This window comes from Pelophylax lessonae (assembly GCF_965119305.1).
Source record: "Pelophylax lessonae genome assembly, chromosome: 3".
In the NCBI taxonomy this organism is placed as follows: Eukaryota; Metazoa; Chordata; class Amphibia; order Anura; family Ranidae; genus Pelophylax; species Pelophylax lessonae.
In genome coordinates this window covers 278,276,562-278,480,315 of record NC_138770.1, presented here as the reverse complement: position 1 = coordinate 278,480,315, position 203,754 = coordinate 278,276,562, and the positions used below count along the sequence as shown (strand labels likewise).

Sequence of the window (203,754 nt, the reverse complement as noted above, 5' to 3'; positions counted from 1 at the left end):
TACAAATTGAAAGTGTTTAGGTTTGACCTCATATTATATGGTTTTGGTAAGTCTGCAGACAAAAGTCTTCAGATAATCTGCACGTGTGTACGGGGCATTAGGCAGCCCACGCATTCTGCATCCACACATCCTACAGTGAGCATCTTTAATTCTCTTTGTAATTATACTCTAGTAAGCTTGCCTTAAAAACACCAAAAGGTCTCTCTTTAGTATACTAAAATACAGATAAAGAACTGGTGGTCAACTTACTTATATATATTATAGAGGACCTAAGTACAGCCGATGACATCCCCAAAGGGCTGTACATAATATTCAGTAAATGTAAAGCCCCGTACACACGTACCGATGGTCGGCATACAAATGTTCCTCTTTTCTCCCCGGGATGTCGGTGTCTGCTGAAAAGTGCAAAGACAGCACAAGGACAGCACAAGAATTTTGTCCGCCGACTGCAGAAGTGATGTCATGTAATGGTTAACTTTCCCTGTGTTTTCTATTTTCTGAGCATGCCCAGTCTTGCAAATCTGCGGTCTGTCGGCCGAATTCTGTACTGACAGGCGAACAATCGTCCGTTCTGGTGTCGGCATACAAAAATTTTCATGTTTGCAAGAAAGACTTTTGTCCGCGGATTGTGCGCAGACATCTGTCGGAGGCACCATACTAACACGCGTACAATCGGCAGATCCTTCGTCCACCGACGTTTGTATGCCGACGATCGGTACGTGTGTACGGGCCTTTATGCTAAGCTGTCAGAGACTGCACAAATAGAACAGGAGATGGTCAAAGACTATAGGCATGCAACAAAAAGATTATCAGAAGCTGCAGACATGCTATAGAAGTTGTCGGAAAGTTTGGATATACTTCGGGATACTGCAGACACATTTCATGGGACTACTGGAGGTTAGTGGTGTTACAGCCTTTTTAAAAATGCTTTCACATGTGTGTTTCCAACATCATCCTTAAAAGAGAAGTATGGGGGTTGTGCCCAAGATGGCGACGGGAGCAGATGTGTGAGAGCTGAACTCCATTGCCTACTCCTGCTTTTATCCGTGATTCTGGAGCAAACCTTGGTGCAGACACTCTTTTTTTATTCTGGGGGTCTTATCGGATGATAACGGGTGGAGAGCAGCAGACGGGAACATGCAGAACACCACCAGACACCGTGAGTGATTCCCAAGATACTGCACACATGGCCAGCATGGCAACTCAAACTGACTCTGCTGAGCAGGTTGAGACGGACCCTGATCAGTTCCAGGCCCTCATGGAGGCCATTACGGGGTGTCAAGACTACCCTCACCACTAAAATAGATGCCCTTCAGATGGACATTGGCCTGATCAGGAGGGACATGGAGAAATTCAGCGGCCGCCTGACAGAGGCCGAGTGACACCTGGAGGACATAGTCCGAGTGACACCTGGAGGACATAGTCCGTGACCATACAGCAGAGCTGCATACCCTCCGCACTTAAGTCCCTGGAGTTTAAAGTGGAGGATGCTGAAAACTGCAATCGTAGAAATAACCTGAGGATTACTGGGATTCCTGAGGGAGCCGAGGGCCAAGATCCAGCGGCCTTTGCTGAGCGCCTTGTCTGCGTGCTGCCGCCACGGGATCATTTTTTCCCATTCTTCACGGTGGAGAGAGCGCATTGAATGCCATCTACCAGAGGCCCAGTCGGCTCAATACCCCACACTTTCATCTTGCGACTTCAGAGTCAGAGACCTGCGTGAGACACGGAAACAAGAGGAAATGCTCTATGAGGCAGCTAAAGTGATGATTATTCGGTGGAGACACAGAGACTCAGACGATCCTTTGATCAAGTTAAGCTGGCACTACGCCTATGCCTCAAATACAGCATGCTCTTTCCCACCTTGCTTCGGGTGCAGCATGGCAATACAGTACAGTTTTTCACTTCTCCGGATGAGGCATCCAATTGGGTTGAGACGCTGCCCAGATCATAGGTCCCCCATCTGGGCTCCAATATCCAATATCCCTTCGCCCTACAACAACAGATAGTCCTATAGCTCTAGATATATGTGCCTTGAATATATTGTAAGACAGTCTCGGTTTCTTTTGGCCGTCTCGGATCTCCTCTGGGATTTCAACACCCAAGGCTTCAAGGCGTTTACTAGGGGGCAGTACATGTCTCATATCAATGGGGCCAGACATGACTCCCAGGCTACCCTGATTATTGTGGAAACACAGGCCTAAGAACTTGAGGGTCGATATGATACCTCTCCAGAGAGGACAGTCTACCAGAATATGCTTCTAGTCTATAGAGAGGTCTCTTTATTTAGAGATGAAGCCTCCCGTAAGATCCTCCTACACCAGTCCCAGAGGGTGTTTGATCAGAGAGACAAGATGGGTAAACTGTTGGCATGACTCTCTAAGGATAAAAACTCTGCTCATATTGAGGGTATACAGGGAGATGAGGGGCAAATACTGAAGGATCCTAACCAGAATAATGCTAGTTTTGCATCATATTACCAGCAGCTGTACACCTTCTAGAGCCCAATATTCCATGGAACAGCTGAATCAATATCTGGACAAGATAGACTTCCTGGTACTTAGCGATAATGCCCATCAGCGGTTAGACGCTCCCATATCACCGGTTAAGATTAAACGAGCCATGATAGCCGGTAAGACCCCAGGCGTGGATGGCCTCCCGGCTAAGGTTTAAAAAAAAAAAACTCATGCTTATCTTCTCTTCCGCATTGGTACGAGACACTCAAGGTGGCGCTCACCAATAACCGGCTCCCCCTCTCTATGTCTGAGGCAGTCATAATGGTAGTGCCCAAACCAGGAAAAAACCCCAGTTCCTTGCTCTTCCTACCGCCCGATCTCTTTACTAAATGTCAATGCTAAAAAATTCTAACTAAAGTCCTGTCATTCTTACTATAGTACATGGAGATCAGTCAGGATTTATGCCAGATAAAGGAACAGACATCAACCTCAGACGACTTTATACTGTTATTACTAAGTCTAATTTGGGTTCTGGCTCAGGAGTGGTGGCCTCTCTGGACACTGAGAAGGCTTTTGACTCCATGGAGTGGGGGTATCTCTGGCTTGTACTGCAAAAATTTGCGTTAGGGCCTACATTTTCTGACTGGGTCAAACTCCTCTACGCACACCCTGTAGCCAGAGTCGGCACTAACGGATTACTTTCCCCCACCATTTAGAGCAGGGGTCTTCAAACTATGGCCCTCCAGTTGTTCAGGAACTACAATTCCCATCATGCCTAGTCATGTCTGGGAATGTGAGAGCTTTACAATGCCTCATGGGCTGTGTAGTTCTGCAACAGCTGGAGGGCCGTAGTTTGAGGATCCCTGATTTAGAGGGACAAGGCAGGGCTTCCCACTTTCAACGGGTTTGTTCGCACTGGCTGTTCAACCAATGGCGATCGGTCTACGTGGGGTGGGAGAGGTAGTAGGTATAACAGTGGGTTCAATCATTGAAAAGGTATACCTGTATGTGGACAACACTCTGTTCCTACAAGATACTAGTCCATCCTTGGGTACAGCTTTCATTCTTATCGGCACATTCGGGGAATTCTCAGGTATACATATTAACTGTGACAAATCAGTTCTGTTTTCACTAGCATAAGGGGCCCCTGAACCCACCAGTTAATTTGCCACTATCAGCAGTTAGTTTAAACATTTGGGAATTCAGATGTCCTGTGATCTTACCACCTTTTTAGCCACTAACCTCCAACCAGTGGTGACCCAACTTGCCCCATAGATGTGGGATATGGAAGTCACTTCCTCTGACCCCGGTTGGTAAAGCGAATCGAATAAAGATGCCCTTTCTGCCCAAATTTCTTATGTGTTTAGAAACACCCCAGTTTTGATCCCTAAGGTCTTCTTTGATAAAATAGACCAACTCCCTACTCACTTCATATGGGCTGGAAGGGTCCCCCGACTGCCAAGGTCCACCCTGCAGCTCCCTATGTCTCAAGGTGGATTATGCCTTCCTAATTTAAATACTATTACTGGGCAGCAGTTCTGGGGACTATAAGGTGGTGGTTTGGTCAACTGGGTGGGATCCCGATGCTTAATTCTGAAGCGGAGCAGTTAGGCTCCTATGCCGAGCTGAATAATGTGCTTTATTTTGTGGCCCCAAATCCAACCCTGGCATAACAACTCCAATGCCTATCACTATTAGAGTTTGACAGTAGATGTCCATGTATATGGGGATCCCAATAGCTACTCACCTTTCACTCGGCTATGGGGTAATCCCTCTCTCACACTTGATGTCTTTTCCCGGATCCTTTAATATGGGCTAGATTTGGTATCATCACCCTTAAACATATTTTTAAAGATGGTTCTCTTTTGACTTTCGACCAGGTGAAGCTGGAATTGAACTGTTCTTTAGATATCTGCGCTATGCTGTGCAATTTCCAAACCCGGTCACACTTGAATTACACTCAGTTGAGTGCTTCTTGACCTCTAAAAATGCAGATAGAATCCTCTCCTCTCTATCTCCAGATCTCAAGAGAGGCCACTAGGATGACTCAATTAATGTCAGACGTGCAAAAGGACATTCCAGGCCTAATTGCTGAGGAATGGGAGGATATACAACCATTTATCCCTATGATGATTTCAGCAAGGGATAGGTTCATCCAATAAAAATTTTTGCATTGTGCATATTATACCCCACAAAGACTATCCACTATATACCCTGGGGTCGATCACTCCTACTCTAGGTGTGGAACAGAAGTGGGCACATTTATACATATTGTCTGGTCCTGCCCTGTTCACTGGCAGGGAGGAGCTGGGTGTATTCATGCAACAACGGGTCTCTCTTGGAGCCTGCCTTTTATTACTTGGGGTGAGTTTCCACTTGGAGGTTTCCTTCCATTAACGGTGCTTTATTTTCTACACAACATTTTATTAATGGAAACGTATCCTACTTAAATGGAAGACATCTGTGGCCCCCATGGTTAGGCAGTGGATAGAGTTGGTGAACCAGGTGCTGCCGCTCTACAAACTTACATATATGGGTTAGAACTGCCCAAAAAAAGTTTAACACAATTTGGGGTGCACGGGTTAAAGGGAGAGGACTGTCTCTGTGATTACCAGGTTTGGCCTCCCCCCCCCCTCTCCTCCCCTTTCTCTCCTTGGATTTGGTACCTATTCTTCAGTCTTCCCTACTAGTTAAGCTTTCAACAAATAAAATAAAGCTCCTGAACGGAGTAACATGCATTCTGAATATAGAGTAATGTCCCAAGACATCTAGTTTTTCATGACGAGTGTTCCTTTAGGCTATATAGGATACTAGAATACATGAGTTGTTGTCATAGACTCTGGCAACTGCTAGAGTAATAATATACTAATCTGTACTTCTTTTGTACCATTTTACGTTTTGAAATTGTTATTTTGCTTGTGTTTTAAGCAAAATAAAACTGCATTTGTTATGAAACTTGTGACCCAGAATCAACTGACAGCGGGCTACAGCCCACTGTCGGCTGATCTCAAAGAGCCACTCCAGACTCTGGAGCAATAATGTCAGGATCCTGCCAAATGCCTTGCAGGCAGCTGGTTCAGCCTATCAATGCGCCACTGAGAGCCTGAGCCAGTTGCTCCCGTGTCTCCAGTGAGCGGAGCGGACAGAGAACTGAGCGATCAAGTAGTCACCTGATTACATAGAACCAGCAAGGGACAGCTGCAGCATCAGTTTGATTCTACAGCAGGTAAGTATGTAGGTTTATTTTTTACCATTTCCATACTTCACTTTTAAAATATAAGAAGATCATAGGGAAAAATATATAAAAAAAAATAATAATTAACAATATCCCTACAAAAAAAGGAAATAGTGTAAAAACTACTAGAAGACATTCAAGAATACTTTTATAACCGGGCTATGCACCAAAACACAGACTACTGTGAACCCAATAGGTGCCATAGGGCCGCATGTGGCCCCTGAACCGTCAAGTTGGACACCAGGGAGATAAAAGTTTGACCTGAATGTTTGCAGCGTCAAGTCAACACTTATTTCTAACAGTACTACTAAGAAAATTCAAAGCAGCAGTATGGAAATGTTTTCCCAAACGAATAAATGTCATTTGGGAAATTGCAGTCATTCCAAAATCAAAGTGCAAAAGCAAACAGAATTTTAAAGTACTTTCAAAATGCATTCTTCAATTGATGGAATGTACTGAGACTTTTTGTACTAATAGCCGTTCAATAATGTACTAATGTATGGCCTGCTTAACTGAATGAAAATGGCCTGTGTATCCAGATTTAAAAAAAAAAAAAAAAAAAAAAAAAAATCAAGGAAACATCACTAAATTACAGTATTTAAAAATTAAAAAAAATTCTATTGTAGTTGGTGCTTGGAATAAATTTCCAGCAGAGGTAATGAGACATTCAACAGTAAATGGCTTCAAACATGCTTCGGTCAAACCTAGATCTATACACAGACAATAAAGTTAACGAAAAAAAAAAAAAAAAAATTAAATAAAAATGAGCTGACTCAGTAGACTACTTGGTCGTTTTCTGAATCACTGTGTTTTATATTTCTACTGTAAGGAAAAATCCTTACAAATGGTTCAGATTTCAAATGACTAATAATTTGTCCACTACTGGCTGGCACAGCAGATTTAGCCCAAGAGCTCATCCTTTGATGCTAAAAGACATCTCCAAGGTGGTGGAAATGTAAGTTTGGGGTTCCTTTGCTCCTTTAGGGCCTGGACAGCTCACAATTACCAAATCAACTATACTTTTTGCAGCAGATAAAGGTTTCCTGATAATAATGGGAGACTATGAGAGAGATTAAGGCCCCTTTCACACATACAGTCTGTTCAGTTCATCAGTTCAGTCACGTCAAATGTATCAGTTTTTCACCGCTTTTTCATCCGTTGGCGTCCGCTTTTTCATCCGTTGGCGTCCGCTTTTTCATCCGTTGGCGTCCGCTTTTTCATCCGTTGGCGTCCGCTTTTTCATCCGTTGGCGTCCGCTTTTATGACAGATGAAAAATAGGGCATTCATCCGTTCAAAAAAACGGACATTGACGGAAGTGGATGAAAATGGATGTTAACTGATGATCATCAGTTGTCATCCGTTTTTACATAGAGATGCATCAATGTCCGTTTTTCATCCACCAACGGATGGATGAAAAACGGACAAACGGACAGCATGTGTGAAAGGGGCCTTACTAAAACTGGAGCACTTGTAATTTGGTGCAGCTGTGCATGGTAGCCAATCAGCTTCTAACTTCAGCTTGTTTAATTAGGCTTTCATAATAAAACCTTGGAAGCTGGTTGGTTTATATGCAGAGCTGCACCAGATTTTGCACACTCCACTTTTAGTAAACCCCCCCCCCCCCCCCCCATCTGTTCAAAAGTTGAAGCGGAAATGGATGACATTTCAAAGCACATTAGCATATCCACCAGGACTGGCTCAAAAAGAAGCAATGGAAGGTTTTGGGCTGACCTAGTCATGCAAGAAAACCCACAAACCTTTTGCAATTTTGTGGTATTTTGCATATATAGGAGTTGTCATAAATCTCAAAAATTGATGTTGAGACTAGCAGGCAGTTGCAACTACAATTATTTATGCTAAAAGGGGGCAATACCATCTTCTGAGGTCAAGGACGTATTTACTTTTCCCACAATATTCCATTACACTTATTAATGCCTTTGTTGATTAAATAATAAAAAAACATTTGAGTTTTTATTACAGTATCAATATCATCTTAATATATTAACAAAATATACACACTTGTTTCTGGCTGCAACAAAGAGTTTTGTGTTCCCCTGAAGGTTGTTGCCCAAAGGCGAACGTCTTACTAATTCTCATGAAGTTTTACAATCTTCTTTTCCATTTTAGTTACATCACCTAATTTTCTTTCTATTAAATAATGTTCACAGGATCCAGTTTTCCAAGTAAATAAGTCATTTTATTGGGTACAAACTTGAAGGTTGTGAATATTTCTGAAACCAACTGACATATATATAATAATCTATTGTGATAAATGATTTACAGGAGTCCTAAGTGAGTGGATTCATTACAGATCAGGGGTGGATTTAGGATCATAATCAATGAGGTTTTTATCCAGTGTTTCATAATGATACCATGGACCATCTCCCTTCTGTCTCATTGAGGCACGGGCAACATCTTCATACAACCTAAAGCAAAAGAGACCAAAAAGTTATATCAAATCATACAAAATAAAAACAAGGTGCTTGGGACACTTTTTAAGAAATTCTAGCATTTTCATGTATTATGCCAGGTACAAAAAATATTACATTGGAATATTGAATATTTACCAATGACAGCCAATAGGTGGCAAGCTTTATACAAGAGCAACAACTTTCCCAACTTATTCTACAGCTGTTATGTGAAACAGATCTGAAGAGCAGGGAGATCAAATTGCAAAGACTGCAGTGTGAGTCACAGAGGAAGATTGTGCCCGTGCCCCCTCCCTCTCTTCTAGTATCAAGGTTAGCGCATGTCTTGGTTTAAAAGGGGTGCTTACAAGTATACAGATATTGTTGGATTTCTGGATAGAAAGTCCAGTACATTTTAAAAACTACTGTGAAAGTGTGAAGTGCAGTAACCTAGAACATATGTCACTGAAGTAAAACCAGACAAAGATGCAATCTTACTGGTTCATCTGGGTATAACACTTTCTTCCTTTAGCTATTTTAATGAATAAGCCAACATAGTGCAAATCTAGGTTTCTTTTTGTGCATGGAGTTTATACTGCGATTGAGGTACTATGGAAAGGCCATGTTAAAGTAAGTTCATCTCTTTCACAAAAAATAAAAAATGTAAAAAAGGTAAACCAATATCCTATACCCACCCCCGTCCCTGCTGAACTTACCTCCTTGGGCGATTTGTGGTCACTGCCCACATAGCCGGGGCAGTGGCTTGGGGATTTAAAAGCCCAGCTCTTCTTCCCCTTCTTTCCTAAGGGACTTCCAGGATGAATCACAGCAATTCCAATTGGTCACATGCTTGCATGTACCCACTTTGACCATTCAGAATTGCTCTGAACCATCCTGGAAGCCCTAAGAAGTAAAGGGGGAGAGGGGGGGGGGGGGAAGCAGGGCATTAAAATCTCTGGACCCATGCACTTGCTGCATGGGACAGATAATTACCCACAGTATGGCTCCATTCACAGATATGCAAATCAGATGGGTTTCGAACTGCATCCGACTCGCATAACATGCAAACCAACAGCCTTCTCATACATGTGCGGGGGGAGCCACGGTGTGGTTCTAAAAAGAGTCCTGTGCATTTCAGTCCAGTTCAGGTGCAATTTCTGGTAAAAAAATTTGCACCTGAACCAGTGAACAGAATCGCATCGGACTTCCGTGCTGAAACCGCAGCCGCATATATGTGGACCCAGCCTAAGATGTAAGTGCAGTGGGGACTGGGGATGGGGTGTAAATTTACGTTTTTAAATTTATTTGAACTTACACCTTAAAAGAAACAACTGGGTGCTCTAAAGCCCTTCTTATGTTTTGGCTGTGGGCCTATTAATTTAGCTATACGTTTTTCATTGCCTGTGGGAACCGTTTGGGGATGACCTCTTCCTGTTCCAACATGACTGCGCACCAGTGCACAAAGCAAGGTCCACACAGACATGGATAAGCGAGTTTGTGGTGGAGGAACTTGACTGGCCTGCTAAGAGTCCTGACCTCAACCCAACAACACCTTTGGGATCAATTAAGAGTGCAGACTGCGAGCCAGGCCTTCTCGACCAACATCAGTGCCTGACCTCACAAATGCACTTCTGGAAGAATGGTCAAACATTCCCATAGACACACTTCTAATCTTGTGGGCAGCCTTCCCAGAGGAGTTGAAGCCGTTATAGCTGCAAAGGGTGGGCCAACTCAATATTGAACACTACGGACTAAGACCGGGATGCCATTAAAGTTCATGTGCGTGTAAAGGCTGGTGTCCCAATGCTTTTGACAACATAGTGTATATATTCTAACCTTGCCACTAATTTCAGCTAGGCTGCCCTGCAGAGGTCAATAGGAGCGTGATGTGGGAGAGAAAGATGGGATAGGGTCCTGGCAACTGTACCATTGGCCTTAGTATCTGGTGCCCAAAAGCGCACACACAATGTCCGGCCTGTCAATGCACGTAATGAATTCACGTGCACCCGGCCCGCTGCCGCTAAATGTCCGGCCCGTTAGTGCATGTAATGAATTCACATGCACCCGGACAGTGGATATTTTAAGAGCAGAGTGGAGATTTTAAGAGCAGAGCGGAGCAGGAAGCTGAATGAGAACAAAGTTTCTTGTATTTTGTTGATTATTATCATACAGCGGGATAGAGATCAGGGCACTGCTATAAAGTGAAAACCATCTTAATGTGCAGAAAGACAGTTTTTACTTTATAATGGCAGCATCAGTGGCCGGGAGTCACAAGGAAAAGGTCCGGAGACATGCTGAGCACCCTCAGAATCTTGATCAGTGAGAGCCTCCTCCACACCACTGCACCATTTTAATCTGGTCTAGATACAGCTTACATCACCATCATTCTTTTACATCTTTCTCAGTATGAACTCTGTGAACTTTTAAACTGATCATATCCAAGAACAGAGATATTTGCCAGTTCCAGTCTTATCTTCAAGCCTTTAGCAGATACTCCTGGGTTCTTCTTTATCTCATTAAGATTCTGTGTTGTGCCTTGGGAGTTCTCGCCTGGGCGCCCCCTTCTAGGAAAAGTAACCCCAGTACCATCTCAATTTATAGACAATTTGTCGAGTGATGAATGCCTAAACACTTTGGCATTCCTTTGTATCCCTTTCCAGCCTTTTGCAGATAAGCTACTCTTGATCATATGTCTTCAGAGAGCTCTTTTTGGGAGCCATGGTTCACATCAGCTGATGCTTCTAATGAACAGCCATCTTAAAAAAGTTTGAAGGTCTTATTAATCAAAGCAGCTCTAAACCATACCTCCAAACTCATTTCATTAACTGGACTCCAAGTGTGCAAAATAGCGACTCCAAATATCTTTCATTGACAAAATTAATCTATGGGTTCACTTACGTTTTCCTCCAGCACAGTGAATGTTCAATGGTTGTGTTCAATAAGGACACAAGAAATTAGAATTGTTTATGTGTTATCAGCTGAAGCACGTTATGTTTTTCTATTGTCATGACTTCGATGAGGATCAATTCACTTTTTTGGCAAATTACTGCAGAAAAACCAGAGTTAGACTTACCGGTAACTCTGTTTCTAGGAGTCGTCCAGGACAGCACAGGAGATATAGGCTCCACCTCCGGAGACAGGAAACACAAAGGATCAGGTAAATAAAGGGGCGGACACCCACCATCTTCCCCAGTCTTTATCCGAGAACTCCCCGGACATGGCATCTGTAACAAGACAAAAAAACACTCGCCCATGGTTAAAAACAGCATTATAGGGAGGGAATCCCTGCTGTCCTGGACGACTCCTAGAAACAGAGTTACCGGTAAGTCTAACTCTGGTTTTTCTCCAGTCGTCTGTCCAGGACAGCACAGGAGAGATCAACGAGAACTTACCAGATTAGGGTGGGACTACCGCCTGGAGGACCTTCCTTCCAAACGCTTGATCTTGCGCAGAGAGAAGGTCCAGTCTGTAGTGCTTGATGAATGTCGAGAAGCTAGACCAGGTGGCTGCTTTGCAAATTTGCTCTGGTGTCGCCCCAGCCCGCTCCGCCCAAGAAGCAGATAATGCCCTCGTGGAGTGGGCTAACAGAGAAAAAGGGCATTCCTTATCTAAACTTCTATAAGCTTCTACTATCGCCTGTTTAATCCACCTGGCTATAGTATTCTTTGAAGCCTGCTGCCCCTTATTTTTCCCTGAATGCACTACAAATAAAGCATTGGATTTTCTAAAGCTCTTAGACCATTCTAGATAGCTTAACACACAAGCCCTGACATCTAAAAGATGAAACTCTGCTTCCTTTGGATTGGAAGGGGAGGAACAGAAGGATGGTAACACCATTTATTGGGCCCTGTGGAACCTGGAAGCCACTTTAGGTAGGAATCCTGGATCTGTACGTACGACCAACCTGTCTTCAAAAACTTGAAGAAAAGGTTCCCTAACTGAAAGCGCCTGAAGCTCACTAATGCGCCTGGCTGTAGAAATTGCTACCAGAAAGGCTGTCTTAAGGGTGATATATTTTAACGACAGGTCTGCGTCCTGCGAAAGTTTTATCCAACCCTGTAGTACTATTGACAAGTCCCATTTAGGAAGAACCTTAAATGGAACTGGTCTAATTCTGGATAGTCCCTTGAAGAACCTCACCACCAAAGGTTCTAAAGCCAGGGATCTTTCCAGAAACACTGACAATGCCGCTACTTGCACTTTTAAAGTGCTAACGGCCAGTCCCTTGTCTGCACCTTCCTGCAGAAATTCAAGAATGGCTGGAATACCGACCTCCCTGTTATCGGTTTTTAGCCAAGAACAAAAAAATTTCCAATACTTAAAATAAATTGCCTGGGTGACCTTCTTTCTACTAGAAAGAATTGTGCAGATCACCTTATCTGAAAGTCCTTTTGACTTCAAAAGACTTTCTTCAGATACCAGGCTGCCAACTTCATTCTCTGAATCTTTGGCAGTTGTATCGGCTCCTGAGATAGCAGGTCTTCCCTCTCTGGTAACATGAGGGGGGGACCCACTGCTAGACGCCTCAGGGATGAAAACCAAGGCCTGTTTGGCCAAAACGGGGCTATCAGGATTAAGGTGGTATCCTCCTTGATGAACTTCCTTAACACGAGAGGAATCAATTTGAGCGGGGGAAAAGCATAACTCAGCTGAGACGTCCATTCCTGAGCTAAGGCATCCAGCCCTATGGCTCCTCCGCCTTTCTCTTGGGAAAAGTACCTTGGTACTTGGTTGTTCGTCCTGCTGGCGAACAGATCTATGTCTGGAACGCCCCATCTCTGGGTCACCAACTGGAAGACTTCCCTGTTTAGGGACCACTCTGCTTCCGATACCTGATGGCGACTTAGAAAGTCGGCCATCTCGTTGTCCACACCCCTTAGGTGGACTGCGGAAATAGAGCTCAGGTTTACTTCTGCCCAGGAAAAAAGGTTCGCCGTCAGCTGCATCAGGGACGGGCACCGAGTCCCTCCCTGTTTGTTGACGTAAGCGACCGCCACCACGTTGTCCGATAGGACCTGTACATGGTGTCCGTTCAGGTCCTTGGAGAACACTCTTAGGGCTTCCCAGATTGCCCGTAGTTCTCTCCAATTGGCCGATTCCCGAGATTCCCTTCTGGACCATGCTCCCTGTGCCATCCTCGTTCCCCAATGGGCTCCCCAGCCCCAGGTACTGGCGTCCGTAGTTATTCGGACGGACACTGGGAAGGACCACTGAAGGCCCCCCCAGAGGTTTTCTTCTTTTCTCCACCACCAGAGCGATTGCTTGGCTTTTGGAGATAAACGGATGGTCTTGTCCAGGGATTGTTGTCTCCCGTCCCAAACTCTCAGGATGTTGGCTTGGAGACACCGAAAGTGGGCCCTTGCCCAAGGAACAGCTGGGATTGTTGCTGCGAGGAACCCTAGGCCTGACATAGCTGTCCTGATGGACAGTGCCATGTTGGATTGCAGGGCGGCTGCTGTCGCCTTTACCTTTTCCCCCTTTTCTAGAGTGAGAAAAACTTTCTGCTCTATTGAATTTATCCTGTACCCCAGATAGCACAATTCTTGCGTTGGGATCAGATTGGATTTCTCCTTGTTGATTAACCAACCCAGGTCCTCCAAGAACCGGGTGGCCACCCGCAAGTCCTCCTGTAACTGGGGAAAGGAATGGGCAAAAAATAAAAGGTCGTCCAGATACGGAATGACCGAGATTCCCCTTAGTCTTAAGGGAGCCAGTGCTTCTGCCAGGACTTTGGTGAAAATCCTGGGAGAAGAACTTAGTCCGAATGGCAGGGCTCTGAACTGCAGATGGCGAACAGCACTCCCCCATCTTATCGCTATTCTTAAAAGTTTTTGAGACTTCTTGTGAATAGGGATATGAAGATAGGCATCCCTTAGATCTAGGGAGGCCATAAAGCAATTTGGGGGGAGCATGGCTTTTACCGTAAAGATGGTTTCCATCCGGAACTTCTTGTAGGTCACCCATCTGTTCAGAGGTTTCAGGTTCAGGATTAGCCGAAAACTCCCTGACGGCTTTTTCACCACAAAGACGTGCGAATAGAAACCCATGTTTGTTTCTTCTTGGGGCACTGGGACAAGGACTCTCTGGTCCACAAGGTCGCCAATCTGCGACAACAGTGCCGACGCCTTTAGGGGATCTTTGGGAGGGGAGGTCAGAACTGTTCTCGCGGGTGGAACACCCTGGAACTGAATCTGATAACCTTCCTTGATAATCCTCAATATGAACCTGTTTTGGGTCACGCTTTCCCACTGTGGGAGGAATTGACCCAACCTTCCCCCCACCGGGACCCGGTCATTGGGGTTTAGAGGTTTTTTTAGGAGAGGAAAAGAGAATGCCCTTCTTTTGTTGTCCTCTCCCCCACTGTTTTTTAGTGGCTGGCATTTTGGAAGTTTGCCCTTGTGGTCTTTGGGGACGAAAAAAACGTCGCTCTGGAGCTTTCTTGGGCTTTGACGGAAAAGCTTTCTTCCTGTCAGCTGTTCGGTCCAGGACCTTCTCTAGGTCTGGGCCGAATAAGAGGTCCCCTTCAAAGGGGATACCACAAAGCTTCGTCTTGGACGCTAAGTCCCCTGACCATGACTTCAACCACAAGGCCCTACGTGAAGAGTTCACCAGGGCTGCAGTTCTGGCGGACAACTTGACCGATTCTGCCGAAGCATCTGCCATATACCCGGCCGCTTTTAACAGCATAGGAAGGGAATCCAGAATTTCTTTACGGGAAGTCCCTCCTTCCAGATGAGCTTTAAGTTGGTCCAGCCAAACCTCCAGATTTCTGGCCACCACTGTTGTGGCCATAGCTGGTTTTAGGTTAGCCATAACTGCCTCCCATGACCTTTTAAGGAGAATCTCTATTCTCTTATCCATAGGCTCTTTAAGGACACCCATATCCTCAAAGGCCAGGTCTGTAGATTTGGCGCATTGTGAGAAGGCCGCATCCAGCTTGGGAACCTTGTTCCAAATACAAGAGGGGTCCTCCTTAAAGGGAAACCTCCTCTTTAAGCTCTTTGGGAAAAACAGCTTCTTTTCAGGCTCCACCCACTCCTTTTTAATGGAGTCCGACAAAGTTTCATGTACCGGAAATACCCTAGACTGAGCTTCTTTCAGGGTTTGGTACATTTTGTCATGTAGGGACAGAGAGACCTGCTCTTCCTTAATTTCTAAGGTCTCATAAATCACTCCTAGTAAAGCATCCACTTCCTCCAGTGATAACTTATACCTAGGCGATTTAGTCCCTAACTCAAGGACCTCCCTGGAAGAAGCTGCCTCACTAAGCTCTTCAAGGGAATCTGAGTCCTCTGCCTCTGTTTCTACACCCTCCTCTGGGGCTGAAACTAGGGGGGCTTCTGCTGGCTGTTTGGGGGTCTCTATGCTAGACAGCATAGATTTAATCGCTTTCATCTCCTTTTGGACTCCTGCGATTAAATCCTTGCATGCCCCTGTTGACTCCTTATAGACCAATTTGTCTATACAGGGTTTACAAAGGGGTTTACTCCAGCCCTCCTTAAACTTAGCAGCACAGGACGGGCATCTTTTCTTCCCCGAAGGTTTCTCTGTGTCTTTGGGCTGAGCCTGAAGACGAGAAGAGGGAAAAAACAAGGAGATGGTGAGACCCTAACAGAAAAAAACAAGGAGGGGGGATAAACTACAATAGCCACCCCCTCCCCCTGCCAGAGAAGCTAAGCCAGAGTTCCTAGGCTCATTAGCCCGGACTCAGCTTTGAGGGGGGGGGGGAGAGTAAAACCAACAGGGGAATCACAGCATTCTGAGGGCCCCTGTACTCACCCCCCCCCTCTCCCAGCCTAGTAGGTAGCCTACCCCTGTGACACCTACCTGGGCTGGGATGGCGCCACCACCGCTGGGTCCTGCAGTCTCCATGAGAGAGGCCTCTTCCTCCTGTAACATCCCGCCGCTGCGTTCTTGCACAGGGAAGCCTCGCCGACCTGTAGCGGTTTCAGCAGTTTAAATAAACCGCCATGGTTCCGGCGTCATCACCACTGTGAGAGCCGGAACCGGAAGTGATGCGCCGGAAGCCCCGCCCTCCTCCTATGCGCTCCAAAGGCCGGAACTCAAGGCCTGCGCATGCGTCCCCCTGCCCGAATGCGGAAGTCCTCGGTACGGCGACCGGACTCCCCCTCGTAGCAGGTACTGGACATAGCCCTCCCCGGGCTCCAGGAGGAGATGCGCCGGACACGGCCTCGTCGACCACCGGGGGCCCCCCATCGCTGACCTCCTTCCAGGACAGGTACAGCAGAGCTCCACACCTGCCTCCTCCTCCGGGGAGGAAACACAAAAGACTGGGGAAGATGGTGGGTGTCCGCCCCTTTATTCACCTGATCCTTTGTGTTTCCTGTCTCCGGAGGTGGAGCCTATATCTCCTGTGCTGTCCTGGACAGACGACTGGAGAAAAGCAGTTAATGCCAAGGGGTTCACTTAGTTTTTCTTGCCACTGTGTGTAGCTCATTTATTTTACTAAGACAAGAATATTAATTTTTTTTGAATGTGGAAAACAAAGCAGTCACAGGTACATTGAGCCCCGGTTCACACTTGTGCGAGTGCGGGGTTCGCATGTAATGTCGGAGCGCACTGCTCTGACATTACATGCGATCAGCTGTGCGGTGCGAGTTTAGCCATACAGTTTGTATGGCTAAATGTGCACCGCAGCCGCACCAAACACGCACAGGGACCCTTTTTGGAAGCCGCATCAGGATCGGATCGCACAGCGGTTCACACTTGTGCGATCCGATCCTGTGCGAACTGCAAGATCGCACTGCGATATGCGATCAAACTGGGGGTGTCGTTAAGATTACATTGACACCCCCAGCGTATCGCATATGGCAGTGTGAACTGCCGGGGGTGCGTGTGTGATCCGGGAACAGGCTGCGGATTCGCAGCCTTCCCGCATCGCATAAGTGTGAACCGGGGCTAAAAATATATTTGTAGAAGAGTTTTCAAATAACTTGTACAGGATTAGTTATTTGTTTACCTGAGCTGACGTTTCTCGTTTTCATTGTAGAGTATTGTCATTCCTCTCTCATAAGACTCATCAATAGGATGAAACAAATTGCGGGATAGCCAACGAGTGATTGGGTGCTGAAATGATTAAAATTAAAAATTCATAAACTATGAAGAAACTTAAAGTAAAACGGTCGCCTTGTAAAACAACCAATTCAAGCTAAAATAGAAATCTTTGTATAGACATAAAAACATTATAAATACCCTTTTCCCTTTTTTTTTTTTAAAGAGTGATCACATTCTCTCTGTTCTCCGCTGCTTAAGAGCTGGGGAGGAGAAACAGCAGCACTGAGCTTCCCAGTGAATGGCTGTGCAGCAGGGGTGTGTCAGGACAAGTCCGATCAATGGAGGAGAGCACAGTTCCCAGCATAGCTAGAGAACTGACCATGGCGTACACTCTTGCCTAGTGTGGTTAGTTTTTAATAGAAAAGCAGAGGGACTGGCAGGATCACCAGGTATTTCACACAAAGGAAACAATACAAAAAGAACAGGATACTTTTTCATACAAGTACATGGTGCAGCAGATGCATACCAGGAATATGAAATGTTGGGGTAAGGGTCCTTTCTTATGGTCCGCTGTGCGGTGCAGACCGTTCTCTGCTCAGTGGGGATCGATCCACTGATCCCCGCTGAGCAGGCAGATGACAGCTCCGTCTCCGTTCTGTGTGCGGAGAGGGATGTGCCAGAGCCCTGCTGCTCTCTATGGGGAATCGGATGAGAGCGGACCGCCTGTCTGTTCTCATCCGATCTCCTGGACGGATGGAAAATGGGGTTTCCATCCATCCGGATTTCACGGACAGGATCGGATGCGGATGGTAGCGGACATGTCACCGCTGACATTCGCTGCCCCATAGGGATGCATGGACGATCCAATCAGATCCGCCTGAAAAAACTGACAGGCGGATCTGATCAGATCGTTCGTGTGAAAGGACCCTAACGCACGCTTTAGGGCCCAGCTCCAGGAAAAAAATTAAAGGTCCTCCCTTGCAGTGGGGCTGTGTCCACACTGCAAGGGTTAATGGCTTATTTAGTCTAGGCGATGGTAAAAGCACTTTTACACTTCTGATCCTGCACTGTCCTTGCAAACAGCGCTCCCCCATGCTCCGGCAGTGCACTTTTTCCTCAGTCTTCATGTCCAATGCAGGGTTTGGGTCCCTACATCAGTCTCGAGGATGCCAAAGGGCATCCAACCGCTGCAGTGCAAGAGGCTGCGGGGACTGGTTTAGTAGCAAGGAGGTGTCTGTGGGAGCAGGTGAGTGAAATGGCTTTACCCAGTCCCCTGGACAGAACCCTTGCAATGCGCTGCAAGGAAGGACCTTTACTTTTTCCGGAAAACTCTGAATAAGAGGAAACTAATGAGAATTACCATAGATTATATTTTAATTGCTAACATTTCTTTTTTTCTGATTGGATTGAAGTCCCCTTTACATAAGTACTATTTAGGCACCCCTTTGGTGGTCTTTTCTCTGTGGTGCACCAGTCTCGTGCACCTTGATTGTGAGTGTATTTCCTTTGTTTTTTTAATAAATATACTGCATATAATTAAATGGAAAGTGCTAGAATGGTTTCTATATTTTTTTCTCCTGACCTTTTCTGTGAAAGATCTGGAGATGTGCATTCTTCATTTGGTCTAAAGATTTTTTTTATTCAATCCAATTCACTGGGAATTTTCCCTTACAGAGACAAACGCATATGACCTATTGGTTATAGATCAAGGTATAAGGCGAGCGGTTAATAGTGGTGGCATTTGGTACAGTGTGTGAAGCACAGAAGAATTCTTTAGAATATTAAGATTTTTTTGGAATTATAAACAAGGATACTTTGCACAGGATATTTTTACACATTTTTTAAATTTATGGTGTGTGAACGTATTTTTTTTTTTTTACACATGTAGAATTTTATGTGCACTTTATACATGATTATATACTGTTTGGTGAGTAGCACACTAGTGCGGCAGCACAGTTTCTCAACAATTTATGATTTTGTATGTATTAAAGTATGATCACTTAATAGTGGCGTGCACTCGGAATAACTAATAGTGTACAAAAAAAAAAAAAAAAAAAAAGACCACAACCACACACAAGATTTTTGTTGACACCTTGTTTGAAGTGAACACAGCTTCTCCTCATTTTCAAGGCTAATGGGCCATACACACTATACAATTTTCTTTAGATTTTTTCCTTCAGACTTACTAAAACCATATAATATGGAGGTCAAACCTAAACACTTTCAATTTGTATGCAATCAGGCAGGCCCTTGCACTACATAGAAAAGGTAAATCTAAAGGAAATCTGACAACAAAAGTTCTATAGGGTGTATCCAGCTTTATGCCCCGTACACGTTCCGATAATCGTACGACAAAACTCGCTTTCGACCTGATCACACGATAATCTGATCTTTAGTACACAGCTTTCGACAGCCGATCACGACAGTTCATCCAACAAAATCCGAAGGGACAAACAGGAAAACTTCCGTCGTACGACAGCCTTGCGAACGACAATCGTTTCATCAGTACACTATGCGTCCGCTAAAAATCGATCGACAAAGACCGCGCATGCTCAGAAACACTAAAATAGCACGGAAAAAGCCTGGCTGCCATTGTTTTTGTTTTGCACCATCTGATACGTAGCTAAGCAACCAGGAAGCTTTTCCAGAATCGTACGACAAAAATTATGCGGTTTGTACGCATTGTTGAATTCGATGTTAGTATCATGCAACAAAATGCGAACGATAAGTCGTCTGATTATCTGAACGTGTGTACGGGGCATTAGGCTGGCAATTACACATTTTTTTATTTTGTTCAGTCACATAAATGAGGTGGTTGAAAGAAAATCCTCCACCGGGACATTGTATTCTCACAGTGGCACCCAATACAGTGGCTCCAGCCACTGATCATCCGAGAATTTCCTTGATATGTCCCTTCAACAGCTGGTGAGGCCACAAAGTGATCAACATTTTCCCAATTGAGCAGGAATTTGGATCAGTGTATGGTCAGCTTAAGCAAACATTCAACTTGCAAAGAGAATATCAAAAAAGCTGCAAACTGCTCCAGGTCCTTGCACATACCGGCAGCAGCTTTAAACCTGCAAAAGTGCAAATATTGCCGATTGCGGTCCTAACCTCTATGTGCCTGCACTTTATACCTGCAGTAGTTTTCTAGTTTTTTGCTCTCCACTAAATGCTATACTACTCCCTACTCCAACTTACCTGATAGTACTCCCAATGTTCAGGAACATAGCCTTCTGGAATTTCTGCCAGTTCAGCTGGACCTGGTAAAATAAAAATAGAGACTCAAAAGAAAAGTACAGGACGGGTGAAGATCCCTTACTTCTGCACGTCATAGTACTAGACATTGAACATTCCAACATCTACTAATCACTGCCATTTCAAATATTGCATATTATTGGAGTTCAGCTCTTTAAGTGTAATGGATAAACAGGATCTCAGAAGAAAACTCTGGGCGAGCCTCTCCTTACTGCACCAACACACAGTTGGGTTGATTTACTAAAACTGGATAGCGCACGATCTGGTGCAGCTCTGCATTGTAGCCAGCTTCTAACTTTTAAGCTTTGACAAAAAAAAAAAAAAAACTGGAAACTGATTTCCATGCAGAGCTCCACCAGATTTTGCACCCTCCAGTTTTAGTAAAGCAACCCCACTTCTTGTAATGCTTGTTATTCTCCAGCAATGACATAGCTATCCTCTGTAGTAGGAGGATGGAGCAATAAAACCTCAAACTTTGGTATCTATAAATGGACAAGTTCAGGTTTTGATCAAATTTAAAGACTCACACCCTAACCTACTTAAAGCTAAACCCGCCACCTCCACCCGGGTGCTATTTACCTTTCTCTGAGGGCAACAGACTCTCACTGTGTTCACATCCACTTTCAGAAACCTCAGTGCTGCCCACATATGGAAAGTGACTTCCCATAGACATGGATGAACCGTAGCTGGGCCATTGCAAGAGAGTTCGATTCAAGTCTATTAGAAATTATTGCACAGACAGCAAAGAAAAAAAATTTGCAATGGATTTGCTTATAGATTTTTTTGACTGGGTGACTAAAATAATAGACGGTGGAGGTGCAGTAGACATTGCATATCTAGATTTTAGTAAGGCTTTTGACACTGTCCCACATAGAAGACTTATCAATAAACTGCAGTCATTGAGCATGGACTCCCATATTGTTGAGTGGATTAGGCAGTGGCTGAGTGACAGACAACAGAGGGTTGTAGTCAATGGAGAACATTCAGAACAAGGTCATGTTACCAGTGGGGTACCTCAGGGATCTGTACTGGGACCAATTTTGTTTAATATCTTCATAAGTGATATTGCAAAAGGCCTCGATGGTAAGGTTTGTCTTTTTGCTGATGACACAAAGATATGCAACAGGGTTGATGTTCCTGGAGGGAAACGCCAAATGGAAAAGGATTTAGGAAAACTAGAAGAATGGTCAGAACTCTGGCAACTGAAATTTAATGTGGATAAGTGCAAGATAATGCACCTGGGGCGTAAAAACCCAAGGGCAGAATATAGAATATTTGACACAGTCCTGACCTCAGTATCTGAGGAAAGGGATTTAGGAGTAATTATTTCAGAAGACTTAAAGGTGGGAAGACAATGTAATAGAGCACGAAATGCCAGCAGAATGCTTGGATGTATAGGGAGAGGTATAAGCAGTAGAAAGAGAGAAGTGCTTATGCCGCTGTACAGAACACTGGTGAGACCTCACTTGGAGTATTGTGCGCAGTACTGGAGGCCATATCTCCAGAAGGATATAGATACTCTAGAGAGAGTTCAGAGAAGAGCTACTAAACTAGTACATGGATTGCAGGAAAAAACTTACCAGGAAAGGTTAAAGGACCTTAACATGTATAGCTTGGAAGAAAGAAGAGACAGAGGGGATATGATAGAAACTTTTAAATACATAAAAGGGAATCAACTCGGTAAAGGAGGAGAGCATATTTAAAAGAAGAAAAACTACCACAAGAGGACACAGTTTTAAATTAGAGGGGCAAAGGTTTAAAAGTAATATGAGGAAGTATTACTTTACTGAGAGAGTAGTGGATGCATGGAATAACCTTCCTGCAGAAGTGGTAGCTGCAAATACAGTGAAGGAGTTTAAGCATGCATGGGATAGGCATAAGGCTATCCTTCATATAAGATAGGGCCAGGGACTATTCATAGGATTCAGATATATTGGGCAGACTAGATGGGCCAAATGGTTCTTATCTGCCGACACATTCTATGTTTCTAAAATATAATCATTCTGGGAGGCTGCTGCTGTAGGAGAGAGTCCAGTAGGCATCTAGGTGGGAGGGGGTAGGATTAGCTTTGAGTACGGTAGGAGGGGGGGCAGCTGGTTAGCTGGATCCTTTTTAGTTATACCTGAACTTGTCCGTTAAAAGGAACAAAGCCCCAGCTTTAAACCGGGCATGATGAAGAAAAAAAAAATGTATATGTATATGTGTGTGTATATATATATATATATATATATATATATATATATATATAGTGCCTTGAAAAAGTATTCACCCCCTTGGCATTTTTCGTGTTTTGTCGCCTCACAACTTGGAATTAACAAGGATTGTTTGAGGATTTGCATCATTTAATTTACAGAACATGCCCACAACTTTGAAGATTTTTTTTTTTTGTTTTTTTAATTGTGAATCAAACAACAAATAGGACAAAATAACAGAAAAAGTCAATGTGCATAATTATTCACCCCCCTAAAGTCAATACTTTGTAGAGCCACCTTTAGTGGCAATCACAGCTCCAAGTTGCTTTGGATAAGTCTATGAGCTTGCCACATCTTACCACTGGGTTTTTTGCCCATTCCTCCTTGCAAAACTGCTCCAGCTCCTTCAAGTTGGATGGTTTGCGCTTGTGAACAGCAATCTTTAAGGGCTCTTTCACACGGCCGCTCCGTGTGAAAGCTCCGCTGCGGGACTTTTTTTTTTTTTTCACGGAGCGGACGACATTTGTGTCATCCGCTCCGTATGTCCGCATATCATTCCATTCGTTTGCGGATGATATGCGGACATAATGTAAGTCTATGGGCATTGCGGATGTCAGCGGATGACACCGCTGACATCCGATTTTGCTTCCTTTCCGTTTTTTGAACGGAGGAAAAATAGGGTTCTGTTCCGTTCCAAAAAACGGAACAGAACTGAAAGGAAGAAAATCGGATGTCAGCGGATGGTATTCCGATGACATCCGCAATACCATAGACTTACATTATGTCCGCAAATCATCCGCAAAAAAATAGGATGATTTGCGGACACACGAAGCAGCCGTGTGAAAGAGCCCTAGGTCTAACCACAGATTTTCTCTTGGATTGAAGTCTGGTCTTTGAATAGGCCATTCCAACACATTTACATGTTTCCCCTTAAACCACTTAAGTGTTGCTATGGGCTTCATAACAAAAGAAGTGAATACATATGCACATGCCAAATTTATGTTTTCTATTTCCAAAAAATAGTTTTATGTATATATTTTTCTCATTTCACTTCACCAACTTAGACTATTGTGCTCTGATCCATCACAACCAATTCAGATTAACAAAACATTGAACTTAAGACTGGAATATAAAAAGTCAAGGGCACTGTGTGTGAGATAGAGATATATATATATATATATATATATATATATATATATATATATATATATATATATATATATATATATATATGTATGTATATATATGGTCTTCGTGTAATGCAATTATTTTGCTTCCAAAATTCCATGTTCATACATAATTGAAAACAAGCAACTGTACAGTTTCAAGCATTACAATGCAATTTCATCAAGCTATGTGTGCATCTTTCTCAGTCTCAAGTATTTTTATACACATCCAGGATATATGTAGTGCAGCTCTAGAATATATTAAATTCTATATTATACAGTATAGCCCAGAACAACAAGTGCATAAGACCCTTTAAAAAAAAAAAATATATATATATATATATATATATATATATATATATATATATATATATATAAGTAATACATTATTTGAATATTGTAACACACAAGTTAAAAAAAAAAAAAGAAAAAAAAATCATTAAAAGAAAAAAACCATTAAAAAAAATTGTTACTTACCAACAAAAAAATTGATTAGTGATATACCGATACCTGCAGGTATCACACCAAGCAGTATGTAGAATTTCTATAAAACAAAATGAAGATTTTTATTGTAAGTACAGGACTGAGTATTGGAATTACAAAAGATGGTGACAAAAGCAGCAGGACAGAGATTCCCTGGCTCTCTGGAGCCCAGGTGTCGTAGGGAAATTGAAAGTCGATTATAATCTCAAATCCAGGGTCTTGGCCAACAGGTTACATATCACTGCTGTAGATAAAAAAAAAAGTCTCCTAATAGTTTCACAACTAAGAGTTCAAATAAATGGGCCTTAGCGCAATGAATGTTAACACACCAGGACTCAAATATGTGAAAGTGGACTTAAGGTATAACTGTAAAACTGTCTGCCAATTGGGAAGATTGCCTCTTTCTAATTGTGCTGATCACCAGTAACACCTGGAATTGAACTGAGGGTAAACCCAAAATGAGTTGTCACCAGAACAGGAAGAGGGGGAAATCTTCCAATGGGGACATTTGTCATCTTCTCAATACCTGTTGAACCTACCGGACAGAAAAGGAAGGAAGGAAGGAAAGAAAGAAAACTCAATAACGAGACCCCCCTCTACTCTGCAGCCTCCAAAAAACACTCTAGAGCTAGATCCAGGAATTGTCTCTTTCACAGTGCTTCAATGCGCAATACCTCTTTGGGGTACAGCCCTACTCAGATTGGGACTGGGACATTTTCAATAACTGCAAAAACACACAGGCGGGCGCAAATATCTTGTGCATTACCATAGGCAAGTTTTTTACATCACCCGAGACAAATGGATACTCACAAGTGGATAAAACTGTATGCATAAAACGAATGTACTTCAGTCGAATGTGATGTGCTCGGCATAGGACCAAACCTTATTGGACGGCTTAAGATTTTCAGGGGTCAAACCCCCTTCCTCAGAGCTAATCAAACCTAATGCTCAGTGGCCATTTAAGTTGTCAGGTACAAAGGGTCCACCAAAAATAAATAAAAAAATAAAGGGGGGGCTAGGGAGTAACCGGTTATAAAGGTGGGGTTAATGTGTAACCCAGCAACCACAAGATACCATAAGTACTATATCCATATAGAACCAAAAATGAAAAAAACTTAGAAAATGATAATAAATGGATTACACCCTCTTAAAAAATTAAACTAGTATGGCCAAAAACTATAAAATAAAGTGCACATGGATGACTCCAGTAGCACATCGATGTGTTTTTTTTTTTAGATGGATGTCCATTTGTATGTATACACACATACATATCTCTCATGTAATGTAATATACCCTTCCTCTAAGCCATCAAATAAAAAAAAAAAAAAAAAAAAAGCGACTTTAGTTTACCAGTTTTTGAAAATAAAATCAAGGGACCTGCTACTGACCACACCCTATTCATTGCCACGCTCACAAAATCACACCCATTTTTAACACACCCACAAACAATTGGTGACAGCCTTTTGGAACATAAAAGCAAGCATTCAAGGGCATTCAAGACAAAACTATTTTCAAATAGGGGGCATTAATATTTAAATGCATTGTTGGGAGGCAACATTAAGAAGAAAAAATGCATTTATTCCTCTGCTGTGTGGTACAAGTAATGACTATTATATGGGCGGAAGCTCCCTTTTTTAATACATGCATGTGATCATGCTGACATTATGTCATTTATGTAACCTCCTTTTTTCATGTCCTGCTGGTCTTTATTAGAGGTTTTGTTTTACGAACAAAAAAAAAAATTCCAATAAAAATTTGAAAAAAATAAATAAAAAATGCGGCAAGCAAACACCTGCAGGCTGTAGGTAACACTTTAGAATGTATGACTTGTATAGAGAGAATAAAATAAACCCCAGTGTAGTTGGCACCAATAATAACACTCAGCACAGCTCTAGGCAGACCGAGAAAGTCCTCCCTGGCTGGATCATATGAAATGTCAGAGTCAAGGAGCAGCCTGGGTCTTCCCTCTGCTCTGCATTTACATTGTCGCTTGAGTTAAGGGCCGAGGGGTGGCACCACGGCCACTTGCTTTTACTTTACTCAAATTTGCACAAGCTTCACTCACAGTGCAGCATCTCATGCAAATATGACACTTCATACTGTATATATGTAAACCAATATATGTGTCTCAATAAAAGAATGCAAGCTCTTCCTGCCTCTGCCATACCAGTTATAACAAAGTACATACAATTTATTCCCCAACCCACAAACATTCCTGGTTGGCCTAACAGTACTGATCCTGTCCCTGACACAAGTTTTAGCATCCTTGCTTCTATGCCACTCACCTTGAGTTTTGCCCTCAGTTCTACTTTAAATGTGGTGGCTGCATTAGTTTACTTTTTTTAGTTTCCCCTTTTATCTTTACCTGGTGATCTGGCCTGTAACACTTCACGTCTTAGGGTCTCTCCACTCCACTGGAAGAGCAACAGAGCCACCCTAACAACATTGTCAATCAGGGTAGTATTATATGCACTAGTAGATTTAGATAGACGTAAATAACAAATTAAATTCACCGGTGGGACGGGAGAGTCTGGGAAGGTGGCAGTAACTCCCTCCCGCCTCCTGTGACAGCAATCTAGCTGCCTTTTAGCTGCTAGGATTGCTTTCACACAAAAGTGGTATAACCACTGAAAGTCAAGGGTGCCAATTGGTTAAGCATAATTTAGAGTGAGATAAATGCACTAAAACTATAATTTTCCAAAACCCTAAAAACTTGTAACAAAGAGATTAAGCTGATGGTTCTGATGTTATAAAGAAGGATATACAGATACCAGGGGATAATTGTACTATTCCAATAGGAAATAGCCAAAACTAGAACGCCAATGTCTCACAACTAAACTGAAAGAAGACTTACCAAGTATCTTTTGAATTTCTGGTCATGGTAAAGTGAAGGACCAATGGCAAAGATCCTTTTTCCACCACTGGAAAAACGCACAGGCACTAAAGGAAAAACAAAAGAGAGGAGTCTATAAAGGCTCTCATTTATCCGGGTCATGGTATATCTAGTAGAAGTTAGTCACATCTAACTGGACTTGTTCTGTAATGTTTGTAGCTTCTCCAAGCCACCTCTTCAATTCTAATGATTGTCAGGAAGATACCCCTGCCTGCACCTATATCCACACATGAAGTACAGACACCAAATCCATGAAGTTTTGTGCTGAGAATGCGCTCCCAGCACACTCAATGAACAGTCACAGACAGTTTTTGGTCAAGACTTCTGATTGGGAGCCAATGGGACAGGCTCCTGATTATGTGACCAGTGTGACAGCCAATCACAATGGTCACATGATACAGAAGCTGTGCAGTCTCCTGGACATTAAAATGGTTGTAAACCTTTCCATATACCCAGTGACTGGCCTTAGGTTATACACAGAGATTAAACAAATCCTCCTACATAAGTTGTACATGTTTATCGGCAGTGTTCTCTTCTCTATGCTTTCTTCATATTTCATATCTGGATGTTTACAACCACTTTAAGGGCCCCCGGGAGGTGGCATTATAGGTTTACTACTTCTCAGTGCTTTGTCAACAATTCACACCTTCAGCCATATAAGGTGAAGGATTAACACCTTCCAAATCAATATGGCACTGAATATGTTTTAATTTCTTCTATTAATCAAGCAAGCCTTCACTTTACACCTGTTAAGTGCACTTTTTTTTTTTTTTTTTTTTTTTTAATTTTCCCGTGTCCTTAGCTAAGAGATTTCACCATCCTCCTCCACAAATACGTACTTGCCAAAATCTGACGCCCATGGTCTCCGGAGAGTGTTTACATCCCACATCACAAGTCCCCTGTCTCCTGCCCATCCCTGCGGCTGCACCAGAGGGCGTGGGTGTCAGATCTTGGTAAGGACTCTTCTGGGGAGGTAGGAAGGATCGATTAGCTGAGACCACACAGATGAACAGAATGACAGGGTACTTAGGCTGGTCATACATGGGCCCAATTTCGAAAATCTTATCTAACAATTTTTGTTCGAATTTCGCACCATTAGTGGGCCGCAGCAATGGCCGATTTCCATGCGGTCATCGAATTTGAGTGATCGGGCATGTTGGAAGTTTTTGAAAAACGTACGATTTTCTAGTCAACGATGGGAGAATCGTGTGAGAAATATAATCAAAAAATAAATGTGTAGGATTGCAAGAAAAGAAAATTCCCAGAAAGAAAAGAAGATTCCCAAGCCATGAAAATTCTTTTCTGTAGCAATAGAAGGTGAAATTGAAGGCTTGGTCGGTCAAATTTCAAAATCAATGGTGGCACCATCGAATCACAAAACCTCTGATTTGCGAAAGAATGTTCTTTGGAAATGCGACACATGTATGGCCAGCCTTATTGTTTAACTTCCACTGAATCAGATGTGTCTAATAGAATAGGTGACATCATCCAATGCAGAGACAGGAGGGGGGAATCACAAGGTCACCAGCCTTAGAAGGAAGACGTGTGAATGTGATCCTGGTCAGATATCCCCCTTGCATACAAGTCTGGGAGGACAGATGCAGCTTGCCAGGATGTCACATGTATGTGTCTACAGATCACATGTCAATGTATGGTCCTAGGGTTACATTCAGATGGATGTAAAAACTGATGTTTACTGGAACAAATCTTCCCACATCAAGAGCCAGTTTACATCTGAATGACACAGGAATGCATCTGAATGGGCTGCAAATCACACTAGAACGTGGAGAAATGAATGCACCAAATCCTGTGGTGGTATTGCTGTACCATGCGATTTGGTGGTCACAAACGCACTGCATGTGTGATCTACATTTTGGATGCCATTAACAATACACTGGCACCTGCAGCAGATTGCGAAGGCAGTGCGTTTTCAGGTCAGCGCAGGAAAGACGCACTGAATGCACTTTGACGCACTGCATGCTGGCATGAACCCGCTCTATATAACACCTGCTTATAGGGTCAGTTCACACCCTAGAAGCCCAGGCCCGATTCTTTTCTGCATGCACATTTTTTTACGTGTTTTTGATGCTTTCCAGTGCATCTTCCCTCTTTTCTTCATCGTTAGGGCCAGTTCACACCATAGAAACGCAGTCCACATGCTTTAATGCATGTACATTTTTGATGCAGTCCAATGCATTTCCCCCCTGTTTTCCTAACCTTAAACAAGGACATGTGTTTTTGATGCCTTTTACAGCATTCCAGTGCAGAAAAAAATGCAGCATGTCCTACTTTTTTTCTGTAACTGGAACGCACTGGAACTGACCACACTGGTGTGAACTATGCCATTGAGAGCCATACAACCTACTATCCATGCTGCATGTGGTGTGAACTGGCCCTTAATGAGGACAGTGTGTGTTCCAGTGCGTTTTTGATGCATTTTTATGCATTAAAGTACAGTTCAAGTACAGAAAAAATGCAGCATGTCCTACTTTTTTTTCTGGTACTGCAAGCTCTGGTGTGAACTATGCCATTAAAAACCATATGACCTCCTATCTATGCATTTTAGATGCAGAAAAAAAAGCGCATCTTTAATAATGATTGGACCCTAGGCAAACATTTTCTTGAATCCACTTAACTATTTGTGGCCAGTGCCAGGCTCAAGGCAAAGCTGCCTTGGGCCCCACAACAATGGCTGGGTCCGGGGCAGCTGCCCCTTTTGTCCTGTATTAAAGACGGCCCTGACTGGACTGAATGTGGTGTGAACTAGCCCTCAGATCCATTTTGTAAGTGAGTAAAGTTGTCCTGTTGTTTTTTCTCTTAATATCACAATGCATAGACCAGGGCTAGACAAACCCCAGACGCCAGGTTGCATTGGCAACTAGAGCTAGCGGCCTGGGTTACACTGCAGCAGGTATCTTGTCGCCAGACCTCCCAAGTCTCCTGCGAGGTGCGGGAGTCTCCCTGACACCCGCAGGTGCCGCGCCCACATGTGGGAGACTCCTGCACCTTGCACAAGACTTGGGATGTCTGGCGACAAGAAACCTTCCCCATGTGGGAGACTCCCGCACCTCGCACGAGAATTGGGATGTCTGGTGACAGAACGGGGTCTGTCAGCTGTGACAGAACGGAGCAGATGCTTCCTGTATAGTTCCGGCTCCGTCCTGTCACAGGTGGAGTGATATTAACCACTTGCCGACTGCCGCAAGTACATATATTGCGGCGGTCAGCCCCCCCTGGGCAAAGTGACGTATCAGTACGTCACTCGCCCGCGAGCCAATAGGGGGCAAGCACGGGCCGCCGGAGGCACGCTCCCACCCCCGCTCATTCACTGCCATCCCCGCGCGAGTGACCGGCGGCTCCGATGTCCGCCGGTCACTCGCGATCTCCCGCTGGAGAGAGAGAAAGGCAGGCTGATGTAAACAAAGCCGCCTGTCATTCCCCTGGTGTAACTGCAGAGATCATACTATCCTGCTATGTAGGATCCTTTGTTTTTGTGGTTACATCAAAAGCCACGCCCCTAGGGACACACTTAACCCCTGGATCTCTAATAAAGTTAACCCCTTCCCTGCCAGTGTCATTTTTACAGGAACAGTGCATATTTATAGCACTGATTACTGTAGTAATGTCACTGGTACTCCCAAAAGTGTCAAAAATGTCAGTCAAGGGTCCGATCTGTCCGCCGCAAAGTCGCAGTCCCGCAAAAACAATCGCAGATCACTGCCATTACTAGTTAAAAAAAAACAATAAAAATTACATAAATCTTTCCCGTAGTTAGTAAATGAAGTAACTTTTGCGCAAACCAATCAAAATACGCTTATTGTGATTTTTTTTCACCAAAAATATGTAGCAGAAAACAAATTGGCTTAAAATGTTAAAAAATTTTGATTTTTTAATTTTTTTTGGGGGGGGGGGGGATTTCATATAAAAATGTGAAAAATATTGTTATTTTTTAAAAATTGTCGCTCTTTTTTTGTTTATAGCGCAAAAAGTAAAAATCGCACAGTTGATCAAATACCACCAAAAGAAAGCTCTGTTTGTGAGGGAAAAAGGGACGTCAATTTTATTTGGGTACAGCGTCGCACGACCGTGCAATTGTCCGTTAAAGTCACGCAGTGCTGAATCGCAAAATAGGCCCTGGTCTTTGAGCAGCCAAATCCTCCGGGGCTTAAGTGGTTAAATGCACTCCGCCTGTGAGAGGAGAGATACAGAAAGCTCTGCATGCTTCCTCCAGCGCCGCCCCTCACACTCTCTGCCAGCAATACCCGCTAGCAGTAAGTCATTTGTGCTAGGGGTGCAACTAGCCCCCAGCACATAATTGTAAATATATCAGCATGGTCAGGGTTTCTGACTCCTATGGCCATGACAACTTTAAATCACTGAAGAGGTCATAGTGGTTGGAGTGTTCCTTTAACATCTCTCAGAAGAAGTAAACAAAGTACACACGGGTCGAATTAGGGATGCACCGATCCAATATCGGCGCCGATATGGCCATTTAAGATGGATCGGGGGATCGGTAACATTGACCGATCCACTGGCCGATCCGGTTTTTGCTTGGTAACGGCTCATCCATCCCTTACTAGGTGCAGTAGTAGTATGGGATGGGGGCCGCTACTTCCTGTATAGGTCCGGCTCACAGGCAGAGTGATATCAGATGCACTCCGCCTGTGAATGGAGGAGCCGTACACATGAAACAGCAGCTTTGCTCTGTACTGCAGCCGCTTGCTTTGTGTATAGCTCCAGAACGGTTCGGTATCAGCGTTTTCACAACGCCAGATATCGGTATCGGGTCCAAAAAAGTTGGATTGGTGCATCCCTAGGTCGAATGCTGGGCAGCATTAATTGGTTCATTAAAAACTGCCCGTCATTGGGCTCGTATGTATGGCAACAAAGAAAGGGGCACACCGACCTAGTGCATTACCACTAAAACATTTATTAAAATAGTAAAACATATATATTATACTCACAAAGCAGGTGTGAATATTACACACATAATCAACATGGAATCTCCAAGGTAGCCAAGGCACTGCGCAATGCTGGATGGCATGCAGTGTACCTCATGGAACTGCTAGGCTGACATGTTTCGAGGGCAAACCCCCTTCCTCAGAGCCAAGAAATGGCAGCAGCATTGGAGATTCCATGTTGATGTGTGTAATATTCACACCTGCTTTGTGAGTATAATATATACGTTTTACTATTTTAATAAATGTTTTTGGTGGTAATGCACTAGGTCGGTGCGCCCCTTTCTTTGTTGTGGTATCGGATACCCTTGATCCTGAGGGGGCAGCAAGACCACAAGTCGTACCCATCCAAGTCCGTTGGAAGTATTTCTCTTCCCCCCATTATATTTCACTCGAGCGCAGGAGGATTGTTCTACACTTTGGAGATTCGTGTGTATCTGACAGAAGCCGGCTATTTGGCAAGCGTGAAAAAAAAAAAGCTTTTTTTAGCTGGCTCTTAGATTTCACGCAAACTTGTCAAGCCCTGCCCTAGGCATGTCCTCAGATGCGGGGTTTTTGGTCACACACCGGTTTGAAGATCCCCTGTAAAAACAATGCAGCTACATTCAGATGTGTAAATAAAAGAGGTTGTAAATGTGTTATTTCCCATCCATGTGAATGACCCTAGCAGTGTCTGCCATTCATGTGCCCATCATCATTGCCCTAGGAGTGCCCCTGCAGGGACTGTCATAGGGTACAATGATCTCTAGGTAAATGGACCTTTCTGCTCCTGCCAGTGTACTTCTCATCAGGTCACCCCTCCATGGTGCCCGCATACAATGTCACCTGTCCCCAGGCAGAGGTCACAAGGACACCAGGCCCAGCCAGGCCACCCTCTTACCCGCTGCAGCCGGCGCTCCTCTCCCCAGCAGCCCGTCAGTCCGGAGCGCCCAGCGCTGAGCACATTGCAGCCGGCTGATCATCGCCCCCGCCGACCGGAGGACACTCATCCCCGCCATGATCACCTAGGACAGGCGCGGGGGATTGTGGGGCCTGGGGTGAGCCTGTCTATGACGCTGCCGGCGACACGTCTAGTACTGGCAAGTCTGCCCTTACTGGCTAATTCATAGAGCAATGAAAGTATGGAGAAAAAAAAAAAGCTGCTTTACAGGACCTTCTCCCACCTCTATTATTATCACCGTGTTTCCATTAGCACAGCCGATTATATACGGCATGACAGCGGAGGAGATTAGCGCTCTAGTGACAGCTTTGCCCCGCTGCATTGTGGGAGCGGTGCCCGGGGAAGATGGCGGCGTCCACAGTCAGGGTGCTACTGGAGGGCTGCGGGCGGCTGTGCTCGGGAGGACTCACCGGGAGGACCCTGGGCGGCCTATCCGGGTAAGAAGAGATGTGTACTGCATTGCTGAGGGCCCTCATACCCGGGGATTGGGGTGCACATGGCATAGGAAATCCCTGACCTCACACCATTCCTGTCCTTCTATGTCAGGTGGGCTGTACAAGCCTAACTTCAAGAAATGCAATGGCAGGACTGCAATTTGATCAGGGACCCAGCAATACCAAGGACCATCCAGCATTGCACAAGTGTCAGCTGCAAGCTGATTGGTTCCTGTAGGCAAAAGTGTCAGCTGCAAGCTGATTGGTTCCTGTAGGCAAAAGTGTCAGCTGCAAGCTGATTGGTTCCTGTAGGCAAAAGTGACAGCTGCAAGTTGATTGGTTCCTGTAGGCAAAAGTGACAGCTGCAAGTTGATTGGTTCCTGTAGGCAAAAGTGACAGCTGCAAGCTGATTGGTTCCTGTAGGCAAAAGTGACAGCTGCAAGCTGATTGGTTCCTGTAGGCAAAAGTGACAGCTGCAAGCTGATTGGTTCCTGTAGGCAAAAGTGACAGCTGCAAGTTGATTGGTTCCTGTAGGCAAAAGTGACAGCTGCAAGTTGATTGGTTCCTGTAGGCAAAAGTGACAGCTGCAAGCTGAAAGATTGCTGTAGACAGAAGATACAGCTGCAAGTTGATTGCTTGCAGCTATCAATCAGTTTACAGCTGTCATTTCTGCCTGCAGCAACCAATCAGCTTCCAGCTGTATCTTCTGTCTACAGCAATCTTTCAGCTTGCAGCTGTCACTTCTCTATAGAAACCCATCAGCCTGTACTAATACAGCTGCCTGCTGGATCCAACCAGTTTGCCGCTGTCATTTCTGCCTACAGCAAACAATCGGCTTGCAGCTGTCACATTGGTTGCTGCTGCCAGAATTGAAAGCTGCAAGCTGATTGGTTTCTGCTGGCAAAATTGAAAGCTGCAAGCTGATTGGTTTCTGCTAGCAGAAAAGACAGCTGCAAGCTGATTGATTGGTTTCTGATAGCAGAAGTGACAGCTACAAGCTGACTGGTTACTGCTAGCAGAAGTGACAGCTGCAAGCTGATTGGTTACTGCTAGCAGAAGTGACAGCTGCAAGCTGATTGGTTGCTGCAGGCAAATGTGACAGCTGCACGCTGATTGGTTCCTACAGGCAGAAACTGACAGCTGATTGGTTCTTGCAAGCATAAGTGACTTACAATGATGTAGGAAGGGATGATGGTGGCTCAGGACCCAGCATGTGGCAAAAGAGGGGCACATGGCAGCAGGACAATGCTGGATACTCTTTGTGGGTGAGTATGTTTGTTTTTTTTGGAAGGTAACCCTGCAGAAAAGGTAGGATGGGAATGAAAAAAAATTTGGGGGGGGGGGGGATTGTTGTATGGTCGTATTTCCTCTTTAAAATAATTCCAGGTGTACTGAAGAGTTGAACCTTAGATTGTTAGCGATAGTGGCATCTGGATGTACTGCCATTTTGGCATGTTTAATAAATTAGATTCCCAACAGTAGAGTCCTGTAACAAGCTTTCTGTAGTAAACTAGTTCAAAGCCTAAGTTTAGTTAGGAAAAAATCAGCACAAGGGGCATTACTTACCATTATTCCGATGTGTCCCTTGTTCTACTTGCTCCTGCATTACCTGAAGATTTCCTCCTCCAATTCCCCTTCTACCAAACTCTTCTGGTGTGGCTAGACTCTAACCTGTTGTACTCCAGATACATCTTCAAATCCTTCAAAAGCACTGGCGTCTTTTACTGAACACAAATAAAACAATGTTTTAGACACCCCAGTAGATTCACCTTCTCTATTTGTCCTGTTTACTGTTATCATTGAAAGTGAAAGAAAATCACAAAATTTGGGCTGTCACCAGAACAGTAATAGAGAGGAAATCTTCCAATGGGGACTAGTTGTGGTGACACTCAACAAGATTCCCTGACATTTGCAGGGATTTCCTCTTACTTCCTGTTGTGGCTATAGGATAGGAAGTGAATGGAAATATCCCCAGCTGGCAAAAAAAAAAAATTGACAGGGGTTAAAGCCTCTCCTCACTTTCTCTAAAATAAAAAATGAAAGTTTTGCCTTCATTTCTGCTTTAAAATCTGTCTTAGAGCTTTCTTAAAGTGCGACTTTACACATAACAACTTGATAAAAAAAAAAAAAAATGTTTTTTAGCAGGGAACATACATTCCAAATTAATGATTATGCTACCAACATTAGTGTGTGCTGTAAGTTGCCTCCAGCATTATTCCTGTTTCTTCTCGCTGGGGGCTGCCATTTTGCTGAAGCCCAGAGCCCCAGAGCAGCAGTAAATCTTTAGGCTGTCAGCAGATTAGCTTCTACATTTTTGGCACAGGGACAAAAAATAGAGAGCAACTGAGCATGTGCAGAGCAGGGTGAGACAGTGTATTATTGGATTTTAGACAATATAGGCAAGTATTTTTAGTGTTTTACATAGCCATACCTGCAAAAGGGACCAGCCTGAAGTGATCTAGCAGGACTTAAAATGATTGTAAGGGCAGAAGGTTTTTTATGTTAATGCATTTTATGCATTAAAGTGTAAGTCCACCCTAAAACTAAAACCCCTGCATCTACAGACATCCATGATCTAACACTAACCTATCTAGCCTTGTAAAGAAGAAATCAGTACACATACCTTTTTTGGAGCTGATCTGATCCGGTCTCAAGCAGTGGAAGCTCTGCAGAGGACAACGACGACAATGGCTGTGAAATTAATGGGGAGTGACGTCACCCATAGAGTTACTATGGGGCTTCTGTTGTTGGTTGTGTCCTCTGCGCTTGCCTCCACAGTGCAACAGCGAGTGACAGCTCCATGTGGGATCGGGTCGGATCGGCTTCAAAAAAGGTATGTGTAATGATTTCTTCTTTACAGGGCTAGATAAGTTAGTGTTAGATTGTGTATGTCTGTAGATGCAGAGGCTTTAGTGTTAGGGTCCTCAACCCTGGCCTACAGGGCCCACTAACAGCCCAGATTTGCAAGATAACTGAAATACATCCCAGGTGATACCATTTGCTGCTCAGTGATTGCAGTATTCTAGTCTGCATCTCCCCAAGGTAATACTTAAAATCTGGCCTGTTAGTGGGCCCTGTAGGCCAGGGTTGAGGACCACTGCTTTAGTGTATGGGTGGACTTTCACATTATGATAAAAAACCTGCTGTGTGCAGTATCCCCTCTCAGCCTCCCTAATACTTACTTGAGGTCCATCTAGATCCAACAATGTTGTAGGAGTGTCTCGGCTGCCCCGGACTTCCTTTCTCATTGGCTGAGACAGCAGTGCGGCGCCATTGGCCCCTGCTGCTGTCAATCAAAGTCAGTCAGCCAATGAGGAAAGCAAGGGGGTAGAGCATGTCTAAATGAATACAGGGGGCTGTGGTTCGGTTCAGGTGCACCCATAGGAAGCTGCTTGCTGTGGGGGCACTCAACAGGGGGGAGGGGCAAGAAGCATCGACAATGGACCCGAGAAGAGGAGAATCCGGGCTGCTTTGTGCAAAACCACTGCACAATGCAGGTAAGTATGACGTGTTTGTTATTTTTAACTAAAAAAAAAAAGCAAGACTTTAGTATCACTTTCATTTTCTGACTACAATTCCACCTTTCCACAAGAGCTGTCTATGAACCCACAGGGACGACTGAAGCTCTAAGTGAAGCTTAGGGGTACAGCACTACTTCTTCCTCTTTAGTACAATGCAATATTCAAGTTCTGTCATTCATTGTTTTTCAGTGTAATGCTTAGTGTTCTGAGTAAAAGAACTCCAGAAATCCGCAATCTACAGCAGTGCACATCATTTCATTCATCAGCAGCACGAAGAGGCCTAGAGGAGTTCTTTGACGACCCAAATAATTGGGGAGAGAAGACAATAAAGTCAGGTCAGTAACTGGAATGCTTTATTTTTCTAGCCAGGTGAGTTTTTTTAATCACATGCTTCCATATATAAAACCGGGGATTTTACAGCCAATTACGGTAATTGCTTTTATATGCTTGCACACTGTTACTCTAATAAGGCTATATTAAAGTGCTACTGCATTGCAAACCTTTGGAAATTAGATCTATCTTTTGCATCAACACATCAACAGTTTACCCTTAATTGAACTCTAGGCAGATATAAAAGACACAGATTAAAGTGATTGTAATAAAACATATTTAAAAAAAAAAAAAACATGTTAGGCCTACCTGCTCTGTGTAATGGTTTTGCACAGAGCAGCCCTGATCCTTCTCTTCTGGGGTCTCTCATCACCGCTCCTGGCTCCTCCCTCCCACTGAGTTTCCACATAGCAAGCCATGTGCTATGGGGGCACTTGTGCATGCTCACTTCTGAGCCAGCTCTGTGTGTCCATAAGACACACAGAGCATGACTTGGCCCCGCTCCTTGCTCCCTCCTCACTGGCTGTGATTAAAAGCAGCAGGAGCCTCAGACTGTGTCTGAGCCATTGAGGAGGGAGAGAGCCAAGGATGCCACTGCTCTCTTGCACATTGCTGGTTTGAGATGGGGCTCAGGTGAGTATAAGAGGTTGCCGGAGGTGAAGCTCCATGCAGAAGGTTTTTTACCTTAATGCAAAGAATGCACTAAAGTAGTTGTAAACCCTTACATATACCCAGTGAAGTGACTGGCCTCAGGTGATACACAGAGATTAAATAAATCCTCCTACGTAAGTTGTACCTGTTTATCTGTAGCCTTTTCTTCTCTACATTCATTCAAAGGGAGCAGAGAGCTAAAGTTACACTCTGCAGAGCTCAGTGAGGAGAGCTCTGACAGCTGATTGGAGGGAAGGGACACACCATCTCCACACAGGAACAGAGCTGAGACAGCCAATCGACTAGAGATCTCTCCCCTGTCAACATTTTTTTTATGGTGTCAGGAAAACTCGTCAGAAGTGATTGATGCTAATAGCAGAGGAACAAAGCAGCAGATAAAAGTGACACCTAGTGCTCTGGGTGAGACAAGCACAAACTATAGAGGGATATGCTTTGATCATATTTCATGTCTGAGGTTGACCACTTTAAGGTAAAAACCTTCTGCCTTTAGAGCCTTTATTTTGCCTTTCCAGCCCCCCCCCCCCTTTATTAATTATTTAAATAAAATCTTTCCATTTTCAGTTTATAAACCTTTTTAAGACCTAGTGCCATATTGACTGGGTCTTCTTGCTTCTGTATGCAATGCAGGCAGGTCATGGCTGGTGGAAGATTCAGAAGGTTTTCTGAAGATATTACAGCACCCTGGCTCAATGCTCCTCTCTAGAGCTCTCAGGTCTGATGTAAGCAGTGAGCTGGATCTCGGAAGGGGTTATGCAAATAACAAAATGTCTTGATGGATGGAGTCTGGAGGAGTGGGTGTTGCTAGAGTGCCCTAGGTCACACCCAAATGTGAGGCTGAGCCTCATTGATTAAAAGAACCCAAATCCAATGAATGAAAGGGTCGACCATGGACAGTAAAGCTGGCTACACATTTATACAATTTTCTTACACAACTTTCCTTTAGATTTACCCAAACCATATACAGTGCCTTGAAAAACTATTCAATTCATTTCAAATTTTCCACATTTTGGAATGTTACAACCAAAAACGTGAATGTATTTTATTGGCATTTTATGTGATAGACCAACACGAAGTGGAAGGAAAATGATAAATGGTTTTCAACATTTTTCAACATTTTTTCCAAATAAATATGTGAAAAGTGTGGCGTGCATTTGTATTCAGCCTCTGAGTCAATACTTTGTAGAACCACCTTTTGCTGCAATTACAGCTGTAAGTCTTTATGGGTATGTCTATACCAGCTTTGCACATCTAAAGAGTGAAATTTGTGCCCATTCTTCTTTGCAAAATAGCTCATGCTCTGTCAGATTGGATGGAGAGCATCTGTGAACAGCAATATTCAAGTCTTGCCACAAACTTTCAATTGGATTTAGGTCTGGACTTTGACTAAGCCATTCTAACACATAAATATGCTTTGATCTAAACCATTCCATTGTAGCTCCCGCTGTATGTTTAGGGTCATTGTCCTGCTAGTAGGTGAACCTCTGCCCCAATCTCAAGTCTTTTGCAGATTCTAACAGGTTTTCTTCTAAGATTGCCCTGTATTTGGCTCCATCCATCTTTCCATTAACTCTGACCAGCTTCCCTGTCCCTGCTAAAGAAAAGCATCCCCACAACATGATGCTGCCACCACCAGGTTTAATGGTGGGGATGGTATGTTCTGGGTGATGTGCAGTGTTAGTTTTCTGCCACACATAGTGTTTTGCTTTGAAGCCAAAAAGTTCAGTTTTGGTCACATCTGACCAGAGCATCTTCTTCCACATGTTTGCTGTGTCCCCCACATGACTTCTCACAAACTGCAAATGGGACTTCTTATGACTTTCTTTCAGCAATTGCTTTCTTCTTGCCACTCTTCCATGAAGGCCAGATTTGTGGAGTGCAGGACTAATAGTTGTCCTGTGGACAAATTCTCCCACCTGAGCTGTGGATCTCTGCAGCTCCTCCATGGGCTTCTTGACTGTTTCTCTGATTAATGCTGTCCTTGCCCGACCTGTCAGTTTAGGTGGATGGCCATGTCTTGGTAGGTTTGCAGTTGTGCCATACTCTTTCATGTTCAGATTATGGATTAAACAGTACATCGTTAAATGTTCAAAGATTGGGATTTTTTTTTATAACCTAACCCTGCTTTAAATTTCTCCACAACTTTGTCCCTGACCTGCCTGCTGTGTTCCTTTGCCTTCATGATGCGGTTTGTTCACTAAGATTCTCTAACAAACCTCTGAGGGCTTCACAGAACAGCTGTATTTATACTGATATTAAATTACACACAGGTGGAATCTATTTATTTATTAATTAGGTGACTTCTCAAGACAGTTGGTTCCACTAGATCTTAGTTAGGGGTATCAGAGTAAAGGGGGGATGAATACAAATGCACGCTACACTTTTTAGATATTTATTTTTAAAAAAAAAAAATGAAAACCATTTATCATTTTGCTTCCACTTCACAATTATGTGCCACTTTGTGTTGGTCTATCACATAAAATCCCAATAAAATACATTTATGTTATTGGTTGGAACATGACAAAATGTGAAAAATTTCAAGAGGTGTGAATACTTTTTCAAGGCACTGTATAATGAGGTTATACCTAAACATTTTCAAATTGTATGCAATCAGGCAGGCCCTTCTACTACATAGTTGAAGGTAAACCTAAAGGAAATTGAACAATAAAAATTGTATAATGTTTACCCAGCTTAAGGCTGTGAGAAGTGTGCAGTGAAATCAGAGTAATCCATTTTGGTACAGGAGAGGAGCCTGTACAACTGCAAGGCTGAGGGTAAGGTAGGAGTTCAGCTTTAAGTGTGTGTATGGTGTGTGTACACTGCTCAAAAAATGAAAGGAACACTTTGAAAACACATCAGATCTCAATGGGGAAAAGTATCATGCTGGATATCTATACTGATATGGACTGGGTAATGTGTTAGAAAGGAAAGGATGCCACATTGTTTGATGGAAATGAAAATCATCAACCTACAGAGGGCTGAATTTAAAGACACCCCGAAAATCAAAGTGGAAAAAATGATGCAGCAGACTTGTCCATTTTGCTGAAATTTCATTGCAGCAACTCAAAATGGTATCGGGGGATGCTCCTAATGAGACAACAGATAGTGTCCTGGGGTATTTCCTCCCAGATCTGGACCAGGGCATCACTGAGCTCCTGAGCAAAATGAGGTGCAACCTGGTAGCGTGGGATGGACCGAAACATAATGTCCCAGAGGTGTTCTATTGGATTTAGGTCAGGCGAGCATGGGAGCCATTCATTGGGATCAATTCCTTCATCCTCCAGGAACTGGCTGCATACTCTCGCCACATGAGGCCGGGCATTGTCATGCACCAGGAGTAAACCAGGACCCACTGCACCAGTGTAGAGTCTAGCAATGGGTCCAAGGTTTTCATTCTGATACCTAGTGGCAGTCAGGGTGCCATTGTCTAGACTGTAGAGGTCTGTGGTCCCTCCATGGATATGCCTCCCCAGACCATCACTGACCCACCACCAAACCAGTCATGCTGAATGATGTTACAGGGAGCATAACGTTCTCCATGGCTTTTCCAGACCCTTTCACGTCTGTCACATGTGTACAGGGTGAACCGGCTCTCATCTGTGAAAAGCACACTGCGACAGTGGCCGACCTGCCAATTTTGGTGTTCAGTAGCAAATGCCAGTCAAGCTCCATGTTGCCGGGCAGTGAGCACAGGTTCCGCTAGGGCCCTCAGGCCACCCTCATGAAGTCTGTTTCTGATTGTTTGGTCAGAGACATTCACACCAGTGGCCTGCTGGAGGTCATTTTGTAGGGCTCTGGCAGTGCTCATCCTTGTTCTCCTTGAGCAAAGGAGCAGATACTGATGAGGTCGTCTCATTGTTGCCCATCTAGTGCACCTGTTGTTCTTTTCATTAACACCAAAGCAGCTGAAGCTGATTAACAAACCCCTTTGCTACTTAACTGGCCAGATCAATATCACAAGAGTTTAATTGACTTGTTGCTATACCCTGATTAAAAAGTGTTCCTTTAAATTTTTTGAGCAGTGTATATAATATATATACAATATATATATATTTTTTTTTTTTCTTAAAGTTATTGTGAAGTCTTGGGTTTTTTTTTTTTTTAAATAACAAACATGTTATACTTACCTGCTCTGTGCATTTGGTTTTGCAGAGTGGCCCAAATCCTCTCTCCGGGTCCCTCTTCAGCTCTCCTGCCCCCTCCCTTCTGTTGAGTGCCCCACAGCAAGCAGCTTGCTCTGGGGGCACCCGAGCCGAGTCACAGCTGCCTGTGTCCAATCGGACACGGACCCACAACCCAGCCCCGCCCCTCTCTCTCCTGATTGGCTGAATGATTGGCTCCCGCTGCTGTCAATCAAATAGTGCCGATGTCTCAGCCAATGAGGAGAGGAGTCCCAGGCAGCTTAGACACTACTACAATATCGCTAGATAAGGAGGGGCCAAAGTAGGTATTCAGGGGGCTGCTGCACACAGAAGGTTTTTGTTATCTTAACGTATAGAATGCATTAAGATAAAAAAAAAAAAACCTTCTGCCTTTACAATTTAATGTAAGTACTTGAATTTGACAGAAGTGGATTGACACATACATATTCTTTGGCAGGTAAAACAGACAATTCTGAAGTTGAGTTGTAATGAAAAGAATAACAAGTAACTTTTTCAGCTAAAGTGCAGTTCTAGATTTGTTAAGGTAAAAGTAATAACTTCTAGGCAAACAATATAAATGTAGGGCTTGTTTACACTCGCGTTGCCCTTGGAAAAGTGATCTGTGGTGGATTGCTTTCCAGAGAGTGTGTGACAGGCGGCTGGGATGTCACATGTCACCTCTTCACTCCCTGTTTTAACCCTGTAAAGCTCTCACCACTGTGCTGCATCAACATGCTTTGCATGCGGGTGCAGGACAGTTGCTTCGCAGACCTACTCAGTTGAATGGGTTGAATTTGGTGGTGGTACAGCCTGACGACTGCCATTTTTGTTGTAACGTGTACAACCCCTTCTGACTGTCATGTAATATTTAGCGGGATGGGGGGGGGGGGGGGTTGGTGGTGCTAAAACTTCTGCTCAACCACCTGGCCGATTAACTCCGTTAGATCTAATTTGATTTGTTTCAATTCTAAATCGATTGGAAGGGAAGTTACGGCTTTTGTGTTTGCGGATTCTATCATTTTGATTAAATCACACATAAATCAGATGACAATATAGAAGCGTGCCTAAAAGTGGGGAAAATGTAAAAATGTTATTTTGTCACCAGAAACCAATGAAGGGAAAAGCTTTAGCTATAAGATGTAAAAACCAGATTTTGCTCAACCAACCCTCAAGTAATTATCAGAAAAATAAAATTGTTCAACTCCCGGATCTATATGGAAAAAGTTTGACTACAAAAACATTTGCTATAAATATACAACCAATGGTACCACATCTCACAAACACACTCCTACTGTTAGAACCCAAACATCCACCATACTCACAATCTAGCCAATGACCATAGGTTGCAACAATGGAATACATAGCTTACAGAATTAAAGTGACCTAGTGATCCTACCGGATCCAATGGATATAGGATGCTCCAGCTCTAAAATGTAATTATCACAAGTGAGGAATATAGGATAGTGCAAAATCCAAACTTTGATGTTAATAGGTGGAATTAACTCTGTGGTGGATATCAATATGGATGTGATTCACAAACATTTGCAGTGGTCTAGAAGGGGCCCTTGTCAAAGCTTAGTATAGTGTAAACCAACTGGCTATGCTAAGATAACAAGATTCACGCTTGTGTAGTACTACCAGGGATTGTCCATCAATGCTTCGACCACTCCCCTCGCAATGTAGATAAGAGCAACACAGTCCTCCCAAACTGCACTTGTAGGGGCTCAACTGGATGTCCCTGGTAAGGTAGCAAGACAGTCCATATAGGTTCAACAATAGAAGCTTGAGTCTTCTAGACTTCTAGAGTCCTGTTCTCCAAGGCGGTCTCTATATTGGATCTGTTTGGTGAGCAGTCCATAATCATAGCATCCTAATCCAGGTTTGGTCATATAGGTGATGAGGTGAGATGATGGTGTAAACCATAGCCTGACCAGTTTTGCCGCACCTCTGCCAGCTGCTTCAGATGCTGTTCAGGATTGGAGATCTTCCAATGGGCACACTTAATTCAGTAACAGAGGGGATTTCCTCACATTTCCTGTTGTACCTACAGGGCAGAAAATAAAGGCTTATCACCCCAGCAGGACACAAATGGCAAAAAAAAAAACTGACAAGATTCCCAAAAGGTCTTGTCTTTTAGATGTAATTATAAAGTAAAGGAAGCAACATAGCAGTTAATAATGTATCACAATTCTCCAGGTCTGCCTATGCAATATTGTAGTTATGAGTGTACCACTAAGGAACATGGAGAATTGCAAGGAATTGCAGACATCAAATCAATTAACCAGAGCAGAAAAAAATTCAATATGTTGCCTGAGATCGTTTTAGCAAATCTAAAGTGGTGATGTTCAGTTCAGAGTATCAAAATATGGGGAAAGATAAAATATGTAGCGCTAAAACATCCATAAAAAGTCAATTTTCGCCAGTGATATTGCACAACACCCAACTGCAGTAAAGTGAAGAGGATCCACCACCAAGGAGAGCGTTTAAACACGCTTACCAGACAATTGAATGTATTGGGCCTTGAACTATCATACAGTCCGCAACACACTTGGTGACGAATTGGACCAGACCTCTTCGCAAAGATGAATCCCAAAGCTGATACCTTGACAGTATGCCTTATAGGAACCACTCAAAGGAAGGAAATAAAACCCTTCATAGTGCAGTATATTTCCATAGATTTTATTAGAAGTGAAACAAAATATATAGCACTCACATTTAAGAAGGGTCTAGTATGCAAATCGCACGCCGACCTGCGTGGTTCCAAATTAGATAACAAGGTAGCAGCCAATGTCCTCTATTACATGGCGTCCAACGAGGGCGGCCCGACGCGGCGTTTCGTCACATATGACTGACGTCTTCAGGGGCGTGGCCCCGCTACTGAAGGGCGCCTTTTTATGATAATAGAGGCAATCAGATTGGCTGAATGTAAACCGGAAGCGGAAATCGCCATCATGCGTTCCGCAACCCGGAAAGGAAAATGGAGCACTGTATACAAAACACCCGGAAGGGAGTCACAATTCAATGTGCTCCAACCCCCCGGAAGGAAGTAAGTCATCAAAAGTCAAAAAGGTCGAAACTAATGATGACAAGTAACTTCTATATGACATTAGACATAGTCCGATCCAATCTGACTCAAAAAATGACAAAAAGGATTAATTGTCACAATATAGTAAAAAATCGCAATATAGGACAATGGCGCCATCTTGTGTCCAAATTTGGAACCTACAAGTACTATACATAAAATAAATAAAACAAACCACTAAAAACATAGCAAATACATTAATAAACTTCAATACACCTATAAAATGCAGATATAAATCAGCTATAAATAACCCAATATGAAAATGGGGTGGAGTGAATGGAGACAATTAGGAATTCACTATAAAAGCGTTAATGTCCCACTCAATGTTCAATCCATGTGGCGTGTAGGATTTTAATCTATGAATCCAAGCTGTCTCCAGTTTAGACACCCCACGAGTGAGATTGCTCCCCCTCCAATTAGAAGTGAACTTGTCAGTCCCCAAGAATAGGGTGCCTGTAGGATCCCTGTTGTGACACACTATGCTTGGGGAAGCCATTTAAAATATTTGTGATATGCTCATTAAGGCGTACCCTCAACATCCTCGTGGTGCATCCCACGTACTCCATCCCGCACGGGCACCTGATAAGGTATATCACATATCTTGAGGTGCAAGAGATGAATGGTTTTATTTTGTGTGTGAGTTTAGTCACACCAGTCACAAACATTTCACTTTTCCTCCGACCCGCAATGTTATATTTACAGACCCTACAAGACCTACATGGGAAAAATCCAGACATATCCTGAAAGAAGGAAAAACGTTTGGGGGGGTTCCGAATATTCGGCGCCACCTGCAATCTCAATGGGGGCACGCCTCTAAAAATCACAGGCGGCATGTCGGGCAGAACAGGGCCCAAAACATTATCAAGTTTAAGTACGTGCCAATGTCTACGCAACATATTTTTCAGAGTTCATTTTGATGAAAATGAAATTTCATCAACAAAACGTGTTCTGCATTTGATATTTTTCTGATTGGATATTATGCTTTGAACCAAGTCTAGATCCAAAGCTTACAGATAATATAATTCAGTGCATGTGTATCATGACTTAATAATCAAGCAACTTTAATGGAATTTAGGGGATGCGTGGACTATTAACCAGCTGAGAGGCAAAAGCAGTGAAGATTTACACAAGCTTTGGTAAGTGATCAGCAGTAAGAGATAATCTTTAGGGGCATACGTAGTCTTCAGACCTAATACAGTTATGTCCTTTTCAGGTATGTGTTATTGAAAGAGAAGAACATGTTGCTGACTTTAGAACAGGAGTCCAAACGACAGAGCTTAACCATGCCCGGTACTGATCGGCTCTACAAGGTATGAATAAGGCATAATCTGTGTCTAACACAGCGACAACTGTGGCTTTATTACCACAGAATACCCTGTTATAAAGTGCTTTTAATGTCAGGATTTAGCTTAAAGTGATTTGTAAACAGTCACCTTGTAAAACAACCCATTCAGCTTTAGATAGAAATGAAAGGCAAAACATTTTTGTATAGATATAAAAAACAGTATAAATGCCTTTCTTTCCTTTTTTTTTTTTTTTTTTTTTTTAAAGTGATCATATTCCCTCTGATCTTAGCTGCATAGGAGCTGGGGGAGGAGAAGCAGCAGCACACTGAACTTCCCAGTGAATTACTGTGCAGTGGGGGCGTGTCAAGACATGTCTGATCATTGGAGGAGCAAACCTAGAGAACTGACCATGGTGTGCTCTCCTGCTTAGTTTGGTCAATTTTTAATAGGAATGCAAGGGGACTTGCAGGAACAACATGGATTTCACATAAAGGAAGCAATAAAAAGAGAACAGGATACTTTCTCATACAAATATATGGTACAGCAGGCACATATCAGGAATATAAAGTGTTGGGGCAACAACCGCTTTAATTATTGTTAAAGAACAAGCACCAAGATCAGGGTTAAAATCTAGTGAGAGAAGTTTAATAAAACATTTGCAACATTTTTCTGGTGGTATAATCCCTTTAAAACATTTTTTTTTGGGGGGGGGGGTTCTCCTAATTCATAAAAGCTTTTTTTTTTCCAGTTAAAAGATAAAAAAAGATTGTAAACATATACTCAAAAAACGTTCTCCCGTTTATTACAAAATATACATCGTGATCTAAAGTCATGGTCCACTGTTCTCTTCTCCCGGTTTGGTAGAGCCGTAATCATGAAAATGAATATCCTTCCCAGAGTACTATACCTACTACAAACCATTCTGATAAAACTTCCACCTACATTCGTTGCATCATATCCGAGAGCTTGCACAACCTTCTTATGGGGCACTTCCCGACCCAGATTGAGCTATAATGGACTAACGATCCCTAAACTGAAAAGTGGCATAGGTCTGCCAGACATTTTGCATTACCATCAAGCCTGCCAATTAGCAAAGATCATTGACTGGAATATCCATTCCCATATTAAAGCTTGGGTACAATTGGAACATGATATGACACCATACCCTTTGCACCAACTCCCCTGGATCACTTCCAAACATATCCCACCAATATGCAAAACCCATTCCCTAATTTACACCAAACTAACAACCTGCAAGGAAGCCTTCCATAAATATAAAATCTCATCCGTCCCAGAACCCTTGACCCCACTCTGCCAAAACCCAGACTTTCCACCAGGCATGTCCGCCTCTTTTCTCTTAGAGGTATGGCCTCATCCCAAAATCCGCGCTGAACAATTTTTTTGATAGAGGCCGCCTTCTTACCTTACCATTACTTCCAGGATGACAAAACAGTCGTTCCCCTTCTGGTCCTTCATCCAAATCTGACACTTCCTAGATAAACTCCAACTCAGACCCAACTGGTCCCGACAACTCACTCCATTTGAATCAGTCTGCCTAAAAAAGGAACCCCAAAGACATCTAATCTCTGACACATATGCAGTGCTCTTTGCCGATCATAAACCAAAGTCCAATTTGGGCAGCCATAGATGGGTACAGGAACTATCTTTGGATCTCTAGGAACTCAAGTGGGAAAACATTTACACATCGATCCACAAGGGGTCAGCAAACATTTATATACAGAACGGTTTCAAAATCTTCTCCAAGTAGTACAAGACACCGCCTAAACTGCATAGGATCTCCTTGCACTTTCCCCCCAACGTTGGCGTTGTAACGAAGAGTTGGGATCGCTTTTACACATCTAGTAGTCATGTCCCCGAATACAACCATTCTGGAAAGAAGTCCACAGGCTCACAAACAAAATCGCCACTCTCGCACTGGATTACTCCCAGTGCAATTTTTGCTACACAACTCCACAATCCCAAAATCAAAATACTTTCACTCCTTGGCTGCATTCACAAGATGCATAGCTAAGTTATGCATTCCTACCAGATGGCGGTCCGACCATGACGGATTGGTTTAAACTTATTAAAAAACTGCAGAAATGGAGGAGCTTGTTTATCAAGCAAAAGACACCCCCTCCAAATTCAGAAACACGCAGTCATGTTGGCTACATTTTATTACAACAGTTGAAAATGCTACCTACCAAACAGTTACCCATGCCTTTCTCGGGCGGGAGAGGAGACGAGACATATTGCCTCCCTCTTTTACCCTTCCCCCTAATGCTCTCTAAAGGCATCCCCATTCTCCCTCCACTCCTTCACTATTCTTTCCTACTACCTATACCCTCACGCTTACCTTCCCATTCCGCAACCAATAACCCATAGAGGAGCTACAAAATTCTATTCTTAAAATCCTAGACCCCTTATTTACCAATAAGTCTATTACACTACGCTCCTTGTAGTCAGTTAATTTTACCTCCTTTTCCCTTCTGTTAACAACAGATGAAATTATGCCTTATCCAATTGTTACCTTCTGTATGACACTAGTACCAGTGTGTGTGTCATATTTGTATTGTACGACTAATGTAACAAGATATTCCGCGCTGACCACTGTTATTGTAGCGGCTGTGTCTGCAACTATGTTTTTTTCCTGTTATACTTTTTCTTTTAAAACCCAGCAGAAATGTATTGAACAACAGAAAAAAAAAAGATTGTAGAATTGTCAGTCTCCAAGTTTTTTTTTCTTCACAGGATTCCTTTAAAGTGGTATTAAACCCAAAAGCAAACATTTATTATATTGCAGCTAACCAATTCTTGGATATGGTGGCTGCATTCGTTTCCTTTTTTTTAGGTTTCCTTTCCTTCTTTATTTTTAGCTGATGATCCTGCCAGTACATCTGTTGTTTTTCAAAAGAACAAGCTGTCCAGGATATATAGCAGTTACAGGGATGAGACAAACCATTTACCACACATAGGGGTACTTATGGCGCTTTTCCACTGCATGGAACTAAACGGTTCGGCTCGCTTTTGTGCTTTTCCACTGCATGGTACCGCATGGTACGGTGTAGGAGCGGTTCGGTACAGTGATCAGTTTTATTTACTTATGGAAAATCTTTATCCCAAAAGGAACAAAACTTACTGTATCTGCTTATAAAGTATGAACTGTAGTTTGGCATCAATTACTTTATTGTATCTAAAACCGCTAATCAGCTAGTACTTTCCATCCCCAAGACAGACAATGCTGCTGTTTAAGGGTGCCCCTGTGCTCCTTCATCCAGGGGGTCACTAATACACGAGTGTTACTGGCCAGATCACCAGGTGAAAACAGAGGGGGAAAAAAACTAAAAATACGGAAGCAGTCCCTACATCTAATGATTGGTAAGCTGCAATTTATTGCATTTTTTGTTTGGAGTTTAATATTGCTTTAAGAAGAGTTTTATATACCACAATTCTGTGAGCATGCAGTGCTGGAAGATGACAAATAAAAGCCTAATACTGACAATGCAAATATATAAAAACCTCTCTTTAGCTCCAAATAGTGCCACATTATTTTATACCAACTCCCCACGGTGCTCTGTTGTAGCTTTGATTGAGAATGAGACGTTCCTGGATGAACTGTTTCTGTGTATAGTCTGCCCATGATAACACCCATCTAGTAAGTAGAAAGCACAAAACCGTGCCCACAAATGATGAGCTTAAGGAATCCACACGCCCCAAATAGGGAGCAGAATCAAATGGTTGATGGCAGGGAAAACCAATAGATTTGCATGGATACAGGGTAAGAAGCTTTGTAATGCAGAGAGTCGTTCAGGTAGGGAATGAAGAGATTGCCAAGGAGGTACTTCATTTTACATATACTTTAATGTGCAGATGAAAGCTGAAATCCAATTTAGGCTAATATGTTTGAACATAGCACAGGTATTGCTACTTGTTTTCTGAAAAAAAAAAAGGTAAGGCTGATGTTCAGCTTTAAAATTGATTAATTTCATGGACAGCCATTCGCAAGAATTCGATTCTTGCTGGAAGTTCTTAATGCTGCATGTGCACAATGTGTGTGTGAACCGCAGCTGTTGTCAGTGGCAGCTGTCAAAGTTTTACTCTATACAAATCAACGGCCGTTACCACCGCTGTTAATATGTAACCACTCATCTTAGGGGTTATGTGTGAATAGAGCCTCAGACTGACCCTGGACGCAGGGCCATCTTACCGAATGGGCACGCTGGGCAGTTGCCCAGGTGCCCCACTTGCTCGGGGGGCCCCACCTGCCCAGCCCCAGCCAAGCATTAGTCCCAATTCCCGTGTGCAACCCGCCACCGAACCTAGCAGGTAGCAAGCGCCTGTCAGCCCTGCACTGCTGGTAGGCTACTTGGGGTGTGGAAGGGGAGCCAATAACTCCAGGAATGCCTGTCCGCCTCCATTTAACAGGCACACACAGGACAGTCGAGTCTGACTCCCGTCCGTGTTTGTGATCACTGGACCCAGCCGCCGAACTTGGAAGCTGTCATTAGCCTGGCACTGCTGTACCAATAAATATCGCCTTATCGATAATTTGTATTTTTATTCTCGTGGGTGATTGTGTAGGCGGGGCCCCAGTGCGCTGCATTGCCCGGGGCCCTTTAATGCTCTTAAGATGGCACTGCCTGGACGCAAACAGTGGGGGTTATTTACTAAAGAAATTTGTTGTTTTTGTGCTCTTTACATATAGAGTTATGGTTAAAAGGTGGTACCTACATCCTTAGTTACAATTACAAATGCAGAAAAAAGGGAAGAGGCGCTAGAGTATTTTCTTGGTACCAATAGACACATATCAGATCGTATAAAATCAATATAATTTTATTACAAAAATAACAAAGATATTTGCACAAAATAAGAATGTACAATTAAAAAGTTACACCCATTACAGTGGTTAAACTGAGCTCAGTCTATTGTGTCCAATCAGTAGAAGATGGTAGTATATACGGATGGGAGCACAGCTGGTCAGTACTTTACATGTTTTGTGGTTGCCCGCTTCTTCAGGAGTTTCAAGGGTGAGAGAACATTTTTCTATAATAAGAAATGTATAGTCATCAGTATAGGAGCAAGTAAACCTATGCAAAAAGATATACAGTTGAAAGTAAGCTGCAAAAAAAGACACTTGGGCACTTACCCATGGGTGTGTGAGCAAAATGTTATATGGGCCCCTTTGTTTTTGGTCCATGTACCATCTAGCTTACATCCCCAAGGGTAAGTGCCCAAGTGTCTTTTTTGCAGCTTACTTTCAATTGTATATCTTTTTGCCTATGTTTTCTTGCTCTCCTACTGATGACTATACATTTTATTATAGAAAAATGTCCTTTCTCTCACCCTTGAAACTCCTGAAGAAGCGAGCAACCACGAAACATGTAGAGTACTGATCAGCTGTGCTCCCATCTGTATATACTAGCATCTTATACTGATTGGACACAATAGACTGAGCACAGATGAGCCACTGTAATAGGTTATTTACTTAAAGTGGACTGTGCAAAATCTGGGGCAGCTCTGCAAAGAAACCAATTAGCTTCCAGGTTTTATTGCTAAAGTTTAATCAAGCTGAAATAAGAAACTGATTGGCTACCATGCACAGATGGACCAGATTCTGAGTGCTCCAGTTTTAGTAAATCTCTGCCAGTGTGTGTCCAGGAATGTAATTTCTGCAAAGTTTCTGGCCACAGCTAATCAGCCAGTTTGCATGCGGCGACAAAATGCAGCTGCATCTGAATGAAGCAAACTATCCATCCTTCATTGCCCATGTTAATGTAGCCTTCTATTTTTCTGCCACCTGTTATCTAAAAATGGAAGTGTGTACAAGTAGGAATACCTGCTGTGCAAACTGATGGAAGGCACTTAGGTTAGTGTACAGGGGAGTGGGACTTTATCAAAGTAGGTTTGTTTTAAGGGCCATACACACTATAAGATTTTCTGAAGACTTTTTCCTTCAGATTTACCTTTTCTATGTAGTGCAAGGGCCTGCCAGATTGCATACAAATTGAAAGTGTTTAGGTTTGACCTCATATTATCTGGTTTTGGTAAGTCTAAAGGAAAAAGTCTTCAGAAAATCTTATAGCGTGTATGGCCCATTAGTGTAGTTCACTCAGCAAGCGAGCAAAGATAAAGAGTCTGCAGGATTAAAATTATAAAAAATAATAATACATTATAAATATTTTTAGATTAAAATATAATTTATATATTTTATAAGTAAATTATAATAACAAACTATACATTTAAAAAAAAAATGGAAGACTCGGTGGACCACTTGGTCTTTTTTATAATAACGTGTAACACAATGAATTGAGACTCAAGCAAAATAAAACATGAAACAATAGTTCTTATTCCTATGTGCAATCTTGAATAGTAAAACCACCCATGTACAGTGCCTTGAAAATGAATTCATACCCCTTGAAATTTTCCACATTTTGTTTTATCATGCTACAACCAAAAACCTAAATATATTTTATTGGGATTTTATGTGATAGACCAACACAAAGTGGCACATAATTGTAAAGTGGAAGGAAAATGATAAATGGTTTTCAACATTTTTTACAAATAAATATTTGAAAAGTGTGGCGTGCATTTGTATTCAGCCCCTCTGAGTCAATACTTTGTATAACCAACTTTCGCTGCAATTACAGCTGCAAGTATTTTTAGTCTTTTTGGGGATGTCTCTACCAGCTTTGCACATCTAGAGAGTGACATTTTTGCCCATTCTTTGCAAAATAGCTCAAGCTCTGTCAGATTGGATGGAGAGTGTCTGTGAACAGCAATTTTCAAGTCTTGCCACAGCGTGCTAATTGGATTTTGGTCTGGACTTTGACTGGGCCATTCTAACACATAAATATGCTTTGATCTAAACCATTCCATTGTAGCTCTGGCTGTATGTTTCGGGTCCTTGTTCTGCTGGAAGGCGAACCTCTGCCCCAATCTCAAGTCTTTTGCAGACTCTAACAGGTTTTCTTCTAAGATTGCCCTGCATTTGGCTCAATCCATTTTCCCATTTACTCTGACCGGCTTCCCTGTCCCTGCTGAAGAAAAGCATCCCCACAACATGATGCTGCCACCAGCATTTTTCACGATGGGGATGGTGTGTTAAGGGTGATGTGCAGTGTTCCTTTTCCGCCACCCATAGCGTTTTTGTTTTTAGGCCAAAAACTAACATTTTTGGGCTTATCTGACCAGAGCACCTTCTTCCACATGTTTGCTGTGTCCTCCATATTTCTTCTCGCAAGCTGCAAACGGGACTTCTTATGGCTTTCTTCTTTCCAAACTTCCATAAAGGCCAGATATGTGGAGTGCAGAACTAATAGGTGTCCTGTCGACAGATTCTCCCACCTGAACTGTGAATCTCTGCAGCTCCTTCAGAGTTACCATGGACCTCTTGGCTGCTTCTCTGATTAATGCTGTCCTTGCCCGGACTGTCAATTTAGGTGGACAGCCATGTCTTGGTAGGTTTGCAGTTGTGCCATACTCTTTCTATTTTCGGATGATGGATTGAACAGTGCTCTGTAAGATGTTTAAAGCTTGGGATATTTTTTTATAACCTAGCCCTGCTTTAAACTTTGCCACAACTTTATTCCTGATGTGTCTGGTGTGTTCCTTGGCCTTCATGATGCGGTTTGTTCACTAAGGTTCTCAAACAAACCTCTGAGGGCTTCATAGAACAGCTGTATTAATACTTACATTAAATTACACACAGGTGGACTCTATTTACTAATTAAGTGACTCTTGAAGGCAATTGGTTCCACTAGATTTTAGGTAGAGGTATCAGAGTAAATGGGGCTGAATACAAATGCACGCCACACTTTTCAGATATTTATTTGTAAAAAAAATTTGAAAACCATTTATCATTTTCACTTTGTGTTGGTCTGTCACATAAAATCCCAATAAAATGCATTTACGTTTTGGGTTGTAACATGATAAAATGTGGAAAATTGTCAAGGCGTATGAATGCTTTTCCAAGGCACTGTAGGATTGTGGTTTTACTAATATTTTTGAGTCTGTGGGATTACGGGCTTTGAAGACTGCTGTCACCTCCTGTATTTTGTGTAGCCGCACAGCAGTTATGGGCAGATTACAATGGCATGTACGTTTTTTTAATAGTTAAAACAACCCCTCTGTGCTTCAACTGTTTAGCGGTGTGGCATGGAGTTTCACTTTATTTAAACGTTTTCCATGCTTCGACTGAAAGCCACATACTGTAGTAATTACATCACAGATCATTGTACTTGTTTCTAGATTGAGTTAGCAATTTGTGAATATAAAGTTTAAAATACTAAAGTAAGAGCAATATTTCTTTTGCTGACATTTTTTTCCTATCCAACTTTCTTCTGAAGGTAACAAAGTCCATGGAAAATCTTGACAAGGTAGTTACAGAAAGAGAGACTTCCCTTCGTCTCCTGCAGACTGGCCAGGAAAAGGGGCGTCCAGGAGAATGGAGGAAGGACTGCTTTGGGGAAACAACATGGTATATTTTCCTTTGTATTTCAGTATGGAGTCCTTTTTAATATGTCCAAACATTTTTGTAAGGTGCATATTTGTGTTAAAATGATTGTAAACCCCCACCTTGTAAAACAACCCCTTCAGTTTAAATAGAGATGAAAGGCAAAACATTTGTGTATAGATATAAAAAAAAACATTATAAATACCTTTTTTTTTTTTTTTTCTTTTAAAGTTCTTAGCTGCTTAACCACTTGCCGACCGCCGCACAACTGGGCTACGTCGCTCGTCCAGGAGCCTGTAGGGGGTGAGTGCGAGCGCACTCCCGCCCCCGCTCGTGTGACCGGCGGCTCCGATGTCCGCCGGCCACTCGCGATCTTCCGCAGGAGAGGGAGAAGGACGGACAGCTGATGTAAACACAGCCGTCTGTCATTCTCACTGATGTAAGTACAGAGACTATACGATCCTGCTATGTAGAATCGTATGTCTCTGTGGTTACATCACAAGCCACGCCCCCCCCACAGTTAGAATCATGCCCCTAAGGATACATTTAACCCACTGATCACTAATAAAGTTAACCCCTTCCCTGCCAGTGTCATTTTTACAGTAACGGTTCATATTTATAGCACTGACTACTGTAGAAATGTCACTGGTACCCCCAAAAATGTCAGTCAGGGGTCCAATCTGTCCGCCACAGTCCCACAGTCCCAAAAAACGCAGATCGCCGCCATTACCAGTTAAAAAAAAAAAAACAATAAAACTGACATAAATCTTTCCCGTAGTTAGTAAACGCAATAACTTTTGCGCAAACCAATCACATTATTACCACATTATTAGAGTCCCCTTTAATAGTGTGGTCAGAGTCCCCCTTTAATAGTGTGGTCAGAGTCCCCCTTTAATAGTGTGGTCAGAGTCCCCCTTTAATGTGCCCCGATAAGAGCTGTGTTTGTGTTCTCTATCGGACAATATTCCCGCCATTTCTCACATAAGAATACACTGCACTGTAATCCGATCCATCCCGATAGATGTGCAGAGAGCGAGGCAGAATCTGACAATAGATTCTCTCCCCTCCTCCGCTCTCTATCTACCATTGGATAATGCATCCGACAAACTGCTCGTGTCAGTGTCGTCACCGCCAGAACAGCTGATCGGGCCAGTCAGCTGGAGTGACGTCACTTACTGAGCATGCGCAGTAAGTTGGATGCATTTTTCGACGGGAGGCATTATCCGACAGGACACTGGGCGAAACTGTTGAAGCTGCGGGTGTGCGCGGGCATGCGGCGGGGGCACGCTCGCGTGGACATACTGCTAAGCGGCAGCGGCCGTTACAAGTGGCGGCAGGCGAGCGATGGCATGCGAGAGCCGCTCGGTCAGCTCTGCGCGTGTCCCCGATGTTGCTAGGGCAACAGGGACGCTATGCACAGAGCTGGCTACGTCATGCGGCTCTCGCGTTGTTAGAAAAAAAGAACGAGATAAGCAAGAGCCGCTCAGTCAGCTCTACGCATGTCCCCAACGTTGCTAGGGCAACAGGGACGCAGAGCTGACAGAGGCTCTCGCTTGACTGGAACAAGTCTGTTTTTACAAATGTTTGACCACATATGTTCTAGCGCCCGTTAATTTAACGGGCTTATTGTCTAGTATAATATAATAACTGACCTGATATTCAGGAATATTTGACTTTTAATAGCTTATTCTCTCTATAATAATATAATGGATTGCTTATGGTGTATTAACTGTGCTTTGTATAAAAAATCAATGTAAAAAAAAAAAAGCTGTTGGAATTATTTGACACTGACATGCTGTTCTTGCAGTGATATATGTCTGTTTGCTGCCCTGTCTCTGTAACTGAAAACATAGTCCATGACTTGACAAGTTGAGGTGAGCAAACAGCCATTGGCAGGAAGAATTATTCATGTTTCTTCACCTAATGATAGGCTCTCGGAGACATGAGGACACCAATAAGTATGATTTTTTATTTTTCCACAAAAAATTCAACATTTTGCTAAGTTAAAATGTAGCATAGAGTTTAGAGGATCTTTTTAGTACAGAAAAAGAAAGCTCGCCCCTATTCTTTTCTCTTCTCTGATTATAATGTTTTCTTTGCTAATCCAAGTTTGTTCAAGTGAAAGCACCCAGATACTCATTAAAGATCTTTGTGGTTTGTTCTGCATTTCTTTTTTAGGCACAGATTTAAGGAGTGGCCAATTCCTTGGTTCATGAATAAACGTCACATGAAATCGAATTTTTATGCACTGCCATATGTGGACCATTATGACAGGTAACATAAATGGGGCTGTTAAATATTTCCATAATGTGTCATGGGAGATATGATATCATTCTTTATTCGTTATGAAAAGGAAATGGCTGTAACAAGTGGGTCTCCCCTTTCCCTGGACTCTGCATCATTTTTGTGACTTTTTTAGTAGGGTCAGTAAGCAAATATATGGTAATGTTTGCAAACCTCTTAACTTCTGTAGGTAATAAAACACATTCACCACCCACTGCTGGGGAACAAAGCTTTGGAATTGGACACCAGTTGCTGTCCTCTGGAAGTTTTGTCTATAACAGGGGTTTCCAAACCTTATAAACAAAGGTCCAGTTTAATATCCTTCAGACTTTAGAGGGGCTGGACTGTGGCCAGTAGGAGTAGAAAATGTTCTGGTGTCAGTAACCATTCCCCATCATTGGTGTCCATAAGAAGAATAGTGCCCATCGTTGATGTCCATGAGAGGTTTCCCATCATTGGCTTCAGTGGGAGGAATTATACCCCATTGTTAATGTCAGTGGGAGGATTAGTGCCCCAATTGCTGGATAAAGGCAAGCAAAGGGCTGCATCTTGCCCCCGGGCCACAGTTTATAGACCACTGGTCTATAGTAACCATTGGGTCTCACTACTGTGGCATGTGGAGCAGCATCTGTTTAGTAACATTTCAGCTTCTAAAGGGGCAAAATGTAGGTGTATTGAGGCTGTAAAAGGTATTCTTTTTGATGGTTACTGTCACTTCTGTCACTGCATTTACCGAATTAGGCCCCTTTCACACTTGTGCAACTTGTCATGCAACTTTGGACATCAGAGTTGCACGTCTTTCCCCAATATTTTCCAATGATACCCATTCATAAATGTGTAACTTAAAGTTGCAGCAACTTCAGAGTAGATCATGCACTACTTTGGTCCAACTTTCATGCAACTTGAGGGCCATAGACTTCAATGTTAACCCTCAGAAGTTGCAGGAAAGTCATACTTGAATGTTATACAATGCAACTTGTGTGCAACAGTTGTCCATTAAAACTGGTCAAAGCCAAAGTCGAATGCAAGTTGCACCCATCCAAAGTTGCACTCCAAAGTCGGTGCAACATTGGAGTTGTACAAGTGTGAAAGGGGCCTTAGGTCGCATTTGGATTTCACATTTTGTCAATGGGAAGTCCAGGTCTGGATAAATAATGTTGTAATTTTGGGCAGCACGGTGGCTAAGTACCTAGCACTTCTTCCTAGCAGCGCCAGGGTTGTTGGTTCGAATCTCAACAGGCACTAACTGCCTGGAGTTTGCATGTTCTCCCTGTGCCTGTGTGGGTATTCTCCGGGTACTCCGGTTTCCTTCCACACTTCAAAGAAATGCTGGTAGTTAAATTGGCCCTAGTATGTATATGTATAAATAGGGACCTTCGATTGAGGCAGGGACTGATGTGAATGTACAATTTATATAGATGTAAAGCTCTGCGTAAATTGACAGCGCTATACTTGTAATAAATAAAATATTCATTTTAGGTTTGATATAATAAAATAGATGAATATGTGTGTGTGTATCTATTATTGTTTGTAGTATAAAGTGTTTTTCGGCTTTGTGTTTCTTGCAGGTTGAAATTAGAAAAGCAGATGCGAGCTGAAGCAAGAAAAAGAAATGCAGCCAAAAAGAAGCAACTCGATCTGGAAAAGCGATTTCCACATAAAGCAAAAAAGTCATGAAGTCAATTGTTGTAATATTTGTTAAAATAAAATGTTCCATGTTTGTACCTATGGAAAGTGTTCATTATGCTATGAATGGCAGCAAATTGAAACTTGCAGTGGTGTTCATTCTTCTGAAGTTAACCTGTTTGGTTGTAAGATGTTTTCATGGAAGGTCACCTTACACAGCAGTAAACATTTCTTACAATGTTGTGGTGGTTTATCAAATAGATTGCACACCCAGGCTCTTCATGAATGTACAATCTTACTCGATGAAATTATGTAAGATGTGTATGGTTACAGCACACATTTCAGTCTGCAGATCTAATGATATGCTTTCCAATTCTTCAAATCTCGCTCACAATTTTCAACCCCTTTTTTTTAAAGCTGATCTTCAGGAATGTGACAAAAACAACCCTTTTAGTGGCTACCCCCACTCCAAGGATTAAATCCTTGTTTAGTCTAGAGGCTTGGCTCCAATGCAAGGGTTGCTTCTGTCACATTCCTGGAATTCAGCTTTAGGGATGCCAGCGCATGTGATTTCTATACAACTCCACTTTTTTGGGTGCACATGAAACGGCAAGCCAGAATACTCGGCCTGATTTTTGGGTGTCCAGGATGACTGACTTGGAAATACTTGCTAAGATCCAGATAATTAATTCCATAGCTGTGGATGTTTAAACCATAGTTGCATAGTTTGTGAGGTTGAAAAAAGACATCAGTCCATCCAGTTCAACCTATGATGTGCTTGCGTTTGCTGTTAACCGTACATTGTATACCCCTGTATGTTGTGGTCTTTAAGGTGCCCATCTAATAGTTTTTTGAAACTATCGATGCTCCCTGCTGATACGACTGCTTGTGGAAGAGAATTCCACATCCTTACTGCTCTGACAGTGAAGAACCCCTTACGTATTTTAAGGTTAAACCGTTTTTCCTCTAGTTTTAGTGAGTGGCCACGTGACTTATTGTATTCCCTTTCTCTAAAAAGTTTGTTCCTTATGCTAGGGTCCTCACCAGTATGGTATTTGTACATTGATATCATATCCCCTCTCAATCGTCTCTTCTCCAGAGAGAATAAGTTCAGTGCTTGTAGTCTTTCCTCATAGCTGATGTCCTCCATTCCCCTAATTATTTTTGTTGCCCTTCTCTGGACTTTCTCCAGTTCCAGCACATCCTTCCTGAGGACCGGTGCCCAGAACTGCAGAGAGTTCAGAGAATGGCAACAAAAATAATAACCATCATGCAATATAATGAGTAAATACACATATAGCTGCAGTCATTTCATTAAGATTTCATTTCAACAAGATTTCTAGTTTCAGTATTTTGTTTTATTGATTTTGAAAAGCAAACATGCTACATAGGTTCTAAAGGGATAAAACAACTGAAATATGCTAAAAAAAATATGCTAAAAAAAATACTATTAAAATGAAAGTTGTTCTTTAAAATTATTGTACTTTCATTTTAATGATGGCTGTTATAAAGATGTTCTCCAATTCAGTGATTTAAAGTAAAACTTGAGGTACTTTTTTGGATGTGTACACAATTTGAACTATATTAAATAAAGTGATGAAGAGTTAGATCCTCTGTCCCAAAAACATGACTTCCCAAAGTGAGGGGAAATCCTAGTTTTGAAAGCTGTTACTAGAATAAGTGACCTATAGAATAGTATCAACGCTTAAGAGCTGTAACCTTACCAAGGTAGCTCTTGGAGAACCTTTAAAAAAGAAAAAACAATTGTGTAAACTATTAAGAACATTTTATCTCTACACATTGTTTCCCTCCTTCTTCATAGTCTTGTTTTGAAATCCAGATCTGCCTAAAGCTTCCCTAAAAAAAAAAAAACATGAACACGTTAGTCACAGAAGAGAATGTATTCCTCGTAAGTCCAGTGGTAAAGGTGTGTGCATGGCCACAGCAGTACCTTTATGGACATCAATTCAAGAAGAGACCAGCACTCCAGGATTTCTCATTTTCTTAGCAAAGCATTGTGTAAATCGGTATTTTAGGGACATGCATACCACTTTTATGGATGTGTCATTGTTATAGGAGGCATTGTGTAAATCGGTAGTACAGGGACATGCATACCACTTTTATGGATGTGTCATTGTTATAGGAGGCCTAAAATGGCAATTTATACTGTACTTTAAATGAGGAATTATATAGTGCTGGCCTTTTCTTAATTGTTTGTTACATGACACAGAAGACTTCATATATACAGTATGACTACTTGAGTTATGCTGCCACCTTTAAGTGAATAGACATTGGCCAATTAAGCAGGAATCCCCACCCAGGCAAACCCCTCCCTGCTCAGCTGAGCCTGATTTTTTTTTTTTTTAGCAAGTATCCCTAAGCGATCAATGTGCCTACAGATGTCTCTATGAAGATCTTCTTTCAGGGGCTTTAGTCTCATATTTTCTGGCCTATTCCTAACCCTGATAGAGCAGTGGAGGGCTTTATCCTGATTGAGTCGCTATGGCCAGTAGGCTAAGAGGAAGTGTACCCTGACCCTGTGGATTACCTATAATGGTGCCAGTAAGCACTGGATGCGCCTGCCATGATGGGTGATGATTGGACTGGTGAGTGCCTCTGGAATAAGTAGAGAGGGTGGCAACATTCCCTTACAGCATGTGTCAAACACAAGGCTCGCAGGCCGAATGCGGCCCTTCAGGCCATTTCATGTGGCCCTTGCACCTCTTCTGCAGCTGTGGGACCCCCCTTGTCTCTGCCCCCACCTTGTCTCAATAGTCGGAAGCAGAGAGGACAGCACTCCTTTGCCAGATTCTGCGCTTCTCTGTGCAGCTGCATCACCACCTTGCCTCTGACTCTCCTGGTCTCTGCATTCAGCAGACTCTGGAAGCTGACTCTGGTCCTCCTCCAGACCCTGCACTTTCCTCTTCCCAGGTCCACATGCATCTTCTTCCTGGCAGCAGCACAAGGTAGGGGGTGCATTGTGATGTAAGGAAGGGTGGGTGACTCTTGACTTCTGATGGTGGGGGGGCTCTTGACATCTTATGTAAGGGGATGGTGTGCTCTGGATATTTAATCTTACAGATATAACTGGCCCTTTGAGGGCAACCATAATGCTGATGTGACCCATGATGAAATTGAGTTTGACATCCCTGCCCTACAGTGTCCCCTTGTGCTTTGTGTTGCTAGGCTGTTTTTTACAAGACAGATTAATACACTGCAGTAGTGGTGCTCAAGAGGAGCAGACTGGTGCCTTACGGGTAAATAATGACATTGCATATTGCCTGTACATGCACGGGTGCCTTTTTGCCGGTTTCTGGCACACAGCCATATGTGTTTCCAGGCTACTGCAGCCTAAACAGCACGCAGTTCAGCTACTCTGCCTCAGAGCAGCTAATTTAGCACAGGGCACAGAAAGTATCAGAAAACCTTGTTCAGAGGGGGTGACTGCCACTTAGGTGTTGTGGCTTTTCGGCTGGGTGGCCGATCCCACTGGAGCCCAAAATGAATAGGCTCAAATTGCACCGCACTGAATTGCATGTGAATTGCACAGGAATGCGGTGTGGTTCCTGTGCAATTCACGTGGTTCATAGTGTGAAGCGTGCCATAACCAGTCATGCTCAGCGGGTTCCAGACCTTTAGACAAAACTATAATAAATGTTTCAGCAAGAGGACATATAAAACCTTATATTTACTCACCAAAGCACCTATTGTAGAACCACCAATCCATGAGCTAAGCCTCCTTCTCTCCGGTACTAAGCTATGTGAAAATACCTTTAACCTTGTGTTCTGGGAAAAAATGCACAATACATAGTTAGGTTGAAAAAAGACACAAGTCCATCTAGCTCACCCAATATAAAAAAAAAAAAAAAAAACGCAACCATACAATCCTATACAAACAGTTGATCCAGAGGAGGGCAAAAAACCCCAGCAAAGCATGATCCAATTTTCTACAGCAGGAGAAAAAATTCCTTCCTGATCCCCCGAGAGATATTCCCTGGATCAACTTTACCTATAAATGTTAGTACCCACTTATATTATGTACACCTAGAAAATAATCCAAGCCTTTTTTTTTTTTCAAGCAATCTACTGAGCTGGTCAGATTCACCTCTGGATGGAGTCTTATCCACATTTTCATACCTCTTACTGTGAAGAAACCTTTCCGTAATAAGGTGCTATAACCATGCATGTAATTTATTATGATAATGAGATTAAATATATGTGGATTAAAGTTAAACAGTATTGGTACACATGGGTTAATCAGGGCTACAGATCCCATGTATTGGTTGACTGACAAAATTCTTCGAGTAATAGTGGCCAGTGCCTACAAGTACAATCTTTCTTGTGCAGCCAGTCTCTTAGGCTCTACCATCCATCCTCCCCATGTATCATGGATGCTTCTGCTTGAAGATATGATCCCTTCTCTTGAGGCACCAGTTTATTTTTTTGTCTTCCCGGAAATTCCAGGAGGACCTTTTCCGGGATTGGTACCCATTTAAAGAAAGCAGCCTTCTGCAGGCCCTTCTTAGGCAATCGCCTGAAATGTTAGTTGTGGATGTGAGGTGAGTTGTGCAATACAGTTTTCCTAGTTCTGTTCATGAAGGTTGTTTAAAACATGTGAACCACCACCTCCATTCTGAGCAGCCTGCCAAGCTCAGGTGGTGCTTGTTGGAGTGCCAGTCTGATGCTATTCCGGTTATTAAGAAGACATTGTTTAAGACATTGCAACATCTTGATGAATAATGGTGAAGAACATTCTACAGTAGACTCACTGTCAGCAGCTCTCCTATAGTCTGTTGGTTAATCCACTGGAAAAATTACAGACCCTGATATTAACCACTTGCCGACCGCCGCAAGTACATATACTGTACTGCGGCGGTCAGCCCCTCCTGGGCAAAGTGACGATATACGTTACTCGCCCGCGAGCCAATAGGGGGCGAGCGTGCGCCGTGGGAGGCGCGCTCCCGCCCCCCGCTCGTTCACTGTCATCCCCACGCGAGTGACCGGTGGCTCGGATGTCCACCGGAAACCCGCGATCGTCCGCTGCAGAGGGAGAAAGGCAGGCGGCTGATGTAAACAAAGCCGCCTGTCATTCTCCCTGGTGTAACTGCAGAGATCAGACGATCCTGCTATGTAGGATCGTATGTCTCTGTGGTTACATGAAAAGCCACACCCCTTTACAGTTAGAAGCACGCCCCTAGGGACACATTTAACCCCTGCATCTCCAATAAAATTAACCCCTTCCCTGCCAGTGTCATTCTTACAATAACAGTGCATATGTATAGCACTGATTACTGTAGTAATGTCACTGGTACCCCTAAAAGTGTCAAAAATGTCAGTCAAGGGTCCGATCTGTCCGCCGCAATGTCGCAGTCCCGTAAAAAAAAAAAAATCGCAGATCGCCGCCATTACTCGTTTAAAAAAAAAACAATAAAAATGACAAAAATCTTTCCCTTAGTTAGTAAACGCAATAACTTTTGCGCAAACCAATCAAAATACGCTTATTGCAATTTTTTTTTACCAAACATACAGGTCCCTCTCAAAAAATTAGCATATTGTGATAAAGTTCATTATTTTCTGTAATGTACTGATAAACATTAGACTTTCATATATTTTAGATTCATTACACACAACTGAAGTAGTGCAAGACTTTTATTGTTTTAATATTGATGATTTTGGCATACAGCTCATGAAAAACCAAAATTCCTATCTCAAAAAATTAGCATATCATGAAATGGTTCTCTAAACGAGCTATTAACCTGATCATCTGAATCAACTAATTAACTCTAAACACCTGCAAAAGATTCCTGAGGCTTTTAAAAACTCCCAGCCTGGTTCATTACTCAAAACCGCAATCATGGGTAAGACTGACTGCTGTCCAGAAGGACATCATTGACACCCTCAAGCAAGAGGGTAAGACACAGAAAGAAATTTCTGAACGAATAGGCTGTTCCCAGAGTGCTGTATCAAGGCACCTCAGTGGGAAGTCTGTGGGAAGGAAAAGGTTTAGCAGAAAACGCTGCACAACGAGAAGAGGTGACCGGACCCTGAGGAAGATTGTGGAGAAGGACCGATTCCAGACCTTGGGGGACCTGCGGAAGCAGTGGACTGAGTCTGGAGTAGAAACATCTAGAGCCACCATGTACAGGCGTGTGCAGGAAATGGGCTACAGGTGCCGCATTCCCCAGGTCAAGCCACTTTTGAGCCAGAAACAGCGGCAGAAGCGCCTGACCTGGGCTACAGAGAAGCAGCACTGGACTGTTGCTCAGTGGTCCAAAGTACTTTTTTCGGATGAAAGCAAATTTTGCATGTCATTCGGAAATCAAGGTGCCAGAGTCTGGAGGAAGACTGGGGAGAGGGAAGTGCCAAAATGCCTGAAGTCCAGTGTCAAGTACCCACAGTCAGTGATGGTCAGCTGCTGGTGTTGGTCCACTGTGTTGTATCAAGGGCAGGGTCAATGCAGCTAGCTATCAGGAGATTTTGAAGCACTTCATGCTTCCATCTGCTGAAAAGCTTTATGGAGATGAAGATTTCATTTCTCAGCACGACCTGACACCTGCTAACAGTGCCAAAACCACTGGTAAATGGTTTACTGACCATGGTATTACTGTGCTCAATTGGTCTGCCAACTCTCCTGACCTGAACCCCATAGAGAATCTGTGGGATGTTGTGAAGAGAAAGTTGAGAGACGCAAGACCCAACACTCTGGATGAGCTCAAGGCCGCTATCGAAGCATCCTGGACCTCCATAACACCTCCGCAGTGCCACAGGCTGATTGCCTCCATGCCACGCCGCATTGAAGCAGTCATTTCTGCAAAAGGATTCCCGACCAAGTATTGAGTGCATAACTGAACATCATTATTTGAAGGTTGACTTTTTTTGTATTAAAAACACTTTTTTTTAATTGGTCGGATGAAATATGCTAATTTTTTGAGATAGGAATTTTGGTTTTTCATGAGCTGTATGCCAAAATCATCAATATTAAAACAATAAAAGGCTTGCACTACTTCAGTTGTGTGTAATGAATCTAAAATATATGAAAGTCTAATGTTTATCAGTACATTACAGAAAATAATGAACTTTATCACAATATGCTAATTTTTTGAGAGGGTCCTGTATGTAGCAGAAAACAAATTGGCCTAAAATGTTAAAAAATTTAGATTTTTACATTTTTTGGGGGGAATTTCGTATAAAATAAATGTGAAAAATATTGTTATTTTTTCAAAATTGTCGCTCTTTTTTTGTTTATAGCGCAAACAGTAAAAATCGCACAGGTGATCAAATACCACCAAAAGAAAGCTCTGTTTGTGGGGAAAAAAAAGGACGTCAATTTAATTTGGGTACAGCATCGCACGACCGCGCAATTGTCCGTTAAAGTCACGCAGTGCCGAATCACAAAATAGCCCCTGGTCTTTGAGCAGCCAAATCCTCCGGGGCTTAAGTGGTTAATCCCTGTGGCCGTCACTCCACTATCATGAACATGGAGACCTGTGGCAGATAGGGGACCTGAACAGAGCAAGAAGACAGCTGAGGACAACCTGTTGTAATTTCTTTGCTCTTAATAAAAAAGTGTGCTGTTTCTTTAAATATCAAACGAGATTCTAAATTAACACCAATGGTTTAAAAGGTTTTCCAATCCATGCATGTGAATCATAAAGGTGATTAATCGGTGAACAAAATTCCATATCATATACTTATCATAAAACATGTGAATCAATGCCCATAATTAATAATAATATTAATTAGCTAGTCTCCAATTCAAGAGGATGTCTATTAAGGAGTAGTGATGGACGAACATCTGCCGGGACAGTTCACGAACAGTTTGTGCAAACTCGCACAAATGTTTGCGAACCGCAGTTTCACGGCGGGCCCCATTCATTTTAATGGCAGGCGAACATGAAAAATCTGCAAGTCATATTTGCAGCCACAAAATACTTACTAGCTGTGCACACATAGTCCCACAGCATGGACACGGACATACCAGAAGTATTGCTATTGGAAAAGTTGCCATAAATTTTTTATTTTTTTTTCAGCAAAAAAAAAATATATTTTTTCCTAAATCAGCCAGAACTGACAGCAGCCGGTAAATACATGTCAAATATATATAGGGTCCATTCACACGTCTGTAAAATGGGTCTGCATCCATTCCACAATTTAGCGGAACGTTTACAGACCCATTGATTTTCAATTTCAGTCTGAATAATTAGGCATTCACAGGATAAAGAAGTAAGTGTCGGCCAGCACAGGCACCAAAAATTAGCCCACAGGCGTTCACCTGACAGCAAAGAACTTTGTATTCTGTGGCTGGAAGTACATTAGGCATTCACAGGATACAGAAGTAAAGGTTGGCCAGTACAGGCCCCAAAAATTAGCCCACAGGCATTCACCTGACAGCAAAGAACGTTGTATTCTGTGGCTAGAAGTACATTAGGCATTCACAGGATACAGAAGTAAGTGTCGGCCAGTACAGGCCCCAAAAATTAGCCAACAGGCATTCACCTGACAGCAAAAAACGTTGTTTTCTGTGGCTTGAGGTTGCTGTGTGGAGCAGGGACAGAGTTTTAGTAAAACAAATCGCTAGCTAATAGGTCCACAAAAGTCTTTTGTCAGTGTAGTGAGAGGTTGCTGTGTGGAGCAGGGACAGACTGTATAGTGAAACAAATCGCTAGCTAATAGGTCCACAAAAGTCTTTTGTCAGTGTTGGGAGAGGTTGCTGTGTGGAGCAGGGACAGACTGTAGCAATTAGGCATTCAACGGACATAAAAGGCCTTTTATGCCGCTGTATTTACTTAAGACAGGGACCATGAATTGTTATGGGTGGTGGCGGATATTTGTGGCCTGTCATAAGGAATTTGAGTCAAACATGGTCTACTGGTCGCATGTGTTGAATTCCTACAAGATCCATGCCTCATTCATTTTTAGAAATGTGAGGTAGTCAACACTGTCGTGAGCTAGGCGAGTGAGCTTATTGGTCACGATCCCCCCCTGCTGCGCTGAACGTCCTTTCGGACAGGACACTGGACGAGGGGCAAGCCAACAGTTCCATTTCAAATTGTGCAAGCTCTAGCCAGAGGTCAAGCCTGCCCACTCAGTAGTCCAGGGGTTTATCACTTCTCAGAGCGTCCACATCGGCCGTTAACCCGATGTAGTCGGACACCTGTCGGTCTATGCGTTCCCTGATGCTGGAGCCTTTGCAGTCAACGCATAAGTTGCGCTAAGCCTAACACTCACCTAGGGATGATCCGCTGGACGGATGGAAAATAGAGTTTCCATCCGTCCAGATTTGATGGATCTGATGTCAGCGCCAGCGGACATGTCTCCGCTGACATCCGATGCCCCATAGACATGCATGGGGGGACCGTTCAGATCCACCAAAAAAACGGACAGGCGGACCTGAACAGTCCTCCTGTGTGAAAGGGGCCTAAGAATGCACCTGGACTCGCATCACCGAGCCCAGTGGGAGCACGCCGTCAGAACCACAAACCACACTCCAGGCTCTCACCGTCCAGCCTCTTCTCCTTCTCCTCTCTCCTCACAATTGTCCTCCACTCCACCTTCCATCATGCCATCCTCACGTTTTTCTAGAAAAAGGCAGGCTTCTGTGGCCCAAATGTTCGAGCGTAAATAAATGATGACGCCAAATAGCCTGTTTGGGCCTGCACCGGCCCCGCCGTCACTTCCGGTGTGCTTGCGTCATCCCTCCACAGCTTCTGGGCATGCCCAGAAGCTGTTTAGAAGGGAATGACGCGCGCGCCCCAGAGCTTACGTCGGGGCCGGTGCAGGCGCAATGATTCCTAGGAGCGATGACGTTCAGCTCCCAGGAATCATTGCAAAGCCAGGAAGTGACGACAGGCTGTGGCCGCCGAGGGGAGGAAGAAGGAAGTAAGGTAAGTATATTTTCTTCTATACGAAGTAAAAAAAAAAAAAAAATGCGATTATCCATTTGTTTTTCAGGTGACCCGGAGCAAGAAGATGGAGGTAAGTATAAATTTAGGGTGGAACTCCACTTTAACGCAGCTAAAGAGGCAACATTTCTGCAGTACCCAAATAAACTATTATGAAAGTATATTGTTATATAACACCTCACTTCAATCTGTCGTTTTGGGGGACCACTGGTATATCACACAAGTTATAATACTTTTTTTCCCAGTAACGTTTGTCACTGTGTGTAGCAGAGGGAACGCAGCGAAAGAGGCAAAATTTCTGCAGTACCCAAATACACTATTATGTAAGTATATTGTTATATAACTCCCCGCTTCAAATCCACTATAATATGCTTTCTATATTAGAAAGCATATTATAAGTGTATTACACCTCTATATACTGCACACCAAACAATAGTACACCTATACCAGTCCTTAAAAGGACTTGTGTGGACCTATTAGCTAGCGATTTGTGTCACTAACAGTCTGTCCCTGCTCCACACAGCAACCTCTCACCAGTCACAATGCTGCACAATACAAATCCACTATAATATGCTTTCTATATTAGAAAGTATATTATAAGTGTATTAAACCCCTATATATTGAGCACCAAACAATAGTACACCTATACCAGTCCTTAAAAGGCCTTTTGTGGACCTATTACCTAGTGATTTGTGTCACTGACAGTCTGTCCCTGCTCCACACAGCAACCTCTCCCCACACTGACAAAAGCACCTATACCAGTCCCTAAAAGGACTTTTGTGGACCTATTTGCTAGCGATTTGTGTCACTGACAATCTGTCCCTGCTCCACACAGCAAACCTCTCCCTACACTGACAAAAGGCAGAATGTAAAATGGCAGCCAGATCAGGTCTATTTATAAGGTAGGGGGTATGTCCATGTGCAGAAATGTCTCAATTGGCTGTCCTGTACCACCTGATGGATGGGTCATGGGTCAAAGTTCTTCACAATGTAAACTAATATGGCGGTCTCGAACATCGCCATATGTTCGCATGTTCGGCGAATCGCGAACAAGCAAAGTTTGCCACAAACCGACTGCCAGGGGAACCGCAAGGCCATCTCTATTAAGGAGAAACACACTTGGGAGAGTTAAAGCTGTGATTCATCACTCACAGCAGCGTTGGATGGTCCCGTGGCAGAGCTTTTGGTTGTATATACCGTTTGTAAATTTTGTTTATATGTATATATAAGTGCAATTACCATTTATTAAGAGAGGCTTTTTACAGTACTGCACCATGAGACTTTTCTTTTTAATGCTTTTTTTTATTATTTCTTTTTATTTATGTTTTATTTCCTTTTTTTAACACATATCTATGCTGGAGAGTGTTGATTTGAGTAGAGGCTAGGATGTGCATTCCTTTTGTGGGAACACCGCTGCTGTATCCTACTGACGGGGTCACGAGCTATTGGAAGTCTGATGGTGAGAGTGTCTGCCTTTGTTTGGAAATAAAGTGCATGTGATCTCTGTAATTCAAAATCATTCCTGTCTGGTAAGAGGTCTCAATGTTTCAGAAGCACCTTTAGCACTGGAGCATTTTTACATTTAATTTGAGTGCAGAGCACTTGAAAGTCACCTTGGATGTTACAATATAGACTATATCAACATTTATTATGACATTTTTTATTTTTAGATACAATTATGATATTCTTTTGATTTATTAAAGTGATTGTAAAGTCTCATATTTTTTTTTTTTTTTTAAATAACAAATATGTTATACTTACCTCCTCTGTGTGCAGTTGGTTTTGCACAGGGCAGCCTGGATCCTCCTCTTCTCGCATCCCTCGTTGCTGCTCCTGGCCCCTCCCTCCTCTTGAGTGCCCCCACAGCAGGCAGCTTGCTATGGGGGCACCTGAGCTGATCTACAGCTCCGTGTGTCTATTCAGACAAGGAGCTGCTGTTCAGCCCTGCCCCCTCTCTCTCCTGATTAGCTAACTGACTTTGACAGCAGCGGGAGCCAATGACGCCATGGCTGTGTCCCAGCCAATCAGGAGGGACAGTCCCGGGTGGCCGAGGGACTCATGGACATCGCTGGAAAGAGATGGACCTCAGGTTAGTATTAGGGGGTGCTGGGGAGGGGGCTTCTACACCCAGAAGGTCTTTTATTGAAATGCAAAGAATGCATTAAGATAATAAAAAAAAAAAACCTTCTGACTTCACAGCTCCTTTAAAGTGTTACTAAACCTAGAACCTGCATTCACTATATCTGGTCTCCCACAGTACACAGAACATGAAAATGCAATTTTTTTAAGTAAATATAAACTGCTAAAAACCTTTTCATCGGCAGTGTATATAGCAGTCTTGTGATTTCTATCAGTTCCTGGTGAAGCTTGTAGGAGGAGTTTTCATACTGCACCGAGCTGTCCTATGAGGCTGCAGCGCTCCTTTCCCTCTGTCTGGACATGTCTAGACATTGTTGATTGGCCCTGTGCTGATCACATGCACTCTCCCAAAAAAAAAAAAAACCTCTCTCGCAAAACACACCAAACTGAGCATGACTCCAAAGGCTCTGTCTTATCTGAACATGTTCTGGAGTCAGTGGAAGAAAATGACAAACAAAATGAAGCAGCCTTTGTACACAATGTTTACTGTTGTGGGTTAATAACACTTTAATATTTATTGGAAATTATAGATTTGCACCTTTATCAATTATGGGTATTGATTCACTTATTTTATTTTAAGTACATAGTATGGACTTTTTTCACTGATTTTTCACCTTTTTGAGTCATGTGCGTGGATTGGAAACATTTTTAAATCATTGATATTTATTTATAAGCTTGTTTAGTTTTTAAAAAGACAGTGCACTTTTTTATTAAGATTAGTGTTTAAATGTAGTATTTGGGATTTCTATGTTGCAGCAGTCTGGTATTTTTATTAACCAACCATGAGGTTTTATTATAGAAAATAATTTCTTTGCTCTTGAATGCTCATGGAGTGCTTGCTGCTAGAGGATCACTTTGTGCAAAAGGTAAAACAAATGTCAAATTCAAAATGTACCGTACTTACCAGGAATTGCATGTACAAACACAAAAACTGCCTACACTATTTAGTTGTTTCTTTAGAGTATATGGCTTTGCAAAGAATATTATTAATGAAAAACATACCTTTGGTGTATTCTGGTAAATTAATTTTGTCAGTCTTTCTGTGAAACCCGGCAGTAGTGAATTTCCTCCAGCTACAACCACGCTCGAAGACAATTTCTACAAAATACAATGCATTGTTACTTAACTCTTCCTAGTATTATGTAGACTTGGACTGTCAAACTGGTTATCTTTGGGGCACTTGCATCCCTCTAATTCCTTCTTTGTGCCCTAAGCCTGTTTAAAGCATATTTCAACTTAATACTAAGAATGTTATATATTGCAGCCTACCAGTCTTAGATACATTATTTTCCTTTTTTAAGACTTTTACCCTTATTCTTACCCTTCCCTCAACTCATTTCTACTCATACTCTACTCACATGCACTATATTACCAAAAGTATTGGGACGTCTACCTTTAAACGCACATGAACTTTAATGGCATCCAGTCTTAGTCTGTAGGGTTCAATATTGAGTTATAGCTATAACAGCTTTAATTCTTTTTGGAAGGCTGTCCACAAGGTTTAGGAGTGTGTCTATGGGAATGTTCTTCCAGAAGCGCATTTGTGAGGTCAGGCACTGATATTGACTAAAAGGGCCATCTCGCAGTCTTTGCTCTAATTCAGCCCAAAGGTGTTGAGGTCAGGACTCTGTGCAGGCCAGTCAAGTTCCTCCACCCCAAACTCGCTCATCCATGTCTTTATGAACCTTGCTTTGTGCACTGGTGCGCAGTCATGTTGGAACAGGAAGGGGCCATCACCAAACTGTTCCCACAAAGTTGGGAGCATGAAATTGTCCAAAATGTCTTGGTATGCTGATGGCTTAAGAGATCCCTTCACTGGAAATAAGGGGCCAAGCCCAACCCCTGAAAAACAACCCCACACCAAAATCCCCCCTCCACCAAATGATTTGGACCAGTGCACAAAGCAAGGTCCATAAAGACATGGATGAGTGAGTTTTGGGTAGAGAAACTTGATTGGCCTCAACCCAATAGAACATGTTTGGGATGAATTAGAGTGGAGACTGCATCAGGCCTTGTCAACATTAGTGCCTGACCTCACAAATGCGCTTCTGGAAGAATGGTCAAACATTCCCATAGACACACTCCTAAACCTTGTGGACAGCTTTCCCAGAAGAGCTAAAGCTGTTATAACTGCAAAGGGTGGGCCAACTCAATATTGAACCCTACGGACTAAGACTGGGATGCCATTAAAGTTCATGTGCATGTAAAGGTAGGCATCTCAAAACATTTGGTGAAATAGTGTATCTATCATTTATCTATCCAGAGTTAGTTAGGCACTTAGTAAAATTGGGTTCCAAAAATGGTTCTCGCACATAGGCCCTGTGATGACTATGTTTGCCATTGGTTTTAAGCAATGATTTGGCTCCTTTTCTCAAGGCCCTTTTTTAGATCGTGAATTGTGCTGCAGTTATTTTTTATAGGTCTCATTTGTGTTCTTATTCCATGCTTACCGGCTGGAGGGCAGCGTCGCACATTTGTATACTTTTTGATACAACATCATTGATCCCAAGCATAGGATTGTCAGGTGAATCCTGAAAAGCAAGGAAACCATAATCAGATATTTATCATTAATATATTGCAAATAATTACACATTGAAAAAAGAAAAAGGAAAAAAATCTTGTTAAATTGGCAAACTACTACAATCTATAGCAAAGATTTTGTGTAGGCTGACCCTTTAGTACAGGCTTTTAATTTTTTTTATGCCCTGCCTTTGCTTCTATACTAGAATTTTTACCCAGGAAAGCGCCACTTCCAAATAAAGGGCAGCGTCAAAGCATGATATTTACTTTTTGTATTTCCTTTTTGAAACCATTACCTAGGCTAAAAGCTTGTTATGGCCTTGTAAGTTGACAGCTCAGAGGCTGGAGTGTGCAAGCCTCTGGTAGCTAAGCTTTGCATAAAAAGCAGACAGCATACTGCAATTGTAAAGAACAGTTTCTGATTTTATGTGGCAATATTGTTTATGGTTGTGACAAAAAGAAATGGAGCTTTTGCTATAATTCATGATATTTAAATATACAGCTGATTCTAATTAATAATGAAAAACTATACTGAACCTCTTCCTAGTGTCCCAAAAGTGCTATGACTGTTCAACCTTTTTAAATGATTCATTCATTTATGTTTTTGTTTTTCGCACATATGCTAAAATGCACATTTTTTACATGAAAACACACTTAAAACACCAAAACATTTTATATTTTCTAAAAGCAGAGGATTTATCAAATAAAATGATGGTAGTTGCATTTTTTACTAAAGTCACACAATATTATCCTTTCTTATATACTTCTTTCTTATCCAACCGCACCTTTAGCGTTTCTTACAATTCTACTTCCTCCTCTCCTCTTCCCTTCTCTGTTGGAGTCCCCCAAGGCTCTGTTCTTGGACCCCTCCTATTTTCAATCTACACCTCCTCTCTAGGTCAGTTGATAGCCTCCCACGGCTTCCAATACCACCTCTACGCTGACGATACCCAAATCTACCTATCCACTCCTCAGCTCTCTCCCTCAGTCTCCTCACGCATCACTAATTTACTATCAGATATATCAGTCTGGATGTCTCACCACTTCCTCAAACTAAATCCATCCAAAACCGAACTTATAATTTTTCCTCCACCGCGTGCCCCTTCCCCTGATTTCTCCGTCAATATCAATGGCATTACCATCAGCCCATCCCCACATGCCAAGGTCTTAGGTGTTGTCCTGGACTCTGAACTCTCCTTCAAACCCCACATCCAATCGCTGTCCAAATCTTGCCGCCTCAGCCTCCGCAACATCTCCAAAATACGCCCCTTTCTAACCAAAGACGCAACAAAACTCCTAGTTCACTCCCTGGTCATCTCGCGCCTCGACTACTGCAATTCCCTTCTCATTGGCTTACCTCTACACAGGCTATCCCCCCTTCAATCCATCATGAATGCTGCCGCCAGACTCGTCCACCTCACCAATCGCTCAGTGTCCGCCGCTCCTCTCTGTCAAGCCCTCCACTGGCTTCCGCTCACCCAACGAATTAAATTCAAAATACTTACAACATCTTACAAAGCAATCCACAGCCTAGCCCCCAGCTACATCACCAGCCTCGTCTCAAAATACCAACCTAATCGCTCTCTTCGTTCTTCTCAAAACCTCCTGCTCTCTAGCTCACTCATCACCTCCTCCCATGCTCGCCTCCAGGACTTTTCCAGAGCCTCTCCAATCCTATGGAACTCCTTACCCTTATCTGTCCGATTATCCCCCACTCTATTAGCTTTTAGGCGATCTCTGAAAACCCTCCTCTTCAGAGAAGCCTATCCTACCAACTCTTAACAAATGTACCTCCTTTTCTCCATCAACCCATCCCCCACAGTTATTGCCTTTTGTTTCACTTGACCCTCCCTTCTAGATTGTAAGCTCTAACGAGCAGGGCCCTCTAGCTCCTCCTGTTTTGAACTGTATTGTAACTGTATTGTCTTCCTTCACATTGTAAAGCGCTGCGCAAACTGTTGGCGCTATATAAATCCTGTATAATAATAATAATAATAATATTAGCTCAGCTCTTAAAACTACAGTATTTTTTTAAGTAAAAACTCCAAACTTTCTGTAAAATAGAAAGGATGAAACTAAATCAAATAAATAGATTGCAGATTTGTGAAGATGTAAAATTGCTTGTGGCTGCAAAACGGTGGCAAACGCTACCCCAAATCTTCCATAGGTGTCACTTGAAAAACCTTTACAGCTCATCAGTTTGGAGTTAACAATAAATAATGGCCTTAGAATGATTCATTTTATTCCAGAGTGTGTTTCAATATCTAATATGTTCTATGCAATCTTCATGTAGGTACCAGTGTTCACCATATGCTCGCATATTTTTTTGTGTGTGCATGCACCTGAGGGCAGGGGACACTTTATTATTTTTAAATATATTTTCGTTTTTTAAACAAATGTTTCTTTTTTTTTTCATGTAACTTTAATGCTTTCATAATAGACTCACAATAAGTGTCACCACTTCCTTTAGTGTCTGAATCACTTCTATTGCAGAGCCTGATGCCACAAACAAATCACCAGGCCCGGATGTCATACATCCGAGAGTACTCAAGGAACTTAGTATGGTTATATCTAGACCACTGTTCCTGATCTTTGCTGACAGTATTAGGACAGGAGATGTACCAGGGGAGTGGAGGAAAGCAAACTTGATTCCGATATTCAAAAAGGGGCAGAGGCATATACCGGGAAATTATAGGCCTGTCAGTTTGACATCAATAGTATGTAAACTTCTGGAGGGGATGATAAGGGACTATATCGTAGAGTTTGCTAAAGACAACAACATCATCAGCAGTAACCAGCACGGGTTTACAAATGGGCGTTCTTGTCAAACCAATCTCCTAACATTCTACGAGGAGGTGAGCTGTGAGCTAGATAGGGGCAGACCAGTAGATGTGGTGTACTTATATTTCGCTAAGGCGTTTGATACAGTTCCCCATAAGCGCTTAATTTATAAAATCAGGTCTGCAGGTATCGACAGCAGGGTTTGCTCTTGGATATGGAACTGGCTAAAAGGGCGTGTCCAAAGGGTGGTAAAAAACAGCGCATACTAAGACTGGTCTGAGGTGGTAAGCGGGGTGCCCCAAGGCTCAGTCCTGGGACCAACCTTGTTCAATTTATTCATAAACAGCATTGAGGACGCGATCAGTAGTTCGATATCAGTTTTTGCAGATGACACAAAATTGCGCAGGGCAATAACTGCACAGCATGAAGCAGATATCCTACAGAATGACCTGGACAAAATAACGAAATGGGCAACGACTTTTCAAATGAGGTTTAACATGGAGAAGTGTAAGGTTTTGCACTTGGGGACTGGAAACATAAAAGCACAATGCACATTAGGAGGGGAACCCTTGGGGGAAGCAAAAATGGAGAAAGATCTGGGAGTCTTGGTAGATGATAGACTAGGCAATAGCATGCAATGTCAAGCGGCAGCTGCCAAACCCGGCAGAATATTAGCATGCATAAAGAAAGGTATGTATTCCAGAGATAAGTCTATAATCCTACCACTTTATAAAACTCTGGTCTGACCGCATCTGGAGTATTCTGTCCAGTTCTGGTCGCCATTCCTCAGGAGGGATGTGTTGGAGCTGGAGAGAGTCCAGAGAAGGGCAACTAAACTAATTAGGGGACTGGAGGACCTTAATTATGAAGAGCGTCTGCAATCGCTTGATTTATTCTCCCTGGAGAAGAGACGCCTGAGGGGGGACATGATAGCAATTTTTAAATATCTCAATGGGGATCTCAGCTTAGAAAAAAAGCTGTTCAGTCGAAGGGATTGCATGAGGACTCGAGGGCATACAATGTGATTAGAGAAGCGTTTTAACCTCAGGCAACGTGGGGGGTTCTTTACTGTTAGGGCTACAAGATTGTGGAATTCTCTACCACAAGAGGTGGTTTCTGTGGGTAGTATGGTGGCTTTCAAAAGACTCTTAGACGTACATCTCAAGGATCAGAACATTCAGGGCTATGTGAGATGATTACAGCCACACACACCTACACAGGTTGAACTGGATGGACTATTGTCTTTATTCAACTTCACCTACTATGTAACTATGTAACAGTTCTACATATAAACAAACTGTGGCTGCACTAAACACATCACAGCATTATCAGGATGTAAACATATATGAGTTTGTTTATATCCTGATACTACCTCTGCCATTATGGCAGCAGTAAACGGGTTAAAGGGCTAATTTTAATGTTGGCAAAGTCAGTTTTATTGACCAGAGAATATTTTCTTAAATGCTCTTCCTCAAACCATTAGATTAGAATCCTTTTATGCAGTAGGGATGAAGTTTGGGTTCATCGCCACCATGAGTTTAAGGTTCACGATGCCGGGAATTTGTCAGACCAAATTTTTTTGTACCTATAATGTACCGGCTGGTCTTTGAACTTAGGTCAGCTAGCTTAGAAGGTGCAATAAGGGGGCTTTTGGATAAGTCAGCCCCTCATTATGAAAGGGTGAGATCACAGCAACCATGTTGGCAATATGCTTTAGCTGTGATAGGGGAAGTATGGGGGATGTATGATTCTAACTATGCTTTCCTATAAGGCCCTAAAAAGAGACACCTAATAACACTGTATTATTATACTATGTACTTACAGTCAAACTAACAATGAATATTTCATGCAAAACTTCACTTTCTCAATCTACTTTGATTATTTTTAATCCTTATGCTGCTAACATTAGTAAATACACTGCCGGCCCAAAAAAAAGTTGCCAAAAAAAAAAAAAAAGGTCACACATTCTAATATTTCATTTGCTTTGATTACGGCATGCATTTGTTGTGGCATTGTTTGGATAAGCTTCTGCAATGTCACAAGAATTATTTCCCTCCAGTGTTGCATTCGTTTTTCACCAAGATCTTGTATTGATGATGTGAGAGTCGGACCACTGCACAAAACCTTCTCCAGCACATCCCAAAGATTCTCAATGGGGTTAAGTTCTGGACTCTGTGGTGGCCAATCCATGTGTGAAAATTATGTCTCATGCTCCCTGAACCACTCTCACAATTTGAGCCCGATGAATCCTGGCATTGTCATCTTGAAATATGCCGTGCCATCAGGGAAGAAAAAAATCCATTGATGGAATAACCTGGTCATTCGGTATATTCAGGTAGACAGCTGACCTCATTCTTTGGGCACATAAAATACAAAGTAGTTACTGCATGCTTAGTTTAGCTAGTTGCTTAGTTAATTCCATGCCGTGACTTTCTTTTTTTAGTCGGGCAGTGTAGATAGGAAAGTATAAAGTATCATATTTGCTTGTTTTAAACTTTTTTTTTATTATTTCCTCAGTTATTTCTTGGTTTCCATGCAGAGACAAATGATGTCATAGAACCCAGTAGTCTTCAGGAGGGGAGGGGGGGCTTTCTCAGCTAGGCACGCCCTCTCCTGCTTGCCCACCTGAGCTAAGGGCAGTTGGATTCCAGGAAGAAAATGTTACATGAATCATCTTATTCAAGATGGCCATGGCCAGAAATGCTAAGTGATGTTTTTCAAAGTGATTGATAGGTGTGTTTTCATTGAATATTAAAAAATACTTAAATAGCATTTTTGCTTTGTGGGGCACAGACGAAGTGTAGTTACACTTTAATCTAGTTCTAAAAATGTACCAACTCCTCTTGAGGAAAGAAAAAAAACAGCTAATGTTGTGTTACAAACTAAAAAAAAATAGAAACAATTTGATAATGCATTAGTAGGGGAATTCAATATCTTAAAACCCTTACCTTAGCAAGTGAAGGATTAAATAACACTTCAGGAATTCTTAAACGATCCACTCCAAATTTACAGTTATATCCATTAGGAAACTCATAAGAGACTGGGGGTATCTTGGCAGCCACACTAGATACAGCAAGAGAACATGTCATATTAAGTAAATTATCGGCAGTACAGTAATCTTCATGAATATACACAGCATAGACACAAATACATAATATAGACACAGTATAGAGGTTAAGAAATTGGAAATAAGCTTACAAACACACAGTATTATATAGGGCTATAGAATACCAGTGCCAGTGCAAAATAGGGATACAAAAATTAAGCTTACTTCTCATGGTATGCGGTGTTTGAAACCTGAAGAACCTTTGACTTGAAATCATGTACCACTTGCTATAAAAATAAAAAAGTAGATATATTGAATCCAAAAAAAAAAGATTTTTAACTATAAATTTTGCATTGCAATCTCATTTTGCTCACATTGCACATATTATTATGCCAAGAATCAGTGACTTGAGACAGGTTCTCTTTTCTATTCCATTTGGCTTCTGCTTCTTCCTGTACTGCTTCCTACAAGTTATAAAAAAAAAAAAACATAATGAGACCATGGCGCACACCATCAAATAACACAGTAATTATGATGTATAAGAAAAATGAATGTGTTACGCACAGCAACCAATCACATCCAGTTTTTTAGTGAATGTTAGAAAAGCACAATGTAGTCCAATGTAACTGGTGATTATAGGCAACACAAAAATGTCCCTAAAGTATATGTAAACCCTAAAACTAATTTTCTGTACATTTACCATCATGCTTCGCTATATACAGTGATCTTAACCACTTTCCGACCGCTGCACGAACATTTACGGCGGCAGTCAGCCCCTCCTGGGCAAAGTTACGTAGGGGTACGTCACTCGCCCGCGAGCCAATAGGTGGGCGAGCGTGCGCCGCCGGGGGCGCGCTCCCGCCCCCGCTCGTTCACTGTGTTCCCCGCGCGGGTGACCGGCGGCTCGGATGTCCGCCGGGCACCCGCGACCGTCCACTGCAGAGGGAGAAAGGCAAGCGGCTGATGTAAACAAAGCCGCCTGTCATTCTCCCTTGTGTAACTGCAGAGATCATACAATCCTGCTATGTAGGATCGTACTGTATGTCTCTGTGGTTACATGAAAAGCCACACCCCTTTACAGTTAGAAGCACGCCCCTAGGGACACATTTAACCCCTGCCTCTCCAATAAATTTAACCCCTTCCCTGCCAGTGTCATTTTTACAGTAACAGTACAAATGTATAGCACTGATTACTGGAGTAATGTCACTGGTACCCCCAAAAGTGTCAAAAATGTCAGTCAAGGGTCCGATCTGTCCGCTGCAATGTCGCAGTCCCGCAAAAAAAATCGCAGATCGCCCCCATTACTCGTTAAAAAAAAAAATAAGAATGACAAAAATCTTTCCCTTAGTTAGTAAACGCAATAACTTTTGCGCAAACCAATCAAAATACGCTTATTGCGATTTTTTTTACCAAACATATGTAGCAGAAAACAAATTGGCCTAAAATTTTAAAAAATTCTGATTTTTACATTTTTTGGGGGGAATTTCATATAAAAAAATGTGAAAAATATTGTTATTTTTTCAAAATTGTCGCTATCTTTTTGTTTATAGCGCAAAAAGTAAAAATCGCACAGGTGATTAAATACCACCAAAAGAAAGCGCTGTTTGTGGGGAAAAAAAGGACATCAATTTAATTTGGGTACAGCATCGCACAACTGCGCAATTGTCCATTAAAATCACGCAGTGACGAAACGCAAAATAGGGCCTGGTCAGGAAGAGGGTAAAATCTTCCAGGACTTAAGTGGTTAATGTCCCTAAAGTATATGTTAACCCTAAAACAAATTTTCTGTACATTTGCCATCATGCCTCACTATATACAGTCTTAATCAAAACTTTTAGATGCAAACTTTCTTTTCTGGACCACACCAGCAACAGCACTTTATATTGCAGGCTGACAATTCTACACCACTGTCTCACTATTAGCCACTGCATTTATAACCTGCTGTTAATTGACCATTAGCCCAAGATTCAGGTCTTTCAGATAGGCTAGCACAGCAAACTGACAACGCTGATGCTAACTGGCATTCAGTGGCTTAGCGTTGTCAGCCTGCAACAGGAAACTCTGTTAAGCCCCGTACATACGTACCGATTGTCGGCCGTAAATATTTGGCCGATGACCGTTTGGCCGATTGTAGGCTTGTTAGTATGATGCTTCCGACAGCCGACAGCGCATTTTCGGCCGAACAGAATCGGGTGTGCAGGCATTAAAATTTTTGTTGGCCGTCACCAGAACGGCCGATTGTTCGCCAGTCAGTACAGATTTCGGCCGACAGACAGCAGATTAGCAAGACTGGGTATGCTCAGAAAAGAAAAAAGACAAGGAAAGTTAACCATCACGTGACATCACTTCTGCAGTCGGCTGTTGTTGGCCGACAAAATTCGTGTGCAGTCTTTTGCAGTTTTCAGCAGACACGACAGCCCTGGACAAAAGACGGCCGATCGTTCGGCCGACGATTAGTAAGTGTGTACGGGGCTTTACTTTCAGTATCTCCAGGTAAAAACTTTTTGCTTACAAAAACTGTATACAGTGAGGGATAATGCCATATTGAATAATAAATTTAAGGTCTATAAAAATGTTAAACCTTTCTACTACATAATGGCCTTTTATCTTTTGTCAGTTTATCTTACCTTTGAATCAATCATATATGGAGGAATCAGATCTACATTCATCTCTTGAAATAACTCTCTGCACTGTGTAGTAAGGAAGTCTCCAGCCAAAGGAGATTTTACAATACCTGCCAAAAACAATAACAAAAAGTAAAGCATTATAAAACTAGTAATGTTTTTATTAAAGGAAACCTGTTCTGAGGAAAATAAGAGGGCCATTGCTGGCCTCCTTCTGAAAATGCAAGTTACCTGGTTGTTATCCTGACCCTCTGGCTTCAATTCATTCTGGGTCACCAAGGCCAGTGAGTATGTACACCAGATAAATTAAAAGTCCTTATCTGTGTATATATTTCAGATCACTGATCTAAAGTACTGATGCATGCAGTGCCGTATTTATAGGGGGGCAAAAGGGAGAAATGTCCCCAGGCCCCCTGCCAGAGGAGGCCGCAGACTTCCATTATATAAAAAAAAATTATAATTATAAAATTTGTTTTATTATTTAAAAAAAACAGTAAAGTGTGTGGGTGTCAGGATATTGAACAGTTAAGCCTGATTTCAGAGGCCAAGAAATGGATGAGGGCTTCTGGCAGATGTTTTACATTTTAACTTCTCATTGTTTGTTTTGACATGACTGTGTCGCAGAATTTATTGCCTTGTTATTGAGAAACAAGTAGGTGGGACATGGAGAAAATTTTGAAAATGTTGGAAAGTGTCAGGCGACAGCCCTGACCCCATCGTGTGGGAGTGAAGTTAATGACCAGCATCAATTTATCACAGTGAGAAACATGAGAGAAGCTCACTCCCTGCTTGACTCCAAATGGGTCAAGGGGCGAATACGACACTCGTGGTCCCGATTAGGGTAAGACTTTGCTAGCAAGTTTTTCCAGATTGGTTACATTTGGGACAAGGTTGGCCCTTGATTGTAATCAGCCAGAATGACATAACAGAGTGTTGGACAAAATCGGTATAGAGTAGAAGGGCTCCCGAACTTGAAGTGCCCCAGGCCCCCAAGGTCTAATCCAGCACTGGATACATGGCAGTCTGGCAACTACAATTTTCAGAGCAGGTGGTTGGCAGTTTCGTCATTCATGTTTGTCTTTTTAAAATAATTTTTTAAAATGGGATTAACATTAACACTACTCTGAAATCAAGATATTTCAATGTGTTGCAAAAAACACTTTGAGACTGAAGACAAGAACACAAACTGTTCATTGTAACAAATAAAGATTAATATACAAAAAATAATAGAAAGTGAGCGCTATGTGAACTATAGCAGCTGGCACAAAAAAGAGTGAACATACAACTCCCTAAATTGAAAATGATTAACAATGGTATGCAGTGCTCTATCCAGAAAGTTCTTTGAACTATATAAAAAAAGCTTCCTGCCGGGAGCCCAAAAAGTATTTGAAGCAAGTACTTTACTCCCATTGCTTCAATTACCTTTTGGGCTCCTGGTGGTGAGCTTATATATATAGTTCAAAGAACTTTCAGAATCCTTCTTTCCAATTGGCAAGAAAGTCTGAGAGAATCCCTCACTCCATAGGAGCAGTTAAAGTAGGGTGACCAGACCTCCCCGGTTTCCGGGGACAGTCCCCTGGACTGAGGACACTGTCCCCGGACTAAATCTGTCCCAGGTTCTGTCCCCGGATTCAGGAGCGGTGCCCATACCTATTGCTGACAGCCTAGCAGGACCTGCAGCAGTGTGACCATCCATCCAGTACAGGCAGGGATTGGTGGGAAAGCTGGGGAAATACGGCTGCATTGACAGTGAGAGTGAGTGGAGCAGGGCAGTCAAATCGAAGATATGATGTCAGGGATGGGCGGGGCCAATATACGCAGCCCCTCCTCCCTTCCATCCACAGCCAGTCAGCCGGCAGTATAACCCTCCTCCCCCTGCCCCTCTCCAGCCCGCCATATTTGACTGTAAACAGGTGCTGGAGCAGGGCTGAATGGGAGCGCCTGGAGGGAGATACAAGAAGGTATGATCACAACTACAGCAATACAAATCCTTCAGCACACACAACTCTAGCTGAATGGAAACAGAATTTCCGGGAGCACTGTCACATGTAATGCTGGTTGGCTGCAGTGTCTTCCAGATATCTATGTGTTTAGGCAGTGTGCAGGTTACCGATCAGCCCCTCTTGTCTGGCTCCTTCCTTTTTTTTTTTATCTGCCTAACCTGACTTGCACATTGCCTGAATACACTGATAAGATCTCTTGAAGACACTTTAGCAACATTCTATGAGACCAGGGACACATGGCTGTTAACCATTTCAGCTTCTATTTAGCTATTTAGCCAGAGATCTGTGTGTGCTGCGCAGTCCCTGACCATCTCCTGTATCGTATCTGCAGTCTCTGACCATCTCCTGTATCATATCTGCAGTCTCTAACCATCTCCTATATCATGTCTGCAGTCTCTGACCATCTCTTGTTTTATGTCTGCAATGTCTGCAGTCTCTGACCATTTCCTGTATCTTGTCTGCAATCTCTGACCATCTCCTGTAATGTGTCTGCAATCTCTGACCATCTCCTGTAATGTGTCTGCAATCTCTGACCATCTCCTGCAATGTGTCTGCAGTCTCTGACCATCTTCTGCAATGTGTCTGCAGTCTCTGACCATCTCCTGTATCATGACTGCAATCTCTGACCATCTCTTGTACCATGTCTGCATCTCCTGTATTATGTCTGCAATCCCTTACCATCTCCTGTATCATGTCTGCAATCTCTGACCATCTCCTGTATCATGTCTGCAATCTCTGACCATCTCCTGTATCATGTCTGCAATCTCTGACTATCTCCTGTAATGTGTCTGCAATCCATGACCATCTCCTGTAATGTGTCTGCAGACTCTGGCCATCTCGTGTAATGTGTCTGCAGTCTCTGACCATTTCCTGTAATGTGTCTGCAGACTCTGACCATCTCCTGTAATGTGTCTGCAGTCTCTGACCATCGCTTGTATCATGTCTGCAATCTCTGATTATCTCTTGTATCATGTCTGCAGTCTCTCTCCATCTCCTGTATCAAGTCTGCAATCTCTGACCATCTCCTGCATCGTGTCTGCAATCTCTGACCATCTCCTGTATCGTGTCTGCAATCTCTGACCATCTCTTGTACCATGTCTGCATCTCATATATCATGCCTGCATCTCTTGCAGAAGGGGGGGGGGGGGTGGAGGGTGCATGAGCACCTGCCCCTTGATGCCCAAAGTGCCATTTTGTCAAGGCAGACATCCCGGAGTGCCACCTCCCTGAAATTAGTTTTTGCAGGTTGGAATGTATGTCAAGGCAAAATTTCCTCCCTTTTTTTTGTAATTAAAAGCCCTTTTGTGAATGAATGCCCAAGTGCACAATCTAATTATGACATGGCATTAAATAAGACTATACTCTTCTGTATGAAACATGGGCCAAGTTGATTTTGTCCCACACTGAATTTTACTATAACAGCTGTTCATCATTATTCTGTATAACAGAGAAGAAAAAGTCTTCAGGTTGGCACAACTTAGGACACAAAATAATTTTTAACTTTTAAACTTAAAATAGTCTTTTCTGTTTTTTCAGCATTTTGTCAGCATTTTTCTGCCCTATCAATAAAGAATCATCCGTATCTTTTCTGTTTTTTCAGCATTTTTTCAGCATTTTTCTGCCCTATCAATACAGAATCTTACGTATCGATACGTGTATCAAGAATAAATACGTCACAATACATCATGTGCCCCTTTTATACTTTGAGCACCAGCCCCCCCCAAATGTCTCTGCACAGCCCTGACAGGCTGTATATTCACTTGTTTGTGCATACATGTACTACATTTACCACTGGATGATCCTTTCATCACATAGTGGATACCCAAGTCAAACTATGGATTATTCAGGGACATTAATATCATATTTTGGATTTTTAACACATAGTTTATTTTCTCTACTGTTTATGGTTAAATAGAGAATAATGCCCTAGAGGAGCAAAGCTCAATCCTGAAGGTTTAAAAAAAGGACAATAAGGTCCAATATCAAGACTTGGTTGAGTGTGGACAATTAAGTGTGTGATTTTCCAGGGTTGAACAGTGAGGGGATCAAAGCACACAAAGTGTAAGTTCATTAAAAGTGAATTTACATTTATATTCATTTTTAATCTGAACTAGCATGAGTACCTAAACTGGTCTATATACAGTATTAGCCTCCTGTATAGCCAATTCACACCAGTTTATTTTTTTTTTGCAGTGCATGCAGTAACAAGTATCATAAACATGTTACTTCAAGGGCACAGATGTAAAAGGACCCAAAACTCCCTGTACAGAAGCATTCAGATTGGGAGAGGGAGGGGCAGTACTAGGAGCCAATCAAAGCTTTATTGCTACCAGTCACATGGTTATTAGGGGGGAGCACAAGGGGATGACTTATTTAGTGTGCTACTTCTCATTCACTGTTCAGTCACAGGTAGGAAGTACATTGAGGGGTTAGAGCATTCAGATACATTTGTTTCAATTGTGTGTTAGCTGTTGAATTCATCTTTAGAATTCAACATTTTTTATTGTTTCCAATGTTGACCACACACACATAACATTAGAGAGGAAGTAAAGTCTGTTGTTGTTTTTTTTTTATTTACCTGGAAAGTAAATACATAATGTGCTAGTATGCATCGCATTATGTGACACTAAGGCACCATTCACACTGCCGCGACTTGTCAGGCGACTTGTCAGCCTGACAAGTCCCGGTCCCTCGCGGTCCAATCACTGGTACAGGACCCGTTCTAATAGGAGCGACACAAGTCGCTCCGACTTAGAAAAAGGGTCCTGTACTACTTCGGGGTGACCTGGAGACGACTTGCATTGACTTCCATTATGTGAAGTGCGTGCAAGTCGCGCCAAAGTCGCGGTGCACGGGACTTCACAGGTCGCCCCCGAAGTCGCGCAGGAGTCATATCGCTTCAGTGTGAATGCGGTCTTACCGCCAAACAAAGCCCTCGTTGTCCCCGCTGGAGGCCTTATTCATCTTCACCCTTCTTCCTTCCAGGTCCGTGGACTCCAGCTGTGCTACTGGCCAGAGCCATGTGACATCACTCCCGTGCATGCATGCGGGAGCCGCCAATAACGGCACAGGGCTCTAAAGAAACGGCACGGACGGCCGTTCCTTCAGAGCGCATGCGCAGGTGACGTCATTGGCGCAGTATACAGTAAATATCTCCTAAACGGTGCAAGTTTAGGAGATATTTACAGTACCTATAGGTAAGCCTTATTATAGGCTTACCTATAGTTACAAACATTAGAGGGGGGTTACAATCACTTTAATTCAATTAGAATTGTTCTTTCAATTCTTTTGATGCTGTCACACAAACACCTTGTCTTCTCCTTCAACTTAAAATATAACCAAAGGCAAATCTTTTTTTTAAAAAAATGGATTAGAATGCTTGTAAGTTTATATTGCTGTCTGTGTCCCCGTTCTATGTGTCCTGTTTACCATTATTATTGAAAGTGAAATCCCAGATTTTGGGTTGTCCCCAGGAAAGTAATAGAAGGGAAATCTTCCAGTGGGGGTACTAGTTCTGGTGACCTGGGGGGTCCCCAAAGGAATTCTCTTAATTTAAGGGATTTTTTCTAATTTCCTGTTTTGCCTATGAGGCAGGAAGTGAAGGGAAATCTCCACAATGACACACAGATGGTGAAAAAATCTGACGGGTTATAATCCTCCCTTGTTCTATCCAAAATGAAAAATTGTTTTGCCGTTAGTTCTACTTTAATGGTTTTCTTTAACAAAAACAACTAAACAGTACAATAATTAAGTCTCCTACACAGACAAAAAAAGAAATTGAAATAAATCAACACAATGTTTACAAATCAAAAACGATTGTATGAGGACAGATTAGATCTGTTAGATCATTAACAATTACCAATATTAATCAAGTCTTTTTACAGAATGTTAAAACACACAAATGCCATTTTAATTAAAAGTATTGGTCATAAGAAAAAAAGGATCTTGAAAAAAATTAGTAATAATAATAAATAGCTAATGCTTACCTTTATGAATTATATTTCCATCATGCACTGGAATGGCGGTTGTATATTTAGATCCACTATCCAAAATCAATCCAGTATTCCTTCCACTAGCGAATCTAATTTTAGAAGTAAAGGAATTCTTGTACTGTGACAGTGATATCCATTCTTTGCATTTCAACTACTTAAAATGTAATTTATAGAATAAAAACCATAGGTGTCTTTATTACCTAAATGTATCCATTCATATTTAAACCCAAGGAAAATGAATGAGAAAGTCTCTGAACACATAATTTATAAGGTGCTGGAAGGTGGCAGGGGCATTGCACAGACGAAAGGGCATGACCAGATATTCGAAGTGGCCAAATCTGGTACGAAAGGCTGTCTTCCACTCATCTCCTTCATACGGACCAAGTTATAGGCCCCTCGCAAGTCCAACTTGGTAAAAATGGTCACGGTCCTTAATCTCTGGAATAATTCAGGCATGAGGGGAAGGGGATAGTGTTTTTTTACTGTGATTTTATTTAATTCCCGGTAATCCACACATGGTCGCAGAGACTGGTCTTTCTTAGTAACAAAGAATTTTCCCACCCCTGCAGGAGAAGTAAATGGGCGGTTGAATCCCTTCTTTAGATTTTCATCAACATATTACTTTAAGGCCTCTTGCTCATGTTCAGAGAGTGGAAATATTCGCCCGAAGGGTATCTCGGCCCCACAAAATAGTTCAATCGGAGGAGGGAGAGTGTCAGCCCCCTTTTTGCTGAAAACATCGACAAACCCATGATAGGCCTGTTGTATTTCAGGATCAGGGTCCGTGCATAACATAGTTAATGAGGCATCAGGGAATTCAGAAAAGCAGTGTTTTTGACAGTAGCGTGATTGGAAACTGACCTCTCCGCAACTCCAATCAATCTGAGGATTATGGGCTTGAAGCCAAGGTAGGCCCAAGATGATGGTAAATAATGGAGAAGAGATGGCATCCAGGCTCAATAACTCCTTATGTTTAGTAGGAGTAAACACGGGTAATGGAGGCGTTTCCTGAGTAACTCGTCCTGATCTGATACATGAGCCATCTGCCAGGTAGACAGAAAGTCCTTGAGTCTTGGGTCGCAGAAGAATTCGCTGCTGAGTGGCAAAGTTTAAGTCAATGAAACAACTGCATGCTCCAGAGTCAATAATGGCGTTAACTGAGATAGTTCCTTCCGGAAGCTGGAATGAGAGTAGGAGAGCTAGGGGAGTTGCATTAGCAGATAAAGTTGACAGGTTAGCAGGGAAGACAGGTGGACACTTACGCGTCTTAATAGAACAGGTCCGCACATAGTGGCCAGCTTCTCCGCAGTAAAGACATAGGTTGCCTAGTCTGCAGCATTGTCGCTCTTCAGGCGACAGTGCAGGACATATTAACCTGAGTTGCATGGGTTCAGGGACATCTGATGCAGGGTTAATAGAACTTGAACTGGCTGGAGCTGAAGTGGTAAACGTAGGATGAGCAGGAACTGGAGCTCTAGGCATCATCCATGTAGGACGAAACTGCTGGGAAGATCTTTCTGACCGACGCTTGCGGAGCTGACGGTCAATCTGTATAGCCAGGGTGATAAGGCTCTCCAAGGTATTAGGTACTCCGACCCGGGCTAACCCATCTTCCAACAATCCAAGGCGGAACTGGTGTCGCAGAGCTGCGTCATTCCATTATGTATCCGTGCTCCAGCATTTGAAGTCCGTGACATAGTCCTCAGCCGCTCTGCGGCCTTTCTGGAGCGCATGGAGAGCAGCCTCTGCCATGACAGTTCGTTGGGGGTCATCGTACAGCTGGGCCATTGCGTCAAAGAAAGATGACATAGCATGAATCTGAGCACTATTTTCCTTGAGCAGCCGGTGGGCCCAGGTTTGGGATTCCCCTTGAAATAAGGAAATAATGAATCCTACTTTGGTGGATTCCAGAAAGAAAGTCCAGGGTTGCAAGGCGAAGTATAAGTGTCATGCATTGCGAAATGCCCTGAATTTGCTTTGATCCCCCGAGAACCTTTCAGGTGTAGGAGCCCTGGGTTCAGGTGGATGCGAGAGCGCAGTGAGGTAAGAGTGCCTGCGCTGGTCTTCTGTTGGCAGTTGAGAAGAGTAGCTGATAAGTCACTGAACACGACTGGATTGCTGAGCAGCAGGAAGAAGCAGGTACAGAGGTGCAGAGGTAATTGGATCCTTGTGACAACCAGGCAAATATCTCCAGAAAAATATTTAACTAGGCACCACTGTTGGATGTTCAGACAGCTAGGGCCACTAATAATGCCATTTACAATGCAATCATAGAAGAGACTGGATGCTCAAATGACACAAGCTTGGTACTATTAGGGTTTCATCAGGTACTGTTGGTGCTATATAAATCCTGTATAATAATAATAATAATACAAACGTAAACCATGTACCAGACCTAAAATAAAGATTATAGTTTATTTGGGTGTCATTTTCTCTGGACGTGAAGCCTGTGGTGATCAGCAATGGTAGCCAAAAAAAAATTCTTAGCAAAGGTTTACTTTCATTTTAAAAACTAAAGAACAAGAATACATTTGTGTAAATAGTTGTGTAGCGGGTTAAATATGCCTAAAGATACTGTTGATATGTGAGAAGGAACTAGGCTCCCTCTAGTGGTAGCTGCATGGAATTTCCCGGGCTGTGACTTCCTTTTGGCAAGATGAAGAGACTACATCTCCCATGGTGCATTGCAAGATCCAGGGTGCACGGCTGCACCGCACAGCTTTATGGGGGAAGTTATTTAAAGGAAGGGAGGGGCCAGGCTCGGCCTCTTTCTGCGCTGGACTCCGAGGAACCAAGAAGCTAGAGCTGAGGACTGATGCTGGATATTAGGCCAAAGCCTCTAAGCCTGGAGTGACGACGTTGAACCGTCCTAAGTCAAGCACGAGACACATTCCCGGAGCTCATACCGCTGTTCGCAGAGACCGGAGTCATCCGCCAGAAAGACCTTGCGTGGCTGACATAGAGCCAAAAGACTGAGACCGCAGTGGAGCGCGCGAAGGAGGAACTCCTGTTGGTGAGAGGGCACCTGCCCAACAACTGACTTTATCTGCCAAAGAAGTAGCTTTATCTACAGATAGCGGTAGTGTAACAGGAGGTGATAAACCCCGGGGTAGAACGGTATACCATCTCAGGATATTCGTAGACAAACAACAGAATCTGTAAAGTAGCCTACCTCTCTCACAGAAGTTATTGCTCAGCCACACAGACACTCTGCAGTGGCAACCAACAGCTTGCTGTTTTTCTCTCTCTTGATCTTCATTCCTAATTTGGATTACAAATGAGCTCTATTCAATAACCTTGCTAGCGAAGATCCAAGAAGAAAGAAGAGAACTCTGGGGGAGGGACTCAGATAGGCCTACCTGTCTGGTACTGTGTCTAGCTTTACTGAGGGAAGAGTGTGGGGTATTCTTTTATCTTTGTAAGCTGATTTAAGTAATCTTTTAATGAACCATATTTCATTTTATCTCATTTGTTCATTCTGATACATAATAAATTAAGCTTGATTAATCACAACCCTGTGTGTTGTTCCATTGTGTCACCCAGAAGGACTACCATTCAAGGAAGGTAATAAGTCACTGTTGCATATTGAAGTGTTGCATTCCAATCTGTGTAGCCAGTTGATAGTCCAGTCTTATTCTGGGTCAGTTGTGCTTGTGGAGGGTTCGAGCAAAATTCAGTGGGTTGTTAGGCAGGGTGTAGACCCAATAACATAATCAGCAACTCCTACGGGGGTGGTGCTACACGTGGGCGCTCGTCCGGGATTTCTACAGTCCTGCAACACAACCCTCTCAGCCACAGAATTCCCCCCAATGCAGAGCTGGATCCTACCACTGCAGCTGAGTGGTGCAAGGAAGAGAATGTCACAGTGGAAAATGGCCTGGTGGTTGAAATTAAGGGAGAGGCCTGGACTGAGGAAAAGCTCCGCCCAGTTTTAAGGGCACTATCCACAGACAGGAAATTCTGGGTGATTGACATAAAGACCGACACCACCGTTCCACACACGTATGCATTGTGTGAGTGGAGGAAAGGGGTCCCTGATTACTTTAAGGGAGCCAGTGTAAAAACTACCGACCAAACAGAACTTTTCTTAATACACCCAGGAGTTCCTAATGCAGGTCCCTCATCTACCACTCCTGGGGGATCAAGCATAGGAAAAGGTGTTCAAGAAGAGCCTCCAGAGACGTCACCTTTGTCTACCTTTAGCTCGGAGCTGTGTGCTGTTCTCTGGGAGATTGTAGCAAAATGTAGTAAGGACTCCCCGAATTATCTGATGACTGGATATAGGAAGCTTAGGACATTCTCGGGGAAACAGCCTGTGCCTTCAACAGAAGATGGGTTTGAGGAGTGGTTAGATACCGCCACTCAGGCTTTAGAAGAATGGGAGGTACCAGAACAGCACAAGAAACAGAGAATCACAGAGAGTTTAAGGGGACCTGCATTAGAGGCTGTACATAATCTCAAGCTAAGTAAAAAGAACTGTACCGCACAGGATTATCTAGACATTCTACAAGATGTGTTTGGTCGGACGGAGAACGCGGCTGAACTTCTCTACCAGTTGGACCACTGCTATCAAGAAGAGGAAGAAAAGCTGTCCGAATTCATTAAACGCCTGGACAGGATTATCCACCAGATCCTGTTAAAGAAAGGGATAGACCCTCGGAAAGTCGACGAGACTCGTGCACGGCAGGTCCTGAAAGGGGCTCAACCGTTAGATCCCATTGCCATACTGTTACGAACTCGCCAAGATGGTGGCATTCTAGAATACCCTGACCTGATTCGAATGGTCAGAGAGGAAGAGGTCATGTTAGACAACAAATAGAAAAGTCGGCAGTTCGACTCAACTGCCCGAGTTAGAGTGATAAGGGTAGAAGAAGGTGACTCGCAAGTTGAACTCCTAAAGACCCAAGTGTCTCAGTTGATAGAAATGGTGTCCATTCTGACTGGTCAAGTATCCACTCTACCGAAGGGGAGTATATCGGAGAAGCCAGATGAACCTGCTAGCCTTAGCGCAGACCCAGAACCAAGACCTACAAGATTGTTAACTTGTTTCAACTGCGGGGGAGTTGGGCATGTTAGAGGGGTATATCCCAGCCCAGGAAAGGTTGTTATGAAACCTCCCAAGCCAGCGGGAAACTTCAGAGGGCCCCGGTGAAGGAGTCAACCGGGTGTCCGCCAGTCGTAAGGGACTCCAGGAGGCTCACTGGTTCAGGGAAACCGAGTCAGGGGGTCAGGTCTAGATACAACACCCCTAATTCTAGACTCCGGGTTACTGAGGAAAGGAAGATCAATGCACACCGGGTTCAGCAGGGGCCCACACCAAGGAAGAAAAAAAAAAAGAGGGCCTGGGTACAGAGAACTGATTCAGGCCATAAGGCCACTTCAAGAGAATTCCCGTCTGACTTGGTTGGACCCTCCCCTGTGGTCTCAGTTCAGATAGAAGGAATTTACACAAGAGCCCTCCTTGATACAGGGGCCCAAGTGACTCTTCTGTATAGAGATTTCTATGATAAACACCTCACCCATCTACCTCTGCAGAAGTTGGAAGATCTGGAGATATGGGGTATCGGGACTTAAAAGTTTTCCATATGACGGGTATCTGCCAATCAAGTTGACCTTTGACCCATCAGTGGCTGGTGAAGCGGAAACCTTCGACACCCTAGCGGTGGTCTGTCCTCGTCCACCAGGGGCCAACAAAAGCTCTCTTATCGTAGGAACAAACACTGACCTGGTAAGGCGCCTTCTGACACAACTGGTCCAGGGGCAAGATGCCCCAGCACCCAGGATCCACCCCATGCTACGGCAGGCCTATCGACGATTAGTGTTGGAGCAAGAGACCCCTGCAGAAGGAGTTGGACGACTCTGGAAGTTGGACAGAGCGGAAAAGGTCTTGCAGCCAGGAGAGGTGGCCTGTCTTAAGGCTTCTGTTAAACTCACATGGCAACAGCCGGGCCCTTTCATCATCTTTGAATCAGGTCCTGAGGAAAGGAAGAGAGGGATAGAAGTTATCCCTGAAGTGATCCCTTTGAAGGTGTTACAGAAAATCCATGGAAGGGTTTTAGTGAGTGTCAGAAACACCTCTACTACACCGGTGAAGGTACCGGCCAGAGTGCTGCTGGGCCAAATTAACCCGGCTACCCCAGTTGCCCCCATTGATCTCAAAGAGGAGGAAATGGGCGAAGCTGTCATAGAGGAACTCTGCTCTGGGAACGCTGCCCTCCCACCGGAATGGGTGAAGAGGGCCAAGGCACAACTTGCTCGATGGAGGGAAATATTCTCTAAGGACGAGTTTGACGTGGGATGTGCCAGGAGTGCCACTCATAAGATCCGCCTGAGTGAGGACAAGCCTTCCAGGGAAAGAGTCCGGCGAGTCCCCTTAGGTGACTTAGAAGATCTACGTAAACAGCTGGCAGAGCTCAAGAAGACTGGGATTATCAGAGAATCCAGGAGCCCGTATGCTTCTCCGATAGTGGTAGTCCGGAAGAAAAACGGATCTCTGAGGCTTTGTATCGACTACCGAACGCTGAACAGAAGAACCATCCCAGACCAGTATACCACTCCTCGAATCGAAGATGCCCTACAGAGTCTGTCAGGGGCGAAGTGGTTCAGTGTGATGGACTTAAAGAGTGGGTATTATCAGATCCCCATGCACCCTGAAGACCGGGAGAAGACAGCCTTCATAACCCCCGTGGGGTTCTTTGAGTTCAATCGCATGCCTCAGGGGTTGTCCGGGGCCCCTGCTACCTTCCAAAGGCTGATGGAAAGGACCGTTGGAGATATGAATTTGATAGAGGTACTGGTATACTTGGATGATGTTATCGTGTTTGGCAGAACTTTGGAAGAACACGAGGAGAGGTTGGAAAAGGTCCTGAAGAGGCTACATGAAGAAGGTCTGAAACTTTCTCCTGAGAAGTGCCAATTCTATCAGTCCTCGGTCCATTACCTGGGCCATATCGTGTCCGCAGAAGGGGTAGCCACCGACCCGGCTAAGCTGGATGCTGTCGCCTCCTGGCCGAGACCCACAAATGTGACCGAACTCCGGTCGTTCTTGGGCTTTTGCTCCTATTACAGGAGGTTTGTGGAGGGGTTCCCCCAGATTGCTCGACCCCTAAATGAGTTCCTAAAGAACGAAGAAGATGATGTCCCTGAGTTGGTAAAGCCGGCGAAGTCCACCATGGGACCCTGGAAAGCTAAGGAATCCATCCAGGACCAGTGGACCCCGGAATGTGAGGGGGCTTTTGTTCAGCTGAAAAGGACTCTGACCACTGCCCCTGTGTTGGCTTATGCGGACCCCATGAAACCATATGAACTGCATGTCGATGCCAGCCGAGATGGGCTGGGGGGGTACTCTACCAGGAGCATGAGGGTCATCTGCGACCTGTCGCCTACGTGAGTAGAAGTCTACTACCTGCTGAAAGGAATTACCCTACCCACAAACTTGAATTCTTGGCCTTGAAATGGGCAGTGGTTGACAAACTGAAAGACTACCTGTACGGAGCTGAATTCATTGTCAAGACGGATAATAATCCCCTCACCTATCTGTTGACTACGGCCAAGCTGGATGCAACAGGGCACCGATGGTTGGCTGCCCTCTCTAGCTTCAATTTTAGCTTGAAGTATCGGCCGGGAATCGGAAACAGGGATGCAGATGCCCTATCCAGAAGGTTGCATGATCCACAGGAACCTGAGGAAGAATGGACTCATTTGGCTCCAGAAGGGGTGCGTGCCCTATATCAGGGAACTGAATTTCGATCCAGAGGAGGGTCAAGAGCAGAAGAGATTGGGGTTTTCGGCTGTCGGAGTACCCAAATACTATTGCAGGGTGACCCAGGTTGAAGGGGAAGATTTGCCTCGGCTGTCCAAAAGGGACTTGCGGAAGGAGCAGTTGGAAGACCCTTTGGGAAAACTTCTTTTGGAAGCCTTGGAGATCCAGAGCCCTGAGTTGCTTCTAACTGACTCCCCTCAGGGGGCCCGTCTGTTACATAGAGAGTGGACCCGGTTACAGATCAGAGAAGGAGTGGCCTACCGGAGAGGTCCATCTGAAGATCTGGAGGAGAAGTGGCAACTGTTCTTACCAGCTAAATACAGAGAGAGAGTTCTGGCCGCTCTCCATGATAAACATGGCCATCTGGGGCCCGAAAGAACCTTTCAGCTTGTCAGGGACAGGTTCTACTGGCCTTGTATGAGGGCCGAAGTTGAAGGATACTGTCATTCTTGTGTCCGGTGTATACAGAGGAAGACTCTGCCACGTCAAGCAGCCCCAATGGGCCATCTACAAAGCCAGGGACCCATGGAGCTGGTGTGCATTGATTTCCTTTGCTTAGAGCCTGATCTGAGTGGCCAAGGGAATGTCCTTGTGGAAACAGACCATTTTACCAGATACGCTCAAGCATTCCCAACAAGTGATCAGAAGGCTTCAACGGTAGCCAAAGTTCTTGTAAAGAAGTTCTTTGTACACTATGGGTTACCACAACGCCTCCATTCTGATCAGGGAAGGGACTTCGAAAGCAGACTGATCAAGAGACTGTTAGATGTGTTAGGCATTCAAAAGACTAGAACCACTCCCTACCATCCACAAGGGGATGCCCAGCCTGAACGATTTAACAGGACTCTTTTGGATATGTTGGGGACTTTGAGCTCAGAGAAGAAACAGCATTGGGGCAAGCATGTAGCTGCCATTGTGCATGCCTACAACAGTACTGTCAGTGATGCTACTGGATATTCCCCTTATCGTCTAATGTTTGGAAGGGAGGCTCGGTTGCCAGTGGATTTGGCCTTTGGCATTTCGCCTGATCATACCTCTTCAGCCTCGCACAGAGGATATGTGGACCGACTGCGGAAGAGTCTGAAATCAGCCTATGACATGGCCCAGGCCACATCTGATCAACGTGGGCTGAGGAATAAGAGAAATTTAGACTTGAAAGTTCGGATCCATGACTTGCAACCAGGAGACAGAGTTTTGTTGAGGAACTTGGGTGTCCCGGGAAAACACAAGTTGGCAGACCGCTGGAAGTCTCAACCTTATGTTATCTGCAAGCAACTGCCAAACCTTCCTGTGTACCAAATTCGGCCTGAAGGAGGTGTGGGTCCATTGAAGACTTGGCATAGGAACCATTTACTGCCTCTCTCTGAAGCAGTTCGTATGCCCCCTGTGGAAGATTTGTCAGAGGCTCCTTCAAATTCTCGCTGGTCCAGACCAGTCACCAGATCTCAGACGACGCTCCCAGATGTGAGGGGGGAAATTCTCCATCTGAAGATCTGGAAGATGAAGAAGAGGTACCCGACTGGTTGTGGTCACCTCAGTTACCAGAACTCACACCTGCCTCCCTGTCTTCATCTGACTTGGCTGACAGAGGAATCCTTCGGCCAGAAGCCCCCGAATTCATACCCTTTCACATGCTTCCAGAAGAAGTAGCTGAGGAGCAAGACCCTGAGGAGGAGGTTGCACCTTTCTCTGAAGAAGAACTGACTGCTCTTGAACCATCAGATTCCTCTGTAATGGAACATGAGGAGGTGGACATTGAAGATTCCTCAGAAGTGCCTGGTCCTAGTACCTCTGAGAGCATGCCTCCACAGGAACAGAGGGAAAGGAGAGTCATTCACCCACCTAAGAGACTGACCTATGATCAATTGGGTGAATGTTCGGAAGAAGCTGTCTTTACCTCCAAAAGATCTCCTGACCAGCCTAGCTCTTCCACCGTAGATTTGGTGGGGGACAACCCTAGCTCACCCCAGGCACATCTGTACAAGCCGCTCAAGTGTTGGGGGTCTGTGACCAGACTTGTCTCCCCTCCCCCGACAATTGGTGGGAGGTTCCTTTGTCGAACCTGTGTTGTAATATGCAGTTGTTGAGTTTGGCTTCTGCTCATGAGAAGACAGATAATCCCTGTTAGGCATATGTTACTGTTTTTGTTGTATAATGCCAACCTCTGCACTAGGGTACATACTGTTGACCTCTTTGGGGACCAAAGTTTCTCAAGTGGGGGGAGCGTGTAGTGGGGTTAAATATGCCTAAAGATACTGTTGATATGTGAGAAGGAACTAGGCTCCCTCTAGTGGTAGCTGCATGGAATTTCCCGGGCTGTGACTTCCTTTTGGCAAGATGAAGAGACTACATCTCCCATGGTGCATTGCAAGATCCAGGGTGCACGGCTGCACCGCACAGCTTAATGGGGGAAGTTATTTAAAGGAAGGGAGGGGCCAGGCTCGGCCTCTTTCTGCGCTGGACTCCGAGGAACCAAGAAGCTAGAGCTGAGGACTGATGCTGGATATTAGGCCAAAGCCTCTAAGCCTGGAGTGACGACGTTGAACCGTCCTATGTCAAGCACGAGACACATTCCCGGAGCTCATACCGCTGTTCGCAGAGACCGGAGTCATCCGCCAGAAAGACCTTGCGCGGCTGACATAGAGCCAAAAGACTGAGACCGCAGTGGAGCGCGCGAAGGAGGAACTCCTGTTGGTGAGAGGGCACCTGCCCAACAACTGACTTTATCTGCCAAAGAAGTAGCTTTATCTACAGATAGCGGTAGCGTAACAGGAGGTGATAAACCCCGGGGTAGAACGGTATACCATCTCAGGATATTCGTAGACAAACAACAGAATCTGTAAAGTAGGCGCCAGAGGCCTACTCTCTCACAGAAGTTATTGCTCAGCCACACAGACACTCTGCAGTGGCAACCAACAGCTTGCTGTTTTTCTCTCTCTTGATCTTCATTCCTAATTTGGATTATAAATGAGCTCTATTCAATAACCTTGCTAGCGAAGATCCAAGAAGAAAGAAGAGAACTCTGGGGGAGGGACTCAGATAGGCCTACCTGTCTGGTACTGTGTCTAGCTTTACTGAGGGAAGAGTGTGGGGTATTCTTTTATCTTTCTAAGCTGATTTAAGTAATCTTTTAATGAACCATATTTAATTGTATGTCATTTGTTCATTCTGATACATAGTAAATTAAGCTTGATTAATCACAACCCTGTGTGTTGTTCCATTGTGTCACCCAGAAGGACTACCATTCAAGGAAGGTAATAAGTCACTGTTGCATATTGAAGTGTTGCATTCCAATCTGTGTAGCCAGTTGATAGTCCAGTCTTATTCTGGGTCAGTTGTGCTTGTGGAGGGTTCGAGCAAAATTCTGTGGGTTGTTAGGCAGGGTGTAGACCCAATAACATAATCAGCAACTCCTACGGTTGTGGTGCTACAGTTGTATTTTAGGATATTTGTCCTTTTACCAAATATAAACTTTTTATGCTCACTGACAGCTAAAGTGCCAAGGCAAATCTTTTTTAAAAAGTGGGGTAATCTTGGTAGGTACATGGTAAAGTCCTTTTAAAAAGCTTTCCACATTGTCATCATTAAATACACACAATCAGTTGATCTTTTTTTTTTTTATTGGAAAGTTATGTTTACACTGGTGTCCTTGGCCTCATGTATCAATGTGTACAAAATAGGAACTAATAATTACAATAATTTATGTGCAGAATAAACAGTTTTAGGGTCTAACATTACCAATGTGGCTTCATGTCAAAGTCCTGTATAAACAGAAAAATGGAAGGGTTGCAGCAGTTTTAAAATATTGAAAATGATTCAAAAGCAGAGAAAATGTGAACAATGTTTATAAATGGATTGTACATTTAAGGAGAAGTATAGCCAAAGCTATGGTAGCCATACTTTACCTGTGGGTCACAGGAGTGCACTTAGTTCTGCACTCCTGTGACCCAGATTCAGCCCACAGTGAGCTAAAGTGAGCTGTTGGCTGTTGTCACAGAGCCAGTCCAGGCTCTGTAGGGATCCTGATGGGATCCGCCAAGATGCATGTCCGGCAGCTGGTTCAGCCTCTCAGTACACCACTGAGAGCCTGAGCCAGCCACTCCTGAACCCCTGCTCAGCCCAGCACTCTAGAAATTAATGGAGGGGCAGAGCAGAGAGCCGGTGAACAACAGTCACCGCTCTCTGGTCACTATAGTCTGAGAACTGAGCAATCAGCAGTCTTTGATCGTTTGGTTCTTGGTCTTAGAGGCAGAGGAGGACAGATGCAGCAATGGATCAATGCTGCATTCACCTAGGTGAGTATGATTGTTAGCTTTTTTCTTTTGAAAACCCAAACTTCTCTTTTAACAGTGAACAAGCAGAGTAAAATGCAAAAGAATTAAAGAAGCCAAATGTGAGATAAAGACATACCAAAAATACATATATATATATAGCCTACCCGACAGATCAGTCTGTTCACCTACTGGTAGCCATTAAAAAACTGAATATGGCAAGCATTAAGAAGGATACGCTGAGAGAATTGCACTTTTAGAGAGGTAAAATGCTGGAACATGGTAGTGCTCAAACATCAACTCGGTCAACTTCTCACGTTTCTCTTTGGTATTCCACTAAAATAATAAATAATAAATTCAGACATTCTCTGCAGGGTGTCTCATTGTACTTAACACTCCCCTCCAGAAATCTGGAAACTTCCATTAGCATTTATATTTATTTTACAAAGTTGTCACTCTGGGAGGGGAACTCTATTTAGCCTGTGTATAGCATACTGTATATCATAAAACTTTCCCAATAACATAAAATGTCTCTGGTGAAAATGAACAGCAGGTTCATAAATTAGGAACCAGGTTTTAACAAGTATAGTTGCCTAAATTTAGGCACAAATCACAAAGCAAACACAGGATCTTTATTTTTAAAAATGACAGCTATTTTCAGCTGGGTCCATTGAGATTTGAAAATTACATTTACTTGACCAAAATAAAGATCAATATCCTTGTGTTACTTGAGCCTAATATGTTCTATTTTGTCTTAACTGGCCTTTCTCTTCTTAACAACTAAATCAAAATTTCCTTTTTGGAATAATCCCAGTAAGAGCCACTAAATTCTCTTATATCCAAATGACAATGGTGTGTTGCGTTTGATATAAATATATACATGTTTCTATGATTTTTTTTTCAGACTTGCTTAAGAAGAATATGTTTGACTTAGAAGTTTAGCTTAGAAACAGACATCAACTTTGTTTGAGAGGATACTTCTCAAACTAATGCCGTTGGATACAATGGGAACAATGAACTATTGTTGTATTTCAGTTGACAGTTAGATGTTTTTAGTATCTCTGTATCTGGGCAGATAATAGCTTGGCTTTTTTGATGCATATGACCTATGACATGTATGATACCATAGTGCCATCTTGAGGTCCAATTAGAGAATGTTTCTCCTAATGAAACTCAGTATTGTGAAAAGGGCCACATCCATGTGGGGATGGAAAACTTTCCAAATAAAAGGAAAATTACATAAGCTGACAAGGGGACTCCATAATGACTTAACACCAAGGAAGGTCTGTACCAGCCAGAAGAAGCTATGCCATGAAGATGGCCCTTATTGACTATGGAGATCATGAACACACTGGGGTTCATTTACTAAAGGTAAATGGTCTGTGCACTGCAAGTTCACCTGCAAGTACACCAGCAAGTGCACTACAAGTGCAGTTGCTCTAGATCTGACAGAAACATGCAAGGAAAATAAAAAAACAGCATTTTTGCTTGCACATGATTGTATGATAGAAATTAGCAGAGCTTCCCCTCAGATCTAGTGCAACTGCACTTCCAATTGCACTTGCAGTGCACAGTATATTTGCCTTTAGTAAATCAACCTTACTGTAACCTCGGTTAAATAACTTTTAAGCATATTTCTACTGTTTACAGACCATAGTTTCTACTTATTTTCTAAGCATTTTGCTTGTTATAGGTATATCTGTCAGTGTAGTATTATATTCCTATAATTGTAATAGTTTTGTATGTACAGAATTCTTCATTTAGTAAAAGCACATTAATACATTTCAGAGGCCTAAGCTTCTTTGCTTATAATGCAAAGGCCCTTCAGGCTCATTCACACCATGTGCAGGGACCTTTGTTTTTCTGCACTAGAACAGACATTTAATTTCTATGTGCCCCGTTCACACCACAATGGTGGTGTGATGTGTACAGGAAGTGTATTTGCTTTGGAAGAGGAGAGGGAAAGGTTTAGTATGTGGAAAAAGCAGTGAGCAGCTGTGGTTTGTATGAACCTTCTCCACCTCATGAGTCTCCGCCCCCACCCTGCTGCTGAATGGTAAATCAGCACTGATGTAAAAGTGGGCTCTAATTGGGACGCTGATGTAAGGGGGGTTCTGATGGGGACTCTAATGTAAGGGGGGTCTCTGATGAGGATTCTGATGTTAGGGGGGCTCTGGTGGGAACGCTGATGTATGGGGGGACTCTGATGGAAGATCTTGATGTAAGGGGGGCTCTTGAAGTAAGGGGGCACTGATAGGGACTCTGATGTAAGGGTGGGCCCTGATGGGGACTCTAATTTAGGGAGGGTCTCTGATGGGGACTCCTGACATAAGGGGGGCTCTTTTTATCATATTTAAGAGGACCTAACTCTTCATTGGAATCAGATGTATTGATAAGTATGTCTTTGGGCTGTTGCTAATGTTCTTTAACCTAGTATCCAAGGATGAGTTCTCCTGTAATAGTCATCATTTAGTGTGGCATATAAATAGCACCGATAATAATAAAAATAATGATTTTTACTTACAGATGGTTCAGTTATTAGCACTGGATGTAAACGAGGCTTTGCATTGAGAGCTTTGAAAGTATAGTCTAAAATAGCCTGAAAGCCATCCCAATCTTCAACTGCAAGGAACAGATGCAATGTTGTTAAAACATAAACTCTCTACAACATATCTTTGTTTCTTGATGTTGATGTTATTGATGACATTACATCATTTTCTTTTATTCACAGACTGATATTTTCAAAACCATAAAACTAGAAGACAGGTTAAAGTCTGCTACTTAGTCAGTCATAAAACATTCAGGAAGCCACGATAAAGCTGTCATAAATTGTGCAAGTATAGAAATCACATGAACAAGGTAAACATTGCCGACTACTATATATGGTTAGGACTGTAACCTGTACCTGAAGGTGATCTCATTTAATCTAGATAAGGAAGTCAATTTGTCCCAGCGTACCTTTTTTGGAGAAAACTAAAGCACATTACCAGCCATCATAACTTTTAAGTATAACGCCTCCAAACTGAAGATTTGTTTCCTGTCTAATTATTGACAGCATATCAATTATGTCATACTAATTCAGCAGTGATTTCTGCTCTGCATTTACCTTTTTTGGAAGTCTCCTGATTATATTGCACATATAAAGTAGAGTGCAAGTATAGTTCAGGTATAGAGCAGGTCAGTGCTCCTCTATGCTCAGCACGGAAAAGTGACATTTTGGCTTCAATGGTGCTGGAACCTGGCAAAGTAGGGCTCTGCTTTTGGGAGTTAATTTAGGGTTAGTTTAGAATCAAGAATTAGAGATGAAAACATAGGAACTTAGATTGTAGGTTAAATTTAAAGTGACCCCAAACTCAAAATGTTTTTACATCAATCATTCTGAAATATTAAGTATACCATGGCTCTTTCTTTATCAATGTTTTTAGGCTTCTTTTTGTCATAGGCATGCTACCTACCTGTCACTGATGTCTCTCCCCCCCACTAGTGTAGAGCGAGCAGTGTTGTGGACACATGCTGTGCACTGTGTGTATTATAATTCCCATAGAGCCGATTGTGTCTGCATGTAGATGTGTAGTCCATCTTGGGGGGGAAAGCAGGAAAGGATGACCACATTCACATATACAAGGGGGGCATGGAGAACGAACATAGCCACTCCAGAACAGAAAGTCTCAGAATAAAAAAAGCTTGTATTTGAGAGATGAAATGAAGGAATAGAGAAATAGAAGGTACATTCTACTTATATTTAAACATATTGCATTTTTTTATTTGTTAACCACTTCCATACCGCGTCATTGTAAAATGACGGCGGCAGGAAGCTTTTGTCGATCCGGGCCGACGTAATATGACGGCGGCCCGGTCTCGCCGCTACTGCGTGCACCCGGGGGCGTGCAGCACGGCGATCAGGGATGAGGCTCGTCCCTCGGACATAGCTCATCCCCGATCAAGGTAAACAGCCAATGAAAATTGGCTGTTTACCACGTGATCGGCTGTGTCAATCACAGCCGATCACATGAGTGGCTCCAGCATGAGCCGCTCGTTCTCTCTGCAATAAGCGCCCCCGGGGGCGCGCAGCACGGCAATCGGGGACAAGGCTCATCCCTCGGACAGAGCCCATCCCCGATCTAGGTAAAGAGCCAATGAAATTGGCTTTTTACCATGTGACCGGCTGTCAATCACAGCCGGTCATAGAATGTCAACAGAGAACACGGTAACTAGCTGTAACCGTGTTCTCCTTCTCACACACTGATCCTGTGTGAGGAGGAGATTGTGGTAATAGCTAGTTACCAAATACAGTGCACCCCAAAACACACTGATTGCCCCCCCCCCCAATAAAGAGGACTTGTCAAAGTACCTGTCACTAGCCTATCAAAGTACCTGTCACCAGCCCATCAGAGTACCCGAGTACCTGTCACCAGCCCATCAGGTACTCTGATAACAGGTACTCGGGTACTCTGATGGGCTGGTGACAGGTACTCGGGTACTCTGATGGGCTGGTGACAGGTATTTGGGTACTCTTATGACAGGTACTCGGGTACTCTGATGACAGGTACTCTGATGACAGGTACTTGGGTACTTTGAGCACCTGTCATCGAAGTACCCGAGTACCTGTCATCGGAGTACCCGAGTACCTGTCATCGGATTACCCAAGTACCTGTCACCAGCCCATCAGGTACTCTGATGACAGGTACTCGGGTACTCTGATGGGCTGGTGACAGGTACTCGGGTACTTCGATGACAGGTACTCGGGTACTCTGATGACAGGTACTCGGGTACTTTGAGTACCTGTCATCGGAGTACCCGAGTACCTGTCATCGGATTACCCAAGTACCTGTCATTATAGTACCCGAGTACCTGTCATCAGAGTGCCCGAGTACCTGTCATCAGAGTGCCCGAGTACCTGTCATCAGAGTGCCCGAGTACCTGTCATCAGAGTGCCCGAGTACCTGTCTCCAGCCCAGAGTGCCCGAGTACCTATCTGCACCCCATCAGATTACCCGAGTACCTGTCTCTAGCCCATCAGAATACCCAAGTACCTCTCTGAAGCTCATCAGAGTACCTGAGTACCTTTCTGAAGCCGATCAGTGTACCTGAGTACCTGTTTGCAGCCCATCAGAGTACCTGAGTACCTATCTGCAGCCCATGCCTCCTAGATTATGTGTTGGGGTGTTTGGTTTCCAAAATGGGGTCATATTGTGGGGGTTTCCATTGTCCTGGGGTTCCAGGGCCTTCAAAAGTGTGATAGGTTGTAATAAAATTATATGTGTAATTTATGCTCCTAGAACACCTGACGGTGCTCCTTGCATGTTGGGCCTCTGTATGTGGCTATGCTGTGACAAAGTCCCACATATGTGGTATTGCCATACTCAGGAGGAGTAGCAGAATGTATTTTGGGGTGTAATTGCAAGTATGCATATACTGTGTATGAGAAATAACTTGTTATTATGACAATTTTGTGTTAAAAAAAAAAAAAAAAAGTATTTCTTAATTTTCCCAAGAATTGTGGGAAAAAATTACAACTTCAAAAAACTCACCATGCCTCTTACTAAATACCCTGGAATGTCTACTTTGCAAAAAGGGATCATTTGGGGGGTATTTGTACTGTTCTGACATTTCAGGGCCGTCGGTACATCAGGTGTGATCAATTTTCAATGATTGGCACCATAGCTTGTAGACTCTATAACTTTCAGAAAGACTAAATAATAACCACTAATTTGGGTTATTTTTACCAACGATATGTAGAAGTATAAATGTTGGCCCAAATTTATGAAAAAAAATGACTTATTTGCAAAATTTTATAATAGAAACGAAAACAAAATGTGTTTTTTTCAAAATTTTCGCTCTTTTTTCACTTATTTTGCAAAAAATAAAAAAACCCAGTGGTGATTAAATACCACCAAAAGAAAGCTCTATTTGTGTGAAAAAAAATTATAAAAAATTTGATTGGGTACAGCGTTGTTTGACTGAGTAATTATCATTCAAAGTGTGAGAGCGCCGAAAGCTGAAAATTGGTCTGGGCAGGAAGGGGTTGTAACTGCATCTGTCTGGAAGTGGATAATAAATGTGAGTTCAGTGTCACTTTAAGGGTTGGGGACATTTCAAATCTTAGAATAGGGAATAAAATGAACCCTTGTTTTGCCCTTGGAGAGCAAAGTAAAACATCCACTGTAATCTCTCCCACCCATCTCCTCACCTTCCATTGCTCCCCACCAATCAATTCAGCTTCCAGGAGTGAACAACTTGGGTTGCTCAAGTGAAAACTTAAATAGGGGTAAAGATTCTTCCTAAGTGACAGTGCTGGTGCTTGCCCTACCTGGAAGTACTGGGTATTTCTGTCCCAGCAGCTGAACAGAGCTGTGGAAGTGAAGAAAAAGGGAGTATATGCTGATTGGGAGATGGAAATAAAGGAAATCTGTTGCTTTGGCCTGCATGGGAAAAGCACGGGTTTGCATTATGGTTACAATGAGGTTATGGGTTAGGTGTTATGGTCAAATTGAGGGTAGGTATAGGGTTAGAGGACCAAGATATTTTATAGAAGCAATGTATTTTTCAATTGCTTTCAGCACCCAGCTCTCCAAACCAAGAACTACCGTGAAGCTCCAGAGGCCAAAACCCAGTGCAACTTCTACAAGTTTAATCTAATCACTACTAGTGTACACATCACATTGTGCACAGAATAAAATACTTTCCATGGCATTTGTACCTTCTTTAGTTTAAACCTCTTAGCAGCCCAAGAGCTCAGTTAGTTCCTCCAATATATTTTTATCTGTCCACACCTAAACCCAGTGGTTTTGATTTGCACAATTCGACTCAGACTAGATGCCAGCACATTGATGCTTTGCCTGAACATATTTACCATTCACGCTCAGTTTCTAAGGGCTATAGCCATCCCAGGTCTCCTTAAACCAGGCCTATTCTGACAGAAATTTGTAAGATGCCATTGCACACCTCTTTCCAGATGAATGCTACTTGCTTGTCTCTGGCTTATCTGCTCTTTTTTTTTAAACTCTTTTTCTTGACAAATGTGTGTTAGAGTAAGATATCCAAGATAATGCTTAACATGAGCACCACATCACATAAAGTACCGTTTTACAGACATGAATTACATTGTTGAAAAAGCATTCATATACGTGGACTGCCTTACAGTAAGGCAGCTTACAACTGTTCCCACGGATACATAAGATCAGCAGTAGGAGAACCCAGGTTTGGTAAGTACTGTTCCATACCCATGAGGCAGAGAACCACATAATTTGAGATTTATTAGTTACTGTAAATAGTAAGGGTAGATTGATTATCTGCTCTCTTAACCACTAACTTGGAACATAAGCAGAAAATGAAGTCAGGACTTCTGATCAACACACTTTACCTGGGTCAAGAAGCACTGAATCAGAAACTCAGAAAGACAGCCAAGCAACTAACATTTTTAAAAGACGTCAGCAATAGAGGCCTAAATATTTTTTTACTTTAAGTTCTAATTGACAGAGTATCAGTAATAACACTAATACTACTTAAAATTTTAATAGCAGTATTACTCCACCAGCTACGAATATTACTACTACTTCTACCAATAATAGCATTAAATGACTCTAACAATAACGAAAATATTGTAAATTAAGAAAAAGTCTTACTAAGTCCATCTTTAAATGGTGATACAGCCTCCAGGTTTTCTACTGGTAACTCATCTGACTTAGTATTGATGTAATACGTTGGGGTGCTGCCATCCCCTTTGCCAAGCACTGTGCCAATTGTTGTAGGAAAATCTAGCTGCAAAAGACATATGGCTTATTTAGTAATGGAATCTAAAGAGCAAAAATGAGGTTCAAAGTATAGTAACCCTAGGCAACTTTTAATACAATATGATTTTACATGTACAGTAGTACTTTGTCCCAAATTCAACAATGGCTGGAAAGGAGAGGGATCTATACTAACTGCAACCAGTCTCGGCCCTTACACTTTCCCAAGACAAGAGGAATGCAGAGTACTTTGTTCCATGGGGGGCAGAATAGTACAAAAAAAAAAATGTAAAAAATGTTCCAGTACATTTGCAAGCCCCCTGTCCCTAAAACGTACTTTTTTTTCTCTTCCCCACCATCGACTCCAGGTCCCACCATGCATCTTCCCCCAAACTAGAGTTTTGCTGAGGATAAGGCGAGTGAAACGTTTCTGCAGCTGTTTTATAATTTGCCGGGAGGAGGAGGGGGCTAGGGGGTTGGCTTGCTTGACGCTGCATGTATTTATGCATGCACACAGCTTGGCACAGGTCCCATATGGGTGCTGTGTGTATCTTTGCATGCACACAGCTTGGTTCAGGTCTCATATGGGGGCACACATGCATATTTGTCTCTGATATTAAATTTAGTCTCTCAGAATACTAATTTATAATCTAAGTGCTCTCAGCCTAGTTAGTTACACAAATTCACAATATAAACCCACATGCAGCTCTTCAGGTTCTAGACAAACTCCAAGCACCTGCTAATTCTCTGGTTCAAGGAATCTACAGTATGTATGTACAGATTCTTATTGAATCAAATACAAATCTGCGCCAGAATAAAACTCAAAAAGCTGCTAAAAACCGTGCTCATGATACAAAAACACAACAAATATAAAGCAAAAAGTAGTACAGTGCTGTGAAAAAATGATCCAATAATCATATGTAAAAGTACCAAAATCCAGTGAAGATGATTGTCCCACAGCCATTGTGGTAGGTAGGAGATCCTGATGTAAACCCAGTGACATCTCTTACACACAAATCCTGCTTACCAGATCTCGTGTGACCCACTGTTAGAGTGGTCAGCAAATGCCTGTGTGTATACCGGCTCAACAGCCAAAGTGGTAAGAGAAGTTCAACGTCAGATAAAACCTGGAAGTATTTCCATGATCAGATCCAGCAAAATCGTAACATTAAAAATAGAAGATTGCCAACATAGCGTGATACCGTATAAACTAGAAATTTATTAAAACAATTGTGGGTGAACTCAAGTTTTCAGCATAAATACAGGCTTTGATTAGCATATCAAATGCTAAAATCCCCCATGTCCAGAAGTTAAAATAGCTGACGCACGACCTTCTATTTTTAATGTTACGTTTTGGCTGGATCTAATCATGACGCATGGAAGTACTTCCTGGTTTTATTTGACGTTGACCTTCTCTTACCACAGTGGCTGATGAGCCGGTATACACACAGGCGTTTGCTGACCACTCTAACAGGGGGTCACACGAGATCTGGTATGCAGGATTTGAGTTTGAGAGGTTTCACTGAGTTTACATCAGGATCTCCAACCTATCACAACAGTTGTGGGACTATCATCTTCACTGGATTGTGGGACTTTTATATATGATTATTGGAAAAAAAATTCACAGCACGGCACTACTTTTTGCTTTATGTACAGATCATTATTTCTTACCTCCCCTTGACTCTGTTAATAATATGCTTGTTCCAAGTGGGTTACTGAAGTTTTACAAATGACTTGTATTCTCAGAGGTCAGCAATGACATTGGTAACCTATATAATATGGAGGGGTACGGTAGCCTCCCATCACCTGTCACCTACCTATGATGCACACTGAGACTGTAGACATCAGTGATGTCTACCATGATGGCAGCTGGCTTTGCATAATCCATGTAAAATGTTTGGTTAATCACACCCTATAGGCGAGGCCCTTTATGTTATACTTGGGAGACACTGGGGAACTGACTTTATTGGGGATCAAACGTCCCTCCTGTACCACTACAGGAGAGTCTGGGAGGTGGTGTCTACCAAACTAGGCATACCAACGACACATACTTGGACTCCGCTGTGGCATAATTCCTCTCTCCCTAAATTCCTTAGTATCCCGGATTGTCACGTTTGGAGTACTGGGGCAATATTATATCTATCTCATGTTGTGGCGGATACCTCATTGAAACCCTTTGATGGTTTGAAGGAGGAATTCCACTTACCAAATCCATGTTTTTTCGCTACCTACAGCTCCGTCATGCCTTTCAAGTACCGTTCCCATCCATTGACCTTCCCCTTGAATCTCTTGACGTGCTGGCCATGGTTCGAGGGGGGGAACCCAGAGGGTTAACTTCCACATTTTACAAAGAGTTGACAGTACGAACTGCGACAACACTAGCTTATGCCCTTAAGTCCCGCTGGGACCAGGATGTAGACGGTATGGACGACGAGGATTGGGAGGAGGCATTCGATTCCTGTCGCTTGGTGTCCCCAAAACTTTCGGATCCCCTTACACAGCTATGTATCCTACACTGGTCTTACTTGACCCCCATTTGGTTGGCACGCTACAAACCTGATCAGTCCTCCTAGTGCCCCATGTGTGCTGAGTGTACAGGTACCTTCTATCACTTGATTTGGAAATGTGTTAAAATTCAGGGATATTGGCAACAGATTATCAAATTCCTTCATGATCATATGGGGTCCCCCCTGACCCTGCTCCCTAAGTCTTGCTTGTTGGGTATCCTTTCGGAGCTGGAAGTAGATAAGCCACTACAGACTCTCTTGCATGAAACCCTGTTTACAGCCCGACTACTCATAGCTAGGAAGTGGATGCGTTCGCAACCACCCTCATTGATCGATTGGATTTCTGAAATAAATCTCACCCTTCCTTATAAAAAAAATGATGTATACCCGAAGGGCTGCCCTCAAAAATTCTACAAAATCTGGGACAAATGGTTGCATGCTGTAGAAACTTGTGCACCTCAGGTTGACTAGCTTATGAGGGACCTCTCATCTTCAGTTACTGTATGCTGTGATGCTGGGGATTCTCCTGTAGTAGGTCTTTATATGCTCCTGTGCTTCTTCACATATTTTATTTTATTATATTTTATTTTACCTCTCCCGTGTCTTGCACTGCTTCTCCCCCCCTCTCTCTATTGTCTACAGTTCACCCCTTTATTGTGTAGTTTACTTCTATGGGTAATGCCGGATCCACACTGGTTGGTGCCTTCTTTTTGGGCTTTATTTTTTTCTTTCCCCCGACCATGTCAGGGTATTATTTTTCTATTTTTAAATGGTCCATCTGATATCTCACCATGTGCCCTCCACATTGCTGTTGGACTGCTTTACTATAATTTCTGCTGCTAATATTACTTGAGAGACTTTGTTTTTTATTGCATAGCAATTGTTGAATGGAGAGCTGAATCTGTGTTTCCTGTTCTATGCACCTTTTATTTGGATGCTTGATGCCCTATTGTCGTAATTTTTACAAAGTTTCGACGTGCTGTTGTGTTTTTTGTCATGCATTAACATGCAATGTGCTCAGGAAGCCCATTCATTTAAATGGTCTGTTTGAAGCACCACAACAGACCAATAATTGTGCATGCCGCATTTTCTATAGCACATACACCAAAACACATGCCTGTGCACTCCGGTGAATGTGACTGCATTGCACCAACACACTTAAGCATTAATACAATGGGATGGTGTGAATTAACTCTTAGTAAAGGAAAATGCAAGGGGAACATTTGTAAAAGGAGCACCAGTACAGTGACAACTATCTAAAAAGTCAATTCCTCTAAGTTCTTGTTGTGTCTCCTTCAGAGTTCCCCATTGCATGATCAGGGTCCCCATCAGGGTCCCTTCCCTAAATCTCGGGGTCTCCTTCAGAGTCCCCCATTACATCAGAGCCCCCATAAGCATCCCCCTTACATTAGAGTCCCCTATAATGGGGAGGGTGAGATTGAAGTGGAGACCATAGGCAGCTTCTGCTGGCCTTAATTCTCAATCTTTGCACATGAAGGACTCGCTAATCACTCTAGCTGCTAGTCAGATAAAATCTTGTAGTGTTGGATGTGGCCCACAAGCCATAGTTTGGAGATGCCTGCTCTAAAACGACTTTTTTTAATGGTTTATTCCAAGATGTTAAAATACATTTTCTAGCATGCCCTGTCAGAAAATCCTGTATTTAAGGCCAAGAATGGCACAGCATGCTGGAACCTAAAGTTCCACAACAAGAAATCTGTTCTAGAGATGCTGCAGAACTTCCTTTATTAAACTAACTTTCCTTAAAGCAAACAATTAGAAACTCATGTCTGTCCAAAGGTTGAACCATAGTTTCACTTTAGTTACACTGCATACACCTTAGAGCTCTTGCCTTCACCTTAGGAGCACAGTGACTGACGTCTGTGCAATGTCAACATGAACATAATCAAAGGTAAATGATGTAATGCTTCACAAACACTACACTAAAATAATACGTCATCATTCTAGAGCTAGAGATATCATCCTGGAAATGTAAAGCTAAACTCCAACTTTCATTTCACTAGAACTGAATGGAATGTGTTGTCTGTTGTCTGCAGATCCCCTGATATTCTGGGTTTAGTTGTGGCTTCGTACCATGTGATATCCTGTATAGCCTGCTATAGACTGTGTCTCTTCCACAGCCACTTCCTGCTGCATCTCTAGCCTAAAACACATGCCTCTGTAGTCTCTGAGACTGTGCAAATGATGTAACTTCCTTCACAGCTTTAATGGTAGGTGGGATTGAATACATCCTAATTAGCATTCAATCCCATCCACTCACACCTACAAGAAGAGTCCAAACCTCCTAAGTCCTGCCTTACAGAGCACAGCATTATTCAAGAAGGAAACCCCTTCATACACACATACACAGTCTGTTCTGCTGCTGGGCAGGATGGAATGGATCACAATTAGAATTCAATCTTGTCCAGTTAAATATGTCAACCAGTACTAATAGGGAGAGTCCCACCCCTCAGATCCCACCCTCCCAGGGCCCTGCTCTCTGAAGTGATTCATTTACATATCAAGAAAACATCTTCATAAAAACCTCCCATAGCCTCCTCTGTAGTCTTGCAGTAAGCCATTATTCTTTGGAATGCTGGAAGACAGGAATGACACAGGAGGGGGTATGCCACATTTAAACCTGCTTTGCAGTTTGAAGAGTGATCTGCATTCAGATCACTCTTCAGAGAGCATTTTACAAGCAATTAGAAGGAGTTATATCACCTCATTACCTATTTTAACTCCCTAAATGTGGCAGTACTGCACGGCAAATATGCACATTGTGCGCAATTGCAATGTGGCTCCATTCACTAGAATTGTGTGTGTGTGGCAGGCAGTAGTGCCCACCAAGCACAACAGGAGGTAGAGTTCCCACCACAGCCATAAATACACTTGCGGCAAGGATAATAACCAATTAAATTATGAAAAAATGTGGTTCTCGCAGGAGGGTCTATAATGTTAGGGGCAATCTTAACCTGCAATGAAAGGGCTACCCTATAGATCACTCTAGCTTTCTCAGGAAGAATGGGGCAGTGTGCGATAATTTTTAAGGACATTTCAATGTTTATTTAGGATGCCCTTAATCTGTTTATGTTGGATGGAAAATTATGTAAAGAAAGATTATTCGTTCAATAGCTGCAAAAATCATTAAAAAATGACATAAAATACTCCAAGATTATTTCCTACCTTAGGAAGGTCATCTCCGGCATAGCCGGCACGAATTGAAAACGAGCCAATATCAAAGACCAAGCATTCAATTACATCTACATTAAAATAAGAATCATCAAAAAGACAATATTAAAATTTATATAAGATTTGGAGTTTTCACTCAACTGGGTTACCTTATGTAGATGAAGCAGTAAAACAATATCAAATTTGTTTACACAATTATAATTGTTGAAAATCCTGCAACAAGCAGTACACATTAGTAAGATAACACAATATCAATGCAAAGCAGTAAATCCAGAGGCATAGTGGTTAAGTGGTTAGCACTTCTGCCATGCAGGGTCCTTTCGTTTGTTTACAGTATTAGGTTTTTTACAATTTTAAAAAAGGATTAAAAATGTTTGAATGACATTGGGAGTACCCAGCAACAAAGCAAGAATCATTAGTAGACATCAAAAAGAAAACAGCACACAAAAAGAAAGATGAGAGAGGGGTTAATTCCATATATTAATTGCTGTTTCGCCACATCAATGTAGGTAGCAAATTTAAAGGACAAATAATTGCTCTGTTTGGCAATAGAAGGATATTGAGCATTGGAAATTACAGTGGAAATGATATGGATAGCAATAGAATTTGTATTGTGGAGCTGCATAACAGTTAGCTAAGGTGGGGGGAACAAGTGTGGGCCAGGCAGTTCTAGTCACAAAAAGATAGAGAGGAGAAGGGATATTTAAAGGGAATGGTGGAGAATAATAGAAAGAAAGTTAGGGTGAAAAGGAGACGTGGCTATAATCTAGCCATGGTGACCATATTTTGAGAAATAGTAGGCAACTTACATGTGTAAAATAAACAGCAGGCCTTTCAAAATCATTGCCGCCGGTTAGTAAACCAACAAGATGGCCACTGATGACGAAACGCGCAGGGAGGAGCCAACGACGCGTGACGTGTACACCAGCGGAGGACGCAGCGGCAATCTTGTTGGTTATCTAACGGGTGGCAATGATTTTGAAATGCCTGCTGTTTATTTTACACATGTAAGTTGCCTACTATTTTTTTAATAAATATTTGCTGAACATACTGCACTATGAGGAGTGTCTCTCTATGCATGGCCTGAGGACATAATCATCTGGCACCTAGAGAGTGACCGCAGGGCGACTGTGGATAATTTTCACGTCCATACCATTTGCCTATGGGATTTCCTGCCCTATATTGATCCTTGTGATGAGGGTCAATTTGGTCTGGAAAGAGGCTTCACTATTTGGTGCTGGTGGTGGTCCCTATATCGTTTAAAGGAGATATGAATGCCTGGACACTCTCTCTTTGAATTTATCTTTCCCTGTGGATATGGACATTGGTCGTTTTTTACGTATCTAGCGCTACACCTATTTTCCATTGTTCTACTGATCTATTATTCAAGAACTTGTGTTGGCTGCTTGTTTGCGTATCTGTATGATTTTATTGAGGTTGGCAACGTATATTACCACATCTATGTTTCTTCCTACTGCTTATGTCCCCCTGTGTGCCCCCCTACCCCCCACAGCGCTGCTGGCTTCCCTCTTCTTCTTCCCGCTGGCAGCTGCAAGCACACAATAGGATCCTTTAAGATTGAGTGTGGGGGAAGGGTTTGGTAAATATGTCATATTTACCAGCCCCTTCCTTTCTTGAATGAACACAATGAGTGACCAATACCGACCACCCCCTATGTTCATAACTGAATCATTGGGTCTGTGGGGCTCCGTGTCAGGTTGTCTGTATAGGGCTCCGTGGTTTCTAGCAGAAGCCCTTATTACATTGGTCCAAGCTGGACCAATATAAATTTGCAATAAAGATCCTACCTTTAGTTGAGCTTTAAGGAGGTACATATCATGGAGCCCCTATTGGCTAGAGTACATGATACTCTCTCTCAAAAAAAAACAAAACAACATTATAGGAACCCTAGAACCCCATCCCCATCCTTCCCCTTTACCCTCAGCCTCTTTGGCTCGTTTCTCTGCAACAGCAGAAACTTTTGCAGTGCTTTAACAATCTAACTGAGATTCAATGCACTGGCTTACTTTCCTTTCACCTTGGAACATAATTGAGCATGTGAGGGACATATGTACATAATTGTATAATTCTTGAATGAACTCCCTGAAGCTGCAATCTATGTTCAACCACCAACCAAAAATAACCACCATGCATCCTGCTATAACAGCTTCAACTCTTCTGGGAAGGCTGTCCCCAAGGTTTAGGAGTGTGTCTATGGGTATGTTTGACCATTCTTCCAGAAGCGCATTAGTGAGGTCAGGCACTGATGTTGGACAAGAAGGCCTGGCTCGCAGTCTGCGCTCTAATGCCTCGTACACATGATCAGATAATCGGACGACTTATCGTTCGCATTTTGTTGCATGATACTAGTATCGAATTCAACAATGCGTACTAAACGTATGATTTTTTTCGTACTATTCTGGAAAAGCTTCCTGGTTGCGTAGCTACGTATCGGATAGTGCAAAACAAAAACAATGGCAGCCAGGCTTTTTCCAGGTTATTTTTGTGTTTCTGATTATGCGTGGTATTTGTCTATTGATTTATAGCAAATGCATACTGTACTGATTAAACTATTGTCGTTCCCTAGGCTATCGTACGACAAACGTTTTCATGTTTCTCATTTCAGATTTTGTCATGACCGGCTGTCAAAAGCTGTGTACTACCCCTCAGATTATCATGCAATCAATTCGAAAGCTATTTTTTTTGTAGGATTATCTGATCGTGTGTACGAGGCATAAGACCATATGTACACTGCTGCTGATAAACGAATGTTTAGGGGCAGTTGGACGTTTTTTTTAGCAGCCCTTGAACTCTCCTCCATGTTCTCTTATCTGTCCATGTACACTGAGACGTTTATAGTCCTTTAGAGGCAGTTGAGTTTAGTGGCATTGTTTTAAAGCAAAAAAAATGCATTCAGGAGGGAAGTTTGTTGGTATTTGTAATGCCAAAATGCTTGTAACAGCGTGCAAACGCGTCTAAATGCTGTCACGAGCATTACAAGCATGTTACAAGTCTAAACCAAGGTCCATAAAGACATAAATGAGCAAGTTTGGGGTGGAGGAACTTGACTGGCCTGCACAGAGACCTGACCAGGGGTGGACTGACAACTCATGGGGCCCCTGGGCAAGAGGAGATCATGGGGCCCACTGTGTCCCTGCCTCTCTTTGTCCACGGCTAACTTAGCCGGGAAGTTTTGCAATGCGATCTGAAATGCAAAACATTCAGTGGAGCCCAAAAGAGACACGCAGGCATATCTCAATAAAAAGAACCGGTCACCTAAAATTCATCATAAAGTGGACTTTTTCAAAAAATTTTGAGGCCTCCCACCCCCCACACATACGAACGCACGAACAAACAAACTTAAACATATGCGTCGGGTGGAGGGGCTACGCGTGAAAACGCTGATAGACGTAACATGTTACATATCACAGCGCACAGCGGAGAGAGAGCAATAATTCTAACACCAGACCAATGGCTGGCCCAGACTCTAAGTGGTTCGCTTTCCCCAGCCTGGACCAGTTCTGTGATGTCAGCCGACAGCGGGCCATAACCTGCTGTTGGCTGAAAACGGGTCACAGGAGTGCAGAACGAACTGCACTCCTCTGATCCACAGGAGACCTACAGTCAAAGAAGCTTTAGCTGTACTTCTCCTTTAAGGTCCTATGTACTAGGTTCATGCTCATGCTATTGCAGACATTGCATGGGATTTGCACCGCATTCCTGTGCACATCACATGCAATGTCTGTGCGGTGCGACGTCAGCCATACAATTTGTATGACTGAAATTACATTGCATTTGCACCAAAATGGCGCAGAACCCTTTTTTTCTTGCACCCGATTGCATTGCATGAGTGTTCACAGCCCATGCAATGCGATTCTAGCAATTGCACTGTGTTTTGCAATCTGTTTTGGGGTGTTGTTGAGTTAACATTGACATTGCCGCAAATCGCATGTGCACTGTGCAATTGCAATGTGATGCAGGAAACACAGGATTCGCTGCATTTCCCGCATTGTGCAAGGGTGAACCTACCCTAAGAAGAGTTATGGAAATAAGGTGGAGTTCAAAGTTAATCATGTTAATTACCTGCAGGGATTTGCATTTAGGTTTAGGCTCCGTTCACACTGGTGCAATGCAGGGACCAAAGCAGGGCCTGTGCGGGTTCCCACATCGCATATGAATTGCAGGCAGTTCACACTGCTCTCTGCGAGCCACTGTGGGTGTCAATATAAAGTTAATGACACCCCCAAATCGCTTTGCAGAAAGCAATGCGAACTGTGGAATTTGGTCACATGGGTCTGAACACCCATGTGATCCGATTCAGGTGCAGACAAAAATAGGGTCCTGCACCATTTTGGCATGAATGTGATGCGATGTCAGCCATACAAACATTATGGCTGAATTCACATCGCACAGACATCGCATGTAATGTGCACAGGAATGCTGCGCAAATTACATGTGATGTCTGCAATCACATTAGTGAAAACCCAGCCTAAAACAGGCAATGAGGATACACAATCACCGCCTTACTGCCTGTCAAATACCGCTGAAAAGAGACCTGAGCATAGATCACTTTTCAGTGGAGTGGAACTGCCTGCTGCAAGTGTGAAAATGCCTTCGGGTTCACACTGGTGTGCTGGAGTTTGTCGCAGTGCTGACGTATACACAGTTTTCCTACATTTTATCCCCATTTTTAGCTGCAGTACCATAGACTTCTATTAGGCTGCCTAATTTTACTGTGTTTTCTGAAAGCGCTCCAAAGATGCAGCATACTGGACATTTGGTTTGCTTTCAAAAAACACTGTAAAATTACGAAACCTAATAGAAGGATATGGGACTGCCACTAAAATAGGGGTAAATGCAGTAAAACTGTGTATATGCCAGCACTGCCACTGAACCACAGTGCATCAGTGTGAACTCACCTAATGGAACATGATCAGGCAAACTGCTAACATAGGCTGGTTAAAGGGAAACCAGCTAGAGTTATTGAAAGCTTCTGCTAGAGTACAACAGAGGAAGAAGGGGGAGTGAGAGAGATTTGGAAGAGAGAGGGAAGGAAGGTGGAGAGTCCGGTCACAGTGACAGTGATACCTCACGCGGATGGTCCCAAGAAGTTCACTGGCTCTGCCGGTGTTTTGTCGGATAGTGCCTCTCGTCGGATAGTGCATCCGACGGACTGCACATGCGCGGTAAATTACGTCACTCCAGCTGACTGCTGGACGTCATTAGCTGGGGTTGACGAATGCGCAGTCGGTCGGATGCACTCTTCGACGGAAGGCTGCGGGAAGAATCGTTGCGATGTGCGCATGCGCGCCCATAGAGAGCGGAGGAGGGGATTCTGCCTACTACTACTATGCTGTACTGTACATTTGCATTCGGATTATGTACATTCCACTGTAACCCGTACTGTATTTGGATTATGTACTGCACATAATGTACATACTGGCACACTTGTCCGCAAGACCCTCGGCTACCAATGGTCCAAATTTGGGGTCTCTAGCACCGATGGTCGCGGAACCATGCCAGGATGACCATAGGTACCAACCCAATGCAAGTCAATGGGAACTAGGGCCACGGTTCTGGCCAGATTGCTTAGCGCCTAAAAAACACATCTACACCAAACTTTCAGGGCTACTTCAGGGGGCAACAATGTACCCTGTACCAAATTTGGGGTCTCTGGAACTAAATGCTCCAGAATGCGTGCTGTGGGTACCTGCGGAGCTGCTGCTCTGCGCCCATGCGTCCAAAGGCCACCAAACTCACAGGTTCCGTGGCCAACCGATGAGGCTAGCTCCTCACCGAGCCTGGGCTGGATTGGACCTCCGCAAGGTTGCCAAAATCACATAACCACGACTAATTTCAGTATATCTCCGGATCGCTGACCGGTAGACAGCTCAGACAGGGTTTGCTAGGTAGCCCCACCGATTGGCGGAATTCGATTTTTGGGGACACCGCCAGTACTTGCCCCCCAGCGTTCCGCGACTAACGGCTCTAAAAATACACCGACACCGAGAGGTGGTTGGGCATAGTCTCACGATGTCCCGTGCCAAGTTTGGGGTCTCCAGCACCTATGGTCGTCCGGTGACAGTTCCCCAAAGAGACCGGGACCTAACTGCGAGCTCTCCCCGGAAAAATTTGGGTTTAACATTGAAGTCTATGGCGGGGGGAGGCCCAGTTCTCGGGGTCACTGCTCTGCGCCCTTTCATCCCCGAGACTGCAAAGGGTCTCCAAAGCCGTAGGGAAGGGTCTTGACTACCTACGATAATTTTTTGGGGTCTCCAGGACCTTTGGTTCGCCCGTGACAGCTCCACAAAGGGACCGGGAAAAACCCAGAAACTACCCGGAGACACTCGGGATTTAACATTGAAGTCTATAGGGAAACTTGGTCCACTTTGGCACATTGTTGCTCCGAGCCCAAAGGTCCCCGAGACCCCAATTTTTTTCCAGATGTACCTGAGGGTCTTGGCTACCTACCATATTTTTTTTCATAGCAGACATAACCTATGGCTCGCCCGTGACAGCACCCCAAAAGGACCGTACCCTAACCGCGAGCTCACCGCAAGGTGACCGAGTTTAACATTGAAGACTATGGCGGGGGAGGCCCGGTTCTCGGGGTAAATACTCTGAGCCCTTGCATCCCCGAGACCCCAAATTTTTATCAGCCGTAGGGAAGGGTCTTGGCTACCCACGATACAATTCTGGGGTCTCCAGCACCTATGGTTCGCCCGGGACAGCTCCACAAAATGACTGTCAGATAGTGCATCTGACAAACTGCGCATGTCAGTGTCGTCACCGCCAGCACAGTTGATCTGAGCAGTCAGCTGCAGTGACGTCAGTCCGTCGGATGCACTATCCGACGGGAGGCATTATCTGACACGACACCGGCAGCTTCTGTAGCTGTCAGCTACTTGTTTAAACTTCCCACCCCAACATTCCTTCAAATGCAGAACACGGGCTGCATGGAATGTGGACAGACACAGGGGGAGGGAGGAGGCAGACCCGAATCAGACTCTCCCATTTGTGTGGCGGGGGGGGAGCTGTGCTTGCTGGGCTCTGTTATAATGTAACAGAGACACAAAGCAGTATGACAACTACAGGCGACATCCCTATATTTATGGATGGCTGGCAACACAGACGGGGCCCAGGCCCTCGGCAGTGCCCTAAGTGCCCAATGTGTCAACCGCTCCTGGTCCTGACCTCATCCCGATGGAACACCTTTGGGATGAATTACAGCGCAGACTGCGAGCCAGTTCTTCTTGTCCACATCAGTGGCAATTAAGTGTAAATGAACACTAAAGCATGGACTGTCACAGTCACTTATATATGAATTGATTATTTATGTATATATTAATTTTGAATATTGATATTGATTTTGTTAAATTTCACTTATTGGAGAAATGATTTATTTATTTATTTATTTATTTGAGCGTGGTCCCCTATCAAACCAATTCGTCCACATCAGTACCTGACCTCACAAATGCGCGTCTGGAAGAATGGTCAAACATTCTCATAGGCACACTCCTAAACCTTGTGGACAGTCTTCCCAGAAAACTTGAAGCGGTTATAGCTGCAAAGGGTGAGCCAACTCAATATTGAACCCTATGGACTAAGACTGGGTTGCCATTTAAGTTCATGTGTGTGTGTAAAGGCAGGCGTCCCAATACTTTTGACAATAAAGTGTATATTTCTAAATAGGACTAATTTACCCCATTTATTCTGCAAACTTTATCACTAGCAAAGTTGTAGAGTAGAAATAAATCTCAGCAGTAATTTCTGCATGTTGGCAATATTCAGTATATATTCTTATGAACGTGTTGGTTATTACAGTTTTATGTTGAATATTTCCTGTAACTAGATACTAAAATGTCTGATAATGTAAAATGCTTCATATTGTTTTTAAGAGCATTGGACGGCATCTCACTCCCTTTTTGTGACAAATAACACAAAGGTTTCTAAAATAAATTGTTTCTAAAAATATTTTCTAAAATCACATACAAAGAATTGGCCTCTTACCTGCAGTCCCACTCATATCTGCGTTAACTTTAAATTCAATCAGCAAGTCAATGCAGAACAGCAAAGGTTTCTGTTGAGCTCAGTTGCCGGCAGTGACTGTTATATCTCAGGGCACACGGTGACACGCCCCATACAGGCGTTGGCAGGAAGGTATATATGGACTGTGGGACTATGGTAGTAATCCTGTTCTTTACTGCAATAATAAAGCCAAACCACAGATAGGACAGATAGGAACAATTCATGAAAAGAGTTCAGCACAAATAAATATACTTGTGAGGGCGTGGATGTGTGTGTGTGTTTTACTAATGCGATGGCCCTTTGCACAGTCAGATCTCAGCTATAAGTCCTTAAAAGGAAAGGTATAGAGCAATTTCAGTAAGCAGATCTCTCTGTTATTAGTACAGTATTTACTATAAAGTTAATTGGCTGAGATTCACTTTTTTTACATGCTGATCTTTTTATTTATTTTTTATGGTTATTAAAAGTAGAGATCTAAAAATTAGGCAATAGAGGGAACTCTGTATTCCACTATCGTCATTCTTATGCTTAAAGGGTAATTCAACTTTTGTGGCAAAAGAAAACAGCAAATAAAAAAAAAAAAAAAATATATATATATATATATATATATATATAAAAATATATATATTTATATATATATATATCTATATATCTATCTATCTATATATATATATATATATATATATATATATATATATATATATATATATATATATAGATAGATAGATAGATAGATAGATAGATAGATAGATAGATAGATAGATAGATAGATAGATAGCGTATACAATTGTGACTCAAGTCATATTGTTATTAAATGTTATTAAAAATGACCTTTCCTTTTCAATCTGCAGCTACTGTAATTTTCTGTAACATGCAATGCAATATGGCTACCTGGAGGTGTCCTGTACACCTAGTGTCCCCCCAGAAACATCATTTCCTGCTTGTGTGATTGGCTCACTGATTTTACCAGAAATCTACACTAAGATACAAATCACATTTCAGGCATCCCCCTGCAAAAAAAAAAAATGACATTTTTGGTGAGATACTCCCAATAGGAAATCATATCTATAGGGATGCAGACCCTGCCAATTTCCTCATGAGAGCCCTGCAGGTGCACAGCTGGTTGATTCTTAAGAAACCACTCCCATTAGATTCACTTTCCGCATGGACACAGACCAACACACAGGGATTTATTTAGAATAACAAAAGGTAGGAATCTGTAACACAGTTTGTTAAAATCCTTGTAATGCACATAGATCACCCAGAGGGGAATGTTTTTTTTTTCAACTGTATAAAGCAGTAATTAACCGAAAAGCAAATATTTATTAAATTGCAGCTTAGCAATGTTTTAAATGTAGTGGTTGCATTTCTTTTCTTTAGGTTTTCTTTCTCCTATTTTATCTGGTGATCCAGACAGGGAATCTGTTGTTTTTAAAAAGAACAAACTCTTTTTTAAATGTATCAGTTTATACAGGGATGACCATTTGCCACTGTCAGGGATGCTTAAAATCACCAGCTTTTTATCTCAAAAGAAAAAAAAAGCTGTTTGCTGTCACTACTTGGCGTTGCTATTACAGGCTTTTTTATGGGCATTTTTTCAGGCGTTTTTATGGGCGTTTTTTCAGGCGTTATACAGGCGTTTTTACAGGCGTTCTTATGGGCGTTTTTTCAGGCGTTTTTATGGGTGTTTTTTCAGGCGTTTTACAGGCATTTTTACAGGCGTTTTTTGTGCAGGCGTTTTTAGATTGAATAGAGACCAATGGAAAACGCCTGTAATCTGCCCAAAAAGAAGCTCATGTACTTTTTTGAGCGTTGGGCGTTTTGCTCACGGCGTCAAAATGCTCAGATGTGAACAGGGGCCATTGAAATGAATAGGATTTGTCTTGTTAGGCGTTTTGAGAGCTGATCCTAGAGCAGAAAAACTCCCCAAAACGCCCCAAAACACCTACATGTGAACGGAGCCTAATGCCCCATACACACGTGCAGATTATCTGCAGACTTTTGTCTGCAGACTTACCAAAACCATATAATATGAGGTCAAACCTAAACACTTTCAATTTGTATGCAATCCGGCAGGCCCTTGCACTACATAGAAAAGGTAAGTCTGCAGACAAAAGTCTGCAGATAATCTGCACGTGTGTACGGGGCATTAGGCTGCATTCACATGACAGCGTATGGATCGCGGGCAGAATCGCCGCGATTCCGCCCGCGATCCGGAAATCATTGCAAATCGCGGGACGCATGTGCGTTGCCCGTGATTTGCAATAGCACCCCAAACGCTGAGCGATGTTGCCGCGATTTCCGCCTGCCGAATCGCGGTAACATCGCGCAAAAAAAATCACGGGACGCATTGCGCCCAAAAAAGTACAAGAGCTTCTTTGGAGCGTAATTCTTTCTTCTTTCGGGAGGCGGAAATCGCGGCAACATCTCTCAGCGTTTGGGGTGCTATTGCAAATCACGGGCAACGCACAGGCTTCCCGCGATTTGCAATGATTTCCGGATCGCGGGCGGAATCGCGGTGATTCTGCCCGCGATCCATATGCTGACATGTGAATGCAGCCTAAAGTGTGAGCAGAATCTGGTTCAGCTGTGCATGGCAGCCTTGTAGCCTAAAGGCCCGTACACACGTACCGATCGTCGGCATACAAACGTCGGCGGACGAAAGATCTGCCGATTGTACGCGTTAGTATGGTGCCTCCGACAGATGTCTGCGCACAATCCGCGGACAAAAGTCTTTCGTGCAAACATGAAAATTTTTGTCTGCGGACACCAGAACGGACGATTGTTCGCCTGTCAGTACAGAATTCGGCCGACAGACCGCAGATTTGCAAGACTGGGCATGCTCAGAAAATTAAAAACACAGGGAAAGTTAACCATTACATGACATCACTTCTGCAGTCAGCTGAAGTCTGCAGAGAAAATTCTTGTGCTGTCCTTGTGCTGTCTTTGCACTTTTCAACAGACACCGACATCCCGGGGAGAAAAGACGAACATTTGTATGCCGACGATCGGTACGTGTGTACGGGGCTTTAGCTTGTTCAGTAAAGCTTTGACAATAAAACCTGGACTTTGATGGGTTTCTTTGCAGAGCTGCACCAGGTATTTGTGTTACTAAATAACCCCCTAAGGGTTCTATAGAAAGTGCAAATAGTAGCAGGGATAGGAGACAACTCTAATGGGTACCATTTAAAATCATAGAGAGAAGGCAGTGTGAGGAAGTTTCACCATCACTATAGGAATAGCATAGAGTGCTTGTATAGCTTGAAGGAAAGGGCCTCTGATGGTTATATATTGGATTGGTAAAAAGAAATGGCCAACTAAGGCCATCAAAGACCTTCTCCGCATCCAACCTAAGATGCCTCTGAGTGACACCTAATTAAAGAATCAGTAATGTCAATGATCCATCTAGTGCTGTCCCCACTTTCTCCCTATGAACGATGGATGGTAAAAGAGTTTCCAGGCTGTTCGCAAGGAATCTTATAAAGATTATTAAATCTGAATATAATAGTGCTATAGAGCAATAATTAGCCACTTCTTTCAGTTTAGGGAGAGCACTTTGAGTTACGTTCTGTGTTAGAGATGATGAGGTAAGTATCTTAGTGTCAGGATTCTAAACAGATATGCCTGAAGGATCCTAATAATGTGGGCGAGGATTCAGAAGTTTTATCTCGAAGTTGGATCGCTAAAGAAATCTGCTTTATTTCTGCTGTTATAGTAAAAATGCTGGCATAAATACATCAGAGCTTTCTCCACTTTCCCTAGGTCAATATCCCATAGCTGAGCTCGAAGAGAGACTACATCTTATTAAGTCGGTAATGTAAGATGAACTCAAAGTTTACTCTCTAAACATAAAGCAGTTGTAAAAAGAGTGTACATCGTTCTAGATTATTTTTTTACGCATGGATGCTTCTTAACCACTTTACCACCGGAGGATTTTGCTGTCTTCCGTCCAGGCCACTTTTTGCGATTCGGCGCTGTGCGACTTCAACTGACAATTGCGCGGTCGTGCGACGACGTACCAAAACGAAATTTACGTCCCTTTTTTTCCCACAAACAGAGCTTTCTTTTGGAGGTATTTGATCACCTGTGCAATTTTTACTTTTTGCGCTATAAACAAAAAAAGAGCGTTTATTTTGAAAAAATAACAATATTTTTAACATTTTTTATATGAAATTCCCCCCAAAAAAGATGTAAAAACCAATTTTTTTAAAAATTTTTGGCCAATTTGTTTTCTGCTACCTATGTTTGGTAAAAAAAATCGCAATAAGCGTATTTTGATTGGTTTGCGCAAAAGTTATTGCGTTTACTAACAAAGGGAAAGATTTCTGTCATTTTTGGTGTTTTTTTTTTAACGCGTAATGGCGGCGATCTGCGATTTTTTTTGCGGGACTGCGACATTGCGGCGGACAGATCGGACCCTTGACTGACATTTTTGACACTTTTGGGGGTACCAGTGACATTACTGCAATAATCAGTGCTATATATATGCACTGTTACTGTAAAAATGACACTGGCAGGGAAGGGGTTAATTTTATTGGAGAGGGAGGGGTTAATGTATGCCTGGTGCTTACTGACGTGTGGGGGGGAGGTGACTGAGTGAGTCATGGACAGATCGGATGTCCAGCTATGCTGAACAGTCCGATCTGTCACTCCCTGTCACTATGAAGACCTCCACACTAGATCCCCGGCGATCGGAGCAGAGCAGCGGCGATCGCCGCTGCTCCTCCCCTGGCCCGACTCCCGCTGTGAATGAAAACAGCGGGAGTGAGCCTCCGGCGGCGCGCAAGCGCCGCCCAGAAGGGGGAGTGTCTGACGACGTAGTACTACGTCGTCAGACGATAACGAGCCACTCTGCCGCAGTAATATTTCTGTGGGCGGAGGTAAAGTGGTTAAATATAGTTTCCCATAAAAACCCTTTTGTGGTAATATGAAGTATGAAATACATATTTTGTTGCAAATAGGTGTCCAAGCCTTGTAGTAGGCATTCTTTATAAGGACAGACTTGAGTAAAAAAAGTCATTTAGATGCCAGTGCCTGATAGTTGTAGTGAGAGGTTTGAGAAACATAGTGACCAGTGTGTGACCAAGTAATTAGTAAAATATCAATATGTTTAGTCAGGGCTTTTTATCTCAGAAAAGAGGTACAGGAACTCAACTATGAACCCCCAAAAAAAAACCCTCCCCCCCAAACCCTTCCAAACTGCATCAAATAGTGGGTGTGGTCAAATTTCACTAACAGTGGGAGGGTTTTAAAGGGGCATTGAATACAAGGAGTGTATTACATACAGAGTGCAGTGTTTGGGGGTGGTTGCACACAGAGTAAAGATTTTGGGAGTGCGCTACGTATATATAGTGCAGAGTTCAGGGGTGCACTCCATATAGAGTGCAGAATTTAGGGGTGCACTACACACACAATACAGAGTTCAGCCTTCTCCACAGCTGCCTACCTCTGCATTTCCATCCACATCTCATTTTCACCCCTCTTGAGCTCTGACCTCTGCATGCAACTCCCTCTCCACTGCCCCATCTTCTCCCCACCTCTTTAAAAGCTCCACTATCTTCCACTTGTCTTACTTTTGTTGCTGTATTAAGCTGAAGAGCTGATGCACCAAGTCGGCTTTAATACCTGTCCACACACTGTATTTGGCTCCACCTCTCTCACAATCCGAGAGATCATCCAGTGAGGGTGTAGGCATCTCCCCTGTCCCCATCCTGCATTCAGTTGGAGCCACTCAGAATATCAGATCTAGGGGAGCCGTTGGGAGACAAGCTGTCACTTGTAAATACTGAAGCCGGACTTCTGTGTTTACAAGTGATAGTGGTGAGCAGGGAGCAGATGGCCTGAGCTAGAGGTGGTAGAACTGAATTCCACCAAGTTCCAGCTGAAAAAATCCCTGTGTTTAGTAAGTCCCAGAACTGGTATGTTTGCAAAAAAAACAATTAATTCTAGTGTGCATGAGGGGAATTTTAGATAAAAAAAAGTGTACTGTATATGCCGGTGTATAAGATGACTTTTTAACCTTAAAAATATCCCCCAAAAATTGGGGGGTCGTCTTATACGCAGAGTATAAAATGTGAACCTTAAGAGAACTCCAGGTTTAGGACTACTTTACATAGTTCATTTGGGCCAAGCTGGGCCAAAATGAACATTCTCTAATCTGTCAGCCCGCTGGATGTGCGGTAATACTGTATGTACTGTAGCTTCAGCTACATCCAGTATACCGAGCTGGGCCGATCATGGCGAGTTATGTATTCTATTAATGAGTCAGAGAGGCTGGCTGATGATGTTACAACCTCTGACTCAGTCAATCCGAGCTTGCTTTGTATTTATTAATAAAATATATTGCTTGCTGTCATTGGCTCAGCGCGGTATACTGTAGGTAGCCAAAGCCACGGTACATACAGTATTACCGCACATCCAGCGGGTTGACAGATTAGTGGGTGTAAACAAAATGGATGTTTTTAAATGGTGTTGCCTCGGTAGGGGGGTAGTCTTATATGGCAAGTATAGCACAAAAACCTATATTTAATTGGAAAATTAGGGGGTCGTCTTATAAGCCCAGTCACCTTATACGCCTGCATATACGGTATTAAAGATCTGTCGGATGTGCCACATGCCAAATATGGTATTGGCTGCATTCATGGATTAGTCTACGAAAATGAAGGATTTTCAAGCTATGGGTAGATTAACGGAGGAGTCCATTGGCAGGTTAAAGGCTAAGTTCACCATTTGGAACATGTTACATGTATATAGGGTGGAACATTGTTCAGCTCCGTTCCACCAGTTCCCTCGATCCCCTTTTCAGTGTGACAGCAGGCGGGAACTCTTCTCCTGGCACCCCCTGTCACTTTTTAAAAGAGTGCGACCGTGCAGGGCTCCACCCACACATCCGTGTCATAAATTCACAGTTCTCCTTACTTCTGGTGTTGTCAGCAGGACAGGAACTCAGGGGAACATTTCCAAACAGGGACACAGACAGCAATGAAAACATCAGAGGCTATAACTATTTACAATTCTAAGCAATACTCAAAATGCTTTAGTTAGAGCTGGGCTTTACAATGAGCAGTTGGCAATGGTATTGTCAAGTAATGTCCTTTGTCATTACTGGTTAAGAGTAGGAGGCTCTAAATCATCTACTTCAACACACCCCCCCCCTTGGGACCACCCAGGTGCCGCTTCTAGCCTGAAGGTTATGGAATTCTATAAGCCCGAAACATAGGGGAATCTCGCTACTATATAACATTTTACAGGCGAAATCCATGTTTACTAAATCCCCCCCCACATGCTTAAGTGGGAAAGGGAACTTGATCTGTCATTTACGGAGGTACAATAGTTGAAGGCCATTAGGCATAACTATAAATATACTAAATGCTCCAACCACTGGGAAACAGCCCAGAAGCTACACTAGAGATGGTATTTTACTCCGTATCTGATAGCTATGTTTCCGAGTCAAAGTGAGACGGGCTCTGATAAATGTTGGCGGGGTTGTAGCAACGTGGGAACACTGCTTCATATGCTATGGTCGTGTCTCCACTTACGCAGTTTTTGGGCTGCAACCTTTAAACTAATTTCCGGCGTCACAGGATGTATTCTTAGGCCAAATCTGGCCTTGGCTATTTTGAGTATAGGATCCGACTCTATCCATGCCTCTACTAGACTGATATGTATGCACATTCTTTATGCAGCTAGGGCAATAATAATGAGAAAATAGAAAACGAATGACGTCCCAGAAGTGAGGAAATTAACCAATCTGGTCAATGAGATGTTCATTTATGAGCATATTATGGCTGCTAAAGATGGGAGAATAGCTAAAACATCCCTGGACTGGCTCCCCTGGTGCACATACTTTAACAATGCTTCACCACTACTGTAATTCACAGGCTATTACGGTCCCATGGGTACACTCTTTCGAATTCCTATGATGCTTTTACACATTGTATGTTTTATCTCTTTGTATGTTCTCAATCTAAGTGAATATTCTCTGTTCGTTGTGACTGTTATACTGGAAAGTTGATTTGATTCTATATTTCAGTTGTTGTTATCTGGGCTATGTTTATTTTTGTCTAAAAATTAAATAAAAATCTATCTGAAAAAAAAAAAAAAAAGGGTAGGAGGCTCTAAACCAGTCACAACACAGGACATTATTGGTTTAAAAATGTTGTAAAGTCTAAACATTTTTTACCTTATTGCATACCATTTTTGCTATGTACATGCACCTTATAGCATGTACATAGCAAAAATGACACCCCAATATACATTCTGCTACTCCCCCTGAGTATGGCAATACCACATCTGTGAGACTTTTACACAGCCTGGCCACAAACAGAGGCCCAACATTCAGAGAGCACGTCATTTGCTGAGTACCCATTGCACAGCAGGGCACTGATAAGCACTGCGGTGGCACTGATGTGACACGGATGAGTACTGATGTGGCATGGATGTGGCCCAGATGAGCACTGATGTGGCACAGATGAGGCACAGATGAGCATGGATGTTGCACGGATGTGGCACGGATGAGCACTGACATGGCATGTATGTGGCACGGATGAGCACTCATGGGGCATGGATGTGGCACGGATGAGCACTCATGTGGCATGGATAAGGCATGGATGAGCACTGACATGGCATGGATGTGGCACGGATGATCACTGACGTGACATGGATATGGCACGGATGATCACTGACGTGGCATGGATGAGCACTGACGTGAACATGGATGTGGCATGGATTTGCATGGATGAGCACTGATGTTGCATTGATGTGGCATGGATGAGCACTGACATGGCATGGATGTGGCATGGGTGAGCACTGATGTGACATGGATGTGGCACGGATGATCACTGACGCAGCATGGATGTGGCACGGATGAGCACTGATGCGGCACAGATGTGGCACGGATGAGCACTGATGTGGCATGGATTAGCCACAAATGAGCACTGAGGTGGCATAAGTGGGCACAGATGAGGCATGGGTTGGTACAGATGAGGCATGGATGGGCACGAATGAGGCATGATTGAAGCAGGGATAGCAATGATTGAGGCACAGATTGGCATGATTGAGGCATGGATGGGCATGACTGAGGTATGATTGAGGCATGGATGGGCATTTTTGAGGCATGACTGAGGTATGATTGAGGCATGGATGGACATGATTGAGGCATGGATGAGCATGATTGAGGCATGACTGAGGTATGATTGAGGCATGGAGGAGGCAGGGGATGAGCGGTGCTGCAGCCTCCCTCTTCTCCTCGCACGCTTTACCGAGCGTGCAAGGAGAGGAGAGAACTGAACCTGGACATGCTCCGGTTTGTTGACAACTGATTGCTCCGTCATTGGACGGAGCAATCACTTGGTAAAGGGCTCCCTTTCATTTTATTACACTGACTTTGGCATTTTGGGCTCTAATGAGGCTTGTTTGTTTTCCCTCCTTGAACCCTGGGGTCAATTGGCTGGGACCCCAGATCTTTCCCCCCTTATTCTCATTTGGCAGGCGTTCAGGGGCTTTGTATTTAGTGAGGAGCCTGGCCTAATGTTGGTCAGGTTATTTGGCATCAGAATGTCTTGTTTTTTGACCGCCCTTGTGTGCCTGGGACTCCCCGCTCTTAGTTCTTGCACTGTCCCTTTCCAGCATGGCGGCAGCGAGGGTCGGCTGCTTCTTTGTGGGTCCTGCTATCTGTGCCTGCACAATTCAGAGCCATTTGGCCAGGGTGACTCTGCACACCGGTGTTCTTCTACCCGAGGAGCATATAAGGACCTAGCTACGATAGTGGAGGAGGTAATGTTTGGAGTACAGACTATTATTTTTTCCCTGTTTAACTTGTAGTCATTGTATCACCCTCTTCCACCTTTATATTTTGCCTGGGTTACCCTGACACCTAGTTGGACCTGTGGGCATAGTAAGTACTTTTAGACATTTTAATCTGTCAACCACCATTCATGCTTGTAGCTCCTTAAGAGGTCTACACTACTCCTCATTGTTGGTATTTATTTATTACTTATCGACAGGTTTTTTGATAGGTCCTCTAATCTACGATGTCCTGTAAAGGTTTTCCCTTGAGTTATCACAAACACTAAATATTGGTTATCATAAATATACCCTACAGTGCCCACTGAAACAGGAGGGTGACTTTAACCAGGAATCTGCTGAATCCTGCTGCTGCTTTTTGACACCTGTGGGCAACTACCTGCCCCCACTGAGCCCGTACACTTTAATGACAGCCAGTGATTATCTGCAGTGATAGCTGTTGGAATCACTATGTGTTCCATGCCCATGTGAATGGAACAATTAAGCAGGATTTTTACAAACTGCCCAATGTGGCTTTCTGTATCTATAATCACAAGTCAAACCAGAATAACCCTAGCCCTGCCATTTCTTCCTCTTGCATCTCCCTTTGTCACAGATGCCACTAGTCCTTGGCATCCAGGGCAAGCACTGACACTGCTGGCAGCACAGCTGAGCTAATCCTCCTCGCACATCAGATAGCTGATGAGCAGAATAATCTCCCATAATTATAGTGGAGTCTAAAGCCTCGTACACACGCGCCGAAATTCGGCCGGGAATTTTTGTCCGACGACCGATCTGCCGATTTTCGGCTTGTTAGTATGGTGCTCTCGAAAGCCGACTCCGACTTTTCGGCCAAAAAAATTCTGGTGTGCAGGCTATAAAATTTTTGTCCACCGTCAAAACACGTCCAATTTTCGTGCAGTCAGTACAGATTTCGACAGGGAAAAATCTAATGAGCAAGACTGGGCATGCTCAGAGAAGAAAGAACACAAAGAAAGCAAACCAACACATGACATCACTTCTGAAGTAGAATTCTGTCAGAGGACAAAATTTGTGTGCAGTCTAGAAAGCACATTCCAACCAACAGACACCACTCTGGACAAAAGACGAACGACCGGTCGGCGGAAATTCATTGCGTGTGTACTAGGCTTAAGCTGTCAACAATAGTGCAGCTGCATCAGGCAGCTTTGTGCTGGGGCTCAGGAGAAGTGTGCACAGCAGGCCCTATCTGGGAGGACCTGGAGAGCTCTGAGTGGCAGTGCAGGGAGGAGGAACTCACAGCACTAAGCATTGTGTCAATAGCAGCCTGAGGGGACATGGCTGAAATCTATAGGGGCACAGTCCACCTCAGCACCTCCCTAGATCTGGCCCTGGCTGTCTCAAAACAATAAGAATGGTCTGTTCCCCGGGAAATAGCCATGACATTAATAAAAAAAAAAAAAAAGGACACAGAGTTAAAGTCCTATTCTGGTCTCATGTTGTTGAGAGATTTCCGACTTTACGTTGTTTTGTAGTGTACTGTTTAGTATGCTGACATATACTGTACAGTGATAAGAAACAAATCATGTTGCAGTGAACTTATTTTTTAGGAGCGGAAAAGGGTTGAAACCATTCAGGACAGTTTTTGCAGTATCCTCCTTATTTAGATGGTATGGATGCCCTTCGGGCCTGCATAACATTGATGTCTCTATACCATCGTCTGCTGGAGGTGCATGAACTCCCCAAGGACTATGATACATACAGTTGATATAAAAAGTCTACACACCCCTGGTAAAATGCTAGGTTGTTGTGGTGTAAAAAAACAATCAGACAAAGATAAATAATTTCAGAACTTTTTCCACCCTTAATGTGACCTATAAACTGTACAACCCAGTTAAACAACAAACTGAAATCTTTTAGGTGGAAGGAAGTAAAAATAAAAAAAAATAAAATAATGTGGTTGCATAAGCGTGCACTCCCTTAAACTAATACTATGTTAAAGCACCTTTTGATGTTATTACAGCACTCAGTCTTTTTGGGTATGAGTCTATTAGCATCTTGACTTGGCAATATTTGCCCAAACTCTAAATCTGTCAAATTGTGAGGGCATCTCCTGTGCACAGCCCTCTTCAGATCACCCCACAGATTTTAACTCAGATTCAGGTCTGGGCTCTGGCTGAGCCATTCGAAAACTTTAATCTTCTTCTGGTGAAGTCATTCCTTTGTTGATTTGGATGTATGTTTTGGGTCGTTGTCATGCTAAAAGATGACGTTCCTCTTCATGTTCTGCTTTCTAGCAGAAGCCTGAAGGTTTTGTGCCAATATTGACTGGTATTTGGAACTGTTCATAATTCCCTCTACTTTGACTAAGGCCCCTGCTCCGCCTGAAGAAAAACAGTTCCCAAAGCATGGTGCTGCCACCACCATGCTTCACTGTGGGTATGGTGTTCTTTTGGTGAAGTGCAGTGTTGTTTTTGCACCAATCATATCTTCTGGAATTCTGGCCAAAAAGTTCAACCTTGGTTTCATCAGACCATAGACTATTTTCCCACATACTTTTTGGAGACTTCAGATGTGTTTTTGAAAAATTTAGCCGGGCTTGGATGTTTTTCTTCATAAGAAAATGCTTCCGTCTTGCCAGACATATGAAGAATACGGGAGATTGTTGTCACATGTACCACACAGCCAATACTTGCCAGAAATTCCTGCAGCTCCTTTATTGTTGCTGTAGGCCTCTTGGCAGCCTCCTGACGAGTTTTCTTCTCGTCTTATCAATTTTGGAGGGACATCCAATTCTTGGTAATGTCACTGTTGTGCCATATTTTCTCCACTTAATGATGATGATTGTCTTCACTGTGTTCCATGGTATTTCTAATGCCTTGAAAATTCTTATGTACCCTTCTCCTGACTAATACCTTTTAACAATGAGATTCCTCTGATGTTTTGGAAGCTCTCTCCAGTCCAAGGCTTTTGCTGTAGGATGCGACTAAGAAAATGTCAGGAAAGACCTACTAGGATAGCTAAACTTTATTTGGGGTTAATCAGAGGCACTTTAAATGATGGCAGGTGTGTACTGACTCCTATTTAACATGAGTCTGAATGTGATTGCTTAAATCTGAACACTGCTACATCCCCAGTTATAAGAGGGTGTGCATACTTATGCAACCACATTATTTTAGTTTTTTTTATTTCCCCCAAAAACATTTCAGTTTTTTTTTTTTTTTTTTTTTTTTCAATTGAGTTGTACAGTTTATAGGTCACATTAAGGGTGGTAAAAGTTCTGAAATGATTTATCTTTGTCTCATTTTTTCACATCACAGAAACCTGACGTTTTATCAGGGGTGTGTAGACTTTTTATATCCACTGTATATGGAGGACTTGCCCATTAATTACCCAATTCTGGGACAAAATCCTTCAACTGTATCATAAACTGGTCTGAGATCGGATTCCTAATGATCCTCTAATTTAGCGGTTTAAGCAGAATATCCTCCGCTTTTTAGCTGCAGTATGTTCTGTTATATCCAGAAACTGGTATAAACCAAGCACCCCCTCCTCTTTTTGACTGAGCCTGTAGTACTTCACATGGAAAATGACAAATCAGACAGTTACAGTATTACATGGACTGTGTGGAATTATTTTAGATATTCCTCAGAATTCACCACATACTTCTCTTTAGAGCCCTTCTCTAATTCTACTATCACTCAACTGTTTATATGCTAGGCAATAAGTGAAAACTCTCTTGGGGGGGTGTTAGGCTCCAGGTTCAGGTCTCCCTTTACCCTCCCCCCTTTTTTCCTTCCTCTCTGCTCTCTTCCCTTCCCTTTGTCCCTCTCCTCTTCCCTTACTCGTTTTCTTCGTATCCATTGTTTGCTTGCTTACCATTGTCTAGTCCTGTCAGAATGTAATTGGCCTTATATTGCAGTTGCAATCAATTTCTCACTGGAGATTTATATATACACTGCTCAAAAAATATTAAAGGAACACTTTGAAAACACATCAGATCTCAATGGGAAAAAATCTCATGCTGGATATCTCTACTATTATGGACTGGGTAATGTGTTAGGAAGGAAAGGATACCACATCGTTTGATAGAAATTTAAATTATTAACCTACAGAGGTCTGAATTCAGACACCCCAAAAATAAATGGAAAAATGATGCACGAGACTAGTCTATTTTGCTGAAATTTCATTGCAGCAACTCAAAATGGTACTCGGTAGTTTGTAAGGCCCCCATGTGCTTGTATGCATGCCTGACAACATTGGGGCATGCTCCTAATAAGACAACGGATGGTATCCTGGGGTATTTCCTCCCAGATCAGGACCAGGGCATCACTGAGTTCCTGAACAAACTGAGGTGGAACCTGGCGGCGTCAGATGGACCGAAACATAATGTTCCAGAGGTGTTCTATTGGATTTAGGTCAGATAAGCAGGGGGTTCATTTAATGGTATCAATTCCTTCATCCTCCAGGAACTGGCTGCATACGCTCTCCACAAGAGGCCGGTCATCTGCTGGTGTTGGTCTACTGTGTTTTATCAAGCCCAAAGTTACCGCAGCCCTCTACTAGCAAATTCTAGAGCACTTCATGATGCCCTCTGCTGACCAGCTTTATAGAGATCCTGATTTAATTTTCCAGCAGGACTTGGAACCTGCCCAAAGTACCAATACCTGGTTTAATGATCATAGTATCACTTTGTTCGATTGGCCAGCAAACTTGCTTGACAAACCCCATAGAGAATTTGTGAGGTATTGTCAAGAGGAAGATGAGAAACACCAGACCCAACAATGCAGATGAGCTGAAAGCCACTATCAGAGAAACCTGGGCTTCCATAACACCTCAGCAGTGCCACAGGCTGATCGCCTCCATGCCACGGCGCATTGATACAGAAATTCATGCAAAAAGGAGCCCCGACCAAGTATTTAGTGCAAGCTATACTGTACATGGACATGCTTTTCCGTAAGCCAAACTTTCTGTATTAAAAAATCCTTTTTTTATTGGTCTTCTGTAATATTCTAATTTTCTTTTTTTTTTTTTTTTGATTATAAACTTTTATTGAAAAATATATTCAATACAAATAGTATGGTAAATGTAAAATTTACATAAAGGTGTTTCATCAATAAAACATTTTAAGTAATAGGCATGTGAAAAAGCATACAAGCGATAAAAAAGAAACAATAATTAAACAAAATATAAGATGTATATCCGTTCTTGATGGAAATATAGCGTTGTAAGAATGATAAAATATCCAAGAGTAGAGTGAGCAAGTTAACAGAATACGTGGGAAATCGTCAATATGTAGATTACCTCTTTCGCCTCAGTGAGAGGCGTCCAACTAACATAAACCATGGGTATGGTGTGGTGGAAAACAGAGATATCAAGTAATTGTACAGACAACATATGTTGATTGGTTAAGTTGATGTGATATTCATGTGGTTAGGGAACATTTGTATATGTACCAAGGAGTCCATTTTTGATCAAATTTGATCTTAGTGTTTGTGATGGTGTGATGGTATTGTTCCATTAGTCTTATATCTTCTATTCTACTGATGACCTGATCAAAGGGTATGAAAGTTTCTTTCCAGTGTTTGGAGATAACCCATAACATTGCGATGCAAATGGTATGTGTTAGGCGTGTGAGATCTGTAGTGATTTCTGGAATATTTTCGAAAAGTAGACATTGCAGGTGCAAGAGTAGAAATTTACATCCTGTAACTCTCTCTATTAGATTGAATACTTCCTGCCAGACATTTTTAATTTTGGGGCATTCCCAGAAAATATGTATCAGAGAGCCCACTTCATTACAACCTCTGAAACAATTTGGGGAGACCTCGGGGTAGAATTTATTCAATTTTTTGGGGGTATAATACCATATCGTGAATATTTTAATAGCCGTTTCCCTCACTCCTAGGGATTTGGTTGTCTTACACATATTTATCCACATGTCTCGCCAGTCGGCTATTGATATAGCAGTCTGTAGTTACGACTCCCATTTAACCATGTAACCAGGTTTTGTATCCAGATCACAATTGTTAAGTGAGGAATATATTGTAGAGATATGTCCCCTACTTGAGAGATCTTTTAGACAAATATGTTCATATGTGCTGAGAGGAGATCCTGAAGGCTTAGGGTAGTGTGATTCAAAGAAGTTTTTGATAAGGTCATAATTGAGCTTTTCCGATAGTGGGATATTTTTGGTGTGTAGTAACGACTCAAAAGAGGGGAAAGTCCCACCATCATATAAGTCTAGTAATGAAGTCAAATTATTTCCGGACCACCATGCGAATCTCTCGGGGGTAATAAATGCTTCAGAAAATCTGAAAGGAGGTGCCGAGAGGGGGATGAGATGCGAAGGACCATTTTTTGATGACAAGTCTCCACATCCTGAGAGCGTCAGAAACGATTTTATTACGGGAGGAGATTTTGCGTATAGGGACTATGTGGTCCCATAGTAGCCCTGCTAAGTAGTATGGGGGCGACTGAGTTTTCCTCACAGTTAATCCAAGGCAGATCTGAGGAACGATCGTGCCAATGGGCCATTTGGGCCAATCTACTACTAATATAGTAAAACCATATATTAGGAAGGCCCAGACCTCCAGTACGTTGGTGATGATATAGTATGCTCGCTGCATACCTGGGTTTTATGTTGCCCCAAACGAATTTATTGATTATAGATTGTAACTTGGTGATGTATGCTTTGGTAAGGTAAATGGGAAGTGCACGGAACAGGTATATAAATTTAGGAAGAATGGTCATTTTGATCGCTGTGATCTTACCTAGAAAAGATAGCGGTTATGAGGACCACATTTGGAGCATACCTCGTATCTTGGCAAGCAACGGAGGATAGTTGGATTGAAAAATAGAATTGTAATTTTTATTAAGTTTTATTCCCAGATATGAAATCTTCTCAGAGGCCCAGACAAACGGGAAAAGGGTCTTCAGATGTAGGGTGTCGGACTCTGAGAAGTTAATTGGTAGGGCTACCGATTTGGATAAATTGATGCTAAGACCTGAGATTCCTGCAAAGCTTTCTAAAGTATTCAATAGATTGGGTAATGTGGTGAAAGGGTCTGGTATGTACATGAGAGCGTCATCAGCATATAAGTTTAGTTTGAATGTCTCTGAGTTCTTTCTATATCCTGAAATTCCAGTATGTCTTTTAATCGCAATCGAGAGCGGTTCAATGGCAAGGGCAAATAGAAGTGGTGATAAGGGGCAGCCCTGTCTTGTGCCCCTGCCCAAAGGGAAGAAAGATGAGTTACAGCCCGGGATCTTAATTCTCGTTTTAGGATTTTTATATAGAGCAGAAAAGCCATTTAGAAACTCGTTAGAGAAGCCGAATCTGGGAAGTAATTTTCCAAGATAGCTCCAAGTGACACTGTCAAAAGCTTTGTGTATGTCCAGTCCTAATAGTACCAATTGTTTTTTAGATAAATTTGCGCCTTGTATAATGTTGCATGCAAGTCGGATGTTATCCGAAATTTGACGGTTGGGGATAAATCCTGACTGCGATGATGAGATGAGTTTTGGGATAATTTGGGATAATCTAGAAGCGAGGATTTTACTGAATAATTTAAGGTCGTTGTTAATAATCGAAATTGGCCTAAAGTTTTGGGGGCTAGAAAGATCCTTGTTCGGTTTGGGGAGTCATGTTTGCTAGGGACATTTCTTCTGGGAAGTCGTTGCCCTTAAGTATGTGATTAAAAAGTATTGTAAGTTTAGGGGATAGAATAGGAGTAAACTTTTTATAGTATGAAGCACTGAAGCCATCTGGGCCCGGTGCAGATGAATTACGAAGGGATTTAATCATATTAGTTACTTCAGTTTCTGTAATGGGGGCATTTAACTGCTCTATATCCGAGGGAGAGAGTGATGGGATAGGGATTTCATCAAACCAGGTTTGAGAGTGTATTGGTGTGGCGTCGGGGGGGGGGGGGGGGGGGGAGGAAAGTAGTGTAGAATAAGATTTTTCAAAAATGCTCAAAACCTCCTTGGGATGAGAAGTGGTCATTCCTGATGATGTATTTAATTTATATACGCGTGGAGGTTTTAACGTCTGGTTCAATTTCCTTGCCAGCATTGTGGAAGCGGTATTACCATATAGTAGGAATTTGGATCTTGAGTGTCTGAGGGATTTCTCTGCATTATCTGAGAGAATGTTATTTAATTCTATTCTCTTTTGGTCAATTAATAGCCTGGTGGATTGATCATGTAATGTAATATGGTTTCTATACAATAATTGTAATTCCCTGGTGAGATCTTGAATCTTAGCGGTACGTGCACGTTTTTTTCTAACTGCTAACGAGATTAATTTACCTCTTATATAGGCCTTGTGAGTGACCCATGTGTTTGGGATTGAGGTGTCCACAGTAGGGTTTAATCTAAAAAATTCGGATATGGAATCGGAGAGTTCCTGAGAGTCTATCGGATTGGCTAATAGGGAGTCATTAAGTCTCCATGAGAAGGGAGTAGGAGAGAGACCTATTCCCAATGTGTCATATAGCAATTATTCTAATTTTCTGAGATCCTGAATTTTAGGTTTTCACTAGCTGTAAGCCAGTCATATTTTTTGAAAGTTATTTATATTTGCAGTAAACAGCTTGAGGCACTGTATACTCATTCTATTTATAATTCAGAAACTGCCCTTTTTAATCATTTATAATTCACAAAGCCCCTTCTTTTGATTTCATTATATTTTCCACATATACTTCAAAATCAGATTCTTATACCATGACACATATAGAACACTTCTGTTCACTTTCCTTGATTTGGATCCATAATGCCGTCTAGATGGATTACATGAGGTATGTAATGACCTATCTTTAAAAGGATATGTTCTATTTTGTACTATTTGTATGTGCAATAACTTTTAATAAAAAACAGATTAAACATAAAATATCACAAGGATCCAATTTTGAAAAGGTACACACCAAATAAAATATTCTACATTCCAGCATCTGTCTTGTACACCTAGTTCCCCGATCTAAAGCCTTGTATAGGTGCTAGTATAATCATTTAATTGATTGGTCTTGAGCTTGTGAGCCAATAGGATTGTAACTTTTGCTGAGAGCTTGTGAGCCAATAGGATTGTAACTTTTGCTGAAATCCTGTTTCTATCAATATACCCTGCTGTGCTCTGAAAGACCTACTCCCAGAGACAAATTACTAAGTCAGCTCAGTGCACATTTAAACACCCTGTTGTGGTGTCCAGAAAACAGTTTACATAGATTAAAACACAGGACCAGGCCACGCTGCTAAAAACAGGATTCTTTTCTGTAAATGTAACCAATAATAATGCCATTTTACTATAGGCTGCAAGGACAAGTTGAAGCATTTTGGGGTTGATTTACTAAAACTGGAGAGTGCAAAATCTGGTGCAACTCTGCATAGAAACCAATCAGCTTCCAGGTTTTTTGCCAAAGCTTAACAAGCTGAAGTTAGAAGCTGATTGGCTACCATGCACAGCGACATCAGATTTTGCACTCTTCCGTTTTAGTAGGTCAATATCATTATGTCTAATGAAAGTAGGTCCCTGTTCCACTGTCAGCCCGGGTTTTGTCTACTGGGCTTAGTGGAGGAGGTGTTGCCATCTGTTGCACATCTAAATATTCTGCTGTTTTATGGAAGGAAAGCCATACTTCTGCACTGGAAAAAAGTTAGCCCCTCCATCTCTTTTTTGGAAGGGACTAGTTTATAGGGCAACATATATATCCAGGGGATGTGGAAAGAAAATTGATAAAGTATGGCAGTCATGGCTTAACAACATCTGCTGTGGGGTAGTAACCTACATCAGGAATGATATCTTGAGATATAATAACAGGGCTGGATAGTCCATATTAGCTGCAGACCTAGTTGGGAGGGACACATGCCTTTTAATACAAAAGACGGGAAGGCTCATAGTGAAACGGTACACACATATTCAAGATATCTGGTGCACTTTACATCCTGAAAGTTGATCATATTTGTATCTTTTCAGTTGTGGGTCGAGCTGGTTTGGGTTGAGGGTGAGAAGGACTAGGGAGAAAGGGAAGGAAGGACTAGGGAGGGAAGGAAGCACGAGGGAGGGAGGGGGGAGGTATCTTTCCATTTTTCTGGTCTTAGAGAGTTTTTTTATGTCTAGTCTAGAAACTGTGTCATAACCTGGGGGCTCCGCTTCAGGTGGTATATCTTTACTTACTCTGCCTTTAAGGTTGTATTGTTTTATACTTTATTTGTTAAGTATAATGTGAAAATCTTAATAAAAAGAAATAAAAAAAAAAAAAATTGGACTTGTGTTTTGTTTAACAAAGCTTCAATGTTCAAGCTTTGGGAGTTTAGCCATTGCCTAGAGTTGCCAATCTCGATATTATGTTTTCTACAATAAATAAGAGCAGTCATCAGTCTAGGTTTAGGCAGTGACTTTAATATCCAACAATTCATTAGCATGTTCAACGATACGCTTAAAAAAAAACTGCAATAACATTTTAAATATTTTATTACAAAATCATTTAGGCTGGCGTTCTAAACTAATTCCTGTGGCCAACAAATCTTACTATATATCATTGTCTTCGGAAACTGCACTTAAAAAAAAAAAAAAAAAAAAAAAAGGAGGAAGGGAGCTTCAAGAGAGGCTTAAAAAAATAGAGGTTATTGCTTGGAAACACATGCATGTTGTATGCATGTGTCTGGCAACCTGACAAATGTCTATTGAGGAGTCAGGGGAAAGAAAAAAAAAAATATCAACTACAAAAGAAGTCCATGGGTTTCCTGAGTACACTAAAGCTATTTTAGAAAAGGGCACAAGAAGAGAGTAAAGGTCTGTAACAGGTTAAGGGCACTTTCTCTCCACACACTGCTTTCCTCCTTCTTCATACTCCTGTTTGGAAATCCACATCTGTTGGAAGGTTCCCTGTGAAAAAAATAAAAAATTATCAGCAAATCAGTCAAATTGAAAGCAAAATCATCCATGAAGATACAGTTCATAACTACAGTGTGCACATTGTAGGCAACTATTACTTTTAGCAGGAGGTTTCTTTTTTTGTATTTGAAAAGCCTAAAATGGTCTGACAAGGTTTAATGCCAATCAATCATAGACAAGACATTGCTTGCCTGCCTATTATATATACATTACTGGCCTAGGCCATCTTTATGTACAGCAACAATTATTTTTTCAGATGGTCAGAGAGTTCTTTGCCATGAGGTGCCATGGTGAACTTCCAGTGACCAATATCAGAGAGTGAGAGCGATAACACCAAATTCAACACACCTGCTCCCCATTTACACCTGAGACCTTGTAACACTAATGAGTCACATAACAACGGGGAGGGAAAATGACTAATTGGGCCCAATTTGGATATTGTCACTTAGGGGTGTACTCACTTTTGCTGCCAATGGTTTAGACATTATTGGCTGTGTGTTGAGTTTTTTTGAGAGCACAGAAAATGTACACTGCTAAACAAGCTGTACACTCACTACTTTACATTGTAGCAAATTGTCATGTCTTCAGTGTTGTCACATGAAGATATAATAAAATATTTACAAAAATGTGAGGGGTGTACTCACTTTTGTAAGATACTGTGTGTATAATTAATATATATACACACACATACATATATATATATATATACACACACATACATATATATATATATATATATATATATATATATATATATATATATATATATATATATATATATATATACACACATATACATACATACATACACACATATACATACATACATATACACACACACACACAATAAATGTGTATGCATATTGCAAAGTAATTTAGGAAAGCCACTACACGCTTTTGACTATGATCCTAACCATAATAAGAAAGCCCATCTGTGGGAAAAACCCAGTCTCCACTTAAACACTCACCAAAGAAGCAAGGATAGAACCACCAATCCATGAACTAAACCGCCTTTCCACTGTTGTGTTATTTGCAATCAATTTTAACCTCATGCTCTGGGGGGGGGGAAAAAAAAAAAAAGATACATGCGGTAATAAATATACTAAAAATGTTACAATAATACCGGTAGGTTAAAAGCCCAATCAGTCTTAACAACATTCTAATTTGAAACATATTGGTAAATACAGATTCTTATACAGTGCATTCATAAAGTATTCAGACCCCCTTTAAGTTTTAAATTTTGTTATGGTGAAACCTAATAGTTTGAATTATTTTATTTTTTTTAAATCCTAATGTACACTTGGTACCCTATAATGACAAAGTTATAAACAGAACTTTAGAAATGTCTGCAAAAGTATTAAAAAGGAACGGAAACATCACATGTACTTAAGTAAATAAGGACCCTAAATAGTACAAGTGATGTTCCAAAAAAATAAATTCTACTGCAGGCAGACAAAAAAAAAATAATAAAAAATAACTACACGCACACACGCGATGTAGATTCATAAAAGTCCATAAAGACACGGATAAGCGAGTTTGGGGTGGAGGAACTTAACTGGCCTGCACAGTCCTGACCCCAACCCGATGAAACAGGGCCTTCTCTCAACATAGTGCCTGATCTCACATATGTGCTCCTGGTAGAATGGTCAAACATTCCCATAGACACACTCCTAAACCTTGTGGACAGCCTTCCCAGAAGAGTTGAAGCTGTTATAGCTGCAAAGGGCTGGCCAACTCTGACTAAGATGCCATTAAAGTTCATGTGCGTGCAAGGGAAGGTATCCCAATACTTTTGAAAATATAGTGTATATAAACACACTGTGGGTAAAAAAAAGTATTGAACATGTCACCATTTTTCTAGATAAATATATGCTAGGTGCTATTGACATGAAATTTTCACCACATGTGGGTAACAACCCATGCAATCCATACATACAAAGAAACCAAAACAAATGAGTTAGAAATGACACCTTTGAGACACCTCCTGTATGGAGAAACTAGTCACATTCATTGCTCAGGTGTGATTTTGGCCCATTCTTCCACACAGTCTTCAAATCTTGAAGGTTCAGTGGGCCTCTTCTATAAACTCTGATCTTTAGTTCTTTCCATAGGTTTTCTATTAAATTCTATTAAATTCAAGGTGATTGGCTGGGCCATTATAGCAGCTTTATTATCTATCTTTGAAATCAATTAAAAGTTTCCGTGGCGTTTTGTTTGGGATCATGGTCTGGCTGAAATGTCCACCCTTATTTTATTTCATCTTCATCATCTTGGTAGAGGGCAGCAGATTTTTATCAAGAATGACTTGGTAAATTCTTCTATTCATCTTTCCTTCAATAATATGAAGTTTGCCAGTACTGTATGCTGAAAAACAGCCCCACACCATGATGCTCCCACCTCCAAACTTCACTGTTGGTATGGTGGTTTTGGGGTGATGTGCAGTGCCATTTGACCTCCAAACATGGTGTGTATTATGGCATCCAAAGAGTTCAGTATTGGTCTCATCTGACCAGACTATATATTTTCCCAGTATTTCACAGGCTCGTCTAAACGTTGTGTAGCAAACTTTAAAAGAGCTTCAACATGCTTTTTCTTCATAAATTGAGTCTTGCGTGGTAAGCATGAATACAGACTATAACAGTTGAGGGCATTACATATTGTTTTCTTTGAAACAATTGTACCTGCTAATTCCAGGTCTTTCTGAAGCTCTCCACAAGTGGCCCGTGGCTCTTGGACAACTCTTCTGATAATTCTTTTCACTCCCCTGTCAAAAATCTTGCAAGGAGCACCTGGTCGTTACCCATCATGAGAGGTTTCTTGTGTGACACCTTGGTAACCTTTTTTTTTAGGCCAACCGCTAAGACTGAACTAGCTGATATTAATTTGCACTGACAAGAGACAGGATTGCTTTTTTTTTTTTTACTGATAGATTTTAGCTTGTGTCTTGGCTTCCCATGCCTTTTTGCACCTCCCTTTGTGCAATACTCATTTTTATTACACATGGCTTAATTTCTGAATGTATTTGTTTTGGTTTCTTTGTATGTGTGGATTGCATGGGTTGTTACCAATATGTGTAAAAATTTCATGACAATATAGCACCTTTAGAAATATTTACCTAGAAAAATGGTGACAGTTTCAGGGTCTTGACAATTTTCTTATAGCCTAGGCCATCTTTTGTGGATTTTTCAGATCCACAGAGAGTTTTTTGCCACGAGGTGCCATGTTGAACTTCCAGTGACCAGTATGAGAGAGTGAGAGTGATAACACCAAATTTAACACAGCTGCTCCCCATTCACACCTGTGGCCTTGTAACACTAACAAGTCACATGACTCCAGGGAGGGAAAATGGCTAATTGGGCCCAATTTGGACATTTTCACTTAGGGGTGTACTGTTAGACATTAATGGCTGTATGTTGAGTTATTTTGAGGGGGCAGCAAATTTACACTGTTATACAAGCTGTACACTCACTACTTTACATTGTAGCAAAGTGTCATTTCTTCAGTGTTGTCACATGAAGATATAATAAAATATTTACAAAAATGTGAGGGGTGTACTCACTTTTGTGAGATACTGTGTGTATAATTGAGATTATATATATATATATATATATATATATACACACACATACATATACACATACACACACATATATACATACATACACACATACATATTACATACATACACACACAGTGCCTTGCGAAAGTATTCGGCCCCCTTAAACTTTGACCTTTTGCCACATTTCAGGCTTCACAAAAATTACAGTTTTATATCTTTGTTTGAAGAATCAACAAGTGGGACACAATCATGAAGTGGAACGAAATGTATTGGATATTTCAAACTTTGTTAAATAAAAAACTGAAAAATTGGGTGTGTTCAAAATTATTCAGCCCCCTTAATACTTTGTAGTGCCACCTTTTGCTGCGATTACAGCTGTAAGTCGCTTGGGGTATGTCTCTATCAGTTTTGCAAATCGAGAGGCTGACATTTTTGCCAATTCCTCCTTGCAAAACAGCTCGAGCTCAGTGAGGTTGGATGGAGAGCGTTTGTGAACAGCAGTTTTCAGTTCTTTCCACAGATTCTCGATTGGATTCAGGTCTGGACTTTGACTTGGCCATTCTAACACCTGGATATGTTTATTTGTGAACCATTCCATTGTAGATTTTGCTTTACGTTTTGGATCATTGTCTTGTTGGAAGACAAATCTCCGTCCCAGTCTCAGGTCTTTTGCAGACTCCATCAGGTTTTCTTCCAGAATGGTCCTGTATTTGGCTCCATCCATCTTCCCATCAATTTTAACCATCTTCCCTGTCCCTGCTGAAGAAAAGCAGTGCCAAACCATGATGCTGCAACCACCATGTTTGACAGTGGGGATGGTGTGTTCAGGGTGATGAGCTGTGTTGCTTTTACGCCAAACAATGTTTTGCATTGTTGCCAAAAAGTTCGATTTTGGTTTCATCTGACCAGAGCACCTTCTTCCACGTGTTTGTTTGTCACCCAGGTGGCTTGTGGCAAACTTTAAACGACACTTTTTATGGATATCTTTAAGAAATGGCTTTCTTCTTGCCATTCTTAAATAAAGGCCAGATTTGTGCAGTATACGACTGATTGTTGTCCTATGGACAGAGTCTCCCACCTCAGCTGTAGATCTCTGTAGTTCATCCAGAGTGATCATGGGCCTCTTGGCTGCATCTCTGATCAGTCTTCTCCTTGTATGAGCTGAAAGTTTAGAGAGACGGCCAGGTCTTCGTAGATTTGCAGGGTCTGATACTCCTTCCATTGCAATATTATCGCTTGCACAGTGCTCCTTGGGATGTTTAACGCTTGGGAAATCTTTTTGTATCCAAATCCGGCATTAAACTTCACAACAGTATCTCGGACCTGCCTGGTGTGTTCCTTGTTCTTCATGATGCTCTCTGCGCTTTAAACGGACCTCTGAGACTATCACAGTGCAGGTGCATTTATACGGAGACTTGATTACACACAGGTGAATTCTATTTATCATCATTAGTCATTTAGGTCAACATTGGATCATTCAGAGATCCTCACTGAACTTCTGGCGAGAGTTTGCTGCACTGAAAGTAAAGGGGCTGAATAATTTTGCACGCCCAATTTTTCCGGTTTTTATTTGTTAAAAAAGTTTGAAATATCCAATAAATTTCGTTCAACTTCATGATTGTGTCCCACTTGTTGATTCTTCACAAAAAATTACAGTTTTATATCTTTATGTTTGAAGCCTGAAATGTGGCAAAAGGTCGCAAAGTTCAAGGGGGACGAATACTTTCGCAAGGCACTATATATATATATATATATATATATATATACACACACACACACACACACACACACACACACATATACATACATACAGACTCTTTTTTTTTTTTAACTCTTTCCCATTTTCTTTAACACTAAAAAAAAAAGTTTGGTTTTAAAGTAGAGTACAAAAAAAACTACAAAGAAACAGAATAACAGCCACCACAAGGCAGGAAGCGTTTTAATTGCAAGATTACCTTGTGAAAACAGTTTAAAAAATAAAAATAAAAGACAAAATAAAAATATTGCAGGCACCACACATGGATTGGTAAGCTGCAATAAAGGACATTTTAGTTTTGGGGTTTAGAAATGCTTTAAATAACATCAAAGGTTTTACTAAACTTCTAGAGTAGAACAAACAATCATCAAAATGTACATACCGGAGGGGTTTTCTGTGAGAGTTCTCTTGTAAGCCTGTCAGTAAATCCTTGTAATAATGTATTTCCTCCTGCTACAATCACACTCCCATACAATCCCTATTCAGAAAAGACAAAAAGGTAAATAGCAACATTTGACATTCTAAAATTCATTGATCATTTTGGTCACAAGCAACTGAAGAGTAGCAATGTACTTATCAATTTGCTTAAAGCCCATCATTTTCAATGTATGAGGTGGTATCAAAAAGTAATGACTTTTTTTAAATATCTGCTGTTCATGTGAACTTATAAAAAAAAAATGTCTAATACATATAGTCTAACTCCATGATTGTGCACTTCTGCTTTTCATATTGCACCAGATGAATCATGGATGAGAGGTTTAGACAATGAACAGTGATTGAGTTAGACGAAAGATGGTTGTTTTGAATGTTGAGATCCATACAAGCCTGAAGAATGATATGGTGATGTAATAATTGACAAGAGAAATGTCAGACATTAGGTAAAGAACTTTAACTACTTCCGGATCTCCCACTGCGTATTTACGTCGCTACATTGACGTTAAATACCGGAGTTATGGCTGCCATAACCCTGATTATTTCTTACATGGCCGGTGGTCCTCTTTCATATAAAAGTGGTCCCAGCAATGGATCTGCCACTGGATCACTTTTTTTGGCGGTGGGAGAGGTGCCTACCCCCCTCCCGCCGCTTCCTAGTCGTTTTCCCGGCTTACCAGAGCCGCCGGTAGCAAGGAAAATGATCGGATCCCCTGTGCTGCACATCATGAGTTCTCCTGAAGGCAAGATGGCCCCCACTCCACTCTATGCCCTTGGAGGCCTGGAGCAACATCAAACGTCACTTCTGCCCAACGGCCTTAAAGGGCCAAATTATTTTTTTGAATATGAGGATGGTAGCGGGTGATTTGTTTATATATTCAAGATATATATCTATATCTCAAGAAGGACTTGGGTGCCTTTGTCCATTTGAATAGGGTGCAATTTGCCACCTATCCACTAGATGGCCTTGTGAGGTTTCCTCCGCTGTCGGTGGTTTCCCAGGTGATTGGGACGCTATAAAAAGGTTCAGGGTGACGGCGTAACTCCAGGGAAGTCCCTGATTGGACGATACGCGTACGGGAGGTGGAGCCGCCTCTCACCCGCCGCTATCCTCATTCATCTGTGTGTATCGGAAGCCGAAGCTGATTGCAGGGACCTCCTGCACTGCTCTATCCACCCGCTTTTTATGCTGACCTGTTAAAGGGATCATGTAATTGCATATTATGTGGTTTTATTTGAAATAAAAATTATGCAGTGAGCACTTAGATCTCGCCCCTGCTTTCTTTCATACTAATTGCTTCTGGCTGGAGTGCATAGCTGATGAGGAGATTTGTATACCAGGAAGTGACCATCTGCTCTAATCCTGCTCAAAGTTTGGATATCATTCAGGCGTTTACGGATTGCCTTAAGGTGAGCGCGGTGTAAACACACTGGTGGAGGGCTTCCTGTAATCTACTCCCACGTGCACTATATGGAACTTTCTGGGACTTTTGGACTTTTATATTTTATATACATTCTATACATATTTTATTTGTTTATATGTATTCATTTACTTTGAAATTGCGCTGCACTTTTATTTGATGAATTAAAGAGAACCTGTCATGCTTATTTCTATTACAAGGGATGTTACAATCCTCGTAATAGGAATAAAGGTTATCAAAATTTTGGGATCAAGGGACAGTGTAAAAAACAAAAAACCCAACATTTAGGCGCGCCTTCCCTCCGAGCTCAAGCGCAGAAGTAAACGCATACACAAGTTGCGCCCACATATGTAAACTGTGTTCAAACCACACGTGAGGTATCACCACATTCGTTGGAACGAGAGCAATAATTCTAGCACTAGATCTCCTCTGTAACTCTAAACTGGTAAGCTGTAGACATTTTTAAAACGTTGCCTGGGATTTTTAAGTACCAAAGTTTGTCCCCATTTTATGAGCGTGCGCAATTTTAAAGCATGACATTTTAGGTATCAGTTTACTCGGCGTAACATCTTTTACATTATAGAAAAAAATTGGGCTAACTTTACCGTTTTCTTTGTTTTTTAAAAGAAAAGTATGGTTTTTAGTTTTTTGAGAATTACCCTAGGTGGATGCAGCATTAGTCATGATGCTGCATCTGTCCCCCGGCGCCTCTGCACTGAGTACCGAGCGATCAAACACCGCCGATTGCTTGGTTCTGACAGCCCTCTGCTCTGCCCCCTCCTCGCTCACTGGAGCGCTGAGCTGTGGAGGAGCGGGAAGCGGCCGGCTCAGGCTCTCAGCAGGCACCTGGCGGATCCAGACTCCGTGGTCGAGATAACGCGGTGCCTGGACTGACTTTTTGTGACGTCAGCAGAGAGCGAACTTCATCCCGCTCTATGCTCAAAACAGATCACAAGAGTGTAGAATGAACTGCACTTCTGTGATCCACAGGAGATGTACACCCAAACGAGCTTTGGCTGTACTTCTCCTTTTAACATAGAAACATAGAATGTGTCGGCAGATAAGAACCATTTGGCCCATCTAGTCTGCCCAATATATCTGAATCCTATGAATAGTCCCTGGCCCTATCTTATATGAAGGATAGCCTTATGCCTATCCCATACATGCTTAAACTCCTTCACTGTATTTGCAGCTACCACTTCTGCAGGAAGTTTTTAATTCAAAAGAGTGTATTTTTTTCCAAACAAACTGTGTTTGTCAGACCGCTGCGCAAATACGGTGTAACAAAGTATTGCAACAATCTCCATTTTATTCTCTAGGGTCTTTGCTAAAAATATATATGTTTGGCAGTTCTAAGTAATTGTCTAGCAAAAAATACTGATTTTAACTTGTAAACAAGAAATGTCAGAAATAGGCCTGGTCCTTAAGTGGTTGAAAAGGAAGAAACTGAAATTGTTTACAAGCCAGGAGATGGTCGCCTATCAATGTCAGTCACCACCTATCAATGTCAGTCACCAATGACAACTTTAGCAGGGTTAATGGGCTCATTTGAGTTAAGAGATATGTCTGAGACGATGAAGGCATCATTCTCATGAACTTTTTGCATAAAAGGCACAACAGTCAACCGATGAAGCCTATACTGGTACACTTCGAAAGCTGAGTCAGGAAGGAAAGACCAAAGAAAGACATTTATGCCATACATGATGCTCACACGCCTCTAATGCCACAAGACAGGTTATTGCCAAAAATTGCCTAGATTTGGCACCACCAGACTTCTATTGGTTTGGGCCTATGAATATCCATAGCACAAGAAACAGAACGTTAAAACAGCTCTGGAGCAAAAAGTATTCTGTAGAATTTTTCCAAACTGGATTTAAAGGCTGCAAAAAATGATGATGTAAATGCTTCCAATGTGATGGTGACTATGTGAAAGGGTAACTCTCCAAGTTTAGGTGTTTATATGATAATTATGTACAGTTGTGTTAAATAATAGCAGTGTGTTTTTAAAAAAGTGAGTAAAGCTCAAAATAACTTAATAGCTTTTTTTTCCATACATGCAAATGCATTGGGAACACCGCACTGTCTCTTAGAAATCAAAACATTAAAGAAAAATGTTTCAACTTTGTTATTACTTTACAGAAAGTGAAGAAAAGGAGTATTAGGGTTTTCCAAAAAACAGCAGTGTCTGAATTTTTCTTTACAAACTCAAACATTTACTGTATAAACTAAAAAATGCATAAAGATTTTCCTGTGAATCACTGAACTAATATTTAGTTGTAGAACCAATGTTTCTGAGAACTGCTTCACATTTGTATTGCATGTGGTCAACAAATTTCTTGCACCTGTTAACAGGTATTCCAGCCCAGGATGATTGCACTACATTCCACAATTCCTCTGCATATTTTGATGTCACCCCCTCAAGTTTTCTATTGGATTAAGGTCTGGGGATTGGGCTGGCTACTCCATGAACGGTATTATACTGGTTGTTCTGGAACCAAGATGCTGTTCGCTTACTGGTGTGTTTGGGATCATTGTCTTGTTAAAACACCCATTTCAAGGGCATTTCCTCTTCAACATAAGGCAACATGACCTTTTCAAGTATTTTGATGTATTCAAATTGCTCCATGATCCCTGACATGCGATTAATAGGCACAACACATCCAAATATCCCATATCATGATGTTTGCACCACCATTCTTCACGATCTTCACAGTGCACTGTGGCTTGAATTCAGTGTTTGGGAGTCATCTGACAAACTGTCTGCGGCCCCCAGACCCAAACAAACTCTTGCTTTCATCAATCCACAAAAATGTTGCGCCATTTCCCTTTAGGCCAGTCAATGTGTTCTTTGGCAAATTGTAACCTCTTCAACAATGGGACTTTGTGAGGGCTTTTTGCCAATAGCTTGGCTTCACATAGGCATCTTCTAATTGGTTCAGTACTCGAGGGTAAATTTAGACCGTTTTGATCACCATGGGGCTGATCATTGATTAAGTCTTTTACATTTTGGCTATTCTTCAATCCATTCAAATGGTAGTTTTTTATTTTCTTTCACGTCTTTCTGGTTTTGGTTGCCATTTTAAAGCATTGGAGATCATTTTAGCTGAGCAGCCTATCAATTTCTGCACTTCTTCATACATTTTCCCCTCTCCAATCAACTTTTTATTTCAAGTACGCTGTTCTTCTGAACAGTGTCTGGAATGACCCATTTTACTGAGATTTTAAGAGAGAAATGCATTATACCCATCATGTACATTTGCTGCCTTCATCCTTTAATAAGGGCCACCCGATTGACATCTGTTTTTTTCACAGACTGAATGACCTCACTAATTGAACACGCCCCTTTCAATTAATGATTCAATTACACAGAATCAGCAACATGCATGGCATGACTATTGAGTCTGTTGATTTTCTATTACTCTACTAGTAAATTATTTGCCAAGTAGAAATAAAAATGTATAACAAAAACAGTGATTGATCTGGTTAGTGATGTTGGACTGCTATTATTTTGAACACAACTGTAAGTTCATTGCTTGCATCTCTGCATATTTATACGTTCTACAGTATATCTCAACAGCATTCATTTTTGATACCCCTTTAGTACTCAGGTTTGGGGTGGAGAATTTTGCCAGACTTAAGCTTTAGCCTATCCATAACCCTGATTTTTACACTATTCTTAAAGGGCCCCAGTATTAAGAGTAAATGCAGAATGCCACCACTGAGTGATTAAAAACATTAGTTGCTTATCGGTCCCTGGTTTCAATACATTTGAGTCAGTGACACAAAACAATGCAGCAAGCGAGACTTCACGACAATTTGGCACCCAGCATTGTTTTAGAAGAAAATGTCAGCAAAGCCAACAGTTTAGGTCGGATTTCTGTCCAAGAACCCCAGGTAGGCACTGTGCAGCCATTGAATGACCTGTTGAAAGTGGTTTTGGAGTGAGGTCAAACTGCAGTAGCTGAATTCCTCCTCCTTCTGCCATACCCCCAACATACCTAGGAAACAGTGCTGAATTGAGGAAAGGAAAGTACATTAACCACTTGCCTACAGTGCACTTTCACCCCCTTCCGACCCAGACCGATTTTCAGCTTTCAGCGCTCTCACACTTCGAATGACAATTACTCAGTCATGCAACACTGTACCCATAAAAAATTTGTCCTTTTTTTTTTACACAAATAGAGCTTTCTTTTGATGGCATTTAATCACTACTGGGTTTTTTATTTTTTGTGCTATAAATAAAAAAAAGAGTGAAAATATTGTGAAAAAACGCATTTTTCTTTGTTTCTGTCATAACATTTTGCAAATTAGTCATTTTTCTTCACAAATTTTGGCCAAAATTTATACTGCTACTTATCTTTGGTAAAAATAACATAAATAAGTGTATATTATTTGGTCTTTGTGAAAGTTATAGAGTCAACAAGTTATGGTGCTAATCATTGAAAATTGATCACACTTGATCACACCTGATGTACTGAAGGCCTATCTCATTTCTTGAGACACTAAAAAGTCAGGAAAGTACAAATACCCCCCAAATGACCCCTGTTTGGAAAGTAGACATTCCAAGGTATTTAATAAGGGGCATGGTGAATTTTTTGAAGTTGCAATTTTTTCCCACAACTCTTTGCAAAATTAAGATTTTTTTTTTTTTTTTTTTTTACAAATTGACGTATTAACAGGTTATTTCTCTCACACAGCATATACAGTGGGTACGGAAAGTATTCAGACCCCCTTAAATTTTTCACTCTTTGTTATATTGCAGCCATTTGCTAAAATCATTTAAGTTCATTCTTCTTCCTCATGAATGTACACAAAGCACCCCATACTGACAGAAAAACACAGAATTGTTGACATTGTTGCAGATTTATTAAAAAAGAAAAACTGAAATATCACATGGTCCTAAGTATTCAGACCCTTTGCTCAGTATTTAGTAGAAGCCCCCTTTTGATCTAATACAGCCAGGAGTCTTTTTGGGAAAGATGCAACAAGTCTTTCACACCTGGATTTGGGGATCCTCTGCCATTCCTCCTTGCAGATCCTCTCCAGTTCTGTCAGGTTGGATGGTAAACGTTGGTGGACAGCCATTTTTAGGTCTCTCCAGAGATGCTCAATTGGGTTTAAGTCAGGGCTCTGGCTGGGCCATTCAAGAACAGTCACGGGGTTGTTGTGAAGCCACTCTTTCGTTATTTTAGCTGTGTGCTTAGGGTCATTGTCTTGTTGGAAGGTAAACCTTCGGCCCAGTCTGAGGTCCAGAGCACTCTGGAGAAGGTTTTTGTCCAGGATATCCCTGTACTTGGCCGCATTCATCTTTCCCTCGATTGCAACCAGTCGTCATGTCCCTGCAGCTGAAAAACACCCCCACAGCATGATGCTGCCACCACCATGCTTCACTGTTGGGACTGTATTGGACAGGTGATGAGCAGTGCCTGGTTTTCTCCACACATACCGCTTAGAATTAAGGCCAAAAAGTTCTATTTTGGTCTCATCAGACCAGAGAATCTTATTTCTCACCATCTTGGAGTCCTTCAGGTGTTTTTTTTAGCAAACTCCATGCGGGCTTTCATGTGTCTTACACTGAGGAGAGGCTTCCGTCGGGCCACTCTGCCATTAAAGCCCCGACTGGTGGAGGGCTGCAGTGATGGTTGACTTTCTACAACTTTCTCCCATCTCCTGACTGCATCTCTGGAGCTCAGCCACAGTGATCTTTGGGTTCTTCTTTACCTCTCTCACCAAGGCTCTTCTCCCCCGATAGCTAGTTTGGCCGGACGGCCAGCTCTAGGAAGGGTTCTGGTCGTCCCAAACGTCTTCCATTTGAGGATTATGGAGGCCACTGTGCTCTTAGGAACCTTAAGTGCAGCAGAAATCTTTTTGTAACCTTGGCCAGATCTGTGCCTTGCCACAATTCTGTCTCTGAGCTCTTCAGGCAGTTCCTTTGACCTCATGATTCTCATTTGCTCTGACATGCATTGTGATCTGGAAGGTCTTATATAGACAGGTGTTTGGCTTTCCTAATCAAGTCCAATCAGTATAATTAAACACAGCTGGACTCAAATGAAGGTGTAGAACCATCTCAAGGATGATCAGAAGATATGGAAAGCACCTGAGTTAAATATATGAGTGTCGCAGCAAAGGGTCTGAATACTTAGGACCATGTGATATTTCAGTTTTTCTTTTTTAATAAATCTGCAACAATGTCAACAATTCTGTGTTTTTCTGTCAGTATGGGGTGCTATGTGTACATTCATGAGGAAGAAGAATGAACTTAAATGATTTTAGCAAATGGCTGCAATATAACAAAGAGTGAAAAATTTAAGGGGGTCTGAATACTTTCCGTACCCACTGTATATACTTGGAACTACACCCCAAAACACATTCTACTACTCCTCCTGAGTATGGCGATACCACAAGTGTGAGACTTTTTCACAGCCTGGCCACATACAGAGGCCTAACATCCAAGTAGCACAGTCCGGCATTCTAGGAGCACAAATTACACATATAATTTCCTGACATCCTATCGCACTTTTGAAGGCCCTGGAGCACCAGGACAATGGAAACCCCCATAAAAAGGACCCCATTTTGGAAAGCAAACGCCCCAACGTATAATTTTTGAGGCATAATGAGTCTTTTGAACATGTCATTTTTTTCCACAAGTTTTTGGAAACTGTTGAAAGAAAATGAAAATGCATTTTTTTTTTTTACACAAAGTTGTCCATTTATGAAATATTTCCAACACATAGCATGTACATAGCAAAAATTGCACCTCAAAATACATTCTGCTACTCCTCCTGATTATGTCAATACCACATGTGTGAGACTTTTTCACACCCTGGCCACATACAGAGGCCTAACATCCAAGTAGCACCGTCCGGCATTCTAGGAGCATAAATTTCACATATAATTTCCTGACAACCTATCGCACTTTTGAAGGCCCTGGAGCACCAGGACAACGGAAACCCCCATAAAATGACCCCATTTTGGAAAGCAAACAGCCCAACGTATAATTTTTGAAGCATAATGAGTCTTTTGACTGTCATTTTTTCCACAAGTTTTTGGAAAATGTGGAAAGAAAATGAAAACGCATTTTTTTTTACACAAAGCTGTCCATTTATGCAATATTTCTAACACATAGCATGTACATAGCAAAAATTGCACCCCAAAATACATTCTGCTATTCCTCCTGAGTATGGCGATACCACCTGTGTAACACTTTTACACAGCCTAGCCACATACAGAGGCCTAACATCCAAGTAGCGCTTTACACAAAGTTGTCCATTTATCCACTTTAAGACTGGGCCTATTTTTGACACTTGATGTTTACAAGCTAAAATCATTTTTTGCTAGAAAACTACTTAGAACCCCCAAACATTATATATTTTTTTTTAGCAGAGACCCTAGAGAATAAAATGGAGATTGTTGCAATATTTTTTATTACACCATATTTGCGCAGCAGTCTTCCAAATGCAATTTTTTTTAAAAAAAAATAGCTTTTTTGAATTAAAAAATAAGAAAACAGTAAATTTAGCCCAATTTTTTTCCATAATGTGAAAGATAATGTTACGCCGAGTAATTAGATACCCAACATGTCATGCTTCAAAATTGTGCACGCTCACAGAATGGCGCCAAACATTGGTACTTAAAAATCCCCATAGGCAACATTTTAAAAATTTCTACAGGTTACCAGCTTAGAGTTACAGAGAAGGTCTGGGGCTCAAATTATTGCTCTCGCTCTAACGATCGCGGCGATACCTCACATGTATGGTTTGAACACCGTTTACATATGTGGGCGGGACTTGCGCATGCGTTCGCTTCTGCGCACGAGCTAAAGGGGACAGGGCGCTTTAATTTTTCTTTTTTTTTTTCCTATTTATTATTTTTACACAGTTTTAAAAAAAAAAAAAATGTTTTGATAATTTTTATTCCTATTACAAGGAATGTAAACATCTCTTGTAATAGAAATAGGCCTGACAGGTCCTCTTTATTGTGAGATCTGGGGTCAAAAAGACCTCACAACTACACTAAAAAAGAAAAAAAAAAAAAAAATTGTTGAAAAAGAAAAAAAAAAAAAAAAAAAAGGGGCCCTTTAAACCGGTTGCTAGGCAACGACTTTTGACGTAGCTCCGGTCCTCCAAGACCATAGTGTCGAGTGAGGGCCATCTTGCCCTCACTCGACTTCCTGTCTCTGAGGATCCGGGACCGGATAGTTTTCCCCGCTGCCGGTAAGCTGGGAAAACATCTGGGACGCGGCGGGAGGGGGAGCACCTCTTCAAACAGGGAAGACCGCTCCAGGTGAGACTGGGATCAGGTGCTGGTCGGATCCGCAATCTAGGATAGCTTCAAACAAAAGGAATGACCGCACTTCCGATAAATTTCAAAGAAAGGAGTGTCTTTATTCCACATCAATCGAATTGGCAAATACAAATACACGCTGTGAGTGCAGGACAACCGGTGGACGCGTTTCACGACTGGATATGTCGCTTATTGTGATGAATAAGCGACATATCCAGTCGTGAAACGCGTCCACCGGTTGTCCTGCACTCACAGCGTGTATTTGTATTTGCCAATTCGATTGATGTGGAATAAAGACACTCCTTTCTTTGAAATTTATCGGAAGTGCGGTCATTCCTTTTGCTTGGGGCACCTCTTCCCCTGCACTGTAAGGGTAATTCCGCAGCGAATCTGCCACTGGGACCACCCTTATCTGAAAGCCAACCGCCCGCCGTTTAAAAAAAATACCGGGGTTATGGCAGCTATCTGGGGTGACAGATGACGATCACTGATGGGGTGACAGGTGACGATGACTGATGGGGTGACAGGTGACGATGACTGATGGGGTGACAGGTGACGATGACTGATGGGTGCTATTGCAAATCACGGGCAACGCACAGGCGCCCCGCGATTTGCAATGATTTCCGGATCGTGGGCAGAATCGCGGTGATTCTGCACGCGATCGCTATGCTCACATGTGAACGTAGCCTTATGGGTGGCAATTTCTGGGCACTGATGAGGTGACTGTTGGGTGACAGGTGCAATGGGAGGGGGGGGGGGGCTGAGGACTGTGTGGGGACCTTTATTGCTGCGATTTTACTTTGTGACAGGTACACAGAGCAGTAACTCACTGTTTCTAGCTCTGCTCTCCTCACACTGGAAACTGTGTGAGGGGAGAAGAGCTAGTAACAGTGAGTTACTGCTCTGTATTTACATTTTGTGATCGGCTGTGAATGGATTCACAGCCGATCACATAGTAAACAGTCACTGTCAGTGACTGTTTATTACCGCCGGTGACTAGCTGTGTTCCTAGGGAACACAGAGCCACCGACATGACCGCGCTGCGCGGTCTTCTTCCGGGCTTTGCTATTGTAATCGGCTGTGTCATTGGAAAACAGCCGATCACGTGGGAAACAGCCCCCCTGCCGGTGACAGGCTGTGTCCCGGGGACACGCCGACACCGGCAGTGCAGTGCGGCGCGCACACGATCGCGCGCCTGCCCTGCCTGAATGGGCGGACGTCATATGACGTCCGCCCAGAACAATGGTCGCACCGTCCCGCCGTCATTTGACGGTGGGCGGGCGGCAAGTGGTTAAAACTGCATGAACACAGTAGGCCTTTTAAAATGTTGCCAATCTTGTATGCATTAGAAGAAATTTAACTTTGGAATACTTACCGGTCTGATATCAATATCACACATTCCAACACTTGTTGTAACAACATGGCTGACACCAAGCATAGTGTTGCCAGACAAGCCCTATGTAGATAAAAATAGATTGCAAAAAAAGATTAGAATATGCATAAACTGCATTTAATTTTTGTGGTGGATAAACGCTCATCTTACAGAAACATGGACAATATAGATTTTCCATCAATATGCAAATTACATTCACAGTCCTCTGTACTGACAAAGTTAGACTAGGATGTAAATATGTATTGGAAGTCCACACTGTGCCTCTACCCTGTTTACCTGAAAATAAGCCCTACCCCGAAAATAAGACCTAGCATGATTTTCAATTTTTCAGGGATGGCTGCAAAATAAGTCCTACCCCGAAAATAAGCCCTAGTAAAATCCTTGATCTCAGCCCCTTCCTCTGCAGTATTCAGAGAGGGAAAGTAGAGCTCCAGAGGGTCACGTGAGCACCCAGTGGCACTGTAAAGAAGGTATTTTCCACAATAAAGTTACAAAAGGAGACACACTGCACATTATATAATCTTTTTTACAAAATCGATTACATCATTTCAAAATGACTTTATCCAAGGTTTATTTTTGGGATTACAGAATGTCATAATGCGGATTTCTGAGCTGACAGGGGGAGAGAACTTTAATTTTTAACATTTTATTGTTTTATTCTCGGCTTTTTAGAACATAGAGAGGGCTAAATGACACAGCACAAGCACTGTGCTGTCTATCATGCTTTAAAGGATCAGGATATTTATTTTAGGGTTATAATCATTTGAAGATAGTCATTGTACATACCGTAAATAAGACATCCCCTGAAAATAAGCCCTAGTGTGGTTTTTGAAGCCAAAATTAATATAAGACAAACTTGTAATATGGGACCCTCCATTTAAGTACTGTATTTTGTTAAACATCACCAACTTTCAGTACCTAACATACTGTATGATTCTTCTGAATGCAGTTTTTCCATTTACTGAACTCTGAGTCAATTATGCTTTATTAACCACTTGCCGACCAGCCGTTGCAGTTATACAGCAGCAGGTTCCCCCGAATCGCTGTACCTGTATGGCAGTCCACGGGAGTGATCCTGGAGGCCCGCCCACTCCCCAGCAGGGAAGCCGATCCACAGGGGCGGTGGCCACGGTTGCCGCTGGGCACCGGTGAACGCTCCCCGTGAAGAGAAAATGGCGGTCTGCTGTTGTAAACACAGCAGACTGTTGTTCTCTCAGGAAACAAAGCAGAGCTCCTGTGTTCCTCCTATTTAGGAACACAGGTCTGTGTGTTGATTTCACAAGCTCACCCACCCCTCCACAGTTAGAAAACACTCCCTAGGCTCCCATTTTAACCCTTTGACCGCCCCTGGGTTAACCCCTTCCCTGCCAGTGTCACTATTACAGTAACAGTGCTGATTACTGTAGTAATGTCACTGGTCCCCCCAAAAGTGTCAAAAATGTAATTTAGGAGTCTGATCTGTCTGCCCAATCCCGCTAAAAATGGATGATCGCCGCCATTACTAGCAAAAAAATAAATAAATAGAAATTACATAAATAAATCTTTCCCCTAGTTTGTAGATGCGATAACTTTAGCGCAAACCAATCAAAATACACTTATTGGCATTTTTTTTACCAAAAATATGTAGCAGAATACAAATTGGTCTAAAATTAAATAAAAATTTGATTTTTAATTTTTTTTTTTTGGGAATGTTATATAGCAGAAAGTGATTTTTTTTTTTTAATAGAATTGTCGCTCTCTTTTTGTTTATAGAGCAAAAAAAAAAACAGGTGATCAAATACCACCAAAAGAAAGCTCTATTTCAGGGGAAAAAAGACCATCAATTGTATTTGGGTACAGCATAGCATGACCACGCAACTGTCCGTTAAAATAACACAGTGCTGAATCGCAAACAATGGCCTGATCTTTAAGGGGGAAAATCTTCTGGTCCAGAAGTGGTTAATGTCAGCAGACACCCCTTGCTATCTGTAGCTAAAAGATGATAGCAGTTGGCTACTTTACTTTACTTGGAACTCCGGAAGGTTTTACCGCCTCTTCATGAGCAGGCCATTTTTTGCGATATGGTACGATACTTAAACTGACAATTGCTCGGTTGTGCAACGCTGTACCCAAGTAAAAATGATTAAACATTTCTTCATCAATTTATGCCCAAATATTTTCTACTACATATTTGTGGTAAAAAAAAATAAAAATGCAAATAAGCGTGTTGGTTTGCGCAAAAGTGATAGCGTCCAAAAATGATGGAATATATTTATTGCATTTTTATTCATTTTTTTCTTACTAGTAATGGCGGGGATCAGCAACTTCTAGCGGGACTGCGATTTGGTGGCGGACAAATGGGAAACCTGACGCTTTTTTGGGAACCGGTTTCACTAATACAGTGCTAAAAATTTGCACTGTCCCTGTACTGATGACACTAGCAGGGAAGGGGTTAACATCAGGGGTGATCAAGAAGTTAAATGTGTGGCCAACATGTGTTACTGTGTACTGTTTTTACTAAGCAATGTGCTGTTTAATACTTCCTGCTTTGCAGGAAGTAAAAAAAACAGCACATTGCTGCTTTCAGAGAGCCCTGTGTCCGGAGCCAATCGTCGGGTGCCAGCGACCAATCAGCAGCTGGCACTAGCTGATTGGTTTGTGCTGCAGCCAATCGCAGCACAGCCAGGGGCGTGCTCCCTACCCCAGTGTGCGGATCACGTAATATGTACTTGAAATAACATTCATAGTTTCTCCTGAGAAAACCAAAGTGTCCAGTTGCAGCCTTAAAGGATAAGTTCACTTTTGGAACATGTTACCTTTTCCAACCGTTTTTAGGGTCTGCACCTTCTCCCCCCAATCCCCACTTCCCTGTGACAGCAGACACAACTGGAAACCAGCGCAGCAGTGTGGGGCTCTGCTCGCATGGCTGTATCATTCAGTCACAGTTTCTTGTAAATCAATAGACTACAAGTACCGTCAGCCATTGCAGCTGACAGCTTATACTTCTCAATGAACTATGAGGGTTGTTCCCGAGCGCTCTCATAGTTCATAATCGTCCTGCTCTAAAGTAACTGATACCTGTATTGGAGGTACGGCTAAGACAGCTATCCTGAGAGACTGCAGATTCCTGACATTGCATCCATGATCTGCTGATCGAAGGTGCAATGCCCTTAGAAAGAAAAATAAATGCACATTTTTTTTTACCTGCAAAAATATATTAATTTTTTTTTCTTCCCCAACAGCTGAACTTAGCCTTTAACCCTTTCGCTGCCAGGTCCATATGAGAGTACGGACCTACAGCCCTGCTTACAGCTGGGCAGGTCCATTCGCCATACAGACCTCATTTATCCTTCTGCTACAAGCTCATGGTCACCTCAGTGACCATGAACTTATAGCATAATTGCTGCTGATAGCAGATGCTGCTGAACAAACTGATAGCTCTAATCAGTGGCTGATAGGCCACTGAAGGCAGCAATTTACCCAAAATGTAACAACCCCCCCTCCCCATGCCACATCTCCCGCCCCTCCACTTGCCTATTGCTGACAGCTAAAGTGCCCACCACCCTCACTCTAACTCTCCCTTACCCCTTCCTGCTCTGATCCCCCCATAGCACCCCCTCGTAAACTTTGATTCCTCTGTGGCTGTCTTGCAACTGTCAGATTGTATCCTATGCCCTCTCGCTGGCTTTCCGAGCTGCAGGGCAGGCACAGAGCAGTCTTATATTTTAAAACTACCCTCCCCCCCCCCCTTCAGTGCTCCTCCACCTCCCGATGTCAAGGTGCCCCCTCCTTTCCTCCCACAGGCTGCTGCCGCTGACAGAGCGTGGTCAGCATGGAGAGGGGTGGTAAACGTGTTTTACCAACCCCCTTTCTATTCTAAAAGAATGCAGTCCGCAATCTTTACAAATCGCTCTTGCATTCTTTCATCACTGACATAGTAAAATGTGTTTACTATGTGTCAGTTTGTGAATGAAACAATGTTTCATTTACGAATCAAAAGGAGCCTTTACAGACTCCTTATCCATTCAAATACAGTGCAGCTCAGGCTGCAGAGAAAGGGACTGTCTTCTTTAGTCCCTTTGCCAGTTTCAAAAAAGAGGCAAGGTGTAAAAGGTAACATGATCCAAAGGTGAACTTATCTTTTAAGGTCTGTTTAGACCCCTGATGTCTCTCCAAAGCGCCCCCCCCCCCCAAAAAAAAAAAAAAAATAGGGTAGATTTAGACATATGCCTAAAGCCCCTTTCCTTTCACACGGAGCAGATCCGTTTTGATGGACTCCACAGGGATCGCTCTGCTGATCCCTGCTTAGCAGGCGGATGACAGGGCCATCTACACTCACTGTGCAGAGACGGAACTGTCAAGAGTCCTGCTCTCCTCTATGGGGAAATCGGATAAAACAGACAGCCTGTCCGTTTTCATCTGATCCGACCCGCAAAATGGATGGCGAACGTATCGCCATACGTGTGTTTTTAAGCAGATCTCCTCAGACTGGATGCCAGGCGGGTGTATGTCTGCTGAAATACGCCTCTCCATAGAGAAGAATGGGTGGCCCATTCAGGTCCACCTGAAAAACAGACAGGCGGACCCAAAATCGGTTGGATCGTGTGAAATGTGCCTATATCTCCCTTGCTTCTGAAGCCCAATCCACATTTGGATTAAGCTTCAGAGGCTACTGACAGGCGGTGAGAAAGCAATGTGACGCCTCCCAACCGCCAGCTTTAACCCTATTTTATCAACAAATGCACCGCAACTGAATGCATTGCACAAGGAAGACATTGCTACAAGTTGTCAATTTTGTCGCAAGCATCGCAGCATCAGCACCCTGACCACTGCCTATTACAGCTTAAAGCAGAGCTCCACCCAAAAGGGGAAGCTCCGCTTGTTTGCACCCTCCCCCTCTCCACTGCCTTATTTGGCACTTTTTTTTTGGGGGGGGGGGGGAGCGGGTATCTGGTTTTGACTTCCGGGTAAGATCGCTGTGATAATCTACAAAGACACACACAAAAGAATGCGGAACCATTCAAAAAAGCGCATCGCGACTCACTTACGTGCAGAAGGAAAGTAAAGCTGCTCCCGAAGTCGATTGAAGAATCGGCTTGGGTGCGGACATCACTGGATCCTTGGACATGCAAGTGTCCTTGTATGAAAAGTCAGCAGCTACAATATTTGTGGCTGCTGACTCAGATTTTAGGGGGGAGACTGGAGCTCCTCTTTAGGGGTGGGGGGCGTTTTGCAGGCAGCAAGAACGCATCTCAACCGTCCATTTTTGCCGCCCCAACTGCAAGTCTAAAACAAGACCAAAGGCCTTGTTCATGCAGGGCATACTACAGCGAAGACATGTTTAGCTGCACAGGTGTTCCGTGCATCTCATGCAGGCAATCTCATTGACGTTGATTGGGACACAGCGGCTGCACAAGTGTTCTGTGCAGGCGGTCCCATTCATATCTATTGGGACGCAGTTGCTGCATCGAGACAGCCATTTCTCCCAACTTGACATCTGTGTGTGTGTGTGTGTGTGTGTGTATGTCCCTGAACTCACACTCTCTGCGTTTGCGTACATGCACCTACACCCGCATGGATGTCAAATTTGTCTTTGCAGCCTCTGCATCCCAGTTTACATAAACAGGACTGCCTAGCAGGGATGCACAGAACACCCGTTATGTTGTGGTTTTATGTGCAAATAAGGATTTTTGTGTTAATTCAGTGAAAATAGCGATCTGATAAGCATTCACGCAAGCTAAAAAAAAAAAAAACAAAAAAAAACAAAAACATCAGCACCTTCTTTTTATTCTACAGGTCATATGCTTTCAGAAAAGGTTTGGCTTGGAGAGGTCTTTTTCAAAATCTGAAAACTAAGTGAAAAATGAAAACCTCCAAAGGTTTTTAGAGACATTTTTGAGTACGTCTGATTTTTGCCATTTTGCAAAAAGGCGCAATTTAAAATGGACAAGTTTTTGTTATTTATTGACGCAATATAGGTTCAGTTTTTTTATTTAGTAGGAATTTAACAGAAATGTTGTAACATTTGCCAAGTTATCTGCTAAATGATTTTAGTATACTTTTTGTGACAATATCATTTTGATAAATATTTGCGCAAATATCGTGGGGCCTTAAATATCAGTAGCACCTTCCTTTTATTCTACTGGTCCTGTGCTTTCAGAAAATCTATGTTTTTTTGGGGGGGGGGGGGTATTTTACAAACTCTGAAAGTTATAAGTGAAAAATAAAAAGGCAATGGGAAAACTGCAAAAATGGTCTGGCCAGCTGAGTTTAAAAGTGCAGCGCAGGGCTAGTTAGCAAAAGGGCTAAGTGATCTAAACGTACACGTTTATAGAAAGATTTCAAATGCCAGCTCTTTCAAATGTAGGATCTTGCTGGTATGTTTAAAATTCCTTTAATTGTTAGATTAGGACTAAAGAAAGATCATGATCCCCAGGGCCGGTTCACACCAGGAATTGCACAGGATCCTGCTATGCATTCCTGTGTGATCCACATGCGATCCGGGTGCAGTGTGATTTCAGCCTATTCATTGAATAGGCTGAAAAAGTGCCGGCCCGCAGCAAAAGTAGTCCATGCCCTACTTTTGGAAACGCACTGCAACCTGATCACATGGCATTTCTGTACCATGTGATCCGGTGACAGCAAACACATTGTGTTTGCGACCTGGGTTTGGGGTGGTGTTAACATTGCACTGATACCTGCTGCAGAACGTAAGGTAAGCGAGTTTTGAATGCGGGGTGGTAAACGCGCACAGAACGTGGGTTTCCTGCACCTCGTTCTGGTGTGAACCGACCCTAAAGACTACAGCTATGCAGCTCTGGCTAAAAGATTGAAAGTAGCAACATACACAGGTAGTAATCTCACCTTAACATTTGAAGGATCAAATAACCCTTCAGGAATTTTCAAACGTTCTGCTCCAAAGTCGCAATTATAACCATTAGGATACTCATAATGAACTGTAGGCATCTGGGCTGCTACCCTAGAGAAATAGGACAACATTTTGTGCTGAATAAGGCTGTCCACACCACCTATTTTATGGAGACACCAAGGACAGACATGGGACCTCTTTTGAAGATCACTTGTAATAAAAGCGTGTGGCATTTTGTAAACAGAAAATAGTTTTAGACCACTGACATAACTGTTAACTTACTGCTCATCATAGGTGGAGTCTGACACTTGAAGCACAGATGCCTGGAAATCCTGAATCACACACTGAAAAGATTAAAAGATAGATTTAGTGCTGTATGCGGTTAGGTTAAGACACAAGGACCACACAAGCAGGTCTTACTTACACTGCACATATAATTATGCCAGGAGCGAGTGACCTGAGGTAGTTTCTCTTTTTTCTTCCAATTTGCTGGCGCTCCTTCCCGTACTGGTTCCTGAAGAACACAAACCCAAGATAACCCTGCTGAACACAAACTATCACTCTACATTAGAAGACTATTAGGTGACTGGTTTATCTTACCTTTGAAGCAATCATGTATGGGGGAATCAGATCCACGTTCATCTCTTGAAATAACTCCCTGCATTGCATAGTAATGAAGTCGCCAGCAAGCGGAGATTTTACAATACCTGCCAAAACAAGCAAAAACAAGATTAACCACTCGCCCTCTGGAAGATTTACCCCCCTAAATGACCAGGCCATTTTTTTGTGATATGGCACTGTGTTACTTTAACTGACAATTGCAGGGTCGTGCAACGCTATACCCAAAAAAAAAAAAGCAAAAAAAAAAAAAGCCAATTTTTTTCTCCCACAAAATCGAGCTCTTTTGGTGGTATTTTATCACCACTGCGTTCTTTATTTTTTGCGCTAGTAAGCAAGGCCGACAATTTAAACGCTTGCCGACTACCGCACGACTATTTACTACGGCGGTCAGCCCCGTACAGGCAAAGTGACGTAGGACTACGTCGCTAGCCTGTAAGCCTCTAGGGGGCGAGCGCCCGCTGCCGGAGGCGCGCTCCCGCCCCTGCTCGTTCCCTAACAAGTCCGCCCGTGTGACCGGCGGACCCGATGTCCGCCGGTAACTCGCGATCTCCCTGTGGAGAGGGAGAACGGCAGGCGACTGATGTAAACAAAGCCGCCTGTCATTCTCCCTGATCTAACTGCAGAGATCATACGATCCCGCTATGTAGCATCGTATGTCTCTGTGGTTACATCACTAGCAACACCCCTTTACAGTTAGAAGCACGCCCCTAGGGACACACTTAACCCCTGCATCACCAATAAAGTTAACCCCTTCCCTGCCAGTGTCATTTTTACAGTAACAGTGCATATGTATAGCACTGATTACTGTAGTAATGTCACTGGTACCCCCAAAAGTGTCAAAAATGTCAGTCAAGGGTCCGATCTGTCCGCCGCAATCCCGCAAAAAAAAAAATCGCAGATCACTGCCATTACTCGTTAAAAAAAAAAAAAAAAAAACCACACCAAAAATGACAGAAATCTTTCCCTTAATAAATGCAATAACTTTTGCGCAAACCAATCAAAATATGCTTATTGCGATTTTTTTTACCAAACATATGTAGCAGAAAACAAATTGGCCAAAAATGTTAAAAAATTTTTTGATTTTTACATTTTTTTGGGGGGAATTTTAATATAAAAATATGTGGAAAATATTGTTATTAGTAAAAATCACACAGGTGATCAAATACCACCAAAAGAAAGCTCTATTTGTGGGAAAAAAAGGACGTCAATTTAATTTGGGTACAGCGGCGCACGACCGCGCAATTGTCCGTTAAAATCACGCAGTGCCAAATCGCAAAATAGCCTGGTCAGGAAGGGGGTAAAATTTTCCAGGGCTTAAGTGGTTAAAAAATAAAAAAGGTTTCCTTTTTGCACTAAAACATATTCAATAAAATAAATGTTAAAATCTAATTTCTTAAAAAATTTAGGCCAATAAGTGTCCTGCTACATTTGTTTGGTAAAAAAATCCCAATAAGCATAAATTGATTTGCGCAAAAGTTATAGTGTCTAAAAACTATGGGATATATACTGGAATTTTTATTTATTTATTTTCTTTTATATTAGTAATGGGGGCAATCAGTGACTTATAGCAGGACTATGATATCATGGTGGAAAAATTGGACACTGACACTTTGTGGGAACCAGTGGCACTAATGCAGTGATCAGTGCTAAACATATGCACGGTCACTGTACAAATGACACTGGCAGGGAAAGAAAATCCATCACTTCTCTCATCAGGACAGAACTCTGTATTGTTTACATATGCAGAGCTCGGTCCAGCCTATCGCCTCAAAGATCAGCGGGTGCTAGCAGACATCCATAAGCCAGCACCCGTTGATCAGCTTCTGCTGTGACAAATACAGCAGAAGCGGTGCACCGGCAGTGTGCGCCCCCCTACTGGAAAGTGCAGAATCACACACCATAAATCTGTATATTCAATTATATATGTATATGCAGAAACACACACACAAACAGTATCTCACAAAGTGAGTACACCCCTCACATTTTTGTAAATATTTTATTATATCTTTTCATGTGACAACACTGAAGAAATAACACTTTGCTACAATGTAAAGTAGTGAGTGTACAGCTTGTATAACAGTGTCAATTTGCTGTCCCCTCAAAATAACGCAACACACAGACATTAATGTCTAGACCGCTGGCAACATAAGTGAGTACACCCCTAAGTAAAAATGTCCAAATTAGGCCCAAAGTGTTAATATTTTGTGTGGCCACCATTATTTTCCAGCACTGCCTTAACCCTCTTGAGCATGGAGTTCACCAGAGCTTCACAGGTTGCCACTGGAGTCCTATTCCACTCCTCCATGATTAGATCACAGAGCTGGTGGATGTTAGAGACCTTACGCTTCTCCGCCTTCCGTTTGAGTATGCCCCACAGATGCTCAATAGGGTTTAGATCTGGAGACATGCCTGGTCAGTCCATTACCTTTACCCTCAGCTTCTTTGGCAAGGCAGTTGTCTTGGAGGTGTGTTTGGGGTCGTTCTCTTGGAATACAGCATTGGAGCCCAGTACCCAAATGGAGGGGATCATGCTCTGCTTCAGTATGTCACAGTACATGGCAACCATGGTTCCCTCAATGAACTGTAGCTCCCCAATGCTGGCAGCACTCATGCCGCCTCAGACCATGACACTCCCACCACCATGCTTGACTGTAGGCAAGACACACTTGTCTTTTGTACTCCTAAAATGGTTCCGCCACACACGCTTGGCACCATCTGAACCAAATAAGTTTATCTTGGTCTCATCAGACCACAGGACATGATTCCAGTAATTCATGTCCTTAGTCTGCTTGTCTTCAGCAAACTGTTTGCAGGCTTTTATGTGCATCATCTTTAGAAGAGGCTTCCTTTTGGGATGACAGTCATGCAGACCAATTTGATGCAGAGTGCAGCGTATGGTCTGAGCACTGACAGGCTGACCCCCACCACTTCTGCAGCAATGTTGGCAGCACTCTTACATCTATTTCCCAAAGACAACCTCTGGATATGACACTGAGCATGTGCACTCAACTTCTTTGGTCGACCATGGCGAGGCCTGTTCTGAGTGGAACCTGTCCTGTTAAACTGCTGTATGTTCCTGGCCACTGTGCTGCAGCTGGTTTTTGGCCATCTTCTTATAGCCTAGGCCAGTGGTTCTCAACTTCGGTCCTCGGGGACCCACTAACAGGCAAGTATTAAAAAGGTACAGATACACAACATTCGACCTGCGCCAGTAAAAAGGCAAGTACATTCGGTCTTATGAAAAAAGTTTCAACTGTGGCTGTAGTTAGTCTTTTTAGGAGATATGCAGGATAGTTCAATCTCTGGGGTTAGTGGAGATGGATGGTGGAGGTGGCTGCTGGCTTTATACAGAGCTAGAGGGACTCTGCAACAGACAGTAAGGGGTAGGAGAAGAAAAGCAGCGCCACCTCAGTGTAGATTAAAAGGTTATTTATTACATAAAAACAATGTAACTCACACAGAGGAAATAGTTGATCAGCAAATGGGGATGGTTCATCTGCAACACTGTAGGGATGTTAGGGAAGCACGCTGTGGCGGCCGTGGTCCTGGCTGTGCCGGTGGAGTCCGACACTTCCTGTATTTCTGGCAGCGTTCAGTATCCAGGCTTACATCCAATAGTGGCAGGGGGGTGCTCGCGTTCAGAGCATGCGTACTCCTTCATCAGAGCTGATTTATGTGTCAGACTGGGAGTTTTATAGCTGAGGGACTCCACAACAGCAGGCCCCACCCCCGGAGACTCTGTCATGACTTCCTGTTCTGGCCTGATGACTCATTGTATATATCGCATCAAGCCCTCGCCCCCTGAAGTCCCGTACACACATACCGATTGCCGGCAGAAAATGTTCGGCCGCCGAACGATCGGCCGATTTTCAGCTTGTTAGTATGATGCTTCCGACAGCCGACAGCGCACTTTCGGCCGAAAAGAATCTGTCTTGCAAGCATGAAAATTTTTGTATGCTGACACCAGAACGGCCGATTGTTCGCCAGTCAGTACAGAATTCGGCCGACAGACAGCAGATTTGCAAGACTGGGCATGCTCAGAAAAGAAAAAACACAGGGAAAGTAAACCATTACATGACATCACTTCTGCAGTCGGCGGACAAAATTCTTGTGCAGTCTTTTGCACTTTTCAACAGACACCGACAGCCCTGGACAAAAGACGGCCGATCGTTCGGCCGACGATTGGTACGTGTGTACGGGGCTTAAGTCCCTCAGCTATAAAACTCCCAGTCTGACACATAAATCAGCTCTGAGGTAGGAGTACGCATGCTCTGAACGCGAGCACCCCCCCTGCTACTATTGGATGTAAGCCTGGATACTGAACGCTGCCAGAAACACAGGAAGTGTTGGACTCCACCGGCACAGCCAGGACCACGGCCGCCACAGCGTGCTTCCCTAAGGCCTCTTTCACACGGTCCGCCTCCGTAGGCGGATCCGTGTTGCTCAGCGGGGATCGATCCGCGATCCCCGCTGAGCCGGCGGATGACAGCTCCGTCTCCGCTTGCAGAGCGGAGAGGGAGGTGTCTCAGCCCCCGCTGCCCTCTATGGGGGATCGGATGAGAGCGGACCGCATGTCCGCTCTCATCAGATCCGATTACTGAACGGATGGAAAAAACGGAATTTTTGTAAAATCTTACCTGTAAAATTCCTTTCTCTGAGTCCTCCGACAGTCGCCGCCTCTTCATATTCGTCACATATGGGGGTATTAGACTTTGCTCCGAAGGAGTAGCTAGGCAACAGAATAGGTTAACATTAAAGCTTTTAACATATCCCACCCTCAAGGGGTGGTCCCCTCAGTCAATACCCTCCTACTTCCTGCAACCATATCTCAGTTTCAGTGGAATAGCAGTAGAGTATACAACCAAACCCCAAAAGAGGGGCGGGGGCGGCGACTGTCGGAGGACTCAGAGAAAGGAATTTTACAGGTAAGATTTTACAAAAATTCCGTTTTCTCTTACGTCCTCCGACAGTCGCCGCCTCTTCATATTCGTCACATATGGGGACGTCCCAAAGCAGTGCAAACATGAGGGGTGGGAAACGCATCCGCGCCGAAAGGCAACGCATTCTCCGCATCAAAGAAAGGAACCCTACCAAAGGAAGGAAACCAGCTGGGCTACAGGAAAAAACAAGTGCTCAACAGGAGCAACAACCCAGGAAAAGACAAATAACCAGGGGATAAAAAACTTATCCCAACAGCCAGAGGTCCCCAACAAGGGATCCTAGGGAATTCCCGCACTAAGAACCTTGCGGCCAAAGGAAGCATCCGCCGATGCCTGAACATCTACTTTGTAGAATTTTGTGAAAGTGTGCACGGTCGACCAGGTCGCCGCCTTACACACCTGGGCTACAGAAGCCCCATGCCGACAGGCCCAAGACGTACTCAGAGATCTAGTAGAGTGCGCCTTCACAGGCACAGGGGGAAACTTCCCCTGCAAAGCATAGGCCTGTTCAATGGTCTGCCTGATCCATTTGGCGATGGTAGAGGCCGACGCCGCTATTGCCCTTACGAGGACCCTCTGGAAGAACAAACAAGGAGTCCGTCTTTCGAAAAGACTCAGTCGATTTAAGGTAAACCCTTATCGCCCGAACAACATCCAAAGAATGTAATCTCACCTCCTTTGGATGTTTAGGCTTCGCGCACAGCGAAGGCAAGACAATATCCTCATTAAGATGGAATTCCGAAACTTGCTTCGGAAGAAAAGAAGGATTAGGTCGCAAGACCACCTTATCCAAATGAACAACCAGATACGGAGACTTGCAGGACAAAGCCGCCAGCTCCGACACTCTGCGAGCCGAAGTGATCGCAACCAAAAAGGCGACCTTTTTGGACAACATAGACAACGAGATCTCCCTGATCTGTTCAAAAGGAGCACGTTGTAACACAGATAGAACGAGATTCAAGTCCCAAGGGGGCAGAGGATCCCTCCTAGGAGGAACCAGATGCCACACTCCTTGAACAAAAGTGCCAACCAAGGAGTTGGAAGCCACGGGACGTTGAAACAGAACGGCCAGCTCAGACACCTGACCCTTTATCATAGCCAGCGCCAAACGCTGATCGACACCCGTTTGAAGGAAGGACAGCACTCGGGAAACCGAGTATGTGCGGGGTGAAAACCCCCTGGACTCAGACCAGGCAAAATAGGCCTTCCAAGTACGGTAATAAACCTTCCCCGAGGAAGACTTCCTCGCGTTGATCAAGGTATGAACGACCTCTGGGGAGAGACCCTTCTCCTTCAGGACCTCGGTCTCAACAGCCAGGCCGTCAAAGCCAGCGACTGTAAAGCAGGATGGTATATCGGTCCTTGAGACAGGAGATCGTCTCGAAGAGGCAGACGCCACGGGGCGTCGACCGCCAGATTCACGAGGTCTGCGTACCAGGACCGGCGAGGCCAGTCCGGCGCCACAAGAATCACCGTGCTGCGTTCCGAGTGTAACCTGCGAAGGAACCTGGACAGCAACTGAATCGGTGGAAACGCATACATCAGCCTGTACTGATGCCACGGGGCCACTAACGCGTCTGCCCGAGGGTCGCGCGTCCTTGCCACAAACCTTGTTGTTGAGACGAGACGCGAACAGGTCCACATCTGGAAGACCCCACTTCGCGCACAACATCTGGAAGACAGCCGGGTGGAGAGACCATTCCCCCTGATCCAGGGTCTGGCGACTCAGATAGTCCGCCTGCCAGTTCTCCACCCCCGGAATGTGAACCGCCGTTATCGCCGGGACATGAGTCTCGGCCCAAGACAGAATGTCGGCCACTTCTCGAGCCGCTCGGGCACTCCTGGTGCCCCCTTGGTGGTTGATGTAGGCCACCGCCGTGGCATTGTCCTTCTGCACCCGAACCGGGCAGCCCTGCAGCCGGTCCGTCCAGCGATGAAGACAGAGATTTATCGCACGCAATTCCAGAATGTTGATCGGAAGGGAGGACTCCCCCTCCGACCAAGTCCCCTGGGCGGACAGAACGCCCAGAACACCACCCCAGCCCGACAGGCTGGCATCCGTGGTGATTACAGTCCACGAGATAGGACGAAACGACTTGCCCCCGGACACCATCGGGGACTGGAGCCACCACAGAAGGTCTCTTCTGGTGCGATGACTCAACGAGATTTGAAGATCCAGAGATTGAGGTCGCCCGTCCCACATGGACAGGATCTCCGCTTGGAGACCCCGCGTGTGAAACTGGGCGAAGGGAATCGCCTCGAAGGCCGAGACCATCAATCCCAGACATCTCATGCACGTCCGCAGAGACGAGTGCGGAACGTCCCTGAGGGACCTGACTTCCTCCTGAAGAGTTCTGAGTTTGTCTTCCAGCAGGAAGACCTTCGCCTGCACCGAGTCCAGAATCATTCCCAGGTAGGGAAGACGAACCGACGGACTCAGTGTCGACTTTGGAAAATTTATCGTCCAACCAAACTCCTGCAGAGTTTGCATCGTGACAGACAGGTCCTTCTCCAGACCCTGGCTGGTCGCAGACCGAACCAGAATGTCGTCCAGATACCCCAGGACAGAAATGCCCTGGGCCCTCAATAATGCCAGAACCGGTGCAAGCACCTTGGTGAAGACCCGCGGAGCCGAGGCGAGACCAAAAGGCAACGCCACGAACTGGAAGTGATCCTCCGCAATGGCAAATCGAAGGTACCTCTGGTGACCCTCGAAAATGGGGATGTGAAGATACGCATCCTTCAAATCGATGGAGGCCATGAATTCCCCCGGAACCAGGGCAGCCACCACCGACCGCAGGGATTCCATGCGGAACTTGCGAACCCGCACAGAGCGGTTCAGAACCTTCAAGTCCAGAATTGGACGAACCTTGCCCTCCTTTCTGGGCACGGTGAACAGATTGGAATAAAACCCCCGAAATCTGTCCCGATGAGGCACCGGAACTACCACTCCCTGAGCCCTCAGGTCCCGCACCGCCAGGTGCAGGTCCCAAAAACGCTCTGGAGACAGTTGAAGATTTGAGGGAAAAAATCTGCTCTCCGGCCGAGAGAGAAACTCGATCTTGTAACCAGATCGAACGATCTCCTGAACCCATCTGACCCGCACGCGGGCCAACCAGGGTTGAAGAAAACCGAGCAAGCGTCCCCCCACCCCAAAACTGGGTGAGGGCGCCCCTTCAGGCCGCACTGTTATGGGCTGCGGATCCGGATTGACCGGACTTCTGTTTTCCAGACCAGGGCTTCTTCTGAGAGCCTTGACCTTTGAACGGTTTGCCCTTGTAGTGCGACCGAAAGGCACGAAAGGACCCCTGAGGGGGTCGAAAATTAGCATGCTTCTTCCCAGAAGCCCCCTTAGCCTTGGGGAAATGGGGCAAGAGAGTGCTCTTACCTCCGGTGATCCCCTTAAGCAACACATCCAAGGACTCCCCAAAAAGGCGAGACCCATCATAAGGCAGATTGGCTAAGGTCTTACGTGAAGATTGGTCCACCGACCAACATTTCAACCAAACCAGGCGGCGAGACAACACCGCCACGCTGTGCACACGTGCAGCCAACGGGACTAGGTCCAAGTCCGCATCACACAGATACACGACACCCTGGTGGATTTGATCCACCATATCCAGGGTCGCCGGCGAGGCCGAATCGGCCACTAGGACGCGCCTAAGCATCTGCGTCCAACTTGCGACCGCCTGGGCCGCCATGAGAGAGGCAAACAGAGCCTTAAGCATAGAACCCGTAACAGAATAAGTATGACGGGCAAGAGACTCCAATCTCTTATCCGTGGCATCACGGAACACAGGGGAATCCTCTGCAGGAATCGCAGTGGATTTGTTTAAAACCGCAATTGCGTGATTCACTGGGGGTGGCACACACCACCTTTCATCAGTGGAAGGCGAGAAAGGGTAACGCAGCTTGAACCTACTTGGTACAGCAAAAGGTTTGCGTAGATTGCGCCATTGTTCCTTAACAGCGCGCTGAAAATCATCATTGCAGGGAAAAACCTGCGGTGTCCTGCGTTTTCTCTGCGTCCCATAAGCCGCCAAGGCAGCGGGGGGACACACTTCATCCTGAAAACGCAGCGTTTGTTTTATGGAAGCAATCAATTCATCCATGATTGCAAGCTCTTCAGGCGAGCCAGGGGGAGAATTATCAACCCCTTCAACTTCAGCCTCCACCTCGGACCCCACTAGATCCAGGGAGGAGCGGGACCCCGATAAGGAGGCCCCCGCCATAACAGCCCCATCACCTTCACCCTCAGAATCAGAGGAAAGAGAAACTCTGGGTCTTTTAGTAGATTGGAGCAGCCACCAGCATCTGTACCTGAGCAGCAAGGCCAGCCACAATAGTGGCCAAATCCCCCCCTGGGGGGGAAACAGCGGTCCCCTGGCTTTCCACCAAGGCGGTAGGAAATTTGCCCTCCTGAGAATCCATTGCCCCTATTACAAATGCCGGATAATAAAGGGTTAACTGCCCCTTTAACAAGCGCGGCGAGCGCAGCCCACCGCACCACACACAAGCACAATGAGACCCCCACAGGGACAATAAAACTGACACAGGCAATGGATAAGAAGGATATAACCTGAGGAGACCCTCGCCGCTGCTGCTGCCTCGATCGGTGTTCCTGGAGAAGAGGAAGTGATGCGGCCAGGGCGCTCTATGAAAGCCTATTGGAGGCTACAAGAAAATGGCCGCCATGCATGTAGAACATGCGGCCGGAGCGAGTGTAGGCAAAATGGCGCCGTTTGGCGCCGAAAACGCCGCTCCACAGTACAGTAATGCATACATGTCATCCATGTATAAAAAAAACATGTCAGATCGCCGCAGCGATCGCTGTATAGTGCCCAAACATGCCCAAAACATGCCCCACAGCACACAGCTTCTCACACTGACAAGGCTGACACACACAGTGTCACACAGCTCCCCCCCCCCCACCTTGCAGCCCACAGCATGCAGCCGAGTGATAGGGAGACAAACAGTGTGAACAGAGGCAGGTTACACAGTCCCAGACTGACACCCCCCCAGACAGACAGGTCCCCACATAGATACACTTACCTCACAATGGCGTGGGGGACCCGCACAGGCGAACAAGCCGCTGCACATGAGGCAGGGAGAGTCGCATACAAGACGCACAGAATGGGGGTTAAGAAACCGCACAGCGTCCAGTGAGGTAGCCACCTCACCAATCATCCCTGCACCGAACAGGGATGGGTCGTTCACTGTGCCAGGAGCGTTACCTGGCTGAACGCTCGATGGCAGGCTGGGAAGCCACTGACCCACGACCTGCGACCAGGGGGATCAGCCCGAGACCCAGCCCGCATGATCCTCTTGAAGAACTAACTAACGCTGACAAAAAGAACAGCTAAGTAAAGGTAGAGAGAAAACTCAAACAAAAAATCAAAAAAGAAGAAAGAGTCTGGGGCACAAAGCCCCAGCACAGAGAGAGCCAGCCACTCCTGACAAGCTAGACATTGAAACTGAGATATGGTTGCAGGAAGTAGGAGGGTATTGACTGAGGGGACCACCCCTTGAGGGTGGGATATGTTAAAAGCTTTAATGTTAACATATTCTGTTGCCTAGCTACTCCTTCGGAGCAAAGTCTAATACCCCCATATGTGACGAATATGAAGAGGCGGCGACTGTCGGAGGACGTAAGAGAAATAGGGTTTCCATCCGTCCAGATTTCACGGACAGGATCGGATACGGATGGCAGCAGGTGTCAGCGGAGGTGTGTCTGCTGACACCCGCTGCCCCATAGAGCTGCATGGAGGATCCGATCAGATCCACCTAAAAAACTGACAGGCGGATCTGATCGGATCGCCCGTGTGAAAGAGCCCTAACATACCTACAGTGTTGCAGATGAACCATCACCATTTGCTGATCAACTATTTCCTCTGTGTGAGTTACTACATTGTTTTTATGTAATAAATAACCTTTTACTCTACACTGAGGTGGCGCTGCCTTTCTTCTCCTACCCCTTACAGATTTAAGTATTATCTTGGGGAGATGCAGACTAGAATACTGCAATCACTGCAGTATTGATGTAATTTAGTTATCTTGTAAACCTGGCCTGTTGGTTGGTCCCAGGGACCGGAGTGGAGAACCACTGGCCTAGGCCATCTTTATGTAGAGCAACAATCTTTTTTTTCAGATCCTCAGAGAGTTCTTTGCCATGAGGTGCCATGTAGAACTTTCAGTGACCAGTATGAGAAAATTAAAGCGATAACACCAAATTTAACACACCGGCTCCCCATTCACACCTGAGACCTTGTAACTAACGAGTCACATGACACTGGGGAGGGAAAATGGCTAATTGGGCCCAATTTGGACATTTTCACTTAGGGGTGTACTCACTTTTGTTACCAGTGGTTTAGACATTAAAGGCTGTGTGAGTTATTTTGAGGGAACAGCAAATTTACACTGTTATACAAGCTGTACACTCATTACTTTACATTGTAGCAAAGTGTCATTTCTTCAGTATTGTCACATGAAAAGATAGAATAAAATATTTACAAAAAATGTGAGGGGTGTACTCACTATTGTGATACTGTGTATTTATTTATTTTTTACGCGAATCTGCACAGCGTGGCTGCCCTGTAGCAGTAAATCTACTATAGGGCGGTTGCCAAGTGGTTAAACAAACCAGTCATTTGTTTTTTAAAGAAAATTTGTCATATTTATGAGGGGCTGGCATCCTTTTGAAAACACTAGTTCCTGGCAGCCATGCTTATATAATGTCAGTACTTTTAGAGTCTTCTGCATTCTTGTTTGAGGTCACTGACAAATTACTGAAAGTGGCCCAGTATTGCAGTCAGGCAACTAGCAGTGATCAGCAATAGTCAGAAGTGAATTAGTAATGGTTAGCAATCACAGCATTTATGTTCTTCTCATGACCGGTTTATTTACCTGTACCATTATTCTTCAGTTGTTTACTAGTTACCAGTAGATGTGATAAAACAAAATGAATCACTTCAAAATGGACTACTAAAAACGGACCTTGCAAAAAAAGCACTGAAAAAATATATATTGGAAAATATGCCCCTGTTATACATTGTACTTCAACACTCACGAATGGAACATAAAGAACCAAATAGGTGTCCTGTGGTGACAGGGAACACACTGATAGGAAAAGAGTACAAGAGTAAGAAAGTGAGAGAGAGAAAAAAGTAAAAAGGTATGATCCCTCACCAGTGTGCTGCTGCTTTTTCATCGTCAAGGTGACCACATTGTATTGCATTACTGTAATGCAGCAAGTTAGGCTGCCAATCAGGATATGCTATATGTGCAAATCTCAGAAACTGACACGTAGAAATACAAATCATTTGGCAGATCAAATAGCTCCAAAAAAATTATTTTAACTGTCTAGTTAGCCAATTGCCTGCGGGTCAGCTTTCAGCCTTGGCATTAATACAAGTCCCAATGACCTGCGTTCTTGCAGCATTGTCCTATGGAAGAGCATCCCACTACCAAAACCTGCCATGTGCAGATATCCTGCCCATCTGACAATGTTACCCAAAGATATAGGGATTACATTTACCAAAGGAATAGAGCATGTTCACTTAGTTTAGTGAATAAATTGAAGTTGTGTTCACTTCAATCACCTAATCATGTACAAACAAAAATTCCGTTCTTGAAATTGCCCTTGCACATGATTATCTAAAACTAACAAAGCTTTACTTTTACTAAACTAAGTTTAGATTCACTGTAGTAAGTGTATTTTTTTTTTTAAGGGATTAACCCTATAGTGATTTAAAATGCAGGTCTGGCATTCATTGTTTTTACTGACTGACAATGTTCACCCCCTCCCCCCCCCCCCCCCCCAGTACTAAGGCTGTCCATAGAGGCTTCGAATCATGGCCAGTTCAGCAGGAACCATGTATGGGCAGGCTGAATGTACCAAGTTGATTAACTTGGGTACAACCAGCCTGCCCGATCTTACACGCGATTATCACTAGTGGCTGGTATAGCTGCTTGCAGTAGTAATTGTCTTCTCTCCAGCAGGGATGGCTTCACCCGTACCCATGCTGGGAGAATACAATGATGCGGCAAGAGGAATTCCCTGGTCAACACTATGTAGATGGAGGGATCCGAGCAAATTTCGTTCCTGCAACCCATGGTTGCAGGAAATAAATTTGCACCGTGTATGGCCTGCTTAAGGATGTGGCATTGGGCATGGTAAGATAATGTCCTCAGGTACAACTATGGCTTTCATTGTCAGCCCAGTCTACTATTTGGTAGAGCAGTTGGGGACTTCTAGTTCTGTCAAGGAATCATGAGAGTTTCAAAATTATGCATTATAGTATTCACCGTTTTGGACTTTTCCTCATTTTTGCAGCCTTAAAAACTAATAAAGTCTTACCCTGCTAAAAGTTATAATGGAGTTAATATATTTGGGTATTTTAGGTTGCTAAACTAAACAAAAATATTCAGAAAGTCAATATGGAGAAAAACGTGCATCAATGATAATCATTTACACGTTTACATGAGCACTGAAAAGTGTTGATTACATAAGAATTCATCCCATTGCTCCAAAACCTCTATTCAGGCTTTGGCGCTACCAATCACCTTCAAAAGGTCACTATTCAATGAATGGAGACCACGTGTGTGCAATAAAAGTGTTACACAAACTAAAAAAATACAACTTTTTCTTGAAGGGCCCCCCAAGATTGTTAGAGAACATATCTAAACAAACAGCACATGAAGACCAAGGACCTAACAGAACAGATCTAGATTAAAGTTTGAGAAGCATCAGCCAGTGTTGGGTTTGAAAGAAATTGAAAAGTTTGAATATCCTTAAAAAGCACCTTTAAATTCACAAAAAAAAAAAAAAAAAAAAAAGATAAAAGAAAGAAAATAGCTATTCCATATAGGCAGCAGAATCACAGCTGTCTATAAAGAGTGGACCAAAATCCTTCCTGAGATGTGTGCAAATCTGGTAACTACAAGAAACGTCTTACCTCTGTGCTTGCCAACAAGGGTTTCTCCATCAAGCACTAAGTCAGGTTTTTCGTGGGGATCAAATACTTATTTTACTTACTGAACTTGTAACGTAAGTTATAACATTTGTATCGTGTTTTTTCTGGATTTTTTGATATTCTGTCTCTATCATTTAAAATACACCTATTATAAAAAAAAAAGACCCTTCATTTCTTTGTAAGTGGGCAAACTTACAAAATCTGCGGGAATCAAAATTATTTTTCCCCACTGTACGCGTGTTATGAATAAGGTCAGGAAAACTGAACTAATATCATACAGTGCCACTATTTGTATTCCCCTTCCACTCTGTCTGCTAAAACTTTACTGCTGTTGGTTGCGCTTACCTTGTTGAAGTACATATCCATCATGAACTGGAATGGCTGTAGTATGCGTGGACCCACTATCCAAAATCAGACCTGTAGATCGACCGTTAGCAAATCTAATTCCAGGAGTCAAGGAATTATTTGTTGCAGGCAGTACAGATAAACTTAAAAACACATGTAATTCCAATCATTAAAATCCCATATACAGCAGGTAAAATAAGTATTGAACAAGTCACAATATTTCTGGGTAAATATATTTCCATAGGTACTATTGACATTAAATTTTCACCACGTCGATAACAACCCATGCAATCCATACGTACAAAGAAACCAAAACAAGTTCAGAAATGAAATTATGTGTAATAAAATTGAATGACACAGGGCAAAAGTATTGACAAAAGATAAACAAAACTAGGCGCACATCCAACCTAGTGTATTATAGTTTTTATTAAAGGAAAATGAATCAATATGAAATGCACTCACATGGTATAGCAAGTACTGGGCATATGTAGGTTCCTCTCCTCTGTATGGCCTCTTCAGATCCCGCACTGTACCCACTCAGTGTCCCCTGGAAAGTGAAGCTACGCGATCCACTGCACCTCCGGTTCATGAAGAGGGAGGCTACGCCTCAGAAACATGTTGTCATAGCAACCAGTGCTGGGCCAGTTTCCATCCTCCACTACCATCTGCCGGATTTGTTCCGTCCCCATAGTTATCGGCTTCTGCCTGGATCCCTGTGCGCACTTGCTGGATTCACGGTGGGGACAGCGGAGTCGGGCGCAGGCGCACTAGACAGAGACGCCGGAGGTGCAGCGGATCGCTTGTCCTGAGGGGAACTTCACTTTCCAGGGAACACTGAGTGGGTACAGTGCGGGATCTGATGAGGCCATACAGAGGAGAGGAACCTACATATGCCCAGTACTTGCTGTACCATGTGAGTGCATTTCATATTGATTCATTTTCCTTTAATAAAAACTATAGTACACTAGGTTGGATGTGCGCCTGGTTTTGTTTCTCTTGCACAGTGTTGTCTTCCGCCACCCAGTGGAGTTGACTGGAGCAGCAGCCACCTAGCTTTAATAGACTATGTTTTGGAAGGAAGACACAAGCTACGTTTGGACTGGTATGATTAGCGCACAGATGGTGAATATCACAATGTGTGTATAAAGTTGTGTCAAAGGTATTGACATGCTAACTGAAATGTATTTAATACTTCGTAGAAAATCCTTTGTTAGTAATGACAGCTTTAAAGGACACCTCCTGTATGGAGAAACTAGTCATATGCATTGCTCAGGTGTTATTTTTGCCCATTCTTCCACACAGTCTTCAAATATTGAAGCTTCTGTGGGTCTCCTCTTTGAACTCTGATCTTTAGTTTTTTCCATAGATTTTCTATTGGATTCAAGTCAGGTGATTAGCTGGGCAATTCTAGCAGCTTTATTTTATTTCTTTGAAACCAATTTAGCGTTTCCTTGGCTTTGTTTTTGGGATCATGGTCTGGCTGAAATGTCCACCCTCGTTCATCTTCGACATCCTGGTAGATGGCAGCAGATTTTTATCAAGAATGTCTTGGTACATTTTTCCATTCATCCTTCCTTTAATGAAATGAAGTATGCCAGTACTGTATGCTAAAAAACAGCCCCACACCATGAGGTTCCCTCCTCCAAACTTCACTGTTGGTATGGTGTTTTGGTGTGATGTGCAGTGCCATTTGACCTCCAAACATGGTGTGTATTATGGCATCCAAAGAGTTCAATTTTGGTCTAAATTAGTCAGACTATATTCTCCCAGTATTTCACAGGCTTGTCTAAATGTTGTGCCGCAAACTTTAAACAAGCTTCAACATACTTTTTCCTTACAGAGTCTTGCATGGTGAGCATGCATACAGGCCATAGCGGTTGAGTGCTTTACTTATGGTTTTCTTTGAAACAAATATACATGCCAGTTCCAGGTTTTTCTGAAGCTCTCCATATGGAGTCCTTGGCTCTTAAACAACTCTTCCGAGAATTCTTTTCACTCCTTGGTCAGAAATCACGGCCGGTTTACGGTGAAATGAGGTTCTTTACGGATTATGGCCCCAAGTGCTCACTGGAACATTCAGACGTTCAGAAATCCTTCTGTAACCAATGGCATCAGTGTGTTTTGAAACAATAAGGTTGCAAAAGTCTCGAGAGAGCTTTTTGCCTTTACCCATCAGGAGATGTTTCCTGTGTGACACCTTGGTAATGAGACACCTTTTTATAGGCCATCAGTTGAGACTGAACATGCTAATATTAATTTGCACTGACAAAGGGCAGGTTTGCTTTCTAATTACTCATAGATTTCAGCTGGTGTCCTGGCTTTCCATGCCATTTTGCACCTTAATTTCTTCATATGGTCAATACTTTTTCCGTGTCATCCCAGTTTATTATACAGAACTTTTTTCTGAACTTGTTTTGGTTTCTTTTTACTGATTGCATGGGTTGTTACCCACATGCGGTAAACACTTTATGTCAATAGCACCTTTAGAAATCTATCAACCTAGAAAAATGGTGTCGCGTTCAATACATTTTTTACTCGCTGTATATATCTAGTGATCCTATCATTAAGGCTCCTGTTCAGGCACTTATCGCTATAGGGTGGCATACTGTCCAAATCTCCCAACTGTTCTCTCCTTTTGTCACCCTGTCACACCCTCTCCCAGTGGAGACTACAAGCTGCCATGCCAACACACATTGCACAGGTACTGTATGTTTCATGGTTGACCCAGGTCATTTCAGTTGCTGGTCTTGCTTGGCCATTGCATGTCTCTTCTGCAATAAAGAGTCTATTTCCCCATATTTAGGGTTTAACCTGTAACATACTCCTAGTGACCCACCAACAGCGATCCCCGCTTTGTGACAGCAGGTGCAGGGGGGTGCTCTCCCCACACCTGCTGTCACAATTTGAAAACATGGCGGCCGTGCAAAGCTCTGCCCACATAGGTTGGTCATTCATTCACTCACATTTTCCTGTGAATTAGACTACAAATACCGTTGGCCTCTGTGGCCAACGGCTTGTAGTTCTCAATGAACTATGAGGGCGCTGCACAGTCCATTGATTCTTTCTGCCATTCAGTAACTTCCTGCCCATATCCAAGGTACAGGCAGACAGCTTACTGAGTATCTGCAGGATCTTGGTATTGCATCCGCGATCATATGATCGCAGGTGTAATGCTTTAAAGATTGCAATGTAAAAAAAAAAAAAAATAATAAATAATAAAAGCACATTGTTTTACCTGCAAAAAGATGTGCATTTGTTATTTTTTGTTTACAAAATGTGAACTTATCCATTAGCCCTGGGTTACATACAAAGATCAACGCAATATGGACCTCCGATTTCACTGCGGCTTGTAATTTAATTTAAAATAAGTCAATGCAAGTCACAATGAAATTGCAAAAAAAAAAAAAAAAAAAGTAGTGCAGGTACCTTTTTCAGAGCCGCAACAATTTTACAATGGTCAGCAATAGGGTGCAACTTTGTACTGTCAAACCACATGACAAATTGCACTGGTGTGTACAAGGGCTTAAAGCAGATTTAAACCCTTCTATAGTTCAAGCTAAGGAAAAGTTAACTTAGTCCTGGTTCACACCAGTGCAGCTTTAAAATTGCGCTACTTCAGTGTGATATCAAAGCCGCAGATCAGTGCGATTTGCACTTCATAATTTCACTGTGGCTTGCGACTTTAACAAAAGTCTATGAAGTCACAAAGAAATCAGGAAAAAGTAGTGCAGGAACCTTTTTCAAAGTCGCTGCGACATGTGGCAATTTTAAATGGTTCCATTGCCAGCAATGGAGTGCGACTTGTCATGCGATTTAGAACTTTCAAATTGCATGACAAATCACACTGGTGTCAACGAGGGCTTAGGGTCTGTTTGATCTGTAGCTGCCATGGTGCTGCACGTGATCAGCCAGGACACCAGTCATTTGATAGCTTGACAGTGCAGTTGAACGCTTATCTAAATACACTGGTAACTAACAGTTATAAATTATGGCATTGCATTGAATGTATGTAACCAATTTAGGGAACCGTTAAATCAGTAGGTTTATTTCCACTTTAAAACCCTTATCCCAAGGGGGGAAAAGTGCTTCTGTAACTGCCTAAAACAGGTTAACTGAAGTTAGACTTTATGTAAAGTGCATCTAAATCTACTAGTCCATCTACCACTACCCGCTCCAGATAGTGCTGCTGTCCAAGGGGTCCGTTTATGAAACCGAGATGAGCGGCGATCCTGAGGATTGCAGTTTATCTAGGATCATTATTGGTTTATGAACAGAGATGATCGGGGGAGAACACATTCTCTGCTGATCATCTCCACACGAAGAATCTGTCATTGACTGACACCGAAATGGTCAGTTTACGAAGCTGCGATCTCCGCACTTCACTGGCGATCTGTGCCAGAATTCACTCCCAGATTCACCAGCCCAGAGATGAAGAATTGGGGAGAGAATACAGAATCTGGGGAGAACTCAGGGGGAAGAAAGAAAGATTATTGACTTCCTTCTTCCTCCATCAGACCCCCCCCCCCCAAGACAGTAAACATGTCCCCCTGCTATATATATTTATGTGTGTGCGTGTAGGGGGACTAATTATTTTATTACCATGAGGTGGGGGGTCTCCTCTAAAAATGCCCGGGTACTCAGCAGTGGTAATTTACTCGTACTGTAATCCCGCAATGTCTCACGAGAGAGCAAAGAAGTGGAAGCTGATTGGTTTCTATGCAGAGCTTCACCAGACTTTGCACTCTCCAGCTTTATTACATCAACCGCAAAGTGTCTTACTTGCTAGATCAGGTGAAAAAGGGAAAAAGATAACTAATCCAGCCACCACATGTAAAGATTTAGAAGTTTCAATAGATTCAATTTTGTTTTTGGGTTTAGAAATGCTTCAACCCTTTTGCTGCCAGGCTCTGTGCTCCACTTTTTAACTCAGGTGGCCAGGCCATTTTTGCAATTTCTCTAGTGCCTATTTATTTCTCCCTTACAGCTTTCAGAGTTTGTGAAAGATCCACTGAACAGTACATTCTGAACGCATAGGACCAGTAGAATAAAAGGAAGGAGCTACTGTTTTTTTTTTCTTTTTTTTTTTTTTTTTTTAAGGCCCTGTAATGTTTGCGTGAATGTTTCACATGCATCAAAACAATATTTTTGCTAAAAATACACTAAAATCATAAGTGGATACATACATGCCAAAATTGCTGCTAAATTTCTGTGACAAAGTTGTGTAATATCCAACTTATAACCAGTTCTATAGTAAGTTACAAGCCATCAGCAAAACAGAAAAATCTGTTGCCAATTGCAAGGCAGTGATTCAGCTTTGTCAGTTTGTCAGAAATGCTGGCAGGATCTCCTGATAAGAAACTTTGTAACTGATTCATAAAAAAAAAAAAAAAAAACTTACCTGTCCAGGGTTCCCGTGATGTCAGCACCTGAAGCTCATTTTTGGATGGGGGCTCGGGTGCTGCCACCACCATTCAAGGTGAGAGTAAAGAGGTTGAACCTCGAGGAACGATGCCCTGGCGCTAGCTCCCGGAAGTGGGGGGAAGGGTACAGGTCAACAAACAGGTACCTGTTCTCCCCTCCCCCCTGAAAGGTGCCAAATGTGGCACCGGAGGGGGGGAGGAAGCATATAAGCAGAAGTTCCACTTTTGGGTGAAGCCCAGCTTTAAGTTAATGGTTTCTCAAAACAGGTACATTCAAGGCAGGTCATGAATAGTGACTGCCACAAGTGCTCATACTCTCAAGCAAACTGTCAAAACCGTTGTCCGAACCAATGACATGCAGAACTATGATAACTGTTGATTAAACACAGGCTAAAATGGCAGCATCCTTGGCTGTACAGGGCAGGAGGGTTTAGCTCTGCTCTAAGAAAACGATGTACTGTAAAGCATGATGCCAAACAAATTTGAAATATGTTTTAGAAAATATGTTCCTACCTTAACTACTTGCCAACCAGCCACCGTAGTTATACTGCAACAGGGCAGCTCTGTTACATGAAACAATGTACATGTACATCGCTTAGTGTAGCAGCTAGTGTGGACGTGTGCACATGCCAATTGGCTAGAGGAAGAGCTAATCAGCGGGTCCGGCAGACGCAATGTCTGCCGAACACCTGCAATCGCTCCCCGTGGAGTCAGTGAGGAACATAGGGATCCTATGTTCATCCTATTCAGGAACACAGTTCTCGGTTCTTCCAGTGAGTCCATACCCCACACAGTTAGAGAGCACCCCCTAGGGACACATTTAACCCTTTGTTTGCCCCTGGTGTTAACCCCTTCCCTGCATTAGTACAGTAGCAGTGCATATTTTTAGCACCGGTTACAGTAGTTAGAATTAGAATGTATATAAATAGGGTTTAGGTTTGCATATACTTAAAAGGATTATTTTAAACAACAGAGCTGCTCTATTTACACAACTGCCAACAAGTGCAAAGGGGGGAGTGGCAGCAGGAAAGGTGGACGCCCCATGTCCAAAACTGGTAATAGCCTAAAGTTAATACAAGGCTAAGGGCTTGTTCACACTTTGATTACATTTCTAACTCCTAAAAAAATACTCCTATAGTGTTAATGCTCTTTAGCATAGGTGTTAGCCTCACGTTTTACAAGCATTATTGACACTTTAAAAATGTTGCACAAACAACCTATGCACGGTTTTGGCATGTTTGATGCATGTAAAAACTGCTCCATATGCTTTTTTTTTTTTTGGTCAAGTGACATTACAGGAAAAACAATTTGAGGTATGGCTTGTCATGGCGAATGTTTCCTGTGCATACTCCATTAGCAGGGAAGGCAGCAGCATGGATTCCTTTACAATGCGTTATCGCATGTTTGGCCTGCTGAAGATGATGCTGATGTATGAGCGATTGTCTTCTTGGAGATATTTAAAAGAGGGGACTTTCATGCCCTGTATTATGATTTACGCATATACCCTCAGAAGTTGATGTCAGCAATCTTCAAGCAGCACAAAACAGGAAGTGCATAGAAAGAAGTGACTGGAGGACACTCTATGCTCTCCTCTAGCATTACAGGGAATTGTGGGCATTATATAACTGCTGCATGATATTTCTTAAACTAATTTAAAACACGCCTCAACCACATTGCAAACGCCTGCCAGTGCGTTTGTAGAGCGTTACCATAGACTTGAATGGGAGGCATTAAAAGGCTTCAAACTCCTCCAGACTCAACACGAGGCTTAAGTTTTGAAGCGACGCAAAGCTAACGCTTCATGTTTTCATAATGTGAACAGCACTGTGTGCTGTCCATAGTATAATTTGCATAGGTGTTTGAGGAGTGTGAAAAACGCCTGCTTCCAATGCCAGTGTGAACTTAACCTAAAACAAACTGGATTTAAAAAAAAAAATAGAAAATCAGAACACTGTTCTTCAATAACATTCCTGAAATGCAGCAAACAAATGTTAGCTTTGAACACTGGAAAAAGGATACGCGGTGAGAACAGCAGTTTTGCACAGGAAGAATGCTGGAATATTGTAATGCTCAAACATCAGCTCTGTCAGCTTCTCTCGCTTTGCTCTTGTATTCCACTGAAACAAAATGAACATAGCTATTAAAAAAAATCTATTCTTTATCACATGAAGCATTGGAACTATGGATAAATTTACTTACAGCAGCCTCGGACATCAACACCGGATGTAAACTGGCTTCTGACTTGATGTGCGTTTTGTAAGTGTGGTCTAAAATAGCCTGAAAACTGTCCCAATCTTCAACTAGAAGAGAAATAACAATTGGTAAAACCAAATCACAAACTTTAGCTGCTTGTTTCCGCACAATCACAAACTAGTCTGTTTCAGTAAATTTGTAAAGAGTGTCATAGAGAACCTTAGGATTTTGTCAAACCTCTGCAGTTAAATTGTTGGTGCTTGCACCAGAATAATGTACCTGTCAGAAACAAGTACATGGAGCGGTTGGAGGCTGGCACTCGATGCAAGTATCCATACTGGACTCTTCTTCCCTGGCCAATATACCATTACATAAACAGGCATCTGGCTGAGGAGCTTTGTAGTGGGGTGGGCAAACCTTTGATAGGGAACTAAGACTAGTTCCCCATCAGGTCTGCCTTGATTTTGATTGACAACACACAGCAGTGGGCAAAGTCTATAGAAGTAGCTATGGAATCTGCCCATTACCCTGGGCTTTCAGAGGAAAGGCTGACTTGATAGGGAACTAGTCTCTCAGTTCCCATCAGACAGGTTTTGCAGCCATTGGGACCAATTCTTAGGCCACCTTCCCTGTGACTTGACCTCACCAGCATTCCCAGCCCCTTTGTTTACATTCATATTACAGACAGAGAAGCTCTAAACCAGGCATGTCCAACCTGCGGCCCAGAACCACAGGCAATGTGGCCCACTGCCCCCTGACAATTTTTTTTGCTGGGGAGGAAGGAAGTCGAGTCAGGGGCACGGCCACAGGGGTTTCAAACTAACTGTAGGCAAATATATACTATATAACTATAGTATATATTTTATATGCGGACCGAGAAAATGTCTCTACACTCAATGTGGCCCAGAGAAACCAAAAGGTTGGACACCCATGCTCTAAACCAATACCTTCTTTGCAAACACATTCCTCACTCTAAGCACTGGCATCTCTCTGTACACCAGCTCAGAGCTGGTCTTAATTACTGCAAGTTTCCTAATCTGTGAACTGGAAGTAAATATTTAGGAACCTGTTGCAGCCAACTTTAACCTTGTAATACTCTTGCTGTACACTACCCAATTTTCTTTGCAAAATAAAGAATGCATAAAAAAATCAGTTAGGCTTCTTTCACACGGCCGCTCCGTGTGAAAGGTCCGCTGCGGGACTTTTTTTTTTTTTTTTCCACGGAGCGGATGACATTTCTGTCATCCGCTCCGTGTGCCCGCATATCATCCCATCCGTTTGCGGATGATATGCGGACATAATGTAAGTATATGGCACTGCGGATGTCAGCGGATGTCAGCGGATGACACCGCTGACATCCGATTTTCCTTCATTTCCGTTTTTTACACGGAAGAAAAAATGGGGTTCTGTTCCATTTGAAAAAACGGAACAGAACTGAAAGGAGGAAAATCGGATGTCAGCGGATGGTATTCCGCTGACATCCGCAGTGCCATTCACTTACATTATGTCCGCAAACCATCCGCAAAAAAATAGGATGATTTGCGGACACACGGAGCGGCCGTGTGAAAGGACCCTTACAGTCAAAACAGGTTCTTAATGTAGCAGTAGTTCGGGTTACCTTAGTTTGCATCACACGTCAATGTAGATAACAAAACTGCCGCAAATTCTTGCCTGAATTAGGTCGTTTTAAAACTACTACCGCTAAAAAACTGTTGTAAATGCTTTATTGAATTCCTCAGACGTAACTTTTCTCTAAAAACCCTCTTGATTGCTTAAGCCCCCCGCCCCCACCCTCCAAAAAATGTTTTTATATTTTTTTTCATTTCTATATATTTTGTAGATAAAAGCATTTTCTAAAAGGAAATTCTGCAGAATTTATCTGGGTAGGATTTTGAGAATCACAGAGTGTTAAGCAGACACACAAGCATTCTCACAGGTTAGGCCATATTTGTCCGTGTGCCAGTCTTGCAGCCATAACATTTTGCAATCAAATATCTTCCAAACACCCAACCATTAATAATGACATACTGTACATGTACCAAAGTAGATGCAAGCTATAAGTAATCTAGCAATAACTTACTCATTCCATTTTTCAGAGGTGAAAAAGCCTCCATGTTTTCTCGTGGTACCCTGAGTGCATTTGTATCAATATAATAAGAAGGACCTCTTGCTTTATTTGGCTCTCCATCAGTTTCCATCTGTGTGCTTCCATCTTCTCTATCAAGTACCACACCAATCGTTGTAGGAAAATCTACCTGTAATGTTCATATTATGCTTTAGAACCAAGGGGAAACTTTATTTAAATAGTTATATATGCAGTTGAAAGACACAGAAGAATATATAGCTGCAGCACATATCTCCATGCATGCCACTCAATAAGGTTCTAAATTAAAAAAAACCTTATGAAATGTTTGAAATTTGAGATTTCAGATATACATGATGAAGAAATCTCATCACAATAACCCTTTATTCAACTTACCTTTGGACAATCCTCCCCTGCATACCCAGCACGTACCGAAAACGAGCCAATATCAAAGACCAAGGCTCCAACTTCATCTAGATTCAAGAGAGATGCATACAGTATTTTAAAATGCTTAAATGTCCCAACCGCAGTGAAAACTAAAATGTGTTGTACATTGAGGCAAGGGTCAGACCTTTTACAGGGATGCTACGTACTGTATCATATCTATGAAAGAGCAGCATTGGGGAGGTGTTTTATAGCCCACAGAGATATGGTATATTTAAAAAAATTTGGATTTATAAACAAAACAATAAACTTTCATACTCACCAGTGCGATACTGTAGTTGTCTTGAGCTGAATAAGACTGAGAAAGGATTGATCACATGACCGCTGATCGCTCAGTTCTCAGTTGTCTCAGAGCAGAGCGCAGTGACTGTCAGACACCACTTTCTGCTCGGCCCCTCCAGGACTAACAGGAGCGCTGGGCTGCAGAGGGGCAGATGTAGCTGGCTGCAACTCCCAGCCGTGCAGTGAGAGCCGGAGCCAGCTGTCGATCAGGCAGCTGGCTGGATCCTGACAATATGATTGGGATGCATCCAGAGACTGGAGTGGCTCTGACGCATCAGTTGACAGTAGGCTATAGCACATGGTCAGCTGATTCTGGGTCACAGAAGAGCAAAAGTAAGTGCACTCATATGACTCACAAGAGAAGTATTTATGTATTGTGTTAATCCATGTGTCAAAGTATGTTGCATGGCAATGCGATCCCACAGTATGCAGTAGCAGCCAAAGCCAAAAAGGTGTCATATGTGCTGCCTTACCCAATGCGCGTATACACTGCAATGGACCAAAAAAGCGTGAACTCAGACTTAAAGTCTTTGGCATTCCAGCAAGGTGGTGGTCTTCCTGTCATAGTTCCCGATTCTTCTACAAATTGCCCCCCCCCCCCCCACCCTATTCTTTATGACATAAAATAAAAAAGGGCAGGTGATGACCAAGATGGCTACACAGAACAGAAAATGCAACCATGGATGTCCCTGTTTTTTAAGAAACACAAACCCTTGGGTGGTTTACCTGCCCAAGTCAAAAGTCCCAGTTTTTGGAGAACAGACCCATTATTGTGCCAGATTTGTTGTTTGCCAAAATATAAAACACAGCTGACCTTGTAAGACATGCCAAACAAAAAGTTTTCATAATCCAATGTAGTATAAAAGTTGCCAGCAGGAATTATGCAGTCATAGTAGCCAAGCAACACACAACACCTGGACTAAGAAGCATCTCTGGAAGTGATTTAAAAATAATAAACTAAGTCCTGTGACTTTTGGCTAATTTGGCCTATGGTTTTCAGACACAAGTCTTGCTCCAGAATGCTCCTCTTTACCCCTTTTGAATAAAGCTACCTCTGTTCAGTTGCTGAACCCTTACAAAGGGGTTTTAGGGTGCAGCAATAGGTTTGCCCCCCTCGCCATTTTTCCTTTATTTCTTCACCATTCTATTCAGCCATCAGGAAAGGGAGTCCTGTGTAAGCTCAGAGTTGCCCCAGTCAGGGCTGAAGAAGGGAAGTGAGCCACACACAGTCATACTCTGAAGTACCAGGGATTTTCTTTGCAGTGGCTAGATGGTGACATAGGGGAGAGCTGGAAAGGCAAGTAAGTCCTGCTGGAGAAAGGAGCAATCTGATGCTTTGCACTGTGTGGTTAAATCGCAAGTTTTTTTAAAAAATAAAGAACTGCAGGTTTCCTTTTGTCAATAAATATTTCGTTTGGCTCAGACTGATTAAAATTATTACTTACAGTCGACAGGGGGGGTAGCACCAGTCCTCCTGTAGGGGGCATGATACACAGAAGGGTCCAGACAGGAAGGGGGGAACTGTGCAGCGGGGGTTAATTACAGTAAGGATGCCCTGCGAAGGCTGTTTTTTTCCCCCTCTTCCTGCCACCAGCTTTCAGCTGCTGGAGGGAGACACACACACATGGGGGATCATTCTTGCAACTGCCCACCTACTGTGTGCAGTGTACAGATAGCTCATATACAAAACGCATCAGCATTTGTATATAAATAGGGTTGGCATTCATATGTAAATTGCGTGGGCGTGTATATAAATTGGATCAGCATTTGAAAACCTGCCGGGATTCATATGCAAATCACACCCCCTCCTCTACATGTCTTAAAAGTGAGATGTCAGGGGTCTGTTTGACCCTTGATATTTCACCAAAGCACCACCCCCCACCCCTCCCCCCAACAGCATTAAAGGAAAAAAAAAAAAGTACAAAAAAAAAATAATAATTAAATGTATTAATTTAAAAAATACATGTAAAAAATAAAAAAAAATATTTTAAAGACTTAAAAAATAAAATTTAAAAACATTGTAAAAACAATTTTTTAAAATGAAGGACTCATTCACACAGGTTCTCTGGCCTATACAGTGTGAATGAGCAGTTTGTTTGTGCAGCTGCCTGTTACTCTATGTCTATGAGGATGTAGCCGCTGTATGAGCACAGCCACAGTTACTAATATGACCGGTGTACAGGTGCAAATGAGTGGCCCAAAATGCACATTATCTGTGTTTGGGGCTGTACATATGCATCTACACTTATGTCAAATTGGGACCTGTGGCTGTGTTCATACACTACTGCATCTCCATAGCGTAACATAGGCTCCCTGCACACAATAGTCACATTTAACCACTTGAGCCCCAGAGGATTTGGCTGCTCAAACACCAGGCCCTATTTTGTGATTCGGCACTGCGTGACTTTAACGGACAATTGCGCGGTTGTGCGATGCTGTACCCAAATTAAATTAACGTCCTTTTTTTTCCCCACAAACAGAGCTTTCTTTTGGTGGTATTTGATCACCTGTGTGATTTTTATTTTTGTTGCACTATAAACAAAAAAATAGCGACAATTTTGAAAAAATAAAATTTTTTTAACATTTTAGGCCAATTTGTTTTCTGCTACATAATTTTGGTAAAAAAAAAAAAAAAAAAATCGCAATAAGCGTATTTTGATTGGTTTGCACAAAAGTTATTGCGTTTACTAAGGGAAAGATTTATGTAATTTTTAAATTTTTATGGTTTTCTTTTTTTAACTAGTATTGGCGGCGATCTGCAAATTTTTTTGCAGGACTGCGACATTGCGGCAGACAGATCGGAACCCTAACTGACATTTTTGACACTTTTGGGAGTACCAGTGGCATTACTACAGTAATCAGTGCTAAAAATATGCACTGTTACTGTCAAAATGACACTGGCAGGGAAGGGGTTAACTTTACTGGTGATCAAGGGGTTAAGTATGTCCCTAGGGGCGTGATTCTAACTGTGGGCGGGCGTGGCTTGTGATGTAATCACAGAGACATACGATTCTACATAGCAGGATCGCATAGCCTCTGTGATTACTTTAGGGAGAATGACAGACAATGTGTTTACATCAGCCGTCTGTCTTTCTCCCTCTCCTGCAGGAGATCGCGAGTGGCCGGCGGCCATCGGAGCCGCAGGTCACACGCGCTGGCTCCACAGGGAACGAGCGGGGGCGGTAGCGCACCGCCGGCGACGCACGTGCGCTCGCCCCCTACAGGCACGTGGGCGAGTGACGTAGTACTACGTCGCTTTGCCTGTAAACGGCAGAGTGCCGCAGTAAATGTACAGGAGGCGGTCATTAGGTGGTTAAAAAAAAAAAAAAGATTCATACTGTACAGGCCACAAAAGCAGCAGGCTGCAGTGACCGATTTCCTCCGAGTTCAGTCTGAACCTAAACTCAGACCAAACCTGAGCTTGTTCATAATGGCTAGACAGATTTGGGGGCCTACTTTGTTGAACACCTTATGAGACCGTGAGTTGCCTGGCTGCTGACATATGGCTATATACTAAGAGGCCTGTGTATTTAGTAGAGTAAGGATCTCATCATCTGCTGGCCACAGTGCAGAGCCCGCAGTATACCATGGTGCGCTCTCTGCATAATGCTGTGGAGAGTATACCATAACTGGAGGAAGGTACAGTCACGTGACTGGGCAGTCCTAACTTATTCTAATAGAGCTTTTTGTGTAGCGTGCTGCAAGTCCTATATTCATCTGTACTTGATCCAGCAAGATATTTTTATTACAGGTACTTATATAGCGCCTTCAATTTATGCAGTGCTTTACATATACAGTACATTCACATTAGTCCCTGCCCTCAAGGAGCTTACAGCCTAAGATCCATTAGGCCGGCTATAGACTGAGCAAATTTCTTTCCTGCAACCAAAAGTAATTCACTTGATTCCCCAACAACACAAACAGTGCTGACAGGGGAACCCCTCCCATCAAGTCATTGTGGGGGGGGGGGGGGATGGTCTGTCCCCGCCAAAACAGTGATTATTACTAGCAGCTATACCAGCCACTAGCGATAATTGCATGTAAAATCCGTCAGGCTGGCTATACCTAAGTTGATCAATCAACTTGGGTCATTCAGCCTGCCCATACATGATTGGAATCGGATTTGAACCGTCTATGGCTGGTTTAACTTCAGTACCTATTGGGGCCATTTTTAGACAGAAACCATTTAACCTATCAGCATGTTTTTGGAGTGTGGGAGAAGTTTTTCCTCCCACACTCAGAAGACACAGGGAAAACATGCCAACACCAGGCAGTTAGTGCCGTGGTTGGGATTTGAACCATCAACCCTAGTGCAGCTAGGTGGAAGTGCTAACCCCTTAGCCACTGTGCTGCCCAAGATATGGAGATATCACCAGTGCTGCAGTCAGAATTTTCTGAGCTGTGCCCATGCATGTACTCTCCATTCATTCCTGCAGATAGTTCGTATTCAGAGCACAAACTCTCCATAGAAGGAATGAATGAAGGTACAGTACACAGGTCCAGCTCAGATGATTAAGGGCTCATGCACACCAAATGCTGTGGGTGGCTTTTCCAGCACAGTCCCACCACATGAAAAGGCAAAATGCCTGGTCTCATCTGCCAGGTCCACGCTACTACGCTGTAAAAAAGTACTGGGTGCACTACTTGTTTCTGCTGAAGTGCAATGAAAGGCACTCTGTAGCTAGCAGTTGCCTTTTATGAGATGTCTGTGTGACATCTAAATATAATTAATAAAAAAATAAAAATAAGGGAACAGTCCGATGAGCCAAGATTGGCACAATCAGGCTGGAGCACACCACACTCCAGCCACCGTGTTGTAACTAGGGTTGCCACCTCATCCCTTTAACCACCTCCTTCCCAAGCCTAATCTGACACTTCGCTCCTACATGTAAAAATCAACTTTTTGCTGGAAAATTACTTGGAACCCCCAAATAATATATTTTTTTAGCAGAGACCTTATAGAATAAAAAATGGTGTGTGTTGCAATCTTTTATGTCACACGATATTTGCGTAGCAGCTTTTCAAACGCAATATTTTTGGAAAAAAAAAAACACAATAATGAATAGATCTAAAACACAACAATAGAGTTAGCCCCATTTTTATGTATAATGTAAAAGATGATGTTATACCGAGTAAATAGATACCTAACATGTCATGCTTTAAAATTGCGTCTGCATGGAATGGCGGCAAACTAGGGTGCTTAAAATTCTCCATAGACGACGCTTTAAACGTTACCAGTTTAGTGTGGCACAGGCGGTCTGGTGCTAGAATTATTACTCTCGCTCTGACCTTCACAATAATACCTCACTTATTGCCTCAACTACTGCAATTCCCTTCTCATTGGCTTACCTCTACATATCCCCCCTTCAATCCATCATGAACACTGCTGCCAGACTCATCCACCTTACCAATCTCTCAATGTCCGCTACTCCTCTCTGTCTGTCCCTCCACGGGCTTCTGCTCACCCAACAAATTAAATTCAAAATACTAACATCTTACAAAGCCATCCACAATTTAGCCCCCACCTACATCACTAGCCTAGTCTCAAAATACCAACCTATTCACTCTCTTTGTTCCTCTCAAAACCTACTCACATGCTCACCTCCAGGACTTTTGCAGAGCCTCTCCAATCCTATGGAACTCTTTACCCCAATCTGTTTGATTATCTTCTACTCTATTAGCTTTTAGATGATCCCTGAAAACCCTTCTCTTCAGAGAAGTCTCACCTACCCACACCTAACAACTATACTTCCATTTTCTCCATCAGCCCATCCCCCACAGTTATTGCCTTCTGTTTCACTTGACCCTCCCTTCTAGATTGTAAGCTCTAACGAGCAGGGCCCTCTAATTGCATCGTAACTGTATTGTCTTCCCTCATATTGTAAAGTGCTGCACAAACTGTTGGCGCTATATAAATCCTATATAATAATAATAATAATAAAGTGTGGTGCGATGATCACTGTTTACATATGCATGCGGGAGTAATATATGCGTTTGTATTTGCATGCAAGCATGGTGCTACAGGGGCTCTCTAAATTTTTTTATTTATTTTATGCAAAAAAAAAAACAAAAACATTTTTTACACTTTTTTTTACATTTTTTTTGTACAAACTTAAACAACATCCCTTGAGATCGCATTGGCCGTGACAGCCTCTTTATGGAGAGATTTGGGGTCTATTAGACCCCAAATCTCTCCTCTGGCCCTCCATGCAGCTGATCAATCCGAGATCGGTCCGATCAGCTGCTTTTCTGGGCACTGCTGGCCAGGTAAACAAAGGGGCGGAACGGGAAGTGACAAATACTCGTTGCTCCCGGTTTCCAAAGAGAGGAAATATTAAATAATACAAAATACTAACATCTTACAAAGCCATCCACAGCTTAGCCCCCAACTATATCACTAGCCTAGTCTCAAAATACCAACCCCATCGATCTCTTCGTTCCTCTCAAAACCTCTTGCCCTCTAGCTCCCTTGTCACCTCCTCCCATGCTCGCCTCCAGGACTTTACCAGAGCCTCTCCAATCCTATGGAACTCCTTACCCTTATCTGTCCGATTATCTCCTACTCTATAAGCTTTTAGGCGATCTCTGAAAACCCTCCTCTTCAGAGAAGCCTATCCTACCCTCACCTAACAACTCAACCTTAATTTTATCCATCTACCCATCCCCCTTGGTTATTACCTTTTGTTTCACTTGACCCTCCCTTCTAGATTGTAAGCTCTAATGACCAGGGCCCTCTGATTCCTCCTGTATTAAATTATACTGTAACTGTACTGTCTTCCTACACACAGTAAAGCGCTGCGCAAACTGTTGGCGCTATATAAATCCTGTATAATAATAAAGAGGGGAACGATGTCAGTTCCTCGCTCTGAGTCCCAGTTAGATGTTGCCGCAACGCTCCCGACCTCCACGATGGGACCAGAGAGACGGCGACGGGAGGGGAGTGGGACCCCCTTTTCGCCACCCGCAGAAGTGATCACTTCTGCCTGAAAGGGGATCACCGGCTGCAAACAATGATACCGGGACAGGCATCATCCCGGTATAACCACTGAAACCCAAGGACGTACGGGTATGTCCTTGGGTGGGAAGTGGTTAAACGAGGACAATTATTAATTGCACAGGTTCTGATGCTGATATAATGCACAAGAGGCACGGAGTTTATTTACCACCTTAATCAGCCACAGAATCTGTGTGAATATTGTGTGTCCTGGTTTACAGGGATGATAACGCAGCGGCTGGTGTGAACATACCTTCAGACAAGAGGTGCTGCAGCCTCCTCTTTAGTGATATGTGAATAGATGAGTGGCAGGGAAGTAAAAGACTTGTGTGGGCACACCTAGGGGCTAAGAAGGGTCAGCATGGCAGCCAGGCAACTAGCATTAGCAGAAGGAGGAGCTAGCTGGGACATCCCCTAGGAAAGGTCTCCATTCCACCCCCTGTGACTGACCAGGAAGGCAGAAGAGCTGACAATCACTCTATCCTGTACCTAGACCAAGGCTGATGTTGGGGGCTCTGCTCCATTGCAGCCCTCATGTGTATAAAAGAGAAGAAGGACCGGCACGGAGCTTATGTGTGCTCTTTCTCACCTCCACCGTACACTCCTCCGCTCATCTCCAGCTTGTACACCGATACCGGCCACTACCGGGACCCTACACACCAACCACACAAGCCGGGAACTGCACGCTAAGCGCCAACAATGGGCTGAAGGACCTGCGGTGACATCACAGTCATGTGACCGGCTTCGGGACCTCTACGTGAGCGATGCCGTGCTCGCTGCGTGCGTTCTGTATGGTTGTCCTCAGTGTGGGCGGAGTAAATACTGACATAGTGCTGAATGGAGAGTCGGTGTTTGTAGTTCACTCTATGTATTATAGCGCTATAGGACCTGGATGACATGCAACATCTGCCATGGAAGAACGTTTATTCCGTCTCAGGGATATGCCCAAACTGTGGCGCTCCAGCTGTTGCAAAACTACAAGTCCCATCATGCCGCTGTCTCTGGGTGTCATGTTTGTGGCAGTCAGAGTCTTGCTATGCATCGTGGGACTTGTAGTTCTGCAACAGCTGGAGGGCCACAGTTTGCACATCCCTGTTCTAATAAACGCCTGTCTATGTATGTGCTCCCATTCCGTCTAATCAGACTCTACAACGCATTGGATGGCACCATTGCAGTGCAAAGACTTGAATTGAGGCTAACTTAATAATTGTGCGCAAAAAAATGTAATGAAAGGCTCATTCACCCTTGGTGGTTCCTGAACACGCAACCAAGCTTACAAAATACGCACGTTTTCATGTGCAGTTCAAACACGTGACGCGCTTGGGGTGCCATTAATTGGCACACCCTAATTTGGGCTTAGCAACCTATCAACCACAATCTACCTGTCGATCGTGGTCAGATAACCGGTAGACAGCGATCCTTCCTTGCCAACCCCATAATCTGGAAATGAGGGGCAGCGGAGGGGGTGGCATTTGGAAGCATTCTGTATTTTCCTCTGGCAGCAGCTGAAAGTAGACTTCTCCTCCTCTCCCTCCTGCCAGCATTCAGCTACTATAGGAGGAAAATACAGAGGATTAGTACCAGTATATGCTGCCCCCACTGCCCTTCTTGTCTCTGTTCCTCTTCTTCCTGTTGCCCAGGCCCCCTGTGTGCTCCCACCCCCCTATTCCTGCAGTGCTGCTGGCTTCCCCTCTTTTCCTCTCCCACTGGCAGCTGTGGAGGATCGTTTTAGGATGGAGAGCGGGGAAGGGTCTGGAAAATATGTCATTTACCAGCCCCTTCCTTTTCTGAAGGAACAGTGAGTTATTGGCACTGTCTACTGACAATGTCTATGTTTTGATATATTTATACATACATGTAGCACCCTCCTAGGTAGGTGCTAGAGAGTGAGTATAGTTTTTGGCTCTGTCTGCCTATCAGAGGAGCAGCAGGCAAATTCTATATTGCTTTCTGCCTAACAAAGAGCAGGATCTGTGAGTTAGGTCTGCTCATGTTGCTCAGTGTGTGATTCATCTGGTCTAGGGAATGTTTCACACTGGTCCAATAGGGAGGCATATTGGACAGTGGAGGAAACCTGACCAATGGGTACACAGGTTTTGATAAAGCCTCAGTGATTGGCAGAGACTGCTGTCTCGGTGCGTGTGGGGTGTGGTATAAAAGCCAGGAGGACATGTGCTCGGGGTCTTTGGCTGGTGAGCAGAGTCCCGCAAATAGGGTGGCGGCTGCCTCCTCCTCTGTAGCAGTTGGTGTGTGGTCGCAGGCGGTCGACCTGGTGGACCAGAAGGAAGGAGCTGAACCCAGAAGTCCAGGAGAGCTGACTGGAGGGGTTGAGACACTGGAGACCCTGGAAAAACAGTATCGTGAGTACAAGGGAGTACAGGGGATCGTGTCTAAGGGCCTGACCTGAGGGGGGGCCACCCTGGAGTAGTATAGTCAGAGGACGGGTGTCAGCTGGTGGAGTGAAAGGGGGTGCTAGGCGAGTACCCTGAAGAAAGTTACTCAATCAAGTCATCTAATCAAAGACTTAATCCTAATGTTCATCTAGTGGCAAGGTGAATCAGCAGCCTGGCTGCATCTACAGACAGGAGTCCTCATCTTTTGTGAATAGTTAAATTCTGGAGTTTCCCACTCTTCCCTTCTCCTAGCCCAATTAAAAATAAAAACACAAAAACAACTACAATCCCTAGACTGTTTATTGACTGAGCCAGGAAGAAAATAGGTAAATTGTGCATTCTGCAGTTGCTAACGGTAACCCAGGGGGATCCCGAGGTACACATTTCAGCAGTCCTCAAGGGGGCAGTGCTACATACAGTATATAAATATATACATATACACACGCATGTGTGTTAGAGCTTTGAGGTGCACACTCTAATTCCATGTGCATGTAGATAGGTGCTTACAAGGTGAATTTTCTGCAATAGCAAGTGAGTTTAGGATGCCCAGGTTAGGTAAGAGTTAAGTGTTTGCCACCAGTTTCCCAGGCTTTTTGGGTCCTGCCTTCCTTCCCAGTGGATATATATACAGGGGAAATGCTGGGCTACAGGCAGGGGAGGACTGGGCCAGGGAGCAGGGGGGCAATTGCCCCCCGGGCCGCTCTGATGTCCCCTAAAAAGGCTGCACCACTTCTGCCACAGACATGCCTAAAAGATTCCTGGTAAAGATAAGTAAAAAGTCCCTGCTGCTGATCCAATGAGTGCGGGTTGAAGACAAGGACAGAGCGCAGGCCTACAACCCCCCTTTCCCAGCATGGATGGTGTAAACTGTGTCTGAGCAGAATCCGGTTTAATGCCCCACTGGAGACTCTCCTCCCCTGACCAGCCCAAACCAAGCCAACAGCCCCCTGCTGGCCAGGTCAGGAACCCAGATTTAGCTGGTGAGTAGAGAGTACCTGGAGTGGAGCTTCAGCCTGGAATGAGGGTCAGGAGGAGGACAGAAATAGGGAGAGTGAGAGTGGGCTCGAGTCGCTGCACCATGGGCCTCTGGTTTGTACTTTCCCCTGGGCCAAAAGTTGCCAGGCCGCCCCTGGCTACAGGGGCTTTTTGGAGCAGGACTGAATGGAAGCCAGAAGGTCCCAGCAAGCCAGAAGAATGTAGCCTTCACCTACATCCACAAGGACATTATCAGTCATGGACACTACCTATATGGAATCTCACCTTTTCAGGTACACCTGGTGAGTCATAAAGTAGTTATCTACAAAATGGACTGAGATGCACTTAAATGCTGTACTGTTCCTGAAGTGTTTTAAGTAAAGTTCTTGGACTGTTTTTGAGCTTGGTCTGAAGTTATTCAAGGGGTACATGGTGGAACATTGCGTATTGAAGGGACAGGGTCTGTAAAGAACACATGGGGTATAAAGTGTAGCACTACCCCTGCTAGGGCCGCGGGATTTTGGTTCCCCCTATTTCTGCACAGCCAGGCAACTCTTATCCAGTGACAAGGAAACAGTCCAATAACTTGTTTTTGTTGTTTTATTGGGGAACAACAACAACTTGGATAGAGTATGGGATTCATGGGATGCCCAATTTGACTTGAAGAACAATGATGAGAACAACTTCCTTCTCTATGTGATCCAGAAAAATGAACATACACTTGACTGTATTATCTTTGAAACAGCAACAGTCTCTGTGAACTTGGCAAAAAAATCCCCCTTTACAGGAGCTCTTTGTCCCAGAGTAGAATTTTAGCAAAATCTCAACCTGCAGGAGCCCTATTTCCCCTTTCTTGAAAATACCAGCCCACCTGGCTGCTCAATAAAATGTCCCACGACAAGGGATTGGGTCACAACTTGCTAGCACAGTTTATGAAAAGCTCAATATTACATCTGGCAACTTTAACCCTCCTTGGCCCTGGGGGGTGTAGAGGTATTTACATTGTCCCCAGAAGTCCTGCTGCCTCAGAAGAGACAACCGTTTAGGCCTCCTGCTGTACAGGTTCTTCTTCGCAAGCCAGGGTGTCCACCAAACAAAACCATAGGATAGTAAAGATCCCTCTGTCCTTCTTGCTTTCTCAGCTCCCAGCCTGGAGGCAGAGTCCCCCAAAGCACAGGGTCCTCTCCCACGACATACAATACAGCTCCCTCACTCAATCTTCCACCTGACTTCCCTGCTGACCAGGCTCTCCTATATTTAGGGGCTGATCCAGCCACCCTGCCAGGCCCTTTGCCTGCGGATTTGCCAGATTCCTTCAAGTATGCAGACTAGCACCTCCTGGCCTCCACCCACTAGCTTCCAGAAACTTCTCTTTACGTTTCTAGAACCAGGGGGAGGTACCAGAGGCCTGACCTGTTGGGCCCTCCAGCCTACAGGTCTAAAGTATCCTGACCCAATTAACAGACTCACACAACTACTATGAGTAACAAAAACAAATTGACCAACACTAGTCTAGCACTAGAGTGTGCTACAGAATCAAGGTCACTATGAAGGGTTAAGTTAAGTATGAACTGGCTGGAATATATGGCAGCCTGTCATAAAGCATGGTACCTGGCAAAGGGGAAAGGTCCTCTGGTAGTGTGGCGGTTGGTGTTCTGGCTCCTTCCCTAGCGGCCAGTTTCCCATAAGTAACCGGGACCGAACCCACGGTATGGAGCCCCAATATATCTAGTCTCATAATACAGGAGAAGGAAGGAGTTAATTTTGAGCATGCATGAGGTCTGCCCTAGTGCTTGACGGCAGTGGCGTACCTAGAGCATTTGGCACCCGGGGCGGATCCTATATCTGGCACCCCCCCCCCCACTTTAAAATGTAAAAACACCCGCAAAAAATTGTAATGTCTCCAAGAATATTTATTGCACAAATTTCCCAGCCCCCCTATCACAGTGCCCTTTGCAGTCTGCCCCCCCCCTGTCTCTCTAATCACAGTTCCCCCTTTTGCACTCTCTGCCTCCCTACCTTTGGCATAGACAGATAGCTAATACTATTATCAATGTGTTTAAGTTTGAGTAGGAGATTGGAGACATGCTAAAGGAGATAGTCAGAGACTGAGGACATGATGCAAGAGATGGTAAGAGACTACGGACCTAAAACAAAAGAAATCAGATACTGAGGACATGATACAAGAGATGGTCAGAGACTGAGGACATGATACAAGAGATGGTCAGAGACTGAGGACATGATAAAAGAGATGGTCAGAGACTGAGGACATGATACAAGAGATGGTCAGAGACTACGGACCTAATACAAGAGAAATCTGATACTGAGGATATGATACAAGAGATGGTCAGAGACTACGGACGGGATACTAGAGATGGTCAGAGACTGCAGAAAACACACAGGAGATGGTCAGAG

The 203,754-nt window shown here is 43.2% G+C and overlaps 4 protein-coding genes across 4 annotated transcripts; 1 reads left to right on the top strand and 3 right to left on the bottom strand.

Moving 5' to 3' along the window:
* Nucleotides 1-7,867: 7,867 nt before the first annotated feature.
* On the bottom strand, nt 7,868-33,114 carry NDUFB5 (NADH:ubiquinone oxidoreductase subunit B5). Its single transcript, XM_082249004.1, has 6 exons — nt 32,946-33,114; nt 27,069-27,154; nt 24,209-24,275; nt 20,317-20,378; nt 17,081-17,187; nt 7,868-8,118 (listed from the first exon to the last, which is right to left on the bottom strand). The coding sequence occupies exons 1-6, from the start codon at nt 33,061-33,063 to the stop codon at nt 7,998-8,000; spliced, it is 561 nt and encodes a 186-aa protein (XP_082105130.1). The 5' UTR covers nt 33,064-33,114; the 3' UTR covers nt 7,868-7,997.
* Nucleotides 33,115-33,328: 214 nt separating this feature from the next.
* MRPL47 (mitochondrial ribosomal protein L47) lies at nt 33,329-58,932 on the top strand. Its single transcript, XM_082249003.1, has 7 exons — nt 33,329-33,442; nt 37,150-37,295; nt 46,259-46,319; nt 46,397-46,493; nt 54,815-54,945; nt 57,100-57,195; nt 58,773-58,932. The coding sequence occupies exons 1-7, from the start codon at nt 33,351-33,353 to the stop codon at nt 58,879-58,881; spliced, it is 732 nt and encodes a 243-aa protein (XP_082105129.1). The 5' UTR covers nt 33,329-33,350; the 3' UTR covers nt 58,882-58,932.
* Nucleotides 58,933-60,273: 1,341 nt separating this feature from the next.
* Nucleotides 60,274-121,408, bottom strand: LOC309549044 (actin-like protein 6A). Its single transcript, XM_082249005.1, has 14 exons — nt 121,310-121,408; nt 113,294-113,370; nt 107,496-107,631; nt 102,395-102,492; nt 100,109-100,206; nt 87,832-87,926; nt 81,846-81,952; nt 79,593-79,682; nt 79,444-79,505; nt 79,121-79,235; nt 73,322-73,402; nt 71,874-71,969; nt 62,527-62,616; nt 60,274-60,687 (listed from the first exon to the last, which is right to left on the bottom strand). Exons 1-14 carry the CDS (start codon nt 121,323-121,325, stop codon nt 60,607-60,609), a joined length of 1,242 nt encoding a protein of 413 aa, XP_082105131.1. The 5' UTR covers nt 121,326-121,408; the 3' UTR covers nt 60,274-60,606.
* Nucleotides 121,409-141,542: 20,134 nt separating this feature from the next.
* On the bottom strand, nt 141,543-198,712 carry LOC309549039 (actin-like protein 6A). Its single transcript, XM_082248998.1, has 14 exons — nt 198,561-198,712; nt 190,648-190,724; nt 190,249-190,423; nt 188,175-188,275; nt 187,995-188,092; nt 180,556-180,650; nt 166,278-166,384; nt 166,102-166,191; nt 165,960-166,021; nt 165,674-165,788; nt 158,813-158,893; nt 147,681-147,776; nt 142,952-143,038; nt 141,543-141,974 (listed from the first exon to the last, which is right to left on the bottom strand). Exons 1-14 carry the CDS (start codon nt 198,583-198,585, stop codon nt 141,894-141,896), a joined length of 1,290 nt encoding a protein of 429 aa, XP_082105124.1. The 5' UTR covers nt 198,586-198,712; the 3' UTR covers nt 141,543-141,893.
* Between the last annotated feature and the right edge of the window lie 5,042 nt (nt 198,713-203,754).

Excerpts from the sequence above, each read along its gene's own strand:
- LOC309549044 (XM_082249005.1), bottom strand. Across the intron at positions 79,506-79,592 it reads GGCATAATAATATGTGCAAT|CAAGTGGTACATGATTTCAA; the intron begins GTGAGCAAAATG and ends TTATTTTTATAG. Across the intron at positions 60,688-62,526 it reads GTTCTACAATAGGTGCTTTG|GGAAGCTTTAGGCAGATCTG; the intron begins GTGAGTAAATAT and ends TTTTTTTTTTAG.
- LOC309549039 (XM_082248998.1), bottom strand. The coding sequence starts at position 198,585 with ATGAGCGGAGGAGTGTACGGTGGAG. Across the intron at positions 166,022-166,101 it reads GGCATAATTATATGTGCAGT|TGTGTGATTCAGGATTTCCA; the intron begins GTAAGTAAGACC and ends TAATCTTTTCAG. Across the intron at positions 143,039-147,680 it reads TCTCACAGAAAACCCCTCCG|AGCATGAGGTTAAAATTGAT; the intron begins GTATGTACATTT and ends CCCCCCCCCCAG.
- NDUFB5 (XM_082249004.1), bottom strand. The coding sequence starts at position 33,063 with ATGGCGGGGATGAGTGTCCTCCGGTCGGCGGGGGCGATGATCAGCCGG. Across the intron at positions 24,276-27,068 it reads AGAAATTCAAAAGATACTTG|AAATTCTACATACTGCTTGG; the intron begins GTAAGTCTTCTT and ends TTTGTTTTATAG. Across the intron at positions 17,188-20,316 it reads AACATTGGGAGTACTATCAG|CACCCAATCACTCGTTGGCT; the intron begins GTAAGTTGGAGT and ends TAATCATTTCAG.
- MRPL47 (XM_082249003.1), top strand. The coding sequence starts at position 33,351 with ATGGCGGCGTCCACAGTCAGGGTGCTACTGGAGGGCTGCGGGCGGCTG. Across the intron at positions 46,320-46,396 it reads GAAGATTTACACAAGCTTTG|GTATGTGTTATTGAAAGAGA; the intron begins GTAAGTGATCAG and ends TGTCCTTTTCAG. Across the intron at positions 57,196-58,772 it reads TATGTGGACCATTATGACAG|GTTGAAATTAGAAAAGCAGA; the intron begins GTAACATAAATG and ends TGTTTCTTGCAG.